This window comes from Epinephelus lanceolatus, chromosome 4 (assembly GCF_041903045.1).
Source record: "Epinephelus lanceolatus isolate andai-2023 chromosome 4, ASM4190304v1, whole genome shotgun sequence".
Taxonomy (NCBI): domain Eukaryota; kingdom Metazoa; phylum Chordata; class Actinopteri; order Perciformes; family Serranidae; genus Epinephelus; species Epinephelus lanceolatus.
The window spans coordinates 1,112,075-1,400,432 of NC_135737.1; the positions used below are offsets into that span (position 1 = coordinate 1,112,075).

Here is a 288,358-nt window from a genome sequence, read left to right on the forward strand (position 1 = left end):
ATGTTGGTGGTGTTTCCACCCTTGCATGTAATTACGGTGCAGCATTAATGGCACGCTGCGCTGTTAGTTTTTTTTTTTTCAAGTGAAGCCACGCTTTCGACCGCTTCTGTCTCTCTGCCATTAAGTCTTCTTTGTTGTTGAACGTGCTGCTGACTGACGAGCGTGACACGCGTCATTGACGTAAAGATTCGGTGTAAGGAAAAGAATCGATAAGGGAATCGTTAAGCATAAAGGCTAATGATGTCGATGAATTGAACCAGTTGGAACCAGTTCTTAAAGGGATAGTGCGCCCAAAAATGAAAATTCAGCCATTATAAATTCAGCCATTATGTACTCACCCATATGCCGAGGGAGGCTCAGGTGAAGTTTTAGAGTCCTCACATCCCTTGCGGAGATCCAAGGGGAGAGGGGGTAGTAACACAACTCCACCTAATGGAGGCTTATGGCGCCCCAGATTCAAACGTCCAAAAACACATAATTGAAGCCACAAAATATCTCCATACTGCTCGTCCATAGTGATCCATTTCATCTTTGGGTGCACTATCTCTTTAACAAGAACTGGTTCTCGATTCCCATCCCAATACGTGACATTGTAAATGTGTTGATAACACGTTATATTACTTTGTTACTGCTAAAATGTAATGTATTACTAGAGCACGTTTCTTTTGTGTTGCCACCAGTGTTGGGGGTGATGCGTAGCCCGTTATCCCCAACACTGGCAGCAACACAAAAGAACAATAAACTGTGTTGTACAACGGTAGAACAATTCATAGAAACGACACATTTTTTGTGCACATAAGGACTCTAATGCTGGTGGTACAAAATGTTACTAATGGATCTGCCATGTGATGTCAGATGGCTATAAAGAGAGTCACCAGTGTAAAGGCCTTCTGTATAGTCCTAAGATGCTCCAGAGAACACGAGTGTTGATAGTTACATGTTGAAGACAAGTGGCAACCTCCAGGGTTAAAAAAAAAATGAAGCCAACTCAGAAGTGCCAAAAACTGCAGTTCCTCTAATGAACACTTGGGGCTGGTTCCAGAAGCAAGTTAATCCCCATAGAACCCCATGTTAAAATGCCAAACTTTAAAGCAGAAATAAACATCTTTACAGCCTGGTACAAAAAAAAGCTTGATTCTTTATAGCCCCTTTCCCCATTCATAATACTGTTTGGGGGCAAAGTTTCTATAACTCAGCCGTTTAAATTTCATGAAGGCTTAAAGTTACACTTTATTAAGAGTGTGGCCTATTTGAGTGACATGCTATCTGCGAGTCGTCTCTATAGTCTATAAATCGACAGCCAAAATGTCTTACTTGAGGTTTCAAAAAGGCAGTGGGTGATGTCATGGTAGCTGCGTCCGTTATTTTATACAGTCTGTGGTTAAAAGAACCCTTCCCAGCGCCTGCAAGCAATTAATGTGATATCTACAAAAAACCGAACAAAAAAAACTCAAAACAGATCAAACTCGGCTGAACCACGCAGAATAAATAATAATAATGATAATGAGAAGAATTATAATAATGATAGCTTTTCCGGCTCTCTGTACGTACACTTATCTCATGCGCACAAATGATGCCGTCAGGTGGTAGAGTGGCCGTCTTGCGTCTGGCCATCATTCCCCAAGTTCCTAAATCCCAAAAGCATAAGGCTTTTTAGTAAAAAAATATGGCTTTTTAAATTACAAGGGAAGTATGGACAACAAGGTTTGGCATTCTTTAAAAGTCACATTTAATTTTTTTTCACTATTACTTTCCAGATGGAACCTTTTGGGTAAACCTAACATTTTCCAAAATGACAGCTGATATCTAGTCATTGACTTTGATTTACAGTGTTTGAACGCAGAGTTTAATAGATACATCTATGTACTGTATATACTGCAAGTTTTATTCAAATTACAATGCATCTGATTGAAACATCAAATATACAAACATTGTATAGGACAGCAAATTATATGAATCCAAACAGTCCAGTAGTTAATGAGCTGTGATTAGTCTCACACAAGTTTGTCAGTTATTACTCTACAATTTTTCAAAATGAGTATAATTTGATTCAAGTACTTCATTCCAACAAAAAATAAAACATATAAGAAACTATATCTATATCTACACAGAGTTCATACAGGTGGTGGGGAGGGAGAGTGACTTGTACCACTGCTAGCTGTGTTCATTCCTGAGAAAATTCCCATTCAGTTTCCAATAGACACCTACAGTATGTCTCTTTTCTATTATGTCCTTTGTTTCAGAATAGTTCTTGCTGAATGGATAAGGGGTAATCCACACAGATAAATAATAACATAGTGACACTGTGCAGCTATTTGTCATAATATTCTATGTAAAACTATGGCCATATAACAGAAATCAAATTATGAGCCTCATCAGGGTGAGGCCAATCATGCACTCTTAGAGCTGGAGATACATCCAGGTAGTTTCATATTGGGTCTGAGATCTGCCCTGTCAGTAAATAGTTTCAAGGGTCAGTTAAAGACTCACCCGTACAGACTAGCTTTTGAGTGTTAGGCCGTATCCACTGTTTTATCTGCCACTTTCTGTTGTTCTCTCAGCTTGTCTACCTTATTTCCTCTGGCTTTGCAGTGCCATGTGATCATGTTCAATTGTTATTTTTTTTATTTACGTATTTTATTACATGCTTCTACATGCACTGACCTTGCATTGCCATGTGCCTTGCGTGTATGTTTTCTTGAATGTTTCGGTTGCACATTTATTGTGACTCACTGAACTGTGGTTTTATTGTTTGTACTGTTAAGCACTCTGTGTACACATACTATGAAGGGTGCTATATAAATAAAAGTTTACTTACTTAGTCACTTGGTTAATAACATAGTGGCTGAGGGAGTTTAATGCACTGACACCGAAGAGACAAGTATATATGATAACACCTTTAAAATTTTAAAAAAAGATTTGAAAAAACATTAATTAATAAATGCAAGGAAATTAAAAAAAAAACAAATTCACCAATTTGGCAAGGTATATGTAGCATAAAGACACACTGCAAATACAGAAAATACAAGCAAACAGAGAAACACTGAAAAGCATACACATCAACTGTGATAGATGTTTCCAGGCGACAACCTTCTGTTGTATTCACATTCAGGCAATAAACCAAGGCTCTCGTGTTTGACATTCTGCTTTGCTCTGTGCAGAATTCTAGGAGAAAGAGGTGGAGTCTGCACAGTTAACTGGCAAAAGGTACTTCGTAAATAAGATTTTTTTTGGGCATTTTTGCCTTTATTGGACAGATGAAGACTGTAGTGGCAGCCTGGAAACGGCAAGAGAGGGCGGGGTATGACGTGCAACAAAGTTTTCCCTATTGGAATTGAACCGATTGCACTAGCGTCGTATACGCTGTGACCATTCGGCTACCAAGTTGCTCTGACTAGTTAATACTTAACACTGGTTCCTACCTTGCTGCTGTTTTAACTGTTCTGTTATTTGTTCTTTGTTACTGTATGTATTTTTATATTTTTATATTTCTATATTTTCAATCTGCAATCACAGCAGCAGCTTTTAGACATCAACAGTTGAGGTCAAAATTAAACTTATCTGAACTTCCATGCAGTGCACATTAGCAGGAGCAAAAGACGTTTTCTGCAATAATGTGTATATGGCATTACACTAGGTGTGTAACTTAGATTTCCCATAACATCAGAATCAGACAATGAAAATATTAAAAAAGGTTTTTTGTGTCCTTGGTAAATTTCCCTTGTGTTGGACTTGCAGTGTTTCTCAATTTGCATGTTTTCTGTATTGACAGTGTTTCTGCACAAGTGTTTTCAAAATGTTAAATGTGTTTGTTTGCTTTAGTTTGCGTTTAAGATATTCATTAAGTTAATTACTTGCTACTGGTAATAGGCAAATCTAAACTCAATTCAAAGGGATTCACATTCAATATGTGGATTCAATGCTGGATTCCTGCAAAGAATCATTGTAACACTGGTGTAACTCTCAGTAAAATAAACTGAAACTTGAAAAGTTAAATGGAGCCGTTGACACTAAGCTTTGAACACAGCCACTGTGGAGGAAGCAGTAACTCTCCCTGCCCAAAAGGTTCTATCCTATCAAAGAGTGAAAATTGACTAACAGTCTATTGGTAGTACTTCGTATTACAAACATTTGATGATTCAAAATTTTATGTGAATTCTTTGTGCAGGAAAGATGGGTGTGTGTGTGTGTGTGTGTGTGTGTGTGTGTGTGTGTGTGGGGGGGGGGTATATCAGTATAAAAGCTTGAATGGACATTCAAGTGTTTTCAATTCATCCCCACACGAAATCAGAAAGGTGTGGAGGTAAACAAAGCCAAGTTATTGAGCTCAAGAGGTAGAGACTAACATGGTGAATCATTTATGTACATATTACCACAGTGCTGCTGTGATGAAATCATTAACAACAATAACAAAGAAAGGCTTATCCTTTGATATATCTACAACTCTGCTGTACACACAAGATACAGTTAACATGACTGTGGATTCTGTGAATCATTTGATTTGTTGTCCTCTACACATCCCAGTTGCAGGGTAAAAATCAAGAAAATATATACATTTGTATGCAAGTTTTAAAAATAAAATTAACTTCACAGCCTTAAAAATGTGTAGGCTAATACAATTTCTATACAGTGTCACTGTTTTTTCAGGTTGGTGTTTTAAATTTGCCTCTCTATTTAACATATATACATAATCATACTTTGAGGTGTGAGAAGAATGCATGCCATAGAACATCAAGAACAGGAATAAAAAGCAATTCTAAAAATATATTAAATAATTTACTTCAAAGCTCTTTTTTTCTGGAGACAGTGTACATGTATGAGGGATAGGAGCACACCTTAGCACTGGATTGCCATTTAGAAAAACCCACATAGATGAGACTATGCCATCAGTTATACATCAATCATATGCTACTTGTTTCCATTCTAGGATCTTGAATGCAATCCATGAGGAAAAGGTTGTTCAATAGTATGTGCTGAGACAGAACAAAGACTAAACACCCTTAAAGAATGATATTGCTGATTAGACTGCTTCTTTGCCTTGGTATGTTTTCTTTTAATTTTGAAATTGTCTTGATAACACAATGACAGTTTCTGATTTGTCCTTACAGTCCAAAGACGAACAAGTACAAGACCAACCATACAACCACATAGGTTTGAAACAAACCCTGATTTAAATCCAGTTAACTAACCACTAATCTAAAAGTGAAAGCCAAAGTGAGCCATCAGGAATGTACATGAGTACATTTCACAGTAACCACAGTGGGTCCAAGTAGGAAGTAGCTTGAAACCAAATGGCTAGTCTCATGACTTCCAACACTAGCTTTGGAAAAACACAGGAATAATTTTGTAGATGTCCAAATAAGTGCTTCAGATAATGTGGCTGAAGTGTGGACTTGTGTAAGTGTGACTGTTCAGTCATGGGGTTGTCCCACCAATGCTGTTGGAAAACTGTGTCACAGTTAAGAACCAAATAGGGTATTTAGGGAGGAAGGGAGGGGAAAATTGCAACACAGGTTCCCTGCACAAATCAGATCAGAGACATGGCCATTCTTGTCAATAAAAGCATCTCATGGCCAGTAGCCAACATTACGCTCCACAATCTAACTGTTGAGTTGAGTAACTATTTAAAGTGTTTTAATAAACATCAGATGCTACAAAACAATTGTGAAACTGAGCAATTTTTTTTTGACACTAGAAAGGCCAACAGGCTGTAGAGGTTATCATTCAATTTCATTTAAGTGCAGTGAGCAATTCAAATAAAGGTCATGGGGGAACACTGGAAAGCTGATATCTTTTAGTTCAGTGCAGTTTCCACAGTCCTGAATCTTTATCTTCCTACTCTTTGGGATGGAATTTGCTCTGTTTGGATGAGTGCATAAATAGTTACTTTACTGTCCATGCAGTGAAGTTAGGAGGCACACAAGTGGACAGCACACATTTATCATTCATGAAACGAAAGGATTGTTTAGCCATACGCTAGTATTAAAGTGAATATCAGCATACAAGAAAGAGGCAGGAGTAGCACTGTAGAATTTCCTGTTCTGCTGCTGCTCAGTAGAGGAAGCGACTGTAAGCTTCATGAAGTCAGATGAGTTGTGTGGTTTTGTTTAGTAGCAGGGTGTAGTACGAGGATAGCTTTTAGTCTGATCCCTTAATCCCTTTTTAACCTATTTCCTATTCACAGGAAGATTCAGTTGTTTTTCATGTGACATGCAAGTGAACATTTAAACCCTCATCATCAAGACCCAATTATCTCAACAACAAAACACAATTCAAACCCAAACAGATTCAATTTCAATTTAGTACAGCAGCAGTATGCTAACCTATGCCCATCATGACTCCAGACACAAATAAAACTGCTGTTGGCCTTTTCAGGGGATACTTGACCCTCTCCACTACCACTGACTGAGGAAGCTTTACATACTGGGACAGGATCAACTAAATATTACAAACAATATTTCTGAACTAATATTGAGGGGCCTCATGTATGAACGTCTGCACACATTCATCACTGAAATCACGTGCAAAATAGCATACACATGCATAATTGTACTCACTCTAATACATGTAGGCTACATTATACATCTATGTAAAACTTCACATATACCTAACAGTAATTACAGCCCTGTATGCATGTCCTCTTTACGACGCCAAACATTTGTGGATTTGTGTATACTCCTCCTCCACAACCATTAATAGTTGATATATCCAAGGCTGCAATCTAGTTTAATTCCATTAATTTGTTTATTTTTACCTCCATTATATTTTATATAAATAGAGAAAAGTGCTATGTTGTGGGCGTGTAAGTAAATGACAGAGACTTTGCTGACTGTGAACTGATTAGATGTGCATTCTACATGGAAAGATTCCACCATGAAGAGATGACAAACTATGAAAAGTAAGAAGGAGAAAGAATAACAGGTAAGACCTCAAGTGGGTATGTGCCTCTTACATTTTGCCATACTGACATCATGTACATATATGAGTCAAAAGTAATCATGCATATTATGAATGAAATTAATATGTTTAAACACTGTTGCTACTGTTTAAGTTGAATCTATCCACATTTGACCCCCAACTGGCAGAAGAACGCTTAAACAGGAACACAGCCCTGCCTGCTTAACCTCTTCTACAGTTGTAATGGCTAATGTGTAGAGAGATTGCAAACACTTAAGTACTTCAAACAAAGTACCTGTCATATCATCTAACAGTGGCTGAATCTCTAACCACACCTTTCCTACAGCTGAATCGTAGGTGGGCTGTATCCAGCATTTCTAAGAAATTCACGTTATAACAACAAAGAAGCACATAACACCTCTTCCTATCTGGACGCGTCGTAAATGAGCAAGCGAGCGAACATCACATTTTTTCAGTATTTCCCAATGAGGACGTTTTATCCTGCTCCATGTGTCAGTCAACAGGCTAAACAACATGTTTGTTTGTAGAAAAAGCGCTTGCCCTGACTATTTTGGCAAAGTTTTGTGCACCTTCAACCTATTGTCAGAGCGCACTCAGGGCTCAATTGGCTCCCTGAATGTTGTCACTCGTAGTATGCCTGGACACTTTTTCCCCACTCCATTGACCAGAGTCCACTCACTTGCTGTATGACAGGAAGAGGTATAAGCTTTGGAGATAGGGAGGCAGTGTGATTCATTTAGGTGGACGCTGTGATGGCAGACTCTTCACCCTACCCTCAAGTGAAGCCCTATGGAACAAGCAACAACAGATACACTGAGCAAACTAATTTGTCTGAAACACAATGAAACCCTAAAATGTGGCCTGGTATGTCCATGTCCATCCAGATACACAAGTGTAATGTAAAAAATGTGCAGACAGGTAATGCTTCATAAATTCCAAACTTTGCAATTTTGCCCACAATCTTAATATTTTTGTATCATTTATACATGAGGCTCCTGATCTTTGGCAAACTAATTGTTACATAAGTAAAAACTAAACCAAACGTGCAAGAGTACAGGAGGATACAAGGGTACATGCCTGTGATAACTAATTTTTAATGAATTAAATATCAGTGTTCCCAAGGGTATGTGGAGCTTTCAGTTAATCCTGCCAACACAATTACAATCAATTGTCTGAATATGAAGCAAAGTCTGATTCAATTTACCAGTGCAGAGGAGAAGGTGGCTGTGAGAAGCAGAGTAGCCTGATTGCATGGGAAATGTATCAGTTTGTATTACAGAAATGTTAAAATAGACATCTTTTTTCAAATGTATATTAATATATATAGCAAAACAAATGTACAATAACTGTTAAATGATATCTTCCAGGAAGTAATTAGGTGAATTAGTTTAAACCATTCAGATTTGGTCTACAGAGCATTAGTCTCATTCATTTGCATACCAAACCCCTCTAACTCACTCCCATAAAGCCATGATCAGTGGATTTCTCTTCATTTGTTTCAAATTTCAGCATATACACAGCAGACCTGTGAGTCCTGCTCTCCAGTGAAGTGCTACGTAGATGAAAGGAGATGTTGACAGGCGTTCTTGTTCCCAGTTTAGCAGCTTGTCAGTTGGGAAAGACGATGATACACTGCAGCAGCTATTCCCACACCAGTGGAGACGGGGGCATTTCAGAGGGCTGAGCCACTGTGGAACTGTTCAAAAAGAGGCCAACAAGTGGCTCAAGTTAATATTAGCTATTAATTTGTCTATTAGCTCTAGACATTTGTTGAGATTATGTTATGTTCATCAAATGTTAAAAGTTTGTTTTAAGAGAGGCTAATAATTCTCCAAATATATGGGAAAATACAATTATCAAAATGAAATGGTTTTAAAGTTTTAAAACTTTAAAACAACTAGATCATGCAGTTAGGACACTGGTAACTAGAGATTGACATGTTGGAAGTTTGAAAATGTACTTGCAGCAGCAGGAAAAAAATTTTCAAAGGAGTTCAGAGATTTTCACTCCAACACTCATTTGTCATTTTATCTGGATTCAGAAAACACTGTTATCAATGTAATTTATGTGCAAAGGGTATGTGGCTCCTTGGCCTAGCTTAGCAAAAAGCAAGGAAACTGCAAGCCTAGCTCCATCATCTTCCTACAGCTCTGAACCTGTCTGATTTACATATTGTATCTTTTCTTATCAACACATACAGAATGCTTAGGTCTAAGACTTTTCATACTGTTGGATGTTAATGAGCCTCCTACCTGATAAAGCTTTTAAATGCAGCTGATTGAGGGTTAATGCAGAGTGGCACTCGACTCCCCTTTTGCTGTTCCAAAATGAACTGATGGATGATCTCTGTGGGAGGAAAACAGACAAGCAGAGAAACATCAGTAAACAAATTCTGGTTCTCTGATGTCTTACTTATTGTAACCTTAACTCACAAGTTGTCTTTCTCACATTTCTGTGTAGCTACTATCTTTGCTTGCTTGCTGTTTGATCAACTGTTGGCAGCAGTAACATTCAAAGAAGCATAGCAATGTGCCAACAAAGGCAAGGAAGTCAAGCAAGAAAACAATCCACTTTGAAAAGGTATTATGAGGAAGGAAATGCATTCAACACACTGTTAGACTTTAGGGATTTCACAAAACCTGGATTAGAATACAGATGTATTCATGTGGATGTGAATGTGGACCAGAACTAGGATGAGAAGGTATAACTCTCGCAACAGAGAGTAGTAGAGAGCAGAGAGATCTCTGCTTCTACAAAAGAACTAGAATGACAGGAGTCCCAGATCTAAATAGAAGTAAGAATGTTTCAACACTAAGGGTGGATATGGCCCTAAAATAATATCACAATATTTTAGGGTATTTTTGTGATAACGATGTTCTTGACGATATGACAAATACTACAAAAAACTGTAAAAAATATTAATAAAAAATATTATTTAGGAAAACAGAATTGCAACAAAACACGTGATACAGTTTTATGTCAACCAAACAGTTTGCCTTCAAGTATTCAGTAAAAACTAAAAAAAATTATCTCTTATTTCTTAAATTTGTAAACAACAATAACTCAGAGTGAGATTTAGATTCTGTGTACAATATAAATAGTTCAACAACATAAAATCTACCATGGATTACACATTCAAACAGTTCCCAAATATAAAAAATGTACCCTGGGATCTATATATAAATCAACAGGTGATTTCCTTCTCTTTTAGCAAAATCCTAAATGATTGAATTGATTTTTTTTTTCCCATCTGGACCTTTATGCTCTGCCATTTCTCCTTTAATCATCACGCTGTAACCTGTAACAGGCTGTTGTGCTACCATAACTATTGCACATTCACATATTTATGGTTTATTGTTGAGCCATGAGCAGCATGTAGGTTTACATTACCAAAGGTTTACTTATTTGATTACACCGACTTACATGTGCGCATGGCGAGAGAGGAGAGGGAGAGACGCTGTGCTGCTGCTGGTGGAGACGCTGTTCCCTGTGGCTGTTCATAAAACATTCAGGACGGCACAGTATATATTACACTACTGAAGCTGCTCCTCTTTTTTTTTACCTCAGTATGACGTCAATATGCCAACAAGCCAAAATATCGTAGTATCATGATATGAATGTTTCATGATATCAAAAAATATACCGGTATTATCGTGAACGAGATGATATGGCACACCCCTATTCGACACAGGTACAAATTTGAATGAAGAAGTTTATTGAAACACCTACAAAAAACAGCATTTGAGACTTCAGAGGACTGCTGAGTGAGAAGCCTTCAGTTTCACTAGCAAAGACCACATCTGCTGATTGGCTTCTCTGTTGTACTGTCACAAATCCTTCCTAACCTCTTACTTATTCATTCATTCATTCATTCATTCATTCTATTTGCTTTTAAGTGATATTAAGTCTCTTGACATTTCCTTTTTTAAGATAATTTTTTGCGCATTTTAGACTTCATTTGATGGGACAGTGGGGGGATAGGAGGGATGGCATGCGGCAGGGGGCCGCAGGTCGGAAAAGAACCTGCAGCCACTGCAGCAAGGACTCAGCCTATGTACATGGGGCACCTGCTGAGGTGACTGAGACACAATATAGTTACTAGCTACCCTGTTAAAATGTAATGAGTAACTTACTGAGTGTCAGTGCAAGTTACATTTTGATTACTTTACTTCTTTTTTTTTTAATGATTATTTTTATTGAATGAGTGAGGGTATGCATCCAATACATTCCATGTTTCAATGTTAACTTATCATCACTTATCTTAAGAAATCAAGTTAGCAACTATACAGTCACTTGCAATCATCATTACAGATAACACTTCATCCCTACTCATATACATACATACTCATATACATAATTATCGGACACCCACACTCACCCACACAGCCACAGACATACAGACACACAGACACATAGACACACAAGGGCAAGGAACAGGAAAGAACTGACACCAGACACAGGGTTCCCTTGATTCATGCAGGCTGGATGTGGTGATCCTGCAGCCTCCCTCAGTCTACAGAGCTTCATAAACTGAGCTCCATATTTTGTTAAATTGTTTCTCTCTGTTACTGTCCTCCGACATTGTCCTCTGAAAGCTCAAATAATATTTCATTAATGCTTCCCATTTTTGAAGTGTAGGTGCTTCTAATGATGAAAAAAGAATCTGCCAGCCAGTTGAATACCTTACTTTCTCCACATTTTGGACGATACAAATCGTTGGTGAAAATACAGCTTTGGTGTTACAAGTTATAGAAATCCATCTTTCAATATTATCCCATGTCTTTCTAGTTTCCTCGCAATACCAGAAGGAATGGATGAGGGAGTCACTCTGGGTGCCACATTTTGAACATCTATCTGAGGAGCTACTATCGAACTTATGAATTTTGTCTCTACTATAGTGTATTCTTGTCATTAATTTGTACTGAATTAAGCATAAATTTTCATTAGTGGTGATTTTATATGTGAGTTGTAGGCATTCCTTCCATTTTTTATTTGCATCTACCATACCAAGGTCTTTATTCCATTTATTATATATATTTTGTAGCAGTTCTTCATTGTTCTCAGTTTTGATAAGAATAATATGTACAGCACCTATTAATCGTCTTTTTTTTCTCTTTTATTTAGAATCTCCCCTATCTCAGTTGAGACCTTATTCCCAAGATCAAAATGACATGTTATCCAATTTTTCAGTTGCAAGTGCTTGAAAAATTCAGTGTCTTTTAGTTTATATTTATTCTTTAGTTCAGGAAATTAAAGTACTGAGTCATGATTCATAATATCCGATAGTTTATGAATTCCGCCTGTTATCCACGTCTCTCATTGTAGTTTTTTATTTTGAATAGTTATTGATGGATTGCTCCAGATTTGTATTTGTTTGGGGATTTCTATTTCTTGATTAAGTATTTTTGTCACCCTTTTCCAAGCATTTAATGTACTATTAATTATGACATTTGCTATTTTAGTTTTATGTTTGGAGAAAAATGCTAAGAGTAAACTGTTAGGCTGTAACTGATTATTTTCAATATCTATCCATGGTTCTTCATTTCGATTATTAATTATACAGTCAATGTAAAACATTTGAGCTGCACTATGATAAAATTCCAAGTTCGGAAGATTCAGACCTCCCTCTTCTCGAGGATAATACAATAGTTTTCTCTTAATTCTTGGAGTTGAATCTGAGGAGTGAATTTATTTCTTTAAAGCACTAAGGATTTTGGTGGGGTAATGGGTATTGTTTGAAATATATATAGGTATTTTGGCAGCCACATCATTTTAAAAAGGTTTATTCTTCCTATTAAATTAATCTTAATCTCCACTTTTGAATGTCTTGCTTAAAATCTTTAATTAATGGGAGAAAATTGTCTTTATATAACTGTGATTTTTCTGCACTGATATAGCACCCAAGGTATTTAATATTCTTTGTTTGCACTTTAAATTGTTTTACATTTTCCAAGTTATTTATACTTTTGTCTAATATCAATAATTCTGTTTTTCCTACATTCATTTTATAGCCTGATAATTTTGAAAACTCTGTAATAATGTCCACTACATATGGGATGGAGGTGTTTATATCATTTAAGTACAGTAATAAATCATCAGGAAATAGACTAAGTTTATATTGCTTCTTACCAATAGTGATACCAGTTATATTTTCTGTCTGATTTTTTGTGCTAAAGGTTCGATAGCAAGTGCAAACAAGGAGGGTGATAAAGGGCATCCTTGAGCTGTGCCTCCACTTAAGGGAAAGGGTTCTGAGAGAATTCCATTTGTGAATACTTGTGCCTTTGCTGACTTGTATAATGTTTTTATCAAATCATCATTTTAGTGGAAAGTCGAAGACTTCTAATACTTTATACAGATAGGACCATTCAATTCGGTCAAAGGCTTTCTCCACATCCACTGCCATTAATGTTAAATCTTTCTTGTGCTTTTTTGCATATTGTATTAAAGATAAGCATGCTCTGGTATTGGTTTTTAGGTCTCTGTTTTGTATGAATCCGGTTTGATTGTGATGAACAATTTTTGGTAAGATTTTTGTTAAGTTATTATTCAAGGCTTTAGGAATCATTTTTTTTATCTCAGTTGATTAAAGTAATTTAGAACATGGCACTCTTAAATACTTGATTCTGACTGGTCAATCAACAAAATTCTGCGGTGTTTATTTCTTGAGGCATCACTGCTGCTCCGTTGCTGGGGACGCCATAGCAACGGCCTTAGACTGAGGAGCATCAAAATCAGTTAACATTAGTCCACACAGGCCAAATAGGATCGGAGTGGAAACAGAAACGTCCAATTGACCCTTCGCTAAGTCCCCCCCCGACACGCAGACTGGCCAATCATAACGTAGCATCGGGCCGGCTCAGACCAGGGTCCGACAACAACACAGCTGTGCTCTATTGACTCTAATGCAGTCGTTTCAGATTTCCTTCATTTTCAGGCTGGTTTTGTGGATTTGGAGCTAAATGTTGTGCCTGGGGCATGTTGTGTATTAATGATACTCGTTACCTGGAGAGGTTGGAAAAAGATATACGTTTCTTTCCTGTTCCAAAATCAAACCCTGAAAAGTGTAGGGTTAGCCAACGTTAGCTAGCTGCTGAAGATATAGCCTACTGAATGTATACATATGCTGCTTTTGCTTTTTAATATTCAACCAGCTGTGTGTCAACGCATTGTGCACAGATGAACGTTGTTTGACTTCTTCCGCAGCCCTCAGACAGTCCAGCTGCCAGTCTGGGTGCTGGAAGTGGCACGGGTGAAGCTAAACACTGTTCATTTGCACACACTGTGTTACCTTGATTTCGTTGCTGTGGCAGTCTGACATCCTGAATATATCCTTCAAATGCATATTGTAGAAATTTGAGAGTATTTCTCCAGGGAGTGCAGTTAGCGACAGTGGGAGCACCATGCCAGTCTAGCTCCGAAACTGAAAGTTTGTCAGACTTAGCAACAGTAACTAAGGGGGGCGGGCCTTAGTGAATATTAAGTATCATTAGGCTGCCGTTGCCATGGATACAGAGTACGCATTTCTTTTTGCGAATTTTGAATCAATAAAACGTGCTTTAATCATTAGTTTGTGTCACATCACTGAATGTTTTAGTAGTAAGCCATGTTCTAAGCGGGATAATGTATAGTGAGCCAGTGACAGTTGAAAAATAACTCCCTACAGGGGAATGGAACCCTGACGCGCAGCGGAGTTATTTTTCAACAGTCACCGTCTCACTATACATTATCTCTTACAGGTCTAAAATCAGAAGGCCTATCGCCTTCCCTACCTGGCTTTGGGATCATGGAGATAGTGGTAAGGTACATTGTTTGTGGAAGAGTTTAAAAAGAGGATTTATGTTTGTCCAAAATGTTGAGTAAAACTAGAGGGAGGCCATCCATTCCTGGAGCTTTTTTTAAGGGAGAATTGTTAATAGCTGATTTCATTTCTATACAAGTGAAGTCCTTGTTGAGTTCCTCCTTTTGCTCCACTAATAAGCTCTTCAAATTAAGTGATTTAAGGAAGGGGAGAGGGTCCTGATCTTTTCATTTCCATAAAACAGGAAAAATTCTTCATTAATGATCTGATTATTTGTGTAAACTGAATCGAATATTTTATTTTTTTAAATCAATAGGTTGTCTCTTTAGAACTTTTTTGACTAATGATGTTAACTGTTTACCTGATTTATTTGCAGAGATGTAATTAAGTTTGTTAGAGTTATGTCTGAAGTCATTAGCTTTCTTAAGTAATAGGCTGTCCAGCTTCAAATTAAGTTCTTGTAATTCGACTAACATTCTATTATTGACTTGCCTCTTGTGTTTTTTCTCTGAATTATTTATATGCTCCTTCAAAGTATTTATTTCCTTATCTAAATCTGCTGTCTTTTTTGCAGCAAACCCTAACATTATTCCTCTAACGTTTGCTTTAAATGCATCCCAAATTATACCCATTTCTGGCCTGTCCTGGGAGTCGACCCCATTAACACTGGTTTGAATAAATAAATCAATTTGCATTTTAATGTACGTCAAAAATTCTGTATCCATTAAGTATTTTATGTTCATTCTCTATGTCCTGTAGGTCAATGCATATTGTTTTGGCGACAGAGTGCATGTAACGATGGCATGATCCGATATTATAATGTCATTAATTTTACTCGATAATACCCTGTCCAGGCCTGTCGTAGATATAAATAAGTAGTCTATTCGACAATAACTATTTTGGGAGTGTGAAAAATATGTATAATCTATTGTATTAGGATGTAAGGTTCTCCATATACTGTATCCTGTTATATTTTGACAGCAAGAAATTTCTGGAGTTTTTTTGGTAAATTAATTTTCCTATTTTTGTTTGAACTATCATAAAAACTGAATATGTTGTTCAGGTCTCCCCCAAATATGATCACTCTTGTTGGAGAGCTGTCTAATATGCTTTGAATTTTACTTAAAAATTACATATCTGAGATTGGAGGTTTATAGATATTAGTAAGAGTGTAAAGTTCTCCGAACATTTCACACTTAATTATTAGGAACTGACCATAAATATCTGCATGTAAGGAAACCAATTTAAATGGTATCCTCTTATTAATTAATATGCCCACGCCTCTGCTCCTAGAAGTAAATGCCGCTTCAAAGGCTTCCTCCACCCATTGCCTCCTGAGGTATTCTATTTGCCCTGCTTTGAAGTGAAGTTCCTGAAGGAATAAAATATCGGAGGATCGTTTCCCTAAGTGATATAAAACTTTATGTTTTTTTGTGCCTTCCTGTAATCCATTCACATTCCAGGAAGCAACTTGGAAAGTGATTGGAAGTGTTTGTACTGGATTTGTAATCATATTCTATATCGAGTCAAGAGTGACTGCTTACTGAAGGAGGAGCTGCAAAAATCACCAGAGACAAGGAAACCCAACATGAACTCAATATCAATAGATTTGTCTTCTAGAGACATGCTTTGCTAGAGCTATAAAGCCCTACTCTATCTTGGCGTGCAAAGCAATGGTTAGATACCTGTTAACCTACATAGTCATTTTACATAGAGTCCTGCTCACTTTAAATATGAAAAGGAGGAATCTAAAGCCCTATTCGCACGGGATTAGTATTACCTGGGGACGTCTGGTAATATGTAAATTACCCCCCCACATCTGTGTTTCTTGCGGTGCATTCGCATGGGATAAGCGAAGTCTGTATTTTACTCGAATTTACTGACATTACGGCCCGGATATGATGACAGTATCGCCAGGACAACATAATTTGTGCTTTCCAAAACCCTTATACATCACTGTTAAAAGCTTATGTTGTAACAACGCTATTGTTAGGGTCTCGTTAGGTTTAGGCACAAAAACCACTTGGTTAGCTTTATGGAAAGCTTATGGTTTGTGTTAAAATGATTTTTAACGTGGTATGTGTTAATCGTCATGGCAACAGTAAATAAAATGTCAAAGCAGCAATGGGACTTCGGAGCAGTGGGCAGTTGTTGTCGGGATAACGGGCCGTCAGGGCGTTTGTATTAAGCCTGCTGAAAGATAGAAAAATGTTCCTTACCGCATGCTGCTACGCATGTCATCCATCTGAGTACCTTCCGAAATTTCACTCTTCTGATGGATCTGAGCTTGCTGTTTCTGCGAATGGGTCTCCATACTGTGTACCGAAATGATGAGACTCCTGCATTTGCACCTAAAATGCTGTCAAAACTGTCATTCATAATTTCCACCGCAGCCTCCATAATTCAACCGGGAAAAGAGGTAGAAAAAAGGCGCGCAATAAAAACAACAACAACCCCCCAATCACTGAAATGCAGATTCGCACAGGACTAGTATTATCACGGGATGTCTGTGTTTGGCGAAATATAGTAGGTAATTTGCGGTGGAATTTTTACTTTACAAATTACAGACATGCCGCATTTGCACGGGATTAAGATCACAGACATCCTCCGCAATTATTACAAATTACCAGAGGTCCCCAAGTCTCTGCTGTTCTTAATTGACATTAAGAGATTTAAATTCAAACAAACATAATTCAACCTTTAACAGAAACAGGACAAAGAGGTTAAGTGACCAGCAAACTAATTACATAAAAATATTTTTTTATATAGGCAATACCCTAAAGCCATTAATCTATTTTATACAACAGTTAGTTCCGGCCCTGCAATCTGATTGGTCGAGAGATAGTAAAACCGTGATGATATTGGAGTACAACATCATGGTTATTTCACTGTGTATGTATCACTCCGCCTCACAGCTGATTGCAATCAACAATCAAATCAAAACTGACGGTTAGTGTCAGTAAGGTCAGCAATTGCATTGTAGGCTAATTAATTCATCCACTGTCAAACAGCCAAAAATATGGATTTATTTCCTAAAATAAGTTTTGAATTGAACTATGAATGGTCATCAGAGGAAGATGAGGGAGAGGAGAAGCTGAATCCATCTGGGCATACATCCAGGTTTGTCAGTGTTTCATCAGCGGAGCTCAATGACTTGGAGAAAAGCAACATACTGTCAGATCAGAAGGCAGAGTCGGCTGTGCCTGTGAAGCGACAGTCCACCATGCAGTCACTAGAGACTTATTTCACCGGCTGCACAATTAATGGAAACGTGCAGATAAATGTGTATAAAGAGTAAGTGCCTGGCGCACCATGTCTGCATTACATAGCAACAGTGACAGCGGAGTCCTGAGGGAACTATTTTTATTGGTGGAAGACAAATAAAATGCTTAAATTATCTATTTTGTCCTCATTTTTCAACATTTCTTAATCAGCCTTGCTTATTTAACTGTTGAACTGTTGTATAAAAGCAATATCACACTCAAGCTTGTGATGTTGTACTGTGATATCGTCACGGCTGTGATTTGGTCGTAGGCACGAGGCCTACCGAATCACAGCCGTGACGATATCACAGTACAACATCACTCCCTCTTGTGTGATATTGCTTAAATAGCAAATCAAGTAGGCTAGGCTCCCTTTCATGTTTCCATACTTCTTTCCCTAAACCACAAAAGAAAAAGGGGAAAAAGGAAAAGGTAATTATGCTGTTGGAAAAAAGAGAAGAAAAAAAAAAATATATATACAGGGATAACTAGTGAGAAGAAAGGTTTCTAAGTAGCATCCTACCAACTAAAGGGCTGAGAGAGAGAGAGAGAGAGAGAGAAGCCTCCCCCCATCCCGTCTCATCCCATCAAGCCCCTCAGACATCTCCCAACCAAAAAATGAAAATTCAGCCATTATCTACTCACCCATATGCTGAGGGAGGTTCAGGTGAAGTTTTAGAGTCCTCACATCCCTTGCGGAGATGGGGCTAGCAACAAAATTCCACCTAATGGAGGCTGGACGCCCCAGATTAAAACGTCCAAAAAAATAATTGAAACAACAGAATATCTCCATACTGCTCGTGCGTAGTGATCCTTAGTGTCCTGAAGCCCCAACATAAAAAGTTGTTTGGAAAAACGTCATTTAAACTCTGTTTTCAGCCTCATTGTAGCCTGTAGCTCTAACTGCTTCTGTGTACACTGAGCTCACGTGTGCGTGTTTGTGTGCAAGACCAGCGAAAGCACGTGAACACACATGAAGGCTGTGCCGATGTCTAGCGGTCTCGCGCAAGCGCACACACTTGAGCTCGGTCTACATAGAGGCAGTTAGAGCTACAGGCTACAATGAGGCTAAAAACAGAGTTTAAATGACGTTTATCCAAACAACTTTTTATGTCGGATCACTACGCACAAGCAGTATGGAGATATTCTATTGTTTCAATTATGTGTTTTTTGGATGTTTCAATCTGGGGCACCCAGCCTCCATTAGGCGGAGTTTTGTGGCTAGCCCCATCTCTGCAAGGGATGTGAGGACTCTAAAACTTCACCTGAGCCTCTCTCTGCATATGGGTGAGTAGATAATGGCTGAATTTTCATTTTTGGGTGCACTATTCCTTTAAGTGTGTGTATGCATGAATCAGTCCACAATTCTTATCAGTTCATACCGACCCTTGTCTTGACTCAGTCTTTGAGATCCCCTTACGTAATCAGTCATTTAATGGATTGAGTATTTTCGTTTCAACTCAACCTTGGCCTCTTCCAAGGATCTGATCTGCCGGGTGTCGCATATAGGTCTTGATATTCAGCCGGTGTAGTTGTTGTCTAAATGGACAAAACTCGGTCCGCCTTGAACGAAGCTGTGCAGACATATCCGGCACCACTGTGAGATTGCACCCATCTTGTTTCTCTACTACGGAGTGTAGTTCAGAGAGTCTACAGTTTCTTATAGAGCACATTCCCGGTGCGATTGAAGATCCAGAGCCAGAGGGCTCCGCCACGAAAAGCAAGAAGGGGAAAGCCCCTGCCAAAAAACACGTGGCGAAGTCCACTTACACTCCCCGGAAGAAGGGGAAATTGTCTTCCACTCAGGCGTTTGTTCGGGTCCATGTCATTGGTCCGACATCCCATTAGTCCGACGGTCTGCGGTGCTGAACGGCTCCGGTGGGCGTATTTCTGCCTTGATGGTGCGCCGCGACCGGCTCTGGGTCAGCTGGGAAAGGCTTGAGGTGAAGCAGGCTCACGATTTATGTGTTTGTCACTTTCTTTTTCATTTTAAGCCACACCATGATCTTTTCCTAACCCTAACCAAGTGGTTTTTGTGCCTAAACCTAACCAGACCTTAACCACAGGGCATCATGATGATTTTGTAACGGACTTCGGAACAATGGGTTTAATATGGTCGGAACAATGGGATGTCGGACCAATGGGCAGCTCCTGTTTGGGCGGCTCTGTCTGATATTAAATCCTAAGCGTGAATAATCATCTTGTTGTGCTTGAATCCACCTCAGCAGGCTCCACTTCCCCTGTCCTTGCCCCGGAGGACTCTGGGAACTGCAGTTCCTGCGCCAACTACGGGTGTGCCGTTCCTGTCCCCAGCTGGGGCTATTCCTGATGCTCTCAGGAACCAGATTATCGCAGGTATGCAGCTCAGTTCTTGATTTTCTTTTTTTTTATTGCCATGTTCGCATTTTAATCTGATTGCTCTATGCTTGCTTGTTTTTATTAGGGCAGGACGTTAATCTGGTCAAGATTTTGATTCTGACACATCAGATAAACGGATGGTGGACTGCGGCGACTTCTCTATCTTTTTAAAGGATAATGACCCTAGACTGACAAAATCACTGACACTAGCCGAGTTCAATGTGGCTTTTGGTGTCTTTAGAGACACTATTTGTGAAGCCTTTCCTGAAGGCAGACAAGAGCTGGACTCGTACCTTGCTATTATCTCTGATTTGGCTATGTCTTATGGAGAGACTCTTTTCTACGAGTACCACAAGAGGTTTTCATCTAAATCCACTATGTACATCCAGAAATTTAATCAACGGATAGACTGGTTAGTTGTAGATCTAGCTTTAATAAGCAGACACTTCACCGGACATCAAGCCTCATCATGCTCTATTTGCGGATCATTAAGCCACAGCCCCACTCTATGTGCTAAGACTGCGTTTCAGGCCAATACTCCTCGGCTCCAAGCTACAGGTCCTGCCGCAAGTAAATCTCAGGTGCCTTATTTACCTGTTAAAAATACTCCTATATGTATCAATTTTAACGAAAATGTCTGTACTTACCGCAACTGTAAATATTTGCATATTTGCAGCTGGTGCGCAGACAGCCACCCGAGATCTGTGTGCCCAAGACGGGTGTGTCCTGCAAAATCAGAGAAATAAATTCTGCTCAAGCTCATCCCTCCACGCCTGTGAATGTCCCGGCTCTCTCTAAGACTCTCAGAAATCATCCTATCAGATCTATTGTCAATTATCTAATAACTGGACTTGTTCAGGGGTTTTTAGCCGGCCTTTGTTGGCTTCCTAAAACATCTGTGTGTAAAAATCTGCAATCAGCGTTTAAGGAGCCTAAGGTTGTAGACGAGCTGCTCGAGAAGGAGATTAAGAAAGGGTTCATGATAGGTCCATTTTCCAAACCTCCTTTTAGTCCGTTCAGGGTCAGGTGTAGCTACTCGCAAATACTTGGGGAAAAAACGTCTTGAAACGTCATAGATTTGTCCACTCCACGTAATGGTCCTGTTCCGAGTAATAATAGCCTTATTCCTCTCGCTCCATTTTCTCTGTTCTATGCTACGGTTGACAACGTGATTCAAATGATTAGAGGATAACTTTGGTATTTTTCAACCTGGGCCCTATTTCCCCATGTGTATGTGTGCGTATGATTCATAGGTACAACTCGTTCTAAAATTGGTTCAGTATTGAGAGAAGTGGATGCAGCCGGGAGCTGCGAAACGAGCTAAAACGGTAACGGGGGCAAATGCATCCCGTATAAGTTTGTGCATTAAAAGTGTTTTCGCCACTGACCGGTTCAGATCGCCAGTGTTATCTCTGTAAATAGCATAGTAAACGTTTCCCTTACCTCTGGGCTGTGTGTGACGTCATCTTGCGAGAGCTTTGCTCTACTGTGTCTGTAGCTCTCTCTACTCGTGGGGCAGCCGTTTTCTTGAAGAAGAGGTGTTTCGGGATTGGATGTCTTCTCTTCTTCAGCTGGCAGTAGTCATCTTGCGAGAAGTGAGCACTGCAGACCCGATGGTCTGCAAGGCGCAGTGTCTGGACAGGAGTGTTAGCATCCATTTGTAGCACAACTAGCCATAACTTCAGCATCTCGCCGTCCGACAAAGGCAGCCTATGAAAGCTGTACGGGGTGTTGCGCGACATCCTGTTCTTGCAATTCAGATAAGCACAAACACGAACCATTGTTTTCAATCGATACAGTAAAACTCTCAGCTGTACTCCAGGACAACCAGCGCCACTCAGAGCGGCGCTCTGCATGGCTCCTCTGTTTTCTTCCGGCAACAAGCAAAGCTCTCGCGAGATGACGTCACAGCCCAGAGCAAGTGAAGGGTAAGGGAAACGTTTACTATGCTATTTACAGAGATTACACTGGCGATCTGAACCAGTCAGTGGCGAAAAAAGCACTTTTAATGCGCAAACTTATACGGGATGCATTTGCCCCCATTACCGTTGTAGCTCGTTTCGCGGTTCCCGGCTGCATCCGTCTCCCTCAATACTGAATCAATTTTAGAACGAGTTGTACCTATGAATCATACGCACACATACACATGGGGAAATAGGGCCCAGGTTGAAAAATACCGAAATTATCCTTTAAATCTGCAGGGCAAGGTGCTTGGCTAGGGAAAGCTGGAATTACTAATGCTTTTAAAGTGATGCCACTCCAAGTGGCGCTCCGAGGTTTATTTCGCAGTTAAATTAACCTTCGGATGCCGAAACAGCCATCGCATATTTGAGACACTATCGGAGGCTTTATGCTGGATTTTGTATAATACCTATAAATTATCATTTGTCCTGCATCTCCTAGACGATTTCCTAGTGGTCGATTTTCCATCTTCGCCCCCAGCTCGTTGCATATCAACTGTCAGAAATGTTTTTTCATCTCTCGGAGTGCCCCTGTCCGAAGAAAAAACTGTCGGTCCCAGTACGTGCATCAAGTTTTTAGATATCATGTTAGACAGTGTACTAATGCAAGCCTCTTGTGGGGCAGCAAATGGTCTCGGAAACAGATTGTAGTCTTGTGCGATAATGAAGCTGCTGGTAACATGATTAACAAGGGGCGCTCCAAGACGCCCACAATTAATCGTTTTCTCAGATGCCTCACCTGGACATGCGTGACAGGTAATTTTTTAATGTGTGCTGTCTATATTCCTGGTCATGACAACAGTGTAGCTGATGCTCTCTCTCATTTTAAATTTCAGAAATTCAAAACCCTGTGTCCAAACGCCAAGCCCAGTGGCCTGTCCTGCCCTCCGTTCTCTCAAGTCATTCTAGATTAGGATGCAACGGCCCTCTGCCCTCTCTGCTAAATTATGCTGCCAAATACATGAGGAAAGGTCTATCAAAGAACACATTAAAAACTTATGATTCTGCTTGGTGGTTTTTCTCTTCTTCCTGTGCTCGTTTTGCTTGCCCACCCTTGCCAGTCAATATTCCCTTCGTTTGCACATTTATAGTCCACTCTTTTGAGTCCCGTAAGTTGCAGCCTCTCTCCATTAAAGCCATGATAGCTGGCATTCAATTTCATCTTCACTGTCAAGATCCTTCAGTCTGTAGCCTGTTAACGCATCCCAGCATTCGCCTGCTTCTCAATGGCCTCAAAAAAGAGCGACCTCCAGGCAATGATAAACGCTTACCTCTCACTATCTCCTTGGTGCACAGAATGATTTCAAAGTTAAGATCCGGGCTGTTCACTCACTAATGTTAACAAATGTTGGAGCTGTTCTTTTAATGGCGCTTTATGGTTTCATGAGGTGTGGGGAGTTCACCACTCGGTCTCTTTCTTTCAACCCTCTGCACGACCTCTGTTTTTCTGATTAGGGTCCTGGCAGCTAAGCTGCCTGGACACTATTGTAATCCTAGGTATTCTTCTTCTTCTTCTTCTCTTCTTCTTCTTCCGAGGAAATCATACTTCCCATGGGTGAAAACTCACCAAACTTTGCACAAAGGTCCAGTCTCATGCCAGATTACCTCAGCTGTAAACTAAAGCCAATAGTCCTGATGGTGGCACTACAGCAAGTGTCTAAAGTTCAAAAATTGGAAAATTCATAACTAATCAACCATACGTGCTACAACTTCACAACTTTCATCAAACTGTAGCCCCAATACTGAAGAAACTTTTCTACACCTAAACCTATTAAAAATTATGAAGTTCATCACTGTTTTTTTCAAAAACTGTAAAACTTCTTAAACCTATCTCCTCCCACAATTTTTGCTCAGTTGACACCAAACTTGTTACAGAGCATCTTCAGACTGTCCTACAAAAACTATGTTTCTCAGATTTTTGATTTATCAAAAATTGAGCCTACAGTGCATCAAAATGTTTTACTGTAAACAGTACTGTAAACATATACATGCAAATTCTTGCTAAATAAATCTGTTCATGTTGTTCATGAAAAAAATGACAAAATTCTAGAGTCATGATAGATGATGTGTGGCAAATTTCAGAATTTTATCTCAAAAACTGAATTTTTGACAGCATTTTGAATTTTGCTCTAATGTGAACAATTGGAGTCAATGTAAAAATGGCAATTTCAAACATCAGTTTTTCACTTATGGAGCAAATCAATCATTGTTACAAACAAATTACCAACATCTCCATGCTGTCTAGATGCAATATGTGTATTTTCAGATTTTTGTCCTAATAACTGAATTTTTTACAGTGGTTTCAAATCTGCCTTACCATGCATGGCAAGGCTGCTTTCCTACACAACAGTGAATGGCTTACTCAATTTGTGAAGCCACTGTTGAGTTGCTACTTGCCAATTAGCTCAGAGCGGTAGATGACCATCTTAGGTTCCAGAGGTTGCGGATTCGAGCCTCAACTGGTGCAGAATCCACATTGTAATGTAAACATCTTCTTGTGCTCCAGCTTATTGCTTAAAATTGCCTGAGCGTGACTGATCACTGTGCAGCACCTTCAAGTCTTTTTTCTGCTAGAAAATCTGCCTTCTCATGCTTGAAAATAAACTGAACTTTGCACAAAGATCCAGTGTCAATACTTCAGTGTGAAACCATCTGAGGCTTCTCACTTTGCACATAGCTCAACTAGTTAAACATCAGTTTTTCACTTATGAAGCAAATTAATCATTGTTAAAATGAATTACCAACATCTCCATGCTGCATGGAGCTGCTCTAGATGCAATATGTGTATTTTCAGATTTTTGTTTTGAAACTGAATTTTTACAGTGGTTTGAAATCTGTTTTTCCATGCATGATCCGCTGCTAAACCTGCACATCTGGCTTAGTCAATTTGTGAAGCTACACATGAATTGTCACCGACTAATTAACTCAGTGAGATAGAAATTGATTCTTAGTCTCAGAGGTTGTGAGTTCAAGCCTCAGCTGATGCAAAAGGCAGATTGTGTTTCTAAATTCCTAAATGTCTTCCAATTCTTCTGCTTGTTGCTCAGAATTGCCTAAAAATGCCCGGACCTGACCCATCGCTGCGCAGCAGCTATAATTTAATATTAGAATCTGATCATTTCACTGTTTATTTAAAATATTCTAAGACAGATAGGATGAATAAAGGAACGCCTGTGGTGATTGCAAAAACTAATTCTGCTTTCTGTCCTTTCGCCTCCATGCTGAGCTACCTGAAAACCCGACCTGCACCTGCTCCGAGTGACCCGCTTTTCACCATTGATGGCAGCAAGCCCATGACCAGATCTTGGTTTTCCGCAAGGCTGCGTGAACTCTGCTCGAGTTGTGGGCTGTGTCCAACGGTGTACACTACTCGCTCCCTCCAAATTGGGGCAGCTACAACTGCAGCGCTGCTCGTGCCCATGCCCTCCCTTAAGTCTCTGGGCCGATGGTCTTCGGCTGCTTACGTCTGATATATTCGCTTCAACAAAAATGAAACTCAAAAAATCATGAGTGCTCATGCCCTGTAATCTGAAACAAATGTTCAGCTGCACATTACGGTTGTATCTGGTGGATTGCTGGGAAAGGGGGTTTGCTGCTAATTATCCTCTTAGGCTTAAATAGACTGACAGGGCTGATTCTATGGTAGATGCTCCACCATTCTCATAATTGGGCAACGTCAGGCTCTGAATCTCAAGCTGTTGGGGTTCTTGCAGTTTTAGGGGTCTGCGATTCATTCCATGTAATGTCTGTCATGCAGATCATTTTCAGGGAATGAATAAATTGACATAGAGCCTGACACCAATCTTGCTTCAGCCATGCTAAAACTATTCATGCTCTGCTTCAGTATGCAAATATTTATGCTCAATAAAAATGTTAAATTCAATCCAGAGTTGTCTGACTGAACTAAAGAAACCAGAGGGTTCATTAGTTAAACCTTAGAAAATAGTTTAGCTGACATAAAACAGAATAACATTAACAGTAACTGTGCAAAAAGGGCTTGGTTTAGAATATATATTATGATAGAATAATATATTAAATTATAGCAATGGTCGGGGCCGGGCAATTTTTATGGGCTGAAATATGTGTCACCAGAAACTGAATTTGAATCATTTATATTTGAATTTGAATAATTGCATTGAAAAACTGAATTTGAATCACATAATTTCAAATTGTATTGTTAATTTGAATCATTGCATTGAAAAACTGAATCTGAATAGTATAATTTGAAATTGAATTTATTTCTATATATCTTCACATTCAGTTCTCACAATTCAAATTCAGTTCTCAAAATTCAATTCCAATTTACTGTGACAGACATCTGGGTAGTTTAAGGATGAAGGAAGAGCAATCGAGTGCAGATACACAGGACTCCTCTTCGGCCAATCAGTACCTACGATTTTGAGCACGTAGGAAGAAGCGCTCGCCTTGATCCATAGACCACAGACAATAGGCTTGTTCGAGATGAACTGCGCCTCGCCTGAAAAGTAGACGAGAACAGGCGGCCGCAGCGGGGGGCGGTGACAAAAAGCTGCGGTGAAGTCGGACAGTTTCCCAACAGTTTCCAGCAGCCTTCAGTCCATCCAGGGAGTCACAGACACACTTACATCCTGTCTGGAATGTTGTCAATTCATTAAAAAAGTGATCATACCCATATATCAGTTTGTTTTCAGTCTCCAGTTGTTTTAAATATGATAGATAAATTTATTAAAATGCTTTACAGGTGATCTGTAGTTTATGTTCATGGTTTATCCTCCATTTGACATGAATTCTCCTTTAAATCAGCATCATATCAGTTTGACCTGTCCCCTCAACTACACAGGCTAAATAAACTGTGTTTGACTATAAGGTTAATATTTTCAGAGGAAAAAAAATACAAGACAACAGCTTTCATTAAGGCTCAGTCAGATACAGTCAGGGCTTCACATCTGATGTTATTTTAAGAATCCTCACATCCCACTGACCACAAGTCTCTGTGTTGCTAAATACTGTAATAATTAAACTGTCCAATATTAATATAGTACAGTAGACTCTGTATAGTTTATGATGAATGTATTCAGTCTCTGACAACTAAACTTCACCATCAGTCACACAACATGTTTTCTGTTCACAGAATAAACCTTCAGATCAGACAAATACAATCTTAATCTCTAAAATTCAACAAAAATCGCGGTTTTATCGCCGTCCACTTTTGTAATACGTCAGAGCAAGTCAGGATGAAGTCGGACACAAAACTAACCGGCATGCATTGTGCGCCGATCGAAAATTAGGCAATTCTGAGCAACACACACACTAAAACAAAGCATATCACAACATAGAAGTTACATCATATAATTATGGCATGCCCTTCAAATTGTGGATGAGTGGCTGAAGTGATCGGACTCATAATATACAAAGGAAAGAAAAAACTCAAGAAAAAGAAAGTAAGAATAACATTAACTAGCCTGATCTAGCTTAAAGCTAAACATTATCCATGGTGACAAAGATGAAAACATTTTTTAAAATGCAAAAGTAGCTATTGGACAGACTCTGCATATTGACTGATAGCTAAGCCAAATAAACAGGGAAAAGAGACAAGGAATAACAGGGAAAAGTGTTGATAAAGAGTATTTGTCTCTCCGCAAAACTGCCTGGATCATAATTATTTTAACCTTAGTAGTCTCTAATCCACATAGCATGATGCCTGAAAATAGGACTTTCACATTAGAAGGTCCGTTCTGCCTTAGCTGAGGCTTGAACTCACAACTTCTGAGACTGAGGACCTTTTTCTATCTCACTGAGCTAATTGGTAAGTGACAGTTCATGTGTGGCTTCACAAATTGACTAAGCCAAGCATCAGGGTGCCAGACAGTAGCCAACCATGCCATGGAAAAGCAAATTTCAAAGTGAAAGTTCCAAAGCTGTAGCACATATGGTTATGAATTTTCAAAGTTTTGAAATTTAGAGGCTTGCTGTAGCGTCACCATCAGGACTATTGTCTTGTGTTTCCAGTTGAGGACATCTGGCATGGGACTGGACCTTTATGAAAAGTTTGGGTAGATTTCTCATATGGAAATGTTGCATGAGCTGAGGCTTGTCAGAGAACATATAGAAAACGACATGTAAACGTGTTGTCTTACCTTACTAGTGTGGTGCCATGTTTGTTTACCATTTAGCTCTGCTTTCCAAAGCGTGGTCGAAATATAACGAGAACAAGCAGCGATCTCATACCGTGCCTGAAATCTCGCGAGAACAAGCAGCAACAGCTGGAAGGCAGAACCGGACAGTAGCCTGAAAAGTTCATTCATTTACTTTATGAAAGACTTATAGAATCATGGCTGACTTTTTGCCAGACTTCGACTTTGTGGAGGAGGAATTTGATTTTGCAGAGTTTGTTGGCCGCCCTTATTTATTTGAGCCAGAATACACTGATGAAGAGCTTCATGAAATTGAAGAACGGAGGAAGAGAGAGAGAGAGGCGCAACAGGTAGAGGATGAGAGAGGAGGAATGGCTGCTGCAAGGCTACGTAGCTCTGGAGATTGGTGGTGTACCTGTGAATGCTGTGCCCCAATGCCCACAGAAGAGGAATGCCTCTGTTGCAAGGAATGGGACCAGTTGCAGCCTTATTTTCAAGGTCTGGATGTGACCGAGGACGAGACACCTCCACCTGGAGTAGTACTCAGCTGGACTTTATCTAGAGCTCGCTAGATTTCAGGCACTGTATGAGATGGCTGCTTGTTCTCGCGATATTTCAGCCGCGCTTTGGAAAGCAGAGCTAAATGGTAAACAAACATGGCAACACACCAGTAAGGTAAGACAATACGTTTACATGTTGTTTTCTTTATGTTCTCTGACATTTATCCTAACGATATGAGGCGGTCGTTTATCCTAACGATATGAGGTCCATTATTTAGTGGACTAACTTTGCACTTGAAGTATGCTCTTTCACTTATGTTTTAACAGGTCTGACGCTACTATGCGCCCTGGCTGTATCTAGGCTAACGGCTAACATGCTAACTATTATTTTTATGTTACAAGTCACTTGAAACAAATTTAGGACGATAGGAGACAGGTTGAAGTAAACCGAAATTTCCCTTTAAGACAAAAATCCGAAAATACACAAATTGCATCTAGACAGCATGGAGATGTTGGTAATTTGTTTTTAACAATGATTTATTGGCTCCATAAGTGAAAAACTGATGTTTAAAATTGCCATTTTTGCATTGACTCCAATTGTTCGCATGAGAGCGAAATTCAAAATGCTGTAAAAAATTCAGTTTTTGAGATAAAATTCTGATATTTTCCAAACATCATCTACCATGACTCCAAAATTTTGTCATTTTTTCAATGAACATTGAAAATGTATTTAGCAAGAATTTGCAAGTATATGTTTACAATACCCTTTACAGTCAAACATTTTGATGCACTGTAGGCTCAATTTTCGATAAATCAAAAATCTGTGTGGATTGTTTATGTAGGACAGTCTGAAGATGCTCTGTAGCAAGTTTGATGTCAATTGAGCAAAAATTGTGGGAGGAGATAGGTTTCATAGGTTTTACAGTTTTTGAAAAAAACAGTGATGGACTTCATAATTTGCAATATGTTTAAATGTACAAAAGTTTCTTCAGTATCGAGGCTACATTTTGGTGAAAGTTGCAAATCTGTAGCACATATGGTTGATTTGTTGTGAATTTTCAAAATTTTGAACTTTAGAGGCTTGCTGTAGCGCCACCATCAGGACTATTGGCCTGTTTTTGCAGCTGACGCAATCTGGCATGGGACTGGACCTTTGTGCAAAGTTTGGTGATTTTTCGCACATGGGAAGTTGGATTTCCTCGGAAGAAGAAGAAGAAAGAAGAAGAACATGCAGGATAACAATAGGGTCCTGGCAACTTAGGCTGTGGCTGCCACCTTCATCTCCGTCTTCCTTGCTTGGTGCCTGTCTCGAGCATCCCTTGCAAACCAGAGAAGTCCATGCAACTCAGCCAAGCCAGACTGCTGCCTGTACTTTGGCCAGAGCAGACATTTTGTGTCAAACTGTCCACTAAACGGAGAATCTCACCAGTAATCCAGAGGGCGCTGGTGAGCCAAGCCATTTACTCTGAAATGCCCAATCGCCCCTTGCTCTGTGCCCAGCTCGAAACATACTCACACATTCCCTGTGTTCACTGATTTCAGAGCTGACACTAACTTCTTAGATTCCACCCTATCCAACCAGCTAGAGATTTAGCAGAAAACTTTTGTTAATTAATACCAGTGCTTTTGATGGGCACCTCATATCTTCTGTTACACACAGATAATTACAGGTAATCATCACGAGACTCCAACATTCCACCTGATTAATGCACCTGATCAGCTGGTGATTCAGGGGTTTCCCTGGCTCCAAAGGCATCATCCACATACTGACTGGGGCCCAGGCTCCATTCTTAAGTGGAGCCTTCACTGCCATGCCGGTTCCCTCCATTCTGCTCTGTCTCCTGTTTATAGTGACATTCCTCCCAACAAGTTCCCTGACCTCTCAGGGAATCCCTCCAGAGTACCCGCTTTTAAAGGTTTTAAATAAGGAACGGGTCATGTCGCTTCCTCCACATCACTGATATGACTGTGCTATTAATCTTGGTCTTCACAGAAAGATAATTTTCCTGTTATCTGTCATAAATTCGGTGATCTCAGTAAATCCAGTGGAATACATTATCATCCTCTCAATATTTGTATGATTCTCCCTCACTGTAAATGCATATGTGGTGAGGGAAGAGACAACTGCAAACACAAACAACGCGCACACCTGCCTCCACCTGACAAATACTGCACATCTTTGGGGCAGAACACATCGCATCTGCACCTGAAAAACAGGCACAGAGCTACATTAAATAACTTTTGGTCATTTGGAGAAAAATCCACAGGGCACCGCTGAAGTGAAACAGAAGTGAGAGTATCTTAAGCTTCTGTACTGTGATGTATTTTCCAGTGAAATGGAAAATACAAATACAAATAAATATAAGTATGATCAAGAACAAACAAGAATTAAACAAGACTTATAGATGGTGCTTAGTCCCCTTGTCATTAGTGGGAAGGATTGACACAATTCAAATGAATATACAGTACTCCCCCGATTCTTAGTTTTATTTAAAGCATTTCCTATGTGTGTCAATCCAACCACATGTAGGTGCTGGGATAGAATTTGACTTAAATTTGTATGGAACAAAAAAAAACAAGGGTCAATATGAAAACACTCAAACTGCCTTAAAGAAAGTGAGGTTTGGCTCTCCCTAATTTGTAGAATTATAAGGCAGCTCAAATACAAATATTACGAACATGGCTTATGGACAATATACAAGCGAAATCAAAGTCAACAGAGCTGGCCCGTTACAAAGGCACGAAGAAACGCCTACTTTTCCTTGAGAAAAAAGTGAGAACCAAAAATAGATAACAAATGGATTCAAAATACTCTTAGAGTCTGGAAGAAAATACATATATTGAATTGTATGGACTTGGGGGTGGGGGTTTTAATTTAGTATAGTATAGCAAAGTACTGAGACCTTAGACTGTCTATAAAGAGGCCCGTTTTGTTGTGGATATGGAGGGATGGATACATGGATAAAACAAAACCTTGTTTTCATGTCAATGCAAAGAAGACAGAGGATTAAAGGGGATAAATGTTTGTATTTAGTCACAGTTTATTATTTCTGATATAATATTTGCTACCTTGTTTAGGGGTGTGTGAATGAGTGTTTTTGTTTTGTTTTTCTTTTATTTGTGCTTTCTTTATTTACCTCGGTTACATGTCACAATGGTATCTCACATCTTGAGAGAGATGAATGAATGAGACATCAGCCACATCGTTGTGGAGATGAAATAAAGGTTTTGCCCACTGATATCCAAACACACATCTCTTCCTCTTTCTCTCCATATTGCTCTGTTTACTACAACCAACAAATGGTGAGCAGCGGTTTTGTATCATCAGTGTGGCTGTGTGGGTAACACCCCTAAGTGCAGGATGAGTCATCAAACATTTGAAACTATTTACCTGGTTTTAGAGAAAGACAGAAGACATGGATTTTAGTGTAAAAACACTCTGATAGTGATTTTTGTTTTTAAATATATTTGTCATATAATAAGAGATAAATGATAAATTAACACAGGGACACAGGATTCAAAATGGGAAAAACATATTTTTCATTTCATGGGGACTTTAAGTACATGTGCAGTAGCCATAAGCTGGGGGTCTCAGTGGGGCTCCTACTCCTGCACCAGATTGAGCCAATAGATAAAAACATTGGTGTTATCTTTTTTGAATTTTTCTTGTTGTTCCCAGAGAATTAATTGTAGTATGAATGGAACTGTGCAACTGCGGTTTGTCCCTCTCCAGTAGCTTCCTGTTGCTTTGACAAGAAATTATATGGAAATGGATACAGTTTTTCAACATTTCAGTTTTCATTTATCATTGCTGTAGGCCTAAAGTGACTGTCACATTCTCCAATTCTAAAAATGTGTGGCCTACTCACTGAAAAAAATCATGTTTTAGCATTTTGTCAACTAAAATGTGATTATGCTGGGCATCTCTTCCAACTCTTGGAGTAAAACGGAGAATTGTGCAGACTGATTTGTTTGGTTTTACCTCCAATGCTGCAAAGTTTAAGTACCCAACAGTCATAAATAGCCCACTGAAGAATAGCCACCCTGTGATGAAACATATTAATGCTTATTTAGATCTATTGGGTCTGGGTCAGAAAAACTGCTCTGTTTTAAACCTCTTTGTCAATGTTAATATGTATTTTATACAGCAAACATAACTGGGCTCAGCAGATAAACTTACCCTTGACATGTCTCACAGAGCTCAGATTCTTCTCAAAGCCATCATCAAACTTGGGATTTGTGACAGGTTCAAAGTCACTGGTGTAAACACGGCCAGAAGATGTGGTGTAGCAGCATTTGCACATGCATGTATGGTAGCGCAGTCGACCCTCGTCCAGGTAAGGGTGAGCCAGGGCATCTTTTGCTGAAATCCTCTTTGACTGGAGACCAAACACACAAGTTGTATGTGATTAACAAGACTATTAACTACATGTTACATTTATCTCAGCCATTAACTATTAATTGCTTAACCATTAATATCCAAATAAGGCAAAACATAATGTTTTCTGAGCACAGTCTTGAATGATGTATGCTATCTTAAACCCTCATATCTTAATGGAATACAAGTTTTTAGTTTAGTCAGTTATGGCAAAGATGATAAACTGGTGAATATTCCTGTCAAACTTTTTAAATAGACAGCTGTGGATAAATAAATGGTTATCACTGGTCCAGACTAAATGAACTGGACAGCTCTGCTGATGTTGAGGTGCTGTGATGTATTCAGCCCCGCCTGCAAACCAAATTGTGAGAAAAACATTAATTAGATCAGATCACAATGTAGCATAGTAGTATGAAACTAGCATAATAGTGTCATAATGAAACCACCATTGGAAGGAGTAAGATTTTGGACTCAAATTCACCTCATGCACACGGTTTATTGTTTTAGTTTTCATTATTATTGTCTTCACTATTAACATTTTTTCTCCCTTTCTCCTTTTTCCTTTCTCAGCAGTTTTTCTTATTCTACTTTCTCATTCCTTTTTTGGCTTCTTTTTTATCGTCCTCTCTTCTATCTCTACCTTTTTCCCAAGACTGTATTTATTCAAGTCATCTTATCTTCAAGATACTTCCTAGATGATTGCTGCCATGACTTCAACAGGTAGAGGACTACGCTTGATCTCCTGGAATACTAAAGGCATGAACAGCGCTACTAAGATTGGTAAAGTACTGACACGGCTACAACATCTCAATAGTGATATCATATTCTAACAGGAAACTCATCTTAAATTATCTGACACCCTTCGTATTAAAAGGGCATGGATGGGCCACTTCTTCCACTTGAAATTCTCCTATAAAGCCAGAGAGGCGGCAATTATTATTCACAAGAATGTTAGTTTTGAATTGATAAACTCATTACTAGATCCTAATGGCCGTTATGTTATAGTTTCAGGCATCTTAAAGAGCACCCCAGTAATTCTAGCTTCTATTTACGCTCCCAATTGGGACGATGACCAGTTTTTTGCGAACCTTTTCCCTCAAATTCCTAATGCTGACAATCATCGTATTATTTTGGCAGGGGACTGGAATTTGGTTCAAAACGTCAGTCTTGATAGATCATCGCCCACACAAGCTACTCTCTCCAAATCTGCCAACGTAGTGCTGCACTACGCTTCACAATTAGGACTCTCTGACCCCTGGAGATCTATTAACCCTCAACCCTTCTTTTCGCACCGGCACCACACTTTTTCACGAATTGACTTTTTTTTACTCAGTAACAATTTGCTACATCTAGTCATCTCATGCAAATACCATCCTATAGACATCTCAGATCACACTCCTACCTTGGTTGACATCAATTTCCCATCTGCTATGTCCCCCCTCTGCCGTGGAAATTCAGTTCGGATTTGCTCTCAGATAGTGCATTTAGAGACTTTGTTTCCACACAGATCTCCTCTTATATTGAAATTAATGATACTTCAGATGTTGATAGCGGTATTTTATGGGAGGCTCTGTGTGGGGGCAGGTCATTTCATACATTTTACATAAGAGAAGAGCTGAAAAGGCTAAGCTAACAGAAATCCTTGATGAGCTCTGCATACTCGATGAAATATACTCCTCCTCCCCCTCCCCCTCTCTCTATAAAGAACGCCTCCTGTTACATTCAGAGCATGATCTTCTAATGACAGGTATTGTTGAGAGACAACTGAGACAATGCAGGCAACACTTCTTTGAGCAGGGTGACAAAGCCGGGAGGCTCCTAGCTCAACAAGCTCGTGCGGCCAGTACGTCCAGACTAGAGCTTAGATTCTCTGCCCGAGCCCGAGCCTGACCCGGCCCACGGGCCCAAGCCGGGTCGGGCTGGGAGCCCCCCTCCCTCTGACGGGCCCAGGCTGGGCCTGGTCAGATATGACGTTTTTGTTTTTTTTTAAAGCTAAGATTTGATAATGTTATAGGCTATGTATTGTAGCGACCCTGCAGTAAATGTTCTGTTATAATGTCAATGTTCTGTGAGTTAATGGCATATTTGGGATTGAATGAGGTGCGGGGTGCGAGTGTGACGGGGATGAGGAAGGCTGTGTGAGTGCGCGTGCTGGTGTGTGTATGAGCGAGCTGGAGGAGAGAGCAGGAGTGCACAGATGGAGTTACAGCTAAGTTGTTGGTTGTTTTGGCGTGGTTACGGCCAACAGTAACCTGTACTGTTCAGTAAACGGTGGTTTAATTGCCAAATAACTGCGTCATCCTTTCCACACGTCCTGGCAGACGCTACATTATTATAAAAAATAAAATTAAACCACACTTTGTATGACACATAGCCTAAAGTTACAACAAACTTAGGGCCGAATTCACAAAGAATGAACTGCGGCCGCTGATAGCACCTTGAATTGCACATCACTTGCACCCGCAGTTTGCTCCGTCTTAACGTCCTATTCACAAAGGATATTGCGCTAATGATATACCAGCGCAAACATGCCCACAAAGTTTGGCAGCTGAGTGCAGTTTGCCCCTGATTTGCCCCTGATTGCAATAAGCCACACATGGCAAAGTATAAATGCTGGCTTTGAACACCGTGGCAGAACAATGGCAGACTTTGTTTGGCAAAGTACTGAATATCGTATACCCTCATGTAGTGATGTCTGCTGGTGAGTCAGTCTAACAGTGACGGATGGGTTGAGGCTGTGGATTTGACCAAGTCTGACCACTTTATCACTATTCCCTCTCACTTGTAGCTGTTTTTTCATTATTTTTTGGAACCATTTTTGTTCATGTTTGTTTTCCCCGCTTTGTAAAATAAATTATTGAAAATTGCTTTTGAAGTGCGTGACAGAAGTGCGTTTTGAGAATGACTGCAGACTGTCACCTGTTCAACGCATCAATATCTTCGGATGCCATTAAAGTAATAATGATTATAATAATAATGTCAAAATATTATTTACAGACTGATTTAACAGACAATCACTGCTGCCACGATCACTGGAAAGTCTGGGCGAGAGGCTTCCACAGAGGAGCGCCCAGTTTGCACCAGCTTTCTAAAGACGTTATTTACTTCACTCAAACTGCGTGTGGCTATTAGCGCTGGTGTTAATGAATTAGACGTTGTTTATCAGTGAGGCTTATTTGCATAGAAAGGTAAAAGAAAGAAAGGTAATATATGCATATTACCTCATTTCAATACGTGCAAATAACACCGGAGCACCGAGACACAATCTGCTTGGCAGCGCAGGTAGTGGAGCATTTCACCCTCTGCGCATGCTTTGTGAATTAGACCGTATCTGTTTGCTCCATTTTTACCAGTTTAGCGGCCACAAAAGCCACGCAATCCTTTTGTGAATTCAGCCCTCAGTTACAATGTTGCAACATTGTGCGCGCACAGCCCTTCACCACTAAAATAAAATAAAATAAAATAAAATAAAATAAAATAAACACCTGTTTTATTACATAATCATGCTTCCGTGTTGCACCATTCATTAAGATCCTATGTTTCTGTCATTCAAATAACAAGACTTGTGGTTTAATACTCTTAATTATAACAGCCAACTTATTGAAAAATGTCAGGTTTAAATCGGGCTCGGGCCCATAATTATTGTTAATTGGACGGGCTGGGAAGGTCCCGGACATAACGTGCATGGGCTCGGGCCGGGTCAGGCTGGATTTTTTGGGCCCGGTCTAAGCTCTAGTCCAGACTAATTCCACAAATCAGATCTCCCAATGGCATCCTTACTTCTATCCCGGCTGATATTAGTAGGTCTTTTTTGGAGTTCTACACCAATCTCTACACTTCTGAATGCCCCCTGATCTTCACTATAACCCCCAACCCTCTCGACTCTTCGAGAGTTGCTAGCGAATTAGGCAGCCCCATCTCCACCCTTGAGATACAAGATGCAATTAAATCTAGGGATGGGCAACCGAAGCAAAAACACTATTCGAAAATCGTGGCAAGTATTCGACAATTTTTCAAAAATTTGTGACCCATCCCTAATTAAATCTATGCAAAATGGAAAGTCTCCTGGGCCCGATGGCTACAGTCGAATTTTATAAGACATATTCTTCTCAGTTAACCCCGATTTTAGCCAGGATGTACAATGACTCCCTCCAGGTAGGCCGATTGCTGGAAACTTTGTCCACAGTATCTATTTCTCTGTTCCTCAAGAAAGACAAAGACCCTTCTTCATGCAGCAGTTATAGACCAATCTCTCTGCTGAATGCAGACTGTAAGATACTGGCCAAAATAACTGCCCTCCGCCTCCAACATGTACTGCCAGATATAATCTTACTAGACCAAACAGGATTTACAGCAGGGAGACACTCTTTTTTTAACACAAGGAAATTACTTAATATCATTTTCTCACCCTCCTCTATCACTTCTGAAATCAAAGTTACACTTGATGCCGAGAAGACTTTCCATAGGGTGGAGTGGGGTTACCTATTTTTTATTTTAGAAAAATTCCAATTTCAATTCTCAATTTATTTCCTGGATTAAACTTCTTTATGCCTCTCCATCTGCCTCTGTACACACTAATGGCATCCGATCTCCACCTTTCTCTCTCCAACGTGGGACACACCAAGGGTGTCCTCTTTCACCGCTTGTTTGATATAGCCATCGAACCTCTCGCTATCTGGCTCAGAAGCCTTGATAAGTTTGAGGGCATTACCTGTCACGGTATGACTCACAAACTGTCTCTTCACGCTGATGACCTGCTTCTCATGATCTCCAATTCCATATCCTCCCCATACTGTCTTACTTTTGGATCAATTTGGCCGTATATCAGGCTACAAACTAAACATCCAAAAGAGCGAAGTGTTTTTTGTAAATTAACTGGCAAAGGCACTTCCCCAATCCACATTCCCCTTTAAAAGGGCCATGGAGGGGTTCAAGTACTTAGGGGTGTTTGTCACTAGCTCTTTTAAAGACCTGTTTTCTAAAAACTTTCAGCCACTATTAGACAAATGTAGAGCTGATCTGTCTAAGTGGGCCTCCCTCCCCCTGTCTCTTACAGGTCGTGTCAACCTCATTAAGATGACCATCCTACCAAAGTTTCTTTATCTTTTTCAACATATCCCAGTGTGTATTAATAAATCTTTTGAGGCTACCACATATTTAGTCAATGAAATGTAAACACAATAGTACATATTTGACCACTTATTTTTTGACATTTTAGGGGAAGCTGAGCTTCCCTTGCAGTCTTAGAGCAATCGCCACTGCAGGCTATGTACCACAGTCCTTTAAGGTAGCTGTAATTAAACCTCTTCTAAAAAAGCCCACCCCGGATCCTGATGTGTTAGCCAACTATAGACCAATATCTAATCTTCCCTTTCTTTCAAAGATCCTTGAGAAAGTAGCTGTGTGATTTTCTCCATGATAATAATGTATTTGAAGAATTTCAGTCAGGATTTAGAGCACTAGTTAAAATTACAAATGATCTTCTGATTGCTTCAGACAAAGGATTCGTCTCTGTACTTGTTTTATCAGATCTTAGTGCGGCATTTGGCACAATCGACCATCAAATTCTGCTACAGAGACTGGAACATTTAATTGGTCTAAAAGGTTCTGCACTAAGCTGGTTTAAATCTTATTTATCTGATCATTTTCAGTTCGTTCATGTTAATGATGAATCATCTCCATCTACTAAAGTTTGTTTTGGAGTTCCACAAGGTTCTGTGCTCGGACCAATCCTATTCACTCTATATATGCTTCCCTTAGGACTTTATAAATAAAATTGAAATTGATTGATTATATCACACTTGATACCGTGTAGCTTAGCTTAAAGAAGAATTTGAAAATGTAAACGGCAGTTGTCAGGGCATAAAACTTATGATCTGTTGATCTTTACAAATCATAGATAGTCATAATAGCATATCCAGCTGTGCTGAAAAAATAATGTTCAAATTGAAAGTACTATCAAATCTAGTCTAGTCTAGGGTTCGAACCAGGAACCCTCTTGCTGTGAGGCAACAGTACTAACCACTACACCACTGTGTCACTGTATTATCACATCGAGACCTTTAAATGAAAAGTCTGATCAAATCATGGATATGGAGAATGGTGACACCCCTGGTGTGAATCAAGATTACGATATTGTAACCCTGGTTCTATGAGCACAGGCAGAGCTCTCTGTTGGACTCTTTGGGTAATACTCATCTAATCATGAGTATACATTTCCACACTGAGGAAAAACATAAATGCAGCTGGCCAATCAGGGCGTGCCTACCTGAATATGTGCAGACCCCACAGTAAATGGTAAATGGATGTGCATTTGTATAGCGCTTTTCTAGTCATCCGACCACTCTAAGGGCTTTTAACACTACGAGTCACACCCATTCACACACACATTCATACACTGGTAGCCGAGAATACCATACAAGGTGCCACCTGCTACTCAGTTTTTTTAAGACACTCACACACACCGATGGGACAGCCATCAGGAGCAATTTGGGGTTCAGTATCTTGCTCAAGGATACTGCGACATGCAGACAGGAGGAACCGCTGATCTTTCAATTGGTGGACGACCCACTCTACCTCTGAGCCACAGCTGTGGCAGACATCAGACATCCTACACCCTCTTCAGCAAGCAGGGTAAGAGCAACATGGCCCCTAGGTAGAGGGCTCCACCTGTGCTAACAGAACTAGGGTTACAATATTCTAACATTTGTTCTATCTCACACAGGGTCCGCCCTCTACTTGGCTCTTTGGGTACAGCAGGTGGAGCCTGATGAATGACTGCCCTGTTGCAACATAACATGAACCCAGCCACACTGATACTGACCAGCTAAAAGTTAGTCGCCATGCCCAGCTACTTCTTAATAACCTTGGCTGCCACAGCGGAGTAGTAGGGGGCCCCAGCCAACCCAGGTGGTAAGCAACCAAACTGGGTGGAGTGTTGGCCTAACTTTGAGGGGGTCAAAAGACAAGCAATCCACAACCTGAACACCACATTTCCTGGGTCATCAAGGAGGAGAGAAACATATTGGTTTATCATGCCCAGAGGGGAATCAGGTGCACCACAGCTGTCATACACCAAACCGTTTTCACATGTCATCTAACAAAACGTCATTTGAACTCTATTTTTAGCCTCATTGTAGCCTGTATCTCTAACTGCCTCTCTGTGCACTGCGTTCACATGTGCACACTTGCACGAGACAATGAGACATGGGCACCGCGTTCATGTGTGTTCACGTGCTTTCACTGGTCTTGCGCGCACACGTGAACACGGTGCACAGAGAGGCAGTTAGAGCTGCAGGCTACAATGACGCTAAAAACAGAGTTCAAATGATGTTTTTCCAAACAACTTTTTATATCTGGGCTTCAGGACACTTGGATCACCACGGACGAGTAGTATGGAGATATTTTGTGGTTTCAATTATGTGTTTTTGGACGTTTGAATCTGGGGCGCCATAAGCCTCCATTAGGTGAAGTTGTGTTGCTACCTCCTCTCCCCTTGGATCTCCGCAAGTGTTGTGAGGATCGGCATATGGGTGAGTAGATAATGGCTGAATTTTCATTTTTGGGTGCACTATCCCTTTAAGTGTGCCTTTGGAAATTTGGAAATTTGCTTAGACATCCTCAGCTGGGATTTTCATGGTTTTGGTCAGTATAAATTAAGATTCTGGTAAAACATTTAGCATGTTCTTCTCAAAATGTGAATGTGTGTACGTGTGGATGTAAATGTTGTTGGAAAGCATTGGTCAGCTGTAGAACTTTTGATGGTTAAGTGCAGACCCTATTATCTGCGAAGGGAATTCAGCGCAATGTTTATGCTGGTTGTGTACATTCCTCCACGGGCAGATCACGCAACCACACTGGGGCTAATACTGGATGTCATCAGCAAGCAAGAGACTACACACCCAGATGCAGTGTTCATTGTAGACAGGGACTTCAACCACTGCAAACGTAGGAATGTCCTTCCCAAGTAACATCAGCACGTCAGCTTTCCAATGAGGGAGAGCAACATCCTTGACCAGGTCTACAGCAAAATGAGAAATGCCTATAAGGCTGTGCCCCGGCCACATTTTTTACAGCAGTGTTTCCGCAACATTCATCTAGCCTGCCGCTGCTGCTGCTCTTTCAAAGCATTTATTTTGCAAATGCACCACCACCGCTCTGAGACATCTGTGCACTTGCACAGCGCAGCAGCCAGTGTAGTGAGGAGAACAGCAGTGAGGGGAGGGCGGAGTGGGGGAAGGCTCCTATTTAGGGATGCACCGAATATATTTGACCGAATATTGCAAAAAACCATACATTCGGTATTCGGTGGAATAAGTGAAAAGCAAGGCCGAATAATAGCAGCGTGTTTTGATAACGCAATCAAACAGCGTGTGGTGACGGATGGAGTAAAATGTCGGCAGTGTGGCGATATTTTACTCCGTCCGTCAACGCACTCGCATTTGCGACTAAAAATAGTTTTGTGCGGGCAAAATAAATCATTCAGCATGCTGTGTGAGTACAGATTTCAACCAGCAGCAGAAACGAAATGGCAAATCCCGCCAGTTGTGGGTTGAACGGGGGTCACAGACACGGATAGGAATACGTATTCCTGTCAAATACGGCGGCGCATTATAATGGCTTACCGGCAACGGAGAAGTCCGGCTCCAGGTGAATACCTTGTTGTCATGACTGCCCAAAAGTACCTGAACAGCCAAGCCATGGCGGCACGCAGTATGTGGTGTATCAGAGGAGAAACGAGCCGTTCACATTTCTCTCTTTGTGTCCACAAACCTCACCGCACTTTAGGGACTGTTCTTTACTTATGAAGGGACTTGTGGGTGGCTGGTTGATTTTTATTTCATTTATTTATTTTATTTTGATCCCCCCAGAGATGGGGACTCGAGTCATTGTGACTTGGACTCGAGTCGACTCAAGTCGCTGTTTTGATGACGTGTGACTTGACTTGACAAAAAATAAAAGACTTGAGACTTGACTCGGACATGGAAGTTAAAGACTCCGGACTTGACTTGACTTGAGACACGATGACTTGAATGACTTAAGTGTTATTCACATCATGTTTTCGGTTAGTATATAAAATTAATAAATTAATTAAAAAAATACTGTTGATTACCCTGTAGAAGCGCAGGCTGACAATGGCATTGTCATGATTGGATCACTACCCTGTCAATCAGTCATGCCCTCTCTACATACCTTACGTGTTTATTGGAGAAACAGGCCCTCTTATATCAGATAGGCATCAACATGTCAGTGGGAGGGGTACCGAGAGTCATTGTTTTCGGCTTTCGGAATTACCATTACTACGGCAAAAGACTGGTCCCATCTCTGGATCCCCCCTAAGTTAAAGTGATAGTTCAGGTTTTTGGACATGAAGTTGTGTGAAACGCTGACCATCTGTAGCTCTGATGTGATGGTGTCACTACTCTCAACGAGCCTCGTGCTCTGAGAAATCGCCCGTAGCTTACCGGAGAAAAAGTAGTTCTGAAGATGTACGGGGGACACGTAACCAAAAGGTTTTAAGCTACAAAAAAAGTATGCATGTGTTTTGTTAGACTATTTCAATCATTTTAAAACATCCCCGCATTACGTCAGACCTTGCTATCAATTGGGACTATTTTCTGGTCAGTATCACTCCGCCGTGCAGGCCCGCAAGACAGCATGGCAACAGAAATCAATAAGACAGTTCATCACCACGCTGTGCAGGTGCGCAGGATAGCAACGGCTAACGAAAACTTCATCGGCTGTTTCCAACAGAGAACCAGTAGGCTATTATTAGTGAGGAAAAAGATGTACTAGCCCAATATATACCTACTACTACAGCGCGAACACCGGCTCAGGCTCACGACACACCCTCATCAACTGCTGTAGGTAAAAAAATCGTAGAGGAAACACTGTACAGTCAGACAACATCTCAGTGTTCCTCTATCCAGCCTACAGACAACTCCTAAACCGATGTCAGATATGACCTGTGCAGATCAATCAGGCAGGCCAACAGACAGTACAGACTGAGACCATCAACACCAACCAACAGAGAGAGATTCTGGCCCCAGGGGTCACACAGGACACACCACTCTCTGTGTCTACAGAGGAGGTGCACACAGCTCTAAGGAGAACAAATCAACAGAAGGCAGCTGGTCCAGACAGCTGCTCATCGGAGCTGTGTGTGTTCACTGAAATTTTCAATCTGTCCCTCACTCAGGCCTCTGTGCCCGCCTGCTTTAAGTCCACCACTGTTGTGCCCCTCCAAAAGAAAAATACTGTGACCTGCCTGAACGACTATCATCCTGTTGCACTCACTCCAAATGTGATAAAGTGTTTTGAAAGGATTGTCATGACTCACATCACAAAGGCCATCACAGCCAACTTGGACCCACTGCAGTCTGCATATTGTCAGAACAAGTCCACTCATGATGCAGTCAACACCAGCACCCACACTCAGAGTGCAAGGACGCATATGTGAGAATGCTATTTATTGAATACAGCAACACATTCATACCACACAGACTCTCTGAAAAGCTCCTCACCCTCGGACTGATACCCTCCCTCTGTGCCTGGGTGCTGAATTTCCTATCAGACAGACCCTAGTCAGTCAGAGTTGGAAACCGAATATCAGGCATAATAACTGTAAGCACAGGAACCCCCCAGGGCTGTGCTGAGCCCCCTGCTATACACACTCTTTACTTATGATTGTGTGGCCTCCCAGACTAATACCAGCATTATAAAATTCGCGGATGACACTACCGTCATTGGGTTGATCACTGGTGGGGTAGCGACATCATACAGAAGACAGGTGGCAGAACTGGTGGCCTGGTGTCAGGAAAATAATCTCTCCCTAAATACAGAGAAGATCAAGGAGATGATTATTGATCCTAGGAGAAGTAGAGGGGAGCATGCTATTACACATCTGTGAGACAGAGGTAGAGAGGGTGAAAACCTTTAAATTTCTTGGCACCCACATCAGCAAGGATCTCACCTGGTCACACAACACACAACAGATCATTAAGAAATCCCAGCAGCGACTGTACTTCTTAAAAAATTCTGAGTAAATGTGGCATGCAAATCAATATCCTCAGTAACTTTTACAGATTTACAGTCAAGAGTGTCACAAGCTCAATCACAGTCTGGTATGGAAACTGTACTGCTCAGGACAGGAAGGCCCTCCAGCATGTGATAAAAATGACACAACTCATTTCACAAGCAGCCTTTCCTTCCATTCAGGACAGCAGGGTCATCAGGAGGGCCCACAACATTATAAAGGACTGTACACAGCCCAACCACAGTCTTTTCACACTTTTGCCATCAGGCAGACGCTACAGAAGTGTGAAATCTAGGAAAACAAGACTGACCAACAGCTTCTACCCACAGGCCATCAGACTGCTGAATAACAGCATGAAACACAGCCCCCCTTCCCTCATCACATCACACTCACTGACTACCTGAACTTGAACTGACTTGTTGCAACATTGCATGGTGCACTTTATATTTAACATATTTTTTTTTAAACTGATTTCTTTATTTCTGCTAATTGCATTTTTTTTAATCTAACTTTAATTCTAATTTTTATTAGAATTATTATTATTGTTTGTTGTTGAATCTTTTGAACTGAAACTCTAATCTAATCTAACTTTAATTTGTTGCTTCTTTCAAACACCTTGTCATGACGGGCACACAAACTGTGTATAGTATGTTGTACAGTATATATGCATAAGACTCACTGAACAACAAAACAGACTCACTGAACAACAAAACATTAAAAAAACATTGTAAAACTAGGTATAAAACAATGACTTACCGGATCAAACACCAGCATTCTACAGAGGAGATGGACAGCTTCATGGGTTGCTTGGTTAGACAGTGTGTAAAGAACAGGAAGGGATGGCTGCAGACCAAAAAAAAAAAAATCACAAAATTAACCATCCTCCCCATTTCCCCCCATTTACTGCAGTTTTTTAAAATGAGCCATGAAACATAGCTATGTGGCAGCAGAATGTGAGGAAGAAGACTGCAATCCAATTTAAACATGGATGCATGGTTTCTAAATCTTAAATAATCAGCTTTTCAATTGTAAATGAGAAACAAAATACACTGCTAACTGTAACATATCTGTGAGTTTTGATGAGAGACATCAGTGTCCACAGCTGTTTGATGCCACCTGTGCACCAGGTACAGGTACAGGTAGACGCTGCTCTTGCTTGTGGAGGCATGGCTACTGCAGGGGGATATGACTTGATGTTGCCACAGGGGACGCTGTTGCAGGAGTCAGGGGGGCTGTTGTTATTGCAGGGGGCAGGGCCTGTACAGACACTGGGGGTGGGTTCTGATGTTGCCATGGGGGCATGGTCAAAGCAGGGAGTGGGTGTGCTGTTGCTGGAGGCGGGGCCTAATTTTGTGAAAGAAGTGTGGCTGCAGCAGGAACGTGGGCCTCAACTATCTGCTTTTGTGGTCATGGCAAAGACTGTCAGTGGAAGCAGGGCCTGCTGCCACTGCATGTGGCTGGAACTGGGGGTTGAGGCTCAAGCCACACAGGCCACTATGCAGGTGGGGGAATATTGGCAGCTTCTTAAAGAGCTTTCCCGGCAAAACTATATTTTAGAGGTTATTACAATGTGTTACTGCAAGGTGCCCCAACTTGAAAAGAAGTCAGTCTATATTGTAGCAGAGATGGGGACTCGAGTCATTGTGACTTGGACTTGAGTTGACTCGAGTCGCTGTTTTGATGACATGTGACTTGACTTGACAAAAAATAAAAGACTTGAGACTTGACTCGGACTTGGAAATTAAAGACTCCTGACTTGGCTTGACTTGAGACACGATGACTTGAATGACTTAAGTGTTATTCACATCATGTTTTTGGTTAGAATATAAAAATAATAAATTAATTAAAAAAATACTGTCGATTACCCGGTAGGAGCACAGGCTGACAATGGCGTTGTCATATTGGATCACTACCCTGTCAATCAGTCATGCCCTCTCTACATACCTTACGTGTTTATTGGAGAAACAGGCCCTCTTATATCAGATAGGCCTCAGCATGTCAGCGGGAGGGGTACTGAGAGTCATCGTCGTCGGCTTTCGGAATTACCATTATTACGGCAAAAGACGAACAGCACAGTGCAAGACATGCGGCATAAACATCTCGGACAGCCAGGCGACAACTTCAAACTTTGTTCGTCATTTGAAAAGCCATTCTGCCCAGTAAGTGCTTGTCAATTAGCTAATATTATCTGGTTAGTTGGTAGTTAGCTAACGTTAGCTTGATACGATACGGGGGTGAGGTGGGGGGGGGTGTCGGTTTGGTGGAACTTGTTTTTTAATTTATTTGCAAACATTAACCCCAGAAAACGTGAGCGAACATTCCGACCGGTTCATCACAAGACCGGCTGTACGTTTCATGAACGAGCAACACAGGGTTAAACGAGCTAAATGGGTGATTTTGGCTGCTGCCTTGGTTAGTGTGTGTGTGTGTGTGTGTGTGTGTGCGCGCACACGCATGGGGGTCGTCCCTGCAAAGTAAACATTGCAGCGATGAAGTCAATGTTTACTGACTGTTACTTATATCTTGTCTTTTCACTTTATTAAGATCAGATTCTGCAGGTAAAATTACAATAATGTGACTTGACTTGGACTTGACTTGACCTATTACAGGACTTGACTTGACTTGACTTGACTTGAATTGACATAACCTGTGACTTGACTTGACTTGACTTGACTTGCCCAAGAAAAAATGACTTGGGACTTACTTGAGACTTGAAGGTTAAGACTTGAGACTTACTTGAGACTTGCACATGTGTGACTTGGTCCCATCTCTGTATTGTAGTATCAGCAGCTGGCTGCTGTATGTCAGTGGAAATGGCAAGCAGTTCAAATGCTATTAGCAAAACAAAAACTCCAGTAACCTTTCATATTTCTGAAAAGATGAAAGGTTACTGGAGTTTTTGTTTTGCTGGAAAGACAGGTAGGGGAGCTCCACACAAAAAAGAGATTGCTTAAGCTAAGTTTACACTATGTATAAGTATGTCATGTGATGTGCAGGTAGACGAAGCAGTGGTCTGAGTAAGTTATTAGGTTAACAACTTACAGACACAGTGCATCCAAAAGTTCTCTTCCTCTTGCTCTCTCACACTCTCCCTCGTGCTCTCTCACTCTCTTGCTCTCTTGCTCTCAAACACACAAATATCTTGGAACGTGCTGCAGCGCCTCGTCTCTGTCCTTGTCTTGGGCCCTCATTGGCTGTAGCTTGCCAACAAGTCCATGACAGGTCCAGGGGTCTTATTTATAACCACTGCATATGCACAAAATGAGGCCTGAAAGAGGCATGTGCCACTTCCCACACAAAAGTTGTGATCTTTGAAAACAAACTTGTTGGAATAATATGTGCACCTGTTCTGAAACTCTTTCTGAAGCCCATTCATACAAACATTTTGGAGACAGGGGAAATTAGTGACACAGATGGTGAGATGGGGAATTGAAGCTTTACTTATGGATCCACTTTGTCATATACATTCAGTCCAACAGTGTTAAACTGTACTTGTGCGAGTGCACAGAACATAAAGCCAGCTCAGACTGAGTATGAATGTGTGAATGTATGAGGGCAGAGTATGAGGCACATCTACATTCAGACAATGCCAAGTTGATTTTGGAGGGAAACTGTACACTGGCAGCAGCAGTTTTATAAATGAGAATATTTTTTGCTGCATGCCATTTTCAGCACTTGTTCACACACTTTAGTATGGATCCTGCGCACTGTTTTATGGATGACACCCCTGGAATTTAGCATGCTAGATATATGGGAAGCATCTATAATGCATCAGTGAGCCTCTGGGCTTGCATCTTGTAACAGTTCATACATAATGCTTGAGCGCCGATTTGTGAGTGCTGAGCCAACACTGATATGCCTCTGATCTGAGGCTTTGGCTGAGAGCTCCGTAACTGGTCTGGGAGTAGAAAATCAGGGCTTAAGTTCCGTTGTGTAAACTGTGTATTACCTGTTTATGTGGTCCTCTGAGAATGTGTGCACGAGCACCTTCACATGCTGTCCTCATGGCTTCCATAGAGGGAGTCCCCAGCAGGTCAGTGATTAAATCCAGCTACAAGCAGCAAGACAGAAGACATGGGAGAGACGGAGAGCAAGGCTTGTTTCTGTATGTCAGGACACAATCTACAATATCCTCTTTAGAGCAGACGGTTCCGGAGAACTGTGTCAGCGCAGTGGAGGACAGGGGTGACCACGCAGACCGGCTCCTCCACTATCTCATGCAAAGAGACCATCAGATGGAAGAAAAGTGTGAGAACCTGGAAAATTTCATGAGAAGAAACAACCTGCATGGGTATGACATACCAGAGGGATCTGAGACAGTAGATACAGTTAAGTGGATGGAAGGCTTTCTCAAAGACATTCTGGATTTACCGCGCGTTGTTCCATTATGTCTACAGCGCGTGCACCGCTCACTGTAACAGAGACCGGAGGATCCCAACGCACCGCCAAGATTATTCGTGGGTCTCAAACTCAACTTACCTGAGGGCCGCTTGGCATCCAGTCTTGTCACAAGGGGGCCACTTCAAGTATTCCACAAAAAGTTGAAATAAAAAAAAACAAACGTTCAACTGTTCGAACAACTGTACTTCTCAACATGAACTATTTTACAGTCAATTTTGGCTTCTCTTGCCTAATGCTTGCTGCCAGACACCTGAGAGCGCTTCTTCTCAGACAGCCTGGCCACATTTGCTCTGAGGGAGGTGGCAGTTGAAACCCTCAATATGGCTTGAAGATAAGCATCACTGAGTCTGGACCTAGTCTTTGATTTTAGAAAAGTTCATGGTGGAGAATAGTTTTTCACAGAGATATGTGCTTCCAAAAAGGCACATGGTCCTCTTGAACATCCTGGAAAGCTCTGGGAAGGATGGGGGTAGTTCTCTCAGAAATTGACAGCACATCCCCATATGATGCGTTAATTTCCTCCAAAAAGGCACGGAACTGGCGGTGCTGGAAGCCCCTGGATCTGAGGAAATTGATGCATTTCACAACGTCAGACATCACGTTGTCAAACTTCAAACACCTGCTGAACAGTGCCTGCTGATGGATAATGCAGTGCAGAGCAATTGCAGAATCTGCACCTTCCTCCTCCAGTTTTTTTTGAACAAGTGCTATGAGTCTGTTTTTCCTCCCTATCATAGATGGTGCGCTGTCTGTCGTTATTCCTACCAGCGACTTCCAGGAGAGGGCAGCCTTCTCAAGTGAGTCACACAGCACCTGAAATACATCCTTAGCTGTGGTGCGGCCTTGCATCGGGGTCACACTCAGTAACTCTTCTGTTATTTGGAACTGGTCATTAATACCGCAGACATAAATGGCAAGCTGAGCCATGTCATTAATGTCTGTGCTTTCATCTAGTGTCACAGAGAATGCACGGAAACTTTTGCATTTGTCACATAACTCTTCATAAATGTCACTTGATAGCTCAGTAATGCGCTCTGCCACTGTGTTAGCTGTCAGACTGATGTTGCTGAACTGACTTGTTTTTCTTGACAGACAATATCTGCAACTTGCACCATGCAGTCTTTCAGAAACAGACCTTCAGTAAATGGCTTTCCCGATTTGGTGATCATCTCAATGACAATTTAACTTGCTTCAAGTCCTGCCTCCTTTCTTGCTCTCTGGAAGAAGTTTTGTTGCATTGACAGTCCTTTCTTTAGCTGTGCAGCTCATTGTGTCCATTGATCTCCCTGGTACTTAGCATACTGCTGTGCATGTTTAGTTGAATAATGCTGCTTTAGATTGTACTCTTTAAACACAGCAATTTTCTCATTGCAGATGAGACAGATTCCATTCCCCTTAAACTTGACGAAGAAATAATCAGTCTCCCACTTCTCCTGAAACACTCTGTGCTCAGCGTCAATCTTTCTTTTGGCCATTGTAAGCTACAATGTTTGATAGTGTTAGCAGTGTGCCAAATGTTTATTGTGTGTGGTGATGCATCAAGGGTCGGGGGATGATGCGCTGAAGAGTCAAAAACAGAACTGTTTCAATCATTTTTCCTCAGTCGCGACAAGGCTGCGTTCGGATTTCACTATAAATTGATATCAAATAGCGGGCTGTATAGTAGGGATGCACCGAAATGAAAATTTGTGGCCGAAGCCAAAGCTGAATATTATTAAACGCTTGGCCGAATACCAAGTACCGAATATCATTGTTTAGTTTTTCATTAGTTTTTGCAGATGAACCCCCTCCAGATTAGTGTTGTCACGGTACCAAAATTGGGACCCACTGTGCGATACCAATGAAAATATCATGGTTCTGAGTAGTATCACGATACCACAGCAAAAATGAGGCAGATGTGCCTTTTGTCATTTATGAAAAGATAAATCACTTTTCTATAATACATCAATGATATTTCAATGGAATAAATTACTTATTGACTTATTCATACTTCAAAAACAGCATCAATAAGTGATTAACATAGGGGGGATCAAAATAAAATAAATAAATAAAATAAAAATCAACCTGCCACCCTCCTCCCCTGACAGTCCCTTCATAAGTAATGAACAGTCCCTAAAGTGCGGTGAGGTTTGTGGGCCGTTACCTGCCACAAAGACAGAAATGTGAAAGGCTCGTTTCTCCTCTGACACATCACATACCTGTGTTCGGCTGGCACGGCTGTTCAGGTACTTCTGGGCAGTCATGACACCAAGAAGAGGATATTATTGGAGTCGACTTCTCCGTCGCTGGGTAAGCCGATGGCCGCCGTATTTGACAGGAATACATTAACGTTAGTGTCTGTGTCTGTGACCCCCGTTCAACCCACAACCAATGGGATTCGCCTTTTGTTTCTGCTGCTGGTTGAAATCTGTAGGCTGCTCGCACAGAGTGCTGAATGATTTAAGCCTACTTTGCTCGCTCAAAACTATTTTTAGTCACAAATGCAAGTGCTGTGCCGATCGCCACACTGCCGACATTTTATTCCGCCCGTCACGGCACGCCGTTTCATTGCGTTATCAAAACACGCCGCTATTATTCGGCCTTGCTTTTAACTTATTCCACCGAATACCTAATGTGTGGTTTTTTTTGCAATATTCGGCCGAATATATTCGGTTAACGAATATTCGGTGCATCCCTACTATATAGAATGGTCTGGAGGGCCATGTCTGGCCCACGGGCCGTGAGTTTGAGACCCCTGTCTTAGAGGGAGGATACTCAGTTACCTGCTGAATGGGACTTTGGGCCTGGAAGAGGATGCGTCGCCCCAGCAGCTCTGCGAAGATGCAGCCCACAGACCAGATATCAATGGAGTTGGAGTAGTGGCGGCTCCCCATGAGGATCTCAGGAGCTCGGTAGTACTGTGTCACCACTTCCTGAGTCATGTGTCGTGACTCGTCTGACTCCTCCACTCGGGCCAGACCAAAATCACAGATCTGAAAGACAGTCATTCAGCTATTACTACAACTGTTGTGGTCTTATCTTGAAAAAACAAAATCCAAGGCAACTCTTCTCTGGTGCAAAAGTTAAAAGGCATTTATTAAATGGCTAGTGTTGTGGTCTTATGTTCTCTTTTTTCCCTTGCAGCTTTATTCTGATAGCTGTGAGGTTATGCTTCATAAGCACGCTAGTCTCCCCTGCTCAAATGCAAAAAACCACTGTGTGTGTTGCTCATAGGGCACAACAAGTGTTGCATCATGTAGCACAGTTTGACTGTGTTTCCCACACAAACTATATTTGGGCTGTCCACCCATGCTTTCAAACGGCTGCCTCCATTTATTTTGTACAATTGAAAAAATAAAGGTAGTCTGACTTTATCCCCTCTGAGACTTTGCTCCAAATCCCCAGATCTGTCCTGAAGAACAGCACACATACAGTGCATATAAAAACGTCTTTCTTTGTAAAACCTTTAATGTTTAGAAGTTGTTGACACTATGTCAAGATGTATTGAAGACTCTGTGATTACAGGTGTTTTCAAAGTACAAAACCCAAAACCAGTGAAGTTGGCACGTTGTGTAAACCGTAAATAAAAACAGAATACAATGATTTGCAAATCCTTTTCAACCTATATTCAATTGAATACACTGCAAAGACAAGTTACTTAATGTTCGAACAGGTAAACTTTGTAATTTTTTGCAAATATTAGCTCATTTGGAATTTGATGCCTGCAACATGTTTCAAAAAAGCTGGCACAAGTGGCAAAAAAGACTGAGAAAGTTGAGGAATGCTCATCAAACACTTATTTGGAACATCCCACAGGTGAACGGGCTAATTGGGAACAGGTGGGTGCCATGATTGGGTATAAAAGCAGCTTCCCTGAAATGCTCAGTCATTCACAAACAAGGATGGGGCGAGGGTCACCACTTAGTGAACAAATGCGTGAGCTGATTGTCGAACAGTTTAAGAACAACATTCCTCAACGAGCTATTGCAAGAAATTTAGGGATTTCATCATCTACGGTCCGTAATATCGTCAAAAGGTTCAGAGAATCTGGAGAAATCTGGAGAGTGACAAGGCCGAAAACCAACACTGAATGCCCGTGACCTTCGATCCCTCAGGCGGTACTGCATCAAAAACCGACATCAGTGTGTAAAGGACATCACCACATGGGCTCAGGAACACTTCAGAAAACCACTGTCAGTAACTACAGTTCGTCGCTACATCTGCAAGTGCAAGTTAAAACTCTACAATGCAAAGCGAAAGCCATTCATCAACAGCACCCAGAAACGCCGCCAGCTTCGCTGGGCCCGAGCTCATCTAAGATGGACTGATGCAAAGTGGAAAAGTGTTCTGTGGTCTGACGAGTCCACATTTCAAATTGTTTTTGGAAACTGTGGACGTCGTGTCCTCCGGACCAAAGAGGAAAAGAACCATCCGGACTGTTATAGGCGCAAAGTTCAAAAGCCAGCATCTGTGATGGTATGGGGGTGTATTAGTGCCCAAGGCATGGGCAACTTACACATATGTGAAGGCACCATTAATGCTGAAAGGTACATACAGGTTTTGGAGCAACATATGTTGCCATCCAAGCAACGTCTTTTTCATGGACGCCCCTGCTTATTTCAGCAAGACAATGCCAAGCCACATTCTGCACGTGTTACAACAGCATGGCTCCATAGTAAAAGAGTGCGGGTACTAGACTGGTCTGCCTGTAGTCCAGACCTGTCTCCCATTGAAAATGTGTGGCGCATTATGAAGCGTAAAATACGACAACGGAGACCCCGGACTGTTGAACAACTTAAGCTGTACATCAAGCAAGAATGGAAAAGAGTTCCACCTGAAAAGCTTCAAAAATTGGTCTCCTCAGTTCCCAAACGTTTACTGAGTGTCGTTAAAAGGAAAGGCGATGTAACACAGTGGTAAAAAGGCCCCTGTGCCAACTTTTTTGCAATGTGTTGCTGCCTTTAAATTCTAAGTTAATGATTATTTGCAAAAAAAAAATAAAGTTTCTCAGTTTGAACATTAAACATCTTGTCTTTGCAGTGTATTCAATTGAATATAAGTTGAAAAGGATTTGCAAATCATTGTATTCTGTTTTTATCTACGATTTACATAACGTGCCAACTTCACTGGTTTTGGGTTTTGTACATCAGAAAGAAAAAGACAAAAAAAAAAAAACAAAGTGAAAAACATTAAAGATAGGTAGCGTAGTGGATAGTGCTGGCGCCCCATGTACAGAGGCATTGCCTCGCTGCAGCTGTCGCGGGTTTGAGTTCCGGCCTGCGACCCTTTGCTGCATGTCAGTCCCCACTCTCTCTCTCTCTGTGTCCCCATTTCACACACTGTCCTATCCATTAAAGGTAAAAGCCCACAAAAAAAACAAAAAACATTAAAGATAACCAACTGACAGCAATGTTACATCCACAGCCTGTGTTAATGTTACTGGCTGAAGCATAACATATATAAAATGGAAGATGCTGCTTATTAACAGTAGTGTCATGACAGGTGAAGCAGCTATATCAGCTTCGGGGGAAGAGATATTTAGGCTGCTGGAGGATGCTGTTTGACAAGTCAGGAGCTACAATGGGATTCTAGAGATACATGCAGGTCAGTCAGTACAACTGCACTGAAACTGTAATGACTTCATTTGTTGATTCATCATCATTACTTTGTTGTTCAGTGTTTGTTCACAGAAGAAAAAGGCAGATAATAATTATTTTGTGTCACTGCTTCGATTGATGAAATCAAAACTGATTGAAGTCTTTTACAAGGCAGTGGTTTTATAGTGCTGTTGCGTTGTGTCCATGGTAGTAACAGATAGTAGATAATAAGAACCTTACAATCAAATGCAAAACAGTACAAACACCATCAACTACATCTTGTAAAATGAGCTGGAGCTGAGTCCAGTTGTCTCTGAAGCATTCAGAACATCTTAAAGCTTCAGAGAAAAAAAATTCTTGCAGGATACAGATGGCAGAATTTACAGAGCTTTCTGTTAATGTGGTGTTGTTCTCAGGTTGGATGTGGACTTCGACATCCTCTCTGACGTTCAGCTGACATAAAAAAGGGTAGCGACATGGGCTGCTCCACGCACCTTGAGCACACAGTTGCTGTTGACCAGGAGGTTGCCAGGCTTGATGTCTCGGTGTAGAATGCCAGCAGAATGAAGGTATTTAAGTCCTGGTGTTGGAGATAGTGTAGGAGGAAGACACAACAGGACAGAATATTACATCATATATCTTTCTGAAACCCTAACTAATACAGTGCTTAGCAGCACTCATGCGAGTGAGTTTGCTGACAATTAACAGCACCTCCACAGGAGTTGAAGCTGGTGTCTGCACATATGTAATATATAACTGTTAATCAATGTGTATGAAACATTGTTGGTATACAAACATATCCTGTTTTCTCAAACAAATTCATCAGTGCTACAGTTGTATCATTCTGCCACAGTCTGAGCCCGACATCTATTAACACTGTCCATTGGGTTGGCTTGGACAGGATTCCCAAGGGCCACCAGGATTGCTGAATGGGAAAGATATTCAACTGTGTTGGACAGGAGTTTGTAAAAATTTATAAGTGTTATTGTACTTCTGTATGCTGAGGCCCTTTCAGCATTGCATCATGATGTATGTACAAATTTAAAAATCTGTTATTTACACCATAAATCCTAAAGTAAAGCCAGAATTCAAATAATTGCTAACTCTAATACTAATGGCCAACACAAACAAATAAAGGTCCAACACTAATGGAGGTCAAGTAGAACTTGACTACTAGCAGCAGGCCAGTTGCAGGTCCACCTGGCTTTTAAAGGGAATGAGAGATGACACGCTGATTGGGCGAATTCATGTAACACACAAAACACACCTATTATTAATAAATGAACTAAATACAACCCTTACTTTGGGCCAAGATTATGCATCATTTAACTAGCAACTAGATCATTTCAACAATGGTTTAAATTAAAGTTGTACAAGGCTTCAGAGGACCTCAGCCCTCTGAAAGCATTCAAAAAAAAAATTCATTCATTCATTCGTTTTCCATAACCGCTTATCACATTAGGGGTCGCAGGGGTGAAGCCAATCGCAGCTGATACTGGGCGAGATGAGGGGTACACCCTGGACAGGTTGCCAGACTATCGCAGGGCTGACACATAGTGACAGACAACCATTCACGCTCATATTCACACCTATGGCCAATTTAGAGTCACCAATTAACCTAACCTGCATGTCTTTGGATAGTGGAAGGAAGCTGGAGAACCCGGGAGAAAACCCATGCTGACACAGGGAGAACATGCAAACTCTGCACAGAAGGGCTTCCCCCCACCCTGGGTTCGAACCAGGAACCCTCTTGCTGTGAGGCGACAGAGCTACTACCACTGCGCTGCCATTGAAAAATACAAACACTAATCTAACTTAGCTTACACCCTTTACATCCACTAAATACATGTCTGCACATTTCATCCCCAACATCTTATGGATATCTAAAAAATTGAGCTTGAATTAATTCAACAATAGAAAGAGATTGATATGAAAAAGCAATATAAGAGAACCTACCTCGTAGAATCTGATAAAGAAAAACTTTGGCGTGGTCTGAGCTCAGAGGCTGCGGTGATACGATGATCTTATGGAGGTCACTTTGCATCAGTTCAGTCACCACATAGCTGACCAATGGGAAATGAAGGAAACAAAAATGCATCCAAGAGCACAAACAGCAAATCTTACAGAGAACCAGTGAACGACATCTATTGCACGTCTGTCCGTCCTGGAAGAGGGATCCCTCCTCAGTTGCTCTTCCTGAGGTTTCTACCGTTTTTTTCCCCCCGTTAAAGGGTTTTTTTGGGGGGAGTTTTTCCTTATCCGCTGCGAGGGTCCTAAGGACAGAGGGATGTCATATGCTGTAAAGCCCTGTGAGGCAAATTGTGATTTGTGATATTGGGCTTTATAAATAAAATTGATTGATTGATGGACTTCTCCTCTAATCATCACGCTGTAACCTGTGACAGGCTGTAATGCTACCAGAACAATTGCACAGTCACTAGGGGTGTGCCATAACATCTTGTTCATGATAATACCAGTATATTTTTTAATATCATATGAAAAATTCATATACGGGAACCCCAATAGGACAGATCTACTGGCATCGACCCATGTGAATGGAAAAACAATGACGAAGGCAAGCTGCATCTGCAGAAAAGTCTGCAAGAACCCACGCGGCCTAAAAATACACTAGGCCAGGATGAAATGCATGGAGAGGGAGGATATACTGCAGCGCACAGGATTTGATTCTGGTGAGACACAGGAGGAGTCCAACCAGGAAGCACCCCACAGAGCCCAGTCCCTCTGAGCAGTAAACCCTTCTAATCCTTGTAGAAGAGTCCCAAATATGTTGATAAAGTGGCCTTCAGCAAGCAACAAGACCCCATGGTCACAGTTTGATGCTGAGGTGAGCAAGAGCCTGGAAACCACATGCAAGGGGGAAGTGGATCGCCAGCTCGAGACCACGACAGCTATCATAGTCAGCTACGCAACCGAGAAGTTTGGGCGTGTCAAGGATGGAAATATCAAGTCCTCCTACAAGATGAACGTAGAGCCACCAAGATATACCAGCTGCGTCAAGAGCTTCAAAGCCTGAAACAACAACATATGAGGGCAAGCGAACAGAAGAAGCAACCACTCTCCGAGCTTCGAAACGTCAAGCTCATGCCCCTTTGTAGGTCAGAATGGCAAGGGAGGAGGAGAAGTAAGGAAAGAGCTAGAAAGTGCGCTACTTTCATCTCCAACCCTTTCGCCTTAACTAAGAGGCTACTAGGGGACAAGCGAAGTGGCAGCCTAGTGTATCCAACAGAGGAAGTGACCCTGAGAGAGACCAGGAACTGGAGCCTCATTCAGCCCTCATAAGTCCACAACCTCCAACAGTGGGTTTTGATATGAGGGAGCCTAGCTGGAAGGAGATCCAGAAGGTGGTGAAAGGAGCCAGGTCAGCCTCTGCCCCTGGCCCCAATGGAGTTCCATACACCGTGTACAAAAACTTTGCCAGCGCTTATAGAAAATCCTCAGGGTGATCTGAGGAAGAGAGAGGAAGAGTTGCAGATCAGTGGAGGGTTGTTGAAGGTGTATGGATCCCCATGGTAGAAAACTCTAAGAACGTCAGTCAGTTTAGAACCATCTCACTGCTGAGCGTTAAATGCAAGATATTTTTCAGTATCTTGTCACGAGGACTGAGGTAGTTTCTTCTAAAGAACAGCAATATTGACACCTCTGTTCAGAAGGCTGGAATCCTTGCCTCAGTGACTCAGTGGCGCTGGTCATGGCGACACGCAGCAGCAGTGTGTGAGATGAGCGTTGGTGTGGCTGTTTTAAGTGGCTGTATTAAATGTTCTTACTAACTTTTTTAACTAACTCTTTTTAACCACTTGTGGAGGATAATGGCAGCAAGAACTCACTCTAGTTTGGGGGGTATTCTTTTCCTTCTGACGTTTTTATGTCACATTTTACTTGGTGCTTGTGAGCATGGGAAACCTCTCCAGTACAGCCGTGACTTCTTACTTCTGCTCCGTGACTCCAGGAAGGGCATCGTGGATTCCTCGACAGCTTTACCCACGGAGATTATCCAGCTGAATCTTTCTACTGGGAACCGGAGCTGGTCATCCGGGCTGAAACGCACCAGGAAACGGGGGAGACGCGGCGGTCTGTGACAGAGGCTTAAGCGGCAGGGACACCGTCGGATACCGCTGCCCACTGTCATCCTGGCTAACGCTCAGTCGCTCCGGAACAAAGTGGAGGAGCTTCACACCTGTGTCCTGGCCCTCACGGAGACCTGGCTTAAGGAGCATGATCCATCCTCGGATCTGGAGATCGATGGATTTGGAGTTCCATACCGCCTTGACAGAGACCCCGCAGTGACCGGCAAGTCACTCGGCGGGGGTGTGTGTCTCTGTGTTAATAAAAACTGGTGTACTACGGTGGTTGTCAGGGAGACATTATGCACCAAAGACATTGTATCACTGCGACCCCATTATTTACCCAGAGAATTCCCACAGTTATTCATCACTCTTGTTTATATTCACCCAAAGGCTAACGCCGATGTAGCCACTAGGGCTATGCTAAAAACAGTGCAGCGGCTGCAGGGGATAGCACCGGATGCACCGCAGTTCATATTGGGCGATTTTAATCACTGTAAACCATCAAAGTCCTTGTGTAACTTTTACCAATATGTGACATGTCCCACTCGACATGGAAAGTGTCTGGACCTTTGTTTTGGTTCCATAAAGGGAGCGTACAAATCTTTCAGAAGAGCTCCGCTGGGTATGTCGGACCACAGTGCGGTGTACTTAGTCTTACAAATCTGTCCTGAAGAGAAACAAGCCGGAGAGACGTTTGGTTTACTGTCTCCAAGTTTGCTTTCATGATACGGACTGGGATCTGTTTATAAATGTCTGTGAGGATCTGGATGAACTCACTGATGTTGTCTCCTTATATGTTTCCTTTTGTGAGAGCTCTAATTTCCCTTATCCTAACAATAAGCCGTGGATGACAAAAGGTGTCAAAAAAATAATTAATCAGAGGAATATTTGCTTCTTGCAGGGTGACACCACACAATATAGAGAGCTTCAAAAGCAGCTCAAAAAGGAGCTCAATGTTGCCAGGCGCAAGTATAAAGACAAAGTTGAGAGCATGTTAAGTACAGGCAGCTCACGCCCTGCTTAGGAAGGCGTAAAATCTATGATGGGGATGCAACACAAGAAGTGTAACATATCCCTTATTATACAACAGTTAGTTCCGGCCCTGCAATCTGATTGGTCGAGAGACAGTAAAACCGTGATGATATTGGAGTACAACATCACGGTTATTTCACTCTGTATGTATCACTCCGCCTCACAGCTGATTGCAATCAACAATCAAATCAAAACTGACGGTTAGTGTCAGTTAGGTCAGCAGTTGGGTTGTAGGCTAATTAATTCATCCACTGTCAAACAGCCAAAAATATGGATTTATTTCCTAAAATAAGTTTTGAATTGAACTATGAATGGTCATCAGAGGAAGATGAGAGAGAGGAGAAGCTGAATCCATCTGAGCACACATCCAGGTTTGTCAGTGTTTCATCAGCGGAGCTCAATGACTTGGAGAAAAGCAACATACTGTCAGATCAGAAGGCAGAGTCGGCTGTGCCTGTGAAGCGACAGTCCACCATGCAGTCACCAGAGACTTATTTCACCGGCTGCACAATTAATGGATGCAGATAAATGTGTATAAAGAGTAAGTGCCTGGCGCATCATGTCTGCGTTACATAGCAACGGTGACAGCGGAGTCCTGAGAGAACTATTTTTGTTGGCGGAAGACAAATAAAATGCTTAAATTATCTATTTTGTCCTCATTTTTCAACATTTCTTAATCAGCCTTGCTTATTTAACTGTTGTATAAAAGCAATATCACACTCGAGCTCGTGATGTTGTACTGTGATATTGTCACGGCTGTGATTCGGTCGTAGGCACGAGGCCACAGGCCGATATCACAGTACAACATCACTCCCTCTCGTGTGATATTGCTTAAATGTCAGTTTTTAAAAACACTGTCTCCTCACAGAACAGTGTTGTTGACAGGAACATAGTTTGTAGACTTTTTCAGCGTGTCAAGGAGAGGAAAAGTCCAGGCCCGGGTGGCATTGGAGGTCGGGTCCTCAAGAACTGTGCTGTCCAGCTGGCAGATATTTTTAGTTTTATTTTTTCAGCATTCCTCCAGCTTCACAAGGTCCCTTCACTCTGGAAGAATTCTATTATAGTTCCAGTACCCAAATCTGCATCTCCAAAATCACTAAATGACTTCAGACCTGTTGCACTGACCTCCCTTGTTATGAAGTCATTTGAAAAAATTGTGAAGGAATCACTTCTGACCTGTGTCCAAAATAACTTGGACCCACTGCAGTTTGTCTACAGGTCAAGCAGAGGTGTTGAAGATGCAGTTGGCACCCTGTTGAACTTTGTTCTAACTCATCTTGAGGGAGCCAAGTCTTTCGCTCGTCTTTTATTTATTGATTTCTCGTCCGCTTTTGATTGCATTCAGCCACACATTTTAGCAGAGAGACTAAGGGACTCCCATAACATTGATCCTGGTCTTATAGCCTGGGTTATTGACTTTTTAACAGTGAGACCACAACGTGTTAGGGTTAATGGTGTTCTGTCAGACACTCTTGTCTCTTCCACTGGATCAGCAGCTAGTTGTAAAGATGGCTTGGTCTTCCTCATAGCCTGTGCAGCTCCGCTCTGTACGGCACAAGCAACACCCTGCAACTTCCAATCAGTGGCCTCACGGAAGAGTTCATGGTGTCAAGGACATATGAAGTTCTGCAGTACAGGGAATCCAGGGATCCAAAGATGGCATCAGCTGGCATCCGGGTGTGTACAGGCAGGAAGTGGAGCACAGAAAAATCTCTCGAGGTGGCAGAGTCAAGAATCCACCAGCGCAGAGGGCGCAACCAGGGTTAACAACGCTCAAGGCAAAGAACAGCAACACCTTGCTGAGGAGGAAGTTTGGGCACCCATGGGGGAAGTACGAGCCAGCAGGAATCTGGGAATGGGACATCAAGGAGCTTGGACTTAAAGGGATAGTTCAACATTTTGGCAAATTCGCCTATTGCCGTAATCCCTATAGTCATATGGGTGGGTACATTACCTTTAATTGTCAGTGCGTGCTGTTCTGAGATCGGTGGGACAGAGCTGCCCATTGAAATGGAGGTGAATGGTACAGGTCCCTCTCTCCCTCAAAACTAATCAAATACACCATCAAATGACTCCAAAACGCTCTTGTTGACAACACATGGCTTGCGCATTCCCCACGCTATGAAATAATAATGTATAATTAAGTAATATTACAACACATGAAGCAAATACTCCAAACTACTTTCTTAAGTAGCCATTTGCGGTATCGTCAGCTGGACACAGCAGAATGTTTGAGGAAAGTTTACAAGTGTTTTTTGTAAATCATGGGTTACACATGTATTGTAAAAGGTTGCAGTAACAAGCCAAAGACATGGAGCAAAGTGAAGTTTCACGTAGTTCCAACCAGTAATACGGACAGGATGAAACAATGGCTATTTGTGCTGGACATCGACCCCAACACGCCTGTGGAAATGGTCCGGAAAATGTTTGTGTGCTCCTGCCATTTTTTACCGGAGGACTACAGTGAAAGAATGGAGCGCAGAAGCTCAGGAATGGTTCAAACGCTTTTCTTGGAAGATACTGTCATACCATCTGTCAGCATCACTAAACGAGCAGACGTGGTAAGTGATCGTTGTGTATTTTGCTCACCAATCCCTCTGCTGTAACGTTACCTCCATGTTGAGTAACATTAGCCTACAAACCAAGCATGGTAAATAAGGCTGAAATGCAAATGTTGTTGTGGTTATGTTATGGATAAGTGCTTGCCCAGAGCATATAGTGAAGTGACTGGCATTACTTCTCATTGTTGGGAATAAACAGACTGTTGTTGTTCCCTCAGGAGTTGTGGTGATTTAGGAGTGTGGAGTTAGCATGTTCTCCCCGTGTTCCAGTGATTATTTTGAGGCGTACTCTATATTTATATTGCACAGGTGTACCTATTAAAGCGGCCAGTAAGCCCCACATTTACACCACCGGCTCTGGGTCTCCCCTCAGCCCCTGGTTGCTCGGCAGCCTCAACCTCTCTTCTTGCCCTCTCTTCTTCCACAACCTGTAACTCTTCCTCTGTATATTCTGGCTTCTTCTCAACAAACTTGTTGTTTTGATGACGGGAGTAACTGCACTAAACATATGCTGTTTGAAATCACTCCGCCCAGCAAGTACTGTATGTCTGGAATGTAGTTCCGGCTCTGCATTTGGCTTCAAAACAACTCTGTCTCGTATTATTACATTATTATTTCATAGCGTGGTGAATGTGTAAGCTACAAGTTGTCCACAAGAGTGTTTTGGAGTCATTTGATGGTGTATTTGATTAGTTTTGAGGGAGAGAGGGACCTGTACCGTTCACCTCTATTTCAGCAGGCAGCTCTGCCCCACCGATCAATCCCTTTAATGGGAAAATGTGCTGCAACAGAAGATCACCTGGCCCAACATATGAAAGCAGACTTCCATCGCACCAGATTTTTAGTCCAAGCTATTTATGTCCTGCCAAGTCCTGCAAACCTCCACACCTGGGCGAGGGTGTCTGATTTGTTGAAAGACCCAAAATACCCAATGACCTCAGGTCAAATCACTGATGATGTGTCCCAGCACATCCGTAGGATGTATCTTTCATCTTCATATCGTCAAGAAGAACGTCATTGCAAAAATACCCTGAAATATTGTGATATTATTTTAGGGCCATATCGCCCACCGGGGGGGGGGATTTGGGATGCCACAGTTTATTACACACTACTAAAGCAGCTCCTCTTTTTGGAACAATCACAGAGTCGCTAATAATTTCACTTTCAGCCAACCATGATGTGGGTAACAGTATGACCACTAGGTGCTACAGAGCACTGTTCGCCAAAACTTCCAGTCACAGCTGTCGCTCTATTTAACTCCTAACAGTCACAGAGTGGCAGGACAAACAAAACTTGCACACTTGTATATTGTATATTCTTTTATATTTGATGTATATTTGTATATTTTTTGTATATCATCTACCGGAGTAAAATTCCTTGTATGTACACACGTACTTGGCAAATACAGCTGATTCTGATTCTGAAATATCGCAAATATCAGGATATGAATTTTTCATATACTAAAAAATTTACTGGTTTAATGCATTTTGGCGGCTCATATTACACACTCCAATTTAAGCAGAGACTACAAGACCAATCATGAGCATCTGCTATCATAAAAGTCACTCATATTTAACTACTTGATACGTGGACCCTGAGTTTTGCAACATTTTGTGTGTGACTTATTATCTGCTTTAGTGCTCCAAAAAGTAGGAGAAGCTTTAGTCCAATAAAAGCTGTAACCAGCTCAAAGAATTACAGCTCAAAGAATTATTTTAGAATGTTGCCGAGGCACGACAGAGCCATTTCATTACCTGAAAATAATCTGTGCAGTCTGGCCAAAGGTGTTGAATGTCTGTAAAACATATAAATACAGGTATCCCTGAAAGCATATTTGAACCAGTGAATGATAAAGGATACATTTCTTCAAAGTAGTCAATGTGTGGAGGCTGCAGTATGTCCAGAGCAGACAGCACCTATGGAGAGAGTTAAAGCAAAGGTATGTTATTAACAGGTTGATACCAGCTGAAAGACAGAGACAGCTGAGGACATCTGTAGTCTATTTTTCAGTAGCCTTGCTATCTAGGCTAGCATTGCTAACTGCTAACTGTGAGAATGTAATCAGTGTCAGTGGAAAAGCTTACTACTAGTGCTGCTAGTGTAGTGGCCTGAGGGACTCTCGTGAAGTGAATCTACTTATTTTTCCTTTGCCAAGGAAGGGCTTGTCTGTAGCTTTTTGATGGGTAGCTTTCATTCACACATTCACAGTTGGTTCAGGATTTAGACCTCATAATACAGGGGTGACAAACATGTGGCCCATGGGCCAGAACCAGTCTGCCAAAGCGTCCAATCTGGCCCACTTTGACTTTGCACACCTAATAATGAGTCACTTGTGGAGGCTAAGAAATGTCAGGAGGAAGTTAAAAACTGAGTAGCCTACTTCGTGTAAAATTCTGCTTCAGATGCTTTTCCACCCTGACCAGAATACAGCTCTCTGAAAAAACAATGAATACTTACTGTGCTCATATTTAAAGATATCAAACATTTTGCAAAATATTCTCAGTTTGCTTCAGCTTCAGTACAAGAGAATCTGTATCAAACTTCTGGTAACACTTTATATGAAGGTACACATTAGGGGTATCACAATGTACCGGTACTGACAATAACTGAGATATTTCAAAATGAAATAATGGTATCATATTAGTAATACATAACAAGTTTGGAAATGAACTCCTTTCGTTTTCCTGCCACTGTGACTGGTGGATTCCAAAACCTCACAGCCAATCAATAGATTACCATTGTTTTTTTGGCTGGTGATTGAAGCAAATCTTGCAGCCACTTGCATATTCTACCAGCATTTGGCTGGTGACTGGTGCTAATTTCCAACCCTGACGTGAAAATATTGTGTAAATAATGCAGGGCCTCTTAAATCACTTCTGTTTCTTTCTGTTCCTTTCTGTTCTCAGTTTGTCTCCCTCCACCAACACCATCTGGTTGCCTTTTCACCATCCATTAAGTCTAACTGTTCTTTTTGTACCATCTTGTACAGATAAGCCCTGTTTCCATCAAGCAGTATGGTAGAGTACGGTTCAGTTCGGTATGCTTTTTTTGTTTGTTTGTTTCCACTGAGAAAAGTTGTGGATAGTACCGATGGAGTCGTTCCTAACCATTACCATTTTTGGTACCCCTTCTGTTGGGGTACTTGGTACACTGATCAAAAGGTACCATACCGAAAATGTTTGGTGGAAACGCGGCTTTAGGGTTCCAGTCTCTCTCTCCACGTCCCTACACTCGCAATTAGCGTCTAATTCATTTACCAGAAAAATGACAAAGGAGACTATTATGGCCACAATAATCATGTAGTGAAAATCTGTTATTTTTCCAGCCCTGTACACACTGTCACCATTAACCAGTGGGTTTTTAACAGGGCATATTAGTAACATATTTGCTCTCTATTAATCATTATAAAGCATTAATCAATGCTTTATTCTGCATGACCATATTTTACAACTATGAAGCCATTAAGTTTTCCCTCAACAACCTCCTAATTACAGCTAAATGATATGAAGTAAGGAAGCTGTTGTACGTGAATCACACTCTTAATACGCTCTAGCCAGTATGGCCCCTATAGGGTGGCAGCACCACAAGAGTAGTCTTTCTCCCTTAATAACACTTAAATAATATGGTCTATTCTTATGTAACAAAACGCCAAACCACGAATTTTAATAGTGTCCAAAAAAGCAAGTCAGAGCATGTTCCCCATTCTTTGTGAGGTCTCATGCTTAAGTGATTCACTATTAGCTAAGATACACTTATTAACCCACACAAGTTTCCAGTTCTAAAGTGTCCTTCTCTTCACTCTTAATGAATCCATTTTAGCACACAACTACTGTAGCTAACAGACCCCCTCAGACCACGTCAGTGATAGGGATGGGCATGAGCACTTGTTTCTATGTGAGTATTTGTTCAATGTATAAAGTACTTGATGCTGCCCCTCCCATGTGTGAACACATTTAGAAATTTTATTTTCTAGATTTTTAATGTATCTTTTTAAATTCTATTCTATTTTATTGTAGAGCTGAATGCAGTGTTTGCCTCACTCAACACCTGCTCGCCCTGCTGTCCCTCTATCTCTCTGTTTATGCCTGGATGCTCAATAAATGAATTTCAAATTGCACTTGTTTTCTGTTGTTGCACATTCCTATCCTCATGTTAAAATGCCCATCCCTAGTTAGAGAGAACTGATTACATGTGTATCGCATACATGACATACGCTTACTGCTAACGTCCTTAACCCTATGCTAGCTTGAATAAAGATAACATCATTTAATCAAGCAGCTTTTCTAGATCTCCAAATGTTATTGGACGAAACTGATCAAATTCTCAAAGTGAAAGGAGTCATTTCGCTCAAATCACTTTATCCACCATTTTACAGACCCTATGATGTAAGCACAAGTTGAACAAACTTGGTTATGATTGGCCTGTGAGTCCAGTCCTGAAAGACGCATTGGAGCGCACTCTCATGTGCACCCTGAGCAAGCAAGAAAAGAGACTTTTAAATCAGTGTTCCTAATTCTGTTTCTAACAAATCCCAGGACCCACAGTTTATTTTTTGATCACCCACTCCCACCCACAGCAAATTTACAAACCACCCACTCCCACGAGAACTGTGTTGGGTTCCGCAGGATCCCAATCCCAAAGCACTCCTCTACTATGCATCTCAATAGACAATCATTCAGAAAGCATGGCAGAAAGTGAGGCAGAATTTGCAAATGAATTTAAGTAATTCTGCTTAAGTTTTGATTAAGATAAAGAGAATAATCCCGCTCATGTTGTTAACATTCTGTACCGATGTAGTCAGATAGAACTGATGTTCCTGTTGAACAGGTGAGGAGCATTTTTAAACATTTAAATCAGAGGAAGGCCACAGGGCCAGAAAACCTCAGTGCACTTATTTGGAAAACATTTGTTGCCTGTGGCCTAACTTTCAGTGTTCTATAGAAAGTCACATCATTCTTGAAATATGGAATACCTCACATGTAATACCTTTTCCAAAGAAGGCATGTCCTAAGGAACTCAGTGATTATTATCCTGTGGCCTTGACTCCAATTGTTATGAAAACCTTAGAAAGAATTGTGATTCAGCAGCTCACTAAATCTGTGGGTGGCAAACTGGACTCTTGTCAGTTTGCATATACGTAAGTATAATCGTAGCACAGGGGATGCAGTTGTAACACTGATACACCTAATATTGAAGCAACTACAGCTCAGGCTCTCTTCTTAGATTTTACATCAGCATTTAACAGAATTCAGCCAGAGCTTTTATTGGGAAAGATGATTCAATCAGAGGTTAATCACACCTGATTCAATGGTACTGTTCATTTCTTACAAATACAGTACAGATAGTTCAAGTTAATCAGATGCCTCTACTGTCTGATGTTATTTGTAGCGTTTGCAGTTTTGAGTTTTTGTTTTTTGTTTTTTTCCTGAAAATAAAGTGAAAAAAGTAAACAGACCTAGATTTGTTTGCAGTGTGTAACCCATCACTTGAGAACAGGGTCTGTTACTGCAGTAGTTGTGTGCTATGATGGATTCACTAAGAGTGAAGAGAAGGCAAGTTTAAAACAGGGAATAAGTGTCAAACTACTAGTGAATCAGTTGTGATTGAGACCTCACTTAAAGTGGGGAACATTTTCTGAGTTAGAAAGAGTTGCTTTTGAGTTAACTGGACACTATTAATAATTGCAGTTTTGTATTTTGTTACACAAAAACAGACCATATTCATAGAGTTATTCAAGGGATACTTTGCTGATTTTCAACCAGCTCTTTATCATAACAGTGCGGGTAGTATGTGTACATAAACTGTGGTAAACTTCTCTCCATCTTACCAGCTCACAGATCTCCCTATCTTTCAGCTCAAATAAGACGGATGCTTGACTACAGACTGCACTTCCACATTTTCAGATGCTTGCCACCATGGACACCAACAATATAGAAGCAGATCTAAAGAGAGTGCCATCTCTCTCTCTCTCTCTCTCTCTCTCTCTCTCTCTCCCTCCCTCTCTATCAGAGCAGAGTCAGGCTGCTGGTGCAGAGCTCAGACAGCTGTATGGAGTGGCGAGGGTAGCAGGTGAGGAAGAGATGGAGTATGACACTGACTCTGACTGTGTTTCTGTGGCAGACTCTCAGTCTCAGAGCTACATACACTGGAGGAGATCAATGAGTTCCTCAATGAAACTTTTGGCAAATCAGTTAAAGTGTTTTGAGTATTTTCCTGATGCAGAGAAGTTCATTAAAAGGTGACTTTGCAGACGGTGGTTGGTGTGGATTTGCTGATCCACAGCAACGAGAAAAATGTTTCTGTCTAAAAAAAAAAAACCTGTAACAACTCTGAGAAAGATGAAAGGCTAGCAGAGGGAAAAATGCAGGCTAAGACTTAAAGAAGCAACAGACAGCATTTTTGCCTATATATATTATTATGAAAATAATGTGGGTTGCACAGGGTAGTAATACACAGTAAAATCAGACTATCAGCGTTTACATAGGTTACTTGGTGGCTTTGCAATCTTTGCAATAAGCTTCTGCCACCGGGGACGAATTTTCGTGGAAAAAATGTGCTTTACGGCAGGAAATGCGTCATGTATTGCCAAACTGGTCGGTCAGCCAATCAGGGACTGGAGCTGGTCCTTATGAGGAACTGGCTGGGGCATGAGATAGTTGAGTCAGGAGCACAATGGCAGACGGACAAAGTTTGGAGATAAGTGAAAAATGGCCTCCCAAAAGAAAATGAGCTGATCTGTCTGAGGAGGCGAGGATGCACAAAAAAGGAGAGTGATAAAAGAAGAGGAAAAACAAGAGTAAACCTCAGTCAGGCGTTCAAGAGATGGAGGGAGCTCCGTGACCAAAGAGGCTTCAACACTGGTGTCCAGCTAGCTTTCTTTCTAATGGATCAGTAAGTAACACGGCTAAATGTTGGCTAGCCGAGAGAGGACTGTACTGTGCTGCACTCTAAAAACTAATTCAGGGGACCTTTAGTCATTACTTAAATATATATATTGTTGTGAAATAAAAAATCAAGTTCAGAAATACTGTTAGAGTTTTGACTTGTAATTGTTATTTTATTGAGCTCGGGTGACACACAAATTATGCCTGTTGATTCAATATACAATCATGACTTGTCTGAGTTTAAAATTATCAGTTAATCAAAAAATAATTTCATTTTAAGTTCTGTTGATGTAAAATACAACTTGATGACGTGTAAACAGCCCACAGTTTCCCTCTCCTGCTCAAGCGGACCAGTCTAGCACGAGCGAGCGTGTTCAAGGCTCATCGAAGCGTTGTGGTGAATGGTAAGTAATTTTATGCTTAATTACACATATTTGCATTCGCTCGGGATTCTGTTGGTGATAGCCTAACGTTACTGTAAGACAAAGCTGCAACATCTCTCCAGATGGCGGGCGAGACGCTCCGGTTAGCTCGCCCCCGCGTTTGTGTGCACCGCAGTCGGGTTGTAACGGACACGGAGCCGCCAAAATCATAGGGCTCTTGTTATGGAGCTTTTAACACTAACGTTACTGTGGTACAGACCATTGTAATTGGTTTAAAATGTTTAAAAGATCGCTAATGTTGTTAGCCACGAGGCTAACGCGAATCGTTAATGGCGCTAGCCGCTTTGCTAACGCAGGCATCTGTAGTGTATGAGTTCTAATATTGAAGCTAGCCAAGCTAAGTTGCTATCACTGCAGTGAGTGCTGTTTGTTAGTGAAGCAGTGATGGCACAGTAGGGCTGTCAATCTTCCCCCCAAATCAGATTCTCTGTGGCCAGGAGTTGTGATTTCTAGCTCTGCTGACACGTTAACGTTAGTAAAGCAAGTTTAAATTCCGCGTTTTTACTGTATAGCAGACGTTGTTGCCGACTGTATCTATACTGATGTTACGTCCCAGTGCATTAAATCAAACGCACCGATCCCCATAGCAACCGCTGTGTTTCGGAAGTAGAAGCGCATGCGCACTCACGTACTGCTGAGTGAACTCTCCGGTCGTTAGATCATAAGCAGTTTCTTTTCCGAGCTGTTCTGTATCATTAAAATTGAACAAAATAACACGAAACACAACTGCTTACTCTCCTGCTGATTTTAATTGGGACATTTTGCAATGAACATAAAGACATTAAACGTGTGGTACACGTTTTGAAGGCTGGGCGCAGAGGAGACCACCGGGCTCTCTCCGAGGGGAGGGGGAGAGAAGCAGGGCAAGAGCCTTGAGGAGGAGAGGGAGATGCCCGGCCAAGGCTCCGTCCAGCATGGACTAAAACACAGCACGGACAGTTCAGAAACAATTCGGAATGAGTTAAAAGGAATTTTTAAACAGACAAAGTAGTTTTCAAGACTGCATATTGCTAGCGGATCTATTTTCTGACCCAGAGTGCGGCTGTGACTGGTTCTGAATGAAGGCTTTATAGCAGGCAGCCGCTCTCCCATCTTCCTGGTACTGCGTACCACCACTGAATCTTTTAGTGGTATACGGTATACCACAATGCAATGCGGTCGTGTTTTGTGAGAGGAGAAGAAGAACTAAACAACCACATGAGTTGGAGGAGCGCGGGACCCCAGGTTTGGTTTATAAATGTAAGTAACGTTAAAGTACCAACATTTACTTTAGTGGCGTTGTTATATATACCCTTTAACAAGTAAGCATTATCAAAATGTGATATTTCTTTGTAGAGGGAAGCCTGTTTATCATTCGTAACTGTTAGCTAATGCTATCGCTAGCCTTCCGCCTCTCAGCGTACGTCAACAGCGCCGCCATCTTGGTAACGTTACGGGGTGAAGTTCAACCGCGGTCCGAGCCATGAAAGATGCCCTGGATGACCTGTCCCAGCTAAAGCTGTCCACGAAAATGTCCCCGATTTTAGCATTTTATGAATGAGAAATGTTGCACGCACCGCATGCACACACACATCACCCGGCAGTGACAGTTCATTTAAATGCTTTGAATGGGAAATATATTAAAAGATGAATGTTACATGTATGTTTAACAGAGAAATATATTATAATTTAAAAAGGGTGCTAAAAAGATAAATACTGATTGGAAAAGCTGTTTTAAAAGTGTAAATAAAATGCCTCATAAAAGTAAGTAATTTCATTTTTCATCTTCTCCTGGTATCCTGGTGTCGTGGACCAAGGGTTCAAGTTGAGACGTGGTCAGCCTCCTGAAGAAAGCCGTGAAGAAGTATGAGGTGAGACAGAAACATTAACACTTTAGTTTAGTAACTCAGTCAGATCTGTAGTAAATAAATCAGTTGTGTTCACACACACCTCCTTGAATCATTTTACTTAATTTATCTCCCTACTTAGGTCTTCAGTGACTTTGCCGTGTGCTTTGCAAGGACAAAAAAACTCTAGCCTTCATCTTCTCCTGGTATCCTGGTGTCGTGGACCAAGGGTTCAAGTTGAGACGTGGTCAGCCTCTCAGGACAAGCTAGACATTACCTTCTCCTTCCCCTGAGGTGAGGAGTGGTCTGAGTCCATCTACAATTAGTGACGAAGACACAGGTGAAACTTACTTAGTCACTGTATTGAAGACTCACAAGTGAAATTGAAAATACTGTCTTGTGTGTGTGTGCGCAGGCATGGCTTTCTGGTGTGATGCAGTGTCCTGGTGTCGTGGATCAAGGGGCTCAAGTTGAGACGTGGTCAGCCTCCCGAAGAAAGTGGGGATCTCCCTACTTAAGTCTTCAGTTACTTTGCCGTGTGCCTTGCAAGGACAAAAACTCCAGCCTTCATCTTCTCCTGGTATCCTGGTGTCGTGGACCAAGGGGTTCAAGTTGAGACGTGGTCAGCCTCCTGAAGTAAGTGTGAACAAGCATGGAGTGAGACAGAAACATCAAATATGGATTGGCCTTGCAAAATCTGTAAATTTGCGACCCCTACTAAAGACGAGTTGTTGAAACATTATAGGTTACGTCATATCCCCGGTGTGCAACCTCTGCCATGTCCTTACCTTGATTGTTTTTGTTCATTTAAATCATGGGGTAGCCTGAAATCACATATATCAAGGAAACACTCAACTCACTCAACAAGAGTGAGAACCTCTGAAATACTCAGTTTCTGTTGCCAGTTCTGTAATGTGGGCACATTCTCCACTGAAAAAGAGTATTTTGAACACCTTCGTCAACATTTGAAAAAGCAAGAAACTGTCACCTGTGTTTTCAAAAATTGCAATTTCAAAACTAATATCTATGGAACCTTTGCTTCGCATAGAAATCGCAAGCATACTCCCCACTCATTAGATGAGTTCAAAGATGACGTGTTAAAGAGGTATGAAAACCCTTCACAAGCAGATCAGTGAAGTGATGGAGTTAATCAGGAGGGTGAACAGTCTGACATTGATGAGATTAGAGATGATGATGTAAGAGTACTGCCAAAGTTGACTGAAAGAAGCTTGGCTCATTTGATGTTGAAATTAGAGCGTTCCTTTCATGTACCCAACCAATGCATTGATGAGCTTGCAGAGGAGTTGCATTTTATTTCTCATTCAGCCTCTGCTCCCATCATGAAAGACATTTTACAGTCTTGCTTGAAGAGACACAACTGTGAAATTGATGAAGCCATTGTGTCTGAAATGGTGAATGACATCTGTGGTGCTAACCCTATTAGCTCTGCCCTCCGTGATGGTGGTCCTCTTTCCTCTGCCTTCAAAAGAAGAAGAAAGTATTTTAATGAACACTTTTCTGTCGTTGAACCGATTGAGTATGTTCTTAGTAGAGAGAGCAGCTTCCAGTATGTCCCCATTCTAAAGTCTTTACTTCAGGTTTTTAGCAGGAAAGATATATAGGACCTGATCTTGAGTGAGGCAGAAGCTTTTACAAAACTAATAAGCTGTTCTCAGGAAGTGACCTTACAATTGCTCTCAATCTCTATGTGGATGACTTTGAGATTTGCAATCCTCTTGGTACATCCAGGAAAAAACACAAAATCACAGCTGTGTATTGGGTGTTAGCTGATGTCCCCTCATTTCTCAGATCTGAACTAAACTCAATCTTCTCAGCAATTCTGTGCAAGGCTGAGGATGTGAAGAGATTTGGTTACAGTGCTGTGTTGGAGCCACTGCTCAAAGATCTTGTGGTTTTAGAGGAGGAAGGACTGTATGTTCCAGCATTGGGCAGAAGAGTCAAAGTCACAGTGTTAGTGTGGTTGCAGACAATCTCGGTGCCCATTCTATGGGGGGATTTGTTGAGAGCTTTTCCAGTTCATACGTCTGCAGATTTTGTCTAGGTGAAAAGTCACAGTTTCAAGATGGTGAAGTGAGAACAGGGGCATTCCCACCCAGAACGAAAGAACAACACACACTGCATATTCAGGCTTTACAGGAGAATGATAGTTTGATGCATGTGTATGGAGTGAAGAGACAGTGTGCACTGACAGCAAAACTGAAATATTTTCATGTTTTGTCTGGGTATCCGCCTGATGTGTTGCATGATCTCTTTGAAGGTATAGTGCCCCTAGAAATAGCACTGTGCCTAAGAGTGTTCATTCAGAACAAATACTTCACTCTTGAAGAGCTGAACAAATGCATCAAAGAGTTCCCCTATAAATGGTCAGACAAAACCAATGCACCACAGCTTGTCCCTGTGAACTTTGCCCAACGGAAAAGTGTGGGCGGCAATGCCCACGAGAACTGGGCTTTGCTGCGACTCTTGCCACTCATGGTTGGATCGAAAATCCCTGAAGGTGACCCAGCATGGGAAGTGCTTCTTGTGCTCAAAGACATTGTTGAGCTTGTTGTAAACCAAGTCCACACAGAGGAGACCGTTTGCTTCCTGGATAGTAAGATATCTGAGCATAAACACAGGTTTCTCATAGTTTTCCCAGAGCAACGCCTCATCCCAAAACACCATTTCCTGGAACATTATCCAGAACTGATCAGGGCTTATGGTCCTCTGGTGTCACTGTGGACAATGCGGTTTGAGGCAAAGCACAGCTTTTTCAAGCGTGTTGTCAGACATACTCATAGCTTTAGAAATATTGTGCTGTCACTCGCCATGAAGCATCAGTTGTTGCTTGCTTATAACCAACATGATTCCAGAGCTGTCAGACCTTTACTACAGGCTACAACACTGTCTACAGTGGATGTTAGTGTGCTGAGAGAGGATATCCAAGAAGCACTGCAGGCTAAGTTTCCTGGTGAGACATGTGTCCAGATAGCCAAAAGTACACTAGTGGAATGATCTTGGCTAATGGTTCCACTGGTGGTCTACCAGATTTTGGGGAGTTGATCCAGATTGTGGTTGTGAAGGGCAGCGTTGGATTCATTGTGAAAAGTCTGACTGCTGGGTCAGTTGAGCATCTGAGGAGCTATGTGCTTGATAAAAACGGTCCTGTGAAAGTCATAGAGCCAGCTGAGCTATCAGACATGTTCCCCTTAATATCTTACATCTTTGGTGGAACAAGCATTATGACTCTTAAGTGCAGCATTTATGTTCCATAGATGGTGCCCATACTTGGTGGAGATTTTCAGATGAAATGATACAAACTCGCATATCACAGTCTTCCTACTGTTTTCAGACTTGGCATAAAGTAAATGTGTTCCTGATTTCCATACCTAGAGGTCAAATATTATATGCTCTTAACATTATTCACCATTTAGCTGTTATTAAAAATTACTGAAACATGTCAAACATTTTGTCTACAGGTTGCATAATGTCACAGCCGGCTCAACTCCGAGTGATCCTTGTGGATCATGATGTCCGTAAAGTTGTACTACCATCTGGAATCCCTGAGACGGTGGATGACCACACAGTCATTCGTGATACATTTTCTATTGCTAGAGACTTCCGTCTTCACTATAAAGATGTTGATTTTGGTGATGAGTTTTTCACCCTTTTTTCTACAACTGACCTCAAGGATAAGGACACAATCAAGGTTGTGTTTCTCCAGGACCAGGAGCCTACAATAACTTTAACCTTAACTGATGTGACCGACACTGATGTGACCAACGTGACTGATCAGCCTTGTGAGGAGCACTATGTTGACGACACCTCATCTGTGTCAACCAATGACACACTGATTCTTTCATCATCTGAAGATAGTCCAGGCCACCGTTCCCAGCGCTGGCCTGCTCAGTTTCCGATTCCCACCTTTTCTGGCCTCACAGAGATCCAAATTCAGTCAGCCAATGAGCGCTTCAAAAAATATGGGACTCTTTTCCCTACAAAAGATTTCATTCCACTACTCCCAGACATCCTTGGAAAACTAGCGGAGGCTATTTATGAGTACACTGCTTATCCATCAAGTCTGCAGATCAGTGAGGTTGCAGAGGCCCTGACTCAAAAGCATCCCTGCCTCAAAGAACCAGGGTCCTTTAATGGGTCCTGTGGATGGGCGCAGCACCTAAAATATAAGATGAACAATTTCAGAAGCAAACTTCGAGGTCTCGGCTGCCCTGAAGTTGAAGTGAACTCACTCAAGAGGAAAACAACACATGACCAGTATCCGGCAAAGAATGTGAAAAAACCAAAGAAGGCTGAGGTGAACTACCTACCCCCTCATGCTCAAGGTGAAACTACTGCAAGTTTGGAAAAAGAGAGAGTCGAGCTCCTAAGTGAAGTGATGAAAAGGGACAACTCCAAGGTGGTAGCTCAGAAAATGGCCAAGACGTTCAGCCTTCGTCGGGAGGAAATAGTGAAAGAGGCCCCTGCCATCAGTGACTTCATGAAGCGCTGGCCTGCACTTTTTAGTGAGGCACAGGTGAGATTATAAAATGTTTATTAAACCAGTATTTTTGTGCTGTGGATTGATACATTGTGGATACATGTCCACGTCCATTTCTGCATTTATTTATTTATACTTATGTCACTTGTGGTCCTTCATACTGGTGTGCCCTGCAGATAAGTGAAGAATTCAAGAGGATAACAACAGTCAGCGTTGAATCGACCTTTCTGGCCAAGCTTGACCAATGCACCCCGAAACTGATGGCCTTGACCCAATCAAAAGGAGGAGCTGCAGGCCTGGAGATAAGGCACATTAAGGACATGCTTCTTGAGGTATAATGACTAACTTTATTATGAATAGACCTTTATTTTAATCTGCCTCACTGTTTTCATGTCAAATGTCAAAATGGCTGCTATGAACAAGGTCTATTGTATACTAACACTCATTTTTTTTCAAATTGTCATTATTTGGGTTACACTTGCATCTGATTTTTATTGAACACCTGATCTATTTTTTCCATGAATCAGGACAACACAGTTGAAAAGCGCAGAGAAATTGCCATTCGCTGCCTCATAGTCTATCTTGGAGAGAAGGAGGAGGACCTTTTCAAACAGTACCGCGTAAGTAATTGAGTACGCTTTTAATTTTTAATTTTGTTTGAACTGCATGTCTCTGTAGCCTTCCCGCGTGGAGATATGGCCGTTTCAATCCCGTGCACCAGCCTCCTGTGGGCTAGGCGTGTAAGTACATGGTCACCCTGCATTCCCTTATGCACGTCACCCTGAAGAGCTTGAGCTATGTATTTTATACATCCTAACACCTTTTAATTTCTTCTACAAGGATGTGGAGGAGCTCGACGCAGACCTTGCAATGCAAGTGATGAAGATTGCCATCATTAGTGATGGGCGTGCAACCATCGTAGTCAAGGGAACCAAGATCCTGCAGGGGATTGATGTCTCCAGATCCTGTGCTTTGCTGATGGGAGTAATCTATGCTCTTAACCTTAGCTATCCGAAGCGCTTGAAATTTACCTTTGAGGTATTCCAGAAGCTATGTCTTGAGCTCGATGGACAAAAAGCCAGCTCTAAAGTAATGAATCTCAAGTACGGTATTTTCTAGAGCAGACCCTGATCGACCTTGCGTGAGGGAGAGGCTCACATCACACACACACACACACACACACACACACACACACACACACCCACACACACACACACAACTCGCTTGTTCTTTTTTTCTGAGACAGTATGAATACCTACTGAGTGAAAACCAAATCAGTGTAATCAGAATTGAAAAGGATGGCCTCTGTTCTCTGAGGATGTTGGTGTATTTTGAACTTTATATGCAGTGCCTCTTTTGCTGGATATTTTTACTGGAGTTAATCAGGAGGGTGAGCAGTCTGATATTGATGAGATAAGAGATGATGTGAGTACTGCCAAAGATGATTGAAAGAAGCTCATTTGATGTTGAAATTTGTGCCTTTAATGTACAGCCATCTGTCATCTTTTGTTTTGAATCATTTTCATGTGTACAAGTCAAAGGATGGTGATTCATGCACTGGGTTTTACTTAATTTTATAACACTGTTCCTCCTCATAAGCTTCTGAGTTCATGTTTTGTGTCTTAGGAGAATATAGCCTACAAATGCTGGCAGTTTAAGGTGTCAGACGGTAGGATGAGTAAAGCCCAGCCACAGGCAGGGTTAAGAAGGTAGTTGAAGATTTAGAAAAGGAAATCGGGTCTTTGTAGAACAGTTTATTCATTCACAATTTCACACACAGCCAGAGGCTTCAGCAGAAAAAAATGGAATTATGCTCATTTCAACACGAGAGGGCTACAGGGGCTTTTGTCAGGTCACATTTCATCAGTATCAGAGACATGGATGCACCCACATCCTTCTTCTTTAAATTGGAGAGGTCCGTCTCTCAGGCCAAACAGATGGTCTGTCCCCACCTTCCTGATGATACTGTGACTACAGACCCAGTCCAAATGAGGCAGCATGCTGTGGAGTTTTACAGCACCTTCTTTGGGTTTGAGGACTGTAGCAGTGACTGTGTGGACGAGCTGCTGCAGGGCCTTCCTAAGCTGGGCTCCAGTGGCAGGGCTGCCCTTAATGCTGACATCTCTCTGGAGGAGTTTACTGCTGTGGGTCACATGGCTCCTGGTAGAGCTCCTGGACTGGATGGGCTGCCCGTGGACTTTTACCAGCATTTCTGGAGGTGTCTGGGTGCTGACCTGTGGCAGGTGGTGCAGGGGTGCTCTCAGACGGGACTGTCACCTGCTTCCTGTCACCATGCAGTCCTCTCACTTGTGCCAAAAAAGGGAGATTTGGCTCTTCTTAAGAACTTGAGATCAGTGGCTCTGCTGTGTGCAGACTATAAACTCCTCTCCAAAGTGCCTTCAAACAGGCACAAAAACTTGTATTTTTTTTCTATGGATTTATTAACATTATTTCCAGGGACCAGTCATATTGTGTACCGGACAGATCCATCATGGACAATGTATTTCCCATGAGGGACTTGGTATTTGATGTTTGCAAGCTGTACAATATTGATGTTTGGGTCATTTCATTAGATCAAGAAAAAGCTTTTGACAGAGTTGACCATATTTTTCCTTTTTCCACCTTGAGAGCTTTTGGTTTTGGAGAGGGTTTTATGTTTTGTTGAGGTTGTTCTATAAGGACGCCTTTTGTTTGGTGAAGGTGGGTAGTGGGCCGAGCTGTCCAGTTCAGGTTCAGAGAGGCATTAGGCAGGGGTGTCCTCTCTCTGGATTGCTGTACTCCTTAGCCATTGAACCACTGTTAAGCAGGTTGTGTTCTAAGCTGTAGCTCTAGCTATCCTACCAGGTTTGCCACAGTGCCCCTCACTGGTGTTATCTGCCTATGCGGATAACATCAATGTTTTTGTGAGAGACCAGAGGGATGTGGCTCTCCTGGTTGGCAGTTTAGAGTTTTAAGATCTGGCATCTTCAGCAAAGGTAAACTGGGGGAAGAGTGAGGGTTTGCTGGTTGGTCAAGGCAGCACTGGGTGCGTTCATCGGTGCTATACCTGCTGGTGCAGGAGGGAGGACAGGGCCTGGTGGACATCACATCCCGTATCGCAGCATTCAGACTGCAGACAGCTCAAAAACTGTTGTACAACTTCGGCCTGCCTTGGATGGATACTGCCTGTCTGCTGCTGAGGAGAGCTGGATGCTTAGGACTGGACAAACACCTCTTCCTGCTCCAGCCCCAGTCTTACCTAGCCTGGTGAAACCATCCTAATCTCGCAAGCTCATATTCTATTTCACTCCGCAGATCAGTCTGGCCATGCAATCACAAAGGTGCATTCTGGCATCGGTTAAAGCTTAGTGGGCCAATCACAACCGTTTATTACTTTGAGATGGGCATGCCATTAGAATAGGAGGGACAAGGAGCGGAGTGAATGCATTTCGTAAACAACCAACATGGCTACTGATTTTGAATCTGCGATGGTAAATGTGTTGAACAAACTGGAATGTATATTTTCTTTAAAAGCAGAAGAAACGGCTGCACTGAAAGCTTTTATTGAAAAAAACGATGTGTTTGTCCTCCTTCCTATGGGGTTTGGTAAAGATTTAATTTACCAACTGGCTCCGTTGAACGGGAAAAAGATGGGATTCAGTGAAAACCCAGTGGCTATTGTTGTTTATCCACTAGTTGCTCTCATGGAGGAGCAGGTCAGGGAAGGGTCCAAGCTGGGAATCACAGCCATGCAACTCGAAGTCCACAGTGAGGAGGAAATCCGCAAAGACAGCAACACTCTTTCCCAGACATCATCACAGCTCATCTCCACTGCAGCTTGCTGGTCTGTTTACAGTGGCGTTGTGCGAGCCTACGTCACACGTTTCATTTACTCTGATTGGTTTTCCGTCTTTCCAATTGCGTGAAGGGGCACTTTGAGTGACAGCCATTGATACCGCCCCTCGGGAATAGAGGAAATGTACACTCCGTGTCCAGACCCATTCGCGTTTTGCGAATTGGGTCTGGCAACGCCACGCTAGGTCTTCTCATTCCACCGAAAGGCTGTGGGGACACCTGGTGTGTGGCTCTTTGAGGAGCTCCTCTTTGGAACCAGTTTCATTTCCTCTCAGGTCCTGTCATCTGTTAGCCTGAGATCCAGACAGAGAGACCGGCATAGTGAAGCTGGGTCACCTAATGAAGAGGTCCATCCCTCATCTGACTGAGCTGCTTAACATACGCTCCAACAGACTGTTGCTCAGGCTGGCGCAGGCTGTTCATTCAGGACAAGAGATCCATTTTAAAATTCTCTCTCTCTCTCTCTCTCTCTCACTCTCACTCACACAATCACACACTCTCACTCACACTCTCACTCTCACTCACTCAATTTCAGAGACGTTTATTGGAGTTTATAAGAAGATAGCAAAGAAGGAGACAAAAAAAGAAAATAATAATAATAATAATAATTACAGATAAAACAGAATACACTCTGATCGAGTTGAGGGGGGATGAGGGGGGATGGCATCCCCCTTGAAATAAAAACGGTCAAAATCATCCCCCTTCTAAAACTGCCATCCCCCCTTTCCATCCTTTGTGTCATTTTTTGAATGAATGTGGTATTACTGCTATTTCAACATTTACTTTTACCTTTGGTTTCACGCATATCGAGTAAAATACTGTGGACGAGGGCATGCACGCAAAGATATTTTTATATCGTATCTCAGCGAGCTGCACCGTGGATGTTATGCCTGTGCCCTATAGAGGGCACCCGAACAAATAGTGCATAGTGCATCCAAATTCACACTTGTTCTTCTGTATGGATTTTCTCAGCAACTGTGCGTCGTAGCGAGAAGCCACTCATATCACATGAAACAGCGGAACCATAGCTTTCCGACAAGACCAAGACCTAGACTACCACCACTTGTCGGTAGCCCAATGTTTTCACAGTGAAAAAAATGATAAAATTACACTAAAATGATGTATAACAAAGCTTTCATACAGCTTTGCACACACATTACTCTTGGATGGATTACTCGCGAATGCAGGGTAGCACAGAAATACCACACATATGACATGGAAGTGCAGGACCAGAGCTTTCCAGTGATACCACACACATCATTGTGCTGTGATCCCATCACGCTATAAATCCAGATCAAATGTCTACAAAATAAAAACCTGACGAATTTCTTTACAATCCATTATACAGATCTTGTTATCAGTCACTTCATATAGAGAGGAATAATATTATTACTATTTTTCTATTATCTTAGATGTAAATATTGCATGTTTCTTTCAGGTAAAACACATTTTTGACTTGTGAATGAGTCAATGGAATTTCTTGCAATAATGAAAAATACTGGTGATCATGTCCGCCTGGCACAAACCACGTTTTGAACAACTATGAAGTGACAGAATGTCCCACCATCATGGTTCTTATATTGCCAGATTTCAGAGAGTCTCCCCTCTTCATATATGGCAGAATATGTCTACTTCCAACTTGCTATGGTGAGATACATGTAAAAATGTAAGAATTTACTAACACAGATTTGTTTTTTTTTCATTGATATAAAAATGAATATACAGAAAGACAAAACAGGAGAATTAAATGCGGACTGTTAAATATCAGGTCTCTATCGTCTAAAGCAGTGTTAGTAAACGAATTAATATCAGATAATCATGTTGATTTCAGTCTCACTGAAACCTGACTGTGTCAAGATGAATATGTTAGTCTTAATGAGTCCACTCTCCCAGTCATAATAATACCCACATTCCTCGAGGCAGCGGTCGAGGAGGGGGAGTTGCAGCCATTTTTAACTCTAGTCTGTTAATCAGCTCTAAACCTAAACTAGATTATAATTCATTTGAAAGCCTCGTTCTTAGTCTTTTACATCCGACCTGGAAAACCTCACAGCCACTTTTATTTGTTATAGTGAACCGTGCTCCTGGCCCGTATTCTGAATTTGTATCTGAATTCTCAGAGTTTTTATCCAGTTTAGTTCTTAAATCAGATAAAGTTATTATTGTAGGCGATTTTAACATTCATGTTGATGTTGATAATGACTCCCTGGCTACCGCGTTTATCTCATTATTAGACTCCATTGGCTTCAGTCAGGGTGTACATGAACCCACTCATTGTTTTAACCATATCCTCGATCTAGTTCTGACGTATGGAATTGAAATTGATAACCTAAAACCTAGGTTTTTAACCTTTCCACAGAATCCCTCGCTATCGGATCATTATCTGATTACTTTTGATTTCTTTTTACTCGATTACACGCCACTCAGCAACAGTTACTATACTAGATGTTTATCAGATAGTGCTGTCGCAAAATTTAAGGAAAAGATTACTCCGTCGTTAAATTCAATACCAAGTCCCTCAGTAACAGAGGTTTCCTGTACCGACTTTAACCTCTCCCGAATTGATCATTTTGTCGATAGCGCCGTAGGCTCGCTGCGAACAACACTTGACTCTGTAGCACCTCTTAAAAAGAAGTTAAAAAAAGCAAAGAAAGTTCACTCCTTGGTATAACTCTCAAACCCGTAAATTAAAACAATTTCGCGAAAATTTGAAAGGAATTGGCGATTAACCAAACTGGAAGAATCTCGTTTAATCTGGACAGACTCAAAACTTATAAGAGGGGCCTCCGCAATGCCAGAGCAAACTATTACTCAGCATTAATAGAAGACAATAAGAACAACCCCAGGTTTCTTTTCAGCACTGTAGCCAGGCTGACTGAGAGTCAAAGCTCTATTGAGCCTTGTATTCCTTTAGCCCTTAGCAGTAATGATTTTATGAGCTTTTTTAATGACAAAATTCTAACTATTAGAGGCAAAATTCATGACCTCCTGTCCTCAGATAGTAACTATCTAACCTCAAACACAGCTGTAAAACCTAATATATATTTAGACTGCTTCTCCCCAATTTCTCTTCAAGAATTGACCGCAGTGATTTCTTCATCTAAATCATCAACGTGTCTCTTAGACCCCATCCCAACTAGGCTACTTAAGGAGGTCTTTCCTTTAGTTAACACTCATATATTAGATATGATCAATCTATCCTTATTAACAGGCTATGTACCACAGTCTTTTAAGGTAGCTGTAATTAAACCTCTATTAAAAAAGCTCACCCTGGATCCAGAGGTGTTAGCCAACTATAGACCAATGTCTAATCTTCCCTTTCTTTCAAAGATCCTTGAGAAAGTAGTCGCAGACCAGCTGTGTGATTTTCTCCATGATAATAATTTATTTGAGGAATTTCAGTCAGGATTTAGAGTGCATTATAGCACTGAGACAGCACTAGTTAAAATTACAAATGACCTTCTGATTGCTTCAGACAAAGGACTTGTCTCTGTACTTGTTTTATTAGATCTTAGTGCGGCGTTTGACACAATTGATCATCAAATTCTACTGCAGAGACTGGAACACTTAATTGGCCTAAAAGGTTCTGCACTAAGCTGGTTTAAATCTTATTTATCTGATCGTTTTCAGTTTGTTGACGTTCATAATGAATCATCCTTACGTACCAAAGTTTGTTTTGGAGTTCCGCAAGGTTCTGTGCTCGGACCAATCCTATTTCCTCTATATATGCTTCCTTTAGGTAACATCATTAGAAATCACTCTATACATTTCCATTGTTATGCGGATGATACACAGTTGTATTTATCGATGAAGCCAGAAGAAAGTAATCAATTAACTAAACTCCATAACTGCCTTAAAGACATAAAAACTTGGATGAGCACCAATTTCCTGATGTTAAATTCTGACAAAACTGAAGTTATTGTTCTTGGCCGCAAACAACTCAGAGACTCTTTATCTGATGACATAGTTTCTCTAGATGGCATTGCTCTGGCCTCTAGCACTACCGTAAGAAACCTCGGAGTAATATTTGATCAAGATTTGTCTTTTAATTCTCATTCAAAACAAACTTCACGGACTGCATTTTTTCATCTGCGTAATATTGCGAAAATTAGGCCTATCCTGACCTGAAAAGATGCAGAAAAATTGGTCCACGCTTTTGTTACCTCTAGGCTGGATTACTGTAACTCTCTATTATCAGGTAGCTCTAGTAAGTCCTTAAAAACTCTCCAGCTAATTCAGAATGCAGCAGCACGTGTACTAACAGGAACTAAAAAACGAGATCATATTTCTCCTGTTTTAGCTTCTCTGCACTGGCTCCCTGTAAAATCCAGAATTGAATTTAAAATCCTACTGTTAACTTATAAAGCTCTAAATGGTCAAGCTCCGTCATATCTTAGAGAGCTCATAGTGCCATATTATCCCACCAGAACACTGTGCTCTGAGAATGCAGGGTTACTCGTGGTCCCTAAAGTCTCCAAAAGTAGATCAGGAGCCAGAGCCTTCAGCTATCAGGCTCCTCTCCTGTGGAATCATCTTCCTGTTACGGTCCAGGAGGCAGACACCGTCTCCACATTTAAGACTAGACTTAAGACTTTCCTCTTTGATAAAGCTTATAGTTAGGGCTGGCTCAGGCTTGCCCTGTACCAGCCCCTAGTTAGGCTGACTTAGGCCTAGTCTGCCGGAGGACCCCCCTATAATACACTGGGCACCTTCTCTCCTTCTCTCTCTCTCTCTCTCTCTCTCTCTCTCGTATTCTATTACTGCATCTTGCTAACTCGGCCATTCTGGATGTCACTAACTCGGCTTCTTCTCCGGAGCCTTTGTGCTCCATTGTCTCTCAGATGAACTCATATCGCAGCGGTGCCTGGACAGCGTGACGTGTGTGGTTGTGCTGCTGCCGTGGTCCTGCCAGATGCCTCCTGCTGCTGCTGCCATCATTAGTCATTAGTCATACTTCTACTGTTATTATACACATATGACTGTCACACATGTATACTGCCAGATATTAATACATACTTTCAACATATTGTACCACAGTAGCAAGAACTATAACTATAATATTATTACTTTCAATAATGTTGTTGTAAGCTACTGTCATTACCTGCATCTCTCACTCTCTCTCTCTCTCTCTCTCTCTCTCGCTCTCTCTCTCTCTCATTCTGTCATACGGATTACTGTTAATTTATTATGCTGATCTGTTCTGTACGACATCTATTGCACGTCTGTCCGTCCTGGAAGAGGGATCCCTCCTCAGTTGCTCTTCCTGAGGCTTCTACCGTTTTTTTTTTTCCCCGTTAAAGGGTTTTTTTGGGGAGTTTTTCCTTATCCGCTGCGAGGGTCATAAGGACAGAGGGATGTCGTATGCTGTAAAGCCCTGTGAGGCAAATTGTGATTTGTGATATTGGGCTTTATAAATAAAATTGATTGATTGATTTTTTTTTTTTTTTTTTTACAACTTGAGTACTGAATACACTAATAACAGTACATCAATAAATGAAATAGATCAGTTGTGTTTTCAGTTGGACATAGGATAGCTCATCTGTGGTCACTGTCTGTTCTCTGAGGCTCTCACGTTTTGATAAACTTTGCTGTTTCCAGGACAACACACGTTTTCTCTCCCAGCAGGTACTGCATTTTCGCTGCATCACCGGATCGAGAGAACTCTTCACACTTCTGTGAGATCTGTGTGAAGAGTTTGTCTCTGATGTCCGAGTATCTGCTGCAGTGGAGCAGGAAGTGCTGCTTGGTCTCTGGTTGGTTCTGCTGGCAGAGCGAGCACACTTTGTCCTCTGGACGCAGCCAGCTGTGTATGTGTGTGGTCCCATCTCTATCCAGACTGTGATTACTGAGTCTGTAGGCGGTCACAGTTCTCCTCAGCCTCTCATCCTGTAGCCTCCTCAGGTACTCTGCTACACCATACTCTCTCTCTTTAGAGCTGAGTAACACTGCAGCCTGCTTTGGTTCTGGATCTCATTTCTCCAGAAGTTGATGTTGCTGAGTTTATGTTGGTTGAAGATCTGATTGGGGTGGTAGTGGGGCGTGGGGGTGTGGGTGGTATGTGTGGGGGCAGAGCTGAGTTTTAGTACTAACTGGCTAAGCTTGCTGTTCTGTATGGTCTCCTCTTGGCTTTGAAGGGCTTTGTATTGATATGAGTCGGGGTTGCTTGATTTTAAGTGGTTGTAGAATTTTAGAGATCGTTTTTGGATTTGGATCAGAATGGGAAATCGGCCCAGTTCTGCTCGGCAGCCATTGTTGGGGGTGTTTCTATGTACTTTCAAAATGTTTCTGCACATTTCTACGTGCAGTGTTTCTATTGGGTCCATGTCCCAATTCTTGAATTCTTGATTGTTGAGGGGATCCCATACTATGGATTCCCATATAGATTAATAGGTTTGATTATAGTTTGCATTATTTTTAGTCAGGCTTTAATGGGAATCTGAAGATGTGTGGAGTTTTTAATGGCATAGAAAGCCCTTCTTTCCTTCTCTCTGAGCTTGTTCACAGCCAGCTGAAAGTTCCCTGTGGAGGAGATCCTCAGGCCCAGGTAGCAGTAGCTGTTTGTGGGCTCTATGTTGATGGATATACATTGATTTGATTACATCATATGTTTCACCTCCTACTTCATTTTCTAATAGCTTTAGGAAAAGGCCTTGAAGCCAGATTGAGTCAAATGCTTTTTTGAAGTCAATGAAGCAGGAGAAGATTTTCTTGTTGTTTTGGTGGACTTGTTTGTTAATTAGGCTATGGAGGGCATAAATATGATCTGTGGTTCGATGTTTCAGTGTGAATCCAATCTGACTTCTACTCAGGATGTGATGTTGGTGGAGGAAGTCTTGTAGTGGGTGGTTGATGATGCTGCAGAACAACTTTCCTAAATTACTGCTGATACATATACCCCGGTGGTTTTCCGGGTCAAGTTTATCTCCATTTTTGAATATCGGTGTCAAGATTCCTTTGCTCCAGATGTCAGGGAAATAACCAACACTGAGAACAAAGTTAAATAATTTTAGTATAGCACTATTAAGTTTTTAATCTGCATATTTGATCATTTCACATAAGATACCATCAGGACTGTGGTAACTTCAGCTTTAAAAGAACCACTCGACAACATCTTGGCCGTAGTTGCAGTTCATATAAGGACAGCAAAATGAAAAGTACATACAGAGCTCGTCTGCTAACATCTCTGTCGGCGGGAGGTAAAGCATACAACAACATGCTGGAGGCGGAAGTGTCCTTCAAAATAAAATGGCACATACCAACCAGCTTATCTTTTACAACATCGACCCCTGGTGGGCGCATGGCTATTGTGCTCTTATTCTAATAAAGATTAACTTAATAATGTTCACATTACAACAAGGACCACTGGGCTTTTTCTGTCTTTGTTCTGGATTTTTGCTAATAACTCCTGCTCTGTGATTGGAAAGTCTTTAATCACAGATTCTAATGACTGGAGTTTTTTTTACAGAGGTCCTGTTGGGCTGAATTCAGATTTATTTCTCTCTATAGATTTTTCAAAGTGATTTTTCCATATTTGACCATTTTGAATAGGTAGGTCATCTTGCTGTGGTTTAGTGAGGTAGTTCCAATATTTCCAGAAATGTGTTGTGCCATTGGACTTTTCAATTACATCAAGTTGGTGTTGGATATGTTTCTCTCTTTTTGCTCTCAGTGTTCTTTTGTGTTGGTTTAATGTTTTACAGTATTGATGGCGAAGGTCAGGATTATTACATTGTCTGTGTCTTTGATTTGATAGTATCTCAATATTTTTCTCAAATTTTGGCAGTCAGAATCAAACCAGTTCTCTTTGCTTGGTTGTTTTGGTATACTATGTGATTTATTTTTCAATTTCAACATCTCTTTGTATGCCGACGATATTTTAATTTCTACAAAAAATCTATCTAATTCACTGTCTCATTTGCTTAAGACCTTTGAAAATTTTGGCAATTTATCTGGATATAGAATCAATTGGATGAAATCATCATTAGCACTTAGCAACTCCTATATATTCAAGTATACCACAGAAAATAGTGAAACGGGACTTTGTTCCAATTATTACATATATCTTTACTGTATGGCATAAAGTCCAGAAATTAGCAAAAACTTGTAATAAGTTCTTTCATCAATCTCCCACCTTTCGCAATTATTCCCTCTTAATAGGTAGCAAACCAATTATTTTTCCACAATGGTGTGACAAAGGCGTTCACAAATTCCAAGACATTGTGGGACAACAAGTTCTCTGTGAGTTTCTTGACTTACAAAAATCTTATAACCTTCCAGGCAATTCTTTTTTTCTATTTGCAGCTGCGTGCAGCAATGTGGGCTTATGGTGTTCCGTGGGATGCACATCTGGAAATGAATGAGTGAGTGACTGTATGGTTGAGTAGTGAGTGACTGAGTGACGATGCTTTGTTTATGTAAGATTTTCTATGTGATATTTTCTCCTTATTTGTATTTTTTTTCCTTTCCTTTAAAAAAAAATATAATTTTTCTATCTATTGTCACTATTACTATTTTTGTTGCTGTTGTAGCTAATGTTACTGTTTTGTATATATCTGCATAGGCCTGCAAATTCTACTGTGTCTTAGGCATGGGTTGGGGGGGTTAGGGTTGGGGCAGGTATTGTTGCCATTGTAATTTGTACTGGGTCACGCTGGACACAGAATAACTGCCTCTGTAACTTGAAAAAGAACAATATATAATTGATCTCCAAAAAAAAAAAAAGTAAAGACCTTAGATAGGTGGTACAATGTCGAGTTGAATGATGAGAAACAGGTGGTGAAATTTAGAAAAGATGTGGCTGAAGGATTGGATAGAACAGATAAATCATAACTTCAAGGAAAGTTGAAGTAAGTAGTGTTGCATTGTATGGAAAAGGGATACTTCAGCTGCCAGTATCTAGTTTAACAGAGGAATTTAAATGTACCAAGGTCAGGATGTCATCCCCCCCCTCTCTCTCTCTCTCTCTTTCACGCTTACCTGTCCTGTCCAATAAAGGCAAAAATGCCCCAAAAAATATCTTGGGGAAAAAAAAAAAGGAGTGTGGTTCCAAATCCAACCAAGGGGAGGAAATGGAAGACAGGCAGAGGCAGCTCTTAGGCATGTGCAGAGATTGTAGGTAATGTTCAGTTTGGCCAGGGAGGCCTGGGGCTTGGCTCAGACAAACCGGTATGGAATAAAGCAGGTCCCAAAGATAAAAGAAAGCTGGTTGTGGAACAGATACGTAGACAGGAGGAGATATTGACGGGTGCAAAGGCAGTGGCCCAGGCTAAGCAGGGACAGTGGTTGAATTGGGAAAGTGTAGAGAAGAGGAAGCTTAGTTGGAGGGACCTGTGGAATATGGAGGAGAATCGTATTAGATTCCTGGTAGGGGCTACATACGATGTGTTACCAACCACCCAGAACCTAAAACTGTGGGTAAATGGGGACCCATCATGCCCATTGTGTTCAGGTACCACAACCTTAAAGCATATTTTGTCAGGCTGTAAGGTTTGCTTGTCACAAGGCCGGTATACATGGTGACATAACTAGGTGTTTAAAAGTTTAGCTGCAGGCATCGAAGGGAAATGAAGACAGGCAGATTCAGAAGATTTTAAGAACAGGAGTTTAGCAATTCAGTTTGTCCGTGAGGGGGAGAAATACAGAAGTGTAGTACAGTAGTAAGGAGGTAAGGGTGTGGCCGCCTAGAGGGTGCTTGTGATTGGGAAATGCAAGTTGATTTAGGGGGAAAGCTTGTTGTTCCGCAGGAAATAGTTTGTACCACTCAGAGGCCTGACATAGTGTTGTGATCAGTGACTCAATGGATAGTTTATTTCATTGAGCTGACAGTTCCTTGGGAAGACTCAGTGGAAGAAACCTATGAAAGAAAAAAGCTTCGGTATACAGACTTAGGAGCAGAAGCTGAGCAGCGAGGGTGGAAAACTAGAATTTGTCCAGTGGAAGTGGGGTGTAATGTCAGTTGGGGGCCAGCAGGGGGACCTACTAAGCAGGGTACATAACTCCTTGAGATCAGGTGGAGAGATGCACCAATCAGTCCTCTCAGGATAAAATCCAGGAAGAGGAAGGTTAATGGTGCGTTCCAGGCAACCCGTAACTCGTGTTTTCACAACCTGTAACCCGTGAAAGTGCACTGGAACGGCAGTCAAACCCGTAACTTCCCACCCGTGAACTCGTACCAGATCGATGTACTCCCAGTTACGGTATCTGACGTCACACAGCCCTCTAAACCAATTACCTTACTCCCCTAAACAACAATGGCAGCCCTATGGATGCGGTGTTGATGCAGGTGATAAATGGTGAGAAATAGACATAAAATAACCCTAATGTTAACGCATTGGCAGCCGCTCTAACAGCTGGTTTCTAGTGCAAGAAGAAATCAATACAAAATACGTTTCCAAACACACAGATAACGTAAAAAATAGCCTATAATAGCATCTGTGACCCTATCCTCCTCAGTTTCACTCAAATAAGCAAGGAGCAGGTACCTTTGGCGATAGCAATAATGGGGAAGCACAAACAAACGGTTCGCCATGTTCGGAACGCTACAAAGTTGTAACTCGTGACTTGAACTTGTGACTTACGAGTTCAAAAGCCTGCCTGAAACACACCATAATTAAATGTGGGAGTGGCCTATTTGAGTCCCTTTTGTTTGAGACCATGCTGCAAGGTGAGTGTGTGGCTGATTCTGCGACTTTATCTTCTCTATCTCCTTTAACTATAACCTTTAACAACAGCTGGGCCCAACAGCCCAGCCTTTTTGATATTTCCTCTATAGAGACGTTACCACAACAGAGTAAAAAGGGAAAAATGCCGGCGTGAAACAGCAGAGGCACTTTATCAACCTGGTGAGTACTGCCATTGGCACCAAGCTAGCAAAGTGTGTTAAGAGTGTTATTGTTCTACTGAACTGTGTCTGTCTGTCTGTCTGTCTCTCTCTCTCTCTCTCTCTCTCTCTCACTTTACTGGCATGAAAGTTGTCTCTGTTTTCTCATGCCATGTAGCAGCAATTTGCATCTTTGTTCTGCATAGACAGCCCAGTTCTATGAAAAGAACATCTTTCCAGCAGTTAAATACTTCTTTAAGTGAGAAAGACTATTCTTGTGGTACTACCACCTTTGAAAGCCCATACTAAAAAGAGCATATTAACAGACATTTTCTTACTTTCTATCAATAAGCAGTAATTAGGAGGTTATTAAGGAAAAACTTTTAGTTAATGGCCTTGTAGTTGGCAACTTTAATGACAATAACTTTGTCATGTTTGCTAAAACTGTCACGACATTGACACAATAGTACATGATCAAGAACAAAAACAACCAATCAGAGCAGAAAAGTCTGTGTAAGATGTGTAAATGGTTTGTAAGGCAGGGAATAACTTAACCTGCTTCCTCAATAGCTTCCACTTTAGTTTGGAGAGGTGCTGCCAGCATTACTACACAGGAGCGGACATGTATGGAAAATGCACATGTAATAACAGTTATGAGTACCTGAGACATAATGTTAAAATTATTATGTTTTTTAAGACACCTTAGTCTGTTGATCTTATGTACTTCTTTACATCAAAAGAAAGGGAAACATTTGGAGGTGTGGGTTTTCATAGGTTCATGTGCATAGTTTAACTGGTCTAGACAACTTGAGATCAAATGTGGCTGCATGCGACCCATGAACTAAATGAAGTTTGACATCTTGTCCTAATACTAGGTGGAAAGGAAGTCAAGTCAAGTGTGTTTGCATCTGGAGATGACAAATGCACTGCTGTGTACTTACGTTTTCATGTTTGAAGAAGCATAGCATCTTCAGCTCCCGAAATACCCTCTTGCAAGAAACAAGGTTTTGGAAGACATTGGGCATTTTTTTGAGGGCAACTCGCTTTCCATCTCGGGGGTCCGTCACTGACCTGGGTGAAGAGGACAAACACTAAGGTTCAGTGGCTCTTAGGAGGATTTAGCACTTTAATATTGTTGATGTTAGGTTAATAGAGTAACTCTGAAATATTCAATAACTGCTACATTACATGATCAGACACCTACAGTATCACTCCATCTCAGTGACTACAGGCTAGTGTGGGGTATATGGGTGACTGCCACCATAAAGTCTTACAGAGAATTCTGATCTCTAAATCAAGACAGATAAGCAGAATATTAAGGGACAAACGAGTCCATTTATGATCCCATCCCCTTTTTATGGCCATTATCTTGCTTTCCTCTGGCCATGACGAAAAATCACACAATACAAGCTGTGGCGCCTCTTAGGGATGGCAGGGTTGGGGTGTGGCATGGCCACCCTGATACAATTGCTGGCCCTCCACTGGCCCCCACTCATGAAAATAATCGAAAGTAACTGGAGGCTGACATTTCTGTCTTTATGAAACTGTGATACGCTCATTTAAAAGCCAGTGTGCAGCTAGGCTAGATTTTGGTGAGGGAAAAACAGGTATGGCCATTTTCACAGGGATCCCTTGACATCTCACCTTCAGATATCTTAATGAAAATGGATTCACTGGGTACCCAATAGCCTCCCCTTTACAGACATGCCCACTTTGTGCTAGTCCCATGTAGTTTTTGGCATAAAACATGAAGTATCTTGCATGCAGTATATATGTGTTATTTTTGCATATTCTAAAAGTTGTGCATTTGAATATTTCTGCATACTCGCCTGGGGTCCCTAAAGAGACTTGAAATTGAAAAATGTCCTGAAAGCTGAGACTCAATGACTCAATGAGCCCAAATTCATTCATGTGTGATGATGTTAGTCTGTATAGTGGCCATTTAATTGTCCTGAAACTAGTAGGCATTTTGTTAATTTTTAAAAGGGAAACATAATTGAGCATAGGGCCATTATACTTCTATCATAATGTTCGAAGCCCTTATACACTCCAAACTTTCAAAGTTCGAATAGGGCCTGACCAAAATACTAATTTTTAAACTGATTTTTGACTAGAAAAACTTGACACTTGCTGTGCTGCATCTCAAATTCATCATTATGTTCCGTACTTTCAGAAGATGCATACCACTTCTGTGGGGCAGATACTGTTGACCTTCTATCTCATCCTAAAAATGGCTGTCCCTGGCATAGTTTTCAACTACATGTACTTCAACAGCATAATAGAATTCCTGCCTTTTGGTTTTGGTGTGCCACCCCAAAATTGGGGGCTCCACCACATAAAAGGAAAAAAAAAGACTGATTTTTGCATGCAAAATAGAACGTACATTCATTGATGAGTTATGTTTAGCTAACATACTCGAACAAAGGGAAGTTTGTGTTAACATGTTGGTTTTGATGTAGAAACCAGGGAAACTAACCAAGTTTCTGTCTCCTCCTGATCCTCCATCAAGGAGTTGTTTGGAATTTAGTTTAATATTATGATATGTGTTTGGTGCCATTCTAAAGGTAGGGGACCTTAACATTCATTTAAGAATTAAAAATGTCAAGTAAACAATATTAATTCCAATTCTATGAAAAGGGAAAAAAAATCTAACCAAATTCAAATCAAAGGTTTCTGATGGGAGTGGTTTTGGTTTCATGTCGCTGTCACTGAAACTCTGGAGGACTCATATAGCAACTCTTTATAAAAAGAGACTTTATAAAGACACAGAATTGAATGAGGTCTAGCAAAAGCTGTGAAACTGACTCCGCCCCAACAAGAGGGAGGGTGAAAAGCTGACAAGCTGTCAGCTGACAGAGAGAGAGATGGAGAAATTCGATTCAAGCCCAATCACCATGCAGCAGCCGATAATGTCCGAAAATACCACAGTGTGAAGAAGAGCATGCTGCCCTGTCCCTCCATTGCCATCACGTGTCAGGTGAAGCAGTACATCTTCTGTGTGTTAATGAGCTGATGCTTAATTTCTTAAGAACTTTATAAGCATTGGACTAAAAGATCTATTTGAAAATTGCTGTATTTAACTGCTTCACACTCTTTCCTGGTGCTTCTTACACTCTCAACTGCTAAATGATGCATTAATCTCTAAAATCAAATTTATTGGTCAGCATTAAGGACAGCTACAGACTCTACCTGGTCTACACAGTGGTCTGCTTTCATTTACAAATTCACTGATGTATTCATTGTACTCATTTATTCAGAATTTTTCTGTTTGTCAGGTAGGACACTAAATTGTATAATTAAAAGTTCAATAAACTTCCATTTATAAAGAACCAGATCTTTTGATTTGTGTTTGTGAAATATAAGGCCACTGTACACTGGGCCAAGAACTCTAAAGCAGTCTTAGAGACTAAGCTCACTGGCTATAATTTTGTCTTTTCAAAAAGGCTGGTGCCTGAAGGAAAATTTAATCTTACATAAATTCCATGATTGAAGACAATTTTTTATTTCTGATAGCTGAAGGTAAGTTCTATCACTCGACCACACCATTTGAACCAGTTCAAAAGTGTGTTTACTATGCATGATTTTTTGTTATTATTGTTACATTTTTTTGGTTTTCATTAATTCATAATATATCAATCAATCAATTTTATTTATAAAGCCCAATATCACTAATCACAATTTGCCTCAGAGGGCTTTACAGCATATGACATCCCTCTGTCCTTTGGACCCTCGCCGCGGATAAGGAAATACTCCCCCAAAAAAATCCTTTCACGGGGAAAAAAATGGTAGAAACCTCAGGAAGAGCAACTAAGGAGGGATCCCTCTTCCAGGGCAGACAGATGTGCAATAGATGTCGTCCACAACAGATCAACATGATAAATGAACAGTAATCCATATGACACAATAAGACAGAAAGAGAGACAGAGAGAGATGCAGGACAGACGGTAATGACAGTAGCTTACAACAACATTAATTAAAGTAATAATATTATAATTCTAATTACGGCTATTGTGGTACAATATGTTGAAAGTCCATATCAAAATCTGATATTATACAACAGTTAGTTCTGGCCCTGCAATCTGATTGGTCGAGAGACAGTAAAACCGTGATGATACTGGAGTACAACATCACGGTTATTTCACTGTGTTATGTATCACTCCACCTCACAGCTGATTGCAATCAACAATCAAATCAAAAATGACGGTTAGTGTCAGTTAGGTCAGCGGTTGCGTTGTAGGCTAATTCATTCTTCCACTGTCAAACAGCCAAAAATATGGAATTATTTCCTAAAATAAGTTTTGAATTGAACTATGAATGGTCATCAGAGGAAGATGAGGGAGAGGAGAAGCTGAATCCATCTGAGCACATATCCAGGTTTGTCAATGTTTCATCAGCGGAGCTCAGTGACTTGAAGAAAAGCAAGAAAGAAGCTAACACTGTGAGGTGGACAAAATGGGCCGTCAACTGCTTTCAAACTTGTCGGCTGTGCCTGTGAAGCGACAGTCCACCATGCAGTCACCAGAGACTTATTTCACGTGCTGCACAATTAATGGAAATGTGCAGATAATGTGTATAAAGAGTAAGTGCCTGGTGCACCATGTTTGGGTTACATAGCAACAGTGACAGCAGAGTCCTGAGGGAACTATTTTTGTTGGCGGAAGACAAATAAAATCCTTAAATTATCTATTTTGTCCTTATTATTCAACATTTCTTAATCAGCCTTGCTTGTTTAACTGTTGAACTGTTGTATAAAAGCAATATCACACTCGAGCTTGTGATGTTATACTCGTATATCGTCACGGCCTGCAGCCTCGTGTCTATGACCGAATCACAGCCGTGACGATATACGAGTATAACATCACGAGCTCAAGTGTAATATTGCTTAAGTATACATATGTGACAATAATCATAAGTGTGTAATAACAGTAGAAGTATGACTAATGATAACAGCAGCAGGAGGCATCAGGCAGGACCACAGCAGCAGCACAACCACACAAGTCACACTATCCAGGTACCGCTGTGATATAAGTTGTGAGACAGTGGAGCACAAGGGCTCCGGAGAAGAAGCTGAGTTAGTGACATGCAGTACAGCCGAGTTAGCGAGATGCAGTAACAGGAGTGTTAGCAAAGGAGAGAGAGAAGGAGAGAAGGTGCTCTATGTATTATTGGAGGTCCCCTGGCAGACTAGGTCTAAGTCAGCCTAACTAGGGGCAGGTACAAGGCAAGCCTGACCCAGCCCTAACTATAAGCTTTATCAAAAAGTTAACTCTTAAATCTAGTCTTAAATGTGGAGATGGTGTCTGCCTCCCGGGCCGCAACAGAAGATGATTCCACAGGAGAGGAGCCTGATAGCTGAAGGCTCTGGCTCCTGATCTACTTTTGGAGACTTTTGGGACTGAGAGCAACCCTGCATTCTCAGAGCGCAGTGTTCTGGTGGGATAATATGGCACTATGAGCTCTCTAAAATATGATGGAGCCTGACCATTTAAAGCTTTGTTCGTTAGGAGAAGGATTTTAAATTCAATTCTGGATTTTACAGAGAGTCAGTGCAGAGAACCTAAAACAGGAGAAATATGATCTAATTTCTTAGTTCCTGTTAGTATACGTGCAGCTGCGTTCTGAATTAGCTGGAGAGTTTTTAAAGACTTATTAGAGCTACCTGATAATAGCAAGTTACAGTAATCCAGCCTAGAGGTAAGCGTGGACCAATTTTTCTGCATCTTTTCAGGTCAGGATAGGCCTAATTTTCGCAATATTACACAGATGAAAAAACGCAGTTTGTGAGGTTTGTTTTAAATGGGAATTAAATGACAAATCTTCGTCAAATATTACTCTGAGATTTCTTACAGTAGTGCTAGAGGCCAGAGCAATGCCACCCAGAGAAACTATATCATCAGATTCTCTGAGGTGTTTGGGGCCAAGAACAATAACTTCAGTTTTATCTGAATTTAACATCAGGAAATTGGTGCTCATCCAGGTTTTTATGTCTTTAAGGCATTTTTGAAGTTCAGTTAATTGATCAGTTTCTTCTGGCTTTATGGATAAATACAATTGTGTATCATCTGCATAACAATGGAAATTTACAGAGTGATTTCTAATGATGTTACCTAAGGGAAGCATATATAGAGTGAATAGGATTGGTCCGAGCACAGAGCCTTGTGGAACTCCAAAACAAACTTTAGTATGTAGAGATGATTTCATAATTAACATGAACGAACTAAAAATGATCAGATAAATAAGATTTAAACCAGGTTAGTGCAGAACATTTAAAGCCAATTAAATGTTCCAGTCTCTATAGCAGAATTTGATGGTCAATTGTGTCAAACGCCACGCTAAGCTCTAATAAAACAAGTACAGAGACGAGTCCTTTGTCTGAAGCAATCAGAAGATCATTTGTAATTTTGACTAGTGCTGTCTCAATGCTATGATGCACTCTAAATCCTGACTGAAATTCCTCAAATAAATTATTATCATGGAGAAAATCACACAGCTGGTCTGCGACTACTTTCCCAAGGATCTTTGAAAGAAAGGGAAGATTAGATATTGGTCTATAGTTGGCTAACACCTCTGGATCCAAGGTGGGCTTTTTAAAAGAGGTTTAATTACAGCTACCTTAAAGGACTGTGGTACATGGGTCCATGTCACTGGTCCGACAGCCCATTGGTCCGACATCCCATTAGCCTGACAGTCCGCGGTGCTGAACGGCTCCTGGCGGGCGTATTTCTACCTTGATGGTGCGCCGCGACCGGCTCTGGGTCAGCTGGGAAAGGCTTGAGGTGAAGCAGGCTCACAGCTTATGTGTTTGTCACTTTCTTTTTCATTTTAACCTACACCATGATCTTTTCCTAACCCTAACCAGACCTTAACCACAGGGCACCATGATGATTTCGGAACGAACTTCGGAACAATGGGTTTAATATGGTCAGAACAATGGGATGTCGGACCAATGGGCAGTTCCCTGGTACATAGCCTGTTAATAAAGATATACTGATCATGTCAAATATGTGAGTGTTAACTAAAGGTAAGACTTCCTTAAGTAGCCTAGTTGGGATGGGGTCTAAGAGACACGTTGATGATTTAGATGAAGAAATCATTGCGGTCAGTTGTTGAAGAGAAATCGGGGAAAAGCTATCCGAATATATATTAGGTCTAACAGCTGTGTTTGAGGGCAGACTGGTTCCGTTTGAGGGCAGGAGGTCATGAATTTTGCCTCTTATAGTTAGAATTTTGTCATGAAAAAAGCTCATGAAATCATTACTGCTAAGGGCTAAATGAATACAAGGCTCAATAGAGCTGTGACTCTCAGTCAGCCTGGCTACAGTGCTTCCATTAATGCTGAGTAATAGTTTGCTCTGGCATTGTGGAGGCCCCCCCTTATATGACTTTGTTCCCAGACTGAGATTCTTCCAGTTTGGTTAATTGCCAATTCCTTTCAAATTTCCACGATATTTGTTCTAATTTTCGGGTTTGAGAGTTGTACCAAGGATCAAACTCTCTTTGCTTTGTTAACTTCTTTTTAAGAGGTGCTACAGAGTCCAGTGTTGTTCACAGCGAGCCTGCAGCGCTATCGACAAGATGATCAATTCTGGAGAGTTTAAAGTCGGTACGGGAAACCTCTGTTACAGAAGGACAAGGTATTAAACTCAACGTCGATGGAATCTTTGCCTTAAATTTTGCGACAGCACTATCTGATAAACATCTAATATAGTAACTGTTGCTGAGTGGCGTGTAATTGAGTAAAAAGAAATCAAGTTATTAAATAATAATCTGATAGAGAGGGATTCTGTGGAAAGACTATTAGGTTATCAATTTCAATTCCATACGTCAGAACTAGATCAAGGGTATGGTTAAAACAGTGAGTGGGTTTATGTACACCTTGAAGCCAATGGAGTCTAATAATGAGATAAACGCAGTAGCGAGTCATTATCAACGTCAACATGAATGTTATCAATGTCACCTACAATAATAACTTTATCTGATTTAACAACTAAACTGGATAAAAACTCTGAGAATTCAGATACAAATTCAGAATATGGGCCAGGAGCATGGTACACTACAACAAATAAATAATAACAATAAAAAAGTTTATGTATAATGCACGTTACATTTTCAAGGAATCTCAAATAAAACAAATGCCATAAAACAAATGATAAAAACAACAGTGTAGTACAATCAACTACAATTAAAACAGAAAAAGGCACTCAAAAGTGAAACAAAAGAAAAGAACACATGATCAAAGCATTACATGGGACATACAGTACAGGCCAAAAGTTTGGACACACCTTCTCATTCAATGCGTTTTCTTTATTTTCATGACTATTTACATTGTAGATTCTCACTGAAGGCATCAAAACTATGAATGAACACATGTGGAGTTATGTACTTAACAAAAAAAGGTGAAATAACTGAAAACATGTTTTATATTCTAGTTTCTTCAAAATAGCCACCCTTTGCTCTGATTACTGCTTTGCACACTCTTGGCATTCTCTCCATGAGCTTCAAGAGGTAGTCACCTGAAATGGTTTTCCAACAGTCTTGAAGGAGTTCCCAGAGGTGTTTAGCACTTGTTGGCCCCTTTGCCTTCACTCTGCGGTCCAGCTCACCCCAAACCATCTCGATTGGGCTCAGGTCCGGTGACTGTGGAGGCCAGGTCATCTGCCGCAGCACTCCATCACTCTCCTTCTTGGTCAAATAGCCCTTACACAGCCTGGAGGTGTGTTTGGGGTCATTGTCCTGTTGAAAAATAAATGATGGTCCAACTAAACGCAAACCGGATGGGATGGCATGTTGCTGCAGGATGCTGTGGTAGTCATGCTGGTTCAGTGTGCCTTCAGTTTTGAATAAATCCCCAACAGTGTCACCAGCAAAACACCCCCACACCATCACACCTCCTCCTCCATGCTTCACAGTGGGAACCAGGCATGTGGAATCCATCCGTTCACCTTTTCTGCGTCTCACAAAGACACGGCAGTTGGAACCAAAGATCTCAAATTTGGACTCATCAGACCAAAGCACAGATTTCCACTGGTCTAATGTCCATTCCTTGTGTTTCTTGGCCCAAACAAATCTCTTCTGCTTGTTGCCTCTCCTTAGCAGTGGTTTCCTAGCAGCTATTTGACCATGAAGGCCTGATTCGCACAGTCTCCTCTTAACAGTTGTTCTAGAGATGGGTCTGCTGCTAGAACTCTGTGTGGCATTCATCTGGTCTCTGATCTGAGCTGCTGTTAACTTGCGATTTCTGAGGCTGGTGACTCGGATGAACTTATCCTCAGAAGCAGAGGTGACTCTTGGTCTTCCTTTCCTGGGTCGGTCCTCATGTGTGCCAGTTTCGTTGTAGCGCTTGATGGTTTTTGCGACTCCACTTGGGGACACATTTAAAGTTTTTGCAATTTTCAGGACTGACTGACCTTCATTTCTCAAAGTAATGATGGCTACTCGTTTTTCTTTAGTTAGCTGATTGGTTCTTGCCATAATATGAATTTTAACAGTTGTCCAATAGGGCTGTCGGCTGTGTATTAACCTGACTTCTGCACAACACAACTGATGGTCCCAACCCCATTGATAAAGCAAGAAATTCCACTAATTAACCCTGATAAGGCACACCTGTGAAGTGGAAACCATTTCAGGTGACTACCTCTTGAAGCTCATGGAGAGAATGCCAAGAGTGTGCAAAGCAGTAATCAGAGCAAAGGGTGGCTATTTTGAAGAAACTAGAATATAAAACATGTTTTCAGTTATTTCACCTTTTTTTGTTAAGTACATAACTCCACATGTGTTCATTCATAGTTTTGATGCCTTCAGTGAGAATCTACAATGTAAATAGTCATGAAAATAAAGAAAACGCATTGAATGAGAAGGTGTGTCCAAACTTTTGGCCTGTACTGTATAAGGATGAAAGTGACATGAAAAAAGTGGTCAACAGAAAGCTTTTTTTGAAAAGGTGAGTTTTTAAACCTTTCTTAAAAGTATCCACAGACTGTGGTGCCCTGAGGTGGTCAGGGAGGTAGTTCCACAGCCTGGCAGCCATCAAGCAGAAGGCCCACATGCCCATGGTTTTCAAGTTAAACCTGGGGGGTTTGAGGAAGTGTGCAGTGGAGGAGCAGAGGGTGCATGTATTTGTCTGAGGGGTAAGGAGTTCCTTGAGGTAGGGGGGGCATTTCTGTATATGCACTGGTGGGTGAGGAGGGAAACCTTGAACTCGACTCTGAGTGAGATGGGGAGCTAGTGAAGTGACTTAAGGATGGGGGTGATGTGGTCATGTTTGCGCACCCTCATCAGGATCCTAGCAGCACTGTTCTGGATGTACTGGAGCCGCTGAAGGCTGTAGCTAGGAATTTTAATTTTTTAATTTAATTTTATATACTTTATTAATCCCAGAGGGGAAATTCAATTTTTCACTCTGTTTGTCAATTACACTGTAAATCCCAATTCGCTCACTCAACTTAAAAATTTATTGGAAACAGCTTGCACTCAAAACTTTTAGTTTAGTACAGTGCAGTAACATGAAAGTTTTGAGTACACCAGACACAAAGTAACTGTGTCACATGACCCTTGTCTGACTGGACATTTATGTCAGTTCAACAGAACTTTTTTAATCACACAACAAAATAATTTGTGTTTTGTGAGCATTTATTTTTATGTCATATTAACAGGAAATATATGTTATATGACATAATTTTTTTAATGTTTATTGAGCATAAACAAAATAGTGTGTCATAACTTACTCATTTTATGTATAAACAACAGTTATATATTGTAATTTTAAAGTCAAATTAACAAAATTTTCATTATTCAACTAAATCCCAATTAGCTCACTCTACTCAAATATTTATTGGAAACAGCTTGCACACTAAACTTTTCAGTACAGTAACATGAAAGTTATGAGTACACCTAACTCAAAATAAATGTGTCACATGACCCTGTCTGATCAGAGATTTCTGTCAGTTTAACATAACATTTTCAATCAATTGATGAAATAATTTGTGTTTTAAGAACTTAGAAGTTTATGTCATATTAAGTTGAAATATCTAGTATACATAACACAAAGTTATTGAGTTGTTAAATGTAAATATCAGTGGTTTTTCAACACAAACACAATGATGTGACTAAACTAAATTATTTTGTGTACAGTTAACTAATACGTATTACAGTCTTATAGTCAACTTAACATGAAGTTATTCATTTTCCAACCAGTATTTTTTTTGTGCAATTTACAAAAATCTTTTAAAATACAGTGACACATTTGTAATTGTTCATTTGAACTATATATTCTCTGCTGTTTAAACCTATTAATTTTCTTTTACAAAATGTCTGTCATTGTGTGCATTAAGCATAAAATATTTAGGTTTTAAAACGTTATTAAACCAGTGTTCCATACATACAAAAAATGTGTCAAAATATCTACATTTGTCATACTAAATTTACTATAAAAATTAAGTTTAAAAAGAATTTATGTTAACACTAGTTGAAATTCACTTATCTAAAAACAACTCAAAATAAATTTTGGAAACGCCTTACACTCAAAAATAAATATATCTAACGTAAAAATGTTGGGTAGTATTAACACATTTCTCTACTAGGAATAATCAATTATGCCGTGTCTCAGAACATTTTACTGTTCATACAAACTCCCATGGTGTCTCAACATTCTCACTGCTCATACAAAATACAAGGTTATGTAAGAAAAACTCTGAACATAATGGTTTAAAGTTTATCTTTTTTTATTTTGCAAGGACCACAATCAGGGTCAACAGCTCAACATCTTCATGAAACAACTGCAACAATTTTAACATGTCTGCAAGTACTTGTCTTCTATTTACCATGGTGATCAATCCTGACCTAAATTGACACATTCTTTGCTAACTATGCAACTGATTTTGCTTTGGGTAGCTTGTAGTTTTTGATTTGTGTACAGAATAAGAAAATATGATAGAACGTGTTAATCAGGGAGCCTGTATTTTGGAATTTTGGACAGAACCAGACCTGCGGTTTCCTCCTGCTTCCATTCTTTATGCTAAACTGAACTAATCCCCTCCTGGCTCCAGCTCTGTACTTGAAAGCAAATAAGTGTATTTCCCCAAATAACTATTCCTTTAACTGATCATGAAAGCTGACAGGGTGCCATGCCATTTTAGATACAGTATCAATCAGGGCTAGAACAGCTCAACATCTCCATAACAACAAAACAATTTCAACATTGTCTGTACTTGTTTGTACACTACTGTAGCTTATTTTTTAAGGACAGCGTCTTGGGTTTCAGTTTGTCTCCACCCACATTCAGAAGGACTTTCTGAATGAACTCAAACGTATACGTCATGCCTTTTGGGTACTCAGCCTGGAGGACATACAGCAAGCCATACAAGTACAGGAGTGCATCAGGCCAGCACTCAGTCCCCTGCAAGACAACCTGATCCTGGAGGAAGACCTTGACTTCACGGGGATGGTATGGCACCATGTTTACATCCTCACTGTCAGCAATGATGGACACAATGGCAGCAGATCTCTTAATGGTAGGATCACCCTCCTGGAAAATATGCCAAAAAATGTACAATTACAACTTTGATTAAATACTCAGTCTGTTCCGGACACATCATTTGTTTTCTTTTTTGTGTATTTTATTATCTCACAAGTCTATCACAGAATAAAAAATCTTAACACACAGCCTCAGTACTAGAAATAGTTACAATATTTGTCACGTTGCCAATAAGTGTGCCCAACTGAACATCTATATGTTATCTACATCATATTTTTGAGGGTTAGGTGGGAGCCAATCAGAGCACCCAGAGGAAACCAACTTGAAGATGGGGGGAACATCATGCAAACTCTTCATGGAAAGGACCAGTAGTAATTGGCCAGGATTTAAACTATTACAATCTAATTTAGATGACACTGCAGTACATATTATACTGATCAACTTTAATGGTTAGAACAGTTCTTTTAGTAATAATGAAGCATACTCTAATATTTGAACTGTCACGAGAAGACGCAGTTCATACTTTTATGTTAACTTTGAGATGTTAATGCATGTTAGTTTTGCATAAAGAAGAGAAACACTCAAAGCCCAGTAGAAATCCTGATTAAGTATTACTTGCTGTTTGGAGAATTAGACAGGGGTAAAATTAAAAATGCAGAAAATAGCGCCACTTTTTTAGTATTTATTTGCATGCAAAATGCAGAATAATAATGCTAAAATTAACAAAAAGCTTACATCTCATAAGATATTGACAAGTATGCCATCATGCCATCTATATAGTAGATTGAAAGTAAACATTGGCAAGCCACTTATGTGGCTTAAAAAATAACTATTTACAAATTAAAATTGCTATCCAATCACGTTGTACAATGCCTACAACATTGTCGCACCTTGCACATATTTCACAGGTACATGAAGCAAAAACCATCTGGCTGTGGGGCACCTCTCCATAAAGAATATATGTAATCTTTTCTTCCACTGTCCAATCCTTTCAAATACAATTCTTGTTAACTTATGTGCCCTACAAGTGAGGAAAAAGTTATTTCTATGTCTCCTTGGGAAGCACACTGCAACAATATGAACATACTACAGCTCCTCAGTACAGAAAAGTACAGAAAAACAAGCTGCATTATGCAAATTATATATTTTAATCTATCTAAAGCCTGTGCAAGACAAAACATCAATAGTAGTTTATTTATTATCTATTATTATTACAGTCTCCCACTGTATTTTGGGAGATGGTAATCAATGTTCAGGCACAGCAAGCAGAAAAAAAGATCAAATTTGATCATGTTTATATTACAATGCTAACTTCGGGGCTAACCGTTAGCCTAGCTCCTCCCTCACTTAACCCAGCAGCTGGGAAGCAAGACACGGAAACTTTCCTGGGTCCTGAGGAGCTGCAGCATTTACTCAGAGACAAACAGAAACCTAACCCCCCCCCCCCCCCCAAAGTTTCTCCTCAGGATCTACACGAATCTCGTAGGTGACCTATTTTGAAATAAAAACGGAGTTTGCATGCCTGCACGGTATATCACAGTGTTTTGTGTGGGTTTTTTTGCATGACTGGGCCTTTATATAGGTTTATAGTGGTTTATTCTACTGTCAGGAGTACATAGAATATAAAAACATTTTAATGTCATCATGTATACTGAAGGCTTTCATTACTATAGGGTTTGCTTGGCACCACCACATGATACAATATATGAAGGAATCCTGCAACAGTTGCAGGATGTAAACAGCACTGGTCTCTCTTGACCGTCGGTAGGAGGACCATGTCCACATAGGTTGTTATTAATGTCACTCCACCACTTGCTTTTTCTGTCATATGAAGTGCCCCGAGCAAATGCCTCTGTCCTGGTCCCTCTGCTGCTGAGGTGATTCACAGCCTGCAGGTAACATTACTGCTGGCAGAGGGAGGAGGGGGTGGTTTTTCTCAGCTAGCAGCGAAGTTTACAAGAATCTGCCAAATTTTAAGATATGTGGCAAACTAAGCTAAACAGTTAAACTACATAAAGACAGCTTTAGTTTAAGCTTGTTTTTTAACAATTCTCTATATTCACACTCTGTGCTTGTGTAAAACAGCGGGGGTGAATGAGGGATTAGGGTGGGCATGAGTATTTGAGTACTCAATTTGGACGTCAGGATTCATTCAACAGTTCAACGGTTCAAGTACTCTGTACACTGACCCTGTTTTATATTAAAAGTTTACATTTTTTGGACTGGACTGCTAGCAAAAATGATAGATCTGGAGGCTGACTGGATGCAGCGGGGAGTGGCTGGCAGCCCCCGCACAAAACAGACCAACTGTGTCAGATTCTGAAATAAGTCGTGACGGTTGGAATTTGAGAGCGGAAACCGAGCGTAGCGGCAGTGGGCTGCAGGAGGAAGAACGGCGGCACACTGAAGCCGAGCAGGCGGGTATGAACGGCGGGGAGAGCAGTGCGTTATCTGCGGGTAGTCCAGTTCATGGCTGGCTGTCCGCCTCGGACCAGCTCCACTGCCCGTCACTTGAAGCTAACTCCGCCGGACCCACCACATCCACCTCGGCACCTGGTTGTTCAATAAATTAATTTCAAAATTGCACTTGTTTTACATTGTTGGCCAATTTAACTAAATGTGAAAGCATTAGATAATACTGGATATTTTTACAGGCCTACAACCTACAAAATTAACTGTTTAGCGTTAGCCAAATTTTGGTTCCGCTTGTGTGTTTTCAGTTAGACACGGACCCCTACCCGCATTTTCACGTGGGTGTTAATTTCGGACCATAGTTTTAAATTAGATTTTTTTTTCCTCCGAGCACTCTATAATAATTTAATGTGACCATACATCCGGCTTTGCTTTGACATACACGCCAAACTCTGTTTAGAATGCTTGAAATTTTAAAAGTTTCCTTGCTGAATATCGGAGATGAACGCTGGTTTTTATTGACTTTACGTCTTTTTACTCTTGAACTTGCTGGGCCTGATTCTGGCAGTTTAAGCCGCTGACTATCACTCAGGACTCAGGTGCACTGTGTAGCACGTTCATGCACCGTTCTGCTGTGTGTGTTTCAGTTCAGTGAGTGGCACGACGTCGGATCTTCGGTCAAGCACTTCACAATTTGGTGAACGAATCTTTTAAACAAATCTTTTTAATGAATGGATACTAGTGATTCAGGACACTGAAAAGAAATGCTTTGCACATCACTAGGCCTACTTTGGACACTGGACAGAGTGGCTGCCTGTGACGATGGCGAGACTGTGTCTGTGTAGCGCTGCAGAGCTGCAGCAGTTTGTGTAGCTCTGTGTGTAACTGGCCTACACCATTCGAACAATGTGGACACAGCTACCCAATGAGGATTTTCCTTCATCTCAAGTACAGATATTGACAAATTTTACTCAGATTACACTCGTGCTCGTAAAAAGTACATTTTCCGTACTGGATACTCGTTTTCATCTGAATACTCGTACATTCCTAGTTAATACTATATTCAATAAATCACAAGAAAGGTTGAATGATGCCGACTGACTTTCTCTGTCTGGAATGAATGAATGACACAACACACAACGCTGACTGACAGCGATTCCTTGTTTAGGGTGAGCTGAGATGTGTTGCAGTACTTCTTGGTGTATTAAAGGGGTAAACAACATCCTTTCTTAGAGAATTTATTCATCAGACAGATTAATAGGACTTAAATTAGGTTTTGATAAATTACATTTTCAATTTTCAATTAAATGCCCAGCCTACTATTGCTTGCCCATGTAAAATGTATGTCAGCCTACCTTGCAGGTGTAGAACAGCTCTGAGTCGTCTTCTTGCAGCAGCACTGGTAGACACCGGAGAACTGCAATCCGGTCCACATTGATGTCTTGTGTTTGCTGTAGTGAAACGTAAGGAAAAAGAGAACAAAATGCAAATGCTTAAATACCAACCATATATATTTACACTGTTGTGGACGTTACTGTGCTGATTTGTTTTTCTATTTACTAGGGATGTCCCAAATAAACGTTTTTGGCCTGGATCGATATCTGAGTTCTTTGCCAATGCCAAGTCTGATCCACTATAATTATATTTATCTAAATGTTGATTAAATATATATCTGACACACTGAAATAATGCAGCTGTAGCCAACTAAATTTGACACACCTTATTTTACACATTTGTCTAGAACCAAAACTATAAAGTTCATAAGCTTAAATCATTTATAGGATATGAATTAATGTTTAACTGGGGAAATGTGACTCCTGAAATTGACGTTAAGCGATCAGCTCGAGAGAAGACCCATCAATGTGCTGGAGTTGTGGGAACTACGAAAACACACGACCGTACAGGTGTTACAGAGTGGAGCTTCTTCTCTCACAAATGATCTTTGACTGTGTGCAAACAAACTGACCACAGAAAAGTTTGCTTTTGGCATGTTGTTTAGTAACTCACTGATATGACATGCCATTGGCAACATTTGCCATTTTAAGCGGAGGAAGCGGCTGTCTGCGCTGGCTAAAAATGAGAAGCTATTATTTGAGTGCTCGGTATACTGCTCTTTGCTAAAAAAGAAGAGAGATAACAGATTTGTTAATGATTAGTTACAATCCATGTTTTGCCAACCCGGGTGTCATAGTAATTTTTCACATTCACACAATCTAATTTTCACTCAAATATACAAGCAAAATCCTCACAAGCTGCTGTAAAGGACAGCAGCATTGTAACACTAGCAAGCTAAGGTGGACAAAACAAAGTAGAGCACAGTAAAGAAAAGATCATACTGATCCATTAAAATAGGTTCCGATCGGCTCCTGTACTGATCCTTCGGATCTGCTCAGGACATTCCTATAATTTACCTGAGAGTATGCCTTTAAGATGGAAGAGATCTTCTGGGCACATCGACCAGATTTTCCCTGCATCTCTCTGGCTATAGCCAGCAAACGATCTGTGTGTTGATCCAATGCAGCATACAGTTCAACTCTCAGCTGCTGGTTGGTGATGCGTTGGTATTCTGCGCGAACCTGATAAAAACAAAGTGACCTCAATCACTCCCCCTTAACATCAAAAACATACCAATAATATCTCAGTCTATGTATCTCAGATGATTGCTAGCTACAACACACAATGTGACAAATATTTGAGAAAACACAGTGTGACAAGTACAAAAATTAACAAATCAAATGAACTACATTCCATAGCTCTAAATACATACACTTTAAGTACCTGGTGTTCCAGGAAAAGAGCTGGCCATCTTTCCTGAACATGCTCCACAGAGGGACTTGAATTTACAATCTCCAGCCTTCTTGCAGCAAAGGTCTTGTTCATGTTGGTGTCTATCACTGAGAAATCTATGCTGTCTTTATCCCTTTTCTCCATTTCCATCAACATGTTGACTCTGAGCACTTCCAAAGTGTCCAGCGTTTCCCCCTGAGGAAGCTGCGGCAGATAATTGACTTCTGCACGTCGTGGCCGCTTAATGGAGGCATGTGGAGAAGCTGCATCAGGATTGGCTCTGCTCCTCCTGCCACTGTTCACTTTGACCTCTGGGCATCCAGATTTGCACAGCTTGCGTCGGTAATTGTTCATTTTGTTTGTAAGGCTGTCCTTCCAGCCTTCCCAGCCATTTTTGGACCCTGTCTCCTCTAAACATGGATGTTTACGCACCAAGGCCTCAGCAGCCTGAAAGATTTCTCTGCCACTTGGGTAGGCTTTGTATTGGTACATTGCACAGCCCATTCCATCAAGGATCTTGCTCTTTTGTTCCTTTGTTAAAGTCAGGCGCCTTCCATGCTGTTGTTTTGCATCATTTGCTTCTCTTAATAGAAACTCAATGTCGTGTGAGAACGTGGGAACAGGAAATACTTTTGGCCATGCAGAGCTTCTTTGGGGTGTTTGGCAGCTTGAACTTTCCCCACTATCGCTAGTCCAGCTTGATGTTGAGCTAATATCGTGCTCTATTATCTTGACCAATTTGACTGTACCCATGTTTGGAATTTCCTCAATCATGTTTAAATTTACCAGCTGGTTATTAAACTCAGGATCTTCGAATTGGATCAGGAAATTGAATGGGATCTCCAGTTTCTGACGAAGCAAACAGGTCAGCTGAGCGACAGAATCAGGGCGACATTGAAGTGTCACCCTCTCAATGCCACCCTCTGGTAGGATGACACGTAGACGAAATGTCTCGGGTTCTGTCATGGTCCTACAAATGGTGGGAGGATAATATGGTTATCTTCAGTCCAGCCAAAAAGTAATAAAACAGTTACAATCCATTTTCTTTGCTTGAGTTGCACTTACATTTATATTCAAACTTAACCTTAATAATGTTATTTTCTAATCTCACCCATACAGGGGTCTGTTGTGACTTGAAAAAACAGTCTCCATTCCATCATTTTTCATTTTGTTTTTGTCTGCATTACTTTGATCACTTTTTAACAATAATCTATAGGAAGCTCTTATATACAATATTCTGTTTAATGTTTGTTTATCACATTCTTCAACCTAATTTTAACGGCTAAATGGCATTTTGTGATTCAATGTTCACCAAGTGCAACTTGCATTTAGCTCAGAAGAATGAAGTGCTTGTTCGTAATAAGGAGTTGTCCACTTTTCGTGTAGGCGGTTAAAGGGTTAACATGATGGAGTTCTGATGGCCTCTTCACATCATGTGATTCTTGTGCAGTCACCTCATAGGCACGAAGGTGTTCTCTGAACCAGGACTGGTAATTCTGGCAATCAAATAATACTTGGTCGTTGACAAGTATTATATCCACAATCTGTTTGAACTGGGGTAACCCCCCTCTCACTCCAGTGCACACAAACATGCCACTGACATAGTAAATGCTGTCTATGGCAATTTTTGAAGTGCGATACACTGTGGGGCTGTTTGTTATCTGATGTATAACACTCTGGGCTTCTGGTGTAAGTGTGTTTACAAATGCATTTTTCACAGCAAAGGTCTCCACTGAGGGCTTGAAGAAATTGGGCAATGACAGATGATAGGCCATCTGTTGCTGATGCTTGTAAGCAAGTGTTTTAGGGATGTTTTTGAAGTTCTGAGCATCATATACTATTTTCTTAAACACTTTGTGTTTTCCCTCAAATCTAATCGTCCAAAAATGCACAAGAGGGCCAAAACGGCGAATCATCTGTGGATAGTGCTCAATGTAATGGTGTTTTGGTCGCAATTTGACATTTGGAAACACCTCCTGGAATAACTGGCGATGGTCAGAAATTTTCATAGACAAGTACTGTATCACATCCTCTGTGAAAACTGGGGACAAAACTAATTCCACCAAGTCTTTCAAATGCATCAAGACCTCCCACGCTTTGTCTTCTACAGGGACCACAGTGCCAATAATGGTCGGAAGAAGCCTTATCAGTGTCAAATTTTCATGACCATTGCCTCCAATGGTCTGCCTTCTGAAAAAGGTTTTGGGAATAGGCTGAGGACGATCAACTTTGTCAGCATTCTCAAAAGGAAACTGCAAGATAGCTTGATTCAACTGTTCCAGGGAGAAATACTTTTTTCTTATTAGCTCTTGTAAACACAGAGCTAACTCCACTGGTACAACACCTTCTAAGAAGTCATGGAGGATGTCTGGAGGAAATCCGCTTGTGGTATGAAAGTACTCCAGATGCTGTGCGAAACAACAAGCCGCCTTTACACCATAATCCTCCACAACATTGCCAGTTTCAATGTCAGTGCACAACTGGTCATGACTTTCCTTTGTCCTCAACTCAAATGTTGTTGCCTCACGTCTTTGAATTTCATCCTTGGATGCATAACAAAATCTGCAAGGGTATGGTCCACTGAAGTTTTCTTTGAACCCTGCAAGTCCATGTGCAGCTAAATTGTCTGCCACAACACACAACAACGTCCCGTGAACATTTTCGCCGACACTCTCCACAAAGACACCATCACTTTCTAGGACTCTCAAATCATTCAGAAGTGGCTCAAAAACCTTTTCGTAGCCACAACTCTTCAGGTCATTTGAATTGCAGAGTAAACCCAGCTGTGTAGTGTGCAGAGCTGCGCGATGTTTGTATGGAATATTTGCGAGAGTCCAATAAACACAGCACATTTTGTGTATCTTTCTTGATGTGCCCAGTGGGTTGGCCACCTCAAAATCATCAATGTAGAGTTGAATGGCAAGTTTTAAATCCTCTGATGACAGCAGCATATTGCCTTTACAGAACAGCCCGTCACGATAGGTCTCATACTTGCCATCTTTTTGGACAGACAACTGCAATATCTGCTCTAAGACATCCCTTTTTTTGAGAAGCTCTTGCAACATGGAGAGGATGGGGACATACATAGTTGAATATTTTGCACCGACAACGCAATACTCAATTGGTTTCACCACAGGGAAATGTTGCTCATAGTATGATTTTCTTCTTTTTGATGTTGACAAAGGCCCGTCTCTAGAAGTGCAGCTTCTAAGCACATCACTGGTGACAATTGCATTAACAATTTCAGTCACAACCTCGCTGCTGACGTCACAATTGTGTTTTTGTAGGATTTGAGTCACAGTGTCTTCAAGTACTGGACTGGAGAGTGACCGCAACTGATCCAAGCCTTGTAACATTTCTTGAGTAGCACTCTCTGAGACATGAAGGATAGTTTGTGTTTTCAGGAGGAGAGAAGCCAAGTTGTGTTCAAGCTGCTGTTTCAGAGAATCTAAGTTTTCACTTTCTTCATTTGGTTCATCGTTGCTGCCACAAACTAGGTCATTCTGAAGTGGACTGACATCATCATGGGACTGTGTTGGTCTTACAACAGTGTCCCTGAAATCATTTATCCCACATGATTTATGGTTTCTTGACTTATGAGAATCAAATGTTGAGCAGACATTTGTCTGGAATGAACAGTCTTTAAATGGGCACTGAACCATTTCATTTTTCCTTAAATGCAGTCTTAAATGCGATATAATGTCTGGCCCATAAGGTTGTGTAAAAGCACAATTTGGACAGTGGAAGGCCAGATGTGGGTCATTTGCTGGCTTTGGTTGTGGCTCTGTGTGTATTCTGGTAAGATGAATTTTCAGTGCATTTTGAGAGGCGAAGGTGCACACACAGCCATCATATACACATGGCAAGGGGCTGATTCTGCTGTGTTGACTATGTACAAGATGATAATGATGGAGAAGACTGTTTTTTGATTGACAGTGGAAATCGCAGAGCTTACAATTCCATGTCATTTTGAAACTTTGCCATAATCTGCAAAAATACAGATGGAAAAAAATGATTATGTTCAGTTACATTATTATGTTGTCTGTGGTCTGCATCTTTAGATGTATCGTTCAAGAATCAAGAGATGTTATTGGTTCACTTCACCTTTTGTTGCCGTAGGTCTCTCTTGAAGCCGTGAAGGACTGTAGCTTTCCTAAAGAGGACAGGGAAAACAGGTTCGGTTTCCTGAGGAAAGAAAAGAAAAAAACGAGTTGTTGACTCGATGATACGTTACTTTATCACTGCGGTAAGAAAAAATTCATTCTGTCACAGCCCTAGCTGAGTGGAAAGCATGAATAGCCCCTAAAGTTATGTAGTAGGCCTATGGCTCTTATCAAATTACCACTGACATATTTTTAACAAACACTGATGATGATCAAGTACTGCTGCGGTGGGGGTGTTACCGGTGACATATGTGTGCCTAATGCCACATCCATGACACATCAGAATTATGAGATATCGACTTGTAAATAGCATTCATATCAACAACAGTCACTCGAGCAGAACGAGGGTAAACAAGCCCTTGTTCAGAGAGAGAGATAGAAAGAGAACACGAGTGAGTGAAGGGTTCCCACACCTTCTTAAACACCAAATTCAAGGACTTTTTAAGGACTTTCCAGGCACAATTCCCTCTTCTGTGGTCTGTGTAGCACAGTGGTCTCCAATCCTGCATGTTTTAGGTATCTCCCCACTCTAACACGCCTGACAAGGCCCTTGACAAGCTTCAGCTGCTTGATAAAGAGTTAATAATTAGAATCAGGTGTGTTAGAGAGGGGAGATAAACGACATTGTCATTTTAAGACCATTTTATGCCACTGATATAATGACACGAATTAAAAGGTAATTGCTCTTTGAAAGGGTGTACTTGCATTATTATGCTATATTAAGTGTATTCAGACATTCATTCATTCCTTAACAGGCAACATACTGCCAATCCAGTTTCTTGTGAATTGTTTTAGTTTAAAGTAAGTAAATAATGTGGTTCATGTTGCTTGGTTTGAATTAGTTTATAGAAGAAATTTCAAAACATACTATTTACATTATTTACAGTAAATAAGTGAGAAATGTTTTAACCTGCTAATGGTAATTATGTAATATTACTATGGACAGAAAATGTAGTGTAAAAATAAATAAAATCCTATTGTCTGTCCTGTTTATTGCTTGGGCACTGTTATTTACGTGACAACACCTGAACATAACACACACAGACACACATTGGCTGTTTGTTTCTACCGCTCCCCTCGCTGTCTCGGACCTCCAGCCGCCCGCCTCCGCCTTGATTAAACGCTGAAAATAAAATAAAAGAGGGAGACAGGTTTTTCATATTTTATCTTATTTTGTTTTATCTCTCCCTCTCCTCTAGCTAGAAGCGTCGGACCTCCCGCCTCCCGCTCCCGTCTCAAACACAGAGGTCTCCCTCTCTGCTGAGCACCCACGGCGCACGCCCGGCCTGTTAAATAGCCTGTAACCGTAACCATTGTGTGACAAAAAGTGCTTTGGTCATTAAATAATGTCGGTTCGGGTTCGGACAGAAATATGCTGCCCGTGCCGCACTCTAACACAAACACACACACACACACACACACACACACACACACACGGAAAACCGGACATTATCATCAGTTTATAAAAAAAACCCGGACGGGACGTGAAAAGTGGACATGTCCGGGCAAAAGAGGACGTTTGGTCAGCCTACACAACACTCATTAGCCTCGAGTAACACGTTATCACTTCAACTGGTTCGCTGTCGCTTTGTGTGTGTGTGTCGGACGGTGAAACTCCAACACAGAGAGCAGACGAGAGGACAGAGGCAGCGCGACCACAAATGACAGCAAAACGTGTCTCAGCTAGTTTAGCTAACGTTAGCAGCTTCAGTTCGTTAACTTATAGTGGACAAGCTCTGCTGCATGCATGCCAAGGCAGCTGTGTGGCGCCGCGTCCATGTCTCATGTATTTCGTGTTCATCATGATTTTGATTCACAAAGCACATTCTAACCTACTAACTATTCTCTGTACATCTGTGCGCCTTACACATGCAACAACACTTGCAACACTTGCTAGCATTCGTCAAGTTGGCACAGCGTCAAAGGGGCTAACGTTAGTTTGAGGTCAAGAAAGTAAGTTTAGCCGTACACTGTAATCAATTTAAAACATAATTGTTGTAACCTTACCGTTTACCATGATGTGAGAGCCTCTCCGCCTCTGGCAGAATCCACAATGATCGCGCCGAAATGTCAACGTCGGTTAACGATCGTGTCCTGCTGGCTCTGATAGGCTGGCAGCGGCAGGATCAGACCTTTCGTCATCAGCCTCCTCGGTTACCTATTGGTGCTTGGCTGAAACTTGAACTTTGGAAGAATGCGCGGCTTTCCTTAGAAAAATAACCTATTTTACGGTGACCAGACGTCCCCGGTTTCCGGGGACAGCCCCCGATATGGGTGACCTGTCCCTGGTAGAAGCTGTCCCCGAAAATGTCCCCGATTTTGACACTGAATGTGTTGAAAATACGCGCAGACTCAAACGGCAGTTATTACGGCAGTCAGTAAACGCATCGCCAGAGAAGACGTCGTATGATGTACATACGTTATCAGGAAGCACGACCAGACGCAGCAGCATCAACAACAATCTAGAGGCAGCAAAAAGGAGAGAAGAGGAGACCAGCGGCCGCGTTAAATGGTATGCTGTGTATGAACTTATTTATTTTGTGTGAGCTGGCAGTAGACTTGACTGTGTGTGTATGTGAAGTGAGGTAAAGTAATTATGATTGTAACATGCAGTGCGTAATATGCAGGAGAAGAGATAGAAGGATAAACTGGAACTGAATGTAGCCTGTCCCCCTGATGAGTGACTTTTGTGAGTGCACTTTATAAATGTAGGCTATTCTTTGATTTTAATAAAGTAGCATTTTGTTGTTGTTTAGCCTTGCTGATGCTGTTGCATGGGGGATACAGTTATTTTTATTGTATGAAAAAAATCATGTCTGCAGTAGAAAGTTGCACTTTGGAAATTTGGTTTGGTACATAGTGATACATGGTCTGAAAGGTTTAGGAACCTCTGATGTAGCACATTTCAAACAGAGGTAATTACATAGAGCAGATAAAAAAGAGCACAATGACTAAATTATATAAGTATATTACCAAAACTGATGTTATTTCTTTAAGAAACTATTCATCTACTATTGGCTCTGTTCTTGCAGTTTTTCTCATGTTCTCCTCTGCTCTTATTCTACCCAGGCTCCTGAGGCGGAGGCTACGGAGGTGGATGAATGAGGAGATCACGGTGATGTCACCCATTTTTTTGATTGCCACCTTTTGTGTCATAAATATCAGTTCAGTATTCAGGTATGAGTAGGAACCTTTGACCAAAAAATCCATCCTCAAGCTAACAAGATTAAGATATTTTTGTCTTCCTCAGTGGATGGATGGTTGGTGATGTCACTCATTTGTTTGATTGCAACCTTTTGTGTAATAAAAGCTGGTCAAAATACATGAAAAAGTACTTGTCCCCGTTTTTTATTTCATAATGATAATATTTAATGATTTTTCACCGCCGCACTGAAAATGTCCTCGATTTTCATCTCAGAAATCTGGTTACCTTAACCTATTTCCATGTACTATCTAACATTACATTGCATATTATGCATAATAAATGACATGAACATTATGTTCTATTATGTTAGGTAGTTGAAAGTTACTTTCACAGAGTTTGTACATTCATTTAGATACAGTCTGGCTCAGTCTGTTTTTATGCAGGGTTTTCTCAATGCCAACCACATTATTTCCAATGAAGTAATAGATCATTTTTAATGGAGTGGAGTTCACAGAAAATACCACCTCATATATATGCACATATCAAAAATTCCTATAGGCTATTCCATACTGTATCCATAATGTATCTATTTGTTATTTCATGAATCAGAATCAGAATCAGCTTTATTGGCCAAGTATGTGAACACATACAAGGAATTTGACTCAGTTTTTTTCCTTCGCTCACAATGTACAGACATAAACAGGAGTGGTATAAAAATGGTATAAAAATATAAATAAGTAAATAAGTAAAGTGTCAAGTGTTCAGAGGCCCTGTCTATTATAAATATGTATTTAAGTATATATACAATATGTTATTTACAGTGTGGATTTGTAGTGCAATTTAGTCTGTATGTAAAAGTCTGTGGGTGGATGGAGTCAGGGGGTCAGGGGGTTACTGACACTGGGTGACTGATATAGTGTTCATCAGTGTGACGGCCTGGGGGAAGAAACTGTTCTTGTGTCTGGCTGTTTTGGTGTACAGTGTTCTGTAGCGCCTGCCAGAGGGGAGAAATTCAAACAGATTGGTGTGATGGGTCTGCAGAGATGTTTCCTGCCCGTTTCCTGACTCTGGATGAGTATAGGTCCTGGATGGTGGGCAGTTTAGTACCAATGATTTTTTCTGCAGTCCTGATTGTCCGTTTCAGTCTGTTCCTGTCCTGTTTGGTGGCTGATTGTTATTTCATCAGGGTTAATAATATTCTCATCTCAGCCTCATGCAGCCCACTGTCAACATTAACTGTCATCATCATGTTGGCTGTTATAAACAATACTATGCCCTTAAATTCACACATTCTCATGTTACTACTCAGATGGTTACTGCTTTCATTCACCAAATTATTTTTGTCCTGTCCATAACTGTAAACTTACTGACATATTGACAGTATGCTTATTACCTATTCACGGTATGTTATACTTACTTATATCATAATCAACACTTATGTTGACTATACCACATCGACATCCTCCTGGATCCATATTCTTCATGTCTACATACTATCTATAATTTTGTCACCCATGATTGTCCACTGTGATTTTATGTTGGTCTATTCTGTACATGCAACAGTCGTTATAGTTTTTGATGCTTGTTGTGTTTGTGGCAAATGTGCTTACTTGCAGCCATAGCTGAAGATTGTTTTGGTTTGTGTTATGCGATGTACTCTATATCAGAGATATCTCTGTGTATATGTATTGGAAACTCCGCCCTTCCAGCACGCCCGGACGCACGGACTGCGCTGGTTGAGTTTTGGAGCGCACCCAAACATAAGCGGTGGGCGGGCGCGATCGGCAAGTTCTCGAAGATACCAAGCAGGCCAGCAGCGGCACACGCTGCCAGACACAAAACGGACTTTCATCGTGAGTGTAATGCTATATATGCAAACTTATTAGGAGATAGACATAAGTTAATGTTGACAATAGTTTGCACGGTTTAGCGTCAACCTTAGCTATTTTGCAACTTCATAACAAAGGTATTTTCCGCTCACGCATGTTAACGTTAGCCAATGTTATTAGCATAATGCATTAGCAACATTGCTACAGATAACATTACCCTGCTGAGCGAGTATGGGCTATCTTGTAATAAAATGAAAATAAAGAGTAAAACTAATAGGTCAGTATTGTAAATGTGAGGCACAGCCTTCTTTCTTCCCACATAGTCTACATTTCTATTGACATGGTAGTTTCGTTAATTAAGCTAACTTGCTTTTCATTGGTAACGTTATTGTACACATGAAATCAAAGTGCATTTAAATTTTTACAGAACCTACATATTAAAGTCTACTGCTGTGTGATTACACTTTGCATAGTGAAAAAGCTGCAAAATTAGTTGTAATCAGAGTGCATATAGATTAAACTGGTTCGGCAGTAATGATGCTGAGTTAAAAGGAATAGTTCTAGATTTTAGGGAGTATGCTTAAGGTTATGTGTTTTGCGAGAGTTGGATTAGAAGATGGATACCACTTGTCTGAGTGTTATGGAGCTGGAGCCAGGAGATGATTATCCTGGCTCTGTCAAGAGTTCAAAAACACAAGTTCACTAATCACCTTTGTATAATTCTAACACAAACAGAAATGTAAAACCAGCACTGAATACACAGAATATATTTTGTTTAGTTTTTGTTGGCAGCATCTGAGAGGTGATGATTCAAATGTATGGTAATTTTTTAAGTTGTAGTTTGTGGAATTGTTTTATCAGATTGTATTATACTGTAATATTTTCCATTCTAAGTAGACGCAATAGTAGTAACACCATTAATATTTTGTAATTGGAAAAATTTTTATTGGTGTGTCAGTATTTCATCATAGGATAAAATAAATCTGAAACAAATTGATTGTTGTAGAGACATGGCAGAATATCAGAATAATAGTTTCAGGTATAATTGTGCAATATTAGTGCCCACAGAGTGGAAATCATTTCTGTAATGTATTTCATGTTATATATGAATCTCCATTGTCTTTTAACTAAATGCTGTAATCCTCTTTTTTTCTTCTTAGAAATGTCTTCTACCTTCAGACTACGAGTGGTGTTTGAGGATGGTGCCATTGAAAGGATGGTGCTTCCAGAACAGCCACATTCTGTCAGCCACCTCAAATTTTTAGTGATGCAACATTTCAGTATTGATGGCCAAATTGAACTCCAGTTTCAAGACCCTCAGTCAGACATAATGTGTAGTCTGACCTGTACTGATAACCTTTCAAATAAAGGCACAATCAAGATATTGAGGGTACAGCAAACCATTTCCAACTCTCAGCCATTACAGGACACTCAGCATGTAACTACCCCACATCATTCTGGATCATCAAGTGAACACTTTTGCTTGCCAACCTTTTCTCAAGCCATGGACTTAATTCTAAGGAAAGGAAATGAAGAGCATTTCAAGCATGGAAACCAGCTGATTTTAACGAGAGAGCAAAGACAAGAGATTCTTGATGTTGTAGCAAGAGCATTGTATGATAGAAATGTCTGTCCAAGTGAAAGTGATTTTGAGGAAGCTGCAGAGGCCTTGATCAAACAATTCCCATGCATTGCACATCGTGGTACACCAAAAGGATGGGGGGGATGGAAGATCGGTCTCAAATTCAAATTAGGCAAATACAGAAGTACAGCAGAGAGGGGAGGATGCACAGAGGCTGCTGAGAAGAGCTGTAAAGATGTCACTGACCATGAGCCATCTTTTAAGCGCCCTTGCATGGTTGCGGTCAGTTCTGCACAGTTTCCCCAAGGAGAAAGTGAACAAGATCTAGAAGAGCTGAGAGTCAGAATGGCTTTGGAGATGAAGAAAGTACACAAAGATCTTGCTGCAATTAACCGCTGCATGGGAAAGACTTTTGCATTAAGAAGACACGAAATTGTAAATAGCAGCCCTGCTATAACAACTGTAGAGAACAGATGGCCGGCCATGTTTCTTCAAGCACAGGTAATTGTATTGCTTAAAGGATGAATGGTACTGGGTTATCTGTGCTGCATGTGAAGTGCTGTGACACCTGCAAATAGTACAAAAGTCTTCCCAGTAATTGTACCAGGTCTGTATTATAGTTGACTACATATCTGTGTCCATGAGCCTTCTGCTGCTTCGGCTGCTCTTTAATGTTGGATAAATGGATTATGATGTATCATAAAAGCTTCTCAGTGATGTTATGTATACATAACTTAAATCAATTTGTCTAAACAACATTAAATGTATGCATTCTTTTCAGCTTTTGTCGAATCTTACTTTGAGTTCAGTTGTGTGTAAGCCTTTTATATCTCTTACTGACATTTAGATTTGTGCTGAATTTCAACGGATCACTAACCAGAACCTCCTGCGATCATTCTACGATGTACTCGACAAACACTCAGAGCGGTTGTTGAATCTGTCCCGTGAGAAGCAGCTTGGCAAGTTCGGACATCGGTTGTCAGCTATTCTGAAGATGTATGATGCCAATGTGGTATGTAGTTTGAGTTTAAGTACAAGTGGAGTATCAATTTGTGGTTAGTTAGTGGTAGTACTTGTGGTTCACACGCTGTTTACATTAGTCTGCTTGTTTTCTCTACCCTTTCAGCAAGCAAGGGATGTCAGCATGACAAGAACAGCTGCCATCCATTGTCTCCCAGCTCTACTTGGTGAGGGTGACTCTGAAGTGTTCAAAGTCTGCAAGGTGAGTTATTCCCAAGGATGAAACTGGTGTTGTTATAACCTGATTTATGTAGTATTTAAGGATTGCGGTCTTAGCTATAACCCTATTCGTGTCAAGTGTTTTTTTGTATTTCTGCGTGAAGGGTTAACGGCGTAGCTGTGAAACCTACGCACGTAGTCACCGTACCTACGCCGTAGCTGGCGTGCCCCTCCTCAACAATGTAACTACATGTCAGGGCTACAGCAGCTACATGGATAGCACATGGAGACCGCAAAAACTGTGATTGGTGCTGCCTGTGTTTTTCTGATGCTGGTAGAGATTGTTGATAGTGAACACCACATTAAGGAAGTTCAGGGATTAAAGTTCTCCGTCGCTATGACAGAGTGCCGTCATTGGATTCTAGAGACCATGTATATAAAGGATTAAAGCAAAAAAAAATCTTCTGACTGAAATTTATTTTCACGTTAAGTCATATTACCCATCTACAATTTGTAAAACAAGTTACAGAGGAGGCCCCCATATTAGCCTTCGACTATCTATGAAAGAAAACTGATACTTTTTCTTTTTCGCAGGGCTTGGCTAAGTTTTTAGTCTTACAAATAATCAACCATCTACATAACTTTTGTGTCTGTTTATCTTTCAAATAGCCTATGTTCTACATCTCATCTTACTTTTCATACTTTAAAGGACGAGTTCATTATTTGTATTTTTGAGGTTTTATATCGTTCTGTAGCTTTTCATTATGTTCGCGTTCCATATGTATTCAAATCCGTATTTTCTCATTTTGGTCCAAGTACGTATGTTTCAGGGTCAAAATCAGGCAAAATGCTATTTTCCCAAGCCCTTCTGAAAAGTTTTTCCCACGTGACCTGACGTAGGTTTCTGCATGATGACATTGCTGCATATAAACCTCCTATCGCGACTGTCAAACCGGCTTCACCCTGCCGTCGGATCTTCACCCCCACTGAGAGGCTTGCCTCAGTTCCGAGAACACTGGGCTAGGCTAACTGACCACTGAAAATTATCGTGTCCATCTCATCTACCAGAGAGACGCCGCTGCGGTCATCCCAGCTCCTGTCACTGAACAAGCGCCGTGAAGGTGCCCGCCGCTGCAACTCCTCCACAGGCTGCCGTGGAGGAGAGGAGGCAGCAGCGGCCACAGGAGGAGAGGAGGCAGTCTGCCGATGCAGCGCTTGATCGGGTGGAGGGAGGCAGTGACAGGAGCTGACCGCGGGAGCGTCTCTCTGGTAAACGAAATGGACAGGATCATATCAGTGGCGACTTCCCAGACCCTGACAGTGGGCACGAGTCAGACGACTCAGCTCCCTCCATCTTGGGCTCTCCTCATCCCGACCGCGGCCAGGAGCCCTGCCACAGCGGCTCTCTCCTTCGCCATATGCCGGCCGTCAAAGCTAACAAGCACACTGTCAGCAAACTCCGTGTGTGTATGTTGTGTTAGCGCTAACCGGTGTCACTGCTTTTTCTGAGTGGGCGTTTCCATTTGAAAAACCTGGAAAAGAATACCAATGGAGTCGCTCTTTAAGTAGCCTACATTGTGCTGATAATACTTACATACTTTGACTTAGCCTTGGCATGATACACGGGTTGTACACAAAGCTGATATTGACTGCCCCGTATGCAAATATTAGTGGTTTTGGAACCTTGACTTTTTCAAACCAAGGTATACTGTGAAACCAGAGACCAGCCCATGCCTATATATAAGTATATGTATAGAAGCAGTGAAGAATTGAGCAATTAGGTGAGCCTGAACTCACTTGGCCTGTGAAGACATCGGTTCCGTCAACCGTAATCAACTGATCACTGAAATCTCATAATCTTCCATGTACAGCAGGCATCGAGGGCTAATGTGGGGACCTTCTCTGTAACTTTTTGTAAATTTGTAAACTCTGTAAAATGTTTTATTTTTGCTTTAATCCCTTAGTAAGTTGAAGAAAGACTCAGTAATCTGCTGCTTTTCAGTAACACATCTAACAAAGCCATGTCTTCTGCAAACCTTATCCTCGCCTTGACTGCCGCTCCATATCACAATGAGTGAAAGAACGTAAACATGGTGATTGTATGGCAGTAGTCTCCTATTCAGTAATGACAACAGGCGAAGTGTAAGCTACCTGAATACAACTATATAAGGACGTGCATAGCCTACCGTTGCTCCATATCACAAAGTGAATAAAAGAATGTAAACATAGTTACTGTGGAGATTCAAATTAAAGCATGATATGGCCTTATCATGTATGATATATCTGTTTAGTGTTTCAGTGGTGGCATGAACAGGTGAAATCTGATGCTGAACTATTAAACAAAACATATACCATAGGTATCTACGGCAGGACTGCTGTTAACCCCTTGTGTGACGTAGGGTTGGGTGATATGACACATTTATCATGATAGTTTTTGTTCTAGCTTAAAGGTTCCCTTAAAGCTATAGTCAGCGAATCAAAGTCAATACACTCTGTCAAATTCAGCAAATATCTCCTCACAGTCCACTAACTGTTCGTTCTGTGTGCGCTGAAGAAAATCCAGTTTTTGTACACAGCCCAGAATCACTAACTCCACCTTTAAGCTTAAGATTCACTAGTAGTAGTTTCAGAACCTAAAGAATGACCATATTATATGAGCTGCAAATGAGAAAAATTTTCACTTGTCAGTCAGAATCCTTATAAATAAATGTGACTAAATATAGTTTCAATATGCACAAATAATCACCTACCGATTTTTGAGATCACATACCGATCTTTGAGATCGGATCAGGATATCCCTAGTGATTACAGATAAACTGCATGTAAATACAGGCTTAACAGTAACTATGTTACTGCAGTGCATTCACATTCATTTCCTGCCGTAACCTGACTTCTCTCAGTCTTCTGGTTTCTTGTGTGGATATAAAGTGCTCAGTCTAACAGAACAAGACTAGTTAGTTTATAAACTAACTAACTAAAAATGTGTACATATGTAAGTATCCTGTTTGTTCCAAAAGAAGTGTAAAAAAGAAGGGAAAAGTAAATTTATTCTGTTAAAAGTTCAGTTATGAATATGTCAATTTTTTCTTTTTCTAGAAAGCGGAACCAAGCACTTCGGACAACAGTAACAGTCCAATCTGCATACTGTCCATCGTCCCGAATGATGAAGATGGAAATGCAGTCTTCCTGCAGCCATGTCAAGTCAACATAATCCTTGAAGGCAGAGTGGTGACATCACCCCTCCATTCGTGGCCTGATGCCCTCATTTACCTCTTTGGTCTTATTTATGCTTTGCACCTAAATTACCCAAAATCTATGTTAAACACGTTTCTTTTCATTCAGCAAGTACTCTTACACATTGATGGAGACAAACTGAAACCTAAAATCTTGGCCTTGAGCAAGAAACTGTAGGGTTTTTCCATCAGCCTGGGTTGGTACGCTGTGAGAAAATGCGCTTCCACTACAGCCTCAAGGGGATAGCCATGTTGCTGTGGTGGTCTTGCTTGGTAGCAGGGCCGACCCGTGCTGGTCTCTTTCCCTCAGTTGTGTCCTTGGTAGCTAAACTTGCGCGTCTGTGCTGGAGACCAGACAAAAAGCTCTGTTTTTAAGAGTCTGTCTGTGGTTGGGAGTTTTATTTCACTCCTGTTTTCCTGTTTGTACTTTCAGATATGAGCCTTTTTTTTTACTGTTTACTGATTGCTTTCAGCTGTATTGGAGCCATGCTAAGTTACTGCTAATGCATACCAAACGTTTAATGCTGTTGCAGCTTGACATTAAAAGCTTTTCACTGGTGAACCAGAGGGATGCTTTTATTGTGAAGAAGTTATATGGAAAATCCCTATGAGGTAGGACAATTGATTCATACAGTGTTATAACACGTTATGATCTCTTGAGTTATTTTATTGATACAGTGGCACAAGTATTGTGATAGTGTTACTGAGCCAGAGTTGTATTCCTTTTGGTCCCTAAACTTTTTCTCTTTCTGGCAGTTGCGCCTTGTGTCAGTTTATGCCTTTTTATATTTGAATGATGGCATGATTTCATATGTGTGTGTGTGTGTATATGGTAAAAATGCTGATTCTGTTTTTGGTACACTTTTTTGATTTCAGCTGTCTGTAAAACTGAAATCTCTGTTTAATGGAATAAATAAATACAGTAAACGAATGATAGCTGCAGTTTGAGAAAGATATTTTACTTTTTATAGTGGTATCTTTTCTTTTATGGTTACACACATATGGTGTATTATAGATACCTGTCAGCTGTATCATCTGTGCACTCATGCTTTTACTGTGGGCGAAATATTGTTAAGTATTGTATCGTCAGCTACCCAGCAATGCCCAGCGTTCATTTTCAGTATATTTACAGCTTTGTTTTTGTAACAATATAGGGGAAAAGTTTGAATTTGTCACCCCTTACACGTCATACTGTACATGGATGTTCCTGTAACCCCCGCTATGATGCCAGAACAAGTGTTGAAGAAATAGAGAATGTGAAGATACGTCATGCTGATTGGGACAAGAGCACCAACTTGTGAGGTTGTGCTGTTACTTGTGCCCATTACGGTGGTCAGCCTACCTGCTTACCTTTTGTCATAATTGGTTAAAAAGTTAGTTACATCGGTCAAACTGATGGAGAAAGGAAGAGTCAGGCAGAGGGTTTGATTTTACAGGTCAGTAATATTCGATGTTTTTCAGAATCACAAGAGAAAATTGAAACACAGCCTCCAACTCACCAACAGAAAGGCAGTGGGTCCTCACAACATGGTGCATTACCACCCAAAATTTAACATTGCCTGATGTCAACTTCACATTCTCTATAGATAACGCTTAAAAATATGATCCAAACTAAAATTAACTAAAACTTACAACAACATAAAATATGTATGTTAATTGAAATGACAAATGCTTATCATTAAATGTATTCAGCTCATTTTTGCTAATGTTGTGTACCAAAAAGTTGTCAGTTATGACAATAAAAATCTGAAATACTAATATCCTATTCTTCTAATATCTTAAAGATACCGAATGCTCAACATGAGTTTAGTATTTATTGCCACTATTTTTGTTACATTAATTAATTACATTAATATAGGAATATAAGTGACAGTCAACCCATATACATTAAGTGGCTTTAAAAAATGTTTCAAGTCCAATGAACCATTAAATTGTATGCTCTGTGCACAATTTGTTTGTTGTTTACAATATACATTATTTTGACATTAAAAATTTAGGTCATGTTGCCATAAACATTGTAACACAAATTTGGGTATTAATAGCTCAATGGACAGCATAGAAATTGTGCACTATGTATACATAGTGCACAACTTCTATGCTGTCCATTGAGCTTAACAATATATGCCATTTCAGCATTAAATTTCTAAGTTGTATTGACATAAACAGTATAACACAAATGTAGGTTTTGTTTCTACTCAAAGATTTTAAGTTACAAAAACAAAGAAATGGAAGTTGTACTCAACCTTTAAATTTAACATTGCTTTGACTAATTTTTACTTAATTATGTGTACTAGAAAATAATAAGTTGGTAAAAAAAACAGCAAATTGTGACAGTTTTATGTTAAGACAGCAAAACATTTTTGTGTTCAGCATAACTGTGCAACTCTTGTTGATATTACATGTTTTTGTTATGTAAAGTAAACACACATTTTTCATTTTATTGAACAAGAAAGTGACTGCTTGTCATATGAACATAAAAACATTGAGTACATATTTTTACAACCATTTGCAAGTTCATTCAACTTCTAAAATGTATATGTAGTGCACAATGTCTATGTTGTCCATTGAGCTTAACAATATATGCCATTTCAACATCAAATATTTAAGTTGTATTCATATAAACAGTATAACACAAATTTAGGTTTTGTTTCGACTCAAAGATTTTAAGTTACACAAACAAAGACATGGAAGTTGTACTCAACCTTTAAATTTAACATTGCTTTGACTAATTTTTACTAAATTATGTGTACTAGAAAATAATAAGTTGGTAAAAACACAGCAAATTGTGGCAGTTTTATGTTAAGACAGCAAAACATTTTTGTGTTCAGCATAACTGTGCAACTCTTGTTGATATTACATGTTTTTGTTATGTAAAGTGAACACACATTTTTCATTTTATTGAACAAGAAAGTGTCTGCTTGTCATATGAACATAAAAACATTGAGTACATATTTTTACAACCATTTTTTTAGTTCATTCAACTATCAAAATATATGTTAAGTGCACAAAGTATGTGTTGTTAATTGGCCTTGAAATAAATAGGCTACATCGGCTTTATAAATTTAAGTGAAATTAACTCAAAAATCAAAAATTGCTGACTTAACATAAAAAAATTATGTTGTGCTCACAAGGGATGAGTGTTTGTGTCAAGTGAACATAAAGTTTTTATGTCATTTTGACAGCCCTGAACATTTGTGTGGACTTTACAATAAAATTTTGTGTCACGGATGGATTGGGGTTTACAGTGTACACACAGGTCCGAACACACACATGCACAAACTGGACCTATACATGCACTAAGTGGAGAGATGTCAGAGTGGGCTGCCCATAACAGGCGCTCCGAGTGGTTGGGGGGTTCGGTGCCTTGCTCCAGGGCACCTCGGCAGTGCCCAGGAGGTGAACTGGCACCTCTCCAGCTACCAGTCCACGCTCCATATTTTTTGGTCCGGACGGGGACTTGAACAGGCAACCCTCCAGTTCCCAACCCAAGTCCCTATGGACTAAGCTACTGCCGCCCCGATGAGGAGTGCATTACAGTAATCCAACCTGGAGGAGATAAAGGCATGGACAAGCTTTTCTGCATCTGCTTTTCTGGAGTTGAGTGGCAACTGCTTTTTCTAATACTTTGGAAATGAGGTTGGAAATAGGCCAGTAGTTAGAGAGGACGTTTGAATCTAGGGTGGGTTTTTTGAGAAGTACTCTGATGACAGCAGTTTTCAGGAGAGATGGGACGTTGCCGGCTTGGAGGGAGTCAATCAATCAATCAATCAATTTTATTTATAAAGCCCAATATCACAAATCACAATTTGCCTCACAGGGCTTTACAGCATACGACATCCCTCTGTCCTTTGGACCCTTACAGCGGATAAGGAAAAACTCCCCATAAAAAACCCTTTAACGGGGGAAAAAAACGGTAGAAACCTCAGGAAGAGCAACTGAGGAGGGATCCCTCTTCCAGGACGGACAGACATGCAATAGATGTCGTACAGAACAATAAATTAACAGTAATCTGCATGACACAATGAGACAGAGAGAGAGAGAGAGAGAGAGAGAGATGCAGGTGATAAGGGGGCTTAGAACAGAGAGGTTGGATTTCACCAGGGCTATGAGTAAAGGGTCCAGGGCACTGGTGGTTGGCTTCATTTTGTTAATGATATCTTCAACCACTTGCTGTGTGATGGTAGAGAAGCAGCATAGAGGTTTATTAACCCCAGGCAGTGGTTCCACAATCCAAACAGCTGAGGCGGGGGAGCTACAGTGGTGAGAGCAGATGTTGTTCACCTTCTCCCTGAAAAAGGTGATGAAATCATTGCACCTCTTTTTTGTGGCCTCTCTATGTTGTGGGATTTGGGGTTAGAGCAGATGGCTTACAGTGGAGAAAAGTTGCTTGGAGTTTCCAGGGCTATTGTTTATGATGTTGGAGTAGAATTTTGTCCGTACAGCCCTGAGGGACTTAGCGTAAGCCTTCTGGTGTTCTCTGTGGGCTTGTTTGCGGACAGTCAGCCCTGAGGCGACATAGCGCCTCTCAAGGGCATGCCCAGCTGTCCTCATCTTCCGAAGCTCGCTGGTGTACCAGGGGGCTGAGCGCAGAAAGGTTTTGAGGGGGGTGTGGAGATCAAGAAGACGACTCAGCGATGTGTTGTAAAAGTCCACTGACTCTGTGACTGAGGGAAAGTCAGCAGAGCCAGAGGAGATGTGCTGGAGATCCTGGGTGAGGGCGTCTGGGTTGATGTGTTTCAGATTCCTGTATTGAATTTAGCGCTTGGGCTTGGGGCAGGGGGAGGGGAACAGCAGCTTCACTGAGATAGCCACTGTGTTGGTGATGACTAGGTATACTAGGTATGTGTCCTTTTTTGTGGGTGGGGACCTTAACATGTTGTTGTAGATTAAGACAATCCAGTAGTTGGAGGAACTCCGCTGCAGAGTGACAGGAGGGGTTGTCGATGTGAATGTTTCGATCTCCAAGAATTTGGACATTATGAGAGGTAGTGCAGAGGGAAGTGAGGAGGTCATGGAACTGTGAGAAAAATTCTGAGTTGGGTTTGGGGGGAGGGGGGTGGTAGATGAGGAGTATGGTCAGGGCAGGGGACTTGCATTTAAATGCAAGGCATTCAAATGAAGATTGTGGCGTCAAAGGGATGGGGGACAGCTCCAGTTCATTTCGGTAAAAAACAGCTGGGCCACCACAGCGCTTATGGCTGCGTGTAACCAGGTGGGCATGTTTCATTTAAAACAGCAAAAATGTTTGGCTGGTGCCAGGACTCTGTAGTGCAGAAAAAATGTAAATCCTTTTCAATAATGTCATGGTGTATGAGGGAGGCTTTATTTATTTTATTAGGAAGTGGAGGAGGGGGAGCGGGGATGGATTTCTGCAGAGGTCTGAGTACCTTAACCCTATGAGCCCTAGGTGTTTTTGGGGTATTTTTACTGCCTTTACTTTTAAGCTCATATCACAGTCATTATAAAGGCTACATACACATGCTATATCTTGTTTTTTTTTTCAGGACAGTCTGGGCTAACCAGATTTGCCATCATTTCATGTCCTTCTATGTGCCTGTATTTTATATTAATTTTTATATCAATGAAAAAAACAAATCTGTGTTACTAAATTCTTACATTTTTACATGTATGTCAGCATAGCAAGTTGGAAAATGACATATTCTGCCATATATGAAGAGGGGAGACTCTCTGGAATCTGGCAATATAAGAACCAAAATGTGTTTTATCTGAAAGAAACATGCAATATTTACATCTAAGATAATAGAAAAATAGTCAACCAAGTGCAATGATGTCCTCCAGGATAATATTTGCCACTTTGTTTGCAGTAAACAAAGTTTGTTGTTGTTTTTCAGTTTCAGTTATATACTGGGGGGGCATTTTGGGCATTGGGGGATCACATGTCCCCCTCATTGTATATGGTGACTACTACAGTTGTCTGGGTGCGCAAAGGTGAAGTGGCTGGTCTTGTCATACAAACTTTGATGGAGTGTCAACTGGACAATATGGAGATATTTGAATCTTGAAAGTCGGACTACAAATGTGGATAGACAGGGAGAAACACACGCAAGCCTAAGACGTGGTAAGATACGATATTCCTCACTATATAAAGTGACTGATAACAAGATCTGTATAATGGATTGTAAAGAAATTCGTCGGGTTTTTATTTTGTAGACAATTAATCTGGATTTATAGCATGATGGGATGACAGCACAATGATGTGTGTGGTATCCCTGGAAAGCTCTGGTCCTGCGCTTGCATGTGATATGTATGACATTTCTGTGCGACCCTGCATTCGCAAGTAATCCATCCAAGAGTAATGTGTGTGCAGAGCTGTATGAAAGCTCTGTTATACATCATTTTAGTGTAAATTTATCTTTTTTTTTTCGCTGTGGAAACACTGGACTACCGTCAAGTGCTTGGTCTTGTCGGAAAGCTACAATTCCGCTGTTTCACGTGATATGCGTGGCTTCTCGTTATGACACATGGTCGCGGAGGAAAACTAAGGAGAAGAACAGGTGTGAATTTGGACGCACTATGTGTCGTTCGGGCCCACAGGGTTAAAATTTACTCTTCGCCTGTCGAGCTGGAAGCACAGAGATCTCCAAGTGTTTCTTCGCCTGGTGCGTGCAGATCTCGCGCTAACAGCGACAGTGCTTTGATGATGCATTTGGCGGGCGACAATGGACCAGAGAATTGGAATGGAGTGAGGTGAGCTGTTTGGCTGGTGATAGGCAGACCTTTGTCCAGAACTTTTATGGATATAACGGCGGTAGTGAGGTGGTCCGGGTGTCCGGGAGCCGAAAACAAGCCGCCATGGTCACTTTTCCCCCCCGATGTATTTGGCTGGGGTGTGGAAATCCACTGGTGGATGTCAACTCTGGCGGCCGACCCGACCGCAGTCCCCCTAGGTTGTGGTCCGAGTTCTTCCAGCCTGATCTCCCCGTCCAGCAGACCAAGGATAGAAGGTAACCCGTTAGGTTGGAATATGATCTCAAAGGTAGTGCAAGAATCTGTAGATAAATCACCTACCTGCGATACCGGGAAGTTGCACTCCACAGTACTGCTGATGTTGGCGGAACAGGTTGGGAAGCTGGGCCAGGGCACTGATGTATATTGCCACTTAGCAGCAGAAAAAGTGTGGTGATGATAAGGCTCCATCTTTGATGCATATTGTGTATGGAGCCTTTTCGTTTGTGTTGGCTTTTTCCCGCAGTACAGATAAATATTTGCATTATGGCATGTTTGCCAAAACCAAAATGCTTGATGCCACTCCATTTCCCAGTGTTCGCCCACAGTCCCCTGTTTGTAGCACTGGTTGAATGTGTAGGTGAGTGGTTGAGATAGGGAAGCGATCGCAGATCAAAAAAACAAGCTAGATGTTAGTAGAGCAAGGAGCACTCCTGTCTCTCCTACTCTTCCAGTCTGCGTTAAGGGCAAGCATTGCATTATGGGATGCAATAGTGACCTCATTGATAAGCCAGCTCCTGCCAATAAAAGTGACTGTGAGGTTTTCCAGGTCAGATGTAAAAGACTAAGAACAAGGCTTTCAAAGGAATTATAGTCTAGTTTATGTTTAGGGCTGATTAACAGACTAGAGTTAAAAATGGCTGCAACTCCCCTTCCTCAGCCTCTGCCTCGAGGAATGTGGGTATTATTATGACTGGGAGGAGTGGATTCATTTGGACTGACATACAGTATTCATCTTGACACAGCCAGGTTTCAGTGAGGCTGAGTAAATCAATATGATTATCTGATATTAATTTGTCTACTAACACTGCTTTAGATGTTAGAGACCTGATATTTAACAGTCCACACTTAATTCTTCTGTTTTGTCTTTCTGTGACAGAAGAGGTTTTAATTTTTATTAGGTTGTTATGCACAACTCCTCTTTGTTTAATTGTAGATTTAGATCATTTAGGTGGTCAGGAGACAGACACTGTTTGTATAAAACTATGGGTAGACAACTGCACAAGAAGCTCAGAAAAGCTTGTAAGACTGCGTCTCTGATTCCTGGTCTCAACTCTGGGTTGTCAGGGTTTTGAATTACTAATGAACATGGCCAGGTTTCTAGATATGAGAGCAGCTCCATCCAAAGTGGGATGAATGCCGTCTCACCTAATCAGACCAGGGCCCGTATTCACAAAGATTCTCAGAGTCCTCTCAGAGAGCTCCTAACTTAGCCTAAAAATTCCTAGCAAGGAATCTTGGCTTAAGAGTGATTCAGGAAGTTTCTGAGAACAACTCTGAGCAAGGAGGGGACAGAAACCTTTATCTTAGTGAGGAGGTGTGGTTGACCCCGTTGCTAGGTATGACGCAGTCTTCTTAAAGCTGTGATTGGTTGTTACAAAAAGGAAAAAAGAAAAAAACAAAACAAAAACAAATGCGCTCCTAGTAATGAATGGACAGTGAAATCAACTGATCATAGAACTTAGACTGTATTAAGAAATGTGTAATCGTGAAAATAATTTTATGTCATGATGTTGAAACTCAGCAAAATTAAATTAATTGTTACACAGTTTCAAAATGTTTGAACGTACCTCATTTACATGCCGATTATTATATTGATTTGCTTATTGTTATGTTTACTCACCATGCTGGTAATTTTACTACTTAATCTATTTGATATTAATGGTGGACGCAGACTCAGCTGTCAGCAATTACTGTGATTGCTGGCCTCCTTGTAAAAAGTGGTTTGATTTGGCAGAATGACCAAAACAACGAATGAAATGGAGAAAAAAGAACGAGAAAGCTGAACTGGACAGAAGAGCAGTGCCTGCTGTTGGCACAGCTCGTGGAGGAGAACAAAGGAGTTTTAAGAGGGAAATTTGGTCCCAGGATCACGGCACAAGGGAAGAGGCAGACTTGGGAGCACATTGCCCGACAAATCAATGCGTCGTTCCCTCTCTTTTTACGCGCAAGTGTGAGAAGCGCTGGTACGTGCTGCAATCCAAAGCAGGCGTTATTGCGTTACTACGCTGGGTGGGAAAAGTAAGCTCATCCCTGATGAGGTCAACCACAAACATTATCCCTGCACGATCAAGCCGGTAGCATCTTATTAAATCACTGTCGTTCAATATACGGAGAATATCTCTCCTTCCTCTCTGTCTTTCCACCATCTTCTCTGTTTAAGACAGTCTTAGGCTTCTTAAAAGTCCTCCTCCCTCCTCTTAACAGTTTTTCACCTTAGGAGCTCTCTTAAGGCCTAAGATGCTTTGTGAATACCTTTATCTTACCAAGGGAAAATTCTAAGAAAAATCTTAGAATTCGAGGAATTCTAAGATTTTTCTTAGAATGACGTCACTAAGAGCTACTTTTAGTCTTAGGATTCTTTGTGAATACGGGCCCAGGTTTTCCCCAGGAAGTCTGCCAATGATTAACGAAACCCACATTGTTTGCTAGACACCACCTGGACAGCCAGCGATTAAATGATGACATGCGGCTAATCATCAGTGGTCCGATTTGGGAGGAGTCCAGAGAAAACTAAGGAGTCCGACATAGTTTTCGCATATTCACACACCGAGGCAACATTAATTTTTGTGACCTCAGATTGTCATTGCCGCCGCCGTGAATAACAATCTTATTAAATCTACGTTTAGCCTTAGCCAGCAGTTTTTAAATTTGACTCAGTGTCGCCCGCTCTGGCCCCAGGGATAAATTTGACTATGGTCGCTGGTGTTGCTAACTTCACATTTCTCAAAATAGAGCTGCCAATGACCAGAGTTTTCTCCTCAGCGGGTGTGTCGCTGAGTGGGGAAAAACGATTGGGAACATGAATAGGCTTGTGGTGAACAGTGGGCTTCGGCTTGGTACTACGCTTCTCCCGGACAGTTACCCAACCTCCTAGCTGCACGGGGATTACCAGGGGACTGCTAGCAGAGGCTATGCTAAGTGGCTACACGCCGGCTACAGGGGGCTGGCTAACTACCGCAGCTACACAGTAATTTTCCATGGTGCGGAGCCGCGCTTCCAATTCACTAAGCCTCGCCTCCAACGCAGCATATAAACTACACTTGTTTACCACTGTCACTAAAGGAGGCAGAGGCATAACTGAACATCTGGCACACCGAGCAAGAAAGAGCAGGAGGAGGAGCCATCGTTAAGTGTTAAGCTAATGTAGCTAACAAGGCTAATAACATGCAAACAACAGCTAAGATTAGCAAGAAAGTGGTTAAAAGGAGGAGAGCTATAAGTGCTTAAACAGAACTAGTGTGGGTTAAGATGTGAAGTAGATGTTAAGCAACTGAAGTGAGGAAAAACAGAAAACAAGCTGATAGGAGTTCACTAGAGCAGCACAGAGACGCTATCACAGAAACACCGGAAATGACACAACATGCTTACCGCAGTACGTCAGCACATTCACTATAGTTTTGTTACAATAGATTGCCATGATATTTGGTTTACAACACGGTATTTTGAGAACTTATGGCTGATATTCAATGAAATATTCTGTGGTTGGTCTCCAGAGAATGATGTATAATGTTTATGGTGACCCCTCTGACCTTTTAATGGTAATTAAATAATATAACAAATGAGAAAATGTCTTGCATTCAAATTTGTCAGAAATTGGATGAAGAAAAAGTGTGACAAGGTGACTGATGGAGGGATACACTGTTATCATTCACCATGTTTGTTGGCTTAGTGATGATTAGTCAGAGGATGCGGAGATTAAAGCCTCGTGAGGAACACAGCAGGTGTAAGTAAGAGCATTCCAAGTCTACACACTACAAACCTTTCCAGCACAAACTTTGGTGAACCTTTTCAAATAGGATCAGTCAAGGAAAACAGATGGCAGGGGACTAAGATCCAAGGTTTCACTAAGACTGCTCCCAACACCTTCTCAAACTGGCTGAATTTTCAGCGAGTCCACAAGTCCACAGCGGCCACAGTGCTATAGTGTGCTACGTATATGTAGCTAAGAGGTTCACGCTGCTTGACATTATCATAACCTCTTCTTTTATTATTCATGGTTTATCTCAACTGTTTACAGGCCTTTATTATAAATAGGCGTACATTAGGAACAGATATTTATTTCTAGTTTCCCCAGTGTCATAAGTTTATTCCTTCATATTTCAGGAAGAACTTCCTCTGTTCTCTTATCTGTGTTTATTTGCTTTTAATGCTAATTGAGCCATTCCTCACTGTTTACCTTCTGTCTGATCGATTCATCAAATTCATGTCACACTGTACTCACAGGATTCCTACAGCTGAAGGCAAGCTAGATTTAAGACTTTTTAAAGACTAATGTCACTTGGAATTAAATTTAAGACCAATTTTACAATGACCAAAACTGAAGAAAAAACTGAACTAAACTGAGATCAGTTGTTAAAGGTTAGTCACAATTTTGCCCAAATGTTTACTGTGACATAAAACATGACTTTGTCTTGTAGTGGAGATAAGGATAGAACAGAACTAAGAAATACCTGCTGTCTGTTGGCCAGAATTCCACTGCCTTATTTCCCATCTTGCCATGTTAGAAAAACATTTTGCATGGAATACACCAAACCTTGTATACATTGTCACGTACTGGTTTCAGCCATGCCACAAAATCTTAGTTTAATAGCCCTTTTTCACAGAATTGTCTGTTCCCCATGTCATCCAGAGAACAGGGACAACTAGCTTACAGACAGCAGATTCTCTGCTCTGAGCATAGGCGTAGGCTTGGGTGGGGATTCAGCCCCTTCTGTATTGTCCCTACCAATATAAACACTGGCTGTCAGCGTCCGCTCAATATGGTACACAAAGGGTTGTAAATCCTTGGTGTCTACCATACATCCCGCCTCTAACCTCGTATTGCTCATCGATTGGCTCTACCATTATTTTGGTAACGTGTGATTGGTCCTCCCCAGCGGCACTCTCTCGACTGACTTTGTGGGTGCGCGTCACCGTACAGTTCACGGCAATTCGTGAGGGAATGACACTTACATGCGAGTCACCGTTAGCGCTCCACACCGGAGCGCCGAGTGTAAACGCACCAGTGATCTGTGACTGTCTATGGTCCTGAGATGTCGCGCGCACAGCGTACATTTCAAATTTGCATTCTACAAACAAACACGTGCAGTTTTTGCGGCTGAAAAATGAAATGCCAGCAGGCCCAGCACCAACAACAGTCGCTGATGAACTGGGTCGGTTGGTTCAGTAAATAAGCTAAAAAAAATTGTATTTTCTGCCAACACCTGTTGATGTTAGGCTAACTGAATGGCATTCCTTGGCAACTCTTTGCTAGATAATGCGATGCTAATGAGATAATACTAGCTGAGCTAAGTTTGGCAACTATTAGATCAATGTTATATGCCAGAGAACATGAAATTCCACTTCACGTGCTCCATCAGCAATGATAGAGGTCATGTAGTGATGACACAGTTCAAATTAATGTTTGTAGTAAGCTGACATGATAGAAACAGTCTGAATAAATAAAGTGTAAATACTATACATAATAGCTCCTTCAGTGACAGTCTTCAGCATCCATGGTTTCTGAAGGAGAGACTTAGGAGAATAGAGATCCACTGCTCCCAGTAAAAACACCAAAAGGAGTCATACTTATGTAATAGATATTGGGTGTAAGCGCAACATTTTGCACACAGTTGTATTATAATGATTTTGGAGCATTTACATTTTTGTTGATTTATTTTATTTATGTTTAACATGACCGGGCGGCACGGTGGTGTGGTGGTTAGCACTCTCGCCTCACAGCAAGAGGGTTGCCGGTTCGATCCCGGGCGTGGGAGCCCTTCTGTGCGGAGTTTGCATGTTCTCCCCGTGTCAGCGTGGGTTCTCTCTGGGCACTCCAGCTTCCTCCCACAGTCCAAAGACATGCAGATTGGGGACTAGGTTAATTGATAACTCTAAATTGTCCGTAGGTGTGAATGTGAGTGTGAATGGTTGTTTGTCTCTATGTGTCAGCCCTGCGATAGTCTGGTGACCTGTCCAGGGTGTACCCTGCCTCTCGCCCGGTGTCAGCTGGGATAGGCTCCAGCCCCCCCGCGACCCTCAAGAGGATGAATGAATGTTTAACATGATGAAGCTGACTAACTTGTGTTGACATTATGGCTGTTCTTTAGCCTATATACATTCAGATGTTGTTTAATGAATTATACAATTGTAAAACATACAGTATGTTTTCCTCAGGCTACAACAATCAAAATCTGTGACTGCTGCATCTCAAATTGTCCCACTGTTCACATGTCTTGCATCAATATATTTTTTGTCAGATGACAAGTAGTAGAGAGACTGGAGGAGATGGAGGAGGAGAGGCAGGAAGAGAGACAGAAGAATTGGAAGAAAGACAGGAGGAGATAGAGGAGAGACAGGAGCCTCACAGGTGAGATTGAATCGTGAAGGATATATGTTGATAGTGAGATTCAGCATTGTGACTAGGGGTAAATTAAAAATATTCTGAAGATCCTGAAGTTGTTTTCTGCCTTTTTGATCATTGCCTAGCTAAAGCTTATTAGGTCTATATATATAAACAACTCAGTAAGACTTGACAGCTGATTTGCCCAAATATTTCCGCTATCAACAAGTGCGGAGGCTAGGGAGACATCATGGCTCGTTTTAAGGAGCCTTTGCAGGTATGTCAAATTTTGCCTGAAAAAAGGACTGCCTCCTTCCTACGTCTCTGACTGAAGGGACCATGACAATATGCTATCAAGTGGGTAGCACTGGGCCTGAAAAAGATTCTATTAAAACTTGACAATCATAGATATTATAGTTTACCCTGGGAAGCACATATGGACAGATGTGGTGAAGTTATCAGTGTGTATTCATGTAACTGATAACATTAGAGAATACATTAACCAAGATATTCTTGAATTTAGTGTAGATATCTAAATATGCATTATAAAGCAGTGATCAGTTTCGCATGACCTGAAATTGCATTAAAAAATCATCAACGTACAGGTCGCCGCCATGTAGCACTTTTATATCCCTACCAATGTGAAAATCAAACCTACACCCTTGAGTGTTGGTGGTTCAGCTATCCTGATCTGTGTGATGTTAATAAGGGAGCCATTTGGAAAAATACAGTAAAAAACAGATGTTATCAATTAATTTGAGATTTACAATGCCACTAGCGCTGCAGCTATCGATTATTTTAATAATCAAGTATTCTATCAATTAATCCATCCATTAATTCAGTAATTGGATAACAAATACTTTTGCTTTCTTAAAGAGCAATAGTAAATATGTAAAAGAGAAAATATTAAATTAACAACTACTTGGTTTCCTTTTCAGAAAAATCAACATTTTTACTGCTTAAAATGGAACAATAATTATGCTCCAATTACTACTTACACCATCTGATATTTAGATTTTTGGGGAATCATGTGTATGCTCTGAAAGGGGTACTGTAGGGGTGTGTTCTTGTCTGTGTTTGACTATCATATTAATAATATGACTGAAGCTCAGGCTTTCACAAACTGACTGCAGCATTTTTATTTTCTGTGATTATGTCTCTCAGTTAACTCAGTTTCCTGAAGTGTTAGAGTGGCAGCAGGTCTGAGTAGCTCCTGCTTTTGAGTCATGCTTTCTTTTTTTTTTTTTTGATTTTTTTTGGGCATTTTTGCCTTTATAGATAGGACAGTTGAGCGTGAAGGGGGGAGGGAGAGAGAGAGAGGGGTAATGACATGCAGCAAAGGGCCACAGGCTGGAGTCGAACCCGGACCACTGTGGCAACAGCCTTGTACATGGGGCACCTGCTCTATCCACTAAGCCACCAACGCTCCATTTTTGAGTCATGCTTGAGTGTGTTTTTTCCTTTTTTAATGATTGTTAATCTTTCCAATGTGATGAGTAAAATTGTGTACATGAGAGACGATCTTTTGGCCCCGGTGAGAGTCTTAGTTTTTAGCTTCAGTGTTTCCTCATGGGGGGCCTCCACACTGAGAGGCGTGTCCGGTCTGCCCGCGGGGACGTCATCCTGGAGATCCCTCAGGCCCAGAGGACTGGGAGGCTCTGCATCATGTGTGGAGTCTACCCCGGTCTATCTGGGTCAGGGTGGTCTCTGTGGCGGTGTCCCTGTGGCCGTAGGCTGTGATGCCTCTCAGTGTGGATGGCTCCCCATAGGTGGTTCTTTCCTCACCTGGTTCCTCAGTGCCCAGCCATGTTATTGACTATTGACTGTGTGTGTGTGTGTGTGTGTGTGTGTGTGTGTTGATATGTGGGGTTGGAGGGGTGGGTTTTCAAGATGTATGTAGTACATTTTTGTTTGTTTTTATTCTGTGAAGCACTTTGTGCTGTATTTTTAATGTATGAAAAGTGCTATACAAATAAATTTTGATTTGATTTGATTTTGGCTCTGAGAAGAACCACTTACGGAATTTGACACCTGTTACCGGCAGGGCTGTCGCAACCGGACAGGCAAACTAGGCAATTGCCTAGGGCCCCGAGCTGGAAGGGGGCCCCCAGAGACGGCTGACATTGGTCCATATCAATGACAATATGATGGAACCCCTATAGACACTGCAACAACGACAACATGTTGGAATCCCCCCTAATGGGGCCCCCTACTAGCTGTTGCTTGCAAGTGGCTAAGTAGGGTGACCAGACGTCCCACATTGTGCGGGACTGCACAGCATTTCTGTCTCTTTCCACGTGTCACACAAATTGAGACCATGTCCCGCATGATTGGTTGCCACCCGCGCTAGCATTGTTGGAGTACCATAGTACTAGAGTACCTCACGGTACCACTGCTGTGGGATAAGTTCAAAGTCCAATCGCAAGAGGGTGAGTGTCCATGCGCCATCCAATAACAGCGCGTGCTGGCCACCTGGCACTCAATATGCTGCTGCAGTGGTTTGTATCCAGTGACATTTCAGCTATTAGCTGAGCTATTGAGTATCTTTAAGCAGTGAAAGTTATTATTTATTTCTTTTTACTTGTAGGTTAGATTTGTTTATATATGCTACAGTAATTTGTTTTCCACAGAGCTCTACGGTGCAAGCATTTTACTCGCATTTGTGACTAAAAATAGTCTTGCGCAAGCAAAACAAATTATTCAGGAGCACGCTGTGCGAGTACAGATTTCAACCAGCAGCAGAAATAAAATGCGAATCCTGCCGGTTGTGGGTTGAACGGGGGTCACAGATGCCGTATTCCTGTGAAATACAGCGCAAGATAAGGGGTTACTGGCGACGGAGAAGTCCGGCTCCAGGTCCAATAATTTCCTCTTTGTTGATTTTATGAATGCCCAGAAATACCTGAACAGCCGAGCCGTGGCGGGACACAGGCATGTGATGTGTCAGAGGAGAAACGAGCCGTTCACATTTCTCTCTTTGTGGCAGGTAACGGCCCACAAACCTCACCGCACTTTAGGGATTGTTCTTTACTTGTGAAGGGGCTGTTCTTTACTTGTCAGGGGAGGAGGGTGGCTGGTTGATTTTCATTTCATTTATTTATTTTATTTTGATCCCCCCTATGTTAATCACTTATTGATGCTGTTTTTGAAGTATGAATAAGTCAATAAGTAATTTATTCCATTGAAATATCAATGATGTATTACGCCTATAGAAAAGTGATTTATCTTTTTATAAATGACAAAAGGCACATCTGCCTAATTTTTGCTGTGGTATCGTGATACTACTCAGAACCGTGATACTTTCACTGGTATCATACCGTGGGCCCCAATTTTGGTACCGTGACAAGTCTCTGATGACTAAGCTTCGCGCTGGTGGCAGGTGTCCCACATTGTCCCTCACAAACCTACTCCTTGTCCTACATTTGGTTTATTGGGACCTGGTCACCCTAGAGGCAGGGTGGGGGTGGGCCTCTAAGGTGCCTCTTGCCTGGGTTCCCCAGAGTGTCTTGAAACAGCCCTGGATACCGGCTGAGCTGAGGAAGCTGTTCAGAGGCTGCAGAGCAGGAGCCTCCTAAAGGCTAGGAGGTGGAGATACAAGTCTTTCCTGCCGTCGGTCCTTATGGGGAATGTCAACTCGCTCTTCAACAAGTGTGATGATCTACAGGGAGTTCAGTCTCATGTGCTTCACAGAGACGTGGCTGAGTGACAATATGCCTGACTTCTGTGTGAATCTACCTGGCTTCTACTGTGCAAGCAGACAGGGACGCGAAGGAGAGCGGCAACAACAGAGGTGGGTGATTGATACTGCTTGTGAACAATAAATGGTATCATCCTGCACATGTCACGATGAAGGACAAGATCTGCTGACAGGATATTGAACTGTTGGCAGTCGGTCTTAAACTGTATTATGTACCACGTTTTCATACATTGATGCCATTATTGTTTTACATTCCACCGCGGGCAGCAACGGCAGTGGCGTGTGATGTCATCCATTAAACTGTTGCTAGGATTCAGACCCACCCTAGTGCATTCATTGCAATAACTGGAAATTTTAACAACACTACTCTCTCCTCCCATCTGACTGGGTTTGTTCCATGTGGACTATCCCACGAGGGAGAATAAGATACTGGATTTATTTTATGGAAATGCCAAGGGTGCTGGAGGGGGCATGGGAGTTCGCCCAACCAGTCCACGTGTTTTGTGGATTTGGAGAAGGCTTACGACCGTGTCACCAGGGGCATCCTGTGGGGGGTGCTCCGGGAGTATGGGGTTGGTGGCCCCTTGCTAAGGGCCATCCAGTCCCTGTACTGAAGGAGCGCAAGTCTGGTTCGCATAGCTGGCAGTAAGTCGGACCTGTTCCCGGTGAGAGTTTGACTCCGCCAGGGCTGCCCTTTGTCACCAGTTCTGTTCATAACTTTCACGGACAGAATTTCTAGACGCAGCCGAGTGGTGGAGGGTGTCAGGTTTGATGACAGGAGGATCTCGTCCCTGCTTTTTGCGGATGACGTGGTCCTCCTAGTCCCATCGAACAGTGACCTCGGGCTCTTGCTGGGACGGTTCGCAGCCAAGTGTGAAGCAGCTGGGATGAGAATCAGCACCTCCAAGTCTGAGGCCATGGTCCTCACCCGGAAAAGGGTGGATTGCCCACTCCAGGTAGGGGGAGAGGTCCTGCCTCAGGTGGAGGAGTTTAAGTATCTTGGGATCTTGTTCACGAGTGAGGGTAGGATGGAGCGGGAGATGGACAGGTGGATTGGGGCGGCGTCAGCAGTGATGGAGGCGCTTAACCGGTCCATTGTGGTGAAGAGGGAGCTTAGCCAGAAAGAGAAGCTCTCGATTTACCGGTCGATCTACGTTCCAACCCTCACCTATGGGCACGAGCTCTGGGTAGTGACCAAAAGAACGAGATCGCGAGTACACGCGGCCGAAATGAGTTTCCTCCACAGGGTGGCTGGGCTCAGCCTTAGCGATAGGGTGAGGAGCTCGGACATCCGGGAGGGACTCGGAGTAGAGCCACTGCTCCTCCACATCGAGAGGAGCCAGTTGAGGTGGTTCGGGCATCTGGTAAGGATGCCTTCCGGACAGCTCCCTTGGGAGGTGCTTCGGGCATGTCCAACCAGGAGGAGACCTCGGGGCCGCCCCAGGACATGCTGGAGGGATTACATTGCCCGGCTGGCCTGGGAACGCCTCGAGGTTCCCTCGGAAGAGCTGACAGAAGTGGCTGGGGAGAGGACTGTCTCGGCTTCTTTGCTGAGGCTGCTGCCTCCGCAACCCGGATAAGTGGAGGACGATGAGTATGAGCGCGGAAATGCCAAGGACGCCTACAGTGCCTCTGCCCTACCACCTCATGGCAGATCAGACCCGCTCAGTCAGGAAGTGGTCGCCGGAGACCGGTGAGTCTCTCAGGGACAGTTTCGAATGTACAGACTGGACTTTACTACTGGGTCCACAGACCAACAACATGGACATGGACATGGACATGGACATGAAGATGGACAGGAGGGTGGACATTCTGACAGAATATATAAACTTCTGTAGGGACACTGTGATGCCAGTTAAGACTGTACACTGCTTCTCCAATAATAAACCCTGGGTTAACAATATCAAGCAGCTCCTCAACCAGAAAAACCTGCATTCAAGAAGGGGGACAAGGAGAGACTCAGGGAGGTTCAGCATGAGCTGAAGGGGAGACTGAGACAGGCAAAGGTGGACTACAAAGGAAAGATGGAGAGTAAGCTGCTGCAGAACAACATCAGAGAGGTTTGGAAGGGAATGAAGAACATCACAGACTATTCAAAGAAGAATAGCCAGGTTATGGATGGTGACATGGACAAAGCCAACAACTTCAACCTGTTCTTTAACAGGTTTGATGGAAGGGGCAGTGTTCACCCTACCCCTGCATCCATCCCCCCTTCCACAGTGTCACCTGCTCCTGCTGCTGCTCCTGCTGCTCCTGCTCCACTGTCACCCGGAAGTAGCCCCTCCCCCACTACTGCAGCTACAGCTACCGCTACAACATCTACCACCTGCGGCCAACTACCACTGTCCTTTACAGCAGACAAGGTGAGGGTGGAGCTCAGGAGACTGCGTACATGGAAAGCTGCAGGCTCGGATGGAGTGTGTCCAAGGCTTCTGAAAGACTGTGCAGCCTAGCTAGCAGAGCCCCTTCAGTGGATCTTTAACAGGAGTCTTTGAACAGGCAAAGTCCCAGTGCAATGGAAAACATCTTGTCTTGTACTGGTGCCCAAAGTGGGGCGCCAGGGTGAGTTAAATGATTACTGACCGGTGCCCTTAACATCACACATTATAAAGACCCTGGAGCGCCTGGTCCTCCGTTTCCTGAAGTCAGAGGTCACTGACGCTGTGGACACCCTCCAGTTTGCCTATCAGGAGCACATGGGAGTGGAAGATGCGGTTCTTTCCATGCTGCATCGGGCCTACACTTACTTGGACGAGCCGGGATGTTGTGTGAGGATCCTTTTCCTTGACTTTTCAAATGCGTTTGATACTATCCATCCCCCCATACTGAGAGACCGGTTGGAGGGAATGGGAGTAGATTGCTTCCTGACCTCCTGGATAACAGACTACCTCTGTCTCCGGGATGGTCAGGAGCAGCACCGGTGCTCCACAGGGAACTGTTTAAGCACCGTTCCTGTCTACACAGCAGACTTTAAGTACAATTCAGAGTCCTGCCACATACAAAAATACTCTGATGATACAGCTATTGTGGCTTGTAGCAGGAGCAATCAGGAGCAGGAGTACAGAGACCTTGTGGATGCCTTCAGGGACTGGTGCAGTAAGTGCTGTCTCCACCTCCACAACCAAAACCAAGCAGATTGTGGTGGATTTCAGAAGGAAGAGGTCATCCCATCAACCAGTCTCAATACAGGGGGAGGACACTGAGGTGGTGCACACCTACAAATATCTGGGGGTCCTCTTGGATGAGAAGCTGGACTGGTCCTCTCACACCCCCAACAGGAGGGGCCAGAGCCACCTGTTGTTCCTGTGGACACTGAGGTCCTTTGATGTGGGTGTGAAGATGTTGACCATATTCACATGGTGGTGGCCAGTGCACTCTTCTACCCTGCAGTGTGTTGGAGAGGCAGCTTGATGGACAAAAACACCAAGTGATTAGACAAGCTGGTTAAAAAAAGCTGGCTCAGTGCTCAGTAGGAGGCTGGACCCACTAAGAACTGTGGTGGAGAGAGGCACATTGAACAAACTGAAAGCTATAATGGACAATATCAAACACTCTCTCCATCTCACTGCGTTGCAGGACGGAGCGTTTCAGGAGATCCTTCATCCCCACGGCAATAAGACTGTTTAACACCTCCTGAATCCAGTCACACACACACTTACACACATCATATTAGCCACAACTGGCTGGACTGTGGAATGGACAATTTTATTTTCATTTAATTTCTATTTATGCACTTATTTTAACTTATTTTATTTTATGTCTATTTTAATACCACTGTGTTATTGTTGACAAGGGGAAGTGTGGTTGTTCTTTGTCTTTTATGAGCTGCTGGACAATTGAATTTCCCTTCGGCGATTAATTGTTTCTATTGTATTCTATTCTATTCTAAAATGCAACAGTCAACCGAACCAGCTGCCATATTCATTTCTGTTCTTAAAAGGGAAACTTTACCGATTTTCAAACAGCTGTGACACCGCAGTGTGGGTAGTTTGTGCAGATGATTGATGTTTGGGTCCTTCCGTGCTGCCTGGAGCTCCCCACTTATCCACTGGCGGGGTTCCCCAGGTTTTCCATCATGCAGCAGACTTTCAGACTTTTGCCGGTGGATGAGGGGGGAGCTCCAGGTGCTGCAGCCTGGAGGGAGGACAATGTGAATGCTAACATTAATGTTACCTTGTGTCGGATCTGCTTCGTGGACTAGATGCTTTCTGATGAGATGCTGAAGTACAGTAGCCTGTTGACGTTGTGCAGCGACGTGGTAAGCTAGTGTGGTTTTACAGTAGACGCACAGTATAGAGTTTCGTTTTGTTTCACCTTGAACCTCAAACTTTGGTCACTTTCTGTCATTTTCTCCATCATGTCTTCTCTTCGCTATTTTCTCTTTTTTTCTCATCATTTTACAATCCATGCTATCATATTATGCCTTCACGAGACAGTTAATGATTCAAGATCTCAGCCCCCGGCTGCTAGACTACCCACCAGAAAACTTTTTCTTCAAACTTTTCTTCCCAGACACAAAACTTCTTTTATTTCCATTTTTTTCTACATCTGCATTTTTCTGCTTTTCACTGGATTATTACATCAAGCGAACTGGACCACCTAGAACGGTTCATCGACGAGTGTTTCAGCAGACCCTGCACAATGAGCATGGACAACACAGCACCAACCGGCAAATCCACCTCCACCTCCAACAACAAAAGATTTCGACCGGCTTCACTGTCAAGCTCAGGCACACCATCCACACCCCCAAAACCACCATGCTGTACAGAAGTAAGCGACATACTCATCTCCAATAAACATAAACTCTCTGGACTAGACAACAGAATCGCACTCATAGAAATACTTCAACATGAATTTCAAGGATTCCGCCAAAGCCTCAAATACACTTAGGACCAGAACGACACACTCACACAGGAAAACAAATCACTACAACACACTAGAGTTGCGTGGTATCCAAATTTTGTTAGTGTTAAATCTTCCCCACATTTTCCCGGGGTATATGGTATTACTGTGACTAATTAAAAATCACTTTGAAGGGCTCAGGGGGGTTGCCAAAATGTCGGCTTGCACCTATACTATTCAGAAACACAACAGCAAACATTACATAGGCCTAAGAATACTGAAAAATAACAACAAAACATGTACAACATTAACAACTTTTATTAATAAATATTTAACAAAGTGCAATTACAACAGTCAATCAAACAGAATGAAGTAACAAATTGTCTGTGGGCTACAGTCCACTTCCAGTACAGTAATCGACACAAATGAATTATATTAAAACACAGCCCTATAGCATACAATACTTATAGGCTTATCAAATAATAAAAAAGTAACAATAAATAACAAAGGCAGTAACGATAATGTGTGCTACACAGCGTATCCTGAGACCGCAACGGGTGGACTACTGTCCGTTGGTTTATTTTTAGAATCCATCAACATAAATCAAATTAAAAGCAAATCTCTGCAGCATCCAGTACTAGGGCTCTTTAAATAAGAAAAACAGAGCAATAAATAACAAGGCATGACCGAAAATGGGCAATTATAATCCTATCCTTGGAACGCAACGGGAAATACTGTTCATTGGTTTATTTTTAGAGCCTACCTTTAGTTTGAAAAGTTCACACTCCAAGTCTGAACTTTTCTGTCCTTTAGAACATAGGCTGACCAAACGTCCTCTTTTGCCCGGACATGTCCATTTTTCACGTCCTGTCCGGGGCGTCCGGGTGTTTATAAATTGATGATAATCCGGTTTTCCTTGTGTGTGTGTGTGTGTGTGTGTGTGTGTTAGAGCGCAGCACGGGCCGCATATTTCTGTCCGAACCCAACAGTCATTATGTTTTGTTATGTCCGAAACCGAACCGAGCCCGACATTATTTAATTACTAAAGCACTGAGTTTGTGTCACACAGTTGTTATGGTTACAGGCACCCACGGTCATGCGCCGTGGGTGCTCCGTGGAGAGGGAGACCTCCGTGTTTGAGACGGGAGCGGGCAGCGGCCTATCTGAATTTCTGTCTTTGAGAGATATTATTTTGTAATATAACTGAATTTTATATCCATACATATAAACTTTAAATATATTAAAAATATAAGGCATCTTTGAGTAAACTACGAGTATCATATAATGATAACTATAGCAACATCCTATGCTTCAAAACTAAAAACCAGCATGTTTACTTTTTCTGGCTGGAGCAGGGCACGTAGTGGATTGACAACTTTGGCCGCGGTGCTGGGTGGTTCGGGTTGCTCTTCTCCCTCCTCCACTCTGGTGGCCACTGGACCTGCTGCTGCTGCTTGCAGAAGTTGTGAAGTTGTGTTTTCTTTTGGGACCAACTCGCTTGATGCGCGGCCTGCCATCTTTTCTTCTCTCTCATGTCCGATCTGTCACATGACGATGTCACATCCAAAAACTTTATTAAATGTCATCTCCCGACAACAGTTAAGGGCAGTTATAAGAGAAACATTATAGCCTACTATTAGTTTCAAATTGTAATAGTATTAAATTGAAAACTCACCCACACATACATAGGTGCTGGACAAACACTCATTATTTAGGCATTAAATAAATTATATTTAATATTATATCAGGCCCCTACAGGCCTATATGCATGGCAGATTATTTTCAATGACGGTAATGAAACTGATACCGTTGCTACTTTTAGATACCACGGGATACCTTATTATCGTATTATCGCCCAACCCTACAACACACCTTCAACACACTCACCACCCAGCTCACCGCTGAACACAAAGCTATGAATGAAACTATCCTGGACTTACAAGCATGCAGCAAGAGGGACAATCCAGTTTTCACAAGCATACCAGAACAACCCGCAGATGACCCGGAAAAAAGAGTTAAGGACTTTATGATCCAACAACTCAAACTACCCACTGAAACAGTCAAAAACATCACCTTTCACCATGCTCATCGTGTGATTCAGAAAAACAGTACCACCAATCATTCCCGTCTGATCATCACAGAATTTGAACATTACAAACAAAAACAACTGGCACAACATCAGGGAAGGCAGCTGAAAGGAAGGAAGTATGAACTCAATGATAAATACCCCATAGAAATAATGCAACACCGCAAACAACTTCCCCAAATCCGAAAAACAAATGATGCAACAAAGAAAAAAGGTGGTCATCAGTCATCTTTTACGGAGTGGTCTGCTGGGGCAGCAGCATCTCGGCTGCAGATAGGAAGAGATGGGACAAGCTGATCAAGAAGGCCAGCTCTGTCCTGGGATGCTCTCTGGACTCTTATCTTATCTTATCTTAACTATTTTAATAAGCAAAAATGTCTTATTTTCTCATAATTCCACCACCACAGACCCAGAGGGATGTTTCATCTGCATTAACATCTCAGTCAGCAACAGCCCAATTACAATGGGTAATGTTTACAACCAAAATACTGATAACCTGGCTTTTTTCACAACTTCTTCTTCTCCATTACCAACCACTCTAACTGCCCAATTAGGAGGCGATTTCAACATAGTCATTGACCCCTCAGTAAACAGAAGTAGCACTTCACACAACAAATTCAATTCAATTTCAATTCAATTTTATTTATAAAGCCCAATATCACAAATCACAATTTGCCTCACCCCTTTAACGGCCAATCAACAGAAACAATCAAACAGTGATCTTGGTTTTGAGTGATCTTGGTCTTGACAATAGTTGGCGATTACAACGCCCATCCACAAGAGAATACTAATTTTTCTCTACGGTTCACCACTCATTCACACAATGACTTCTTCCTCACCAGCAACTTAATTACAGTATATTTAACATCTCAAACCAAAGATTCTCCCCATAATTATCAGTGACCATGCCCTAATAACATTCACACGGAATATAATCAGTTCACAAAAATACACCACCAGATGGTGGTGACGTTGTTTTCAACCTGGGCCCTATTTTCCGATATACTTTTGTCTAAATGAGTGATAGGATGTTCAATATGTGACATTTCTCCAGTACGAAGCTCAGGCTGACCAGCCTGCAGCTTGTGAACGTGCGCTATATAAAATAATAGGGCACTCAGACAGTGTCAAACAATGTAAAATATGTCCACTTAAAATGCATTTTTTCACACAGATAGGCTCGGATTTTTAGTATAATTATCCGACAACATAACGGAAAGGAGAAATGAATGTCTGTTTTTACTTTTAGCTGGATTGGGACATATTTGTTGTGGCAAGTCAAAACACTTCCTCTGCTTGCTCCCTCTCTCTCTCCTCGTCCCTCTTCAAAGAGCTCTGCGTCCGTGTACATCCACGTACTCCGTGTTCAAATAAATATGGGTGGTCATCAAATTCAAATGGCTCATCCAGATCCAGTTGGTCAAAATCGGGTAAAAATTCAGCCATGACTACTCCATACAGTCGCATTTGTAAACTCGCTCCAGCAGTAATTTCCTGCAACAACTCAAGTCTCGCGAGACCAACTGCCGTAAAACACCATAGACTGTATAGAAAAACACCAAAGAAGAAGAAGAAGAATCTTGCGAGATGTGAGATTTCAGAGCCAGACTTTCACTCTCTGAGCGTTTTGACTTGCCACAATAAACATGTCTGAATTTTTACCCAATTTTGACCAACTGGATCTGGATGGACCCTATTTATTTGAACACGGAGTACACAGACGTACACAGATGCAGAGCACATTGAAATTGAAGAGCGGACGAGGAGAGAGAGGGAGCAGTGTTACTTCGGTAGCACATATACTAAAATTGCAACAGGCAGAGGAACATGTCCGAATCCAGCTAAAGGTAAACACAGACATTCATTTCTCCTTTCCGTTATGTTGTCGGATAATTATACTAACAATCCGAGCCTATCTGTGTGAAAAAAATGTACTTTTAGTAGACGTATTTTGACGTTGTTTGACACTGTCTGAGCGCCCTATTATTTAATATAGTGCACGCTCACGGACTGCAGGCAGGTCTGCCCTAGCTTCGTACTGGAGAAATGTCAAATATTGAACATCCCATCACTCATTTAGACAAAAGTAGGAAAATAGGTTGAAACAAAAAAAACATTAGTTCCCCTTTAATACATCCTTCCTCCAGAATTTGACAGCCTCATCAAAAAAAGAGTTATCTCCATCCATTCTATGGGAAACAAAGCAGTTCTCAGAAACATAATCATTTCATTCTCCATTTACAAAAAAAAAAGCACAAGAAGAAGAAGCTAAACTGAAACAAGAAAATCAAACAACATACATTCACATAATCTAACAGAAGAAAAACAGAATGAACTAAGAAAGTATAAGTTTCAAATGAATGAAATCATAAAAAAAAAAAATTCCTTGTACACAGACTCCGACAAGAACATTTTCACCATGACAATTAATCTGGCTAATACTTAAATTAAACAAAACAAGGAAAAAACAACAGTCTCCACCATTAAAGACTCACCAAGGAAGCCAGCACAATCACCCAAACAAATAAATAACATTCTTAGAATTTTTTCTGCAAACCTATATTCATTAGAAAAACAACAACCCAAGCAGACATTGACTCATTTAACAGTATTGAACTACCGCAACTCAGCAAGGATCAAATGGGCACAACTAACTCACCATTAACAGATGAAGAACTCTTCACTGCCCTCAAACTCATGCCTAATAACAAATCACCAGGACCCGATGGTTTCCCTGCTGAGTTCTATAAACACCTCTGGACCATTTTAGCTCCGCTCTTCATCAGACTCATAAACAAAATAATCAAACATGAACACAGCCACAATTTCTCTTCTCCTTAAACCCAACAAAGACCCAACACAGCTAGCTAATTACTGTCCCATCTCTCTCCTCAATGTAGACATTAAAATGATCACTGAAACACTTGCTCACCGCATAGAAAAAAATCATCCCATCCATAATCCGTCCAGATCAGACCAGTTTTATTAAAGGGAGGCTACCATCTGATAACACACGTAGACTTTTCAGTTTAATGGATTTCTCATCACAACAAGCACAAACCATCAAAGCCACATTAGATGCAGAGAAAGCTTTCAACAGAGTTAACATATTGGGGCAGCTGTGGCTCAGAGGTAGAGTGGGTTGTCCACCAATCAGAAGATCAGCGGTTCAATCCCCGGCTCCTCCTGTCTGCATGTTTAAGTATCCTTGAGCAAGATACTGAACCCCAAATTGCTGTGTGTCTGTGTCTGTGTCTGGGTGAATGTGACTCGTAGTGTAAAACGCACTTTGAGTGGTTGGATGACTAGAAAGGCGCTATACAAATGCAGGTCCATTTACCATCTCTTCTCCACATTACAAAAATTTGGCTTTGGGGAATCATTTATTAACTGAGTCAAAATTCTATAGACTGCACCTTCAGCTACTGTAATCAATAATGTTAGTCCAATAATGGACTAACATCACAACACTTCACACAACACAGGGGGACTAGGCAAGGATGCCCACTCTCTCCCTTCCTATTCACCATTTTCATTAAACCACTTGCTGCTGCCATTCGCCAAAACATAGGAATCAAAACGCACATCGTAAAATTAGTCTTTATGCTGATGACATATTAGGGCTGTGCCGTATAGCAGTTCATACCGAAAAAATTTATTTTCGTTATGATATGAATTTTTCATATGCCGCAATACCGGTGAATAGCCCAAACAATGTCCGGAACATGCGCGGCAGTAAAGTGTTTCAGCGGGGACCCATTTCACCGCTGCACACCACAGGCGTGCTAGAACCGACGAGAGTGAGAGCATAGAGAAAAGTTTAGAGGCGAGAATGGCTGCCGGAGAGAGTCCTGAAAGCAAAGCAACTGTACACTTGCTGAAGAAGAACACAATGACCCAGAAGAACGCATACGAAAAAGTGCAGTGTTTCCCCTGTATGCAACTAGCAGCGGTGCACTGCCGTTTACAATTCTCCTCTGCTCTCTGTATCGTGTGTGCGCACATACATACATATATATACACACACACACACACGTGTGCACACATAGGTGAGCACACTAGGGCAGGGCTCGGGCCGTATTTTCCTGTCCAAAGCCGACCCAAGTCCAAGACAATTATAACCGAGCACAGTACTAATGGAGCGGAGCCTGTGTTGCGCTTAGGTGTTGTCACATAAATAACAAATTGCAGCACTTGAATAGACCATAGCACAACATACACTGTAAAAAAGAAATTGTTGTTTTCACGGTAAAATTCTGGCAGCTGTGGTTGCCGAAACTCTACCGTTAAATTACAGTAAAACATTTCCTTCATTCATGGTAAAAAATGTATTAATACTGTTGATTTTACAGTTAAACAATGTGCTTAATTCAATATTTTACCGTTAAAAAAAAAGTTTCAAAATTTTAAAAAAACATAGTTTTATCTTAAAATTTACTTGATTTTTTTTTTTTTTTTTTTTTTTTTTTTTTACGGTAAAATACCGGCAGCTGTGGTTGCCAGAATTCTACCGTTAAATTACGGTTAAACATTTTTCCTCATTTACAGTAAAAAAATGTATTGATACTGTTGATTTTACGGTCAAAAATTTACCTAAATTTGATATTTTACCGTAAAAAAAAAAAAAAAAAGTTTTTACATTTTAAAAAAACATTGTTTTACCTAATAATTTACATGAAAAAATGTTACCAAATCAGCCACAAAAATATCCACCTTACAATTTTCAAATATAGAAACTCTTTATTTGAACAAAGTAAAAATTTGGCAGGAAACCTTTACACTTCATTTGAGAACATTTAAATGCACTTTTTGGTACAAATCTAAACTGGTATTTGTGTATATACAGTGTATTATTTTCATAGTATCAAAATAAAATTATCCCTGAAGGGCAGCAAAAGTTTCAAATCTTGCATCATAAATCTAAGAAATACTTTCTCTATGACTGCAAAAAAATTTTTAAAGGTTAACACTTCACTTGAGAGATATGTCATATACGTAAGGAATGCTTAATTAATGCATAATTCATGATGAATTACTACATGCACTGAATGACAGATGGACAATTAATTATGAAGTCACTATTACTTTATTTGTTCAAACTTAGATCATCAACTAAGGATTATTAATTCACACATACTTAATATTAATTGATATTTGACAAGATCAGCTTGATTTCTTTAATACAGTCAGGTCCATAATTATTTGGACAATGATACAGTTGTCGTCATTTTGGCTCTGTACACCACCACAATGGGTTTTAAATGAAACAATGAATACCTGCTTAAAGTGCAGACTCTCAGCTTTCATTTAAGGCTTTTTTTCAAAAATGTAGTATGAACCGTGTAGGAATGACAACCATTTCTTCACACAGTCCCCCGACTTTAAGGGCTCATAAGTATTTGGACAAACTAACATAATCATCAATTAAACAGTCAGTTTTAATACTTGGTTGCAAATCCTTTACAGTCAATGACTGCCTGAAGTGTTGGACACATAGGCATCATCAGATGCTGGGTTTCTTCCCTGGTGATGCTCTGCCAGCCCTTTACTGTAGCCGTCTGCACTTCCTGCTTGTGTTTTGGGTGTTTTGCCCTCAGTTTTGGCTTCAGCAAGAGAAACGCATGCTCAATTGGATTCAGGTCAGATGATATGACTTGGCTATTGCAGAACATTCCAGTTCTTTGCCTTAAAAATGTCTTTGGTTGCTTTTGCAGTATGCTTCAGGTCATTGTCCATCTGCACTGTGAAGCATCGTCCAATGAGTTTTGAAGCATTTGGTTGAATCTGAGCAGATAATGGTGCCCCAAACACTTCAGCTTTCATCCTGCTGCTCTTCTCAGCAGTCACATCATCAATAAATACAAGAGAACCAGTTCCACTGGCAGCCATACATGGCCATGACATAACAGTACCTCCACCATGCTTCACTGATGAGGTGGTGTGCTTTGGATCATGAGCAGTTCCTTCCCTTCTTCCTTCTCTTGTCTTCCCATCATTCTGGTAGTTGATCTTTGTTTTATCTGTCCATAGTATGCTGTTCCACAACTGTACAGGCTTTTTAGATGGTTTTTGACAAACTCTAATCTGGCCTTCCATTTTTAAGGCTAACCAATGTTTTGCATCTTGTGATAAACCCTCTGTATTTATTCTAGTGAAGTCTTGTCTTGCTTACAAGAGCAGCAGGATGAAAGCTGAAGTGTTTGGGGCACCATTATCTGCTCAGATTCAATTAAATGCTTCAAAACTCATTGGATGATGCTTCACAGTGCAGATGGACAATGACCTGAAGCATATTGCAAAAGCAACCAAAGACATTTTTAAGGCAAAGAAGTGGAATGTTCTGCAACGGCCAAGTCATATCATCTGACCTGAATCCAACTGAGCATGCGTTTCTCTTGCTGAAGCCAAAACTGAGGGCAAAACACCCAAAACACAAGCAGGAAGTGCAGACGGCTGCAGTAAAGGGCTGGCAGAGCATCACCAGGGAAGAAACCCAGCATCTGATGACGTCTATGGGTCCAACACTTCAGGCAGTCATTGACTGTAAAGGATTTGCAACCAAGTATTAAAACTGACTGTTTAATTGATGATTATGTTAGTTTGTCCAAATACTTATGAGCACTTAAAGTTGGGGGACTGTGTGAAGAAATGGTTGTCATTCCTACACGGTTCATACTACATTTTTGAAAAAAGCCTTAAATGAAAGCTGAGAGTCTGCACTTTAAGCAGGTATTCATTGTTTCATTTAAAACCCATTGTGGTGGTGTACAGAGCCAAAATGACGACAACTGTATCATTGTCCAAATAATTATGGACCTGACTGTATATAAGTTCATGGGCAACACCTGAATCTTTATGGCATTATGCCTAACAGAATTTGTTGGACACCTAATGGTATTATTTTGTTAGTGAACAAGTGTCCTTTACACTCAATTGACCATTTATTGGCATGGCCTGTGGCACACTGCAAATCTTAAAAATATCTGTGTAGCAAATCTGTCCAAAAATACCATTCGGTCTATTCCCTTAAAAGTTGTAGGGGAAATTTAGGAGTCCATAAACTTTTAGACTAGAAAAAAAAAAAAAAATCAAGCTAATCTTGTCAAATATCAATTAACATATGAAGTAACTGTGAACTAACAATCCTTGATCTATTTAAGTTGAGCTGAAACTACAATTCTGCAAAATGCATCCTTCATTAGTGCATACAGTAATTCATTATGAATATGCATTATTTAAGTATTACTTAAAGGAATAATTCACTTTTTTAAGATTTTTAATCCACAAAACACTGACAGCTTTCAGGATTTTAGAGATCTGCGGTAAAAAAGCAGATGAGCAGTTTGGAGACATATAATTAGATAATGACTGAATTTAACTTTAAAGTGAACTATTCCTTTAAGCATATGAATTGTATACATTCCCGTAACTAGCAAGTGTATCTCAACTTGTATACAGTACAAAGCCAGTGCAGTAAAGCTGAACATGTACAAACTGTACCAGACAATTTATCTAAACTATACATCTTGTAAGACTTTCAGAAATTCAGAAGTACACAGCCAAAACCTTGTGCTTCTTTTTTGCAGAACCCAATGGCTTCACAACTTAAAATACATCCTGGTATAAAACCTGCTTGAGACAACTTGGGTTTTCCTGAAAAAATGTGTTTGACATAAACACCTTACCATCACAAGCAAGTTATCTCAACTTGTTTACAGTACAAAACCAGTGCAGTAAAGCTGAATGTACAAACTGTACCAGACAATTTATCTTGTAAAACTATACATCTTGTAAATCTTTCAGAAATGTTACTAACACAATATCTGCAGTGTACCTTTTATCATATCATCTCAACATCACTGGAAGGTCCACTCATGGTCAGCAAGGTCTGAGATCAGAGTCAAGACTCTGGGATTGACTAAGAACACTTTTTTCTTCTTGTTCCACTCGACTTTGGTGCCTTTCTCTGGATTTATTGAAAAGAAACACCTTTATGATAGAGAGAGAGGAAGAGAGAGAGAGAACAACTTCAGGAGGGATATCAAATGCCTTGCATTTTCTAATATTATAACATATTATAGAAAAATAATATTTTACCATTGGAGGAACTCCAGTGTAGACCGTAGTTCCACTGGGTAGTGTACGTTGAAGCAGTAGTAACTGCCAAACATCAGGCAGATGGCAGATGTGAAGGAAGTGATGTGGTCGTTGACAACCTCTTTGTCGATGCTCAACATAAATGTCTCAGCAGCAAAGCAGGAGGACCCTAAGAATAAACAACATGAATAAAAAATAAACTTTAATGACAAGGGCTTCAATATCAGCCATAAATAGAAATTCAATGTTCAATGTTCAAGAGTACAAGTGGGTGTTTGTATACCAGTAGAGAAAGCTTGCAGGTTTACTTACCACACACAATAAGGCAGGGTGTTGGTGGCACACTCTCCATCTGAACCTCCTCAGCCAGGCTTGTCTTCTCGACGAAATGGAACAGATGCTCTTCCTTCTCGTCAAAGTGAGCCAGTAAAAGAAGCACCATCTATATGACCTCTTCTGAGCAACCAGTGGACTGACCTCTTTCAGTCTGAAGCTTGAGAAGAGCATCCAATACACGTTTGAAGAAGTTTAAGAGATGTGCCCCCTTTTTGTCAACATTGGCAAGGAAGGACTCAATCAAACTCACGCCAGTCAGTTTCTGGAAGTGTGCTGCCATACCGACTTCCTTAAACAAACATGGCCATTCCTGGCTTAATTTCTGGATGCTTACACCATTATTGATCTCTTTACGCTGTGTGAAATAGGTGGACTTGATCAATTCTTTCAAAGCATCTGAATTGTAGTTCATCTCTTCAAATTTTTTCATTTTTTCTTTTTTTTTCTAGCTGACTCTCCACAGTCTCAGAGAGTGGCAGATGTTTTGGCATCCAGTTGACACAGCCATACATGTCTTGAACACTTGCTCTTTGTTCAGCAGATACTTCATCTGTGTCATCATCTGATGCAGCTTTGCGTTTCTTTATCTTTGGTGTGTCAGGTCATTTGACATTTTCAACTCTTGCCTGGAGTTGCTTTGCCAGGGAATGATATCCAAGTCCAATAACATCATCATCAATGGCTAACGGTTACATGACAGCTTCTCATTCAGAATGAAATAAATCTGAATGAAATCATTCGGAATTTAAGTCTTTCCAGGTAGTTTACATGGGAAATATTCATTCTGAATGAGGGTTTACATGGGAGATCAGTTCAATCGCCTCTATTCAGGTCTGCACAAGGTTTGGGGCAGGGAAGGTTTCTGATTGGATAGGGGGCGGGGTGGATGTTACGTGTTTACGTTTACCGGAAGAAAACACTGTATAGTTCTCGCTCCGGATAACAAGATGCTTGACGACGCCGTTCTTAGTGCCTTTTTCGGGCGTGTTTTGCTTATATTCTTGAAGCAGCAGTACGACAACAACCTTGTTCTGCTAATGCTTTGTCTGTTGAGGAGGAGAAGGGAGGTAGAAGACCGTGCTGTGGCGAATGGAAACCGGTGAGTGCAACAAGTCCAACTGCTCTATCTCAGCCTGTTGCTATGCAGCCCGTTGCTATGCGCGCTATATACGTCATTGCGCCAGAAGGGCAAGGAAACGAGCATGCACAGAAAGACCGGAATGAATTTAAAGAGGAATGAGTGTATACATGCACACAAAATTCTTTCATTCGGAATGACAAACGGAATAAACCACCCCCTTTAATTGGATTTAATTTTCAATCGGAATGACCGTTTTTCAATCGGAATGACCGTTTACATGACCACTTTTAATCGGAATGGCCTTTCATTCCGATTAAAAGTGGAATTAAACTGTGTATGTAAACGTACTGACTTACATCTTGAAGAGACTTTGGATACCTGGCCACCATCCTTTTTGCTATCTCTGTGGTGTTGTGTTTGGTTGGACTCTTACAAATCTTCATCATCTCGGAGACAACAATCCTTATCATATTTCGTCGTAGTCGCGCACTTGGCCTTTTCTGTCTTTCCAAACTCTGTACTAACTCTTCAGGGAGCTTCTGCCATGGTATCTGAAAAGCGTTTACCCAGTTTGGCGCAAGAGTATAAGAACTTCCTGAGGTTGATGATGTAGCTGTGGATGATGCTGGTGAGGGAGTGACGGAGGACGGAGAGGGAGAGGAAAGGAGAGACCCTGGAGAGGAACATGCCGGGGCTGAAGTTGGAGTGGACGAGTCTGTAAAAGTACAACAAAAGAGGTTTGAAATCATTAAACCTTTAATGTTTTTCTACTCTGTCACAGAATGTAGCATATTGATACACTTCTAGATAATAGGGCTGCAAAATACATTCAGAATTTATTTTGACAGATTGCATTTCGATTGGATTACAAAAATCAAATAAAAAATAAAATAAAATTTAATTACTTGTGCAGGCCTATAAGTGAAGTGTGCTGTGTTGTGGTGGCAATATTTTACACTCACTGTTTTGGGCCCAGGCAGCAACCAGTCTTCTGACTTGTATGGGCTTTAATACTGGCAGCAAGTCTCCCTCTGTAATGTACTGTAAATCATCTGTCGTTACTGCACCAAGCGCCTCCAAAGCATCTTCTACTGACTTGACAACTTGATCAGGAAGATCCTTTTTTACAGAGTACATGTGGTAGTGTGAAAGAAATTCCCCATCATACACTCTCATCAGAAAATGAAGTGCAAAATTGTCTTTCACGAGAATGAGGATGATTTCACCAAACTCCACCGAATCATCATTCTTAGTGACAACAAATTGGCCCTTCCTGTAAATTATCCCATTATACTGCACATAAACAGGAATTTTTGTATTTCTTTCAGTGAAGCCAAAATGGAGGATTGTGCCTTTCACTTGCTCACTGTAAAGCTCTGAGTAAAATGGTGAGCCATCTTTCATTTGCAAAGATGGAGGACTCGCGGACCCAGCGGAAAGAAAGGCCTGTAACATCTGATGCCTTTCTGAAAGAGTCAAACACAGATTTTTGAAATTCTTCAGATGCCTTGTACATCTTTTGAAGTAACTATGTTTGCTCTCAAAACGCATAGTCCATAGCCTGATGGGTGGGCCAAATTTCAGGAACAGTCCAGGATAATGCCGCAAATAATGGTGTTTAGGTCTCAAGTTCATATCTGGAAATAGTGCCTTCCTGGTTTCCAAATATTCTTGGATGAGAACATCCAGATAGGCGACCTGTGCCATGGAAATTTGCTGAGCACAAATCAGGTCAACAATGTCCTTAAGCTGCAAAATTAACTGCCACATATTATCTTGGGGGTCCTGCACTTTGTCTCTAATTATCAGAGGCAACAGTCTCAAGAAGTTCCAATTTTGGACAGCATGTCCACTCAGTTTCAGTGTTTGAGGACTGACCTCACAAGGTTTGGAGCAAGCATCTGTTGCTTTGTATTTGAACTGCTTGATTCGCCTGTTCAAAATTGTGTATGTGAACCATTTCTTTTTGTTGATGAAGTACTTGAGGTAAAGAGCAACATCGCATGACAGGACACCCTCGAAGATGTCATGACCGAGACAGGGGGGCATGCCAGGTGAACAAACATCATAGTTTTGTAGAGTATTAAATACTGACCTGAACTTTATCCCTTGTACTTGTGGAGCATGCTCTGTCTCCAGCTGTTCAATGGCAGATCTGTACGTTTCTGGAGTCCGCTCCAGTCCACAGATGTTAGGATCAGCACCCTGAAATTCAGTTTGAGAAATCAGACAATATCTCCAGAAGTACTGAGATGAACTGAAATTTTCTGTGAAACCACCAATGGTGTGAGAGCCCAGGTTGTCCCCAGCAATGCAGTAGAGAGCTCCCTTGACTGCAAGTTCATCTCCCATTGCTATCCCATTTCCCTCCAGTTCTTTCAGGTCAGTAAGCAGTTCAGAAAAAACCTTGGCATGGCCAAATTCCTTAAAATCCTTCTCTCTACACAATAAAACCAGCTGCATGTGGTCAACATTTGATCGTACATGGGGGGGCATGTTGAGTAGAGAGAAGTATACAACCAAAACCTTGTGCTTCTTTTTTGCAGAACCCAATGGGTTCACAACTTCGAATGCATCCTGGTATAAAACCAGCTTGAGACAACTTGGGTTTTCCTGAAAAAATGTGTTTGACATAAACACCTTACCATCACAACTGTCAGAGAGAACATCTGTTTTGGAAACATTATTAGGATCCACTGACATGAGGCCCTGCCAAAAACCGGACTCCAGCATACCCTTTAAAGATTTTAACACAGGAATATAATAGGCACACCTCTCTGTCCTGTTCTCATCTCTGCCCAACAAGATTTTTTTGGGCTCCACATATTTGAACATGTCTTTAAAGCACTGAGTTCTTGAGTTAGCAGTTCTCATGGGCCCTGTGTGGCAAGCTGTAAACAGGTCCGATTGTTTAATTGTGTCACTGATTTTTACAATGTCTTCATCTGAAACTGACATATCTTTTAGAAGCAAATTTAGTCGATTCAAAGTATATGTCTGTCCCAACTCATGTATATTCTGCATTTCTTCAACAATGTTTTGAATGGTAGACACTGGAAGAAGATGCTGTCCCTGTAGTTTCATGTAAAACATACATATATTTCTCAGATACAGGTCACTGAAATTAGACCCGTCCCCTACAGTGTCTTCAGCATCTGACACACTGGCAGGTTCCTGTATGGTAGCACTTGTAGTTGGACTCTCACAGTGTGTATCTGTGATTGATGCACAAATCACATTTTCTGACCAATGTCTGTGCTTTCTGGACATGTGAGAAGTAAAAGACGTTTTTGCAGTGAACACATTTTTGCATTCTCTCACTGGGCAAGCTACATGACGCCCTTCTGTTACAGTGCCCTCCAAAAGTATTGGAACAGTGAGTCCAATTTGTTTACTTTTGTTGTAGACTGAAAACATTTGGGTTTGACATTAAAAGGTGAATATGAGACAAGAGATCAACATTTCAGCTTTTATTTCCAGGTATTTACATCTGGATCTGATACACAACTTAGAAGATAGCATTATTTGTAATGGAACACAAAATTTTTAGGTGACCAAAAGTATTGGAACATATAAACTTAAAATAGATTAAAGTGAATGAGACTTAATATTTAGTTGCAAATCCTTTGCTTTCAATAACTGCATCAAACCTGTGACCCACTGACATCACCAAACTTTTGCCTTCTTCTTTTGTGATGCTTTTCCAGGCTTTCACCGCAGCCTCTTTCAGTTGTTGTTTGTTTTGGGGGGTTACTCCCTTCAGTCTCCTCTTCAGCAGGTAAAATGCATGCTCTATTGGGTTTAAGTCTGGAGACTGACTTGGCCAGTCTAAAACCTTCCACTTCTTGCCCCTGATGAACTCCTTTGTTGTTTTGGCAGTGTGTTTTGGGTCGTTATCTTGCTGCATGATGAAGGATCTCCCAATCAGTTTGGTTGCATCTTTCTTTAAATTAGCAGACAAAATGTTTCTGTAGACTTGTGAGTTCATTTTGCTGCTGCCTTCATGTGTTACATCATCAATGAAGATGAAAGAGTCCGTCCCAGAAAAAGCCATGCAAGCCCAAGCCATGACATTACCTCCACCGTGTTTCACAGATGAGCTTGTATGTTTGGGATCATGAGCAGATCCTTTCTTTCTCCAAACTTTCGCCTTTCCATCACTTTGGAAAAAGTTAATCTTTGTCTCATCAGTCCATAAAACTTTTTCCCAGAATTTTTGAGGCTCATCTCTGTACCTTTTGGCAAATTCCAGCCTGGCCTTCCTATTCTTCTTGCTAATGAGTGGTTTGCATCTTCTGGTGTAGCCTCTGTACTTTTGTTCATGAAGTCTTCTGCGAACAGTAGATTGTGATACCTTCACTCCTGCCCTCTGGAGGTTGTTGCTGATGTCACTAACAGTTGTTTTAGGGTCTTTCTTGACAGCTCTCACAATGTTTCTGTCATCAACTGCTGATGTTTTCCTTGGTCTACCTGTTCGATGTCTGTTGCTTAGTACACCAGTGTTTTTTTTCTTCTTCAGGACATTCCAAATGGTTGTACTGGCTATGGCCAATGTTTGTGCAATGGCTCTGATTGATTGTCCATCTTCTCTCAGATTCACAATTGCTTCTTTTTCACCCATAGACAGCTCTCAGTTTTCATGTTGGTTCCACCTCTAAATGCAGTCTGCACAGGCAAAACCTATCCTACCCAATCTGAAACTGAGCTCAGACATTCAGTGCTATTTATTGTTTGAATAATCAATGTAATTGGGAAACACCTGGGCAACAAAACACACCAAAAGGTGCTATCTTCTAAGTTGTGTATCAGATCCAGATGTAAATACCTGGAAATGAAAGCTGAAATGTTGATCTCTTGTCCCATATTCATCTTTTAATGTCAAACCCAAATATTTTCAGTCTACAACAAAAATAAAGGAATTGGCCTCGCTGTTCCAATACTTTTGGAGGACACTGTATATGCTCCTTTAAGTGAGCAACCAACGGTTTAGTTCCCTCACACTGGCGTTCACAAAGTGAGACGGTGCATTTTAACAGCGTTAAGGTCACACCCTGAGTAACGTTAACGGTTGGTGTAACGTTGCTGTTGTGGTGGCGATAGAAGTGCGACTTTAAAGCTGTATAGCTTGAAAACACCTGTTTACAGCTTGTTTCAACACATTTAAAAATATGTCGGGGTTCATTGCGGTGCAGTCTGCAATGCAAAACATATGCTTTTACAGACTGAACGTTTGCTCCACATATGTTACAAGAATACATCTTCGATAGTGAAATAATACACCGAGGTTTGGCCTAACGTTACACAATATTAGCGGTAACCGCTACGGTTAGCTAACCAAAAGGCTGCAGCAAATAGACTGATCCCGCTTAGCTCGCCAGGCGGGTAAACCATGGGGTAACGTTAACGTTAAACCCACACTGTATTTTTCGAAAGCAGTCAAACTTATAAAACGATTGCTAATGATACACTCTATTTCCTAAACATGTATTCGAATAGACGTTTCCAGGCTGTTATAAAAGTCTAATGTAACCTTAGCTAATGTTAGACGTACAAAGCTATGGGGACATTAACGCCATGTTTGCTGTCTGTAATGCAACCCTCTAGCCGAATAAACCCAGTTCAACTAACGTTAAAGCCTTTAACTTGTGTTGATTTACTTACCGAGTTAACTGAAGACAGGTACAACTTCTGGCTGAGGCTAATTCCAAAAAACTCCAGACCGCTGATGCTAAAGCTCCTCCGGTGAAGACTGTGGACTTGAACGGGTGAAGTCGCAAACGAAACCTAACCGATCTGGAGATGGTCAGAGGTTAACAGACAGGAGTCAGATAAAATGCGCTGATTGGCCTATTTAAATTTCGGTGCATTAATGTCAACAAATGCACAATCCCCAAGCTGTAGGGGGGGAAATAAAACTTAGTACTCAGTTTTGAAATGCTTTTAATATAATTCTCATAATTTGAGATGTTTTTAAATTTAGCATTTTTGAGATGCTATTACAATCAATCAGATGTTTCGAGATGCTTTTATAATCATGTTTTGAGATGCTTTTCCTTATATAAACTGAATTTACCTCTGGATGGTATCTAAAGAGGGACACATACGTTACTATAGACCTACAGGCAGAACAGACCACAGATTAATGTTTTAATATTTTCAATATTTTGGCATAAAAATGTAATTGATCACAAATCCCAACATTTCATTTTATATCCCAGTAGCCTAAAGGGTGTATATGGAAGCCTTGCTCTACTTTAACCTCCTTTTTGGCTGTTCTAAATAAACCTGGCAAAAAAAAATTTGGATCAATTATTTCTCGATTGTTATAATGCTAATTGGCATTGTATTGTATATGGTTGGAAAGCCAGTTTATTAATGATGTCCAACTTGCAGTTGCAGAACTTGCATATACTTGCAGTATATGTTTTTCATTGAAATCAACATTACTTTACAAACATACCAATTTTTTAACATATTCTTCCTGTAGAAATGAAGGTATGATTTTGCAGAATGTTTAACAGTTTTATACTGTAAATTCAAATCAGCAAAATCTTTAATTTAGGCAGAATAATGCCGTTAATTTTAGGGTAATTATTCTTTTGTGACTTTACAGTTACCCATGAATTTTACCTTTTTTTCCATTTTCACAGAAAAATTCTGTGTTTTCTATATATTATGACCGTAAAAATCAAAGTTATGTCTTATTTCTTGATTTACGGTAATTCAATGTACTTACTACGGTGCTAAACTACTTTAGATTTTACGGCCTTTGACTGTTGCTATTTGACAGTTTTTTACCGTAATTTCTACGGACTTTTTTTTACAGTGTAGCAGCATGTCAAGTGGGCCGAACCCGAGCAAAACACTGTCAAATACCGTGAAACCAATATGATTTAAAAAAAAAAAAAAAAAAAAAAAAAAAAAAATGTGATATGAAAATTCTGTCATACCGCCCAGCCCTATGACATATTACTCTTCTTACAAAACCCCCACTCATCACTGCAGGAAACAGTCAAACTCAAAGAAACACTTCTTTATTTCTGATTACTCCATTAACTGGCATAAATCATCCATCCACCAACTGTGTCGCAACGGTTGGGATGTGGCAACCTATTCCTCCACCTCTTTCTTTATGCACAAAGATGATGCTGTCAAAGATGTTCAATCTCAATGTCTCCCTACTTCTTAAAGGAATACTCCGACTATTTGGGAGTTATGCCCTTTCTCTATCATTTTCATATTAAGACAATATGATCAATATCTTTTTTGCGTCTGTACGTCCAGTGGCTGGGTCTCAGCGGTTAGCATTGCAGCTTAGCTTAGCAAATACAATTTAAGTCTATAGGGGGTCAGTAGCCTACTCGTAAAAGTGAACAAATAAACGTTACAGAAACCCTGAAGCTGGTATTTCTACACATGCATTTAAAATAAATATGTTTAAACATTAATTCGAAAAACGAGAGTCCTTTTTAGGACTCATTTTAGAAGAAGTTTGATACACGGAACTATAGTGTGTTTACGCCCTGCGTGGAGGGATACACCGGTGAGCAACAGCTGCAGCTGGCTCTGGGACAGGTACGCTAGGTCAGTAAAAGCAAACAAAGAGACGACACGGACGATATTACTCACTCGACTGAAAGCTGTCCATCAGCTCCTGCAGGCCTGGGGCCTTTTTTCCAGTTTATCTTAGGAACATGAAAAAATGTTTCAATCACACCAGGATTAGTGATTGCTACAAAGTTTTCACTCCTTGTGATGCACTCTCTGCGGCGGTTTTCCTCCTGATGATCTCTAGCCTCCCCCACGATGGTAGCACCAAATCCCATTCTGTGCAGCAAAATGATTCCACCTCTGTAAGCATAGGTTGGCAAGCCCCGCAGCTACACCACCAATCCTCCCCTGACCTCCGTCTCCCCTCGGCCCCTTGCTGTTCCGCTGCCTCGGAGGATTCAGCCTCTCTTCTCACCCGCTCAGCATCCAACACCTGGAGTTCCTCATCTGTATACTCCGGCTCAAACAGGTATGGCTCTGGATCTGTGTCCGCTACAAGAAACTCTTCAAAATTGTGTTCAAAGTCGTTCATTGCAGCTACTATAGTCAAGAGATATCGTTAGGCTAAATAAACAACTGAGTTTTGTTTACAGGCTACGTCTGTGCCTGTGCCTGCTCACCGGTGTATCCCTCCATGGATCACAGCGCAGTGCGTAAACCCACTATAGTTCCGTGTATCAATCTTCTTCTAAAACAACTAAAAAAGACTTGTTTTTCAAATTAATGTTTGAACATGTTTAATTTAAATGCACGTGCAGAAATGCCAGCTTGAAGGTTTCTGTAACGTTTATCTGTTCCCTTTTACTGAGTAGGCTACTGACCCCCTGTAGAAATCAATTGTATTGGCTAAGCTAAGCCGCAATGCTAACCGCTGAGACCCAGCCACTGGACGTACAGACACAAAAAAGATATTGATCATGTTGTCTCACTATGAAAATGACAGAGAAAGGGCATAACTCCCAAACCGTCGGAGTATTCTTTTAAAACAACAACTGACGACCTCCACCTCTGGATGAACTTACTACTTATCATAATAAGCAGAATAGCAACAGTAAAGAATGTCCATACTCCCCAAAATAAATTATCTTTTCACTACGATTCAGACCCAACCCACCCCCTCCTGGTTCAAATCACTGGACTCAATAATTTCACATTTCTTTTGTAAAAACAAAAATGCCAAGAATTAAACTGACAACCCTTCAAAAACCCAAATCACAAGGAGGACTGGCAGCACCAAAATTTTACCACTACTCTCTGGCAAACCCACTGAAATACATATTCAAATGGGTTGATCCCCAACATACATGGATAGATATAGAACAAATAGCTTGCAAGGAGATTTTGATCTCGGATTCATCATTTCTGAACCAGTCCATTAAACACCACACCTGTTTCAAATCAATAACAATATCAGCAACTCTGACATTCTGGTGGACATTCCACAAAATCACTAATTCCACTTCGGGACCATCTAAATTCACTCCAATCTGGAATAACCCAGACTTTCTAAGTATCCAAAAAACACAAAATTTCCACACTTGGTCAGAAATTGGGATCACAAATTTGCAACACATCTTCTTTCTCCATTTTAACCATCGGTTTTAACTCACTTCTTACATGGGTTTTATTGTTTTACGTTTGCTCAATCAAACCCGCCAAGATCACACTAGTTAGTGACCCACCGGTCACGATCTGTGAACCGGACTGTCACCGGACCTTCTAGCCTTCAAGAGGACTATCCCAAACCTGCCGTAATTCTCAGTCAACTCAGAGGGCCCTGTTTCTGGGCCCGTGTCGGTATGTTTCATTTCTCTGCTTGCTAAGCCGACTCTGTTACCTCTGCATAAGCACAGACATCACTGTGGACTCCCGTTGTGGAGTCCTCGCGTGAAAGTCTCGCCCTGCGGCTCCGGCAACAGTAGCTTTCGTCATTGGCCACTACGGCTGCAACACACATGATATACTAGCGTCACTTTGCTGCCGTAGCTGTTTTTGTGTTTCCCCAGTCTCATCTGACCTCATCACAAGCCATGCCTTCACTCATCTCACCATCTGGATGGTGACAAGGAGCCTTGGATTGCTGTCCGTAAGAGTAGGCATCGTGGAATGCACCCCATTCATACACATTAACCACAGACCCTTCAGTTGACCAACAAATACTACATTCTGGACAAGCAAGACTTTCCCCCACTTGCTGGTCGACGCATTACGTCACCAGAGTCTGATGACCCTTTCTCGACGCCCTCACTATCCATGGCCATGTCCAAGTGGTCCATATCTCCTGTTGATCACCGCTCTCAACGTCACGCCCCCTCATCACAACCTGGCTGTGTACAGTTCACCCCTCGCCCGGTAACCTGCTCTCCAGCAAGGCACTGCTCTGCTGGGAAAGACACCGCTCAGTTGCTGCAACGGTCCCCGGCTACGTCCATCCATCCCCGGCCAGTGAACGTGGTGCACAGTGTGGACACTGAGCCAAGCAGAGCCGAGCCTACATCACTTCAGCCTGTGCGCTTCCACAATGCAGTTACTCACTGTTTCCCCAGGGCCACAGTCCGTGACTTCCACAAAAGGCTCCAGGGTTTACTGCCTTCACTCCTGTCGTCCATTAAAAGAGTTATAGTCCATCATCGTTCAATCATCTCCACATGACTGACTGTTTATTCACCACACCCCCTCCTCCAAGCCTCGCTCTCCAGTTTCATCTGTGGCTACTGTTGCCAGCAATAGCCCCCCCGCTGGCTTCTCCTTTACCTTTTCATCTCCCTATTCAGCCTATTGTCACAGGCTTCCATTATATTAAAAACTGTGCTCTTAAGTGTGATACTCCTGTGACTGTAAATGCCACATACTGTGTAAATCCTGAAGCTATTCTGAACAGGAATGTTAAATGCTTGCCTGCAGTTCGAACGCTTGACAGTAGCCAATCTATTGACCCGGTCTCACTGATTCCCGTCATCACAAACTTTAGGCCCAAGAAATGCCTCCCTGCTCACACAACTAGAGCTAACAGTAGTAACTTGATCCATATTACCTACAAGCATAAACAGTCTGTGCAATCCATTACTCCAGCTAAGTTTGCTCTATTCAATGCCAGGTCTATGTCAAACAAAACCTTTATGCTAAACTCTGCCCTCCCGAATACAGTTATTCTAACTTCCTGAGGTCCCTTGGCCGTGGTGGTGGCCTTGCGGTCACCTACAGCAACCTTTTTAATTGTAAACATATCACTGTTGACAATTTTCAGAGTTTCGAGATGCTCATGTTCAAAATCAACTGTCAAAACCCTATCTGCTGTATCTCAATCTACCATCCCCCCAAACCAAACAACAGCTTTTTGGCAGAGTTCTCTGAATTTCTATCATCCATTGTTCTCAATCATTATAGAATTATTCTTGAAGGGGATTTTAATATCCATGTTGATGATACATCCAACCATTTTGTTACTGAATTCCTAAACATTACTGATTCATTCAATCTGGTGCAGCATGTTTCTGGTCCAACACATAACCGAGGCCACACCCTTGGCCTTGTTTATACTCTTGGCCTGACCATTAACTCCCTCTCATTGACTGATCTTGTCTCTGATCATAAATGTATTCTATTTGACTCCTACACCCAGGCAACTGCTCCAAGTCTGAAGCGAACAGTATGTTCCCGCATTTTTAATAACCAGTCTACTTCAAATTTCTCATCTGTTTTTTCTGATTTATATAATGGCCATATCCAACCCTCTAACATAATGATTTGGTCAATAATTTCAATAATCTGTGTTCCTTTTCATTGGATGCCATCGCACCTTTTACAACCAGGTCAGTAGCAGCTACCAAATCATCGCCATGGATAAATTATGCTATCCGTAGCTGTAAGCAGGAATGCAGGAGGGCTGAGCGCAGATGGAAAAAGACAGAACTCAATGTTCACTTTCAATACATGAAAGAACTTCTAATTTTACTTAATCAAAAAATCAAGGATGCAAGATCATCTTATTTCTCAGACATAATTACCGCTAATAAACACAATCCCCGAGCTCTGTTTTGCACAAGCAGCTTGTACAACCCACTCCCATTACTATCTCTGCCACCTCAACTGAAGACTGCGAACTGCATTTATCATTTTTTGTCAACAAGATCAATAGAATTAGATCCACCATTGTGCTCCCATCCACCACTTTTGATCCACCTAGTGGTGTTTCAAATTTACTAACCCCATTTGCCCCCACTACCATGCAAAACCTTATAGAGACAATTTCTCATCTGCACCTGTCTTCCTGCAATCTTGATATCTTGCCCCCCAAATTCTTTTTAGAGTTTCTTCCTGTCATTGGCCCTACTGTACTCACTATTATAAACATGTCCATCAGCTCTGGTTATGTCCCTGATCAGTTTAAGACAGCCAGTGTCCAGCCACTCCTAAAAAAACCCAGCCTTGATCCAACCGTTTTGAGCAATCTCAGACCCATCTCAAAATTACCTTTCATTTCCAAAATACCGGAAAAACCTGTTACTGAGCAGCATCTCCAGGCTGTTGAAGGAAATAATATCTTTGATAAATTTCAATCTGGTTTTCGTCAAAACCATAGTACTGAAACTGCTCTGTTACGAGTCATGAATGGTTTATGTCATATTTGTCAAATAGAAGTTTTTCTGTCTCCGTAGGTAACTATGTGTCCTCATCCGCTCGATCCTTGGTCCCATTCTTTTCTCTTTGTACATGCTTCCCTTGGGCCAGATAATCAGTGGCTTTGGTTGTATATCCTATCATTGCTATGCGGATGACACTCAGCTATATTTTTCAGTAAAACCAGATGATTTTAGCAACCTAAACACTAGTACTGCACGATTTGATTGAAATGTGCGATTGCGATTATGGTGGACAATATTGCGATTTGCGATTGCAATTACAATATAATTACAATAAAATATAATAAATAAATGGTATCATGAGTCTTTTTGCTTGATTCAGTGTTTTTCCCTACATTATATTAGGGGGGCACTGACCTGACATAGTTATTGTTATGGACAGACAGTGTGTCAATGACCATCAACAGACTGAGCACAGTCAAACACACTGCTCACACAGCAGCGCAGCACATCTGCAGATGAAAATTAGCCTGTATAGCTAAATTTGGCACATTTACGTGACTTAAGTGATCATGTTAATTAATGTGTACTGCTCCCTCTTAAATAAAATAAACATAAACATAAACTGTACACACAGCGGAGCGAGCCTGTGTTGCGTTCAGGCGTTGTCACATAAATGACAAATTCCAGCGCCATAGCACAACACAGCAGCATGTCAAGTGGGCCGAACCCGAGCAAAGTTGCTCAATTTTTCATTTGTTATGGAGTCCATGATTTCCCTGTGACACTTACAAATATTTGCTTAACTGTGCTTGGATGTTGTTTTATGAGGCTCTGGCGGCTTTCAGTTGTCTCTTTGTCTTTAACGTTACACGGCTCGGCTTTCTCTCGCATGCACTCTTCCTACTTTTCCCTGTGCTGTGCGATTAGATTAATCGTGCAGCACTACTAAACACTCTCCACAGCTGTTTAGCTGTGATAAAGGGCTGGATGTCAACTTTCTCCAACTAAATTCTGACAAAACTGAGCTTCTCATTTTTGGCCCCGAAAACACTGCTAAAGGCATCTTTCAGCATATTGGCCCACTTGCCCCCATGTCAAAACTAACGCCAGGAATCTTGGCGTTATATTTGACCCTAAATTGAAACTTGAACAACATGTCAATAAAATGGTTCAATCCTGCTTTTCTCAACTCAGGAACATTGCAAAAATAAGACCATTATTGTCAGCCTCTGACTTAGAACATATCATTCATGCCTTCATTTTTTCCCGTCTCGATTACTGCAACTCCCTTTTCACTTGCCTTAGCCAAGCTGACCTGTCACGTTTCCAGCTTGTACAAAATGCAGCAGCTAGGCTATTAACTAGGACTGGCTGTAGATCCCACATCACTCCTGTTTTAGCCTCACTGCATTGGCTGCCAATGAAGCTCAGGATTGATTTCAAGTTTCTTTTAATCACTTATAAGGCCTTACATGGTTTAGCTCCTGCCTAAATTTCCGAGCTACTAAGCCTGTATACTACTGAGCGGTCACTTAGATCTTCCCACCAAAACCTGTTGGCCAAACTAAAAACCAAAGGCGACTGTGCTTTTGCTGCCCTGGCACCCAGACTTTGGAACAATCTCCCCACTTCCATTATATCAGCTGAGTCTGTTGACTGTTTCAAAAAACACCTAAAAACCTACTTCTAAACCTACTAAATTGTGTGTGTCCACTGGGTGATGACTGTATACTTGCTGTGCTCGTTTGTGTGTGTGATGTCTGTATGTGTTCTTGAATGTGTCTTTTATGGTTTTTGTGTTCTCTTTTCTTTGTGTCCCAATGTCAATGTATAGCACTTTGTAAGCTGTGTTAAAAAAGGTGCAATATAAATAAAGTTTTACTATTACTATTACTATTACTAATTAACATCCATTCCACAAAAAAATCTCCTTTAAAAAATACACAGAATAATCTCACAGTCTTATGAAACACTATCCATTCCATAAACAAAGTAGGAAAAAGATCTGTCCATTGCTCTTGGTGCCAACTTCTGAAACTAAATTTGTCTAAACATCATGTCAAAAAACCCAAATCTACAGCTAATACCATACAAGATACTCCACAGTATTCACATCACTGGGCAGAAAATATTTAAAATTGGATTCACTTCAGAAATCCGTACTAACTGCACTCAAAACAGCCTGGACAGTACATTCACACAATCCGGCACTGCACTCCTATTCAACGATTTTGGAAAGAAGTCACTGAATCACTCTCTGCTTTCCTGGGCTGCCACATCTCCCCCCACTCTGTTTACTAGGCAACACGTCAACATTCACATTCATAAATACTTACACACATAATAAAGGGACAGTAGCTCAGTAAGTGCAACACCAAATCTTATCTCATCAATTATCTATTTACGTATACCTATTTAAATATAGGGATAGCAGTGATAATATAAATAATGACTTGGATGGATTAGAGGGAAGGAGGACAAAACAAATGAACGAACAAACAAAAATACAGAAATACAAAAATGATTGTTTACTATTATATATTTGCTCTCTTTTATTATTACTACTGTCACAATCCTAACTATATTTCTATCGTTATTAGAAGTATTATTATTATCATAATCAATGTTGTTATTGCTGTCAGTTTTATCACACTATCATTATTGTTGTAGTTGTTGTTGTTGTTATTATTATTATTATTATTATCAATGTCGCTATTAGGATCACTGATATTAATAATGTTATTGCCATGGCTGGTATTATTATTGTATGGTATTATTGTTATAATTATAGTATTTATCAGTATCAGAATCTCATAAGTATCACCATTATTATTAGTAGTATTATTAATACTATTGTTTTCACAGTCGCTATTGCCAGTGCCATTACTAATGGAATTGCTAGAGTTGGTGGCAAGATTGTATAGTAATATTGTTATTACTATAGAATTTATCACTATTATCATTATCATTATTATCATTATTATTATTATTATTATTTTTATCATCATCATCATTATTATTGTCATTGTTATCATTATTATTGATGTTATGGCAGTGATGACGACAAAAAGTGTTTTGTTTTTGTCTTTTTCTCCCTTTTTTTAAAATTATTTTTGTGATTATTATGGTCATCCCTTATTCATTAATCCCATTTTTATTATTCTGTCATACTTACAATACAATTTACTTATTTTCCAAAATGTTTGTTACCCCCTTAGTGAAATTGTTATTGCCATCATCAATGGATTTATCATTATCACTACTACCACTATATTTTCACTAACATGAATCTGACCCGTTTATTTTCTCCTTTTTACACCAGTTGTCTTCATTTCAATCATTAATCTCTCTTACTGTGCGTTCACACTGAGCGCGAATTCGCAAATTCACTCGTCGAGATTACATACAAAGGCAATGCAAAGACACCATTAGACGCGAATTCGCGCCACGTGTGCGAAATTCGCGGCCATCGCCTCATTGCTCGAGTTGAAAATATTGAACTTTTGAGGCGAATTCGCATGACACTGTGCCGCGAAAGCCAATCAGCGTTGAGATTCTCCCAACATCACGTCTTGACGCCCTGACGTCCAGTTGATGATGCCAAGATGGAGGAAAAATTTATCATTGCGGTGTGCGGCTACCCGGAGCTATATGGCACTACATGTCTATTCTACAGAGACCACAACAAAAAGGAGCAGGCTTGGGTGAAAGTTGCCGAGGAGACTGGTCAGCCTGAAGTACCACTGAAAGCGGCTATCATCCAGACGGAGTTCCTGGAGGAGGTGGTGAAACTCGCCGAGCTTGATGTGCTTCTGCAGGATAGGGTGAACCCAAAAACGACGGCGTTTGGCCCTCCGACGCATCTGGGACTTCCAGAGCAGGTAAAAAGCAGCGATGGTGGTTATCTCAGCCATGGTTGAGGAGAGAATGGTGGGCCAGATGTTGTTATCTAGTAAAAATGGGCAGGCTCGCTACTCACGCGAATTAACAAAATGGTCCAGTGTCCAAACTCACGCGTTATGCACAGCGCGTCACTCGCATTATGCGTGAGTAATTTGCTTCACTCGCGCCTGGTGTGAACGCACAGTTACACTCATTTCACAAAAACATTACAGCAACTCTCCCCCCTCACCAGAGCATGTGAGCAGAGTGGAGCGGAGCGGGTGAAAATTTCTGCTCCTTGCTCGTAGAACTGTCACTTTGCGCCGCTCGTCCACTCCGCTTGGTTCTGCGCATTCTTCGCTCCGCTCCATCATAAATTTTATCCCGCTCCACTCGCTCACCACTCCGCTCAAAATAACTGCTTCTACCTAACCTGTAATCTTCTATTCACAAATAAAACGGGGTCTGCCCATTTTTCCGACAGCCCATTGGTCCGACATCCCATTGTTCCGACCATATTAAACCCATTGTTCATGATGCCCTGTAGTTAAGGTCTGGTTAGGTTTAGGCACAAAAACCACTTGGTTAGGGTCAGGAAAAAATCATGGTGTGGGTTAAAATGAAAAAGAAAGTGGCAAACACATAAGCCATGAGCCTGCTTCACCTCAAGCCATTCCCAGCTGACCCAGAGCCGGTCGTGGCGCACCATCAAGGTAGAAATATGCCTGCCGGGAGCCGTTCAGCACTGCAGAGAGCTCCCCACACAACCCTGACCCCAGAGTTAATAACAGGAGATTATGGTGTTTCATTCTCTCCTCTCTAGACCTGGGTTGCTGATCCTCTATGGTACACATCCTCTATGGTACACAAATAAGCTACAGTAATAATCACATATCGGAACAACGGGACATCTGACTAATGAGAGGTCAGAACAATGAGAGGTTGGAACAATGCTACGGCACCAATAAAACATGAGCTTGGTAGATTCTCCGGGGAAGCCCTCTCGCCTCTCCCCGCAGTTAGGGACCGTTCTACACGGTACCGCTGGCAGGGTGGAAATAGTCAAAGTGTAGAGGAGACGGACCAGGTTAAGCGGCCGACCTCCAAAGCCCTCTCGCCTCTCCCCGCAGTTAGGGACCATTCTCCAAGGTACAGCTGCTTCTCTTCTCAGTTTCTTTTCTGAAGTACACAGTAAACTCCATAGTTTTGAAAGAAAATAGTGTGGGTGTGCGCAGGTGCAAAGATGCATTTTGGATGGGGCATGAGCGACCGGAGCGAAATTGGAGCGAGAGATAAGGCTCCGCTCCACCTTTTAAAAAAATAGCCGCTCCTCGCTCAACACAAAATCCTCCCGCTCCCTGCTCCGCTCACATGCTCTGCCCCTCACGCACATACATACATACACACACACACACAGAGTCACACACACACAGAGTCACACACATGATCATATACCATTATCATACCCCTCTCAACCTTTAAGAAACTATTGGAATACATAACATAGCAAACATAAGTCGGCTGCTCATCAAGGTGAGTAAACACCCTCCGGAGGGTCTGGGTGTTGCCCACGAAAAGTGTCAGATCCCACTTAACAGTAATTAAAAACTGAAAAAGAAAAGGAAGGGGAAAAAATGGATTTTACATTGTGTTCTGGGAGGATTCCAGCCTTTCTGTTGCCACGGCACTGTGCTTAGGGCTTGCTCCCACAATGGCTGGTTCTGGTGCCAGCCCGCTTCCCCTGTCGCAAGTAGCCCCCCACTCCCACAAATCACAGAACTGACAGACAAACGCTTGTCTTTATCTGGACACATTTCCCCCACCAATACAACATGCTAACATTGTTAGCACAAGTCTATGGCGTTTTACATTGTATAAATTAGCCTAGTGTCTAGCGATCTTTTCCTCTTCTCATATAAAACCAGGGACAACAGCAGCATCTAACAAAGGTAACTGCACATAATTTGGCTCCATTACAACTCACAACATTCACCAACAAAACAACTGTCTTATACTTAACACATTTTCCAAGCAAATACAACATGCTAACCTTATTAGCGCCAGCCTAGGGCATTTTACATTGTATAAATTAGCCTTGCGATGAGCGGAGATTTCCTCTGCTCATAAGAAGCCAGGATAAATCCCGAAGTACAATCCCTGAAGGATGGATCACACCCAAGACTTAAAATGCTATTTTAGTGGAGGCTTTACTGTCTTCACAATTTATTGTTTCTTATCTGTGAAATACAAGTAGGCTAAATACAAGCTTTGTTTCCACTGAGGGAAATGGTTTCAGCTTACAGAAACAGACAGGTGGTCTGTGTCACCGCGACACTGAGCGTGAGGGTAGGCGAGTCCAACTTTCTGTCAACAACAGGGGTGTTTTGAAAACACCCCCATTTTCACAGGTAACTTAGCCTGTCCCCCCGCCGCAGGAAATAATGGATTAATCCTGGAAAGCTGTTGATGTAGCACTTTTCTCTTTATGAAAGTAACACGGTGATTATTCAACCAATGAGAATTTGGTCAGACAAGACCATAGCGACCAAATAATCGACTAGTCGACCAGGAGACTACAGCCCTAGTAAATTCTATGCCCACGTCTAAGCATTGATTTAAGACATTTTAATACTAATTGGGGCCTTATTTTTAGATGTATGAATTCAATGCCTTTTAAGACTGTGCTCAACACTCTGGTGCTATGTTTCTCTTCTGGAACACAAGCGCCGTTTTTGTGCACTCATTTTGTTCTCTGATTGTTTCCACTTTGACACTTTTTTGATTGCTGTCATTCTACTGCAGAGATGTTTCAGTGTCATCCAGCATTTGGAGAATACTTTTCCTACCTTTTTCTGTTTCCACCATTTTCTCCTCTGCTTCAGAAACTCTTTAGCCTCTTACTCCCAATTTCCACCAGATGCGTGTTGGTTGCGTCTGCACTCCGGCACGGCAGCAGAGCCAATAGGATTCAATTCTAGTCAATGTGTGTGTTTCCACCGGCTGCGGCTGTGCTGCTCCGTCTCAGCTGCGGCACTCCGGAGCCCCACAACAGATACGCAGGACTTCTATTTTTGCCGGACGCTGAAGCACAACGCAGCAATTCAGTGCAGAGCAGATCGTGTAGGGCAGGAAGTCGTGCACAGAAACAAAATAAAATATCCAGTTAATTTTCAAAATAAAATACACAGTGTTCATGGCGGATCATATTTCCCTGCACTACACCTTGAAAACTACATAATGGGCAGAGGCAGGCCTGAAGTCAACAGGTCAGAGGTTTTCAGACGTCATTTCACCCCGTTGACACCATGGACGAGGAGATACTAATCATGGAGCTGCACCGCTCCGCACAGCAAACGCAGCCGGTGGGTATTGACGGACGGCGGAGCACACAGCGGATAACCAGCACTGCCGTTCCGCAACGGACATGCATCCAGTGGAATTCCGGTGTTAGAAGTCCTTCTCCCTGCTCCTAACAGTTTTTCACCTTAAAGGCTCTATTAAGGTCTAAGATGCTCTGTGAGTAATTCATCTTTACAAGGACCTAGTTTTATCTTTAAGGGAAATTCTATGAAAACGTAACAAGTCTAAGAATTTTCTCAAGGAGGAAAACAGAGACAAAGACACAGATGAGACTGAATACAGAGCAAGACAGGAGCAGCTGTCACAAAGATGAGAGGAAAAGGAAGAGGAGGAGGCCTGTGCTGAAGATAGCCAGCTACTCCCAGCTGTCTGCTACAAAAGAGCAGGGAAAAGTTTGTGGAGTACATCAGATTAGAAAGACAACCAAAAACATGAAAAATGTCAAAGTTGAGGACAACCTCACAGATAAAAGTGGTTTCTCTTTTTTACGAGATCACAGAGCAGCACAGGGAAGGAAGGTTACTGACTTTGAAATTTACTGAAAATAGTTATGTGTGAGACTCACATATTAAATAAACCATCATCTTCACAGAAGCAGTTTAAGAGTCAGTCTTCTGTCTTTTTAGCTGTGATCAGCACCTCTGTTGGTCAGTCAGTCCACAAAAATTTCCCCACACTATGGCAGCCACAGTTTTTTCCCTACAAGGCTGAAATTTGGTATGGAGTAGGGGTGGGTAAAAATATCGATTCATCAATGCATTGCAATATATTTTTTCACAATTCAATATCAATTCAGAAAAGCCTCTGAATTGATTCAAGCCCCTAACCAGTAGGGGGCGTGGTGAGCAACACCTCCGTGTGATTCGCATTATACAGACGGAAGCCGCACTGTACACAACATGGCAAGCAACAAAGCAAATAGCAGCATCATTAAGTAGGTGCCTTAGACTTCAAAATCAGACATTTGGGGTCACTTTGGATTTAAATGTAAACCCGGAACACAACAGGTAACAGACAAGAGTCAAGTCGTGTGTAAGCTGTGCCAGGCAGTACTAAAATACTGCAATAATACCACGAACCTGTGCAACCATCTTAGCCAACACCATGCTGATGTTCTGCAGCAACCTGTGGCTAAACCAAAACAGATGCAACTCGACACATCCTTTCTGTGCAAACTGCCGCCAAGCTCTGCCCGCACACAGAAGGTAACAGAGTCTGTGGCTGTTTTCATATGCAAGGACCTACGGCCGCACAGTGTCGTGGAAAACGCAGGTTTTCAGAAGATGCTACACACACTCGAACCACGATACGCCATACCAACATGCAAACATATAACTGAAATCGCCGTCCCGAAGGTGTACACAGAGGTAAAGAAAGTAGGTTTTGGAGTCGTTGAAGTCGGCAGAGACAGTGGCTCTTACATGTGATTTTTTCCAGCGGATGTCTTAGTTACAACATGATTGAGCTAACTGGAGTAGTTTCATGTCATATCTGACAATGGGAGGCTTTTAACAGATGACGTCCTGATGTGATTACACATACATACATACAAATATATATATATATATATATATATATATATATATACATATATATATATACATACACAATGGATTTGAAACTAATTGTATAACTATAAAATTATAAAGCTATTCTTTATTAATGTGATTCATTTACTTTTTCAGCAGAGTGGACCAATAAATGCAGCATACAGTGAGGCATGTGAGGTGCTGGAGCAGCAGGCAGAGCCAGCTGATGACCCTGGACCCCCATCAAAGAAAGCAAGGGACTCTTGTGCTCTGGCTGATCTCCTGTGGAACACATACACTCCAGTAGCAGTGTCCAGAACCGCAAATGACAAGGCATTAGATGAGGTGATGAGGTACAAAGACGTAAAACCACTGCCACTCTCCACCAATCCATTCAACTGGTGGAAGGAACATGAGGGGGAATACCCCCTTTTGTCATGCCAAGCAAAAAGATACCTCTGTATCCCAGGAACTAGTGTACCAGCTGAGAGGATCTTCTCAACAGCTGGTGACAATAGTTGGGTTTCCATCCACCTATTTTTATTTGCATTTTCAACAATTGTGAAAAAAAAACTTGGATGGAAACGCCAGAAATTCGGAAAAAGGCCGAAATATCGCAAAAAAGTTTTTATACTTGGAGGGGGTGGAAAAGTCTGCGTATCGATATTAGGAAAATGCGACTTTTGGCAATGGAAACAGATTTAGCAAATAAACAATGACGTAGGCTACCGAATCCAACTTCTACTTCACACACACACCTGTGTGAACTTAGAGAGAGGTAATTACGCCAGTGTCAGGTAGGCTATTTCACAACTTACCTGAATAGACTGGATGTGTTGAATACCGCTGCATCATGTGCGCTGCCTGGTGTACCAACACAGACATTAGGGATGTCAGCCGCTGATATTAGCAAAAAACGGGCATCGGCATCGGATCGGACTGCATGGAAAAATGCCGATCCATGAACTCCAATCCAGTTTTTCACTGAGTCCGTGCCAGGTTTTCCGGCCAGCCCAGCGCTCCGCAATTCAAGCAGTCCATTCCAGTGATCTGCTCCAGCTCTTACTATCAATCCACCAGGCCAGCAGGCAGACGGCAGATACACAGAGGGTAGGAAGAGTAGCGGTCAATTTAGTTAACTATTTGTTTTCTGCTCTGGTTTTTTGTTTCTTGTGTTGATTCATTTTCTATTTATTAAGGGGCCAAAGCAGCCAAAGCAAACCAGCTATATTTTTTATTTAATGTTAATGTTCAAGTTTAAAGTTTGTTTATTTAACCCTGTTAACAATAAACAGGTCAGTTTCTCATACCAACTGTTGTGGATCATTCTAACTAACCTGATTAAGTAGTTGCTCTTTGCTTGATCAAACCTTGTCTAACATGACTGACAACAAAATAAGTGAATATGTATAATATGTGCTTGGATCGGATCGGTATCGGCCAAAACTCAAGGCTGTAATATCAGTATCAGATCGGAAGTGAAAAAGCTGGATCGGGCCATCCCTAACAGACATCACGGCATTATGTAGGCTACGCTGACAACGCTGATATGAGTGTGATGAGAGCTCTCGCAATAGCCAAGAAGTTCCCAAGGAATCTCTCCATCTCGTCGTAGTCATGGATGTGCCGGTAATTGTTTACATCAGTTGTGGACATGAGACGCTCTCAATGACGTCATCTCACGGCGCCCTCTTCTTCTACGGGTGTTTTTTTGCATTTTCATTTTTCATAAGAAGCGCCACCTTCTGCTTGACCTGTTGACTCCCAATACTCGCAAAACAATAATGAATGGAACCGTGCATAAATTCGTATTTTCTTTTGCGCATTTTCACAAAATTCGCTTAAAATTTGCGATACATTTGGATGGAAACCCAACTATTGTCACAGCCCAGAGAAGTGCACTGAAGCCTGAACATGTAGACCAGCTGATTTTCCTAAACAAAAATCTACATGTGCACATCTAGTATGTAACCAGAAATGAAGGCACTTAGTTCTGATGTGTTATTGTTCAATAATGTTATGTGAGTTATATCACAGTTTCAAGAGTAAAGTATAAGTATAAATATAATTTAAGTTTACATGCACTTTAGTTTTAATACAGTACTGTTGTTTTTTACTTTTGTACTCCATACTCAGCATTAGTAGTATTGTGTTAATGCTTTGTATTCAGATGTTTTATTGCTCAGAAATGTTTTGTGAGTTACAACACAATTGCCAAGAGAAAAGAGATATAATTTAAGTTTACATGCACTTTAGTTTTAATACAGTACTGACATTTTTTTACTTTTGTACTCCAGCACACATATTATTGTGCTAATTCTTTATTGTCAGATGTTTTATTGCTAAAAAAATGTTATGAGTTATATCATGGCTGTTCATATGGGCATGAAAATAAACAAATAATTATTTTTGAAATCATCAACAGGTACTCTAATGAATTATTTGTGTATTTCTACTTATTACTGAATCGATATCGAAGTGTTTAAATCGATATCGAATCGAATTGCTACCTAAATAATCAAAATCGAATCGAACCGTGAGGTTCTTTACAATACCCAGCCCTAGTATGGAGGTTGAAGCTACAGGAATTCACACTTGTTTAATGCTGCTGTTAAATTGTGCATTACACCATGCATCACCGATATAGAGTGAGAGAGACAACATGACAGAGCTGTTTGAACTAAAAGTCATTTAGGTAGAATCAGGAGTAGCAGTCCAATGTGGAAAAAATGGCTGGAATTGGTTTTCTGAAGATGTGCCAGAGATGCATAAGACTTGGTTAAAATGCTTGTGAAACCAGAATCGAGTGGCCATTCTTCCTGTTTAACTGAGAAAGAGAGGGTATTGTGGTGAGGCCTTGGTGGCATACCCTAAAATATTGCATTTCATCAGCAGCTCAAATAGGCTGAGATAGGAGTCTTCACCAGCATAGGTAAATGCCCACAAATCCCCATAAAAGGGCATGAGACTACAGGGCCGTGTGCACAGACACAGACACTTAAGAAGAAAAAGTTAAGAGAAATTAAGTCAAGAGTGCACAACCGAAAGTCCAAAGAGGGTGAAGCACCAGACTCCAAACATAAATCCTTTTGTTTTGAAGTAGAGGTGATTCTGCAGAGAGTCAACAACAAGCTGTCACAGCCTATTAAGGAGTAGCAGGAGTCGATATAAAATAATACAAACTAGAATGCACTCAGAGTGTGCAGACCTCTGCCAAGTAGGTGATATTCCCTCCCCCTCTGCGTCAGATTTTGAGGCCTGCATCACAGTTAGGTTATTTGCATCACTATCATTATTAGGTTATATATGAAGACACTGTCCACAGTGTCTTCACCATGAAGACACTGTGGTGTATTTATTTCATTTTTATTTTGTACCAACACAGAATATAATATGTTTTTTTGTGTTTTTCACTTTCTTTTATTCCAACACAGAACATTCATTTCAACTTTAGAATTACAACAATATTTAGCAATAAAGAGCAACAGAATATATCTACAACTTCAGTGATACACACACTATGTCATGGTCCGAAAAGTAGCAATCGGTAACACTGACTCGCACTGATCCCCCAAAAATCCTGCTACCAACATTTTATCATCTGTTCCTTGTCCCATTATCCACCTTTCCTGAAAATTTCATCAAAATCCGTTCATAAATTTTTGAGTTATTGTGCAGACAAACAAACAGACAAACAGACCAACGCCTCCGAAAACATAACCTCCTTGGCTGAGATAACAAATGCATGTGATGCTAAAAATACCTGTAAATGAACCAACTGACCAGTGAATCACAAACTTTATGAATAATAGCAGCACAGATGTCAGGACTGAGGACAGAGACGAGCATTGCAGTGCTCTGTAAGGTGCGCGCATCTGTGTTAAAAGAGAAGCAGAAAGAGAAGAGGAGAGACAGACAGAGGGGGAGAGCAGGTAAAGGTGGACTAACGCAAGGTTTCTGTAGGCTAAGTCAGCCTATTATTATAATTACTTACATGGAATGCTTTTTTGTCTTTTTTTGTCGCACCTGCCCAGCCCATCAGTGTAATATTGTGGCGTGATCAATCACTACTTATTAGACGGCGTGGTTCCCATTAACATAACTGATGTGAATTGAAGAGTTAGTGTAGTGGTTATTTTAAAAGGCCATAATGCTTTTTGTAAAAATTTTAAATATATTATTGTAATATAAATCCTATAATATTACACTACTGTAGCATTTAAGAAAACACAATAACCAAATATTCTGTACAAACATGTCAGCACAAAATGTGTTTAAGAGTGGTCTTGAGTATTAGTAGACTCTGTTCTTACCTAAGAACAAATCCCAGATAAGAAAACATTGGTGAATGGCAGCATCTTCTTGAAAACTGCTGAAGTCAATTTGAAGAAGAAATTTCTTCTTCAGAACGGTTGGTGAACGAGACCCATAGATTCTAGAGTTAAGTAAACCTGACTGAAGGTAAGTGTTTTCCTGAAAGAGTGTGTTCCTGTTTTCATAAGCCTTTAATTAGTATAGAAACATGAAAATGGGATGTAGAAAGACACTGTCTGCCAGCAACTACTTTGATGAAAATGCTGATTCCTGATAAGTAGGTCTGGATGGTAGAGGAGCAGGTTTTCAGAACGGAATAAGCGAGGGTGACATGTGGCAGCAGGTATGTAGAGTGGCATGCCTTGAAAGTGGGTCTGTTTAATATGACAAAGAAACAGCAGTGTATATACTGCTGTTTCTATGTATATATATATATATATATATATATATATATATATATATATATATATATATATATATATATATATACATACATACATACATACATATACATATATATATATATATACCTAAGATCATGACATCAATACTATGAACAAAACCAAAACAGTTTTGACTCTTTAAATGAAGAGGTATTTATTTTTTCCAATGAAAAACTATTGGCAAGCATCTCAAACATTTTCGAAAAGATATCAAACAAAAAAACTATTTGATATCTCAAATGAACATCAATTTAAATAAGGTGCGTTACTTACTGATATAAAAATAAAGGCCCCTTGAACTGATGCAAATACACACGTCGGGATTAGAAAATGATTGCACTGAACAAGTTAGACTTGTCTATGTAAACAAACTGAAAAAGTGCATTCCATAGTAACAAAAAAATAAGTTTAAAGAATTTTGGCTTATGGTTCCATTCAAATGAATACCTTTTCACTAAGGTAAATGGGGTTCAGTTGTTCTTTTATCTCATATTAGGAGAGAGAGAGAGACAGACAGACAGACAGACAGACAGAGACAGACAGAGACAGAGACAGAGACACAGAGTCTGTGTGTGTTTGAGATAGTGTTGTCACGGTACCAAAATTGGGACCCACGGTACGATACCAGTGACAGTATCACTATACCACAGCAAAAATGAGGCAGATGTGCCTTTTGTCATTTATAAAAAGATAAATCAATTTTCTATAATACATCAATGATATTTCAAAGGAATAAATTACTTATTGACTTATTCATACTTCAAAAACAGCATCAATAAGTGATGAACATAGGGGGGATCAAAATAAAATAAATAAATGAAATAAAAATCAACCAGCCACCCTCCTCCCCTGACAAATCCCTTCATAAGTAACGAACAGTCCCTAAAGTTTCTCCTCTGATACGCCACATACTGTGTGCCGCCATGGCTCAGCTGTTCAGGTACTTTTGGGCAGTCATGACAACAAGTTATTCATCTGGAGCCGGACTTGTTCGTCAGTAAGCCGTTATAATGCGCCGCCGTATTTGACAGGAATACGTATTCCTGTCCATGTCTGTGACTCCCGTTCAATCCACAACCGGCGGGATTCGCCGTTACTGTTTATCACCACACTGCCGACATTTTACTCTGTCCGTCACCGCACACTGTTTGATTGCGTTATCAAAACACGCCACTATTATTCGGCCTTGCTTTTCACTTATTCCACCAAATACCGAATGTGTGTTTTTTTGCAATATTTGGCCGAATACATTCGGTGCATCCCTAAATAGGAGCCTTCCCCCCCTCCCCACTCCCCTCACCACTGCTCTCCTCACTATACTGGCTGCTGCGCTGTGCAAGTGCACAGATGTCTCAGAGTGGTGGTGCATTTGCAAAAATGTTTTGAAGGAGCAGCAGTGGCGGCGACACGCCACTGCTAAATGAATGTAGCGGAAACACTGATATGTACTGTGGAGTTTTAGTGCTGCGGTCTACCATTGGTGCCAATATACCGTGCAAAGTGTGAGAGAGTGCGCGTCTGTGTGAAATTATGACCGAGTTAACGAATTGTTTTCCGGCATGAGGGGGTATTCTTGAATTTTCCCAGTCAGAAAGAGTTTTTCTGATTATGCCGACGTCACTTGAACGCAGCATTCACTGCAGGCCATTCAGGTCTCATAGTGGGAGCGGGGCACTGCCGTGCTGACAAAATTATATATGTTATCGGGGCTATTCATCATGATATCGGACTTCTCAGAATGACGTAATAATTTCCTGTTATCGGCCCGATAGTTATCGTGCGCCCCTAATATACATGCATGTACAGTACAGGCCAAAAGTTTGGACACACCTTCTCATTCAATGCGTTTTCTTTATTTTCATGACTATTTACATTGTAGATTCTCACTGAAGGCATCAAAACTATGAATGAACACATGTGGAGTTATGTACTTAACAAAAAAAGGTGAAATAACTGAAAACATGTTTTGTATTCTAGTTTCTTCAAAATAGCCACCCTTTGCTCTGATTACTGCTTTGCACACTCTTGGCATTCTCTCGATGAGCTTCAAGAGGTAGTCACCTGAAATGGTTTCCACTTCACAGGTGTGCCTTATCAGGGTTAATTAGTGGAATTTCTTGCTTTATCAATGGGGTTGGGACCATCAGTTGTGTTGTGCAGAAGTCAGGTTAATACACAGCCATTAACAACTGTTAAAATTCATATTATGGCAAGAACCAATCAGCTAACTAAAGAAAAACGAGTGGCCATCATTACTTTAAGAAATGAAGGTCAGTCAGTCCAGAAAATTGCAAAAACTTTAAATGTGTCCCCAAGTGGAGTCGCAAAAACCATCAAGCGCTACAACGAAACTGGCACACATGAGGACCGACCCAGGAAAGGAAGACCAAGAGTCACCTCTGCTTCTGAGGATAAGTTCATCCGAGTCACCAGCCTCAGAAATCGCAAGTTAACAGCAGCTCAGATCAGAGACCAGTTGAATGCCACACAGAGTTCTAGCAGCAGACCCATCTCTAGAACAACTGTTAAGAGGAGACTGCGCGAATCAGGCCTTCATGGTCAAATAGCTGCTAGGAAACCACTGCTAAGGAGAGGCAACAAGCAGAAGAGATTTGTTTGGGCCAAGAAACACAAGGAATGGACATTAGACCAATGAAAATCTGTGCTTTGGTCTGATGAGTCCAAATTTGAGATCTTTGGTTCCAACCGCCGTGTCTTTGTGAGACGCAGAAAAGGTGAACGGATGGATTCCGCATGCCTGGTTCCCACTGTGAAGCATGGAGGAGGAGGTGTGATGGTGTGGGGGTGTTTTGCTGGTGACACTGTTGGGGATTTATTCAAAATTGAAGGCACACTGAACCAGCATGGCTACCACAGCATCCTGCAGCGACATGCCATCCCATCCGGTTTGCGTTTAGTTGGACGATCATTTATTTTTCAACAGGACAATGACCCCAAACACACCTCCAGGCTGTGTAAGGGCTATTTGACCAAGAAGGAGAGTGATGGGGTGCTGCGGCAGATGACCTGGCCTCCACAGTCACCAGACCTGAACCCAATCAAGATGGTTTGGGGTGAGCTGGACCGCAGAGTGAAGGCAAAGGGGCCAACAAGTGCTAAACACCTCTGGGAACTCCTTCAAGACTGTTGGAAAACCATTTCAGGTGACTATCTTGAAGCTCATCGAGAGAATGCCAAGAGTGTGCAAAGCAGTAATCAGAGCAAAGGGTGGCTATTTTGAAGAAACTAGAATATAAAACATGTTTTCAGTTATTTCACCTTTTTTTGTTAAGTACATAACTCCACATGTGTTCATTCATAGTTTTGATGCCTTCAGTGAGAATCTACAATGTAAATAGTCATGAAAATAAAGAAAACACATTGAATGAGAAGGTGTGTCCAAACTTTTGGCCTGTACTGTACATATATATATACATACATACATACACACACATATATATACTCCAGGGGGGTTTCGGACCTAATTGTATTGCGAAGTTTTGCACAGCGGCGACCGGATCTTCAAAAAAAAATGTGATGGCACAACAGTCTCCTTCAGTACATTATTCTATGCTTTCTTTTGATTTTCACATTGGCTAGTCATCCTGTTTAATTTGTCTTCTGATTAAATCAGAACTGTTGAAACAAGTTGTAGGAAGCCTCTGCAAGTAATTGGTTGCTGGCAGACACTCTGTGCTGCAATAAAATGGTTAATCAGCAGTGCCGTGCACTGTAGAGCCGATGCGCTGCTGGTTCTGCCGGTCTGAATAGAATATAATGTCTATAGCCTTACTGCTGTGTGTACAGCATTTATAGACTGAGCTCAACCCGTAACCCGCGGGACCCGCAAATGGACCTGTGGGTCGGGCAACAGTGGTCGTCTGTAAATGATATTTTGACATTATTGGCTATTACTGTCATGGCATCCAAAGGTACTGATGCGTTGAGCAGGTGACAGTGTGCAGCTGTGTTCAAAACACACTTGTGTCACGCACTCCAAAAGAAATTTGTTGAAACTTTAAACAAATAATTTATTGTACAAAACGGGGGAAACAAACATTGACAAAAACGGTTCCATAATTCATATTAAATTCAAAAGATACAGCTACAAGTTAGAGGGAATAGTGATAAAGTGGTAAAACTTGGCATTGATCCACAGCCTCAGACGGCTCAGTTATACTATATTTTCACATTTTTAACAATGCAATTTAAAAGTTTTGATTTTTATTGATAACCTACATTTACCAACAAGAAAAAGACTACATTTAGCACCAAAAAAATATGTTTAAAAAAAAAAAGTAAATAAAAAAACGAAAATCGAATACCAAATTTTCATAACGAATACCTACCCATAGAAACGAATATTCAAATATCCGAATATTTGGGTAAAGCCCTAATATATATATATATATATATATATATATATATATATATATATATATATATATATATATATAAGTACAGGTGTTTGAGGGAGAACTATGTTGATGTTTTAACTGTTATATAAAATAAATATGAGAGAGGAAATTATAACATATTATATAAAAAGGGTTTTAAAGCAGTTGTTTTTTAAAGAGGTTTTCATGTGAAAGGTTAGAGGTTAAAGGTTGTTTCATAAATTTGTATATTTAAATTTGTGTTCATTCAAAGGTAGTGTAATGAAGGGCTGAATTGCTTTAAAACACTTCTTTGTTTACCTGGCACAAAAGGGGCAATAAAAAAAAACTATAAAACAATGAGTATCGGTATCTGCTATCAGACAGTCAAAAATGACAGAAATCACAGTTGTTTAGGTTAAAATGCTATTAATAAGGTGATGGCACACTAAACTGTAAGTGAATTCCACCAGAGATAAAAACTCATAATTATACCATTGTCATATGGTTCTAAGAAAACTCCGACCAATCATTGTCGAATGCAATGATCATTGCATTCGGACCACATGCAATGATTGGTCGGCATTTTCCCCTGTCCTGTCTGTCTTCCCCACGTGGAGGCCTCCGACTGACATAACCGCTCACGTAACACCAAATAAATCATATTCCTGATATCACAACACTGAGTGAACACAGTCATCAGTCAGTATCAGTCATGCTGTCCTCTCTGCTCCTTCTCTGCTGCTGAAGAGACTCACTGCCGGCAGGTCTAATGACCACCGGTAAGTTTTAAGATACGAGACAAACTGAGCTAAACTGTTTAACATAAACAGTTGTTGTTTCAGCTTGATAGTGACAATTTGCTATTAGCTGGAAAGCGCTCTGTGCTTGTTTATAACATAATATTGGCAGCGCTGGATGAGAGACTGTGGACAGAGCAGATTGAAATATCACTTTTCGACATGTTTACATGTTGCTGATGAGGTTTACTGATAAATTATTAACTTTTTCCTCGTGAAGGTTTTATTGCACTCACAGTAACAAGCGTAGCTGTCCTCAGCTCAACCTATCTTCACTCTTCTGTCTCCACTGCAGCATCTTTACTCCATGTTTGTGTGTGTGCGTAAAAGTGGCGCAGCAGCCAGGACACACAGACAGCAGGAAGAGATGCCGCAGCATGATAATAAATTACACCCAAAAGTAAAAAGTAAGCTAACAGTTACAGATAAAAGAGCTGGTAACATCGGAGCTTCTCAATACTACAGTCGTTAATAACTTAGCGCTGCAGCTCGTTTATTACCAGCGAGATTAACAGGGTTAAAGCTTCAAACATCCAAGGGAAAAAGGGTATATTCAAAGACTGATCTCGAAATTTACGAATCAATATCGGGTCATTCCAGTGAAGATCAATTTAATTGGATGAATGATTATTTTAACCCTGCCCTAATGCCTATATTGGTGAGTTGTAGTCTATGTGCAGAATTTGAATTACTGTAAAAGTTTTTACTTTCTCAATATTATTTCATTAGGCTTGTTGTGGTAAGAAATAACTGTCAAATGTCTGAGAAACAGTTGCTATTTCATTTGTCTCTGGCAGGAGTATTAATCAGTTAACAAACTTATCAGAACAAATCTGTTAGCCTACATTTCATTGTTCCACTACTTACTTTTCACCATAGTGATAATGGGTACAATCATAAATTAAATCTGACAGTTGTCTTGTCCCACACTGCGCCACAGCAACATTAAACTGATATAGCTATGCGAATTAATACACAAATTGAAGTAGATATTTAAAAAGTGGGGTGCTGGACGTGCTGATGTATTGCGGTAAGCGTGTTGTGTCATTTCCGGTGTTTTCTATGACAGCGTCTCTGTGCTGCTCCAGCGAATTCTACTAGCCTGCTTTCTGCTTTCCTCACTTCAGTTGCTTAACATCTAATTAAAGTCTTAACCCACACTGGTTCTGTTTAAGCACTTAAAGCTTTCCTCCCTTTTACAACTTTCTTGCTAATCTCTTAGCTGTTGTTTGCATGCTGTTGTTGCTTGTTAGCTACATTAGCTAAGCGATGGCTTCTCCTTCTGCTCTTTCTTGCTCGGTGTGCCAGATGTTTAGTTATGCCTCTGCCTCCTTTAGCGACAGTGGTAATTGTAACAAGTGTAGCTTATTTGCTGTGTTGGAGGCGAGGCTCAGTGAATTAGAAGCGCGGCTCCGCACCATGGAAAATCAAAATCACTCTGTAGCTGCGGCAGTTAGCCAGCCCTCTGTAGCCGGTGCAGAGTCACATAGCATAGCCTCTGCTAGCGGTCCCCCGGTAAAACCCGTGCAGCCGGGACGCTGGGTAACTGTCCAGGTGAAGCGTAGCTCCAAGCCAAAGCCCACGGTTCACCACCAGCCTGTTCATGTTCCTAACTGCTTTTGCCCACTCAGCGACACACCCGCTGAGGAGAAAACTCTGATCATTGGCAGTTCTATCCTGAGGAACGTGGAGTTAGCAACACCAACGGCCATAGTCAAATGTACCCCTGGGGCCAGAGCGGGCGACATTGAATCAAATTTAAAACTGCTGGCTAGGGATGTAACGATTACCGATATTACGGTAAATTTCGGTTATTTTTTACATGGTAAGAATTACCTTTTATGTTTAAATTAATTGCATTATCGAGGTGGATTATCAGGACATGTAATAACAGCCTCATTCAAGTCTCGCGATGCAGGCGCTGCGTGAATGCGTACCATGTGTAAACACAAAGAATGAAAACATGGCGGAAGGTGGTGATAGCGGCACTCAGGACATTTCCCCCCCAACTAAACGCACAAAGTCTGAGGTCTGGCCCAGACCTCAGACTTTGACCGTCTGGGCGTACTTTGGGTTTCTGAAGAATGCCGAGGGACAGCTGGTGGAGGACAACTATCCTGTGTGCAGAACATGTAGAAAGAAAGTTGCTGCAAAGGGTAGCGACACTACAAATCTGCTGGCTCATCTCTGTGACCATCATCCACAGCTTTACAGCCAATGCAAGTTATGCTATGCAAACATCAGTTATTGTGTGAGGGACTTCGGTTTTACTAAGATTGTCATAATGTGTAACTCTCGACGTATACGGGACATTTGAGCCGTATCTGTCCTCCTAAATGGCGACTAGGTTTTCCGTTTTTGTTTAAGACCCTTAGGAGCTAATACTAGCTGAGTAGCTAATAGCCGTATTAGTAGCTATGTTGCTAACGTTAAGAGTTTCAAAACGAAACGGAGCTGAAAACACTGAGCGGAGCCGACAGAATTTGTTATGTTGTCTCTTGTGAGTGTGATTGCTGTGTTGTATTGTACAGTGTGTTTTGTGTTTTGTGTTGGACCCCCTAGAATACGAGATGGCTCATCTCAAGGGGCTATCCATTAATAAATTAGAATTTGAAATTGAATATAAACCGACATAACAAAACGCTAATTGAGATCAATGATTGAATCACTATGATTATGGTTACTGTATGGCGAGCTAGAATCGATATAGATGGCCAGTTATGCTTACCCGACATAAGCTCAAGGAAACAACATAAAACGCTGCCGTGTTAACCTTTGACCGAGAGCATGCACTCCTTTTCTCATACAGGTACTCCTCTCACTCACATGCACACTTCTAATGTGTGAATTATTCTGTGTAATGATGACCATTGCCCTTAGGGTTTTTTTGGTTTCTCCTGCACATTTGTGATATCTATTCTATATATTGTATGTCTTTTGTTCTACTCTTGCATTGTTTTGTTTTATATATATTTTTCCTCTCGTGGTAATAAATAAATAATATATAAATTGTTTACATATTTTGCTGACTGTTAAAATGCACCAGACAAATAAGCTTTGCTCCTGTAATGTGTTTACATATTTTGTTATCTCAAGGCAATTGAATCGAACGCAACTGGACTTGGTTTTGTCTTAGAAGACGTTTCACCTCTTATCCAAGAGGCTTCATCAGTTCATGTTTGTCTAGGCTGGAACTAGTCTGACAAACTGGTGTGGAAGCACCCATTTAACCTCTGGGGAGGTCTTCACAAGGCCAATGATGTCACTGGTTCGTTAGTGCTCCAATGGTGTGTCAACGACAGTCGTTGAAACTCCTGCTGCAACGGTTGTCACTGGAGTCGTTAGAGTCACATGAGGCCATTTGTGAACGACCATTGTTTTTAGAGGTTAAGTTGTTAAGCCTCCTGGGCAAGGATGAAAGGACAGCATTACAGGTGGGGGATAGGTGGTGTCGCAGACCTCCTCCTCTATTGAGAGATGGCTTTTCCAATTTCACATAGATGGCTTCTTTTACACCTCTTTCAAACCATCGATCTTCCCTGTCCAAAATGTGCACATTGCTGTCTTCGAAGGAGTGTACTTTCTCCTTGAGGTGTAGATAGACAGCTGAGTCTTGCCCTGACGAGTTAGCCCTTCTATGTTGGGCCATGCGTTTGTTTAGTGGTTGTTTTGTTTCACCAATGTACAAGTCTGGGCATTCCTCACTGCATTGGACAGCGTACACTAGGTTGCTCTTCTGAGTGTGGGTGTACCAGTCTTTGTCTGAGTGTGTTACTGGGTTTGAAATACACAGGGATGTGGTGTTTGCTGAAAATCCTCCTGAGTTTTTCAGATACCCCAGACACATAGGGGATGACAATGTTATTGCGCTTGTTATTTTCTTCCTCACCCACCTTGTTCTTTCTGGAACAGGCTGCTGATTTCACAAAGGTCCAACTGGGGTAACCACAAGTTTTTAGAGCCTCCCTCAGATGTTCATGCTCTTTCCCTTGGGCCTGAGTGCTGGTAGGTACGTTATCAGCTCTGTGTTGTAGGGTCCTGATAACACCTAGTTTGTGTTCCAGTAGGTGGTGAGAATCGAACAGTAAGTATTGGTCTGTGTGAGTGGGTTTCCTGTATACCCCAGTGTTGAGGCCTCTGTCCTCTGTAATGTGCACGTCACAATCCAAGAAGGGCAAACTATTCTCCTTAACATCTTGTCTTGTGAACTTGATGTTTCTGTCCACTGAATTGATGTGTTCAGTGAAAGCTTGTACCTCTTGAGTTTTGATTTTAACCCATGTGTCATCCACATATCTGAACCACTGGCTCGGTGCTGTTCCCTCAAAGGAGTTCAATGCTCTGTATTCTACATCCTCCATGTACAGGTTAGCCACAATGGGAGATACCGGTGAGCCCATGGCACAGCCATGTTTCTGTCTGTAAAAATTGCCACTGTATTTGAAATAGGTAGTGCTCAGGCAGAGCTCCAGTGGTTGGCATATCTGGTCTGGGCTGAGCTTGGTTCTGTCGTGGAGGGTGTTGTCATGTATCATGTGTAATGATACATGACAACACCCTCCACGACAGAACCAAGCTCAGCCTCATGTGACTCTAACGACTCCAGTGACAACCGTTGCAGCAGGAGTTTCAACGACTGTCGTTGACACACCATTGGAGCACTAACAAACCAGTGACATCATTGGTTAAATACCTGGGTGCTTCCACACCAGTTTGTCAGACTAGTTCCAGCCTAGTCAGACAAGCATGAACTGATGAAGCCTCTTGGATAAGAGGTGAAACGTCTTCTAAGACAAAACCAAGTCCAGTTGCGTTCGATTCAATTGCCTTGAGATAACTATGACCTGGATGAATGAGAATATCCACAGGTACATATTTTGTTAATTTAAAATAAAATTTTCTGTTGCTGTGCCAATCCCTTGCCCCTTTAATGTGAAAGTTTCATTTTAATATAAGATTAAGATTTTGGCTGTTAACATTTTAGTATGATAAGGAAGTTACAAGATTTAGTGAAGTTATTTCAATGTATCTATTTTTTGTCACTATAATCGAGATATCAAATTTTCCATATCGTTACATCCCTACTGCTGGCTAATGCTAAACGTAACGTTAGATTTAGTAAGATCGTTATTCACATCGGCAGCATTGACACCTGGTTAAGCCAATCGGAGGTCACTAAAAATAACATTGCCTTGGTGTGTGAATACGCAAAAACTTTGTCGGACTCCATAGTTTTCTCTGGTCCCTTCCCAAATCTGACCACTGATGACATGTTTAGCCGCATGTCATCATTTAATCGCTGGCTGTCCAGGTGGTGTCCAGCAAACAACGTGGGTTTCGTTAACCACTGGCAAACTTTCTGGGGAAAACCTGGTCTGATTAGGAGAGACAGCATTCCTCCCACTTTGGATGGAGCTGCTCTCATCGAAGTCCTACACGCACGCTTCTCTGAGCTTCTAGTGCAGTTACCCACCCATAGTTTTATACAAACGGTGTCTGTCCCCCGACCACCTAAATTATCAAAATCTAAAATTAAACAAAGATGAGTTGTGCATAACAACCTCATAAAAATTAAAACCTCTTCTGTGACTGAAAGACAAAACAGGAGACTTAAATGCAAACTGTAAAATATCAGGGGCCTCATGTACAAAGGGTGCGTACGCACAAAAACGTGGCGTACGTCCTTTTCCACGACAAAGTTCAGATGTATCAAGAGTGAAATGACCGTGGAAATGTGCGGTGCCTCACGCCAACTTCATGGCTGGCGTACGCACGTTTCTACAGCTGTTGATCCTTTGGCGACACTTAGAGGTAATGCTGGGAAACTGTTATAATAAATAAATGTAAAAACAATTAGTTCTCAGAGTGATGTGCACATCAGAGAAACATCAACAATTAACACTGATGAACAATTAACACACCCACGTGTCTGCAACTAGATGAGTGGATATAAAAGCATGCGCAAAGTGGTGCCGAAAATACCGTTGACAACAACGGCTGCTTTAGCAGTATTAGAAGATTTGTAAATGGCGCAATATGAAGAGAGCGTGTGTTCAGAGACAGAGAGGATTTACTGGCACATGATGACAACTGGCTCATCAGCTGCTTTAGGTTCCCAAGGACAATCCTCCTGGAACTGTGCGCAGAGCTGCAGCACGACACAGCGAGGAGCCATGCGCTGCCTGTATCCATACAGGTGCTGACCACACTGGGGTTCCTAGCAACAGGGGCATTCCAGAGGGAGCTGGCCGACCGATCGGGACTGTGCCAGTCGACCCTGAGCCGAGCCATGCCAGCCGTGTGGGACGGAATTATCCGCATGTCAGCCAGGTATATCAAATTCCCATACAATGCAGCTGAACAGGCCAACATTAAAGCGCAATTTGCAGCGACAGCCGGTTTTCCTGACGTTATCGGAGCTATCGACTGCACGCACATGGCTACAGTATAAAAGCACCATCACAGGATGAATTTGTTTATCAACAGGAAGCATTTTCATTCGATCAATGTACAGATCATATGTGATGCGCAAATGCGATTAACCAACACTGTGGCGAGGTGGCCTAGTTCAACGCACGATTCATACATTCTGAGTAACAGCATGGTTGGGAACAGACTACAAGCTGGCACTGTGTGCGATGGGTGGCTTCTTGGTGAGTAAATAATGTATTTGTTTAATTGTCCTAATATTAATCCCCCTGATGTGCACTGAGCATGTGCACCCCCAAATAGTATCCTGTCTTCACAGCATCAGTACTAGTCAGTAGTTAAAGTTAGTGACATGCTGTTTTTTGCTGGTTAAACTACAGCTTCAGAGCTTTCTAACAAGCCCCTGATTGTCTCTGTGTGTAAAGTACTCATGTCAATAAACCCGTGCGTAAAGTGTGACATTTCTTAATCAGCCTCACATTTTCCCCGGTGCAGTTCTGCATTCATTTACAACAATAGTGTGTGATCCGTGTAAGTGGTGTATAAGATTAACAAATGGAAACTATAAATCCAGTTCATATAAATATTTGTCTGCTTTCAATTGACCCCAGGCGACTCTCTGTTCAAACGGGGTGAGCTCCTCCTCTCCCGTCCCCCTGCCTGTTTTGGCCACACTTTGGCGTGGGCAGCCCTCCTCCGCTTCACTTCCACCTTAATGTCGGACCACTTCTTTTTTAATTCTGCGTGTGTACGCTTTTCTGTCCCCACAGCATTGACAGCCTCACACACAGTCTCCCACTCACTCCTTTTGCGTTTAGTATTGATGCCGGGGGACAGCATGTCAAAAAGTACATTTTTGTGCGCCTCCACTTCAGTGAGCGTCTCCAATTCGCATTCTGTGAAATTTTTCTTTTTTCCTGTCTTACTCATTCTTTTGTTTTAGTTTTCTGATGGTGCAGAGAGGGGAATCTCAGGTGCAGGGTTCATTTAAATATGATTTGCATATTTAAATTGGGCGTGGACAGGGAGGGGCCGGGTACTCCAACATGTGCGCTCAATTCCACGTTGATTGGGATGTACAAAGGAAATGTGCTTGGATTCATGTGCGCGCACAGATTCATACATCTGGATATTTTTGTGCGTACGACGTTTTCTGGATTTAAGCGTACGCCATGTTTCAGTAGGAAATCCACGCAAGTCTTCGTACATGAGGCCCCAGATCTCTATCATCTAAAACAGTCTTAGTAAACGAATTAATATCAGATAATCATATTGATTTACTCAGCCTCACTGAAACCTGGCTGTGTCAAGATGAATATGTTAGTCTAAATGAATCCACTCCCACTCCCAGTCATAAAAATACCCACATTCCTCGAGGCAGCAGCCGAGGAGGGGGAGTTGCAGCCATTTTTAACTCTAGTCTGTTAATCAGCCCTAAACCTAAACTAGATTATATTTCATTTGAAAGCCTTGTTCTTAGTCTTTTACATCCGACCTGGAAAACAGCCACTTTTATTTGTTATAGTGTACCGTGCTCCTGGCCCATATTCTGAATTTCTATCTGAATTCTCAGAGTTTAGTTCTTAAATCAGATAAAGTTATTATTGTAGGCAATTTTAACATTCATGTTGACATTGATAATGACTCCCTGGCTACTGTGTTTATCTCATTATTAGACTCCATTGGCTTCAGTCAGGGTGTACATAAACCCACTCACTGTTTTAACCATACCCTCGATCTAGTTCTGACGTATGGAATTGAAATTGATAACCTAATAGTCTTTCCACAGAATCCCTCGTTATCCGATCATTATTTCATTTCTTTTGATTTCTTTTTACTCGATTACACGCCACTCAGCAACAGTTACTATACTAGATGTTTATCAGATAGTGCTGTCGCAAAATTTAAGGAAATGATTCCTCCGTCATTAAATTTAATACCATGTCCTTCAGTAACAGAGATTTCCCGTAACGACTTTAAACTCTCCCGAACTGATCATCTTGTCAATAGTGCCAAAGGCTCGCTGTGAACAACACTTGACTCTATAGCACCTCTTGTAAAGAAGTTGACAAAGCAAAGAAAGTTCGCTCTTTGGCATAACTCTCAAACCCGTAAGTTAAAACAAATATTGCGAAAATTTGAAAGGAACTGGCGATTAACATAACTGGAAGTATCTCGTTTAATCTGGGCAGACAGTCTCAAAACGTATAAGAGGGGCCTCCGCAATGCCAGAGCAAACTATTACTCAGCTTTAATAGAAGAAAATAAGAACAACCCCAGGTTTCTTTTCAGCACTGTAGCCAGGCTGACTGAGAGTCACAGCTCTATTGAGCCTTGTATTCCTTTAGCCCTTAGCAGTAATGATTTTATGAGCTTTTTTAATGACAAAATTCTAACTATTAGAGGCAGAATTCATGACCTCCTGTCCTCCGATAGTACCTATCTGCTCTCAAACACAGCTGTTAGACCTAATTTAGATTGCTTCTCCCTGATTTCTCCTCAACAATTGGCCACAGTGATTTCTTCATCTAAGTCATCAACGTGTCTCTTAAACCCCATCCCAACTAGGCTACTTAAGGAAGTCTTACCTTTAGTTACCACTCACTCATTAGACATGATCCATATATCTTTATTAACAGGCTATGTACCACAGTCATTTAAGGTAGCTGTAATTAAACCTCTCCTAAATAAGCCCACCCTGGATCCAGAGGTGTTAGCCAACTATAGATCAATATCTAATCTTCCCTTTCTTTCAAAGATCTTTGGGAAAGTAGTCGCAAACCACCTGTGTGATTTTCTCCATGATAATAATTTATTTGAGGAATTTCAGTCAGGACTTAGAGTGCATCATAGCACTGAGACAGCACTAGTTAAAATTACAAATGATCTTCTGATTGCTTCAGACAAAGGACTCGTCTCTGTACTTGTTTTATTAGATCTTAGCGTGGCATTTGACACAATTGACCATCAAATTCTGCTACAGAGACTGGAACATTTAATTGGCCTAAAAGGTTCTGCACTAAGCTGGTTCAAATCTTATTTATCTGATCGTTTTCAGTTTGGTCACATTCATGATGAATCATCCTTACATACTAAAGTTTGTTTTGGAGTTCCGCAAGGTTCTGTGCTCCGACCAATCCTATTCACTCTATATATGCTTCCTTTAGGTAACATCATCAGAAATCACTCTGTAAATTTCCATTGTTATGCGGATGATACACAGTTGTATTTATCGATGAAGCCAGAAGAAAGTAATCAATTAACTAAACTTCATAATTGCCTTAAAGACATAAAAACCTGGATGAGCAACAATTTCCTTATGTTAAATTCAGACAAAACTGAAGCAGTGCTCAACAATAACGGTCGCCCGATTGCCCGGGGCAAGTAAAACTCAAGGTCGGGCATGTAAACTAACAACTCACTTGCCCGATCGGGCAAGTTGCTAAAAATAGTAAAAGTTAGTAACTAATTGATAAAATAAATGTATTTTAAAACGTGCTCCTTTGGCTCTGATCCAGCGGTCTCTCTGCCTGAAGTCACAGGCACACGCTGTGTAACAATGTCCTGCCCACAGCCCCCATTGATTGGTTACATGGCACAAGTGAAGCCAATCAACACTAAAGCCTCTCTACATGCTGCACTGTGCATGTCCGAAGGCACAGAGCGGAGCTCAGCTGCTCCCCTGTCTGAAGCTGTCGTGGGGTGCGCCTGCAGTTATTAAGCAATTATTAGACTAAAACATTAAAATATTTCTGACATGTTCATCCTAACGCAGACAGCTTACCGTTTTAGATGGTACACCATGTTAAATATTCGGCAAACTTCCAGAAAGACTTGACGGTAGTTTCTTGAACTATCCGCTCCAGCGGGTTGGGCTAATCCATTATTGTGAAAACAAGGGGGGTGTTCTGAAGACAGACTGTTACCTTTGAAACAGGGGTGTTCTGAAAACACCCCCATTAGCACTTAGCACTTGGCTGCAGTCCGCAGACAGCCTCTAGTGTAGCACTCCTGATGAAATTAAATTAAAATGGCAATAAATTGACCAACCGAGCAGGGGACTACAGCCCTAATATACAAAGAAGGCTGAATGAAACCTGTACTTCTGGTTTTTTCACTTGCACTCACATGATTTGACACTGTCATTTTTGCCTAGGAATTAAGCTACAATACATGACATATGTTGTTTTAATTAATACAGTGTGAATAAAGATTACATAACATAAAAATAACTGCAGTCTTTGTTATTTGATAGCCGCTTAAAAAAACAATTTTTATAGGGCAAGTAAAAACTGAATTCGGGCAAGTAGATCTCTGACCAACTTGCCTGACCGGGCAAGTGAAAAAAACCTTAGCGTTGAACCCTGTGAAGTTATTGTTCTTGGCCCCAAACAACTCAGAGTCTCTTTATCTGATGACATAATATTTGATCAAGATTTGTCTTTTAATTCTCATATAAAACAAACCTCATGGACTGCATTTTTTCATCTGCGTAGTATTGTGAAAATTAGCCCTATCCTGACCTGAAAAGATGCTGAAAAATTGGTCCACGCTTTTGTTACCTCTAGGCTGGATTACTGTAACTCCCTATCATCAGGTAGCTCTAGTAAGTCTTTAAAACCTCTCTAGCTAATTCAGAATGCAGCGGCACGTGTACTAACAGGAACTAAGAAACGAGATCATGTTTCTCCTGTTTTAGCTTCTCTGCACTGGCTCCCTGTGAAATCCAGAACTGAATTTAAAATCCTACTGTTAACTTATAAAGCTCTAAATGGTCAGGCTCCGTAATATCTTAGAGAGCTCATAGTGCCATATTATCCCACCAGAACACTGTGCTCTGAGAATGCAGGGTTACTCGTGGTCCAGAGCATGTGAGCAGAGTGGAGCGGGTGAAAATTTCCGCTCCTCGCTCGCTCTGCTCCGCTTTGTTCTGCGCATTCTTCGCTCCGCTCCATCATAAATTTTATCCCGCTCCACTCGCTCACCACTCCGCTCAAAAAAACTGCATCGTACTACCCTAACCTGTAATCTTCTATTCACAAATAAAACGGGGTCTGCCCATTTTTCCGACAGCCCATTGGTCCGACATCCCATTGTTCCGACCATATTAAACCCATTGTTCCAAAGTCCCATTGTTCCGAAATCATCATGATGCCCTGTGGTTAAGGTCTGGTTAGGTTTAGGCACAAAAACCACTTGGTTAGTGTTAGGAAAAGATCATGGTGTGGGTTAAAATGAAAAAGAAAGTGGCAAACACATAAGCCTTGAGCCTGCTTCGCCTCAAGCCTTTCCCAGCTGACCCAGAGCCAGTCACGGAGCCGCCGCCGGGAGCCGTTCAGCACTGCAGAGAGCTCCCCACACAACCCCGACCCCAGAGTTAATAACAGGAGGTTATGGTGTTTCATTCTCTCCTCTCTATGACGCTTGTATCTCGACCAGTAGCCTACTTTTGTTGCGTTGCTGATAGGGCTGCCACGATTAGTCGACTAATCGATGACTAATCGACTATTAAAATAATCTGTGACTATTTTAGTAGTCGACTAATCGGTTTGAGTCATTTTTCATAGAAAAGTACTATAAAAGTACCCCAAAATACTCTTACTGCAGCTTCTTACGTTCAAATATTGGCAGCTTTACGCACTCTCCCATGACAGTGAACTAAAACCCTGTGGCGTGAGTATGAAACAAGACATTAGAAGACGTAATTTTGGGGTTTGAGCAAGACAGACCGACATTTTTCAACATTTTAACACATTTTTCGGTGAAATGATTAGTCAACTAATCAAAGAAATAATCAACAGATTAGTCGACAATGAAAATAACCGTTAGTGACAGCCCTAGTTGCTGATCCTCTATGGTACACAAATACAGTAATAATCACATACTGGAACAACGGGACGTCAGACTAATGAGAGGTCGGAACAATGCTACGGCACCAATAAAACATGAGCTTGGTAGATTCTCCGGGGAAGCCCTCTCCCCACAGTTAGGGACCGTTCTACACGGTACCGCTGGCAGGGTGGAAATAAGTCAAAGTGTAGAGGAGACGGACCAGGTTAAGCAGCCGACCTCCGAAGCGCTCTCGCCTCTCCCCGCAGTTAGGGACCGTTCTCCAAGGTACCGCTGCTTCTCCTCTCAGTTTCTTTTCTGAAGTACACAATAAACTCCAAAGTTTTGAAAGAAAATAGTGTGGGTGTGCGCAGGTGCAAAGATGCATTCTGGGTGGGGCATGAGCGATCGGAGAGAAATTGGAGCGAGAGATAAGGCTCCGCTCCACCTTTTAAAAAAATAGCCGCTCCTCGCTCAACACAAAATGCTCCCGCTCCCCGCTCCGCTCTGCTCCCGCTCCGCTCACATGCTCTGTCGTGGTCCCTGAAGTCTCCAAAAGTAGATCAGGAGCCAGAGCCTTCAGCTATCAGGCTCCTCTCCTGTGGAATCATCTTCCTGTTGCGGTCCGGGAGGCAGACACCGTCTCCACATTTAAGACTAGACTTAAGACTTTCCTCTTTGATAAAGCTTATAGTTAGGGCCGGCTCGGGCTTGCCTTGTACCAGCCCCTAGTTAGGCTGACTTAGGCCTAGTCTGCCGGGGGACCTCCAATAATACACCTAGGCCTAGTCTCTCTCTCTCTCTCTCTCTCTCTCTCTCTCTCTAACTTATATCGCAGCGGTGCCTGGATAGTGTGACGTGTGTGTGTGGTTGTGCTGCTGCCGTGGTCCTGCCAGATGCCTCCTGCTGCTGCTGTTATCATTAGTCATACTTCTACTGTTATTATACACATATGATTATTGTTACATATGTATACTATCAGATATTAATTTATACTTTCAACATATTGTAACACAATAGCCAGAATTATAACTATAATATTATTACTTTCATTAATGTTGTTGTAAGCTACTGTCATTACCATCTGTCCTGCATCTCTCTCTGTCTCTGTCTCTTTCTCTTTCTGTATGACATCTATTGCACGTCTGTCCATCCTGGAAGAGGGATCCCTCCTCAGTTGCTCTTCCTGAGGTTTCTAACGTTTTTTTCCCCCGTTAAAGGGTTTTTTTGGGGGGAGTTTTTCCTTATCCGCTGTGAGGGTCCTAAGGACAGAGGGATGTCGTATGCTGTAAAGGCGAGTACAGCCTATGACCAATCCGATACCACGTAATGCCTCACGTCATTACACATATGCACACTACAGGCAAATGAAATGGAAACGGAGCAGAGTTTAAAAAGCATTCTACTGTAGCCTTTAAAATGTCTTTTTTACCAAAATGTGTGGCTGCACTTTAACCTGTGTCTTGATCTGTGTCAACACTGGATAATAATAATAATAAAAAGTTTTATGGCATTCACTCTACTGTTATGTATTTATTTTTAGGAGTTGAGACATACAACAATTCATAACCCATCCATTTTTATTTTACGCGCTGGTATCGGATCGGTACTCGATATCGGCAGACACCTAAGGTTCAGGGATCGGAATCGGTATCGGGAAGGAAAAAGTGGTATCTGTACATCTCTACAGACCTGCTGTGAAATTGCCACATGGAGTAAGTTTTAACAGTCCAACTGTGCAGTGCAACTTTTGGAGGTAAACTTCAAATCCATGTTTGCACTGTTATGAAACCTGAATCAAGTGCTGCTAAAAACACTTAGTTCTGTATTAATAAAAAGGTCAACACCAGTGTCCACATCAGTACACAAGACAGATTAAAGCCACTGTATTAGTACTTGAGCCTACATGTGCCATAATGCAACTTGGTAGAAGTTTTCATTGGACCCCTCCTGCCTGGTGAATGCCCACATCTTTGAAAGTCCATGGGCAGAGGCATAAAGTCTGTGCAGATTTATGACTAAAACTGTGTATATGCACGGCCAATATTCACTCTGTTGACTGCCATTGGCCCATCAGCAAAAAAAAAAAAGACATCAGTGGCAGTGGCTGATGTTTTTCCATTGTGTCACATCAATTTGCACAGACAGGGCTCCAGACTAACAGTGTCCCGTCATCCTGGGGAGAATAGAAAACGTGTCTGGGATGAACAAAGACATTGCACAGGACACTGTCGGGACGAAAGATCACAGTAAACTCACTATCAACACATCTGGGAAAGCACACTATTGTTTCACCCATAATGCTACATTGTCAACAACAAATCTGCGTTGACAGTTGCAGGGGGAGAGCTACTTCATGTTAGCTGTTAGAGGCCGCTGGCCAGAACTAGCGGCTGATGGAGGTTGCATTGAGTTACCTTATGATGCATTCATGCTCTCTCCGGTAAAAAGGGAGCGTTGGGCAAAGGTAAATTATAATCTTATCACAATGTGTTAAAATGTAATCTTGTAAAATGTAGTTTTTGGTGAGGAACTTGAATAAACACAGCTGGTTGAAGGAGACATTTGTTGATGTTTTCTTCACACAATGGGAGCTAAATCACATTCCAAAGTTAGGCTCAATTCTAATGAGGGAAAAACTGGTATGGCCTTGTCACAGTGGTCCCTTGAACTTTCACCTTAAGATATCTGAATGAAATGAAAATGGGTTCAATGGGTGCCCAGAAGTCTACCCTTTACATACATGCCCATTTTGTCCTGGTTCCTTTCAATTTGGGGCAAAAACATGCAGCTTTCTTTTCAGGCAGTGTAAATGTGTTATTTTTGCTTATTGTATTTGAAAATTTCTGCAGACTCGGGTCCCTAAACACTGGGAATTGTATAAATTTGGTCTGATTGAAAAGTTGAGACTCTTGAAGATTCAATGAGCCCAGTTTTCTTCATGGGGGATGATGTTAGCCCTCATAACAGCCCTCATTTCTTTGCATACAATGCATACAATTTAGCACCAAATTTGTGTAACAAATGGTCTCAACCCAGGAATTGCTGCAACAACATAAAAAGATAAGCATAGGAATGGAAATCATGCAAATTCCATCATGTGGAAACCTTGTGCAAGCCTGCTCGAGCTTTCCATAGGATGTGCACGTTCTCAGTGCACATTAATCTTTTATAAATACCAGTTTATGTGCAAGAAATGTTGTAGGTTATGCACAGTTTTTGTGTGAGGGCATGGTTTATACATCTGGCCCCAGATACTGCAGTTGTTTTAAAAGTTTTGCAAAAAATACTTCTGCATATTTTAGGCCACTTACTACACAGCGTATGCCTTACAACTGATCACTGTCAGGCTATAGTATTTCATAGTGTTTGACCAGATGTCTGGATCATTTAATAGGTTTTGTCCATCTTTAGACAGTCATTAGTTTCTGTTCATGTTACTACAGTATTAGAATAAACTAGCAGAGATTTGAAAGTAGGGATGCACCGATCCACATTTTTTTCACTTCCGATCCAATCCTGATACCTGAATTTGGATATCTGCCAATACCGATACTATTCCGATACCAGTACTCTGTTTGCTTTAATATTATTATCATTATTGTTGATTTTATATGAGGCTGTAATAAACTCCTCTCTACAGGCAAGTATGATATGTACGTATGTATGTATGCATGTATGTCCCAAAATGCAACTTGAGGTAAATATACGGTCAGAAAAGAAGGTCAGAAAAGCAGGAAATCCTGTTAACAGGAAAAATCCCATCCTGAAAACAAATATGCAACTGTAAGGGTTTCGAATTGATTGTCAATATTTATTAAATTCCAAGACAGTGTTAAACTACTAGTGCAATATACACTATCAAAAAACAAAAAAATACTGAACAGCACAAATACAAATCAAGTAGACACTACTATGTAGTAGTGTTGTCATGGTACCAAAATTGGGACCCACAGTACGATACCAGTGAAAGTATCACGGTTCTGAGTAGTATCACGATACCACAACGAAAATGAGGCAGATGTGCCTTTTGTCATTTATAAAAAGATAAATCGCTTTTCTATAATACATCAATGATATTTCAATAGAATAAATTACTTAATGACGTATTCATACTTCAAAAACAGCATCAATAAGTGATTAACATAGGGGGGATCAAAATAAAATAAATAAATAAAATAAAAATCAACCAAAAATCAACCAGCCACCCTCCTCCCCTGACAAGTAAAGAACGGTCCCTTAAGTGTGGTGAGGTTTGTGGAAATGTGAACGGCTCGTTTCCCCTCTGACATGTCACATAGCCTACCTGTGTGCCGCCACGGCTCGGCTGTTCAGGTACTTTTGGGCAGTCATGACACCAACGAAGAGTTATTTGACCTGGAGCCGGACTTCTCCGTCGCCGGTAAGCCGTTATCTTGCGCCGCGGCACACTATGGCCGCTGTATTTGACCGCTGTATTCCTGTCTGTGACCCCCGTTCAACCCACAACCGGCAGGATTTGCCTTTAGTTTCTGCTGCTGGTTGAAATCTGTACTCGCACAGCGTGCTCCTGAATGATTTGTTTTGTTTGTACAAAACTATTTTCAGTCGCAAATGCGAGTAAAATGCTCGCACCGTAGAGCTCTGTGGAAAACAAACCACTGCAGCCGCTTATTGAGTGCCAGGTGGCCAGCGCGCTCCGTTATTGGACTGTGCATGGACACTCAACCTCTTGCAATTGGACTTTGAACTTATCCCACAGTAGTGGTACCTGAGGTACTCCAACATTATAGTATCATATGTACCATCGTGTTTTAGTACCGCAGTCTATTGTTGGTACCAGTATACCGTGCAACACTATGTAGCGATCGTCATATCATTTAAACAACCGCAATAAAACAACTACTTCAGTGGACTGACAACACATACAACTAAATCCAGGCAAGCAAGGCACAATAAGCAAATAACCACATCAAAAAATGCACACATAGCTACATAGGCTGTTCAACCAACAGTAAAGTCACAAAGAGAGGGAGTGTGCATTTAACTCACCCTATTTAAAGAGGAAGGCCATTCTCCTGTCACGTCCAAAAAGCTTTAATTTCACAGCGCAATCTATGTGACTTTTTGATTTACCATGCCTCTCGATTGCCCGTGACAGGTTGGCAAGGTCGATGAATCCTGTAGTGACCCAAGGATTGTTCAGCGAGCATGTATCCTTGTCAAAAAGAAGACAGGGCCAGCAAAATAGCCGCTGAAGGTTAGCGCTACCAGCTAGCCACTCCGTGCCGACGTAATTTTCCTCATTGAAAGTCCGAGTCCCTTTTTTTCTCTCCGTCTGCAGCTCTAGTTTTGGTGTTGGTCTACCGTCTGATTTAATTTTAAGTTGCTGCTGTAAAGGAAGTTTCGCAAAATTGTTTATTACCAAAAACTCCAAATCGCCACCCTCCATGACTGCAGTAAAGTTGCTAACGGTTACCTTGGTTACCTCCCAGCGTTATTTGATTTCAGTGACGTTGATAACGTGCTATTTGATTGGTGTGAAGCCAAAGGGCGGCTGGCTTCCCTTGGCCATAGCCCTTGAATAGATGTGTTACCATGCAATACTGTGTTTTACCACACATTCATTTAAAGGGGCGCTGTTTCACTCATTGTAAAATACTCAGAGAAGAGATGACAGCAACAGCACAGAAGAATTACCGAAACTGTTAAACTAAGTGTTTTCATTAAAATGACAATTACAGTCTGAAAAAACAGAGGAAGCTTGGCTTCCCTTGGCCTCCGGGAGAAAACGCCACTGCTGAGCAGGTAAATTCACCACAGATAGCATCAAGAACGTTTGACTGTTTGTTCACAATTACTTTAGATTAAACATTCCAAATAGGTCTACCTGCACTCAGAAATGCAACATTAGTTGATAATAACCCAACTAAATAAAATGTGACAAAAATCAAAGCAGGCATTCAGTATGACAAATTATCTCAGGGTTTCAAAACTACACATAGGCCTATTACAGCCTACTGGAATTCATGGAAACCAGTAGCTGCTTGGAAAGTATAGGCAAATGGCACTGAGCTAAAACCTTACAGCTTGTAGTTAAATGGGCTAAAAAAACGCTACTGGTGCGATCTGTTAAAAATGTAGTGCGGTGCACTTACCACACAACCCCAAACGCTCCATAGCCAATGGGCCTGTCAGGCTCTATATCCAGCTGCTGCTGTAGGTGGTGTGTGTGTTGCTGCTGATGGTGATGGTGGTGGTGAGTTTTGACAGCAGCGGCGGCTTGAACCTGTGCGGGAGCCGCGGCGGCCGCCGGCCCTGGGGCTTGTCCGGGGGCAGGAGAGGGGAAGTAGGGCTGCTGCTGGCCGGGGTTTAGCATCACCGCCGCAGCGGCAGCCGTGGAGGTGTGTTGCTGAACCGTGTGCACAGCAGCGGCGGAGCCCGGGTGCTGCAAGTGATGCTGGCCCGCGTGGTGGTGGTGGTGGTGCATGTGGGGAGGCGGAAGGTGCTGGAGTTGGTGGTGGTGATGCGGATGATGGGCAGCCACTGTAGAGGAGCCACCGTTGTAAGCGGCCATCATTTTTGTAACATTTGTAGCCGTAGTGCCACAAAGAGCCATTCAATAATGCTGAAATGCCTCCTAACACAAACCGCTTCTAAAAGTGATGATAATGGCTACCGGGCGACAAATGAAAACAGATTAGGGCTTTAAATGACCCGACAACTGCTACTTCAAATGTGTGGGTAGAGAAAGCATTCCGGTGTGCCTCCTTATCATAATGCCAACGAGGATCTGACCCACTTCCTCTAAATTAATTTCCGTGCTTGCACACCATTAGGCTACTGTAGCCTGAGGCTAATAAAAGAAAGCTTATCACGAGCATGTAGCCTACAGCAATGACCACCCAAGTCTAAAAATCTGTGCAGCCCTAACAGTGCCACTCCTAACAACGATAAATAAAAAAAAATGTTGAATAGAAAATAACCCGCACCCCCCTCAATTAAGAAAAAAGTCGGTGGCCCTAGATGTCCCTCATGATAGAGGTAGTGCCCCCCTCCCTCCTCATGAAATTCAGCTTCCCCGTCTTGATGGAACAGTGTGATCTAATGCTTGTCACATGGGAAGCAACGCATTCATCTTTTAAAAGTGTCTAAGTTTGCCATACGCTCTGGTCCAGCGCCGTTGCTCTTCCCACCACAGGGGATCCACACGGCTTGGAAATCGCATCTGTTATGCTAAACTGAATCCTCCTTGTGATGTGTGCGCAGGCCAGACAGGAGTAATCTCCGAGCCGTAATTAACGCTGCTGATCCGGTGCAGAGGAGCTGTATCCAAGCCCAGGCCACTAAAAACAGCGCACGCAGAAAAGCAGGCAGGGAGGCAAGCAGGCCCAGGCCTCGGTCATCCACTCCACTCACATATTATTACAATCCAACGAGCCGCGAGCATGGAAAGAAATCCCCATCATTCTGACAGTGACGAAGCTTCGACCATGACTCAAAGAATGACAAGAGAAATCCTTGCAGACGGCTGACAGGCAATGTATTACCCCCATCGACAGCCTTGTGTTTATTATGTTTCACACTGTCGTCCTGCGGCTCATAAGCACACATCCAGGAAGACGAAACAACAATGCGGGGAAAACGTTAAATCCTGTAAATGCAGGACGAATTATCCAGCTGCCATGAGTTAGAGACAGTAGTAATTAAACTGACAGTTTGGAGCTAGCTAATCGGCGTCCGTGTCCCCAAATCACACAAGTAGCTAGTCCTCCCGTTCGTGTCGGTGAGCCCTTCTGTCCGCTGTAGAGGAGGAAGCCACCCGCTCGAATGCTCTACACTTTGGGCCCACGCCACTCCGCTGCCACTGACATGATAAAACTATTGGTCACAAGGCAACTGTGATGTGCAGTTGATCCAACATGGTGAACAAAACCCTCGCTACTCGGCGGTGAGATTATGCAGGACTGCCAACCAATAGTCTACCGCACCGCAGTGACGTCATGGCAATCTCCCTGATTGTCAGTGTGCGCAGCCAGTGGCGCGTGCGGGCTGGGGTGACAGCGGGGCTGACTGCTGCTCCAAAGCCCCAATGATATCCACACTGACACAGTGAAGAACTAACTAACCGTTCCACTCAATGCAATCAAATATCTATAGTGAGGTTCCAACACAAAGTACTATAATATCCTAACTGTAACTGTAACGGTATTTTAATAACTAGTTTTGTGTTTGTAGCTACATGTGTCTATGCTGGTGTGAACAGGGGAAATTCAGGCCAGGAATGTAATCTCAGTCCACGTTTGTAACCGTATTGTTACGTTATCGTTAGTAGTAGCAGTAGTAGTAGTAGTAATAGTAGTAGTCTGTATTGTCATAGTCTATATTTGCCTTGTGCACAATAAATAGGGGAGCAGTCATTGGCAGTGACTGTTTTGTACAACAAAATACACAAATAAAAAAGATGCAACACATAAAACATTAGGCATAAAATAGTGCAGAAGTAAAGGTATAGCCTATTCTATAGAATTGTCAGTTACTGCTTACCCAGCAAACATTTTTAGTTGAAAAGACGTTTAAAAGACGACTATGGTAACCGGTGAAAAGACATTCAAAATAGGTTCAAAAGTGAAAGTTTTTTTAACAGCTATTTGAAGACGTTTATTGAACGTTGACATATAGACCATATTTCACCAGGAAATGCAATATTACAAAAATTGTTCTTGTTTAATGTGCAGACATAGTGTATCGTCATTTTGGACCTTAACTAGTAAACCACATTCAAATTTCTCATTTAAAAACCATTATTGGAAATTAAGGTGAAAAATGGTCTAAATATGAATGTTTAATAAACGTCTTTAAATAGTCGGTTAAAAAAAACTTCCAATTTCGAACCAATTTTGAACGATTTTTCAACATAGCCATTTTTCAGCATCTTTTCAACGTCCTTTAAACCTAAAAATGCTTACTTTGAATATGAATGTTTAATAAACGTCTTTAAAAAGTCGGTAAAAAAACTTTAACTTTCGAACCAATTTTGAATGAGTTTTCAACATAGCTGTTTTTTCAACGTCTTTTAAACGTCCTTTAAACCTTAAAATGTTCACTGTTAAATTAAACAGTAAAATTAGTTCCTATTATAGGATTAATAATTCAACCATCAGCATGTTACAATTTACATACTTAGTCATAACAATTTGAGAGTGTCCACTTTAAGACCAAAGAAAACCATGACAAGCTACAATAAAATTGAATTTATTATTCAAATATACAGTATATCACCCCAATTGTGTAATATTGCATCAACAACAGAAAAAAATAAAATAAAATAACATAAATTAGTCTAGGACTTCTATATCCTCAATAACTTCAAAAACGTAAAGCCTCCACAGGCTGTTCATTCAAAGCCCCCCCCCCCCCCCCCCCCACCAGTCCTTCCAGGAGCCTGTTTGAGGTGGTCTGCCATAGCGCCTTCAACCTGTGCCTCTGTGGCACTTGGATTGGACCTTATGACAGCATCTAAAATATTAGAGGAGCAGCATTATCAATAACATACAACGATTTCACACTGTGCAACCACTCATTAATAAAGGCAATTTTGAATATTAGCTAAAATTATTACCTTTAATCACAGAGTACAGGGTAGTTTCCCTGAATGGCCTCTTGTTTTTTGGACCACCCCCCTTCATGTTAAACGTGGCCATCAACTTGTTGGTTAGAAGTCTGTAAATTCAATAATGTAGTGTCATTAAAGGAATTTCACACTGGACTTCAATTAGGCTCCCTTGTTTAGAATAGCTCTATAATGAGTCACTGTCATATCTATTTGCTTTATACTGCTTTAGATATAACTCTGTGTGTGTGTGTGTGTGCGTGCGATGTTCATACCTGTCCATTATTTTATTTGTATTGTCCTTTATACTCTTCCCACCAACTCTGGCCATTGCTTGAACCTCTGAAGAAAATAGGGACACAATATCATGCTCTGTACTAAAATACCAACCAAGTTAGGAGTTATTTTTAAGTTATTTAAAATATATATTTAGACTAAAGTAAACAGCTAAGTTAAAATGAAGATATTTTTATTATACCAATCATGCCATCTCTTTGGGATTCCTCAGCCTGGCCTCCAGGTCTTCCAGCTCCTCAACGGTATTTAATTGTTTGACTTCTCCTGGAAGGCCCTCTGGCTCCATCGCTCCCCGGAGTCCTTTGATCTCCTCGGTGAGGTCCACCAATTTACCTATAACCACCCTCTGGAACGCTTTAAAAATAGGGGGGATAAAAAAGGAAAGAAAGAATGAACACCGTACACCTTTTCATGTGTACATGAAATTTCTGTACATTGCTGTCCATATAACATACAAATCACTCAATTCAAAAAGCTATTACTTACTTGCTGTAGACATTGGGAACACGCTTTTCGAGGCGGTCTTTCCTGAAAGGAATTGAGAGACAAGTGGAAATGCATATGAGTCTGTGTGGAAGTCAAGTAGTTTTTGTTGGTCTACATTAACTGGAACAGCAACATATGAGCATATTTGAGAGTTGATGAGGAAAGAAACTTACAATTTGGTTATATTTAGGACATACTGTAAGGTTTGTTATTCACAGCTGGCCATAGTACTTTGTTAGTGGTTAAGGCTCACCTCTTGGGCTCTTGTTTTTTTAAACTTCTGTGTCCCTTGCTTGTGACAGAAAGATCTCTGGAGCTGTTGAGACCGGTCTCTATGTTTTTTCTTGTAGGGCTGGTGTAGGCAACCTGATTATCCGGAGCCACATGCTGCTCTTCATCACCTCTCCAGTGGACCCCTGTGGCTTTAAGAAAAAATTTTATGGAACTGAATAATGGTTATTTTTAAACATTTTACTTTTCATTTGTCGTAACTTTTAGAAGTTCTGGAAAAGGTTTTAGATATTCTGGAAGAAGTTTTAGGGGTCCTGGAGAAGGGTTTAAATGTTCAGGAGGACATTTAGGGTTTCTACAGAAGGTATTAATCGATTTGCACTGTGACAGAAAATTAATCGCCAACTGTTACTCCAAACCCCTAAAAATTCTCCAGGACCTCTTAACCTTTTGCAGGACCTCTAAAGCTTCTTGTAAGACCTCTAAAGCTTTATGTAGTACCTCTAAACCCTTCTAGTATAGTTTATATAATTTCTTATATGCAACAAGACATGGTGTTATTTGTAATAAAAATGCAAAGCTAAAATGCATAATAATCATAAACAGCCCACTGCAGATTAATGGTAAAGCATATTATTGAATGCTCATTTAGACCTATTAGTGAGGTTGATTTTAGGGTTATAAAGTTATAAGGCTAAAATATGTTTTGTGGCTCCAGATATTTTTTTCATTTTCTTATTTTGGTCAAAAAAGGCTTGTTTACTAGTAAAGGTTGACGACCCCTGTTTTAGGGGCATCAAGAGAACAAAATACAATAAAACTAAATATACATTATTATGAACATTGTGTAATAATAGACCAAATTAAATCTCATTGCTAAATAAATGTTTGAGAGGGCATATTGTAGCATGACACAAGATACTTTGAATAAAAAATAAAATAAAAAAAGGATGTTTGTGTCTTCTCGTACCTTTAACAGAGTGAGGACTGTAGTGCCACGCCTTTCTGTGAGATACCCTGGCAGCTTCATTCAAAATAGATACAAATTAGCATGCCATCAAGAATATTTGCAAACATTTGCTTAATAAACACATTATGCTGGATTGGACGACTAGTAATTACAGTACATTTGTGGTAACCAAAAGTATTATAACATACCAGTACTTGAACGTAATATTAATTACTTATCTGCCTGTTGTATTCCAGTAAAATATTTATAACTATATACGTGTGACTAGATATTTAAAATAAAAAAGTATATGTAACAAAAAATGTATGTACCCATATACATGTTACCCCACATGTCATACCTCCTCTGGGGCTCTGTCTATGCAGAGAACTTGGCTTTAGTTGGTGGAGGTCTGTATGTTTGTAGAAAAAAAAACAAATTAAAGCTTTGTCAAAATAGAATGTACTCAGTGTTGTATGAATTCATGTTTAATATGTACTCTAGTCATATGACATTAATAGAAATAGTACAGCATTGCTCTTAAGTATACTGTGCCGGTATTGTTTTCATACCTTTTGTTGTACTCTTCTTTTTCTGCACAGCCAATCGATATTGCATCAGATCTGTGTCAATACAGAAGGTGTTAAACAAACACTACCTCGCTACATGATGTTTAGGAGTAATGTCAAGTTGCATAATACGAAAATTGTTTGGTTATTCAATTTAGTGATGTAAGGTTACCTGGCCTCGGGCTCCGGTTTGTAGTTTGTGAAAATTCTGAAACATTTAAAACAACTTAGCATGGCACAATGAATGTAGTGCAGATATAGAACAAGATAATGTCGATTATAGGGGAATTTAAAAACACCCATATCAGCAAGGTAAATTACAGAATGTGTCTGTTTAAGGCCTAGATCCACCTGCCACTTTGGAAACATTACCTACATAGTTTTTCTTCACTTGCAAATTCATAACATGGATTATTTTGTAAATGGTATGAGTGTACCGGTTTGACTTGTACTGGTGGTTGCTGCTGATGGTGATGACGTGAGGAGTCTGCATTGAAGATCTGTGGGTTACACAAAAATTGTCACATTGGCGAATTTTACATTCAAAAAGTAAAGAAAGAATATAGCATCATAACTGGCGAGTTTGTGATCCTACTTTTTCGTCCCTTGACAGTTTTCGGAGTACACGGGGTGGAGGTCAGGTCAGGGATCCAGGTGTTATCGGCAGATCCCGTGGTAGCTTTAAATGATAATAACATTTCTGCATGATCAAGCAATGTGGATAAACATGACTACATACAAAAAATAAAAAAATACTTACAGGAGGGAGTCGGTGAGAGCTGCGAAGCCTGGGTTTTGAGTTTTGGAGGAGGCATAAAAAGGTCCATCGACCAAGGTTCTGGAGTTTGTGCTGTTTGGGAAGCCAGACTTTAAGTTAGCTGAACTCTATAGTCCTCAAACATCAGTATGTCAAAAAATTCTATAGGAACATATCACTATGGGATTAAAACATTCATCCCCGTCTCATAGTGGAGTGTTTCTCCTATATTTCTTGGGTGGCTCTGGCAGATGTTTTTCCTGAGTTGATTTGTCTGTTTAGGAAAAATGATTTTCAGCTTGTTGAACTGTATATATATCAGTATGTTAAAATTTCAAGATGAACATATAACAGGATGAAAACTTTCATCAATGTCTTATTTTACTTACATGTTGGTGTGGGAGGTGATGGCTTGTTTCTCTGTAATTTCTTGGGTGGCTCTGGCAGAGTTTTTCTCGTAGATGCTGCGTCTGTTTAAGAAACACCTTTTTCAGTTTACTGTATTCTATAGCGCTCAACATGTCAGTATGTCAAATTTTCATGATGAGAACATAAAATGGGATAAAAACTTGCATCAAGGTTTTATTTTACTCACGTCGGATGGGAGGTGACGGGTTTTTAATCTGATTTTTCTTGGTTGGCTCTGGCATACTGTTTCTCTGAGATGATGTGCCTGTTTAAGGGAACACCATTTTCATTTTGCTGTACTAAATAGTGCTGGAAACATCATTGTTTTAAAACTTGTAGATGCACATAACAGTATGAAAAATTCCATCAATGTCCCATAATACTCACATGGTGGAGTCAGCGGTGATGGGTTGTTAATTCTTTTCAGTTTTTTTGGTGGCTCCGGCAGGCTGGTTTTCTGTGTTGATGTGTCTGTTAAGGAAACATGATTTCCGATTAGTTACACACTTGAGTGCTCATTAAATAATTTTTGACAGTTTATATAGAAGAATACCACACGGGTATAATAACAGCTTTTAATGTCAATTATTACTCACATGAAGGATTTGCTTTATCCTTTCTAATCTTGTCGTGAGCTCCTTGTGAGCAACCAGCGTCTTCATCAGGGGAATCATCTGAAAATATACACTGACATAAAGACGAGTATAGATGTCTATTCAAATGGTACAGATGGCTTAAAAAATTTGCATATATAAAAAATGGCAAGTGCATGTGTAAGTAATTTTCATGATGCAGCACAAGATACTCACTTTGGATAAAATCTTTAAATACTCTTTTTTTACTTACTCTTTTATCCATATTCAGAGTCACCACAATCACCTGGCAAAAGAAAATTATTAAGCATTTGTCCAACAATCATTAACATTAATTTGCACCTATAAAATAGTATAAATATAGTTACTACTAAAGCAAATCATTCCATATTGTGGAGAAGAGGGAATACTGCAAACCCTTCAGTGTATGGAAGGCATACTGCTTTTCTATGCAAGTCTTTGTGCTGCAACAGACATCTCTTGGCTTTGTCCATGGGGCTCTTGACATAAACTATGTCAGTGAGCTTGGACTTGCAGGGAGTCTCAAACAGGTCCTCTGTGTCATCCTGCATAATGACATTGGCAACAAGAGTTCCGTTGGATCTTTTCTCCAACACAAAGGCATAGCTGTCATCCTTCAGGAAAAAACAGCAGTCACGAGTTTTGGCTGACACAAACCGGCCGGTCTGTTTTGGGCACCTGGTGGACCTTTGGTGATGTTTCTTCTCTGCCAACCTCTTTGTGACCTGGGCGATAGGGTTTTTACTGTTCCTCACTTGTTTTTTTAATTCCTGGAGGTGGTTCTCAAATGGGAATGATGACAGCTCATTCAATGAACACTGGAAGTATGCGACATCTTCATGCAAATGCTGCACACTGTGGACATTGTAAACAGTGAACGTTGGTCCGTACAACTCTTCACACTTGTCCACAAAGTGCTTCAGGAGGTTGGCAGCGTAATCAAGATATGCCTCTCTCTTCTGAGCATCTGACTCTAGAAGGATTGACATACCCACAGTCATTGTCAAAAAATGTTCGTAGAAACAGTCCAGCAATATGTCCCGGAGAACCACCGGCCCTGTGTACAACAGGAACTGGCGGAACTCTGTTGCCTTCCAGCGATCCACTTCCTTTAATGAACGGGGTTGCCTGGCAAACTCTGTTGGCATGGCACCCTGCAGCATTTTCATGCGATTGGACATTTCCTCCCTCATTAGCGATGTCAGCCTGCAATTAACAGGTCCGCGCAATAGATAGATAAGCACTCTTTTAACCACCCCAAGACAAATAAGGTGCATGTAATCTAAGGCAAATTGCTTAACGCATAGGATTCCAGCACTACTGAGGGGTGATTTCTTTTTCTGATGACCTGCATAGCGGACCTGATCAAAATCCACATCTGACCTGGACTCAAAAGTTTCTTTTGAGGGGTAAGTGACCCTTCTCTGAACACTAACAGCAGGTGCCACGCACCGCTCACACCCTTGAAGTCCATTGTGTCCAACTATGCACTTCAGGAATGCTCTAGCAGGTGCATCATAGACAAAGGCCTTAATTTTGACCTTGTGCACAGTGTCTTGATGAAGGACACCATTTTGCTTGAGAGTCTTTATTTCTTCAACCAAGTCCTGCACATAGTCCTCAACTGAGTTGGGCTTTTCTGTTGCACAAAATAGTGCAACCAGGAATGGTTCCGAATTCTGAACAGCTGCCAATGTAGGCCAAAATTGCAATTTGGAAGATTTGAAAAGAGGAACACCATCAACATTTAAAACTACTTCAATGTCTCCTCTGAAATTTGGGCTCTGCGTAATGTGTTCTAAGATGCCGGTCTCTAAGCCAAAATATATATACTTTCCATTGCACTTGTCTATTAAAGTTGCTGAGCGTGGGGTGGAAAGTAGTGTCCGGGCATCTTTGGGGAGGTGAGACCCGTGTTTTATGAGAACACTGAGAAGTGCATTTACATTTCTGTGTGTTTGTTTCGTCTCCGTGGCCCAATCTGCTAAGTCTTTGGCTAAATTTGGAGCTTCTTCTTCCGAATCTGATTCAGCAGCAACAAGCTCTGGTTCAGAGTCACTGGAATCAGGATACTCAGCATATCCAAAGTCAGCCCCATCAGCATCTTCATCTTCCGCAGAAGTAGCCAAATCCTCATTTGTCAAAAAGAAAGTGTTTGTAGAACACCCCTCGAGTGCAGACGAGTCAGATCCCGCATGTACAGATGTGTCGAAACCCTCATTTGCAGATGCATCAGTTCCCTCATGTGCAAAAGATCCCTCCCGTCCATCATCAGTTGTGTCAGCTGTGGCTAATGCATCAATTTTAGCCTTTCGTTCCCTCCATTTTCTTAAGTAATTGGCGTCCATTATTTGGACTGCATGTTATGTTACTAAAATTTAAAATTAAGCCTAGTTAGATGAAACTTGTATTGAGATTAGAGTAAATTCAATTAAAACATGAACAAATCACGTGTGTTTAATTAGTTACTTACTTTTTCTCTTCTTCTGTCTCTCTCTTTCCTCTCTCTCTCTCTTCTGTCCTATATGGTGGACACCTGTAAATAAAAGTATTAAAGAAATATCAACAAGAAAAGGGTGAATGTCGATCAAGGTTTTGATGAATATCACTGAGCATAATTGCAATTACTGGAGACATAAAAAGGCCAAACTCAAGTAAAGTTCAAGAAACTCAAAATTTAACTTACATGCAGTATTTTACTAATTGTACTTAATAAAGCTTTTAACACTTCTCATATTTTCTCTTTCTATGTTGCTGTAGGACAAACAACAAACTTTTAGTCCAGGGGCCAATACTGATATTTTCACAAATGACTACCAATCAAGCTGACCAAACCATTTTTGCATTTTTGTCTTCCAACATGTCTCTAGATGAGATTTTGGTATGATAGCCTTGCTGATCTTGTATCATATTAGAGTTTATCCCCTCTTAATTCTTATTCCCCATTATTTTATCCCCAGGTGAAAGCGTTAAAAACATTAATTAATAGATATTGCCATGAAAATTCCTCATTTGATTACTTACATAAAACCTTTTTTTTAAATTACAAGTTTTCTGAAATTAAATGTTTAAATATGCAAGTGAGGCATTATCTACTTAAATAAGCACTAATTTGCATACATTTCCAGAACCGAAATCTGAACATTGGATAAAGCCAGGTTCAAAATTCTTCTTTAATTTTGTTGATATATTAGAGCCAAAGGTTTTTACTGAGTGAATTTTGGATATCTGTTTTTAGCACTCCATACATCAGAAAACACTGTCAACACTCATAAAAAAAAAAAAATCAATTTTCGACATGTTTTTAGGAATAAAATGTTCACTTCAGCAGCACTTAACACACCAAACTTTCCAGTTTAATTCCCAACTATATTCCGATTTATTTTTATATAGCAGTTTGTTCATATATCATTCATAGCCTGATTTATACAACATTTTATTCCTAAAGACATGGCGAAAATGGATTTTTTTAATGTGTTGAGAGTATTTTCTGATGTATGGAGTGATAAAAAGAGATATCCAAAATTAATTAAGTAAAAACCTTTGGCTCTAATATGTCAAATAAATGAAATTAGAAATTTGAACCTGGCTTTATCAAATGTTCACTTTTCTGTTCTGGAAATGTATGCAAATTTGCACTTATTTAAGTAGATAATGCCTCATTTGCATATTTAAACATAAAATTACTGAAAACTTGTAATACAAAAAATGACTGTCTTCATGTAAGTAATCAACTGAGGAAATTTCATGGTGATATTAATTAAATTTCTTACCTTTTTCACCTGGGGATAAAATAATGGAGAATATATTCTCCATTATTTTATCCTCTATCATGCAATAAGTTTGCAGACTTCCTCGCTTTCTGTCATGTATTTTCGACGTAAAATGGCCTGAGTATTAAATTTTGAAGGCTACATCGACAGACCAATTATGAAAACATGTGCAATAGCAAGCCAAAATCACACACACAACGTGAAAAGTAGTGTGGCAGTAAGTTTGGTCCAGGCCGCAGCATGCTAACGTTACAAGCTAGCATGCTAACCTTACTAGCACGCTGGAGCAGGCCAGCCATCGTGAGCAGCATAAAATTAAACTCGATTGTTACCATTTATGGTTATAAATACATTAACGTTAGTACAGGCACTTACCAAGAATGCAGGGGAGGAATTTATTATCGTGCAGCAGCACCAATGGCTCAACAGTGGACAACAGCTCAACTGCAGACCTGTGCAAGACACGTTAACGACGGAACCTCTTCACCTTTTGTACTTGCCACATGCGCGTTACGGCAGTGAGTGTGTTTCATCTATTTACATAAATATTGAGAAATACCTACATAGTGGCGTTCTGGAGGCTTCCTATTGACAGCACATAGCCTATATAGTTCCATATTTATGATATTTTATGGAACATTAAATGCGTTTAAATTGCGTTTAGAAATTTTAAAAATATGTGTTTTGTGACACGTTGATGTTGTAAACGCTTTTTAAATGGTTGAAAAGTGGTTGAAAGACATTCAAACCTAATATCAATCAGTTTTAAACTAGAAATCAACGTTGAAATCCCGGTTTGTGCTTGCTGGGTAAAAACACACTCGCCAGCGAAAGTGAAAGTCAAAGCCAACATCAGATTCACTCCAGTTTTGCTTTTCGCCTCACTGTAGGCCTATTTTTTTTTTTTTTGGCCATGTGTGTCTTGGATACCTCTTGTTTAAGGTTTGACACCTAGATGCTACCTTTTGTCCCGACCTCACCTGAGCGCTGTGGGGGTACACGCTCATAAATGTCCCCAACCAGGCCCGGGCTGCACATAGGGAGAACCGGGACTAGTCCTGAAACGCTTGCCTGTGATTGGCCTGCTGGCCTGCCGATCATTTTTTTCCCAACAGGCAGACCGGGCCAATGCAGTAGGCTCGTTCGAGATGAACTGCGCCCCGCATGGAAAATAGACGAGAGCAGGCAGCCGCAGCGGGGGGCAGTGACTAAAAGCTGCGGTGAAGTCGGACAGTTTCTCCAAAGGTTTCCAGCAGCCTTCAGTCCATTGGAAGTCACAGACACGCTTACATCATGTCTGGAATAATGTCAATTCATTAAAAAAGTGATCAGACCCATATATCAGTTTGTTCTCAGTCTCCAGTTGTTTTAATTATGGTATATTAATTTATTAAAATGCTTTAAGGGTGATCTGTAGTTTATGTTCATGGTTTATCCTCCATTTTACATGAATTCTCCTGTAAATCAGCATCATATCAGTTTGACCTGTCTCCTCAACTACACAGGCTAAATAAACTGTGTTTGACTGTAAGGTAAATATTTTCAGAGGAAAAAAAAATACTAGACAACAGCTTTAATTAAGGCTCAGTCAGATACAGTCAGGGCTTCACATCTGTACAGATGTTATTTTAAGAATCCTCACATCCCACTGACCACAAGTCTCTGTGTTGCTAAATACTTCAATAATTTAAACCGTCCAATATTAATATACGGTAGACTGTAAAGTTTATGATGAATGTATTTAGTCTCTGACAACTAAACTTACCATCAGCCACACAACATGTTTTCTGTTCACAGAATAAACCTTCAAATCAGACAAATTAAATCTTAATCTCTAAAATTCAACAAAAATGAATAGTTTATCTAAAACATCATAGTGTTGAGTTGACATCTAAACCAACGTAAACAACCCGGCATATATCCGCCATTGTTGTTGTGGTTCCCGGGCGCCTAATGGGCATGTGCGAACTGGGTTGCAATGTCATCATTTTCCAAAATCTCCATCTATCTCGTTTACATATCTCCATATAAACGGATGTTTTTAAAAACTTTCACTTTGGTAGATGTTTTTGAAAATCTCCGTTTTTGTCGAGAAAAACTCCCGTTACGTGTAAATGATAGGTGCAAACACAAAGATAAATACCCATTTTCAGAAATATACGGAACCATATAAACAGGCCCTCAGAGGCCGTTTACACTTGGCCGGCTATTTTCATAAACGGACATTTCACCGTCTCCATTTTCAAAAAGATCTTCGTTTACACTTACCCATGTATATATACACAAGAGCATGCCAAACCTGTAGGTGGCAGTGTAATGAGAAGCTCAAGCCTTCCATGTATCCATTGTCACCATAGCAACATAGGTCGCACTTTTGACACAGGCGCAAGTTCTGGCGCATACTGTGACGTCGGCTGCCTATAACTCCGTTTATCTCCATTTATCTCAGTTTACATGCAAATGCGCAAACGGAGTTTTCCAAAATCTCCACTCTGGCTGGAGTTTTTAGAAAGACTCGTTTTCAGAGGAGAAATCTCCGTTTGCGTGTAAACGAAGGGCACAAACGAAGGAAGATGTCTCCGTTTATCAAAATCACCGTGTACATGTAAACGGCCTCTCAATTTCAATGGACCCTAACCCAAATCCGAGTAAAAAAAAAAAAGAGAAAAGGTGGTGCAGAAAGAGAGAGGGAGAAAATGCCTAAAATTGCCAGATTTACTCAGGGCCCCCATCGTGGCAAAAACACACAATGCTTCTGCATGTAAGTTATCTAAAAAACACTGGTTCTTCTCAGCATGAGGTCCGGGGACCCCCAGGGGTCCTTGAGGCCAGATAAATGATTGATAAATGGACCTTATAGTACATTTGGTAAGGCTCCTTTTGTACGTTCTTAGAGAGAGTTAAATTAACACTGAGGATTGGATTTTACAATTACAGTGTAGAGATGTAGGCCCTTGAAATTCAAAAGTTTTGAAGTTAAAATAAGGATTAAGATTTGAAAATCACTGACCAACTAGCCACATTTTCACTACTTTTGAGATGATTTATTTGTGCAACAAATGGGATATAATGATTTCATTATCCTATATGAAAACAAGGGCAAATCAAGTAAGAAATTCACTATTATACTGTATAAAGTATAAACTACAGTGTATGCAAAAAAAAAACTATAATTCTGTGTTTGCTATGTAAAGGTGGAGGTGGTGTTGGCACCAGTCCTGCTGATGCTTCAGAAGGAGAGGCCAGTGCAGGGCAATTGGCAGAAGGCACAGAAAAATGTCTACAGTAGGGCATGTCATTGGTGGTACATACGCTAGAGTTATTTGCATATTCCTTGGAATTACATTACAAGAATGCTATTTATTCATTATTATCATTATTATTATTATTATTATTATTAATCACTAGCCTGTAACAAGTTGCAGACACATGAACACCAGGCACTGGCAGCTGACATAAATGGCTCTCTCATGTAGTTGTAATAATAGCCTTCTTGGCACTACAGCTTTATTCTATAAAGTGTAAGTGAATTTTGCTGTCTGTTGCGTTACTGTTAAGGTAGGATACGTCTCTTATAAGTCTCAACTTATCTAAGCTGACTTGACTTTGTCAATGACTGATGTTATTGAAATAACATAACATAACATAACATAAGTTGAAGTTGCTGTTGGCCTATATTTTTACTATTGCAGTGAATATGGTATTGGCATATTATATTGACGGGCAATATAAGCTGGCATCTAAATGGTTTGCTGACAAAATAATACAATCATGTTTTTTACTTGAGCATAATACCGTAGCATTATTTCAGGAGTCATGTTGCATCTGTTGTATTGAGGGGAACATTTTGGTCAGAAGTCCCAGTGGCATGTAGGGGAGAGAAAAGCACTGGACTGGATTGCTGGTGATTAGTTACATGGTGAATACCCATATGTGAAATGGAATAATGCTGTGACTATAGGATTCATATGAGTGTCCCTGTGACATTGAAGTGAGTGTTGCATTGACTATTATTCCTATATTGGAGTGCATATTTGTTTTGCCTCAGCCAACATGTACTACTGTGTGTGTGCGCATGCACACATGCATGCATGTATGTGTGTTCGTGAACCAGGGCTGTTTCAAGACACTCTGGGGGCCCCAGGCAAGAGGCACCTTGGAGGCCCACCCCCACCCTGCCTCTAGGGTGACCAGCTCCCAATAAACCAAATGTGGGACAAGGAGTAGGTTTGTGAGGGACAATGTGGGACACCTGCCCCCAGCGCTAAGTTTAGTCATCAGAGACTTGTCACTGTACCAAAATTGGGGCCCACGGTACGATACCAGTGAAAGTATCACAGTTCTGAGTAGTATCACGATACCACAGCAAAAATTAGGCAGATGTGCCTTTTGTCATTTATAAAAAGATAAATCACTTTTCTATAGGCCTAATACATCAATGATATTTCAATGGAATAAATTACTTATTGACTTATTCATACTTCAAAAACAGCATCAATAAGTGACTAACATAGGGGGGGATCAAAATAAAATAAATAAATGAAATGAAAATCAACCAGCCACCCTCCTCCCCTGACAAGTAAAGAACAGTTCCTTCACAAGTAAAGAACAGTCCCTAAAGTGCGGTGAGATTTGTGGGCCGTTACCTGCCACAAAGAGAGAAATGTGAACGGCTTGTTTCTCCTCTGACACATCACATGCCTTTGTGCCGCCACGGCTCGGCTCTTCAGGTATTTCTGGGCAGTCATGAAATCAACAAAGAGGAAATTATTGGACCTGGAGCCGGACTTCTCCGTCGCCAGTAACCCCTTATCTTGCGCTGTATTTGACAGGAATATGGCATCTGTGACCCCCGTTCAACCCACAACCGGCAGGATTCGCATTTCGTTTCTGCTGCTAGTTGAAATCTGTACTCGCACAGCGTGCTCCTGAATGATTTGTTTTACTTGCACAAAACTATTTTTAGTCGCAAATGCGAGTAAAAGGCTTGCACCGTAGAGCTCTGTGGAAAACAAATCACTGTAGCATATATAAACAAATCTAACCTACAAGTAAAAAGAAATAAATAATAACTTTTACTGCTTAAAGATACTCAATAGCTCAGCTAATACCTGAAATGTCACTGGATACAAACCACTGCAGCAGCATATTGAGTGCCAGGTGGCCAGCGCGCGCCGTTATTGGACGGCGCATGGACACTCAACCTCTTGCGATTGGACTTTGAACTTATCCCACAGTAGTGGTACCGTGAGTTACCGTAGTACTACGGTACTCCAACAATGCTAGCGTGGGTGGCAACCAATCATGCGGGACATGGTCTCAATTTGCGTGACGCGTGAAAAGAGACAGAAATGCTGTGCAGTCCCGCACAATGCGGGACATCTGGTCACTCTACTTAGCCACTTGCAAGCAGCAGCTAGTAGGGGGCTCCATTAGGGGGGATTCCAACGTGTTGTCGTTGTTGCAGTGTCTATAGGGGTTCCATCATATTGTCATTGATATGGACCAATGTCAGCCGTCTCTGGGGGCCCCCTTCCAGCTCGGGGCCCTAGGCAATTGCCTAGTTTGCCTGTCCGGTTGCGACAGCCTTGTCGTGCCTTGTTATGATGTGGTTGTTCATTTTTGTTTGTTGCTTTTACTTGATTTTTTTCTTTTTCTGTTTTTCTGGCAACCTGTATTTTACTTTATACATTGTGATGCCACATAAATCACCAGCAGCTCAGGCACATTGGGATGGGTACAAAATGTTGAGCTGGAATGTTAGAGGTTTGGGCGATATTATGAAGCGTGCCAAGGTTTTCTCACATTTAAAAGGTCTGTCAGCAGATATGCTGTTTCTACAAGAAATGCACGTGAAACACAAATTTAAAGATAAACTAAAGGTCAGCTGGATAGATCAGATTTACCAGTCTAACTTCAATGCCAAAGCAAGAGGTGTGGCAATATTAGAAAAAATATATAATATATATAATATATATATATATATAATATATAATATATATACTTTTTTTTTTTTACTGTTAGTCATGTTATGATACCTGTTGGTACACAAAACTGGTAGATCGGCCCATTAATCATGACTTATTCTGGGCTGGACAAATTACAGCCGAGGGCTGATGCCCCCTCCCGCTTGGGCCTCGGCTGCCAATCAATCAATCATACAGAGAGAGAGGAGATTGACAAAATTGAGAAGAAACTCAAAGGTGGTGTGGAAAAAATAAGAGAGAAAAAGAGTCAAGCCCTTTAGGAAGATTCTGCCAAACATGTTAAAATAACACAGATGTTTGCTGGCTATGGCGGAGCTTCTTCAGCGGCAGCATTAGTGACCGCACCCACACTGGCATTCAAAGCAGCCGCAGCAGGTAATAATGGCGGAGGTGGCCGTCAGCAGGTGGATGAGGCGAAGGGGAGGCAGGAGGAGAGACCCACGGCTGCCGCTTTATATGAGGACAGCAAAGGCGGTGCGAGTGGAGGGGAATTTGAACTTCAGGTAGAAGTGATGAACTGCAGTCTACCTGGGTCAGATATGAATCAAGTTTGGTTGATAGTTTATTTTCATTGTGCTTGCTAACTCTTAACACAGCATAGTTATGAGTAGGCGATTTAACAATTTAGCTGGCTGTTGAGCAGCATGATGGGGTTTCTCTACTGCTGGGCTGTTTCTATGATGTTATACTAGTGATAGTGATCTTAGTGCTTCAATAATTTTATTTTATTCATTTAGTTAAATATGTCTTCCTACCGCCCTATATCCTTGCTCCAAATGGAGATGAAGATTCTGAGTAAAGTGCTGTCCAACAGGCTGAGCATTCACAAACTTATACACCCCGACCAATTCGTACCTGGCCGTCACATCTACTCAAACCTACGCCCTCACAACCACAAAGAAGAGTGTGTGGTCATCGCCTTAGATGCGGAAAAGGCATTTGACCATACTGAATGGAAATTCATGCTGTCTTCTCTACACTGCTCTGGCTTTGGCAACTCGTTCATAAATTGGATTAGGATCATCTATACCCAACCTCAGACTTCCATTATTACCAATGGGGAGATATCAAAGCCATTTTACCTACATAGAGGCGTCCGACAAGGTTGCTCAATGCTCGTGCTCTCCGCATGTATTACCTCCGCCGAGGAGGTTATGTTTTCGCCCGCGTTGGTCTGTTTGTCTGTTTGTTTGTGTGTTTGTGTGTTTGTTTGTCTGCAAAATAACTCAAACAGTTATGAACGGATTTTGATGAAATTTTCAGGAACGGTGGATAATGGGACAAGGAACAGATGATAAAATGTTGGTGGTGATCGGTTGAAGCAAAGTGGATAAAATAATAAAATAGCGCTAAATAGCAGGATTTGCGGGATCAGTGCGCACGAGTCAGTGTTACCGATTGCTACTTTTCGGACCACGACGTAGTGTGTGTATCACTGAAGTTGTAGATATATTCTGTTGCTCTTTATTGCTAAATATTGTTGTAATTCTAAAGTTGAAATGAATGTTCTGTGTTGGAAAAAAAGAAAGTGAAAAACACAAAAAAACATATTATATTCTGTGATGGTACAAAATAAAAATGAAATAAATACACCAGTGTCTCCACGGTGAAGGCATATATAACCTAATAATGATAGTGATGCAAATAACCTAATTGTGATGCAGGCTGCAAAATCTGATGCAGAGGGGGAGGGAATATCACCTACTTGGCGGAGGTCTGCACACTCTGAGTGCTTTTCTAGTTTAATCTATGCACTGAAGCCATTGAGATCAGAACAAACCCTGATTATAATCCTAATCAAATACATGAAACGAAACATCATCTGTCACTTTTTGCAGATGACATAACTTTGTTCGTACCGCGCCCCAAAATGTCTCTTCCTCCTCTTCTGCATTTTATTGAAACTTTTGGAGGTTTTTCAGGGTACTCTATTAACTGGGATAAGAGCGAATTACTATCATTATCAGATAATGTAGACTCAGAGTTTCTAAGCACAATGCCATTCAGAATTGTAAATAACCAAATGAAGAGTCTAGATATTATTGCTACCTGAAAATATGGTGATCTCCTGAAGTCCAGTTGGGAAAACAAGACCCAACAATTGAAGAGAAATATTGAATATTGTAATATACTGCCAATTTCTTTAGTCGGCCGCATCAATGCCCTAAAAATGGTTTCACTCCCCAGATTCTTGTACATCTTTCAGTGCTTACCTCTCCATATACCTTTATACTACTTTAAGAAATTGGACTCTATCATCTCAGCATTTATTTGGAACAATAAAGGGGCCAGAATGTCAAAGAAACATCTAGAGAAGGATAAGTTCAAAGGTGGTTTTGGCTTCCCTCAATTTAAATTTTAATATTGCGCCGCAAACCTGAGAGTCTCTTCGTCAGATTCCTCCACACCAGCCTGGCTTCAGATTGAACAGGCAGACTGTGGGTATACTCCTCTCCCTGCGCTTTTGAATAATCCCCCAAAGGTAAAGGTTCCATCATATAGCGAGATTATTCTATGTTAAGAATATGGAAGCAAATTCAGTCCTTTCTGAATTCACCCACAGTATACATAGATAGCCCTATCTGCAAAAAAACATGCTTTTCCTCCAGGTTTGGTTGATCCAGTTTTTTCTTTTTGGAAAGACAAAAATATTACCATAATTGGAGACTTATACACTGAGGGGAAACTGTCATCCTTTCAACAGCTGCAGCAGTTCTATAGTCTACCTTCAACACACTTTTTTCCAAATAAGAAATTATATTAAGACTCACTTGCCACAGTATCAAAAAAGCCTAAACACACCACACTTGACAACTTTGCCTGTCATGACCCTAATACCAAGGGGTCTGTCTCTTTTTTGTATTCATCCTTGCAAGGCCATGTTATATTGTCTGACGCCAAAATAAGGAATGCTTGGACAGAAGAGCTGGGTACTGAAATCACTGATGATACTTGGGAGGAAATTCTCATCAAGATATATAACAGTTCCATAAATGTTAGACACAGACTTATACAATTCAAGATAGTGCACAGACTCCATTACACAAAAGTATGCTAGACCCGTTTCTCGCCATATTTGGGCTACCTGTGACCTCTGTCATTGATAATCACACTGCTCAGGCTCTTTCTCTCTGTACTCTGCTAGCACAACGCCTCATTCTACAACACTGGAAGTCAGAGTCCAGCCCCTCTTTCCACCAATGGCTGAGGGAGTTTGACAACGTGATTCATATGGAAGTTGATGGACTAAGAGTCTCATCCTACTCTCTAATGTGCTATGTGTGAGCTCAGTCCTGCGTGTTCTTTAATGAAGCAATAGGAGAAGATATTCGGTCTCAGTTAATGTAGTTTATTAAGCAGTAAAGGAATAAAATTACAGAGCTCTGGGTCTCAACTTCACGTCCCTGACGAACAACAAAGGTGTGTCAGTTCACGAAGTCTGACCTCCTGTCCTTTCCCTGACCCAGTATATTTGAGCGTAACAGAGTGTCATTGTGCACGCAAGGCGTTGTCCTCTTCTCATTGGCAGTTCCACTTCCTCCTTCACCACACCACGCCCCTGCCTCGTGTTAATCTGACTCCTTCCCGCTGGCGGTGGGGGCGTGGTTCCTGTTTTGAAAGACAAGAGAACAACACAACTCCCTACACGTGCTGTACCTTACTATCTGTATATCACTTTCTATTCTTTTTACCATATATGAAACTAATTATCTAAGCATTGCGGTATGTGCTCCTCAGACTTCATGTCTCTTCCTCTCCTGTACTTCTCCACTTCTGCAAAGCAAACACATTCAGATCAGCTGAAATCATCTCAGTATTCTCATTGTTCACACATCTAAAACTTATATAGTGAAACACAACTTATAGTAAAACACATAACATCATTCTATTCCCAACAGTCCCCCTTTTGGCCTCATAGGACTGAGGCCACTTTTTTTTTTTTTTTTTTTTCAGTCTCAGTGTATCCAGGTCCCCCTTTTTAGGTCTTTTGATTACTGCACTTTTTGTTTCTTTTGAAACAAAAAGTTATAACTCCCCCTTTTGGTCTCATACACATGAGACCACTCACACCTTGTCTTCTCCTGAGTCTGAGTCCGAATCTGAATCCGTAGGCGGCTCTCCTAACAGGGTGGCCGTCTCCATTTGAGTCATTTGATATGGTGGGGGCTGTGGATGTTTTCTCTCCACAGCTGTCACTATGATTCTTTCACAGAGTGACCGGATACATGGGATACAACAACAACCACATAATGCTAACACTGCGAGCATTCCCACAGAGACAAGAATACCGATACCACTAAATCTTTCCACTTACCGAACCACTTCTCGAAGATACCACCCAGGGGTTTATCAATGCCTGAGTGTTCATGCATTTCCTCAGAGAGCGTGCGCAGCCCTTCTAGCGCCTTAGTTACTGACCCGTCCGGAGCTGTGTTGTTTGGGATGAAGGTGCAGCAGAGGCCCTGGAACATAGAGCAGACACCCCCTTTCTCCGCCAAAAGCATGTCTAACGCAATTCGGTTCTGTACTGTCATCAGGGAGGTGGCTGCCAGTTGTTCAGAGAGTCCCCCAACTGCGTCCCTAGTGCTGTTGGCCAGTCTAAGAACATTGTAATGCACATAATTAATTCTGTCCACATTTTTGTTAGGGGTGATGGGAAACAGTGCAGCTAGTATGGGTATGTTTTCAAAACCAGCGGCCACTTGGTCAGCCAATTTGTACTGGTCTGGGACCCCACGAGGAACACCTATGGCGTCCATGTACGTGGTTGTTCCCTGGCTCATATCAAATGCATTTCTTTTCTGTCTACCTGGGTTGGTCTGGGTATCCCTCATCCCTAACAGGACCAGGGGTACAGCTAGTCGGACCAGTGCACACGTACCAACCCAGGAGGATGGCAGGGACAAGTGGAGGGTCTTATCTCCACAGTACCAGAACAGGTCCCCTCTAGCCTGAACCATGCTGCTGGCGTTCTGCCACGTACTCACATTCAGTGTTCTCTGGCACCAGTCAGCTTGCATCTGTCCCATATCAGTTACCACCCCGGTGGAGAGGTTCCTATGGAAACAAGTGTAGTTGGCGATTCTGGGACTAAACGTTGGTGGGATGGTGTGATTCTTTATGGGTGGAAACAGAGAACTCAGAGTGGTACAATTAGCAGGATCAGGATACATGGTCATATTTATCATACAGTTAAAACCAATAGGGTCTGTGTCGGGATACAAAGGGGCTGGAGTGGTGAACAGTGTAGGTCTAGCGGATGAGCATACGATGCAATTTGACATGTTCATGGATTCTGCTGTCGCCGCCACCCAGTCTAACCATAGGTTTCTGTCTCCATAGCCTGTGGCCAATCTGACTACGTCACTGCGGGTCAATTTAGAGTAGTCAATGTTTATCACGCCTGTGTTCTGTTGGGGTTCAGGCGCCTTGGTTACATTACTTGGGGATACGGTGGTATTAGTAGGGGGAGGATTCAATAAGGTTAGTTTAATTAGTCCCATGGTATCGGTGCCACTGTGGTCTACTCCCAACACCAAATACATTGTGTTGTTGGTGCGATCTCCGCATTTGGTGCGGTGCCTAATTGAGTTTGACCATGGGTTTGTTGTGAGATTATACACGCTTAGCAATACCGGATTCTGCTTATGGGAGCCTGGGAGAGGCTGAAGCTGCTGCCTCTGTATCTTTATCTTTTTCCCAACGTCCTGTCCTCCTACCCTATATGGTGGTGGGTCCCAAAGCCCAGAATACGTCATCACATCTCTCCATCTTCCACACCACGGATTGTGTGTGGGCCCTCCCCATGAGAATCCACATATGTACACGTCATACCCCCTCCAATTTGGATCCTTTCCTTTACAGTTTATTACGGAGCACAAGTCAAACTGGAACCCTGTACTTTGCCCCATTATGTATGTCAATTCTACTCCACCATACTTAGCTATGCAGGAGTCTGACGTTCCACTCCCTGGTGTGTTTCTCCTGGTTCGGTTTCGTGGTGGTTCTACGGCTTTGTCTCTGAGGGAAGACTCATAATACAACAGAGGTAAAACAATAACACAGGTTAACACAACAACTCCCAACACACACCACTTATGGTGGCGTGGTTCTAATCCTAATAATTCTAATAACAATTTCATTTCTTTATTTTGTATTGCAAAAAGGTAAATATAAACGTGTAAAATATAAGAGTAAATATGGAGTGTAAATGTTCTGCAAGCGAGTCTTTCTAGTATCCTGGCTTTATATTACTCCAACGTACTCTGGGCAAAGTGTTGCTTCAAAGGAGCTTCAAACCTTCGCATTGATCACAGGATATCTCTTCCGCACTTATGCTAAGCTAAATGAATAAATGTCTGTGTGAGTAAGCTGTGTGTGTGTGTGTTTTTTTTTTTTTTAATCTTTAGTGTCTCTTATGTCCTCCAGTGTTCGGGCAGGTGTCTCTGCCACTGCACACTGACTCCAGTGATACCATGTGTCACCTTTTCCCTGTAGTTTGATGGCGTGGGACGTCCGTTCCACGACTTTGTAGGGACCAGTCCACCTTGGCTCTGACCACTTTCGTTTGATCACCTTGAGCAGGACCCACTCTGAAACGGGTGTGTTTGTGGACCCAAATGCAGTACCAGGCTCGCAGGAACAGTTGGTAATGACTTTTATTAGCACCACAGCAAACAGGGAATGCAGCAGGCAGAATAAACACAGAATAAAGTTCGTTCTTCGGGCAAGTTGCCCTCACACAGTCTCTGAGGCTCAGATGAGGGAAAGAGATCAAGCTTACGGCAGCCAAAGGTGGCGAGGCAGACGCACCGTAGGCTGAAGTGCCGGCTGATCATGCTGAGAAGCCGACGAGGAGTGAGCTGAGGCGAGGTCGGGAGCCGGTGGGGGGGTCGTAGCTAGAAGAGCCGTCAGCGAAGGCAGAAGCACCGTTGAGGAGCAGGCAGGAGGGTAGACGAGGCCGGGCGGAGGAGTCGAGACCAGACGAGCAGGCAGAAACCAGAGACGCTGAAGCAAAGCACGAGGTCGGGGACAGAAGGCAGGTGAGTTTACCGGGAGGCAGACGAGGGGAGCAGGTCGGGGACAGGCAGAGTTGGCACCGGGAGATCAGGCAGGAGAAGAACGCTGGAGAGTCTCGCATAATGCTAAAGAACAATCTGGCAGTGAGTGAAGGTGCTGGAGAGGCTTATATGCAGGGCTGGTTGATGAGCTGCAGCTGTGTAGGCAGGTGAGCAGAGTTGGGCTGATGAGGTGGGCGCGGCTGGCAGGTAGAGTGAAGCAGAGGGAGGGGGAGTGGAAAAACACTGCAGCAGAGTGGCAGGAGAGGACTGAGAAACAGGGATTGTGACAGAACCCCCCCCTCAAGGGACGGCTCCTGACGTCCCAAACAGTTCCAGAGGAGCCGGGTGGGTGGCAGGGGCCTGGAGGAGGGCTAAAATTCCTCAGAGGCCTCTGTCCCAGTCTCTTCATCCTCCGAGGCCGGTCCCGCATCCTCCTCCTCAGACCCAGATGCCTCAGATGCAGGAGGAGACCGAAGGTCAGTGTTGGGGCCCCCTTGTGCCGAGGTGATGTTGGAGGGCTGGTCAGGGTGTTGGCGATGGAACTCCCTGATGAGCCGTGCATCCAGGATCTGACGGGCCGGAACCCATGACCGCTCCTCCGGACCGTACCCCTCCCAGTCGACGAGGTACTGCAGGCCCCTTCCCCGGCGACGAGAGCGGAGCAAGCGGTGCACCGTGTAAGCAGGGTCCCCATCGATGATGCGAGGCGGTGGGGGTGGCCGGGAGGCGGGCTGCAGGTGGCTCTCCCGACACGGCTTTAGCTTGGAGACATGGAAGGTGGGATGAATCCGCATGGAACGGGGCAACTTGAGTCGAACAGCCACTGGGTTTATCACCCTCTCGATGGGGAAAGGACCGATGAATTTGGGGCCCAACTTCCTCGACTCCACCCTCAAAGGCAGGTCCCGGGTAGAAAGCCACACCTTCTGTCCCACCTGATAAGGGGGGGCCTGGGAGCGGTGACGGTTGGCGGCTGTCGAGTATCTGTCGGCGGCCCGTAGAAGTGCAGCCCTGGCCTGTGTCCAGGTCCGGCGGCAGCGGCGGATGAAGGCCTCCACTGAGGGACAGACGGTCTCTTTCTCTTGAGCAGAAAACAGGGGAGGCTGAAAGCCGTAAGCGCACTGGAAAGGGGAGAGTCCAGTAGCGGAGCTGATGAGGGTGTTGTGGGCGTACTCCACCCACAGCAGTTGCGAGGACCAGGAGGCAGGGTGCCTGGAGACCATGCAGCGGAGCGCCGTTTCCATTTCTTGATTCATCCTTTCTGACTGACCATTAGACTGGGGATGAAATCCAGACGTCAGGCTGGTGGAGGCCCCCAGAAGACGGCAGAATTCCCTCCAGAAGGTAGAGGTGAACTGGGGGCCTCGATCGGAGACCACATCAGACGGGAGGCCGTGAATCCGGAACACGTGTTGCAGAATCAGTTCAGCAGTCTCTTTGGCCGATGGAAGCTTGGGCAGGGGCACGAAATGAGCCATTTTACTGAAGCGGTCCACAATAGTCAAAATGGCGGTGTGGCCCCCTGACAGCGGCAGTCCAGTGACAAAGTCCAAAGAGATGTGGGACCAGGGGCGGTGAGGCACAGGCAGGGGTTGCAGGTGGCCGGCAGGGGCCTGCCGAGGGGCCTTGTTCTGGTTGCAGATTGGGCAAGCGTTAACAAAGTCTCTGGTGTCCTCATCCAAAGTAGCCCACCAGAACCGCCGTTGTAGGACCTCCTTGGTACGGAGGATCCCCGGATGGCAGGTGAGCCGGGAGTCGTGGGCCCACTGCAGAACCTCCGTCCTTAACTCCTGTGGGACGAATAGGTGGTCTTGGGGGCAGGAGCTGGGCCCGGGCTGGTCCTCCAAAGCAGCTCTAACTCGCTCCTCCACCCCCCAGGTGAGAGCGGCCATCAGACAAGAAGTGGGGAGGATGTTGTCAGGGCTGGGGGAGTCCTCTTCCCCGACCATGAACTGACGGGACAGGGCGTCAGGTTTGACGTTGCGGGAGCCTGGACGGTAGGAGAGAGTGAAGTTGAATCTGGCGAAGAAGAGGGCCCACCGGGCTTGACGAGAGTTCAGCCTCTTGGCCGAGCGGATGTACTCCAGATTCTTGTGGTCAGTCCAGACGAGAAAGGGGGTCTTGGTTCCCTCCAACCAATGGCGCCACTCCTCCAGTGCCAGCTTCACCGCCAACAGTTCTCGATTCCCGATGTCGTAATTTCTTTCAGCTGGGGACAGACGCCGGGAGAAAAAGGCGCAGGGGTGAAGCTTCTGGTCCCTGGCAGCACGTTGGGAGAGGACGGCCCCCACCCCCACATCCGAAGCGTCGACTTCTACGACGAACTGTTTCTCGGGGTCAGGGATCAGGAGAATGGGGGCTGAGGTGAACCGCCCCTTCAGGTGCAGGAACGCCTCCTCGGCGGCCGAGGTCCACCTGAAAGGGACCTTGGAGGAGGTGAGGGCGGTGAGAGGTGCTGCCACCGTGCTGTAGCCCCGGATGAACCTCCTATAGAAGTTGGCGAACCCCAGGAATCGTTGCAGCTGTTTGCGGGAATCAGGGATGGGCCAGGAGGTGACAGCTGATACCTTGACGGGGTCCATCTCCATGCGGTCCCGGCCTATGATGTACCCCAGGAAGGAGACAGAGGGGGCGTGGAACTCGCACTTCTCCGCCTTGACGAACAGTGAGTTCTCCAGTAGTCGCTGCAACACTGTCTGGACGTGATGAATGTGTTCTTGCTTGGAGCGGGAGAAGATGAGAATATCGTCTAGGTAGACGAACACGAACTTATTGAGCATGTCTCGGAGCACATCATTGATGAGGGCTTGGAACACAGCAGGGGCATTGGTGAGGCCGAAAGGCATCACCAGGTACTCGTAATGTCCAGTAGGGGTGTTGAAGGCCGTCTTCCACTCGTCTCCCTCACGGATCCGGACCAGATGGTATGCGTTGCGGAGGTCCAACTTAGTGAAGATGGTGGCCCCTTGGAGCAGCTCGAAGGCTGAGGCGATGAGGGGGAGAGGGTAGCGGTTCTTCACCGTGATGTCGTTGAGCCCTCTGTAGTCGATGCAGGGCCTCAATGTCCCGTCCTTCTTGTCGACGAAGAAGAACCCCGCTCCGGCAGGTGAAGAGGAGGGTCGGATGATCCCGGCGGCCAGGGCGTCGTTTATGTAGGTCTCCATGGCTTCCCTTTCAGGTGCGGACAGGGAGTAGAGGCGGCCCTTGGGAGGGACGGAGCCGGGAAGGAGGTCGATGGCACAGTCGTAGGGCCGATGAGGGGGCAGAGAGGTGGCCCTAGCCTTGCTAAACACCTCCCAAAAGTCGTGGTAGTCAGGGGGCACCATGGAGAGGTCTGAGGTGGAACGGGAGCTGGCCGGTGGCGTGGATGCCACTGCTGGTCTGAGGCAGATCTGTTGACAGGAGGGGCTCCATCCCAGGATGGACCCCGTGGACCAGTCTATGTGGGGGTTATGACGGCGAAGCCAGGGGTAGCCAAGAATCAGGGGAAGGTTGGGAGATCTCAGAATGTGAAACTGAATAGTCTCTTGATGTGTGCCGGACAGAAGCATCGAGATGGGAGTGGTTTGATGAGTGACAGTCCCCAGGAGATGACCGTCCAGGGCGCTGGCTGGCACGGGATGAGGGAGAGGGACCCTAATGAGGTCCAACTGGCGGGCGAGCTCCTCGTCGATCAGGCTGACGTCCGCCCCCGAGTCGATGAATGTGGCGAGGGTGTGGGACCCCCCTGGCAGCAAAAGCTGGACGTGGAACAGAGGTCTTGGGTCGGGGGCAGAGTTCTGGGAACGGCTCAGCAGAATGCCCCTCTTTACTGCTGAGCCCTCCCTTTTGCTGGACACCGGGAAACAAAATGGCCGGCCTGGCCACAGTAGAGGCAGAGATTTCCCCGGCGTCGTCGCTCTCGCTCCTCTGGCGTTAGGCTGGTCCGCCCCACCTGCATGGGCTCCGCCCCTCCATGTATGGGTTCAGGAGGTGGGACAGGAGGGGCTGGGAGTCGACGTTGACGGAAAGATGGCCGGTGATCTCCTCCCTCGTGGCGTTGTTCCCTCCTCCTTGTCTGAATCCGCCTGTCCAGCCTCGTGGTCAACTCGATGAGTCCGTCCAGGGAACTGGGGAGGTCGAACGAAACCAGCTCATCCTTCACGTACGGAGCCAGCCCGTTGAGGAAAGCGTCACATTGGGCGGCAGCGTTCCAATCACTGAGACGAGCCCGGGTCCTGAAGTCAATGGCATAGTCAGCAACTGTCCGATCCCCCTGCCTCTGGCTCATGAGACCCCCTGTAGCATCAGGACCCAGGGAAATGGGACCAAAAACCTTGCGAAGCTCCTCTGAGAAGGCCTGGAAAGAGGCGCAGGCTGGTGTGCCTCTCTCCCACTCTGCCGTTCCCCACAGACGTGCCCTTCCAGTGAGGTGGTTGATGGTGAAGGCGACTCTAGCCCCCTCTGTGGCGAAGGTATGAGGTTGCAGGGCGAACAGAATGGAACAGTTTGTCAGGAAAGGGTTGCAGCCCTCAGGATCCCCTGCGTAGCGTTCTGGCGCCCCCACCCGGGGCTCGGGTGCAGTGCTAGAGGACGGCCCCGGGGTCGGAGCAGGAAGGGCTGGAGCCGCAGCAGGAACGGCGTGTTGTGTCATGGCGGCCGCCATCTGTTGCACCTGGGCGGCTAGCGAGGTTAGCGCTCGTTCCAGAGCAGACGCCGACTGACGAGCCTCCGCCGCGTTGGAGGCTAACTGAGCCTCATGCTGCTGGAGCATGCCCTCCACCCGGGCTAGGCGAGACTGAGGTGAAGCAGGGTCTGCTGGGTCCATTTCTGGCCAGATTGTACTGAAACGGGTGTGTTTGTGGACCCAAATGCAGTACCAGGCTCGCAGGAACAGTTGGTAATGACTTTTATTAGCACCACAGCAAACAGGGAATGCAGCAGGCAGAATAAACACAGAATAAAGTTCGTTCTTCGGGCAAGTTGCCCTCACACAGTCTCTGAGGCTCAGATGAGGGAAAGAGATCAAGCTTACGGCAGCCAAAGGTGGCGAGGCAGACGCACCGTAGGCTGAAGTGCCGGCTGATCGTGCTGAGAAGCCGACGAGGAGTGAGCTGAGGCGAGGTCGGGAGCCGGTGGGGGGGTCGTAGCTAGAAGAGCCGTCAGCGAAGGCAGAAGCACCGTTGAGGAGCAGGCAGGAGGGTAGACGAGGCCGGGTGGAGGAGTCGAGACCAGACGAGCAGGCAGAAACCAGAGACGCTGAAGCAAAGCACGAGGTCGGGGACAGAAGGCAGGTGAGTTTACCGGGAGGCAGACGAGGGGAGCAGGTCGGGGACAGGCAGAGTTGGCACCGGGAGATCAGGCAGGAGAAGAACACTGGAGAGTCTCGCATAATGCTAAAGAACAATTTGGCAGTGAGTGAAGGTGCTGGAGAGGCTTATATGCAGGGCTGGTTGATGAGCTGCAGCTGTGTAGGCAGGTGAGCAGAGTTGGGCTGATGAGGTGGGCGCGGCTGGCAGGTAGAGTGAAGCAGAGGGAGGGGGAGTGGAAAAACACTGCAGCAGAGTGGCAGGAGAGGACTGAGAGACAGGGATTGTGACACACTCTGATGTTGGGGGTTCTTTCACTTCTGCTCCCTCCTGAGCTGTGGTCACCTGTTTGGAGAAAGCTGACACCAATGCTGTTAGTTGGTCATAATACGGTTTGTATTGCATAGGGCTTTCTATTTCTTCTGTAGTTTGGATCCCAGCTCCCGGTCCCGGGAACTGGTGTCCTGTTTTTAGTTCATATGGCGTGAACCCCGTCAATGAGTTCACTGAACTCCTGATTGACATTAGAGCTAGGGGTAGAGCATCTACCCAGCTCATTTTAGTCTGGGCACAGATTTTGCCTATTTTTCCCTTAATAGACTGGTTCATCCTTTCCACCTTGCCCTGTGACTGAGAATGATAGACTGTGCCAAATGTGTGTTTTAGCCCCAATGCCTTCTCTACCTGCTGTAGGTCTTTGTTTTTAAAGTGAGTCCCGTTATCAGATCTGATTCGTTTGGGGAACCCGTGCCTGGGGATATATTGATTTATCAGAAATTTGATTACTGTCTTTGCATCCTCTGATTTGGCAGGTATGGCTTCTGGCCAGCTGGTGTATGCATCCTCTGCCACCAGAAGGTACCTGTGTCCTCCCACTCTTTCTATCATGTCTGTATAGTCAATGATGACCTCTTGACCTGGGAGTTTAGGGAGAGGAAATTTCCCCTGGTGTGGTTTCACTGTGGGTCTGACATTATATTCTGTACATATTTTACATTCTCTGATGTGATTCTCAATCATGGCTGGCAGAAAAGGGTGCCACCAATGAGTGAGACCTCGCACCATTTGCATCTTCCCACAATGAGTCATGCCGTGAGCCTCCTGGAGGACTGATCTCATCAGCCCTGGGGGTAACACTGGTCTTCCGTCCGGAGACCTCCACACACCCTCTGTTCTCACTGCTCCTCTCTCTTTCCAGACTGTAAGCTCCTGTGGAGAAGCTTTCTGCTGCTCTGCTATTAACATATTTACATCACATAGTGGCAAGAGATCATGTACTGTTTTCTCTGTTTGTAGCATGATATACTGTGGACTATATCCTGCCTTTCTCTTGGCTGCCATGTCTGCAGCCTCATTTCCCCTAGCGATAGCTGTCCCTGCTTTATCATGGCCCTTACACTTAATGACTGCTACTTGTGCTGGCTTCATCAGAGCCTCCTGTAGCCTCTTCATATCTTTTTTGTGTTTAATGGGGGTTTTTGCTGCTGTTAAAAAACCAGATCTGATCCACTGTGTCATTTCCACATGGATTGCTCCTACAACATATGCAGAGTCTGTGTAGATGTTCACTCTCTTCCCTTCTGACCATTCTAGAGCTGCAATCATTGCCTGGAGCTCAGCCAACTGCGAGGACTCTTTCCCTGTCACCCTTTCCGTGAGGACTTCCTCAAACCCTGTTTCTGTCTGTCTCACCACTGCATATGCTGCTTTCAGTCCCTCAGTTGGATGCCTGAAACAGCATCCGTCTGTGAACAGTGTTTCCTCTGCGTTAGACAGGGGCTTCACCTGCAAATCTTCTCTCACCCTGATGTCTTTCTGCACCTTTTCCTCACATCTGTGTGGCTCGCCCTCTCCCATGTTATCTGCCATGTTTACACCTTCATGTGTGAATGTTATGTGTGGTGCATTTAAGATCTTTTCCAGCCTCGTCTGTCTGAGTGATGTCAGTGATGGCATAGTGGCATATGTAAACTCAGCGGCATTTACCGCTGAGTTTACATATGCCACTATGCTGTGCGTTGTTAGTACAGTCAGTGCGTGTCCCATCACTATGTGTGCTATTTTCTGCAAAATTTTTGCCACTCCTGCTGCATGTCGTGTGCACGGTGGGTGTCTATCCTCGGTTGGGTCTAAGGATATGCTTACATACATCAGCACCTGTCTGCCTCCCCCTTTTTTCTGAAAAAGCACACCAGAGGTGGTGTGTGCCTTTTCAGAAACGTCAAGAAAAAATGGTAGCTTGTAGTCGGGGATGGCTAGATCAGTAGCGGTAGAGAGTGCCTGTTTGAGGGAGATAAATGAGATTTCAGCGTCAGTGGTCCATACCAGGGGAGCAGTAAGATTGCGCATGCCCTGTGCGTTAACCATGGCACGCAAAGGATGGGTTAGTTCGCCATAAGAGGCCACATAGTGCTTGCTGTACCCTGTGAGGCCCAAAAATGACAACATGTCTTTCACGGTATGTGGTTTTGGGTGATGCAGAATTGATTCTCTGTGTGACGGGGACACAGCCGTGCCCTTAGCTGACACTATGCGACCCAGGAACGAGACCTGCTGCCTACAACATTGTAGCTTGGGTTTAGAGACTTTAAACCCTGTGTGGTGTAGGCGTAGTAAGACAGAGCGTGTGGCCTCTAGGCAGGTGGAGGGATCGGATGCGGCCAAGAGGATGTCATCAACGTACTGGATTACCACAACCCCTTCTGGTAGTGACAATTCGGCCAGCTGCTGTTTGAGAACCTGATTGAAAAGACCAGGGGACAGAATGAACCCCTGTGGAACGCGAGTGTAACGCAGCTGACTACCACGATGAGTGAATGAGAAAATGTCGCGAAGGGGCGGCGCGAGAGGTAGGCAGAAAAAGGCATTAGCAAGGTCTATACAGGAAAACCACTTATGTTCTGGTGACAGGCTAGACATGGCGGTGTATGGGTTTGGCACTGGTACTGTGGGCGTGGAGATTACTGCATTAATGCGTCTGAGATCATGCGCCATGCGATATTTGCCTGTATTCTGTTTCTCTACAGGAAGAATGGGTGTGTTCCAGCTGGAGTTTGAGGCCTCCAACACTCCAGCCTGTAACAGACCCTCTATAGTGTCTGCAATACCAGCCTCAGCCGCTGGCTTGTGATGATATTGATTCTGCCAAATCGGTGTCCAATCATTTAACTCAAATGTAATGGGGGTGACCTGTGCACAGTAGCCCACATCGTTGGGCCCAGAAGACCAGAGAGAGTCAGGAAGTGTGTGTAACATGCGTTCTGCATCTGGATGGTCAGTCTTTTCCCTGCCATGAAACCTCTCTATCTGTCGGTGTTCCAGGATCGCCTTGTCTGTAGCTCCCTGCCTGATGTGATATGCTTTCTCAGAGGGTGAGAAATCCACCTGAGGAATTTGGGTGCGGATCCAATCAGTGAGTTGCATTAACCTCTTACACATAGGGCCCAAGTCTTTGGCCTGATGTTTTGCATGGATTGCCAGAGATATATGAGGGGAGGATTCTTCCTCCCCCTCATACCACTGTTGCTGTTCTGAATCGAGGTCAACAGCTGCAGCCACTCCCTCATTACCCACCAGTATACAGGACAATTGTATATCCCACCTGTGACCTTCAATTTCATTATAAAAGGCCTGCTGATACATTTCATCTCCTTTTCTATCATAATAGAGTGTTACATGGAAGGGATCAGGAGGAGGTGTGTAGGGATTTAATGACTGAACCCAAGGGCGCCACGACTGATAGAGAGCGCAAATCCCAGGAGTTGCTGTGGTGTTTGGCTCGAGGAGGCCCCAGTAGATATCTGCCCACTGTCCTTCAGCTGTGGGGGATGTGTCTGCAGATAACAACATTTGTGAAGATGAATGCACAGTTGACAATGAGCAGTTCACAGTGTAGCCGTTTGGGAATGTCACTATCAGTCCGTCCGGGCTGCACAGGATGGAGGCTCCACACTTTAATAACACATCTCTGCCCAAAAGGTTAACAGGGCATGCCATTGAGGAAACAAATGTGTGTGGAAATGTCTGATCTGCTTGGAGTATGGTAGTGGTGAGTGGTTTTGTGAGTGGCAGATTTTCTGATTGACCCGAGAACCCAGTTAATTCAACCGCTGATGATGACATGTGGGTAGCAGACACAGGGAGGTTTAATGTGGAATACCGTGCCCCCGTGTCTAACATGAAAGGCAGTTCTTGATTCAGTACTTTCAGTCGCAGGTAGGGGTCTGCCAGCCCCTCCCGCGTAGGGGTTCTTGGGCCCCGTCAATATCCTTGGGAATCTTCCCAGGTCATCAGAGGATATTGACCCTGCGGAGCGACAGTGGCATTGGGTGCTTGATGCACATAATCTTGATAACCTCCCCTGTGCGGTCCCTGATATCCGCCCCTGGGGGATCTGTTTCCACCACCCCTGGGAGGTCTGAGCTGCCCGCCTCGCATCTGGTGCATCCTGTCCTCCAACCACTCGGGGTCACCAATTGATGGACTAAGAGTCTCATCCTACTCTCTAATGTGCTATGTGTGAGCTCAGTCCTGCGTGTTCTTTAATGAAGCAATAGGAGAAGATATTCGGTCTCAGTTAATGTAGTTTATTAAGCAGTAAAGGAATAAAATTACAGAGCTCTGGGTCTCAACTTCACGTCCCTGACGAACAACAAAGGTGTGTCAGTTCACGAAGTCTGACCTCCTGTCCTTTCCCTGACCCAGTATATTTGAGTGTAACAGAGTGTCATTGTGCACGCAAGGTGTTGTCCTCTTCTCATTGGCAGTTCCACTTCCTCCTTCACCACACCACGCCCCTGCCTCGTGTTAATCTGACTCCTTCCCGCTGGCAGTGGGGGCGTGGTTCCTGTTTTGAAAGACAAGAGAACAACACAACTCCCTACACGTGCTGTACCTTACTATCTGTATATCACTTTCTATTCTTTTTACCATATATGAAACTAATTATCTAAGCATTGCGGTATGTGCTCCTCAGACTTCATGTCTCTTCCTCTCCTGTACTTCTCCACTTCTGCAAAGCAAACACATTCAGATCAGCTGAAATCATCTCAGTATTCTCATTGTTCACACATCTAAAACTTATATAGTGAAACACAACTTATAGTAAAACACATAACATCATTCTGTTCCCAACAAAGGCCTTCGATATAAACTTGCCAACAAGGAAAAAATCTTCCTGATAATCTGGAAACCATTTCTTGACAAATGGTCTACAACCCAGCAGAAGTGAATTGACTCATAACCTGTGCTCTTGACGTTAGGTGACTAGGCCCTATCCATGGTGCATCACATCCTCATTTTTGTAAGACTGTGGTTGCCAAAGTGTGTATGTGTTTTTTGGGTGGGGGGGTTGGGGGCATTTAGATTGCTGTCTTTGCAATATGCACATTATCTGTCCTCAAAAAAAGCAGACCAAAAAGCAAACCAGTCAAACCAAAGTCAAACCAAACCAAACCAAAAGTCAAGAAAAAAGGATCCTCACACAACATCCCGGTTCCTCCAAGTAGGTCTAGGCCTGATGCAGCATGTAAAGAACTGCATCTTCCATCTCAACTGTGCTCCTGACCTCAGGAAACTGAGGACCAGGCGCTCCAAGGTCTTCATAATGTGTGATGTGAAGGCCACTGGGCGGTAGTCATTTAACTCGGCCGGGCGCCTCACTTTTGGCACTGGTATGGCACAAGATGTTTTCAACTGGACCATGACTTTGCCTGTTCGAAGACTCCTGTTGAAAATCCACTGAAGGGGCTCCGCTAGCTGGGCTGCACAGTCTTTCTGGAGCCTTGGACACACTCCATCCGGGCCTGCAGCCTTCTCTGTACACAGTCTACTGAGCTCTGCCGTCAGGGGCGGCTGTTGCTCAGAAGCAGAGCAGGTCGTCCACCAACCAGAAGTTCAGCATTTCGATCCCCAGCTCCTCCAGTTCGCATGTCGTAGTATCCTTGAGCAAGATACTGAACCAGTGGCTGTTCCACCAGTGTTTGTGTGTGTTCAAAACTGAGTAGCAGGTGGCACCTTGTATGGTAGCCTCAGCCACCAGTGTATGAATGGGTGAATGTGAATGTGACTCGTAGTGTAAAAAGCGCTTTCAGTTGTCAGATGACTAGAAAGGCGCTATACAAGTGCAGGTCCATTTACCATTTACAATTTACCTTGTCTGTTGTAAAGGACAGTGGTAGTTGGCCGTTGGTGGTAGATGTTGTAGCTATAGCTGCAGTAGTGGGGGAGGGGCTACGTCCAGGTGACAGTGGAGCAGGAGCAGCAGCAGCAGGTGACACTGTGGAAGGGGGGGATGGATGCAGGGGTAGGGTGAACACTGCCCCCTCCATCAAACCTGTGAAAGAACAGGTTGAAGTTGTTGGCTTTGTCCACGTCACCATCCATAACCTGGCTTTTCTTCTTTGAAATAGCCTGTGACGTTCCTCATTCCCTTCCACACCTCTCTGATGTTGTTCTGCTGCAGCTTACTCTCCACCTTTCTTTTGTAGTCCACCTTTGCCTGTCTCAGTCTTCCCTTCAGCTCATGCTGAACCTCCTTGAGCCTCTCCTTGAGTCCCCCTTCTTGAACGCCAGCTTCTTCTGCTTGATATTATTGTTAAACAGGGTTAATTATTGGGGAAGCAGCGTATAGTCTGGCATCACAGTGTCCCTACAGAAGTTAATATATTCTGTCAGAATGTGCACCCTCCTGTCTATGTCCATGTCCATTTTGTTGTCCTGTGGCTCCAGTAGTACAGTCCAGTCTGTACATTCAAAGCAGTCCCTGAGAGACTCACGGTTCTCCGGAGACCACTTCCTGACTGAGCGGGTGGTAAAAGACAATTTTAATACACAGGGTTTGTATGTAGACTGGAGAGGGACCAGGTTATGATCTGATCTGCCAAGAGGTGGTAGGGCAGAGGCACTGTAGGCGTCCTTGGCATTTCCATAAAATAAATCCAGTGTCTTATTCTCCCTTGTTCATCCCACAGCAGTTGGAGAAATTTTTCCTTGAAAGCTCTCTACCAGAAAGGGATCTCTTGGTTCAGGTTAGGAAAGGAGTCATGGCCCTGCTGAAAAAACCAGCTTAGACCAGCTTAGGGTGGTTGATGGTTTTAGATGGTTTTAGCTGGTTTAATAGGCTGGTTGATGGTTTTAGATGGTCTTAGCTGGTGGGTTTAGAAGGTTTTAGCTGGTAAAACTGGCTGGTTGATGGTTTTAGATGGTCTTAGTGGGTTTAGCTGGTTGATGGTTTTAGATGGTCTTAGCTGGTTGAACAGGTTGGATGATGGTTTCAGATGGTCTTAGCTGGTAGAATAGGGTGGTTGATGGTTTTAGCTGGTTGATGGTTTTAGCTGGTCTTAGCTGGTTCAATAGGCTGGTTGATGGTTTTAGCTGGTCTTAGCTGGTTCAATAGGCTGGTTGATGGTTTTAGCTGGTTGATGGTCTAAGCTGGTTGAATAGGGTGGTTGATGGTTTTAGATGGTCTTAGCTGGTTGATGGTCTAGAAGCTGGTTGAATAGGGTGGTTGATGGTTTTAGATGGTGTTAACTGGTTGATGGTCTGAGCTGGTTGAAAAGGCTGGTTGATGGTTTAAGATGGTATAAAATGGTTGATGGAATAAGATGGTTGAACAGGCTGGCAAAGCTGGACCAGACTCGTCAACCAGCCATGTTACGCTAAGAAGGTAGGGTGCTGCTGTAAATTCATCTAAATCCTAAAAGACACTATCTACCACCCACCTGATGAATCTCACATGAATTAGGGCTGGTGGTAGCACCTCACGACCGAAGAGTCCTGAACATCTTTTCCCCCAGGCTCAACCAGCAAAAGCAACCTCCCCTGAGCTTGCCAACAATCCCCCCTAGCTAACACTATTTCCAATAGCAATGCCTGAATACTGTCAATGTTCCTTTATTACATGTGCCACAGTCTTTCCAATTGGATTGAGTAAGTAGCTTAAGTGTTACTGCACCGACCAGACTGCTGCGATTGTCAATTAAAGAAAACAATAGTTTAGTAGATTATCATATTGTCAACTACCAGATTGTCAATATTTGTATTTATAGTTGACCGCACATTGTAGGGACAATCTGTAAAATGTGACAATAAATCGATTCCATGTTCCAACACTAGAAGCAGTACTCCTGAGCTGATCCCCGCCCATTAGTGTATTTTTTCTGTGGCCAAAGTGTTAACATATGGCAGCTGGAGCTGTGTTGCATCTACCTAGAGGTCAACTAAAATCACCTGGGAGGATGGGCTTGAGTGTGACTGGCAGACACTCCAGTGCCTTCAAAGGAAAAGTCAAATTACAACTGGACACAGCAAAAATTGCAGACATTCTTGGTGAGCACCAACTTGGAGGAAATAACTTGATACATTAACCCAAAAGTGTTTGTGTTCATTTATAATCCAAAAAACTTTGACCAAAAAACTTCAAAATAAAGGATGCACACCATTGTGCCATGCGCAAGCCATATCCGAAAGCTTAGGCCGATCTGACAAACAGTCAGAGAGATGCGAGCCATAGATCAAGCTATCGATAGATAACCAAAACAATTTAAGCCTATAGGCCTTTTGCGCAACAGCCATTCTGACAGCAGATACTTTCACATGTGAGCCAGACTGACATATGTGTAAATTTGGAAATACAGGCCGGGCATTTTATTTATTTATTTTATTTTATTTTTTATTTTATTTATTTATTTATTTATTTTCTATTTAACACAATAATAACACTAAAAGAGCCAGGAGAAAACCAACATTTGGGGAAATTAGCTTGTCTAATAACTTTTGCAGAGTAAGCTACACTGACATAGTACCATCAGTGCATTTTGGCACTTTTAAGGAAGAAAGCAAGTCAACTAGCTGGTTCAATGTTAAATGAGCTAGCTAGCGAATTTAAAGGTTTTGAACAAGCTAATTTCCTAAAATGTTGGTATTTGCCTTTAAGGATCAAAATGACAACAGTAGCAGTGATGCATTCTTAATTATCACTGTTTCCAGATCAATATTCCCAGATAGCAAAAGATGTTAAATCAACATTGAGTTATGGTCAAAAAGGTTGATTTTTAGTTAAGGTTTAAAAATCAATGGTTGATCAACCTTCTAAAATTTTTATGTTGAAAATATATCATTGAATCCACATTGTATGATGGTTGAGATTGTAGATTGAAATGCCAACACTGAATCAATATTGTTTTACTAATGCTGTTTCAATCATAGACTGAACTAGGTGAGACCATATAATGAGAGGGTGGGGGGGTCTCATACATTTTAATTTAAGCACCTTTTGCTGTGGACGTACCTTTTTACTATGTTAAAGTCTTCTGAAGGTTTGTGTGTAATTTTTAATGACAAAGACATCTAAAAGGTGCTTTTGAACAGTGACAGCAAGGAGTGGAACAGCCCAACACTCCAAACTTTAAACCTAGTGAAATGGTACATCCCAGGTAACGTTAAACAGCCGCCAAGAAGGAGCTGGGTTTGCCGTTCCGTTTGCCAAGAAGAAGAAGCAGCCATTTTCCTTCTCCTCCCCTTTGCCCATGCTCGGCTACTGCTCAAGTAAGTTGCGAATATTACTGATTTTATTGATTCTACGAATGATAACTGCCGCTTTTGTGCTTAACGGAGTTTATTAAATTTTTTAACGTTTTGTTTTAACGTTACCTGGCACATTTCGAGCATACAGCATCAGTTTAGCCACATCAGTTTTAGCTAACAGTGCATTTTGGCTAACGATAACTTCCCAGATAGCACACATACATCTGGCCGACGTCGGCCTGAGGACGACACATCGGCCCTGAATTTATAACGTCTGACAAGCGTCGGCCGCATGGGCGGATATCTTTAAATTTAATACTCTTTTGTCCCAGCTCATCAAACGTCTCTGTTACGTCGGCTTTGGGTCGGCCCAGTGCCGTAGAATGTCTGCCCACATACGGAAGTCGCCGCAGAGGCGGGATTTCATCTCCGCGATGTTTGTTCGGAACTGAGCTCGCACACAGCATCTCATCGCAGTTGGTTTCAGGTAAGCTAACTGGAATAAACTGGCAGAAAATAGCTTTGTTGTTTCTTCTGTGACCGTTAAAAGAGGTTCCTGGTGAGTGGCGAGGCACGACTGGGTGTATATAGCTTAGCACATGTCCCCACCAACTAACGTTATCTTTCGGTAGCTGTTAGCTAGTTTAGCGGTTTAGCTCATGTTATGCTAACAGGCTACAACTGTGGTGTTTTCATTTTATTTTCCCTAGTTGACGTTATCTGCTCATCTGGTTATCGTGAGCACTCGTTTTGGGTTAAAGTGGAAGTGCCCGGAGCTGCCACCCGCGGTCCCGCGGCCCCCCGGCCTGACCTCCGGGGCCCTGGACGTGTGCTCAAGTGTCTGGGAGAGGAGCGGAGAGGAGCACGGAGGTCAGGCGGGGCGGGCCGACACTGTGTATCCCAGAACGGGTGCTGAAGTGTCGGTGAGACCAGCAGAGAGGAGCGCGGAGGAAAGTTGATGTTGACACTTGTTAAACGTTACGCCGGATTTCCACTGGATGCGTGTCCGTTGCGGAACGGCAGCGCTGGTTATCCGCTGCGTGCTCCGCCGTCCGTCAATATCCACCGGCTGCGTTTGCTGTGCGGTGCGGTGCAGCTCCGCCGGAAGACATCTCGGTGCACTGCCATGATTAATATCTCCTCGTCCATGGTGTTCACGGGGTGAAATGACGTCTGAAAACCTCTGACCTGTTGACTTCAGGCCTGCCTCTGCCCATTATGTAGTTTTTAAGGTGTAGTGCAGGGAAATATGATCCGCCGTGAACACTGTGTATTTTATTTTGAAAATTAACCGGATGTTTTATTGTGTTTCTGTGCACGACTTCCTGCCCCGCACGATCTGCTCTGTGCTGAATTGCTGAAAAATCAATTTGATTGAAAAATCAATTTTCGCATAAGATTGTCTGTGTTTTGAATGTCTTAAGTCTTTCTAACTGTCACTCAGTATTTTGATGTCAGTAGTGTGATTTAATTTATGGAGGAAAGTGAGAAAACAGCAGATGTTTTTGCTTTATTTTACGTTTATTCTATTTTCAGTTTATATTTGTTTTGTTTGTTCATTACTACTGTGACTACATGCTACTAAAATGCTGATGAAAAATCACATGACATAATGATATGTGTATAGCAAATTAAAACAGTAAAAAGCAATTCACTGGCACTGGACACTGATTTACATTGATTACATTACATTGATTTTGTCAGATAAATCTCTTTATTGCAACAATTATTTTTTGTGGTATTGCAACATAAAAAATTAACCCATTCTGTTTTTCTTTCAGCCTCCAATACAAGCCACTTCCAAGAGGAGCAGAAGTTACAGCCAAGTAAACAATTTGGATGTGTGTGTATGTATATATATATATATATATATATATATATATATATATATATATATATATATATATATATATATATAAAAATATATATATATATAAAAATATATCCCAACAGATATAGCAGGATCCAGTTCGAGGCAATACACCCCCCAGAGTCGCCCTCAACATCCACAAAATGGTATGTGATAGCACTCCTCACTAATAACCACAATTTATTAATTTAGAGCATGTAAAATAAAATTATTTGAACAAATTAGATTAGTCTTGTTTTTGTGTATCTGTTGGAACCTTTGTTTTTCCTGCCTCCAGACATCTTAAGAGGGAACTAAAATATGTATAGAAATGTTTTTTGTGATCAAAACTAAAGTGGGCTGAGGTGGGGATTATATGTGGGTGGCCATGGCAGACTTGAAGTTAAATAATACCTTTCAATGTGTGCAGTGATTAAGGTGCGTGGATGCTTGTTTTATACTAGGTGTTAAGTACACAGATGCAAGGTCAAAGTCAGTACACCAGGCAGCTTTTGAAAGGCAAGTCTATTTCAAATTGTGTAATTCCTTAGTAATTTGCAAGTTTTACTTTCTCTCTTACTAACAATTTTCTTTTTTTTTCTTTTCTTTTTTTTTTTTTTAAAGACCTTTCCATCGAGAAGATGACCACAATGCTCGCTGAAGTAGTAGTGGTAGTAAAGGAAATGTCAAGAGATGTGCAGTTCATCAAAAGTGAACTGGCAGATGCCAGATTTACTCCAGGTGGTCACAGGGGACCAGCGCCAGGCACAACCCTTGAGATGACTCCCATTGACCTGCCGATCATGAATAAGGACAACTTCAATGAGGCAGAATCATCACTGAAGAATGAATCAGTTTGTCAAAGCATGGTAATTTATTTGACAAACTGAACTGCAATATACTTAACACCTTACAATCTACTGCCTGTACAGTATCATAAGAAAAAAAAACCATAAACATAGGAAACAACTTCATATATCACAGCCCAGTATGAGCTAAGGGTGGGAATCTCTGGGTACCTCACGATTCAATTCCTTCCTTACCTGCCTAGGGACTATGGGTGGAAATTAGCAAAGCTGCTATAACCTGGCATCTTTTCTTGTTCCTACAAGATTAATGTTTATTTGTGCATTGTCCCTGTTTTAAATAAATACATTTCTATTCTATTCTATTCTGATTGAGAGGGCCACGATTCGATGATAAAATGATTCTTGATGCAAAAATAAAAGGATTCCTGTGTGGGCAGCATCATGATGACAACCACTTCTCTCTCTCATCTCTAGATTGCTCGCTTGGCTTTGGTTGGGGGCACCTCATCAGACTCTATGATCAGACGGATGCTGTCACCTGCCTTGACCAACTCCCTGGCCTGTCATTTCAACTGGGCTGGCAAAGGAAACAAGCAGCCATTCAGTCGAACAGTGATGCAAGGCTGCATGTTTGGTATGTTTGCTCACCTGAAAATGGTTTACTGGCAGGAGGTCCGCGGGGTCTTGCAAAGTATTAAAAGTTGATAAATCAATTTTGGGGAAATTAAGACCCTTAAAGTATTAAAAAGTCTTATCACGACTTAAAGAGGTCTTAAATTTTGAAGGTATTTTTCTGAATTAGCTGTCTAAAGAGTTTGAGTCCTCAAAAACATTGTGAAAGTGCGTGAATTTATTTGTTTTATTAAAAAACAACTATTATGTGTGCCAGAGCGCACTCGGGCAAAAATTCAGAGGCACAAACGACTTTTCAAAAGACCAGAGAGCACACAAAGTACACTCTGGCGCTCTCAGGGCATATCACGAATAAAAAAAAAAAGTAAAATAAACTTTGCCTTTGATTTATTCTCCCAGCCTATTTGAATTCTGTTGTATAATAGTGGTCTATAGTCTTTATCACAAACTAAAACTGTTAAGTTAAAGGTGTCACTGATGTAAACGGTTACAGCTCAAAGTGGCAGTGAGGTATTGAAATTAACGTCAAGATTCCTGTGTATTCCCTGACTGGGTTAAGTTTAGGGAGGTGGTGTTTGTAGTTAATGACTTTGCGGATTATGGATTTGTACAGCAGAGTGGCATATTTTCAAGTAAGAGGAAATTATAATATTAGACATATACAAAGAAACACAAAATCCAACCTAAAGACACTACATTAATTATTACAGCTGCCAAAAATCTCAGACACTAAATCTGTCAATCATTTATTTTAATTTTATTTTTTATTCATTTATTTGACAGGGACAGTGCATGTTAATAAACAAAACTGTAAACATGCCAGAATTAGCCAAAAGGCTAGTTTTCATCTATAGTACCTGGCCACATGTAAAGTTGGCATCCTAAAAATGAAAATAAAAGCACAGTTTATCACAATCATGTTCAGTAAATATGTTTGTTCAGCACACTGATATAAATGTATTCATTTATTTATTTATATCTCATCTCTTTCAGCTGCTGCTCGACAGTTTGACCGCAAACTATCCTACCTAGACTTGAGCAATACCGTTAAAAAGTGGCTGCGTTGTGCTCCAGAGAGGGAGCCCCCCCCCTCCCATGTTCCCCCCAATGTTATTTTGTTTGTGAAACCTTTTCGTGATTTGGGGATGACAGACCTGGTAGTTTAAAGCTATAACAGACCTGGTACTGTAGTTTAAATTTGTCATTTTGTGAAATATTTACGTAATGTTTGTGGAGATGACAGACCTGGTAGTTTAAAGCTAATGGACCTGGTACTTTAAAGCTGTCATTTTGTGAAATGTTTACTAACTTTTGCTGTCAGTGTGAAATGTTGACAGAATGTTTGTGGGGATGACAGACCTGGTAGTTTAACATGCTGACAAAGGTACTGGTAGCTTCAAGCTTTTGTGAAATGTTTCCAGAATGTGTTTTAGAATAAACGGGAACATTAAAAACCTGTTTTCAATCTTTTTTTCTTATCTTTTTATTTTTTTAACTTGAATAATTATTAATAAATAAATAAATAAATATTCTAATGTTGAGGTGTGCTCGGATTATTTGAATTGCGGTAGCCTAATTGGTGATCAGCCTTACCAGCTTACACCATCCTGACCAGCTAAGACCAGCCCGGCCAGTTAAGACCAGCCCGACCTGCTAGTCTGACCAGCTAAGACCAGCCCGACCAGCCAAGACCAGCTTGACCAGCCAAGACCAGCCTGACCAGCCAAGACCAGCCTAACCAGCTCATACCACCCTGACCAGCTAAGACCAGCTTGATCAGACCAGCCAAGACCAGTTAAGACCAGCTGACCAAAACCTAGCTCAAACCATCAAACCAGCTAAGACCAGCTTGACCAGCCTAAGCTGTTTTTTTCAGCAGGGGGTTTGGGTGAAAATAAATAGATTTCTGTCAGAAAGGGCTTTCTAACAGAAAAACCAGGAAAACTTCTCCCATGCGCTACCCCACAGGACCCTGGCAATCTCAGTCCCAGCTCCAACCATGAGTTCTTGGTTCTTGCCCCCTGCAACAGCAATTCCTGATCCTTCGGGAACCAAATTTCAAAAGGAATTTTGTTCTCTTATTCTGCAAAATTAAAGTGAAATGAAATAGGGGAAAATATTTTGCTTTAGGATCTGTAGGCTTACATTTAAATTAAATGCCTTAACATGCATGGCAGAGTAGTGGAGTGAGGACCGGGTATATGTAGGCAGGTTGATGAGCTGAGTAGAAACAGGTTTGCCTCTTCAGCTGCAGTGGAAAGAGCCAGCCACACCCCCTGCCACACAAGCCTGGCAGGAACAGAAACAAAGAGGGAAGGGGGAAGGGAGAACACACAAAAAAAACACACAAAAACCAAAACTAAAACAATCATCATAAGGTTGAGCAGTATGCTCCTTATTAGTCTCATGAGAACTTCCTTTTTCTTTTTGGCTGGTTGGTAGGGGGGCATCTTAATTAACCCAGTGGCTCAGGTGTGATGAGGCTTAGGGGAAACAGCATCAGTAAGGGATTTCAGCACAGATCAACCTTCAGAGTGAAAGACCCAACACCAGAAACAACTTGTGGCTTTTGCCTGCAGCTTTGTTTTGTTTTGGGCCAACCACCAACAACAACAAAAACTTCAACAGGAATTGTCTACTGATGCTGTTTGGGCTGGCTGCTTGTGGAGAGGTCTCAGTCAGAACCAGTGCTATTGCTGACCAGAGGTATAACCACACCACCTACTGCTGGCCAGCCTTCTTTCTAATGCCCACTTTGGGTTGGGGGGTAACTTGCCTTAGACATGCCAAGAACCAAGCTAGCACTTACTCTAGTAACATTATACATATGCTGCTTCTGCTTTTTAATGGTAGTAACTGTGACTAAAGAACTGACCTACCTTACAGGAACAGTGCTGATCCTTAACTTCATCACCAGGTGATGTGGTGGTTCACTTTTAAACTGTGATCTGTAGGCTTTAGCTCCTGTCGTTATATTTTTAACCCTTTTTCGCTGCTCAGTCAGTTTGACATCCTGGATATATCCTTCAGACATATATTGTACACCCTTCTGTCTGCTTCTCTCTGAATTTGCCTTTTCGTTTTTACAAAAATTTGCTATTTCTTCAGGAAGAAAATCTGAATCTGCTACCAAGCCAGTATCTGTCAGGTAAATGTAGAGTGCAGTTTTCTCTGTGTACAGTATACAGTTGCTGTTTTTTTCTTTTTCTTTTAATTCTTTGGGGACATTTTGTATGTTATTTCATGGTACAGTGACTTAGAATAGTAACATGATTTAATATTTTTCACATGTAAACATCATAATAGATCTATAACTGTTTGGGTCCTTTTAGATGGGGCCTAATGGTAAAGTCTGATTGTGATGATGATTCCCTCAGTTTATCATACAGGGTAAATTAGAGGTGCAGGTTTTACAGTTACATTTAGTCCTCAACTAAAATGGCCTTTTTAGTCTTGAGGAGCAAATGTCACCATCTTAGTTGCTCATTACAATAACCCTTGATTTGAGATAATGAAGGCTGAAATTTTCTAATTTAGAAGTTATGAATAACCATACCTCTATGACATTACAGCTACACCAGCCAGTGGTGCCAGTGAGAATAGCTACCTGTGTGGAAAATTAAAAGGTAGGACTCAAGTTAGATAGTTAGATAGAACTAAAAAAAAAAGTGCCACAGGCACTGGACCCTCAGTGGAGGACTGGGCCAAGCCCTGAATGAACTCAAATACTAGAAACACCCCTGCATACACCTGACCTGTGGGGCTGATGCAGCTGGACCTTATTTAATCTGATAGATATCATTAGTAAAATGAAAAAAACAGAGAGAAAGGCCTTCAAAAAAGATGTCAAGTTGGCCACAAAGAGGAGCACTACCCTGAAGAAGACCATGCCTGTTGAAATGCACTGGTATCCCTTATAATAAATTCCTATCACCATCAGAGTGCCTCAGTCTGCCTCTTTGTGGCCAACTTGACATCTTTTTTGAAGGCCTTTCTCTCTGTTTTTTCATTTTGTCATCCTGTACTGAAGACCACCTGATTTTTAATATATTTTTTTCACACTGGTCCAACCCGAAGTGCAGCACTCCACCTCTCTCTCATCTAGATAGCATTAGTATTTGGTCATTAATTGGCCTCTGGCCTCATCTAATTTTGCAATACTGGCCCCAGGCAAAGCAAGTCGAGTATCCCTAGGGGGACCACAGCCGCCACCCAGCTCCATTATGACACCATTACCAGTGCCAGCCTTATCGCTGTGCTTGGAAGGATGCCATTCTGAGATTTTATGACCATAAAAGAGAATTATGGAAAAATATATAAATAAATGAGTATGGTTGAGAGGTAAGAATTCTTCATTGGAGCAAAGTTGTATCTGTAAATATTGTAGGTGGCTGAATGTGCATAAATGTGGTTGAAACATAAGGGAAAAATAGTCTTTCTTCCTGAGAAGAATGACAACATCGATTTTTTTAAGCCAGTGCTCCAGTGCGACATCTGTTCATGTTCCTGTTCATGGAGACTACTGTTAATTTCCTATTTCCAACTGACGGTCATTTTTTTTAAGCATTACCATGATCCCTCCATAACTTTAACCACATCTTTATTATGGTAACTATGACAACAAAGGTCCCCTAACTGCAATGATTCCCTAAAAACAACCAAATAGATTTTGTGCCTAAGCTAACCAAAATTTACTATAGCATTGTTACATTAGGAAAGAGATTTATATGTCAACAGTGATGTGTAACAGTTTTGAAAGGCACAGACAGATGATGTCCTTCTGCCTTTGTGTGTTGTTCTAGAGGGCATGGACAAATGTACACTGCTCGTGTACTTGTACAATTATATACCACATCAGATCTTGATGAATGAATTAGTCAAGTTGAAAATTTTTACAGATGTACACTGTAAAATTTGTTGTGAATAAAATGACATACGGTAAGTGGAAACCAAAATCATCAACCTACGGAGGGCTGGATTCAAAATCACACCGAAAATCAGTGTAAATAACTGAAATCACAGGCTGATCCAACTTGTATGAATTTTACCACAACAACTTATAATGTGACTCAATAGTGTTTATGGCCGCTGCGTGCCTGTATGCACACCTGCCAACACCTGGGCATGCTCATGATGAGTCAGCGGATGGTGTCCACAAAGATCTCCTCCCAGACCTGGAAAAAGGGCATCAATGAACACTCGGACAATCTGTGGTGGTACTTGGCAGTGTCTGATGCACTGATACATCATGTCCCATAGGTGCTCAGTTGAATTTAGGTCAGGGGAACAAGAGGGCCAGTCAATGGCATCAATGTTTTTTTCATCCAGGAACTGCCTACACACTCTGGTCACATGAGGCCGGGCATTGTCCTGCACCAGGAGGAACCTAGGGCCCACTGCACCAGCGTAAAGTCTTGTTGTGGATTTATTTGCTGACCTCCAACCAAAAAATAGTCTGTGGTGTCAAAATTCAGTAAAACTTGCTTCCAATAAAATCAAAGAAAGTTCAGAGCACTCTGAAGAAAAACCAGGAGGCTGATCAGAAGTCCAATGCAGGAGGGTTTATTCAAAGATGACATCCAAATAAAATCATGTGAGTTGGTGGTCCGGACCAAGAACTGAGCCCAAAAGGCTCGGGTACTGACCTTTACACATAGTCTCTCTCTCTCTCTCTCTCTCGCTCACTTTCTTAAGTTTTTTAACCAGTCATATGTGTAGAATTACCCTTAAGGCCAATTTCCACCAGATGCGTGTTGGTTGCGTCTCCGCTCCGGCACGGCAGCGGAGCCGATAGGATTCAATTCTAGTCAATGTGTGTGTTTCCACCGGCTGCGGCTGTGCTGCGTTCCAGCTCCGTCTCAGCTCCGGCACTCTGGAGCCCTCCGCAACAGATACGCAGGACTTCTATTTTTGCCGGACGCCGGAGCACAACGCAGCAATTCAGCACAGAGCAGATCGTGCGGGGCAGGAAGTCGTGCACAGAAACACAATAAAACATCCGGTTAATTTTCAAAATAAAATACACAGTGTTCACGGCGGATCATATTTCCCTGCACTACACCTTAAAAACTACATAATGGGCAGAGGCAGGCCTGAAGTCAACAGGTCAGAGGTTTTCAGACGTCATTTCACCCCGTGAACACCGTGGACGAGGAGATATTAATCATGGCAGTGCACAGATGTCTTCCGGCGGAGCTGCACCGCACTGCACAGCAAACGCAGCCGGTGGGTATTGACGGATGGTGGAGCACGCAGCGGATAACCAGCGCTGCCGTTCCGCAACGGACACGCATCCAGTGGAAATCCGGCGTTACTTTTTCTAAGTCATAGCCTTGGTTTCTTTCTGATTGACATGTTCACAGTACCCCATCCTTTGGTTCTACAAATAACATGTATGATTACAAAACACACCCATATGAAAACATCCAGTGAATTACCATAACATTCAGTGAATACAAAAGTCCCTTCTGATGGTACTTTGGCATTGAGAGACCGGGACCTATAGGTCTCTCCAGCAATGCTGGTGCATGACCCTTTGATAATTTGTGCATCGTAGAGGGTCTCCATCTGGGGCGACACCTGCTGACCAACCCTACAGGTTGCCCATTCTCAACCTCTGATATCTGCTGACTTGCATGATAAAAGCTGACTCTCGCTGGGCAATCTCTTTTACCTTCTGTTCGGCATTGATGAGCTCCTGTCCCATTTCCACTAGTTGATCCTGGAGTTGCAGATTCTCCTGCTCCAACTCACGTGCTCTTCCCCTGAACAGTCTGCCTCCTTACCTCAGCTGCTTGGGCTTGTGAATTTAGAAATTCTGACTGCTTGTCGGGTTGATAGCCTGCTCTTTCTGACTCTCTCATTCATTGGTGTTCTTACTGCACCCTGGGCTTTCTGGACTGGCCTGTTCTGTACTTCTTGGACTGGTGTGTTCACTAATCCCTTGTCTTTCTGGTGGGGATCCTTGCTGCGTCGCTGCTGGTGCGTCTGGCAGCCACTCTCTGGGATTGCCTCTCTGCCTGTGGCGCGGTGTGACCTGCCCCTTCCAACCCAGGAGGCTGAGCTTTCTTCTGGTATGACTCTAGTGTTTCTGGATCTTCTGCTCTGCTGCAGTGGTTTAGGTGGAACCAAACGTCCTTACCTTCTACTTTCAGGGGTGTTCTGGTTGCTAAGCGTACTTTGAAAGGTCCTTCGCATCTGGGCTGGTTCCATTTTCTTTTGAACACTCTCACATACACCCAGTCTCCTGGAGTTACTCTCTGCAGTCCCTCTGGGATTGCAGCCTCTTTGTCCTCTGTGGCAGCTTTCACCTGCAAAAACATAGCTTTGTGTATTGAAGTCAAATGCACCAAATAACATTTTCATTTTCAAGCTGTCCAAGTGATGGCCCTTCATAAGGACCTCTCAAATAAGGCAGTGGCATGGGTCGACCCAGGGCTGTCGCAACCGGACAGGCAAACTAGGCAATTGCCTAGGGCCCCAAGCTGGAAGGGGGCCCCCAGAGACGGCTGACATTGGTCCATATCAATGACAATATGATGAAACCCCTATAGACACTGCAACAACGACAACACGTTGGAATCCCCCCTAATGGGGCCCCCTACTAGCTGCTGCTTGCAAGTGGCTAAGTAGAGTGACCAGACGTCCCGCATTGTGCGGGACTGCACAGCATTTCTGTCTCTTTTCACGCGTCACGCAAATTGAGACCATGTCCCGCATGATTGGTTGCCACCCGCGCTAGCATTGTTGGAGTACCGAAGTACTACGGTACCTCACGGTACCACTACTGTGGGATAAGTTCAAAGTCCAATCGCAAGAGGGTGAGTGTCCATGCGCCGTCCAATAATGGCGCGTGCTGGCCACCTGGCACTCAATATGCTGCTGCAGTGGTTTGTATCCAGTGACATTTCAGCTATTAGCTGAGCTATTGAGTATCTTTAAGCAGTAAAAGTTATTATTTATTTGTTTGTAGGTTAGATTTGTTTATATATGCTACAGTGATTTGTTTTCCACAGAGCTCTACGGTGCAAGCATTTTACTCGCATTTGCGACTAAAAATAGTTTTGCGCAAGCAAAACAAATCATTCAGGAGCACGCTGTGCGAGTATAGATTTCAACCAGCAGCAGAAACGAAATGCGAATCCTGCTGGTTGTGGGTTGAACGGGGGTCACAGACACCGTATTCCTGTCAAATACAGTGCAAGATAAGAGGTTACTGGCGACGGAGAAGTCCGGCTCCAGGTCCAATAATTTCCTCTTTGTTGATTTCATGACTGCCCAGAAATACCTGAACAGCCGAGCCGTGGCGGCACAAAGGCATGTGATGTGTCAGAGGAGAAACAAGCCGTTCACATTTCTCTCTTTGTGGCAGGTAACGGCCCACAAACCTCACCGCACTTTAGGGACTGTTCTTTACTTGTGAAGGGACTGTTCTTTACTTGTCAGGGGAGGAGGGTGGCTGGTTGATTTTCATTTCATTTATTTATTTTATTTTGATCCCCCCCTATGTTAGTCACTTGTTGATGCTGTTTTTGAAGTATGAATAAGTCAATAAGTAATTTATTCCATTGAAATATCATTGATGTATTAGGCCTATAGAAAAGTGATTTATCTTTTTATAAATGACAAAAGGCACATCTGCCTAATTTTTGCTGTGGTATCGTGATACTACTCGGAACCGTGATACTTTCACTGGTATCGTACCGTGGGCCCCAATTTTGGTACCGTGACAAGTCTCTGATAACTAAACTTCGCGCTGGGGGCAGGTGTCCCACATTGTCCCTCACAAACCTACTCCTTGTCCCACATTTGGTTTATTGGGACCTGGTCACCCTAGAGGTGGGATGGGGGTGGGCCTCCAAGGTGCCTCTTGCCTGGGGCCCCCAGAGTGTCTTGAAACAGCCCTGGGTCGACCCATAAGCATTTCATGCGGAGTTAGGTGCGTAAGTCTGTTAGTGCATGCTCACATAACCATTTGTGCTAGAGGTAAAGCATCCACCCACTTGAGTCTGCTTTCATCTGTGATTTTGGCAACTTTTGCCTTCAGTATGCCATTAGTTTGTTCAACAATCCCCTGTGACTGAGGATGATAGACACACCCAAACCTCTGCTTGATTCCTTGCATTAGTGCTGCTTGAAAGGCCTGTGCTACAAAATGTGGTCCATTGTCTGAACTTATGCTGTCTGGAATTCCAAACCTGGGAAACACTTCCCTGCACAGAAACTTTACAGCCACTGATTTAGCATCTGGTCCTGATGTGGGTGCCACTTCAACCCATCTGCTAAAACGACAGACCAGTACTAAAATGTACATCATTCTCCCTACATGTCATCATGTCAATGTAGTCATTAAATGTCTAAAAGGACCATCTGGCACAGGAATGTGTGCAGTCGGAGTTGAAAAGATTTTTCTGTTGTTAAATCGTGCACAACTATCACACTCATACAACACTATCTATTCTTGCCGCCATGTATAGCGACCACCATACGTTTTGCAATGTTCTCATCACTTCTCCCTTACCACAATGCGCTCGAGTAGGGGAGACTGGGGATGGTTGTAACACTCTCAGTTTGGCCAATTAGAAACGAGCTGTGGTGACATCATCAACATAGTCCATGCCCATTTACATTTGGAGTTCACTGGTGAAGCTGCATGTCTCTGAGTCCAAATTTGTCTGCTCTAGAGCCAAAAAACAGTTTTTCAGGTGAGAAACCAAACATTTTCATCACAATTGTTTTTTGCATAGTGTCCATTGTGTTGTATGTACAATTGTTTCACTTACATAGGTTCAAGTAGTAGTTTCTCTAGTTTAATTTGATGTGTTTCATTAGTGCTAGCTTTGAAGCTGAATGCTAAAAACTGGTAGCTCTTTCATGGCTGCTAGGCATGGGGAGGGTTGTAACAGTTCTTAAAAAGCTTTTGGGCCCACAAAGCCTGCACCCCAGGCAAGGACATCTATATTTGCCACAACTGCCAATCAGATTAAAAATAGGCTATAGGTATTATGCCTTAGTTTGCTCAGATAATAGTTACTCTTCGAAAGTGTTTATTGTTCAACTGTTCAAATGCTGTTCAAACGTCAACCTTTTTTGTATTTACGTTATACATTTCTATTAAGTTTAATATTATAATTATTGTATCCTTACAAGTTTATTGTTCCTTCTTTATTATTCATTGAAGTGCTTTAATACATTTAGCCTATTGTGAATCTTTTTTAAGCACAATAATTTAATTGTTACATCCATCCCCAGCTAGTGTTACAACTCACCCCGGTACTGGGGTACGTTGTAACAATATACCTCTTTGTATTTGACATTAATTTCCATAATCTGTGATGGTGTAGTAGAGGTCAAAGTGTGTGTTATTTATAGCAGACAAACATGGGTACCACGTATCAAAATTTAAGAGCTCTAACAAAAAACCCCACTGAGTTACACTTGCTCAAACAAAAAGTGTTACAATCATCCCCGGTCTCCCCTACTGTTCATGTTTATAATCGTAAAACGTAAGAGTGAGGATGGTAACACAAAATGTCCTTGCTGACTTCTCCACAGTCCCTTTTGAGGGCCCTCATGTGTGTGTTGTAATGCTCCCCTCTTTTTCCACAGTTCTTTGTCTTGGGGACTGGCCCCAACCTGTGCTTGAGTAAGAGAGGATAAGTTCATAAGTGGTGTTACATCCCCTTCCATGATGGCCCCATCATGGTACCTTCTGCTGCTAGTCTAGCAGCTTCATCAGCCAGGTTATTACCCTTGGCTATGAGAGTATTTGATTTTTGGTGTGCTGGACATTTGATAATGGTTAAAGCAGCAGGTAGATGCATGGCTTCCAGCAAAAGAGAGATGGCATTGCCATGGATGATAGGTGTACCATCAGGTCTGCAGAAACCTCTTTGTTTCCATATGTTACCATACACACATGACAAACACCATATGTGTAGGCTGAGTCTGTGTATACATTAAGTCGCTTCCCTGCAGCCAATTGGCATGCAGCTGTCAAAGCTTTAATTTCTGCGAGCTGGGCAGAGCACAGCTGAGCAATGTGCATTGTTTGGAAAGTCGCAAAAGTATCATCTTGCTCATTCAACTGTACAATACCAAAACCAGCATGATTGCCTGTTGTGTCTTTGAAACATGAACCGTCTACAAACAGAGTAAGATCTGCAGTGATTGGCTGATTGTGCAAATAATTGTGTGTGCGCATAAATGCTTCTGTGTCCTGAACACAGTCATGAGGAGTGCCATCTGTTGGCAACACCATCCTGGTTGCAGGGTTAATGGTGTTGTAGCGTTGTATGGTGAGTTCAGGTGCAGAAGGTATAATTTCATAGCTAGTTTGTCTGGCTTGTGTCAAAATGAACGTGGGCTTGTGAGCAGTGCATGTAGTTGGTAGGACGTATATAATGTCACTGGGTGTCCCATGTTAATGAAGAAATCTTTTGGAATGCAAACACTGCTACTGCCAGTCCCTGGTAGCAGGGTGGCAATCCTGCTTCAAAGTTGTCCAGCTTGGTGCTATAATAGGCCAATGGTTGTTTTCTCATTGCTGTGTCTTGCATTAGCACAGTGTTAGCATGGCCCAGGCATTCCGTGACATGCAAGTGAAACGCTTTGGAATAGTCTGGGTTGCCGAGTGCTGGTGCAGACTGCATATCTTCCTTTAACCCTTACACCCTGCAAGGACTCAATGAGTCCTCACCCGTTCCTCTATTGAGCAGCATTTTGGCTGCAATCATGCTTTAGCAAAATGCTTTGGGGAAATTTTGCCTTTATCTGTTAATGTTGAAATTTAAAAAAAAGAGTTTTTTTTTTTAATGTGCAATTAAATTTATAATAATAATAATACATTTTATTTAAAAGCGCCTTTCTCAACACTCAAGGACACTTTACAGAGCATTAAAAACACAATTAAAGTCATAATTAAAATAAATAAAAACAACAGACAAGAGTGACAGAAAGTAAAAATGGATGTGGGCAGTTAAAGGGAATATGCAATTTGGAACGGATGAGTTTTGAGTTGTGATTTGAAATGGGGTAGAGAGTCCATGTTTCTGAGGTCCGGGGGGAGAGAGATCCAGAGTTTGGGAGCAGAGCTTTCAGTCGCTCTGCTCCCATGGTGCTGAGCCGGGCGGAGGGCACAGAGAGATGGAGGGAGGAGGATGACCTGAGGGAGCGAGAGGGGGTGGCGATGTGGAGATCAGACAGGTAGGGGGGGGCGAGGTTGTGAATGGCCTTGAAAGTATACAGAAGGATTTTGTAATGGATTCTGAATTTGACTGGAAGCCAGTGAAGCTGCTACAGGACAGGGGTGATGTGGTGAAAGGAGGGGGATCTGGTAATAATGCGGGCTGCAGAGTTTTGGACCAGTTGAAGCTTATGGAGGGATTTGTGAGGGGCACCAAGGAGGAGTGAGTTAGAATAATCAATGCGGGAGGTGACGAGGCTGTGGACCAGGATAGCCGTGGTGTGAGGGGTGAGGGAGGGGCGGAGACGGTTTATAGCTCTCACCCAGTAAGGACTCATTGCAGCCTTGTGATGGTTGAAGTCATAACTTTTTAACGGCTTTATCTTTTAAGATTTTTCTTTTTTGGTTATGTTATTTAACTCCTCTCCCACCATGACTGTTATAATTCAAACAATAAAATTAGTTAATTAACCCTTTACAGGCCAGTTTCTGTGATGTACCACTCATTTTTATACAAAAAAACACTCCAAAAGTGAAATAATTTCAGTTTACAAGAGGCTGGAGGGATATTTTTTAATACTTATATCTGCCTGAGGTCAGTCAGTTTTCATGCAGAATATTAGTTCATATGCAGTTTTACTTTTTGCACAGTTTAAGATTAAAGTAAAAGACTCATTGAGTCCCCTATTCAATTCCATGTATTTTTTTTGAGAACAGTGGGTGAACCCTTGGCTGAAACAGTTACTGAAAAAGTTACTCTTCAACGCTCTCACTGCAGGGCTAGCAGTAGAATAGCCTGACGCCATGCTCCTTACAGGCGGTACGTTTGCATTTGAAGCAGACAGTGTCCACTTTTCCTCTGTTTGTGCCCGTGCACAGAACACACAAGCGCCGACCAGGCTGCCTCCTCTTCAGCTCCCTGGGTCGGCCGTTAGCTGGTGGCAGGTTGCTGCCGTTCCTCTGGCTGGCCGTGTTGGAGGCTGCTATAATATGGGGTCAGATCAGTCTCATAATGAATGAACTCACACAGGGTTTTTCACAAATGCACATGCTCTGGTTCGCAGTTGTATTTCGGACTCACTAATGCACACAATCTGTTTAGCAAATGCAAACGATCTGGTTCACAAATATAATATTTATGCAAAATCAAATTTATGATTCTGATTGACAGATTCATCAGTTGATCAGGTGTGTTCGCTTTCAGCCAATCGTATGGCTCCTTACATTTTCTCCACACTTTCATTCAAACATGGGGTAACGCTTTACAATAAGGTACACAAAATTAGAGTAGTTACTGAGGAACTAATGAAGAACGAATGAGGAACTAATGAGGAACTAACTATTAGTTAATGGTCAGTTCCTCAGTAACTCATGATCAAATTTCAGAGGAGTAGTTACTGAGGAACTAATGAGGAACTAATGAGTAGTTACTGAGGAACTAAGGTACACAAAATTAGAGTAGTTACTGAGGAACTAATGAGGAACGAATGAGGAACTAACTATTAGTTAATGGTCAGTTCCTCAGTAACTCACGATCAAATTTCAGAGGAGTAGTTACTGAGGAACTAATGAGGAACTAACTATTAGTTAATGGTCAGTTCTTCATTAACTCATGATCAAATTTCATAGAAGGGTTAATCACGAATTAATTATTAGTGAACTAGTTACTTCATCAGTGCAGAATCATTAGGCTACTCAATAACCTGTCCATTAGTTAACCTTTTTATGTCCTAAAGTAAAGTGACACATAATGAGTAGTCTTTCATTACTTCATCATCATCTTTACAAATAGTTAGTTACTCTTTTTGTGTTCCCTAAAGTAAAGTGAGACATCAAAATGAGTAGGTAATGAGTACTGAATCATTACCTACTCATTAGTTACTCTTTTTGTGCACCCCAAAGTAAAGTGAGACATCAAAATGAGTAGGTAATGATTACTGAATCATTACCTACTCATTAGTTACTCTTTTTGTGTACCCTAAAGTAACGTGAGACATCAAAATGAGTAGGTAATGATTCAGTACTCATTACCTACTAATTTTGATGTCTCACTTTACTTTAGGGTAGGCTACACAAAAAGAGTAACTAATGAGTAGGTAATGATTCAGTACTCATTACCTACTCATTTTGATGTCTCACTTTACTTTAGGGTAGGCTACACAAAAAAGGTAGGTAATGATTAAGTAATAGTTAGTTCCTCATTAACTACTCCTCTGAAATTTGATCAGGACTTACTGAAGAACTGACCATTAACTAATAGTTAGCTCATCATTCATTCCAAATTTTCGGCTGATTGAGCATGTTGAGTCGGCAGCGAAGCTTGTCGGTGAGAGAGATCCCTCTGACTGGCTGTTCAGGTGTTACATCCTCTTCCTTGTAGCGAGTGAATCTGCCTGTAGTGAAACCAGGGCTAACCGGTGCTTCCTCCTCAGGCTCCACTTCACTCAGCTGCCTGACAGATCCGCTGCTTCTTCCCACTTTAACCTCAATAACAAACCGGAGCTAGCTGGGAGTGGCTAGCGGAGCGTTAGCCGCAGCATGACCGAAGGGAAGCAGCCAGTTAGCCTCCGCTAGCTTCCCAGCTAACGTTAGCCCCGGCCCTCCGTTTGGATCCAAGCGAAGCACCGAGCCCTGGTTTGTTATTCAGGTTAAAGTGGGAAGAAGCAGCGGGTTTGTCAGGCAGCTGAGTGAAGTTGAGTGAGGTGGAGCCTGCGAAGGAAACACCGGGAGCGTCTGGATGTAATAGTCCTTGGAGGTGCTGCGGTGCTTGGCTGCACAGATAGGAAACTCGGCTGACAGGATGTATCACTCTGTCACTCCGCGCTACTTTGTTGATCTCATGCATTCAATGGACTTCCGGTTTCCCTTTTTGCGTTATTTCCTTTCACGCAGGCGCAGAACGTACGTGCTACTTGGCCGTCGGATGTAGTCTTCTTTTTTTTCCACAACTGTATTTAAGACAGGAAGTTTACAGAATGCAGATCTTCAACATTACACATATATGTCATATATCACATATGCCAGGGGGGTAAGAGTTTACAAGAAAATATTAAAATGATCACAAATATTTATGGTTTTGATTGCCTTTTGATTAAAGTGTAACGAAAGCAACAAAAGAAGGTTTTCTATGTGTAAACTTACATTTGTGAATGTGAAATCTTGCCAAAAGTAAGATGAGATTAATAATAAATCTTTCAATGGGTTTTGCCGTATTTCTGTTAAAGTCAAAAAGTCCAAACAGCACATCCCTCCAAAACAGCTTAAATTATTTTTTTAATATTGTTCACAATAAAATTACAAATATCACTCCAGAGTTTTGACAATGGGGCAGTGCCAAAACAAATGAGTAACAGTTTCAAGCATTGGGTGTAGTCTTTGTAGTGTGTTCAAATGCAACTGACACAGGGTGACGTGAGGCGACGCAGACGATGCAACAGTTGGCTTTCGTTGCCGCTAGTTCTTTGATGTCAGTTTGGTGTGTTAGCACCTTGTACAGAATAACATGGATGATCATATTAATGTGTATGTGGTCTGAAAATAATTAATTAAACTCTTCGCAAGAATCCTGCTGTCTGTGATTTTATTTGTTAAGGAACTAATTGTAAAGATGATGATGAAGTAATGAAAGACAACTTATTGTGTGACACTTTACTTTAGGACATAAAAAGGTTAACTAATGGACAGGTTATTGAGCAATGATTCTGTACTGATGAAATAACTAGTTCACTAATTATTAAGTTGTGATTAACCCCTCTATGAAATTTGATCATGAGTTAATGAAGAACTGACCATTAACTAATAGTTAGTTCCTCATTAGTTCCTCAGTAACTGCTCCTCTGAAATTTGATCAGGGCTTACTGAAGAACTGACCATTAACTAATAGTTAGTTCCTCATTAACTACTCCTCTGAAATTTGATCAGGGCTTACTGAAGAACTGACCATTAACTAATAGTTAGTTCCTCATTAGTTCCTCAGTAACTACTCCTCTGAAATTTGATCATGAGTTACTGAAGAACTGACCATTAACAAGTACAAACATTATATTTGTGAACCAGAGCGTGTGCATTTGCGAAACAGATTGTGTGCATTTGCAAATTTATATTCCAAGTGTGCCTCAAAATAATATTTGTGAAGCAGATCGTGTGCATTTCCGAATTTACATTACAAGTTTGAATAAACATTATATTTGTGAACGAGAGCGTGTGCATTTGCGAAACAGATCGTGTGTATTATTGAGTCTGAAATACAACTGCACACCAGAGCATGTGCATTCGTGAAAAACCCTGCGTGAGTTCTTTCATTATGAGACTGATCTGACCCCATATTATAGCAGCCTCCAACACGGCCAGCCAGAGGAACGGCAGCAACCTGCCACCAGCTAACGGCCGACCCAGGGAGCTGAAGAGGAGGCAGCCTGGTCGGCGCTTGTGTGTTCTGTGCACGGGCACAAACAGAGGAAAAGTGGACACTGTCTGCTTCAAATGCAAACGTACCGCCTGTAAGGAGCATGGCGTCAGGCTATTCTACTGCTAGCCCTGCAGTGAGAGCGTTGAAGAGTAACTTTTTCAGTAACTGTTTCAGCCAAGGGTTCACCCACTGTTCTCAAAAAAATTACATGGAATTGAATAGGGGAGTCAATGAGTCTTTTATTTTAATCTTACACTGTACAAAAAGTAAAACTGAATATGAACTAATATTCTGCATGAAAACTGACTGACCTCAGGCAGATATAAGTATTAAAAAAATATCCCACCAGCCTCTTGTAAACTGAAATTATTTCACTTTTGGGGTGTTTTTTTGTATAAAAATGAGTGGTACATCACAGAAACTGTCCTGTAAAGGGTTAATTAATTATAATAATTTTATTTTTTGAATTTAACAGTCATGGTGGGAGATAAATTAAATAACATAACCAAAAAAGAAAAATCTGAAAATATAAAACCATTAAAAAGTTATACCTTCAGCCATCAATCAATCAATCAATCAATCAATATCACAAATCACAATTTGCCTCACATGGCTTTACAGCATACAACATCCCTCTGTCCTTAGGACCCAATGAGACAGAAGGGGAGACGATGCAGGACAGACGGTAATTTTAATAGCTTACAACAACATTAATGAAAGTAATAATATTATAATTATAATTCTGGCTGTTGTGGTACAATATGTTGAAAGTATATATTAATATGTGATAGTATACATATGTGACAATAATCATATGTGTATAATAACAGTAGAAGTATGACACACACAGACACACACACACACACACACACAGGCTTGTGTCTGTCAGAGTGAAGCCATTGTTATGCTAATTAATGACCATGTAGTTAGGTGACAGCCCAGGCACTTCAAGATCAGTTTGACTAATGACTAATGATAACAGAATCAGCAGGAGGCATTTGACACCACAGCAGCAGCACAACCTCACACGTCACACTAGGCACCGCTGTGATAGAAGTTAACCTGGGAGACAGTGGAGCACAAAGGCTCTGGAGAAGAGGCCGAGTTACTGACATGCAGTCAGCCGAGTAACAGGACACGTGAGAGAGAGAGAGAGACAGAGAGACAGAGAGAGAGAGAGAGAGAGTATAATAACAGTAGAAGTATTTCTATTTTCTCCTGCTTCCCCAGTAGAGCAAACACACACTAAATAATAAGCACACACACACACACACACACACACACACACAGACTGTCTGTCAGAGTGAAGCCATTGTTATGCTAATTAATGACAGCCTGAAGTTGACTGAGAGACAGGGTGTCAGCCCAAGACTTCAAAATGGGTTTAAAATGCCTCAAACTAGTCCTTCCAGTTCCCAAACTGTGGGTCCAATTGTCAATCTGAAGATATCAGCAGAGAGAAAAACTAGTTCTGAACGCAGACATATATAGCTTTCATGTTTGTGGAGTCAACAAAGCGATTTTAGTCGCAAGTTTACAATGTCTAGCTCACAGCTGACACATTTGCTCATGGTAGTATCAGAGGCATTAGCTCATTTTCTGTTGGATTTAGGTCAGTGCTGTCAATGAGTGATTTGTAGGTCTCAAGGAGATGAAGAAGACAGTTTTGGTTTGATCTTTCTACACAGTTCTTACAGGGCACAACAGCCATTTTAGTGTGTCTAGGTGGTGCAAAAATTGACAAGAGGTTTTGTGACATGTCACATGTCAGGGCATAAAATCCAAACCGTTCGAGTAATGACAAAGTTGTTTGGAGGAATTGTTTAGCAAGGCTTGGTCTGTCGTGTGTGAGTTTGAAACCGGTAGGATAAATGGTGTAGGAGGAAATATTTTTTGAGAGAGAGAATTTGTGAAAAACAACATCTTAGTTTGAAAGGCCAATAGCGCACTTCCTGTTGGATTTAGGTCAGTGGTGTCAGGGTGTGATTTGTAGGTCTTGATGACACGAACAAGCTAGTTTTGGTTTGGTCTTTCTACGGGATTCCTACTGGTCGCAGCGGGCATTTTAGTGTGTGTAGGTGGCACAAAAATCGTCATGAGGTTTTGTAACATGTCACCTTTGAGAGGCAATAAAATCCAAACCGTTCGAGTAATGGAAAAAGTTGTACAGAAGATTTGTTCCCCAGGGGTTGATCTGTCAGGGTTACAAGTTTGAAGCCAATACAATAAACGGTGTAGGAGGATTTCTTTTTTTAAGGATTTTGAAGAAAGAGCATTTTTGAGGTGAAGTCTTATTTTGAAAGGGCAAATAGTTCAGTTCCTGTTGGGTTTAGGTCAGGCGTGTGAGCGCGTTATTTGTAGGTCTTGATGAGACGAACAAGCCAGTTTTGGTTTGAACTTTCTACATCATTCCTACAAGCCGCAGCAGCGATTTTAGTGTGTCTAGGTGGCGCCAGACATCCCATTTTGGAACTTTGAGGATTAATTACTTCATTTTCACCACTCCTGACATACATGCCAATTTTGGTGAGTTTCTGAGCAGGTTTAGGGGATAAACTGATTTTTTTTCCACATCAATGGTCCCCCCTGTCATGCAGTAGGTGCCCTTTTTTCCTTTTCACCCCTGACCTACAAACATCCAAAGTCCACCACTGACACAGAGAGACAAGTTGAAGAGCAGGCAGATGGAGGTGGCTTTCAACTCCTCCCTTTCATTCCCAAACCGTAGGTCCAATCATCAATCTGAAGATACCACAAGACACATAAACTCACTCTGAACGCATAGATATAGGTTTCATGTTTGTTAAATAAAAAATGCAATCTTGGTCACACGTTTACAATGTCTAGCTCACAGCTGACACATTTGCTCATGTTACTTCAGAGGCACTAGCTCATTTCCTGTTAGGTCATTGGTGTCAATGAGTGATTTGTAGGTCTTAATGAGACAAAGAAGTCAGTTTTAATTTGATCTGTCTACACCATTCGTATGGGCCGCAGCAGCCATTTTGGTGTGTCTAGGTGGTGCAAAAATTGTCAAGAGGTTTTGTGACATGTCACATTTCAGAGGCACTAGCTCATTTCCTGTTGGATTTAGGTCAGTGGTGTCAATGAGTGATTTGTAGGTCTCGAGGAAAGGAAGAAGACAGTTTTGGTCTGATCTTTCTACAGCATTCGTACGGGCCGCAGCAGCTATTTTACTGTGTCTATGTGGCACAAAAATTGTCAAGAGGTTTTATGACATGTCACCTTAAACACGGCATAAAATCCAAACAGTTTGAGTAATGACAAAGTTGTTCAGAGGAATTGTTTAGCAGAGCTTGGTCTGTCATGTGTGCAAGTTTGAAACCGATAGGCTAAATGATGCAGGAGGAAATATTTTTTGAGAGAGAGAATTCGTGAAAAACCACATCTTACTTTGAAAGGGCAATAGCGCACGCAACCTGTTGGATTTAGGTTAGTAGTTACAGTGCGTGATTTGTAGATCTTGATGAGACGAACACGCCAGTTTTGGTTTGATGTTTCTACGACGTTTCTACGGGCTGCAGCGGCCATTTTAGTGTGCCTAGGTGGAGCTAGAGAGCCCATTTTGGCACTTTAGGGGTTAATTTTTTGATTTTCTAAAATTTTTCGCCAGGTCTGACATGCGTGCCAATTTTGGTGAGTTTTTGACCATGTTTAGGAGGTCAAATTCCAGCTCAAAGAGGCAGCGGGATAAAGAATAAAGAATAACTAGAGTAGCAATTTCTGAAGAAATTGCGGGTGTGAATGCTGCGAGCTGCAGCCACGCTGCAATGCTGTCTTGAATACAATGAAGTTTGAATGATTTGAATGTTTGAAAGTTTGTTGAAAAGCTGACTCCACACTGAATAGCTGCCTTTAATAAAATAAAGTTGCAATAATTAGAATATTTGAATGTTTTACTGAGATTTATGAAATCCAATATGGCCGCCGCCTAGTGATGCCACAATATGCAAATTAGATGAGTTAATTTACTCCCATCACAAACTTTGGGTCATGATGAATAGTTTCCTCATTTACAGTATGCCTTTATCTCTCACCACTTTCAAGCGAAAGCCTTTTGAAATGTTGAAATGAATATTTTCCTCAAATAACTCTGGCAACTAAAGGGTTAAAATGGAGATTCTGACCCTGTCATGTCTGCATGTAAGATGTAGACACACACACACACATCATGTTTCTGTCAGTTTGTGTGTGACAGCGGTTGCCATGGTAATAAACTAGGTGCACCTGGCAGAAGAGCAGAGAGAGACAGACAGAACACAGAGAAGAGAGCTCTTTTAGAGGAGATTTAACTCCTCAAACAAATTCTTCCCATACCCAAACCGTTGGTCCAATAATGAAAATAAAGTGATTGTGAGAGAGAGCCACTTCTTGTGAACGCACGTGTCATGTTTTATATTTCTACAGTCAAAAATGTGGTCACCAGAGCGAGTTACAAATGTGTTGCACCTCAGCTGTTTCCAGAAATTTCTCCTCTCAGATTACATGGGAGTGAATGAGAAGAAAATCGGCGCTCCCTTCGCTTTGGAGCCACTCAGCAAAAATGTGTACATGTCACAGATTCCATGTCAACATTTCTGTGACCAGGACAAATTTTCCTACGTTTTGTGGTATAAATTGTGTATGTACAGTGAAAATTGTGGCCGTATGAGCGAGTTGAAGAGAAAATTCAAGTATGAGTAGAGGGCTGTGTCTGCATGTCTGTGTGTGCAGCCGTTGTCATGGCGATTCCTGACTTGCCTGCACTTGAGGGGCACACACAGCGCGCATGAGAGAACAGATCAGCAAAGGCTGTTTTTAATGGGTTTGAACTCCTCGAACAAATTCTTCCCACACCCAAACCGTTGGTCCCATCATGAAAATAAAGTGATGATGAGAGAGAGCCACTTCTCGTGAACGCACGTGTCATGTTTTATATTTCTACAGTCAAAAATGGGGTCACCAGAGCGAGTTACAAATGTATTGCACCTCAGCTGTTTCCAGAAATTTCTCCTCTGAGATTACATGGGAGTGAATGAGAAAAAAATCGGCGCTCCCTTCGCTTTGGAGCCGCTCAGCAAAAACGTGTACGTGTCACAGATTCCATGTCAACATTTCTGTGACCAGGACAAATTTTCCTACGTTTTGTGGTATAAATTGTGTATGTACAGTGAAAATTGTGGTCGTATGAGCGAGTTGAAGAGAAAATTTCTCGATGAGTTTACAGCTGCTCTTCACTCTAGTGATGACATCACCCACTCTAGCTCATGCAATACACACCCATTATAAAGTCTGAGAAGGGCTGAAAACTTCATGTATTTTAAACTGACTTTGTAGAAAAACTAAAAGAGATATTGAAAATTTGAATTAGTTCCTGAAAGTCGACGGCAGCATCAACGTTTGAGAGTTGGAATGGAGTTTCTATGTCAATGTATGAATTCGTGATGTGTGGGTGAAGATGAGTGAGTTTGAAGGATTTTCTCATTGACTTCCATTATAACAAAGTTTCAGAAAACGCTGAATATTTATGAAAGTTTGAATGGGATTGAAAAGTTGAATCATATGTAAAATGTCAGCAAAATGATGAATATTTTCCATTTTGAATGGAGTTTCTAGCTGAAAGTATGAATCGGTAGTCACAGTTTGAAAAAAGGTGACATTTTTAGATTTTTGAGGATTCCGTAATGCATTCCCAATGGGAAAAGGATTTGGGAAAAATTGGAAAAATCTCGGAAAGTATGAATGTTAGGAAAAAAGTGAATACATCCGTGAATATCCTAATTCAGCTGAACATTTTCATGTTTGAATGGTTTGAATCGGTTGAAGTTTGTGGAACTAGTAGCGGTCCAACCGTTTTCGCTCCATCCGCTTTAATAGAAGTCGGAATTTTAACGTTGAATTCCCGGGAAAATATTAACGTTATGGAAAAATCTGAAAGTTTCCGATAATGTCCTAATGAAGCCGAATCAGAAGAAGTTTGAATGGTTTGAATCGGTTGAAGTATGTTGAAGATAATTGATGTTGAAAAACGCGGCGGAAGAATAATAATAAGAAGAAAAATAAAGAATTTTGGTAGTAGAAGAACATAGATTGTGAATGCTTGTAGCATTCACACCCAATAAGAAAAATAAAGAATTTTGGTAGTAGAAGAACATAGGTTGTGAATGCTTGCAGCATTCACACCCAACTAGAGAAGCAATTTCTGAAGAAATTGGGGGTGTGAATGCTGCGAGCTGAAGCCACGCTGCAATGCTGTCTTGAATACAATGAAGTTTGAATGATTTGAATGTTTGAAAGTTTGTTGAAAAGCTGACTCCACACTGAATAGCTGCCTTTAATAAAATAAATTTGGAATGATTAGAATATTTGAATGTTTTACTGAGATTTATGAAATCCAATATGGCCGCCGCCTAGTGACGCCACAATATGCAAATTAGATGAGTTAACTTACTCCCATCAGATTCCTCTTCCTTTATTTTGAGGATGAGATGACAAAAACAGCACAAAACAAAAGAAATCTGCTGTGGAAATAAAATGCGGTTTTGCTGAGATTCATGAAATCCAATATGGCCGCCTCCTAGTGACGCCACAATATGCAAATTAGATGAGTTAATTTACTCCCATCACAAACTTTGGGTCATGATGAATAGTTTTCTCATTTACAGTATGCCTTTATCTCTCACCACTTTCAAGAGAAAGCCTTTTGAAATGTTGAAATGAATATTTTCCTCAAATAACTCTGGCAACTAAAGGGTTAAAATGGAGATTCTGACCCTGTCATGTCTGCATGTAAGATGTAGACACACACACACACACATCATGTTTCTGTGAGTTTGTGTGTGACAGCGGTTGCCATGGTAATAAACTAGGTGCACCTGGCAGAAGAGCATAGAGAGAGACAGACAGAACACAGAGAAGAGAGCTCTTTTAGAGGAGATTTAACTCCTCAAACAAATTCTTCCCATACCCAAACAGTTGGTCCCATCATGAAAATAAAGTGATTGTGAGAGAGAGCCACTTCTTGTGAATGCACGTGTCATGTTTTATATTTCTACAGTCAAAAATGTGGTCACCAGAGCGAGTTACAAATGTGTTGCACCTCAGCTGTTTCCAGAAATTTCTCCTCTCAGATTACATGGGAGTGAATGAGAAGAAAATCGGCGCTCCCTTCGCTTTGGAGCCACTCAGCAAAAATGTGTACATGTGACAGATTCCATGTCAACATTTCTGTGACCAGGACAAATTTTCCTATGTTTTGTGGTATAAATTGTGTATGTACAGTGAAAATTGTGGCCGTATGAGCAAGTTGAAGAGAAAATTCAAGTATGAGTAGAGGGCTGTGTCTGCATGTCTGTGTGTGCAGCCGTTGTCATGGCGATTCCTGACTTGCCTGCACTTGAGGGGCACACACAGAGCGCATGAGAGAGTAGATCAGCAAAGGCTGTTTTTAATGGGTTTGAACTCCTCGAACAAATTCTTCCCACACCCAAACCGTTGGTCCCATCATGAAAATAAAGTGATGGTGAGAGAGAGCCACTTCTCGTGAACGCACGTGTCATGTTTTATATTTCTACAGTCAAAAATGTGGTCACCAGAGCGAGTTACAAATGTGTTGCACCTCAGCTGTTTCCAGAAATTTCTCCTCTCAGATTACATGGGAGTGAATGAGAAAAAAATCGGCGCTCCCTTCGCTTTGGAGCCACTCAGCAAAAATGTGTACGTGTGAGAGATTCCATGTCAACATATCTGTGAGCAGGACAAATTTTCCTACGTTTTTTGGTATAAATTGTGTATGTACAGTGAAAATTGTGGCCATGGCAGCGAGTTAAAGACAACAGTTTTAGACGATTTTTAGAGCCCTCTCCACTCTCGCTCACAGCATTCCATGCAATACACACCCATTATAAACTGACAATTTCTCCACATTTGCTCATGGTACTTTGAGAGGAACAGATTAAAAACGGTGCAACATATGGAAAAGATGAAAACATGAGTGAATAGATGAGACCTGTGGCAACATTTGAGAGTTGGAATGGAGTCTGTAGCACAAAGTATGGAGACGCTGTAAAGGCTAGACAAAGCCCTAAGATTGGTCCCTTTCTCCCCCTGCTGCCATTCATTTCCTATGGGGGAGCTTTCGAAGATTGTCAGGACGTTTTGTGACATGTCACCTTATGGAGCCCATAAAATCCAAACCGTTCGAGTAATGAAAAAGTTATACAGAAGATCTGATTAGCACGAGTTGATCTGTAATGTGTGCGAGTTTGAAGCCGATACGATAAACGGTGTAGGAGGAGATGTTTTTTTAGGAAGAGCAGTTTAAGGCGAAATCTTACTTTGAAAGGGCAAATAGCTCACTTCCTGTTGGATTTAGGTCAGGGGTGATTTTTAGCTCTTGATGAGACGAACACGGCAGTTTTGGTTTGATCTTTCTAGGACATTCCTATGGGCCGTAGCAGCCATTTTTGTGTGTCTAGGTGGCGCTAGAGAACCCATTTTGGTACTTTAGGGGTTAATTTTTTGATTTTCTAAAATTGTTCGCCAGGTCTGACATGCGTGCCAATTTTGGTGAGTTTTTGAGCATGTTTAGGGGATCAAATTCCAGCTCAAAGAGACGGTGGGAGAAATAATAATAACTAGAACTGCAAGCAGTGATGAATGGGGGCAAAGCCCCCCCGTGCGACTCGGTCCCCGCGTCCTGCGGAGCCCATGGAAGTTGTCCCCGAAGGACGACGGGCTCTGGGCGAGCGCATGTTTATGAATGTGTCATTTAAAATGTGGAAGTTACAGGCAAAACTGCCTTTGCATCCGTTATAGCGCCACCTATAGACTGATTTGCGACGAATTTGGCACAAAGCCTCTGGATGACCTCGGGAACGAGTGACTTAAGTTTGATGTTGAAAGCATCTACTTTGAGCGAAATATGAAACAGTGTGTGTTTTTTAGCTAGCAAAAAAGATTGTTTGGTTGTAACAAGCGCATTTTTTGGAGTGCCAAAATTCTTTTGATAACTTTTCATCAGACACATCTGGAGATTCTATGTGCAAAGTTTCAGGCAGGTGGCACTTAAAATGTAGGAGGAGTTCGAAAAAGTAGGTTTTGGACATGTGGCAAATTAGCAAAGAGAATGTGCAGCAGAAGTGGGCGGGGCCTGTGTCAGAAAACCCAGCTCTATCCAGGGAACACATGGATATAATGTTTGTGAAAGTGTCATTTAAAATGTGTAAGTTGCAGGCAAAAACACGTTTGCATCCGTTATAGCGCCACCTAGTGGAGTACATATGCAATTTTTGGTACGGAAGATCTGTGTCCTATTCTATATGTACCCTTAAAATTTCAAAGCCCTCAGCATAATAGTTTGGCTGAAATTAATGTTTGTTGTTTATCTTGTAATAAGCCACGCCCACATTGACCAGTCATGACCACCTTCAAGATATGACCTCAGATTTGGCCCTACATCATACCAACCGAATTTCGTAGAAATCGGTGCAGCCGTTCAAGAGACATAAACTTACCATATTTGTAGCGCCCCCTAGTTGTCAAAATTCGGCAAATTCGGCTCATACCCTCACAGTCTTATGCTAACCAATGATCTCAAATTTGGTGTTAATAGCATTTAGTTTGACCGAGATATCCAACATTTTGTATTTTTATAGCTAGCTATAGAAGTTTGTTTGTTAATAATTTGCGCATTTTTTGACCAAATAAAATTCTTTTGATCACTTTAGATCAGGTGTCAGAAGAGTGTAGGTCAGAAGAGTGTATGTGTCAAGTTTCATGCAGATTGGACAAAATCCCAAGGAGAAGTTCGAAAAAGAAGGTTTTCCAGTTTTCGCGATTTTGCGAAAAAAACTTCCTAGGCGCAAGTGGGCGTGGCCTACGGCAAAGTGATTCAGCTCTATTCAGGGAAGCTGGGGATACAAGACTTTTGAATGTGCGACATACAGTGTGGGAGCTATAGGCAAAAACGCATTGGCCTAGGTTATAGCGCCCCCTGCAGGCAGATATACATAGTTTTTTTCTGAGGTACATGCAGGGGTCTGGATCACCCCTCCAAATTATATATATAAATATATATAAAGAATAATAATAAAGAATAAATGCAGCAAAAACAATAGGGTCCTCGCCTTCGGCTTACATTTCCAGTACACAGGTAGGCACCCAACCCACATTATGTATTTTTCCAAAAAGTAGAAGCTGAATACATGCCCAATAGTTTAAGGTCTTCTGACTCTTTAAAAGTTGACATGTTGTCTCTAGCTCAAAGTATGAGGGACAAGAAGAGGTTGAAAGTCGATGAGTTTTGAAGAGGATTTGAAGATTTTCCAATTTACTTCCATTCACACTAATAAGACTGCCACCAAAGCACCACCTATTGGCCGATTTGCACCGAATTTCGCACAAACCCTCATCGGGCCATGGAACACAATTAGCGAAAGTGTTGTGGTAATCCGACTATATTTGCTCAAGATATGAAAGACTGTCTGTTTTGAAAACAATGTGCAGGAATTTGTTGTTTTATATTTTGGGCGTTTTTTGGACAAACAAAATTCTTTTAATAACTTTTTGTCAGGAGGTTCCACAGATGCTTCATGCAAAGTTTGGTGCAAATCAGTCAAATTGCCTAGGAGGAGGTCGAAAAAGTAGGTTTTTCATTGTTCGCAATTTTGCAAATGGAAATTCAATGCAAAAGTGGGCGTGCCTTACATCACACAATTCAGCTGAATTCATAAAGTTTCAAAATGTGCGACATGTTATGTGGGAGTTGTGGGCCAAAACGCTTTTGCATTGAAAATAGTGAAAATAGTCATTTTTGGTGTGTGAGTTACAGGGGCCAGTTTTTACCACCCCTATCAATTTCATTTCCATAAGTGTTATGGTGTTGGCACAGTGCCAAATATTAACTTAGACTGCCACCACAGTGCCACCTAGTGGCAGATCCGTAACTCCTTTTTCAGATATCCTCAGGAGGGCATTGACAATAATTGTTCTAAGTTTCATGTTAATCCAAGCAACCGATGTGGAGATATAAAATACTTCAATTTAAAGAGCGCCACCTTGTGATCATCACCTGACATTTTGCACAGAGCCTCAGGGGCTCATGGGGAAGTAGTAAACTGAGTTTCATGTCATTCAGGAACCTGCTATTTAATAACTTCAGTATTCTTGGGAATATCAAAATTCTTTTAATAACTTTTTTAAGTTAAATTAATTTAGTAATCGATTAATAATTGTTGCCGCTCTATTTACAATATTAAACATGTATTATTTGTTTGTTCATTCACTGTTGCGTAAAAAAATACTCCAATGTAATCAAATTAACTGTCAATTAAATGACTGAAACTTTACAATGGTGTGCATGAATTCATTTCCTCAGTTTAGTCCGTGAGCCAGTAGGGTTGGTCGGTACCACCCGGGGGGAATAATTCTCATAGTGATTTTTAGCAAGGTATACATCTCTAGTGTTAGAAAAAATGTGATAGCCTTGCACTGGTGGTAGCTTTCTGTGTGCTATCACTTGATTTATAACCCCATAGGAAAACTAAAAAAAGAGCTCAAAAAAAGCCTAGCCGAAGTCATATAAATCCATGTAAATTGACAATGCAAGCTCTGAGAGCTACCAAACTTGTCATTCCTGACGGCAGGATATCCCTCTACAAAATAGAAAAAAACAGAATGCAAATATCTCAATGCAAATAGGAGATACAGACTTATAAACACATATCTCAAATAGGCGGAAATGTAAAAGATGGGCATGTAGAATGCTCTCAATTACTTTGCAGTATCTCTGCCATGGATTGTCATAACAACACATATGAGGGCTTGTTGGAAAGGTGTGGTTGTACTGAATCCAGCTATACTAAAACTGTAAAGATAGCTTTCATATTCAGGGAGTCAGTCCACTAAACATTTGAGGTGTCCCAAATGAAAGAAAACAAAACGGTAGCTTTTGACTTCAGTTGTTGAGATCCCTTATGGTATTATTTAACAATTATTGGCCTGTTGTTTATGTTGGAGAAGTCAATAAAAACCCTAAGGCACATGTAATCACATGGATTTTAATAATAAAATTGTGAATCCTAATGTAGAGGGTGCTGTACGTTGTACAATCAGAGTCCAATGTGAAGCCCATCCGAGAGGGGTTTTGGGGTTGAAAGCACTGGGGGAGATCTGTCTGAGAGAACAGAGTGATCCAGGGTGATGTAGTGAGGGACTGGTGGTTCTGAAAAGGGGTTTGGGTCCGGGATGGGGGGACAGTGGAAGGAAGGAGTCCAGAGACAGTGAGGGTGGAGCATTGGAGGGTGAGGAGACAATGGAGTTTCAGTGGAGGAGGCCTGGAAGAAGTAGAGGAGACAGCTGGTTAGAGCAGAACAAAGTGGTAAGGAGGATTAACTCTAACTACAAGTGTACATGATTATATGAAACTATACTCAAAAGCTTGCAACTGACCAACAGTAGTAGGCTTTAGTCTGTGACCAGGGAGAGGGCGGTGAGTCAGGCTGAGCACTCCATGAGGGAATAAAAGTTGAGGTGACCGGAGGACAAGATAATCCTGAGGCAGAGACAGAGACAAGGTAAGGCAGGGCACACCAAAAAGCGAAGCAGGCAAACACTATTATTGTTACTGTACTGTTTACTTCTTTTACATTACCTAATAATCACAACAGTCATTCTAGTACAGTAACAATACAATTTTACAATATTACCTAAATTAACCATTTGTTTACAGTTTTACAGACTATTTTACAGAGTATAAACCATCTCAACTTCTTCACTCAGCTATCCTGTAACTGCATGACCACTGTTTCAGCTGGATTTTGTTTTTGCTTAAGTCCATCATGAATATCACTGCATTACATTTTTTTTATTATTTTCTGTGTATCATCATCTCCTCTACTAGCTAAGATCACCTCTTTGCCTGTATAATTGGCCCTGCTGAAACATGGTAGAACAGTAAAAATCCAGAACATGAACACAACAGAACTTTGAACGTGACACTTTTCACTAATCCTACTCTCAGCTGGTGTGGTGTCTGCTTCCTTTATATAGAGCGGTAGCAGTTAGCTCTAACAGAGACCTCATTTGTAGCCCTGTTTTTACCTGACACTTTAAGACAAAAATACAAACATGTACATTAAATGGGGGACAGTACTATTAAACTGATTAAGGTGATGCAATTCACGCAATTCGTATGGGCGGCCTCAACTTAAAAAGCTGCTGGATAGATCATGAAGAGAACAGCCTGGCATTAGCCCAAGTAGCAACGGTTAGCTAGTATTCGCTACTTACCTTCATAATTACAGAGATACGAGAACACATAAAACTTGAAACCTTTCTAAAGTTTGCTCTGCGGTGTTGTAGTGCACCTCCGGACTAATCTCCGTACGTCATTGACGGTAAATTTAGGTAATTCCAGCAAACAACGCGTGAACTGCAGCGATTCTGCCATCCTGCTGTTTTCTTCCGCTTTCAATCTCGCGGACCGGATGTGGATGGGTGGCCTGATGTCAAACCAAGGCTATTCAAGAGAAGGCTGAGACACGGGGTCAAACATGGGGGGATTGCACATGCGCAGTAAAATCTGGTCTGCATGTCATTTTTACAGCTTATTACTGGACTGTCACTGGTGGCCTGCCTTGTGGGTGAGAATGACAGAGATGCAATTCTGACAACTTCAGGCAGCCGCCGTCCAAAAGTCCAAGCAGACCGCACCAAGCGCACTCCTTGATCGCCTGAGCGGATCCTGCGCTTTTTATCTAGCGCCCCTGCTGTCACCCTCCAGCATCGCAGCTCAAGTTAGACTGCGCATGTGCATTCCCCCCATGTTTGACCCCGTGTCTCAGCCTTCTCTTGAATAGCCTTGTTCAAGAGAAGGCTGAAACAATAGGCTCGTTCGAGATGAACTGCGTGTCGACTGAAAAGCAGACGAGAGCAGGCGGCCACAGCGGGGGGCGGTGACAAAAAGCTGCGGTGAAGTCGGACAGTTTCCCGACAGTTTCCAGCAGCCATCAGTCCGTGCAGGAAGTCACAGACACACTTACATCCTGTCTGGAATGATGTCATTTCATTAAAAAAGTGATCAGACCCATATATCAGTTTGTTTTCACCATCAGTCACACAACATGTTTTCTGTTCACAGAATAAACCTTCAGATCAGACAAATACAATCTTAATCTCTAGAACTCAACAAAAATGAGTAGTTTATCTAAAACGTCATCTTGTTGAGTCCACGTCTAAACCAATCAGCTGTTAGATCAGGTGAGAGCCAGGCGGTGCAGTCGGTGGAGAGCAACTGCAACGCCTGGCTCTAAAAACTGCAGCTGCCGTCCACTTTTGTAATACGTCTGAGCAAGTCAGGATGAAGTCGGACACAAAACTAACCAGCATGCATTGTGCGCTGATCGCCGGTGATCGAATCTGCGCAGGACTGGCTCATCTCGAACGAACCTATTTTCATCTCAAGCAATGAGGCGTTGGACGCGAATTTCGCGTCTATATCGCGCCGCGCCTACGCGTCTGTTGCGTCCATCGTGTTGCGCCAGACGCATCCATCGCGCCGCCCGGCGCGAATTCGCGTCTAATCGCGTCTTTGCATTGACTTTGTATGTAATCTTGACACGCGAATTTGCGAATTCGCGCTCGGTGTGAACGCCCCTTAAAAGGGGGAAATGATGGTGTGTAACAGCAGAGGCACTTTGTCAACCCACTGAGTTAACGTTACTGTCATTAGCATCAAGCTAGCAAACAATGGTACATCCTTACGGTCGGACATAAAGTAATAACATTAACAAATAGCGGCGGGGCTTTTACTCACCACAACTGCAGAGGCTCCCAGCTTCATTTGAAACAAAGTAATAAAAAGTAATAAAAATAGAACAAGAATAACCCGATGACATCACACACGCCGTGAAAGACGACCGGAGATAATTGGTGAGTACCAGCGTGTAGCCTGTACCAGGCATAATGCAAGTCCTGAGTCTGAAATATGTCTGTCAGCGAGTCCTCCACCTTTTTTAGACTCCATCTTAGACAACGGTAGCATTTCTTCTCCACTTAGCGAGCCACAAGCTCCGTGACTTCTTTCGGACTGATATCTCCGTTATTAGAACCAAACAACTGAGGGACCAGCATTCTAAAAGTAACGGAAGTAACTGATGTTTTGTTTGAAAATGTACTTAAGTATTTGATTATTTAAACAGCAAACTAACCTGTTAGGTTACTCGTTACTGCAAAAAGTAAACAAAGTACTCTAATGCGGTACTTTGTAACGCGTTATACCCAACTCTGACCATAACATACCACTAGTGTTTTTATCAGTAAAAATAGAACATTTTTCACATATAAAAAGCACAAATATGTTGAAATCTAGGCATATTCTGCCATCATAACTTGGCTCTCAGAATTCACCAGACTGATGCCTTTAAATCAAATAGATACAAAATTTTCACCCGGGGGCCCCCGGACCCCCCTACAGGGTTGAATGTAGTCTCCAAAAGTCCTGTGGGAAACACAGCAGGACGAAAGCTGAAGTGTTTGGGGCACCATTACCTGCTCAGATTCAACTAAATGCTTCAAAACTCATTGGATGATGCTTCACAGTGCAGATGGACATTGACCTGAAGCATACTGCAAAAGCAACCAAAGACATTTTTAAGGCAAAGAGGTGGAATGTTCTGCAATGGCCAAGTCATATTATCTGACCTGAATCCAATTGAGCATGCGTTTCTCTTGCTGAAGCCAAAACTGAGGGCAAAACACCCAAAACACAAGCAGGAAGTGCAGACGGCTGCAGTAAAGGGCTGGCAGAGCATCACCAGGGAAGAAACCCAGCATCTGATGATGCCTATGTGTCCAACACTTCAGGCAGTCATTGACTGTAAAGGATTTGCAACCAAGTATTAAAACTGACTGTTTAATTGATGATTATGTTAGTTTGTCCAAATACTTATGAGCCCTTAAAGTCGGGGGACTGTGTGAAGAAATGGTTGTAATTCATACACGGTTCATACTACATTTTTGAAAAAAGCCTTAAATGAAAGCTGAGAGTCTGCACTTTAAGCAGGTATTCATTGTTTCATTTAAAACCCATTGTGGTGGTGTACAGAGCCAAAATGACGACAACTGTATCATTGTCCAAATAATTATGGACCTGACTGTATATATACATATGTATCTTATTGTTCAGACATAGATATTTGACCCTACTTGTATGTGCCCCTGTATCAAAAGGACTGGTTCTAGTTTGGCCCCCCCATTGAAATGGCCTAGAACCGCCACTGACTATAGACCACTTTCTAATCTTCCCTTTCTTTCAAAGATCCTTGAGAAAGTAGTCGCAGACCAGCTGTGTGACTTTCTCTGCGATAATAATTTATTTGAGGAATTTCAGTCAGGATTTAGAGTGCATCATAGAACTGAGACAGCACTAGTTAAAATTACAAATGATCTTCTGATTGCTTCAGACAAAGGACTCGTCTCTGATCTTGGTGCGGCATTTGACACAATTGACCATCAAATTCTGCTACAGAGACTGGAACATTTAATTGGCCTAAAAGGTTTTGCACTAAGCTGGTTTAAATCTTATTTATCTGATCGTTTACATTTCGTTCATGTTCATGATGAATCATCTCTACGTACTAAAGTTTGTTTTGGAGTTCCACAAGGTTCTGTGCCCAGACCAATTCTGTTTACTTTATATATGTTTCCCTTAGGTAACATCATTAGAAATCACTCTGTGAATTTCCATTGCTATGCGGATGATACACAATTGTATTTATCGATAAAGCCAGAAGAAACAGATCAATTAACTAAACTTCAGAAATGCCTTACAGACATAAAAACCTGGATGAGCTCCAATTTCCTTATGTTAAATTTAGACAAAACTGGAGTTATTGTTCTTGGCCCCAAACACATCTTTATCTGATGAGATAGTTTCTCTGGATGGCACTGCTCTGGCCTCTAGCACTACCGTAAGAAACTTCAGAGTAATATTTGACCAAGATTTGTCTTTTAACTCCCATTTTAAACAAACCTCACTGACTGCGTTTTTTTCATTGGCGTAATATTGCGAAAATTAGGCCTATCCTGTCCCAAAAAGATGCAGCAAAATTGGTTATCAGGTAGCTCCAATAAGTCTTAAAAACTCTCCAGCTTAGTTATTCAGAACGCAGCGGCACGTGTGCTGACAGGAACTAAGAAACGAGATCACATTTCTCCTGTTTTGTGCTTTTCTGCACTGGCTCCCTGTAAAATCCAGAATTTAGTTTAAAATCCTACTCCGAACTTAACCCTGTAAGACCCAGATATAGAAAAAAATGAGCAAATTTTTTTGACCTCTCAGATATTGTTTTAGGAGGCCTCTGATGTAGAAATCAAAGAGTTTTCAAATTTTTTACATTTTAGTAAGTTTTTAGGGAAATTTGCAACGTTGGGCATAGTTGGGAGCAGAACTTCTGTGTTTGTACTCACTTTGTCTGAACAGATATACAGAACATTTAAGTATTCATTTGCAGGGTTGATTGCTTACTTAGCCCCATAACAGTATATATCATGAGTAATAATCACACAACAATCATAGTTTTATGAATAAGCATTTATAAATAAAAATATTGGAAAAAAATATATTTACAAAACTTTTTCCTCCGTCACTTTCAATGTGGTTTACTACATTCAAACAATACTGTCTGGCTGGCCTATTATGCTCTCTGCTTATCATACTAAAAGGAACACATGCATCCCCCCAGAGCACTTACAGGTTCACATTCAAGACCATTCGCACCTGTCCCTGAACAATGCAACAGGCACTGGATTGTTAAATTCATGGGCTAAAGAGATACTGTTGGTCCACTGATCCCAATTAAGGTGATAAAAACCTTTGGATGATGGCAAATACATTCAGTTTCTTATTTTCATTTTCAAGACCATATCACATTACATACAATAACAGAAGGATGGCACACAGCGTGGCCAAAGTACAACCAATGTTACTCAAACAGAGGAAGAACGTTCTTTAGACAAAATACCCAGTTAACAGATGACTTTAGATGGACGGTTCAAATAATACTTTGGCTAATACCTTTCTCTGGAAGTCATTAAGCTTCATTCTGACATTCAAACTGAATATGAAACTCATGTCCCACACCATCATCATCATCGTCATCACCATCACAGAGGTTACAGATCCTCTGGTTTCTGTCCAGCCCGTCACATCTTCACTGACTTCAGGACTTCTGGTGTTATTTACTCTAAAGTTACAAACAGCCTTTTTTGTTTTCATGCCACAGATCCTTCTCCAGTTTAAACTCTTGTTTAAATATATATTATATACCACATGATGTCACACTGCTGAGCTCACTTTACCACTTTTGTATTAGCCTCTGTTCATCAGTTAGTTTGAACCAGCTGATGTTGTTACACTTTGGTGTAGTGATGGGCAAAGCAATTCTTTAGATGTTACTGAATCACTAAAGGAACACATGCATCCCCCCAGAGCACTTACAGGTTCACATTCAAGACCATTCGCACCTGTCCCTGAACAATGCATCAGGCATCCCCCCAACAAATCCAGAACATTCAGAACCTGTTTTTCTATCTCCTAATGCTACAAACTGCTGCTTGGGCAACACTGAGAAAAATAGCTCAGGATCATTTAGAAGTTAAAAAACAAACAAAAAACTACAAAGATACAGGGAGTTTCAAATACTGCTATAGATGTTGGAGTTTCAAATACCCCATACAATTTATTCATGTGTTTAATTATGGTCTAAGCTAAACTAAGTAAAAATTTAACAGAAAAGCACATTTAGAGCTTCGTTACAATGAATCATCTAATACTTTAAATTTCTACTACATTTTTTTTCAATTTGTGACCATGTGAGAAGTGCAGTGACCTTATGTAATGTGTAAGGAAGCACAGGCTATTCTGACTACCACACTGACCCAATGTTGTAGAATTACAACATAGACATAACAAGCTATAAATCAAATTTGATGAATGTTTTCCAAAATAACTAAATGTTTACATGTTCTAGACATTGTAATAAACACAAAAAAAATATTTAAGGAATTTTACTTACTTTAATCCTGACAATTCCAGTCATGCAAAAAAAAAGGAGATGAGCTCAACGGGAAGTTTGCAGGTAGAGTGAGTTCATGGCCAGATGACCAGACCTATAAACACTTTTTCTATCCAATAGCATTGTGAGGACAAACAATAGGACCCATTAACTATGTAAATGTGGTCTTGAAAAAAAAAAAACAACATTTGCAGGCCTTTTTTTAGAATTGTTAAAAGTGATGTTGTAAATTTGCAACAGTGGGTTTTACAGGGTTAAAAAGCTTTAAATGGTCAGGCTCTGTCATATCTTAGAAAGCTCATAGTGCCATATTATCTCACTAGAACACTGCGCTCTGAGAATGCAGGGTTACTTGTGGTCCCTAAAGTCAAAGTCAAGTCAAAAGTATATCAGGAGCCAGAGCCTTCAGCTATCAGGCTCCTCTCCTGTGGAATCATCTTCCTGTTGCGGTCCAGGAGGCAGACACCACAAAACTCCACATTTAAGACTAGACCTAAGACTTTCCTCTTTGATAAAGCTTATAGTTCAGGCTGGCTCAGGCTTGCCTTGGACCAGCCCTTAGTTAGATTGAGCACCTTCTCTCCTTCTCTCTCTCTCTCTCTCCCCTTTGCTAACACCAGTAGCAGCTGCTGGTCTTTCAAACAGGGGAAGCTCACTTTAAGTTTACATCATAAAATTTGTCATATTGTAGCGAGGCAGTAACTTATGAAAGGAACATTTAATTAAAGCCGGTTTTAAACCACACTCATGCCATAGAACCACAGCAAAACACACCTCAAAGATTTTTGGATGGGTTTAAACACCTGAACTGTACTATACAATTGTTGAAAATGAGCTATATCAGTTATGGAAATAAGGAACTCTGGACGGCACTCTGTCAGAAGACTCCACTCGCAAATATCCGCATGGGACTGAGCCCAATATACGAAGCGCTGTCAATCACAAAGGGGTTCAGCCTTTTAAACAATTCCTCCAATCATCATGCATACACCGAGCGTCCTCTCCCGCCTACCGCTTCATTAGGTCCCAGGGAAGCTGAGCCTCCCTGTAAGTGACGATTTTGTTGCATTTATCCAATGACCGTCTTGCTTTGCTGCATGAAAAAAAACTGCTCAGCGCTGTCTCATAGGAATGCTTGGAGCCTCCGCGTCCACCATGCTGACACGAGAATGTATGACAGGTAGGTCACATTTGAAAACTGGTGATAAACAGCTGATGTTTGAACATCATAGTCATGATGTTAAAAGCATCCTAGTGCACGTTTAATGCAATGTAAATTCTTATTTTAATGTAAATTCAATTGTGCATATTTTGCCATTGTTTCTATGAAATTTTAGGGGAAGTTCAGCCTCCTTTGTTGTCTGTAGCAATCGCCCTTGGCTAACACTCATATACTGTTACTGCATGTCACTAACTCGGCTTCGTCTCCGGAGCCTTTCTGCTCCACTGTCTGGCAGGTTACCTCGTATCGCAGCTGTGCCTGGATCATGTGACGTGGTTGTGCTGCTGCCATGGTCCTGCCTGATGCCTCCTACTGCTGCTGTTATCATTAGTCATACTTCTACTGACATTATACACATATGATTATTGTCACATATGTATACTATCATATAGTAATATAGCCTATACCTACAACATATTGTACCACAATAGCGGTAATTATTATTGTAAAATCATTTATTTTATTATATCTCTCTTTATGTAGGCTATCATTTTGTCATACGGATTACTGTTAATTTATCATGTTGATCTGTTCTGTATGACATCTATTGCACGTCTGTCTGTCCTGGAAGAGGGATCTCTCCTCAGTTGTTCCTGAGGTTTCTACCGGGTTCCTTATCCGCTGTTAGGGTCCAAAGGACAGAGGGATGTCTTATGCTGTAAAGCCCTCTGAGGCAAATTGTTATTTGTGATATTGGGCTTTATAAATAAAATTGATTGATTGATTTATTTTTACATCTGTGGTTTTTAGTCGCACTCTGCATGCTTCAATTTGCTCTCTTATTAGGCTACTTATGCCAGACTCAGCCATTCTGGTTTACTGGATGGGTGGAGAGTCTTAAGTAATGGCTTGATAGTGGGGTCGTCATTGGGTATAGGAGTCATTTCATAGTTTAATTGTTTATGTGTATGTGTTTAGTTTGGGTTTTTTTTTACCACTTGAGGAGGGAGGTCTCACTCTGATGCTATTTTTAGTTAATCACACAGGTAATTGGCAGCTGCACATTCACAGGTGTTAAAAGGGTTTGTTGATTATCAGCAGTCAGAGCAGAGCGGTGGTGGAAGCACACTTGTTTCAACCCGGCAACATAATTTAGTATGTAACCCCTTTCTTTTGGATTTATATTTTTTGCAATAAATGGGAACGTCACCCAAAGGAGAAACTTCTTCTGGACAGTTTAATTTAATGGACTGGAGTACGTGCTAAGAACATTCCTGAGCCACCACAGGTGACTAATTAAATTTTTGGTTTATGATAGTCACCACACAAAGTAAGAACCGTTCCTGACGGAGGAATGAACGGCATGGAAGGAGGCTGCTGGTTGGATCGGCTTCGCAAATTGGAAAACACACCGCGATCACCTCCTCTCTTCATCAAACAGCGCTGCAAGAAATAAGGTAAACAGACAGCGGATCTGTTTCATCGCTGCCTGTTGAAGAGGAAATAAACTTCATAAAATTTGAGTCTGTTTGAATGAGTTAAGGAAAATGGAATCATTGTTGCTGGGATGGATTAAGTGGAAATGAATTGGAAAGTGGATGAATTTTGCCGCTTATGAATGAATGAGATTTCTCTGACGTCACATAATTGACAATTGAAAAATGGATGATAAAGCTGAGGCTGAAGACGTAACTCATGTTGAGAGCACTGCAAAAAGTGATGTGGAAAAAAGAGAAAGAAAATTGACTGAAAAAGGTGTCATGCTGCTGCTTGAAAATCTGCAAAAAAATCGCAAGTTAAATTTAAATAAAGCTTCTAAAATCAAGCAGCAGTTTCGCAATCTGCTGCCTCTCAAAATAACAAGGGGTATTGTTTGCAGTGTTGAAGAACTTTTAAGTGAGTTTAAAGGGCTGTGTGATGATGCTGCTGACACCCACAGGACATTGTTGGAAATTCCACTGCCTGAAGAAGAACATGAAAGGCAACAAACTTGGTATGAACAGAAAAGTAAAGCAAATGATGATTTCTTGCATGATGTAAATAAATGGTTGGTGGATGCAAAACAATGTGACATGGAGAATGAAAACAAGGATGAAACACAAGTCCATGACAGTATTTCAAATATATCTTCACATGGAAAATCTCAGCCCTCATCACATACAAAGGTCTCTTCAACAAGATCTTCCACAAGTTCTGCATGTGTAAAGGCAATGGCCGAAAGAGCGGCATTAATGCAATGCATGCATTGGAAGCTGAAGAGTAGAAATTGAAAAGACAAAGAGAACAACTGGAAATGGAAACTGAACTGGCTGCTGCTACAGCTAAAATAGCCATACTGGACAACAATGAAGTGAGAAGTGTCCATGCTCAATCTGATGGAATGGATTCATATTATAATAAAGCCATGAAATCACAATCAATTAAGGAAGACTTACCTGTCAAAGCCACCATCACAACAGCCATATTTACACCCACTTGGTGCACGTCCCAAGGAAAGGAAACATGCACAAATACAAATGACAAACTTCACTCCACTGCAGCAAGCACAATTTTCTTAAACACCAATGAGAGGCGATGTAACCTCCATTAACTTACAACAGGACCAAAGAACAAGCAATGTTTGTGCAACTCAGACCGCAAATGAAAATGGAGTTCATAATATTGGAAACATCATTCAGCAACAAACAGACATTACTGCGCAATTAATTCAACAACAGCGTGCAGCATCTCTTCCACCAAGAGAAATACCAATATTTGATGGTAACCCTCTACAGTATGGATCGTTTATCATGGCATTTGAACAAGGGATTGAAAGTAAAGTCTCAAATAGCCAAGATTGCTTGTACTATCTAGAGCAATACACCAGGGGGCAGCCAAGAGAACTGATCAGAGGCTGCTATCATATGCCAGGTAATCAAGGCTATACCAGAGCCAAATACTTAATAAAGGAGTACTTTGCTAATGAAATGAAGATTGGAGCTGCATATATGGAAAAAAGCTTTAAGTTGGTCAACAATAAAGGCAGAGGATGTTGGCTCCCTTCAAAATTTTATGCTGTTCTTGAGAAGATGCTGTAATATGAT

The 288,358-nt window shown here is 41.8% G+C and overlaps 5 protein-coding genes, 3 long non-coding RNA genes and 1 pseudogene across 12 annotated transcripts; 3 read left to right on the forward strand and 6 right to left on the reverse strand.

Annotated features, from left to right (window-relative positions):
• Window positions 1–1,712: 1,712 nt before the first annotated feature.
• Window positions 1,713–207,553, reverse strand: nlk2 (nemo-like kinase, type 2). Of its 4 annotated transcripts, XM_033631279.2 has the most exons (12): window positions 205,755–207,553; window positions 91,228–91,357; window positions 63,843–63,898; window positions 56,261–56,367; window positions 54,799–54,884; window positions 51,491–51,700; window positions 48,277–48,378; window positions 45,084–45,170; window positions 33,095–33,293; window positions 20,988–21,066; window positions 9,171–9,264; window positions 1,713–8,614 (listed from the first exon to the last, which is right to left on the reverse strand). In XM_033631279.2, exons 1-11 carry the CDS (start codon window positions 206,213–206,215, stop codon window positions 9,204–9,206), a joined length of 1,578 nt encoding a protein of 525 aa, XP_033487170.1. In that variant the 5' UTR covers window positions 206,216–207,553; the 3' UTR covers window positions 1,713–8,614; window positions 9,171–9,203. The 4 variants fall into 4 exon arrangements, with proteins under 4 accessions (XP_033487170.1, XP_033487168.1, XP_078022963.1 ...); XM_033631277.2 differs by lacking the exon at window positions 20,988–21,066 and having other exon boundaries at window positions 205,755–207,551; XM_078166837.1 differs by lacking the exons at window positions 20,988–21,066; window positions 205,755–207,553 and adding an exon at window positions 146,256–146,622.
• Window positions 101,806–111,394, reverse strand: LOC117270404 (uncharacterized). The gene is made up of 4 exons (XM_033648001.2): window positions 107,949–111,394; window positions 107,582–107,746; window positions 106,526–106,621; window positions 101,806–102,809 (listed from the first exon to the last, which is right to left on the reverse strand). The coding sequence occupies exons 1-4, from the start codon at window positions 108,921–108,923 to the stop codon at window positions 102,504–102,506; spliced, it is 1,542 nt and encodes a 513-aa protein (XP_033503892.2). The 5' UTR covers window positions 108,924–111,394; the 3' UTR covers window positions 101,806–102,503.
• On the forward strand, window positions 116,024–124,791 carry LOC117270403 (uncharacterized). Its single transcript, XR_013490924.1, has 5 exons — window positions 116,024–117,118; window positions 118,255–119,177; window positions 119,524–119,688; window positions 119,803–119,898; window positions 122,952–124,791. It is a non-coding gene; the product is annotated as an uncharacterized LOC117270403 (long non-coding RNA).
• LOC144462711 (uncharacterized) lies at window positions 132,451–143,445 on the reverse strand (annotated as a pseudogene). Its single transcript, XR_013490925.1, has one exon. The product of XR_013490925.1 is annotated as an uncharacterized LOC144462711 (transcript).
• LOC144462712 (uncharacterized) lies at window positions 153,734–158,607 on the reverse strand. Its single transcript, XM_078166838.1, has 3 exons — window positions 155,414–158,607; window positions 155,102–155,270; window positions 153,734–154,993 (listed from the first exon to the last, which is right to left on the reverse strand). Exons 1-3 carry the CDS (start codon window positions 155,541–155,543, stop codon window positions 154,861–154,863), a joined length of 432 nt encoding a protein of 143 aa, XP_078022964.1. The 5' UTR covers window positions 155,544–158,607; the 3' UTR covers window positions 153,734–154,860.
• LOC144462785 (uncharacterized) lies at window positions 188,629–193,810 on the forward strand. Its single transcript, XM_078167468.1, has 2 exons — window positions 188,629–189,159; window positions 193,556–193,810. The coding sequence occupies exons 1-2, from the start codon at window positions 188,629–188,631 to the stop codon at window positions 193,808–193,810; spliced, it is 786 nt and encodes a 261-aa protein (XP_078023594.1).
• A 5,296-nt stretch (window positions 207,554–212,849) lies between the features above and the next one.
• LOC144462713 (uncharacterized) lies at window positions 212,850–214,619 on the reverse strand. The gene is made up of 5 exons (XR_013490926.1): window positions 213,716–214,619; window positions 213,503–213,580; window positions 213,294–213,377; window positions 213,094–213,171; window positions 212,850–212,968 (listed from the first exon to the last, which is right to left on the reverse strand). It is a non-coding gene; the product is annotated as an uncharacterized LOC144462713 (long non-coding RNA).
• Window positions 214,620–245,001: 30,382 nt separating this feature from the next.
• LOC144462710 (uncharacterized) lies at window positions 245,002–249,980 on the forward strand. The gene is made up of 7 exons (XM_078166836.1): window positions 245,002–245,175; window positions 245,487–245,641; window positions 246,936–246,980; window positions 247,108–247,170; window positions 247,628–247,872; window positions 248,287–248,446; window positions 249,439–249,980. The coding sequence occupies exons 5-7, from the start codon at window positions 247,645–247,647 to the stop codon at window positions 249,609–249,611; spliced, it is 561 nt and encodes a 186-aa protein (XP_078022962.1). The 5' UTR covers window positions 245,002–245,175; window positions 245,487–245,641; window positions 246,936–246,980; window positions 247,108–247,170; window positions 247,628–247,644; the 3' UTR covers window positions 249,612–249,980.
• A 27,059-nt stretch (window positions 249,981–277,039) lies between these two features.
• LOC144462834 (uncharacterized) lies at window positions 277,040–278,492 on the reverse strand. The gene is made up of 3 exons (XR_013491023.1): window positions 278,328–278,492; window positions 277,488–277,590; window positions 277,040–277,372 (listed from the first exon to the last, which is right to left on the reverse strand). It is a non-coding gene; the product is annotated as an uncharacterized LOC144462834 (long non-coding RNA).
• Between the last annotated feature and the right edge of the window lie 9,866 nt (window positions 278,493–288,358).

Excerpts from the sequence above, each read along its gene's own strand:
- LOC117270404 (XM_033648001.2), bottom strand. The coding sequence starts at position 108,923 with ATGACAGAACCCGAGACATTTCGTCTACGTGTCATCCTACCAGAGGGT. Across the intron at positions 107,747-107,948 it reads CTCTTTTCCTGGAACACCAG|GTTCGCGCAGAATACCAACG; the intron begins GTACTTAAAGTG and ends TGTTTTTATCAG. Across the intron at positions 106,622-107,581 it reads TCTTAAAGGCATACTCTCAG|CAAACACAAGACATCAATGT; the intron begins GTAAATTATAGG and ends GTTTCACTACAG.
- LOC144462712 (XM_078166838.1), bottom strand. The coding sequence starts at position 155,543 with ATGGTGCTTCTTTTACTGGCTCACTTTGACGAGAAGGAAGAGCATCTG. Across the intron at positions 155,271-155,413 it reads ACCCTGCCTTATTGTGTGTG|GGTCCTCCTGCTTTGCTGCT; the intron begins GTAAGTAAACCT and ends GTTTATTCTTAG. Across the intron at positions 154,994-155,101 it reads ACACTGGAGTTCCTCCAATG|GTGTTTCTTTTCAATAAATC; the intron begins GTAAAATATTAT and ends TCTATCATAAAG.
- LOC144462785 (XM_078167468.1), top strand. The coding sequence starts at position 188,629 with ATGGCTTCTCCTTCTGCTCTTTCTTGCTCGGTGTGCCAGATGTTTAGT. Across the intron at positions 189,160-193,555 it reads TAACGATTACCGATATTACG|GTGCTGACCACACTGGGGTT; the intron begins GTAAATTTCGGT and ends GTATCCATACAG.
- nlk2 (XM_033631277.2), bottom strand. The coding sequence starts at position 206,215 with ATGGCTCTTTGTGGCACTACGGCTACAAATGTTACAAAAATGATGGCC. Across the intron at positions 56,368-63,842 it reads ATTGACTACTTTGAAGAAAT|CTATGTGGTGACTGAACTGA; the intron begins GTATCCTTTATC and ends CCCATTGGTCAG. Across the intron at positions 9,265-33,094 it reads CTCTGTGAGACATGTCAAGG|AGATCATCCATCAGTTCATT; the intron begins GTAAGTTTATCT and ends TTCCTCCCACAG.
- LOC144462710 (XM_078166836.1), top strand. The coding sequence starts at position 247,645 with ATGACCACAATGCTCGCTGAAGTAGTAGTGGTAGTAAAGGAAATGTCA. Across the intron at positions 247,873-248,286 it reads AATCAGTTTGTCAAAGCATG|ATTGCTCGCTTGGCTTTGGT; the intron begins GTAATTTATTTG and ends TCTCATCTCTAG. Across the intron at positions 248,447-249,438 it reads GATGCAAGGCTGCATGTTTG|CTGCTGCTCGACAGTTTGAC; the intron begins GTATGTTTGCTC and ends CATCTCTTTCAG.